The 285,938-nt window shown below is 46.5% G+C and overlaps 11 protein-coding genes and 3 long non-coding RNA genes across 30 annotated transcripts; 6 read left to right on the forward strand and 8 right to left on the reverse strand.

Annotated features, from left to right (window-relative positions):
- Positions 1–24,697: 24,697 nt before the first annotated feature.
- spred2a (sprouty related EVH1 domain containing 2a) lies at positions 24,698–53,321 on the forward strand. 2 transcript variants are annotated; one of them, XM_023824891.2, is made up of 6 exons: positions 24,698–25,123; positions 40,370–40,547; positions 41,805–41,973; positions 43,654–43,718; positions 48,028–48,177; positions 50,203–53,321. In XM_023824891.2, the coding sequence occupies exons 1-6, from the start codon at positions 25,098–25,100 to the stop codon at positions 50,842–50,844; spliced, it is 1,230 nt and encodes a 409-aa protein (XP_023680659.1). In that variant the 5' UTR covers positions 24,698–25,097; the 3' UTR covers positions 50,845–53,321. The 2 variants fall into 2 exon arrangements, with proteins under 2 accessions (XP_023680659.1, XP_023680658.1); XM_023824890.2 differs by having other exon boundaries at positions 24,699–25,123; positions 50,167–53,321.
- A 6,600-nt stretch (positions 53,322–59,921) lies between these two features.
- On the reverse strand, positions 59,922–76,205 carry LOC111850806 (actin-related protein 2-B-like). 2 transcript variants are annotated; one of them, XM_072703694.1, is made up of 10 exons: positions 76,053–76,205; positions 69,989–70,099; positions 69,204–69,218; positions 65,975–66,190; positions 65,708–65,780; positions 65,269–65,405; positions 64,681–64,830; positions 63,143–63,288; positions 62,222–62,354; positions 59,922–61,180 (listed from the first exon to the last, which is right to left on the reverse strand). In XM_072703694.1, exons 1-10 carry the CDS (start codon positions 76,098–76,100, stop codon positions 61,010–61,012), a joined length of 1,200 nt encoding a protein of 399 aa, XP_072559795.1. In that variant the 5' UTR covers positions 76,101–76,205; the 3' UTR covers positions 59,922–61,009. The 2 variants fall into 2 exon arrangements, with proteins under 2 accessions (XP_072559795.1, XP_072559796.1); XM_072703695.1 differs by lacking the exon at positions 69,204–69,218.
- Positions 76,206–82,813: 6,608 nt separating this feature from the next.
- On the forward strand, positions 82,814–92,664 carry LOC111850752 (ras-related protein Rab-1A-like). Its single transcript, XM_023824959.2, has 6 exons — positions 82,814–83,016; positions 88,128–88,200; positions 88,889–88,984; positions 89,098–89,193; positions 89,307–89,438; positions 90,027–92,664. The coding sequence occupies exons 1-6, from the start codon at positions 83,003–83,005 to the stop codon at positions 90,222–90,224; spliced, it is 609 nt and encodes a 202-aa protein (XP_023680727.1). The 5' UTR covers positions 82,814–83,002; the 3' UTR covers positions 90,225–92,664.
- Positions 92,665–93,411: 747 nt separating this feature from the next.
- LOC111850750 (neutral amino acid transporter A-like) lies at positions 93,412–104,608 on the reverse strand. The gene is made up of 8 exons (XM_023824956.2): positions 103,927–104,608; positions 102,497–102,539; positions 101,337–101,402; positions 98,233–98,399; positions 97,716–97,949; positions 96,601–96,795; positions 96,226–96,360; positions 93,412–95,638 (listed from the first exon to the last, which is right to left on the reverse strand). The coding sequence occupies exons 1-8, from the start codon at positions 104,439–104,441 to the stop codon at positions 95,383–95,385; spliced, it is 1,611 nt and encodes a 536-aa protein (XP_023680724.1). The 5' UTR covers positions 104,442–104,608; the 3' UTR covers positions 93,412–95,382.
- Positions 104,609–108,421: 3,813 nt separating this feature from the next.
- Positions 108,422–135,806, forward strand: LOC111850751 (SERTA domain-containing protein 2-like). 2 transcript variants are annotated; one of them, XM_023824958.2, is made up of 2 exons: positions 108,422–108,660; positions 132,021–135,806. In XM_023824958.2, exon 2 carries the CDS (start codon positions 132,025–132,027, stop codon positions 133,027–133,029), a length of 1,005 nt encoding a protein of 334 aa, XP_023680726.1. In that variant the 5' UTR covers positions 108,422–108,660; positions 132,021–132,024; the 3' UTR covers positions 133,030–135,806. The 2 variants fall into 2 exon arrangements, with proteins under 2 accessions (XP_023680726.1, XP_023680725.1); XM_023824957.2 differs by lacking the exon at positions 108,422–108,660 and adding an exon at positions 125,735–126,214.
- Positions 123,993–130,961, reverse strand: LOC111850754 (uncharacterized). Its single transcript, XR_002839874.2, has 3 exons — positions 130,650–130,961; positions 128,257–128,386; positions 123,993–124,225 (listed from the first exon to the last, which is right to left on the reverse strand). It is a non-coding gene; the product is annotated as an uncharacterized lncRNA (long non-coding RNA).
- LOC111850753 (uncharacterized) lies at positions 129,038–130,294 on the reverse strand. The gene is made up of 3 exons (XR_002839873.2): positions 129,981–130,294; positions 129,801–129,863; positions 129,038–129,712 (listed from the first exon to the last, which is right to left on the reverse strand). It is a non-coding gene; the product is annotated as an uncharacterized lncRNA (long non-coding RNA).
- A 3,636-nt stretch (positions 135,807–139,442) lies between the features above and the next one.
- On the reverse strand, positions 139,443–154,372 carry aftpha (aftiphilin a). Of its 7 annotated transcripts, XM_023825082.2 has the most exons (12): positions 154,163–154,372; positions 151,930–152,036; positions 150,705–150,873; positions 148,215–149,886; positions 144,015–144,169; positions 143,624–143,750; positions 143,467–143,523; positions 143,241–143,363; positions 143,002–143,065; positions 142,116–142,199; positions 141,280–141,403; positions 139,443–140,749 (listed from the first exon to the last, which is right to left on the reverse strand). In XM_023825082.2, the coding sequence occupies exons 4-12, from the start codon at positions 149,847–149,849 to the stop codon at positions 140,599–140,601; spliced, it is 2,520 nt and encodes an 839-aa protein (XP_023680850.1). In that variant the 5' UTR covers positions 149,850–149,886; positions 150,705–150,873; positions 151,930–152,036; positions 154,163–154,372; the 3' UTR covers positions 139,443–140,598. The 7 variants fall into 7 exon arrangements, with proteins under 7 accessions (XP_023680850.1, XP_023680851.1, XP_023680849.1 ...); XM_023825083.2 differs by lacking the exon at positions 150,705–150,873 and having other exon boundaries at positions 151,972–152,036; XM_023825081.2 differs by lacking the exon at positions 150,705–150,873.
- LOC111850805 (uncharacterized) lies at positions 154,360–155,850 on the forward strand. Its single transcript, XR_002839883.2, has 2 exons — positions 154,360–154,520; positions 155,287–155,850. It is a non-coding gene; the product is annotated as an uncharacterized lncRNA (long non-coding RNA).
- Positions 155,851–163,962: 8,112 nt separating this feature from the next.
- Positions 163,963–167,618, reverse strand: lgalsla (lectin, galactoside-binding-like a). Its single transcript, XM_023825120.2, has 5 exons — positions 167,074–167,618; positions 166,430–166,510; positions 165,818–165,906; positions 164,724–164,907; positions 163,963–164,363 (listed from the first exon to the last, which is right to left on the reverse strand). The coding sequence occupies exons 1-5, from the start codon at positions 167,104–167,106 to the stop codon at positions 164,220–164,222; spliced, it is 531 nt and encodes a 176-aa protein (XP_023680888.2). The 5' UTR covers positions 167,107–167,618; the 3' UTR covers positions 163,963–164,219.
- Positions 167,619–185,389: 17,771 nt separating this feature from the next.
- Positions 185,390–209,467, forward strand: LOC111850828 (E3 ubiquitin-protein ligase pellino homolog 1). Of its 3 annotated transcripts, none has more exons than XM_023825133.2 (8): positions 185,390–185,766; positions 203,944–204,131; positions 205,946–206,075; positions 206,374–206,475; positions 206,573–206,770; positions 206,897–207,085; positions 208,248–208,554; positions 208,936–209,467. In XM_023825133.2, exons 2-8 carry the CDS (start codon positions 204,052–204,054, stop codon positions 209,016–209,018), a joined length of 1,089 nt encoding a protein of 362 aa, XP_023680901.2. In that variant the 5' UTR covers positions 185,390–185,766; positions 203,944–204,051; the 3' UTR covers positions 209,019–209,467. The 3 variants fall into 3 exon arrangements, with proteins under 3 accessions (XP_023680901.2, XP_023680903.2, XP_023680900.1); XM_023825135.2 differs by having other exon boundaries at positions 208,248–208,518; XM_023825132.2 differs by having other exon boundaries at positions 208,248–209,467.
- A 2,083-nt stretch (positions 209,468–211,550) lies between these two features.
- vps54 (VPS54 subunit of GARP complex) lies at positions 211,551–231,709 on the forward strand. Of its 3 annotated transcripts, none has more exons than XM_023825092.1 (23): positions 211,551–211,640; positions 213,807–213,978; positions 214,589–214,827; positions 214,921–215,005; positions 215,236–215,270; positions 215,394–215,525; positions 216,820–217,205; positions 218,004–218,130; positions 219,146–219,253; positions 219,974–220,029; positions 221,414–221,510; positions 221,897–222,201; positions 223,549–223,678; positions 225,663–225,844; positions 225,947–226,059; positions 226,260–226,323; positions 226,433–226,538; positions 227,952–228,039; positions 228,889–229,010; positions 229,315–229,395; positions 229,498–229,605; positions 229,721–229,815; positions 230,026–231,709. In XM_023825092.1, exons 2-23 carry the CDS (start codon positions 213,837–213,839, stop codon positions 230,129–230,131), a joined length of 2,907 nt encoding a protein of 968 aa, XP_023680860.1. In that variant the 5' UTR covers positions 211,551–211,640; positions 213,807–213,836; the 3' UTR covers positions 230,132–231,709. The 3 variants fall into 3 exon arrangements, with proteins under 3 accessions (XP_023680860.1, XP_023680859.1, XP_023680862.1); XM_023825091.1 differs by having other exon boundaries at positions 213,811–213,978; XM_023825094.2 differs by lacking the exon at positions 211,551–211,640 and adding an exon at positions 212,035–213,379 and having other exon boundaries at positions 213,811–213,978.
- A 370-nt stretch (positions 231,710–232,079) lies between these two features.
- Positions 232,080–250,556, reverse strand: LOC111850772 (UTP--glucose-1-phosphate uridylyltransferase-like). Of its 3 annotated transcripts, none has more exons than XM_023825001.2 (10): positions 250,484–250,556; positions 247,580–247,707; positions 245,766–245,873; positions 238,643–238,828; positions 237,755–237,888; positions 235,521–235,818; positions 235,207–235,404; positions 234,164–234,406; positions 232,479–232,583; positions 232,080–232,403 (listed from the first exon to the last, which is right to left on the reverse strand). In XM_023825001.2, the coding sequence occupies exons 2-10, from the start codon at positions 247,676–247,678 to the stop codon at positions 232,296–232,298; spliced, it is 1,479 nt and encodes a 492-aa protein (XP_023680769.1). In that variant the 5' UTR covers positions 247,679–247,707; positions 250,484–250,556; the 3' UTR covers positions 232,080–232,295. The 3 variants fall into 3 exon arrangements, with proteins under 3 accessions (XP_023680769.1, XP_023680768.1, XP_023680767.1); XM_023825000.2 differs by having other exon boundaries at positions 250,318–250,518; XM_023824999.2 differs by lacking the exon at positions 250,484–250,556 and adding an exon at positions 249,394–249,909.
- Positions 250,557–252,627: 2,071 nt separating this feature from the next.
- LOC111850773 (malate dehydrogenase, cytoplasmic-like) lies at positions 252,628–260,559 on the reverse strand. Of its 2 annotated transcripts, none has more exons than XM_023825002.2 (9): positions 260,207–260,559; positions 257,469–257,567; positions 257,189–257,285; positions 256,306–256,481; positions 255,247–255,369; positions 254,886–255,062; positions 253,670–253,783; positions 253,193–253,282; positions 252,628–252,998 (listed from the first exon to the last, which is right to left on the reverse strand). In XM_023825002.2, exons 1-9 carry the CDS (start codon positions 260,258–260,260, stop codon positions 252,876–252,878), a joined length of 1,053 nt encoding a protein of 350 aa, XP_023680770.1. In that variant the 5' UTR covers positions 260,261–260,559; the 3' UTR covers positions 252,628–252,875. The 2 variants fall into 2 exon arrangements, with proteins under 2 accessions (XP_023680770.1, XP_023680771.1); XM_023825003.2 differs by lacking the exon at positions 260,207–260,559 and adding an exon at positions 258,087–258,248.
- Positions 260,560–285,938: the final 25,379 nt, after the last annotated feature.

The raw sequence follows: 285,938 nt of genomic DNA on the forward strand, positions 1-285,938 counted from the left end.
GCACTGGCACGGATCGTGCGGGGGTGGGGTGGGGGGGGGGGGCATACCTCTGAGAAGCTCTTCCCTCCACTTCAGACTCTTAGCGAGACAACAGTTTAAGCCTCAGTGACATCAAGCAATGTGGGGAATATTTCTTCACCCCCGCCGTCCACCCCCCGCCAGCGCCTCCGGCAGGCCCACGGAACGTGCCCGGCCGCCGGGCCGATGAAAAACGGCATTCTTTACCGCCAACCTGCAAGTAGGAGCGTCTCTCGGGACTAAAAGGATGCAGTGAGAGAGGGGTGCAGACCCTGGGGAATTATGGGAAGGACCACATCAACGCAGGGCTAAAAAGGAGGCAAGCAAACCGTGGGGGGTTCGAGGGGGGCTGCCACACAGGAGAAGGGGGTGTGACCACGGTGTGCAATGTCATGTGGGGGAGATCCTACTGCTGCATTAATGTGTGTTTAACATCAGCTTCAATCTCAAAATATACAGGAGTAATTTAATAAATGAACCTTCCATTGCGATCAAGGCAGTAACCGAAACAATGTTGAAATTTTGAACCAAGTAGCTTCTAAGATCTGTGCTTGGTAGTGAATTCAAATCTTATCCAGCAATAAATATTATGGGGTGTCCAGCCTTCCAGCTACCCTACCGACAGGTAGGGACCCCGCTACAGAGTTTGGGTCCCTTGAAAGTATACCTGGGCCCCAATCCAGACCAAACCAATTGGTAGATTTTGCCAACTGAGAGGTTCAAACACATTTCGGGGAGAGGTTAGAACCCATAATTTTACTACTTGTCTACATGTCTGCAAAATACTCCATAATGAACACTGTGTCCAGCTTGCTAAATTTCTCTGAAGGCTGGCAGCTCACAAATGCAGTTGAACACAATCGTTTGCAACCTTTTACACATCCCATGGCAATTTAGGAAACAGAAGAAAGAAATTGGTTTAGCTAAAATCTGCATAATAGTAACTTACTTTTAAATCGTTCACTAACATTTAACAAGCAGCTACATGAAAGCAAGCAGCAATGTCACGCTTAGGAATCCATACGTCACAGCTGACTAGCTAAGCTAATTAAATAAAGCTTAACCAACAAGATTTGTCTCATCCTCTTAATCCAGCTAGCTAGATAGCACAATTTATATCGCTAATCACGTGTTAGGTAGTGCAGTGAAAAAAGCAGTTACGATCATTAGAAACCACAAAATCCATGTCTCTGTAAACTGACCATAAGCCCATTGGCTGTGAGCATTTACTGTATATAACATAAACAGTTATGAAGTCATTATATGTTTCACTGACAGGCACACTTAGAGAACACTGAGTAAAATTACTTCATGGAGAACAGAGATCTTTCAGTTATCTATGAAGGGAAGCTACCGTAAAGATGGTGATGATGGGGAATGAGGAAGGACCACGCTGACGCAGGTGGACAGGCCAGGAAGATGCTCAGCTGGGTGTATTCAGTCTTGCCCCTGAGAGTGGTGCCCAGTGGCAGTGCCCGTGAATTTGACCCACTGCGGGACTCTGGTATGTATCAGAACGAAAGGGTCTCCCTCTGACATCCGAGGGCAACTTTCTCAGGAAACCAGGAGTGTCCCTTTCCTGCATTTGGATACAATAAAACTTTCTCTAGATGCACTTTTTGGAAATAAAGTGAATATTATTTTTGGGAGAAATTTTCCTCTAATATTTAGTTTAGCATGCAGTGTGGAGCCGGATTAATTTTTTTTGCAGACATGCTCTAAAATTGTCTCAAAGGTAGCTTGGACTGTTCTTACGACACAAAATGCGCGTTGTGTCATTCCCTGTCCAGTGACCCATAATGCAGACACGCTAAACAAATTACGCAACAAATACAGAGGAAATTTCCAAAGCACTCGCTAATTAAATAAATGCATGTTTAAAAAGAGAGAGAGAGAGAGAGAGTCAAAGACAGAGTGCGACGGAGTGAAACGTCAGTGAGGTGCAGGTGTGGATCCTGCACGAATCGACAATGCGGCATCGCATTCGGCTGCCTGTTCCGCCGTGTCACACAGATTGCGGGCGAGGGGAGCCTGTAGGGCGACGGGCCTTATTGCCGGGGGGGAAATCTCATTAGCACGTGCTATGCCAGTAAACAGGATGGAGAATAAACGATTCAGAAGTGCGAATATAATGTGAGGAGCTGTCCATAAGACGAAAATCGGCGTGACACGGATCGGGGCCCAGTAAACAGAGCCCGCGGACTGGGCCGTGAGAGGGAGAGGAGCGGAGACTAAGCCGTTTGGAGAAAGAATGAAACAAAAATAGAGGTCTGAAGAGGATGCGTTTTGGGAACGGAGATAAAGGGGGGAAAAAAGGCGCAGTTTGGTGCATTAGGAGAAAACGAAGGGGATTTTTCTTAAAAGGGAGATAAATACACTTTAGGAAAGTTGTGTCTTTGATCTGCTTCCCTTTATCAAACAAAACAGGCCAGGCTGAGTGTAGCAGTGTGACAGTAATCAGACTGTGCTGCCAGCCAGGAAAAAACAGGGGGTCACTTCTTCCGGAGTTCTGCGGGAAAACAGCGGCCTAAGTGCCAGCTGGAGGGAAGGAATCCGGGCTGTATTCTGCGTCAAAGTGGCCCCCATCAGGTCTCTACAGCCCTCAGAGACGCATATGAAGGAGAAATGGCCCTCGACTAAGACACAAGCTCTTTGCCGACACGGTGGACAGACATGGATCGGCTCTAAAGCTGACACCCATTGCGTATATTACAGGATCCTCCCATATTGAAAAATACGCTGTGTCCCATTTTTGAACCATCTGTCCCTCACCCACGGCAAATTTTATGATCAGGGATCAGCAAAATTGCTCAACAAACTTTTCCGCAGGGGGACTCCCCCCAGAAATTTTTAGGGGGTGATGTGGGTTGGGGGGGGGGGGGGTCCTTTACTTCTGCGAGGCCGGCGAGGAGCCAGAAGAGGATCCGACCCGAGATCATGCGCAACAGAACCGGCTGCGCTAATTTGTCTCTCAGACGACACGCAGCCTCGGAAATCGCCGACGCAGCCAATCACAGGCGAGCCCTGTTTCCGCCCGCGAGACGACTCTTTAACTAGGTAGTGAACTTTCCTATGTGTTTTATTTAGCTGTTAATTGTGCTGTCAGCAGGGCAAATCAGGCTCAGCACAGTCATCGTTTAGTGGCTAACAAAGAAGACATCCATTCCTTCTTTAATTGTACTCTGAATTTTAATTACTACATCAGTCTTGTTTTGGCTGGGAAACGCCCGGCAGATATTTAACAAGGTAGATAGACAATCTTTGCTGCTGCTACTTCATTTCGAAGATGTAGTAATTACCTTGTTTGCAAAGGCCTCGATTTAATAGCATCATCCCCTATTTTTTGTGTTGGGGCGTAACAAAGCATTCATTATCCTGTGGCAGAGCCCACATTAAGCACACAGCAGCCAATCTGCCATCACCCTTTGACCCTGGTCTGTTATCAGGATCATTACCTGAATTTCTTGGACCAAAGGCAGGAACCTATTGAGTCTTAACCAGAAATACCGTCGTCTAGGACACACACGGCGTTCATCATGCTGGGTGTTTTGTTTATATTCCAGAGACTGGAAGGTGGGCATGTTATTTATAATCATATTTATTTTGAGTTTCAGTTCTTACTGCAGTTCATCCAACTGCAGGGACAGGGGGATTCTGGAACGCGTCCCGGAATGTACAGGGTAGCGGGACCCCCTGCCCCCCCCCGCACAGGGGAGCAGCTTAGCGTAGTGCACACAGTCACACCCTGTAGCCAGTTTAGAGATACTAATTAGCCTAACTGCATGTCTTTGGGCTGTAGGAGGAAACCAGAATGCCCAAAGGAAACCCAGAAAGGGTATGCAATCCGCCCCCACATACACACACACACACACACGGATGTATTCATATCTTTGTAGGGACCGTCCATTGATTTCAATGGGCGAAACCCTAATCCCAACAATGACGACCATAACCCCCACCCAGCCCTAACTTTAACCATAAGTAACCAAACAAAATACAAGACTTTTGGCATTTTTAGGCTTTTGATTGCAGTCACAGATTTTTATAAAACTGAATTGCCCCTGGTGGTCCTCACAACTTCAGAATAACAGGATTTTATCACATTGTGAGGATGGTAATGGTAGACATTTGGTCCCCACAATGTAATGTATACCTGGACCACTTCTAAAAAAATTAAAACTAAAAAAAAAATGCACGTTTTTCAAGTGTGCACTGTAACGTTTTCACATCCACTTGCTGTGACGCTGGGCTGCATGTTTTACTGCATGTCTTCCACATTGTAGCCTTTTCACATCCACTTGCTGTGACGCTGGGCTGCATGTTTTACTGCATGTCTTCCACATTGTAGCCTTTTCACATTCGCTTGCTGTGACGCAGGGCTGCATGTTTTACTGCATGTCTTCTGCAGTAAGAAGCACCAGCACTTCCAAACCTGTGAGCTGGGCCATCAAAAAAGATCATGCGCTCCCGCAGGCACCGCCGCTCTCTCTGCACCGTGCATGTGCTCCGGCCTGGGGGGGCGTTCGGGCAGGAGTGTAGCGAGAGCGTGGGGCAGCAACACAGCGTGGGAGGGCGCAGCGAGGGGCTATCAGTAGCTGAGAGATCCAGACACCCCCCCCCCACCCACCCAGATCCAAACTATTTCCGAGCAGCACCTCAGCTCAGCAGGAGACAAACAGGCTGTGCTAGGAGACCAAATATATCAACGTGGTGGGGGGGGGGGCGTGTGTTTCCTCTTCTCAAAGACCAGCTATAATTAAACAAGACTGATTCCTCCCTCCGCCTCCCCATGCTGACCGCAGCGTGACTCTTCCCATCAAAGTACCAAAATTACCGGCTTCTGTTTTCAGACGGCTGCGTCTCTAAGAACCAGGGGGCCACTAACTCGTGAAGGAAATGGCTCTGTATTGTAAACGGAGGGCATGTTTTTCCTCAATGGCGGGTCGATTACTATGTTTAACGTGGAATCCACGCCCCTCCCCCTCCCATGGGCCCCGTGTGAATGTTCTACTTACGTTTCATGTTTGAATTATATGCTACAGCGGTAAATCAGAGCTCCGCTGCAGCGTCTCGCTGAATAGCGCCAGGTGATGTCACAACTTAGCATCTTCACTATCTGAATTGTGGGAAATCAGACGCTTCTAATCATGTATTCTCACCAGTATGTTGTTACTCTTCTTTTACGCATTTCAAACCTTCCATTTCTCCCTTACATCTGTTCATTGTTCACCTTCAGAATGGACTGATTGGTTTAATAATTTTTTTTTTTTTCGGTCACTGTCAAGCGTTATTAGCTTTTCCAGTTTTAAAAAAAGGCTAACAGCTACCTCTGTAAAAAGTCGCGAAGGAATCATGAAATCATAAACGATTCGGCCTGACTTTCCTCAAGGCCTGTGAGATGCTCCGGAAACGACGGTACTATGGCTGACTGGCATTTGTTAAGCGTCAGAGTTCTGTCTCTGGTGAAGCGCTAAGAAGTGGTCTCAGACCTGAACGCGCGGCTGACCTGATGGTGTTCAGGGCTCCCCATTGAAGCGTCGCTGCCTCATTCGCCGACCTCTGTTATTCTAATGACATCTCTCCCGCTGCCCCCCTCCCCCCCCTCGGATGGGCCCCTCTCCCTGTGAAATTGGGCCCCTTTGTCACCACAGGAAGAGCAACGGCATCTTTAAATCCCGCCGGCAGAACTGATGCTGCTGCTTTTGTCACGACGAGAAAAAAAGCCAGAGCGGCTGAATCTATTAGCTACTCGCTTCCCCGCATCTGACCGTGACAAAAGAGGAGAAGCCGGCCTACTGGCAAAGCAGAGGACGCAGGTATCGCAGTAACATAATCGAGAAAAAGATTCTCCGCGGCAACGTCGGCGAGGCGACGACCTTTTAATGAGGCTAGAGAAAACTAGTGGCTCCAGCTTCTGCCTAACATTAAGGTACCAAGCAGTCCATCATAATCAGTCTCACGGGAGTCTTCCTTTCGTAGTTTTGATTGATTAATACATTGCTAAGCTTGCAAGTTACATTTCAGGTTGGCTTCTTTGTCATTAACAAACAGCAAATGCCATCTTCCAAGCACTCATTCATAAAGGGGGCCTGGATCCTATCCTGGGTGGGACTCCAGGGCATCACAGGGCACAGACACACCCTGCATTGCGGAGAAGCCCCCATTTCCGGGAATTACAGCTTTTAGAATGGCAGGGGGAAACCCACACAACACAAACGCGGAAACATCGTACCTGCAAACCTCCTGTCCTGAATATAAGAGGCAGCAGCGCTGACCAGTGGGTCACCATGCGGTTCGGGTCCGTAAAGAGGCCAGCGGATGAACCCCAGGCTCACACACACTGCACACACCTGATAGCCACAGCAGTGATCCACTGCTCAGGGATTTCATTAATCCATGTCCCCAGTCGAGGACTTTTGCCACGGTGACTGTGACAGGTACGTCTGAGCGACCTCACCCTGTCAATCTGGGGTCTAACTTGCGATCCGGACGAGCGTGGAGCCCCGTTCCTCACGGTGAGGAAGGAAAGACAACCAAGCCATCCAGCTGAAGACTCTCCACATCCCCAAAAACTCCATTACAAAGTCAGCCCAGACCTGCTTTAAATTCAGCCATTTCTGTATGATGAACAACTGGCGTGGGAACAGTGGGAGAGATTTTCACATATTACCTCCCCCACCCCAAATTCAGGAATGCCTTCCGGAGGAGGTGCCTTGGTCTTACCGGCCCTAGGTCTTCTGCATGTTCATGGCCAAGCCACTGAATCCTTTTCAACACACTAATTATTTCACTCTAATTATTTCACATGCTAAAGGTCACAGGCATGGGCTTGATCAAGCTTCCAACCAAAGCCTTCGACAAAAAAGTCATGTGATCACTGTGAGGCACTCTTAAAAATGTCCTATTGTAACGTACATCTGTTCATAGTTTATTATTATTTTGATTGTCTGTATATTGGTTTGCATTATGCATTCTCGAAATCGCAGCTAACAGTGTAGGGGGAGTTTGCGATTGGCGTTACCTCATGGGGGGGTTGGGGGGGGGGGGTTGGGGCTGGCGTGTCACAGACTGGGGAGTCTCCGGCCCCCAGACCACAGCGCCCCACATAAATCATAGCCTGGCCGGAAGGCTGGAGTCCATGGCTGCTCAGGGGAGCCCCGCAGACTAAACAAAGCTGACCCACCCCCCCGACCTAGGGGGTATGTCCCTCTACACCATGCTCTGCCCCCCCAGTGCCCCAGGTTTTCCCAGCTCTGGTAGGGGGGCATTATAGGAGACTGTCGCTGCCACTGGTCTGGCCATGCCCTGCTGTTTGTATACAAGACAGACTTCCTGCAGCATTAAGGGAAAATGTGATCCACCCTCTTTCATGTTTGACGGTCTCTGCCCCCCCCCACCCCTTTGCATACAGAATGGGCACATAATCTACCCCCCGCATCGCTGACCCCTCCATTCCCTCCAAGATGCATTACCTTTTCCCAGCCCCCCCCAAGGACACGCCATTAGCAAGGGCACTTGGTGACCCCTCAGCCAGCAAATACATCCCCCCCAGCCCCCGGTACTTGAGAGCCCAGTGCTGCTTTGGCTTTTAAGTACTTCACCTCTCTGTGGCAGCCACTGAGGGCCTGACCCTAACTCACACTGGGGGCCTGACCCTAACTCACACCGGGGCCTGACCCTAACTCACACCGGGGCCTGACCCTCACTTACACCAGCAGCCCTGCCCTCACTGACCGCAGGGGCCTACCCTCATTAACACTCTGGCCGATTTGACCATAACCCTCACTCACACTGGGGACTAGACCCTCACATACACCAAGGACTCTACCCTTACTAAGACTGTAGCTCTGACCCATACTCACACCAGAGGTCTGACACACAGTCCCACTGCAAACCAACCCTCACTTCTGTCAAGGGTCTGACCCTCACTCATACTGGCGCCCTGACCCTCACAGAAAGCACGGCCCAGACCCTTACTCACCTTGGGGGTCTAACCCTCACGCACACTGGCACCCTGACCCTCACAGAAAGCACAGCCCAGACCCTTACTCCCCTTGGGGGTCTGACCCTCACTCACACTGGGGTCCTGACCCTCACAGAAAGTACAGCCCTGACCGTTACTCACACTGGGGGTCTGACCCTCACGCACACTGGCACTCTGACCCTCACAGAAAGTACAGCCCAGACCCTTACTCCCCTTGGGGGTCTGACCCTCACTCACACTGGGGTCCTGACCCTCACAGAAAGTACAGCCCTGACCCTTACTCACACTGGGGGTCTGACCCTCACTCACACTGGCACCCTGATCCTCACAGAAAGCACAGCCCAGACCATTACTCACACTGGGGGTCCGACCCTCACAGAAAGCACAGCCCAGACCCTTACTCACACTGGGGGTCCAACCCTCACTCACACTGGGGCCCTGACCCTCACAGAAAGCACAGCCCTGACCCACAGTCATACAGAGGACATGACCCTCACTCACACTAGGGGCCTGACCCTCTCTCATGCCAGGATCCCAACCTTCACTCACATGGGGGGTCCGACCCTCACTCACACTAGGGGCCTGACCCTCTCTCACGCTAGGGACCCATCCCTCACTCACATGGGGGGTCCGACCCTCACTCACACTAGGGCCCTGACCCTCATTCACATAGCCAGGCAGCTGTTTATATCACGCGATGGGTGAGCGACACCGGGCTGGGGTGAGGGGGACCGTGAAGCTGAAGAAGGAGGCTTACTGGGAATTATTAGCCTGGGGGTCTCCGGAGGCAGCTGACGGGTACCGGCAGGCCAGGCGGAACGCAGCTCGGGCGGTCGCAGAAGCAAAAACCCGGGCGTAGTTCAGTGAGGCCATGGAAAGTGACTTTCGGTCGGCCTCAAAAAGGTTCTGGCAAACCATCCGGAATATCAGGAGGGGGAAGCAGCTCCTGGTTCTTACTATTTATAGTGGGGAGGGGGTGCTGTTGACCTCACCTGGGGACATCACCCGGAGGTGGAAGTGATACTTTGAGGACCTCCTCAACCCTGCCTCAGATACATCTACGCACACTGCCTTTGAGACATCTGAGAGCACAGAGCCCGAGGGTGCTGGGGGGGGCTTGCCCATCACTGGGGCTGAGGTGGCCAGAGTGGTTAAAGAGCTGCGCGGTGGTCGGGCCCCGGGGGTGGACGAGATCCGCCCGGAGTACCTGAAGGCTCTGGATGTTGTGGGGCTGTCATGGCTGACACGCCTTCTCACTGAGGTGGGGGTCCCCTTATTTAAGAAAGGGGACCTGGAGGGTGTGTTCCAACTACAGGGGATCACACTTCTCAGCCTCCCTGGGAAGGTCTATTCCGGGGTACTGGAGAGGAGGGTGAGATCGATAGTCGAATCTCGGATTCAGGAGGAACAATGCGGTTTTCGTCCTGACCATGGAACACTGGACCAGCTTTACACCCTTGCAAGGGTACTGGAGGGGGCCTGGGAGTTTGCCTATGCAGTCTACATGTGTTTTGTGGATTTGGAAAAGGCTTACGACTGGGTTCCCCGAGGTGCTCTGTGGGGGGTGCTTCGGGAGTATGGTGTTCGGGGTCCACTATTGTGGGCGATTCAGTCCCTGTATGAATGGAGCAGAAGTTTCCCAGTGCGGGTTGGGCTCCGCCAGGGCTGCCCTTTGTCATCGGTCCTGTTTATAATATGTATGGACAGGATTTCTAGGCACAGCCAGGGTGTTGAGGGTGTCCAGTTTGGTGGCCTCAGGATTGCCTTGCTGCTTTTTGCGGACGATGTCGTCCTGATGGCTTCATCTGCTGGGGATCTCCAGTGTGCTCTGGGGGGGTTCGCAGCCAAGTGCGAAGGATTAGCACCTTCAAGTCCGAGACCATGGTTCTCAGCCAGAAACGGGTGGATTGTCCTCTTCAGGTCAGGGAAGAGGTACTGCCTCAAGTGGAGGAGTTTAAGTATCTAAGTAACTGAGCCGGAAAGCAAAGCTCTCGATCTATTGGTCCATCTTCGTCCCTACCCTCACCTATGGTCATGAGCTATGGGTAATGACTGAAAGAATGAGATCGCAAATACAGGCGGCCGAAATGAGGTTTCTCTGCAGGGTGTCTGGGCTCTCCCTTAGGGATAGGGTGAGAAGTTCAGATATCCGGGAGAGTCTCAGAGTAGAACCGTTGCTTCTCCATGTCGAAAGGAGCCAGTAGAGGTGGTTTGGACATCTGGTGCGGATGCCTCCTGGGCGGCTACCCGGAGAGGTTTTCCGTGCATGTCCTACAGGGAGGAGGCCCCAGGACACGCTGGAGGGATTATATCTCTCGGCTGGCCTGGGAACGCCTCGGTGTCCCCCCCGAGGAGCTGGTGGGGTTAGCTGGGGAGAGGGAGGTCTGGGTATCTCTCCTGAAGCTGCTACCCCCGCGACCCGAACCCCGGACAAGCGGCAGATAATGGATGGATGGATGGATGGCTTTACATGAACTGCATTCATAGAACATTCATAAGCAGCAAGTATGTATACCGTAACATCCTAACATACCTTAACATCTTTAATATACATTAATAACAAACATTACATGATAATAACAAGTATTTTAATTGTATTATTAAATAATGTTTGTTATCAAAGTATATTAAAGATGTTAAGGTATGTTAGGATGTTACGGTATACATACTTGCTGCTTATGAATGCATTATGAAGGTCCAGTGAATGTAAAGCATTACTGAATAATTACTAAGAATACCTAAGAAAACCGCACAGCACATGCTTGTAAATTAAGACACTTACTGTCATTTTCTTAACAACAATCAAATTTGCATGTGCATTATGCTTTTCTGCATGCCTTTCTAGTGGCTGCCGTCATGTTGGTCTTCGGCATGACGTCATCTCAGGCACAGGAGGGCTGCAGGGGCTGCCTGAGCACTTGCCCCTTTGGCCCAAAGTATAAAATGTGCCCCCTTTGAAAGCACTGAGTGCCCCTTTGGTGTTTTTTGCTTTTGAGCGCCAGTGGCCATCAAGTTAGCGAACCGCTAACACAACACCCCATTAACAATTGCTACCTGCCGAGCGCCTGCTTCGTATTGTACCGCGATAATTCTCTGTTCCTTTGCAGGGAATTACCCAGCCCTTCTGCCATTGCTGCGTAGGCCTGCCTGATTGGCTGATCCTATGTAATTGTGTAATTGTGCCATTTGCAGCACCGTCCATAGGAAAGTGACATAAACAGGGGACAAAGGTAAAGTGATGAAGACTCAAATTTGACATCATGTCACTTTTGATAGACACTCCATGTGGGTGGGGGCACCGTACAAGAACCCCCCCCCCTTCCTGTTTAAAATCAGAGCTAACTGAAAACAAACAAAATGAAGTGGTGATGTTTATTGGATTAGACTTTAAAGCATCGCTTATTGAAGGGGGGGGATAGTGGCTTTAATAAAGGGGAGCGATAAGCCTTTAACAAACTGAATGCCCCCCCGCATCAGGCGGACAGCCTCACATATTGATTTTCGTATTACATCACGCCTCCATGATCAAGTGCTCAAACACTACATTAAAAACCACCGCTGGTCCTTTAATCCTCCCAAACACCACCTAAATAGGGATTCTGGGGGGGGCATGTCCTCACAGTGCAGTTTGAGCAGTGGCCCGCGTGGTCTGCGTTTTGCGGTGGTCTGCACACTGGCGCCACTTGCCCGCCCACCCGAGCCCCTCGCCTTTGTGAAGGGAAATTCCGGCCCGGTTTCCGCACGGGGCTGAAAGCCAAACTCGGGCACTTCCTGTTTCTGTGTGACTCCTGGAAGAGGGACTATGCGGTATATCACATATCAGAAATCAGTTAGGTACAAATCAGGCCTTGGAAATAAAGATTCATTTACATTGTTATAGTGTCGTATACAGTAAGAGGGTGGAGCAGTGGCTCAGCAGGCAGCACTGTAGTCTAGATGGGGGGGTGAATCATGCCTCTGCACTGTATGCAGCTGGATTGGGGGGGGTGAATCCTGCTTCTGCACTGTATACAGCTGGATTGTACCCATACTGTTGTCTGCTGTCTCCTCTAGCAGTCCAAAGCCATGGGCCATGAAGCCCGGCGCTGCCTGTGACAGACTCAGGATAAGCAGCTGGAAGCTGGATGGATGGATGGACAGATGGATATACAGTTGATGTGCAGTCGGTGTGCCATCCATCCATTGTCATGACCACATATCCAGCACAGCTTTAATCAGAGGGTCAAAATAAACAAAGAAACATGTAAATGTCACAGAAATGCAAGTTATATGATACATAAAAGTAATCATCCGATTAACTCTGACCTGGATGGATGGATGGATGACTAGATAGATATAGATAGATAGATAGATAGATAGATAGATAGATAGATAGATAAAAAAAATATGCATATAAAATGCCTACATGTGCTTCAAACAGCAGCCACACCCTGTAAAATAGGCAGCCAGCTCTCAGCTGTGTCCGTGTTCTTCATAGCCGACTCCGTGGCCTTTCGTGGAGCTGCACTGCCTCCTGCTGTAGATCCCTGGTAGCGGCAGCCTCAGTCAGGCCTGACTGCTCTGTAAACAGGCCGTAATTTGTTGACGCTCGCGTCAAATTAGCTTCAGAGTGGTGACGCCCCCCCCCCACCCCCCCGGCCCGCTTGATTGGGTCTGCGCTGACTTTCACAAACACAATGCAGCTCGTGTTTAAGGCGGCCCCCATGTGTATCAGCTTTGACCTGCTGTTTCTGCCTCATTATTAGAAACAGCCGTTTAAAAAAAAAATAAAAACAGATGGATTGATAAGCGTCTAATGGGAGCCACCAGGGGGCAACCTGCCCAAAGTCACCACCTGAGAACTGACCCGGGGTGACAGTCATAGTTGCCCTGGGGGAGGGGAGGACTCAACATATGCCCATGTCGCCCCCTGGAGAAAAACGAGGGTACTGCACGGATTTACAAAATGAAAATTGTATCACAATCTGACACAGATCACTAGCAGTTAAGCCTCGCGTGTCTGATGGACTCACCACAGCATAAAGACTCGGAGAAATGGTGTGTAAACAGACGAGAATATACCTGAGCGTGCCCAAAGCCTTTCAAGTAATTGCAGGGTACCCGTAAGAACATGCTATGAATTCCAGTTAACGTGGTTTATTTAATTTGTTTGTTTGTTTTTTACCTTGGGAAGGTCACGGTACCTCAAAACACAAAGTAATACAGTACTCAGCACATAAAAGCGTTAAATAAATATGAACATGGATGTTGAAGAGCGTCCACTAATATTTGCATTTAATCTGAACATTTACTACACTTATATCTAAGAATATGCCACGACACGCCAACAGTACTGTGCGTACAATAAAAAAACAAAAAAAACAAAAGCTGCGGTTTGCTCTATTGATCAGTCTTTCCCCCCAGGCTCACCTTGGGGGCGGCGTATCATTTAAGGTCTGGCCAATGTTTGACATCCCAGAGATCGACACATTTTTGCTCCATGTTAGAATCGAGGAAATGGAAGGGCAATGTAGGTCAAGCCTCGAGAGATACAGGCATCATCTGGGAATTTCGGAGCGTTGTTAACACGCGACACACAATAACATACAGATATGTAATGAAAACTCAGGAGAGCTTGTCACAGCGAGTTAGCATCTGAGCACCGGCTGAAATGTTTATCGAAGAAGGGCGTCATCTTAGCCCAATACTGCGTCTCTCATGGGGGCATGGATCAATTGAAGAGCAAATTTCCAAAACTCACTCAGTCCATTCTTCATTATTTTGAGATGAGACCATCAGTGACCCAAAGTCAGGCTTCTCATCATATGTACCGTATATATACAGTACATATATACAGTATTGGGAACAAAAACTCACCCAGTCCCCTTATCATCCAACGAAGAGCTTTCTTTAAATTTCCCAAAAAACACACAGAAATGGTGCTTGCTTACAAATTGATCCCATCCACGTATCCGGCGGACTGAGTGAGTTTTGGAAATGTACTCTTCCATCAAACTCTCCTCCCCGCTGCCTCTTACACCATCTTCCGTCTAAATAAGAGAAGCTGTTGCTTGTACACCAGCACTGAAGCAAGGTGTAGGCTCTCTGAGATGGCTGGCGGAGACAGGGGGCCGTGTCAGGCGGCGCTGGCTATTCGCTGGCCAGCAGGCAGGGGGCGGAGTCACCTTACGGTGCAGCAAAGTCAGCTGACGGGGCCACTCATTCATTTCACTTGGGTCCTATTATCAGTCCTGTAAAAATGGGATTTTCCCTCAGCCCCCCCGGTCCACGCCCCCAGAACCTGCTGCCCAATCCAGGACCCCTGTGGTGCCCTTCCAGCACCCCAACACCTATGTCTTTTTCCCCTATGATTCCCCGTGTGCTGAAAAAGCCTCGTCTGGTATTCCTTGCACTCCTGTTAAACCCGAGCCCTCTCCCTAACCCTTATAAAGTCCCTGTTCCTTCCTCCCTCGTCACATGATCCTGTTCACGAATGATCTAGAACAGTACACTGTGAGTTGACTGTGGTTATAAATTACCAACTCACTGCATGAAACAAAGCAGGACTACTGTTAAAATAAAAAAGGTTCATAAATATAAAATGAATCACAGTACACAGCATATGTAGGCCAGCGGGATATGGAGCAGGGTATAGAGTGTATATAGAGTGTATATAGAGTGAGATATAGAGTGTATATAGAGTGTATATAGAGTGAGATATAGAGTGTATATAGAGTGAGATATAGAGTGTATATAGAGTGTATATAGAGTGAGATATAGAGTGTATATAGAGTGCATATAGAGTGAGATATAGAGTGCATATAGAGTGTGTATAGAGTGAGATATAGAGTGTATATAGAGTGTATATAGAGTGAGATATAGAGTGTATGTAGAGTGTATATAGAGTGAGATATAGAGTGTATATAGAGTGAGATATAGAGTGTATATAGAGTGAGATATAGAGTGAGATATAGAGTGCATATGGAGTGTATATAGAGTGAGCTATAGAGTGTATATAGAGTGTATATATCTGAAAAATGGGTTCACTGATCCTGGATTATGCCCCCATATCCACCGCAATCTAACCAACAGCCAGGCCACAAGATTTTCAATCTTAAAATCTGCAGGTGCTTTGCTGCAAACTGAAAGAAGGACGGACGGATGGACGGACAGACGGACGGATGGATGAATGGATGATATCACCAGGCACACTGTTTCGGGTAAAGTGGTGTTATTTATTTACACAGCCCAGTGGCGTGTGTATCATTCGCTATTTCTACACCTGAACATTATTCCAGAGGTGACTTTTCTAAATTCTTTCTAAATTCTTTACTAAATACTTCTATCCTGTAGAGACAGTTTTTTTTCTTACATATATGTAACTAATGAAAGCACTGGGCTTATTCCATATTAGTGCCGTGCCAATAGGGTTAGCATATCCCAGCATGCTCGCTGACCATGTATATAGCCCTTGTATATACAGTAGCTCTTGCTGTAAGTAGCTGTATGTATTGGTTAGTGTGAATATTTGTTCTCCTGAGTATCGCATGCACCCATATCTGTATCATATGCGCAATCCTGACATGCTCCACTGTTGTATAATGACCTACCGTGTGTGAGCCGTCCTATCTAGCATGTAACTGCCCCATTTCCCTGCTATTGATTGCCTCAGTGTTACGGTTCTTGTCATGTGGTGTTTTCAGGATTAACATAAAAAGTAACTTCATGCAGAGTTTCTGCCACCGCGGGGCCTCGGTCTGCCTGGCACCAAATTACTGTGCATCATGGGGTGTCTGGTTTTTATTAATTATAGACTAATTAATATGTATCTTTGGAAGAAAGAGTTTCCATATACAACTCTGTGTCCAAAAAAGTTGGGACACTGTGCAAAATGTAAATAAAAACAGAATGCAATGATTTGCAAATCATCTAAACCCAACTTTTGTTGTACTACATAAGACATGATATTAGTTTTATGCTATTACAATGTCATGCTTTTGCATAGTTTTGCTTAGTCTGAAATTATAGCTTGGTATTTCTAATTTGAATAAACTATCATTTCAGTGCAGGCACTGCACAGGCAAACGGAGAGATTATCCCTAATAAGAGGCATTTTGGGGGGAGATTTTCACTGGTGTTTTCTGTAACGTGGGAGCAGTAAATCTGAGTGTTTTCTTCTGGAGCTTAAGGACAGGAGAAGCACTGGCCTAATCAGCCCCCTCCTCACTTCCTGGTGATGGCCTAGGGTGAGGGCCATTAAGTGCATACCCCACCCCCCCACCTGCCGTATCTCCCAGATTGGTCACCCAGTGTCACCAACTTTGGTCAGCTGGCTGGTGTGAGATGTTCAATTCGAGACAAGTCTGCAAACTCATTTACATGTATGTAATACAGTAGTTTGATAAACTTGTAAATAGTCTGCTGGGTTTGCAAACTTCCCCGGCACTTTTGATGCAGCTAATTTTAGTTTTAGAATGGAATAATATAAATTTCTTGCGTGACCGTGGGAGTCAGAAAGCGTGAGAGTCATGCCAGATGCATGAGTGTTGGAAGCCCTGAAAACTTACTTCCTGTCTGTAGCCTTAAAGTTCTGCACGCCGGGCACGCTCAGTAAGGTCCGGGCCGAGGAGAGCCTGGCTGGCAGAGGCAGCTCCGTAACCCCATGCAGACGGAGGAGCAGGTTGCATTTGGGGCCAGTGGAAACAGCTGACAGTGCTTGGTTCAAAACAACAAGACGTTAAAGCATGAGGCATTGGAACACATGACCAATCTGCAGCATGCAGGGGCTGCAGGAAAAGATGCAAGGAACAGCATGCCGCATGGGTTTACATGCTGCTGTCAAATTCAACTAGATGCAGAGCAAATCGATCATGAACTCTCGGTGTATGACTGTTTACAACATGAAAGTTATTGCAGCTTCTATTCCAGATATTGTGATTGAAGCCTGTTTGTTTTTACAATCAATTTTTAAAAACCAGCAATGTAGAACCATCCTTAAAACAGTGTGATTAGCATCTGCAATGTCCCTTTTAAAGAGTATTTTTTTCTGAGTAGTCTTTGGCGCCCTCTACTTGCCCAGTTTAAAGACTTTTTAAGACCGTTCTGCTATGTTTGGATAAAATGTGGCATTTCTTTACAATATTACTCTAAGTGTACATTTCCATTTAATTTTAGGTTTAATCTAATGATGTTACCGACCTAATTTTGCAAAGACAGCAGGCTAATATATGTGAGGCTAACATCTTAAAGTTTGGTAACTTTATGCTATAAACAAATGCACAGTGAAATTTAACCAGAACAGTACCGGAGGTCAAGACACAGTAACCGCAGGAAATAAGGAACAGGGGTGTGTGGCTCTTCCTGATCTGACTCGTTTGTCTTGTACACGGAGCTGATCAGAGATGGAAAAGCTGTTACAGCTAGTGATGGGCAAATGAAGCTTCATGAACCATTTGCTGTATTTTCTGACCCCACTAGATGGTGCTATTGGCTTGCTTGCTTTGAGCCCTTTTTTGAACAGACAGCACCATCTAGTGGAGTCAAAAAATACATCAAATGGTTCATAAGTATCATTTTGCCCATCACTAGTTACAGCTACAGCCTGTTAGAATGTTACCTATTTATTGGATTCGCATTTCATGTGTGAGTATTTGTACATTATACATTTAATGTGTATGACTTTTATGTCAGCTTTTATGTGTTTGGGTATTGTGCATTCATTGTGTTCGACTTTTATGTGTTTGGGTATTGTGTATTCACTGTGTTCAGCTTTTATGTGTTTGGATATTGTGCGTTCATTGTGTTTGGGTTAATTGTGTTTACTGTGATTGGGTTTTGTGTTTTTGGGTTTGTAAACTATGTAAAAATGTTTGGGTTTAATATATGTGCTGTGTTTGGGAATTGTGTATTGACTTTGTTTGGGTTTAATATATTTGTTGTTTTGGGGGTTTTGTATTGACGTTTTTAGACATTATATGTTTAGGTTTGGGTTTAATGTACGTACTATATACAGACTTCCAAGAACCATTATAAATGTACATGTTCTTTCTGCTGAGATAATTATTTTGTAAACTTATGCTGGGACTTGCATAACTGGCTCTCTCTCTCTCTTAGCCAGAGAGCAGTATTGATATGAATGAAACCAGCTACAAGAAATTTCAATGGAATGCTGTGCCTAAAATGGACAGGAGGTGGTACTCATGTGAATCCCAGAGGAAGGCAAACTGACAGCAGAACAGCTCAACACCATGTTGTTTTGGTCCAAATTCATATGAATGCAGGTCTCTCAATTCACAAGTACTGACCGTGAGACACGCACATTTCAATCAGTTCACACGCCACAACTTGTGTTTCTCACACTGAGAAGTAAGATTTATAAGTAAGTAAGAGTTATATAGAATTAATGGATGAGGTGCAGGTATATGGGAGTTCATAGCTGTCCTGTTCGAGTTATACAGTTAACAGCCACCTACCAGCCAATCAGAAAACAGCATTTGTTGTTTCCAGGTAAATTCCAAAATAAGCTACATGTGATCCCGCTGCAAGCACATTGTTACATGGATATGCTCACAGATGGAGTGCAGACACAGTAGTAGTGTTTCACCCCTAATGCAATCTCACTACAAACTTTTGTTGAAACTTGAGAGCCTTGTGAATGTAATGACAGTGCCATAAAAACTGCTGCCCACACACAAACACACCCAAATTAAACATTCGCTGTTCCCTTCATCAAAGGGCCTTAAATTTCCCCAGAGACACCTGTCGCTGTTATCTTTAGGGCAGGAGAAGCTGTTGATTATCATGAACCAGGTAACAACTGTCCAAACCAAGCAAATCTGAGGGAGGGGCCCAGTGATTGTTAGGATTAAAGTTTTCCCTATGAATGGAGAGTCGCCACAAAGATATAGCTTACAAACCTGTGTGTGTGGAAGTAAACTGGAAGGAAAGATATCAGTAAATACTCTATATTAACAAAAGTATTGAAAACACACCTCTTAGTTACTGAACATAGGTGTTTCATTCAGACCATTGTCACAGTGTATAAAATCAAGCACTGAATCATGCAGTCAAGTTTACAAACATTTGTGAAAGAATGGGTCATTCTGAAGAGTTCTGTGAATTCAAGCCTGGTCAGGATGCCACGTCTGCAATAAGTCAATTTGTGAAATTTCTTCCCGGCTAGATATTCCACAGTCAACTAAAAGTGGTATCATTCCAAAATGAAAACATTTAGTAACAAAGGCAACTCAACCACAAAGCGTCAGACTACGTAAGGTAACAGAATGGAGCCACCAAATGCTGAGATACATAGTGCATAAAAGTCACTGATGCTCTTTGATTTAATAACTGCAGAGTTCCAAACTTCCCCTGGCATTGACTTAGTTCCAGTAAAGGGGATTCTTAATGCTTCAGCAGACCAATTTTGGACAATTCTATGCTTCCAACTTTGTGGGAGCAGTTTGGGGCAGGCCCTTTTCTGTTCCAGCATGACTGTGCCCTGGTGCACAAAGCAAGGTCCATAAAGACATGGTTGGGTGAGTTTCATGTGGAAGACCTTGACTGACCTGCACAGAGCCCTAACTTTAACCCCAAAAAACACCTTTGGGATGAACTAGAATGGAGATTGAGAGCCAGGCCTTCACGTTCAACATCAACTGATCTCACAAAAGCTCTTCTGGATGAATGGGGGAAAATTCCTACAGACACACTCCGGAATCTTGTGGAATGCCTTCCCAGAAGAGTGACAGCTGTTATAGCTGCACTGGGGGTGGGGGGAGGGGGGCATATTAATGCCTGTGGATTTAGAATGGGATGCCATAAACGTTCCTGTAGATGTCATGACGAGGTGTCCCAATACCTTTGTCCACACAGTGTATACATAAAAGAAGTTACAGGATCTGAGACTACAGCATGCTGGATTTTTGGAGTCAATTCCTTAAATGTAACAGACATTCAAGAAACCAAACACAGAATCCATAAACAAGAGGATGCCACAGTATTCAGAATAGGATACTTATCAGGGCTTGTACTCAACTCCATAAGTTATCTGGTCAGTCAGTATACATCAACCATAATTTTAAAACTGCCTTCATCCAAAGAGTTTTGGCAGCCCATTAATCTAAATGTCTTTTTCCGTTGTGCCCTGGTTCCTGTTCGGCCTGAGGCTATTATTATCATGCCAGTGACTGTGGACAAACTGGGATGGGGGGGGTGGGGGGAGCCTGCACTGATTACAGGGGCCTACCACCTACCACCCATCTCTCTATGGTATGCAACAGTGTCTGAAAATGGACAATAAAATAATATTCATTATTACCTTAGTTTGATTTATAGATATTGGCCATTAAGCTAGGTATCTTATTTACTAGTACTGAAGAAAATTTTCATCAGGTGTTATTTTTGAACATTAATATGAAACTAGCACCTTCTAATAATTATAGAATTCGGACTTAAGTGAATATAATTGTTCTTTATAATTAAGTCATTTGTTACACATTGTTTCATTATACATTGCTTTATTATCATGCTACAAAAACATGACAGCCGGAATACAACGTTATAATATCGCAGAAAATAATTTTGCTAATCACTATCTTGCGTCTTGCTTATCCAAGGCTTAAGGCTTAATGCGTCATATGACAAACACATGAATGGTGACAGTAATTTAACCATTACAAAATGAATGTCAGAGTAGTGAAAGAATATTTAGAATAAATGGGTAAAACAGGAATGAAGAAAAATATTTCCTTGACACCTGTTTGTAACTTCCTACATTACCCATGATCCCTTGTAAACGGCTAAGCGTGGCGTGCGTGCTGCAAGGCTCACTGGGAATTGTATGAAAGCGTACACTGCTGAGCGTAGCCGCCAGTAGGACCGGGAAGGAGAGTGATGATGATGCCTTTCGCAGTGCCAAATGTAAGCATGAGTACGTATCCATACCCGCATACACCCTTTTTGAATCCGACTGCGAACGTGATCGTGTCTTCTTCTCTTCACCACCCTGCTAGTTCTGAAATAAATTCTGGTATATGGCCTGCCTCTATTTAAAACTGAACCATATTTGTAAATGTATGGGAAGGGTTTGAAAAAGTGACCCGACGAGAAAAAAGCTCAACGTGGAAAATGACTTTTGAACATTAAGAAGATAAGACTCCTAGAACAAAACTTTCAACAATACATTTATGTAGGGTGACCAGATAATCCATGTCAGGGAGGACACTCTGAGCTAGGACAGGAATTGTAAATTACCATTTCAATTAAACGGACCTGGATTTCACTTGAGCACTGAGTTCTTGCTGTGTGCTGATTGGTCAGTCTCCTATAATCATGCATGTGTCACTAATGTTAATGTGAAACAGCTGGATGAGTCTTTCAGTCAAGGAAATAAACCAGTCAAAGCACAAGAAGAGCTGAACTAATTAGCCGAGCACAGGAGCCTTTCAATTTGAAAGTAGTTTGTAAAACCTGAAGTAGCTCAAAGTGTTCTCCCTGACATGGATTATCTGGTCACCCTACATTTATGCCATTCTTAAACGGCGGAAGGAAAGTCCAGCGTTGAGATCGAAGTTCAATCGTTAAATATTTTAAAGCAGGCGCTGTTGCTGTTGCGAGCTGCAACCTAGTGATAGGTTGCCATGGGGACCATAGCACAAAGCAAGTGGCAATTTGTTCTATTTCTGTAATTATGTATTTTTTACATTTACAAAGAAATGTATGTCAGTACTGGGAAGATTAGAGTCTGAGAGAAACTTAGCTTTGTAGATTCAGCCAATAAACAATCGTCATGACATTTCTATCTTCATTGCTGAATAAGGTAAGTTGACATTGAACAAGGTTCAAAATCAGAATCAGAAAAGCAGTTTTTCTGTCCAGTTATATTTATTTTAAACCTCATTCAATGCCAACTTTTACCTTATTCCGCAATGAAGATGAAATACCATGATAAGTGTGTTAGTCAAATAATTGCGTGTAGCCCTATCTGTCATAGATTTTACCCTGGCAATCCCTAAAGTATATACCTTCATGTATGTGTTGTCAGGTGTGAAACACTGGGCTCACTTTTTGGAGCTAGAGCAGGTAGTTATACAGTCCTCACATCATAGACTGTTATACTGTCCTGCAGGCTGGTCAGAGATGGTAGGGAATGGCTCCAGGGCAATGTAGCAGCCATGGCCCGCACTGGAAAGTGCTGCATCTGCTGGTATAATTAAAGCATGCCGGGGGCGGGGGTGTTTTTTGACGGAGGCTGATCTCACAGGACTCCAAGGAAAGAAGAAAGGGCTACAAGGAAGGAAGGCTGAGCATCTGGGAGACTGGGAATGAAGGAGAGGTTACAGGGATAGAAGAGAGGGTTACAGGGAAGGAATGCAGGGCTACAGGGAGAAAACAGAATGAATGTGGGTCTACCAGGAACGAAGGAGAGATGGCTACAGGGGAGGAAGGAGCAGCTACAGGGACAGAAGGGAATTGAACCAGCAACCTTCTGAGCCCCAACCCAGTGAGCTGCACCCCCCCCCCCCCCCAACCCCCCCACCAAAAAAAAAAGTGTTTAATACTTTTTTGGTGCATGGATAATCCATATATTATTTTGTAGTTTTGATTTCTTCAAAAATGTAGAGAATAGTACAATTTTTAGTGTTTGCTTAATTTGTAGTGCAAATTTTTGACTGGTATTGTATTTATTTCTGGTGATACTTCACCAGACTCGTAATAGTACAGCAAATCCAAACTCCTGAAAGCGTTAGTTAAGAAATTGAAAATGTAGAACTTTAATACAGGTAATTTCTTTTAAATCCCATAAATGTCATAGTATAAATTTGCCACTAGATGGCAATAGAGACCAGTACTGCTTCGTACATTGCCTTATCAACTTACATTTTGCTTTGTTTTCTGATAGTTTGCATCAGCGAGGATATCGACAAGGTCCATAAAATTGACGTATTTTCCTAACGCCGATAATTGATATTCATGCGATTAAACATTTTGTTTGTGGTGTCTTTGACACTTAATTTAACTATGATAAGTTTTAAAGACGTCCAATGTAATCAAAACTAAATAATAAATATTGTTACTTTTTGTCTCAAGTAACTTTTTACAGTTTAGATATTGTATATTTGGCATGTTAAGAGAACCTTCAGCTTTAACGCTTTTATAAATTAACACTAAGCAAATTCCTTTTACATAATACTTAGAGAATACTTACATTGGGGGATAGTATTATGCAAGCCGTGCAGGAAAAACGCACAATTGGTTTAAAACAAATGATTAAAGAAATTGATGAAGGTATACTATATGTCATGCATAATTAAAAAAAACTGAAATGAGCATGATGGAATGATTATTAATAATTTTTTACATCGTAAAAGGAAACAGACTACAGGAAACAAAATATCCCTTGACCTGACATCATTCTTAAAGTCTAAATGAAGGATATTTCCAGATCCTGTCACTTCCGGTTAGCATCCTGCCACCAGGAGTGTTTCCTTTTTTGCTTGTTTTTCTCATCGCTTCTTACAAACCTTCCATTCATTTGACTTACTGAACAAAAGCTTACGCCTCATGTTTTTACTAAATATTTCCAAGCCGTTAAACCAAAATAACTCAAACACTGTTGTGTTATAAATATTTGATTAAGGTCACTTAACTTTAGGAGTGATAAATTCAAATGTACTTCCGGAAGCACTTAGAATTTTCTTTAAAAAAGAAATGTAATGCTTCGGCTGCATTCTACAAATCTGACAATCAGCATTGCGCATCAGTTTGAGCATAGCAGGAGAAATTGCATAGATTAGAGGTTACAAGCCAGAAATTGTTTGCCGTAAGCATCTGACTTACAGTTTACTGTCCCATTGATTCGTACCATCTGCGAAGGATCTATAGCGTATTGTCTGCAGATCAATTCTTGGTTGGTAGTATAACTAAACCTGTCACAGTCGGAGTTTACACGCAATTGAACAACATACGTGACGCGTAAGAATAGTCGTTTTCTTAAACTTAAATGCATTTAAATCAATTAATACTTATTAATTGGAGATTTTAAAGATCTATATAGTCTGGATATTTAGCTTTCTAGTCTTGTAACTATATATTGACCAGTAAGGTTTGGGTTGGGGATCAGACACGTACATAATAATAATTAGCATTTTCATTTCTTTATATTGGACTATAGTTGACCATATGAGAAGTAATTTGTAATGTAAATGTTATGGAAATACTGTTTTCGGGATTCATCTGCCAAGTGCTGTTTTACATAAGCTACCTGAATTTAATATTGGTAATAATATGGAAGGCAAAACCACATGTTTTGAATCTGGGTGTTTCGACTTTCAAGGGAAATCGAATACTGAGGACAATAACCTTTAATAACATCATCGCTGAACAGTTCAGGAATTCAGCCAAAACAAAAAAGCAAATGGTAAAACTTAATCGAATAACCATAACGTATTTGAGTAATGTACCTTAAAAACGGTACGTTGTTACTATTATGCTCCTGAAGTGGTTTGAATATGTAATAGGTGTAGTGTAGTGATTGCGTTCTTGTACAGTTTTTTTTTTTTTTTTACTTTAGAACAACAGAAGAGAAATGCGCAGGTAGAGTTGATCCATTGCCATCTTGTCAGAGGGCTTCACTTCCACACGGGCTTCGACGTAATCGCTTCCGCCCCGCCCCCATAGCAAGCTCCGCCCACTGACCCGCCCCCTCTCGCTCCTACTCCTCTCTGCCTCTCCCGTGTCGGCGGTGCTGGCTGCTGCCCTGCACAATCCAACATGGAGTAACAGGAGATGGGGCTCTTTCGGGGCCACCCTCGGCGAAATCAGCGCACACTCACAAACACGGCGATCCTGCGAGGAATGTAGAGCAAAGTAAAGGAGCGGACGTTCACCGGAGGGGGGGATTGCTTTCTCGATGGATGAGCAGTGGCAAAAAAGGGGAAAACGAGACCAGCGACGAGACTGAGGAAGGTGGAGAACAAAACGGTGCGAAAAAAGCTACAGGAAGCCAGTGTTACCCTATGTGGAGGAGAGGGAGAGTAGAGAAAGGTGGTGACGAAAATGCCGAGCGCAAAGTGTGTGCCCGCTGTGGGGGACTGCTGTAGGTGAAACTGGGGGGAAAATGACCGAAGAAACACATCCCGACGAGTAAGTACACTTAAAAAACTGTTTGTTTTGTGTTTCGCGATGTAGAAGTTGTGGTGCGGCTGCTGATGTTATTTGTGAGCTCAGTATAAAGTTTGGCACGGGTGGAGTTGATAAACTGTTGTGGAGTTGGAGACGCTTTGTTGCATTGTGTGCAATGACAGTGGATGGCAAACGGGGTGATCGGAGCCCCTTCCCCGCTCCGCCGATCCAGTCTTGAGGAGGAAGGGACGGAGAGTGGGGGTGGATCGGAAACATTTTGTAAATGGATGCAGTCAGTAGATAAAACTGTATTACTTGAATGCGTGCTCCGCTGCGATTTTAAATAATAAACTGTGTACTTTTCCTACATTAATATGAGCACGGTGGGTGTATGTCGGTGCCTTAGGTGTAATTTTGCCCACAAAATGGTGAGGAAAGTCTTTGTTTTGTGGACATGAATCAAGTTATATGCAATATCCGCCATTTCTTCTCTTCAATCGGCCCGATTTGCATAATGCACTTCATTCATAAAAACAGCGCCGGGGGAAGCTGCGCTGCCGGCTGCGCACGTAGCAGAACCCGTCTGGTAAAAAGCGCAGGTGGCGGCTGTCACTCTTTGTTCGGGGCCGCTTTTAATGCCCCCCATCGCCCCATCATTTGTCATCTCTTTTGGCTTAAAAAAAAGAAAAAGTCCAGCGTATGTCGCGCTTCTCTGCGGCTCCAGGCACCCAGACAACATGGTGTGATCGCGCACCTTATAATAATACGTGACGGTCAGATTCAGAATTAACACTCTGGCATCGAAAATATGACACATACGGTTTGGTTTAGCTTACAGCAAATCCTGAGTTTTGTTTTGTTGTGAATGGTTAATGCGCAAACGACTGCCAGTTAATAAATACCCATAACCTTCATGCTGCAGATCTGTCGGGGGGGATATTGCCGTAACCCCGCATGACGATCGGTGTTACAAGCGGATTCGGGGTTACAAAGGTGTGTTTGTACAGATTAATGCCGATGGCACTAAGAATCGCACATCCATGGTAATCTTTTTGGCGTGAAACAAGACGGCTACCTTTGATGGGATTAATATTTGATTTATCGGCTTTTGAAATGATGGTTTTGAAATAATGCGCGCCTTGGTTTTAATCGGACTTTTTAATATAGGTATTTGTGTGGTGTAAGGGTGTTTATCAAAGCAGGAGGATAAGGCAAGACGTGTCCTAATATTAGTTCTTTGGTATATGGCGTATATCGCGCCCTGCTGGGAACACAAATGAGTCAAACGGAGTATGAACTGCGGTAATATAATGTTTAAAGTTGCGAAATATTTACTTTAAGTGAAAGCGGGAGGGATGCTGGCACGCTTGCTGACATTTCAGGGATGAAACGGTTTGAGAAAAGCCTTGATTATGTGTCACACCTACAGTCAAGCCAAGTTTCAGAAATGGTCATTGAGGGTATCCTGGCACTTTAGCCAACCTTAGGACAAGGTCTACGTTAATGTCACATTATTTCCACGTTTTACATTTTAATAAAGGTTCTGTCAGTGTCAGCACGAAAAAATATCATGAACACCCTTTTAACGCAATTAATGTTGCAAAATATTGTTTTGTAACAGTATTTTATGAATGTGCATGCTGTGAACGCGCCGTCCAGCCTTGAACTCATGACCTTCGACGTGTTAACCGACAGTGTTACGCGCTGCCCTGCCGTGCCCTCTGTTTGTTTCTGCATTATTACTCTAAGTTGTAGTAGTATTTGTACTAGTGGAATAAGTTTTTCAGTAGGAGTGAAACACAGTATGGGTGTGTTCCATTAAAAGTTATATATATTTTAAGTGTTTATTTGTATGAAGTCTCTAGTGTTGGGTTGTCATCTTTCAGGAGGACCTTAAGCACCGAAATGCCGGTAAACATGGTCACATGCTCTACCGCTCTACCTGTAGTCTCGTTAAAAATTCTCTGCCTGTGACCCACAAGCCTTACAGGAAGCACACCTAATTGTTACAGCACCCCTGCGGTACCTTGCTGGCAATTTCAGAAGTCTGTGAGTCCTTCACCCATGTGTTGGGCTTCACCATGTAGCCCAGAGGTTCGATCTGAACGACGGCGGTCCGCAAGAGCTCTGGCCGGGTCGGTCGATTAAACTTGAAAGCTCGGGGTGACTGTCCCCATGTCTCCGGCATGTCTGTCAGAGGATCGATGTTGCCCCAGCTCGCTGTGGTAATCTGTTGACCAGTTACTATAACCTAGGGAGGATTGCCACAGAGCTACCACCTAGCTGGTGATGTAAAGGGGGCCCATCTCACAATCGCGGTTGGGTCACTTACCTCTAGCTGCTTGCTACTGAAGCGTCCTGCTATACATATGGCCGGGGGGGAGGGCTCTAGAGGCATGTATCCTGAAAGCTTTTGGGGAGGGGGATATTTTGTTTGTTTTATTTTCTGGAGTAATGGTGAAGCCCCCCTATAGGTGATGAACCGTCTCACCTCCTGATATTTTGGCCTGGGAGGGGAGGCTGGGGGTGGGAGAGCAAATGGCCGAGAGAAACACAGCCGTAAGCACCATCATGTTGTGGCCTTTGGGGGGGGGGGGGTTTAAGGAGTCCGCAGATGTCCGCGTCTGAGAAGTTCTGCCAGAACGGCACTGTGACGGAAGTGATCATCAGGCTTGGCGCACAGCTGGGGGGCCTCCCTACCCCCCAACACCCCCAATCATGCATCTATTGCTCCATCTGCGCAGAGATGTGCGGACCTGCTACGCCAAGTGCCCCCGAGGAATCCGGCTGATTCCCACAATGTCATTGGATGCAGCTGTGGAAAAAAAATCCAGATAACATAAACCCATAAGTATGTACAGATACACCTTTACGTTTCAGTTGAGGATTTTGGAACACTGCACTTCAATTTTGTCTAAATTTTTAATGTTGACTGTTTTAATCTTTTTAAGAGGATGTCCTGTCTTGTTTAAGGCTTTTCCCCTTGACTTTCTGTTTCCAATAAGAGCTTACGCTAATCGGCTTAAACTCAACGTGGGCCATATGTCCTTCTCTCCTGAAACAAAGGTTCTAATCGTGACCCTGGGCACTTTTCCAGAGTGGAGTCTCTCAGCTACACGTGTAGCATAGCGAGCCTGGCGTCTGGCCTCGGATCTGGGTTGTGTAGAGTTTAGCTGAACCACAGCGCGACTCAGCTAATGGAAGATGGATTTCCTTTGCGTTGGCTCGATAGTGCCATCGACTCCTCCGTCCCTCGCCCCGGTATCAGCACACGGGTCCGGATTGCCACGCGGTTCAGATTTCTGTCAATGGCAGCCTGAGAGCCTGCACTGCACAAGATTGGGAAGCGTGCTCCGTGCATCCGTTCGCAAACAGATTGGAGGAAATTCACATGGATGTTTGCGCAAGGCGTGCATGTGCAGATAACGACGGAAAGGAAGAGCTCACGGTGGCTTTGATCTGGTATTGAGGACAGCGTGAAAAGCACAGTGGGAACTCAGATGATAACCTCGTTAACATCCGTGCAAGTAAAATAATATGGATACATTTTATATAATATCAGAGGTGACCCAAGACTGCATGGGCTACATACTAGGAATTGGATGTCTAGTTGTTTATGTCTCTTAACCCTGTGTGTGAGGTTCACAATGCTGGAATAGCAACACGGTCCTCACTAGGAATTCATAATCACAACTATTACTCTTCTCCTAAGAAGTATGTTAGGATAGGAGGATGTATCTATGTAGAGCTGTCATTGAACGTTCTCGAGTGGCAAAAAAAAATCCAAGAGCCTTCTGGCGGAGAACACAAAATGGTGCTGTCACTGTGAACCACAAAGCTCCTGTGCGTTCCTTGACGTGTGAGCTCTTTGCAGACCATTACTCTGTGGGAGTGTGTGTGTGGGGTGGGGGGGGGGTGTTTTACAACATTGTGAGGACTAAATGTCCACACGATGCGGTAAAACCACTTTTTTACCTTGTGGGGACATTTTTCAGCCCCACAATACAAACCCCATTTTGATAATCTGTGAATGCAATCAATCAAAAACTAAAAATGTCAAAAGTCTTGTATTTTGATTGGTTACTTATGGTTAAGGTTAGGGCTGGGTAGGGGTTAAGGCAGTCATGGTTAGGATTAAGGGTTATGAATGGAGTGTGTGTGCGTGTGCGAGAGAGAGAGAGAGAGAGAGAGAGAGAGAGAGAGAACCAATTTTAAAACAATCCAGCAAACAATCCTGCAGATCATCTTCCTTCCTCTAAGAAATGCATCCTGGGAAATTGAGTGTGTTGGCATTCAGACACATTTTTCTTATGTTTTAGAAGCCTTGAGGTTTCGTACTTTAAAACTGTGTCCAGTCTTTACTCTTTACTTATAAAGATTAAGTAAGACAATGTGTTTATATTTTGGGCTCAATGAATGCTTTGCTTTGACTTTATTTTATGTCAAAGTTTAAAACTCATAAATGCAAGCTTTATTTGCCCAAGACACCTTCGGCTAATATACTGGGCTGAACAAGAAAAATCTTGTTCCCTCTCATTACACGATTGCAGGTATAGATTTCCCCCTCCTGGCGGGGATTACAGTGCACTGTGGGACTTTGGTCAGTGGTCAGAGTGCTGAAGAGGAGCCTTTTATTGAGGTGTATCACTGTTTCAGTTGCAGGTTGTGTTTCTTATCACCGGCTGGAAGGTAACGTGCGGTTCTATTTAGTGGTTAAACCCCTGGTTTCTGGCATCTGAATCATCCATTGTAGCACAGCTGATACGCCCCATGCGTGTTACATTATAGGCACATTTTTGGCTTATTAGGGGATGGGAGAATTTCCCAAGATGAATATCTCCGAATTGGTCTGGAAATGCTGGCATCTTTTGTAAAAATAACAGCGAGATATAACGTGTGTCGCTTTTCACAATTCAAAGATGGGTACAGGGTTAGGGTTTAGCGTGTCTCAAAATCAGAGCTTGCTTTAGCCTCTCTTCTCATACAACGCCCTGTTTCTGTGGCTAAATATACAAAAAGTTTTTCTCGGAAATGGCTTCCTCCAGTGTCCAGTTGCGCGGTCCTACCAGAATAAGCCTAGGACTTCACAAGTGGAGTCTTTGCAAATTTTAATCTGTCCCTCTAAGACAATGGAAGGGGGTCACTGAGAGGGGGGGGGGCGGAGGCTGGAATGCGGGGGAGGTGGTGTCCGTGTAAATGTGGGTGCTCTATATTTGTACGGAGGATGCAGGATCTCCCGGTTCAAGTGACAGGAACGCTGGTGGGCTGGTGACGTTCTGGCACCTAAAACCTCCTGGTGCATCTGCTCTTTTTAATTGCTGTTCCAAATGTACTGAAGAAAATACATCCTGTTTACTTCCTGTTTACAGATGTACAGAGCCAGCAGTATGACACTGGCATGGATTCTGTGTAGGTACATGTGCGAGATTCTGGGTGTTGACCTGTGTTTCTGGGTCTGCGTTTATGAAGGTCTGTATCTGAGGTTCTGTGTATGCGAGTGTGCAGGTCTGTATCTGAGGTTCTGTGTTTGCGAGGTCTGCGAGTGTGTGGGTCTGTATCTGAGGTTCTGTGTCTGCGAGTGTGTGGGTCTGTATCTGAGGTACTTCAAATTTTACAAACTACTTTAAAACCGAAAGGCTCCTGTGTTTGGCTAAATAATTCAGTTCCTCTTGTGCTTTGACTGGTTTGTTTCCTTGATTGAAAGACACATCCAGCTGTTTCACATTAACCTTAGTGACACACACATGATTATAGGAGACTGACCAATCAGCACACAGCAAGAACTCAGTGAAATCCAGGTTCTTTTAATTGAAATGGTAGTTTACAGATCCTGTCCTCGCTCAGAGTGTTCCTCTGACATGGATTATCTGGTCACCCTATTTAGTTATCTAACATGAATACCTGTTTTGATATGCCTTTATTAAATATACCCTGGGGCATCAGCAGTTTATCTTTAGAAATGGCTTCTATTTATTTCACAGTTCAAAGTGTAAACGTTATTTAATTATAGCACCTCCTTTAGCGCATGTTATTGGCAGTGTGTCCTCTTCTGAAAGTGATTGGTGCGCGTGTGTCTGTGAGATTGTTTTAGGAACCACACAGCCTGGGTCCCCCATGTGGAATCACAGGTCACCGTGCCGCCCCTGAGCACATGCCCCCCCCCGCCCCCCCCCCCCCCCCGTGATAACCAAAGACATGGCTGCCCCCCGTTCCTCTTTTCTTTTTTTAACTTGTTTGTTTGGGTGTCACGGAAAATCGGTAAGCAATCTAGTACCTTCTTTTTGTCACAGCATTTCTCATTTGTTTGCTGTATAAAGGAAGGAACCGTTTGAAATGTCCATATGACCATCTGTTTCCTGTGATTGAAAGACTGCTATTTATGTCAGAATCGGAATGCCATATAATGGTATACAGTATATAAAATGGTACTATGCAGCTTTAATTTACTCCTTAACTGTATATAAAGCAGGAAATTATGCAGTACTGCTTCACCCATCTATCTGGCCATCCATCAGTCACTGCTTATCCAGTGCAGTCCCTCCCAGTTTAAATGCTGAATGCCATAGATATTCGTTGCGGTTTGTAAACACCATCCCCCTGTTGGGCAGTGCCGCTGCACACCGCTATACGGATTGATTGGACAGATGTAGCCAATGGGAGAATTCTTTCAGAAGTAGCCCTGTTGTATTGTCGTATGCAGCTACTGCTCTCCTTCAGTCCAGCGCACCGGTTTGTTTGCGCCCCCCCCCCCCCCCCGGGTTCGGTGTGTCACTGAGGCTGTGTAACGGTGGAGTCATGGATGTGTGTATCAGTGAGCGCTACATTTGGAGATGCACCGGGATCTGATTCATACAAGAGAGACCCGGAGTTGTTGATCTTCTGCACTTCTGCTGCTGTGTCTGGGAGAGAACTGTCACCGGAAACGCAAAAGCCCAGTGTTCCCAGTCTGTCCGTACCACGGCCAGTGGGATCGCATGTCGCCTTGTTGACTTTCCAAAGATGTTCCCATCTGAATCCCACTCACCTGCTATAATGAAGAAGGCCTCGCTGACTGACCCTGCGGGTTCATATAAGCGGTGGCTCACATGTACATGATGATACACCAGGCTTTTAGTTTTCTCTTCCTGCTGACAGGATATGGCCATATAAGGTTTAAGGCCACATTACAGCTTACTGCTTGTGTTTATAGATTAAAATCTTTTTATGGCAGCTGTGCTCTGTGACATATGGGGTCCGTGTGTGGCTCAGTGGGTAGGACTTCGGGCCCGTAATGTTGCCAGTTTGAATCCTGTTAGGCCCCCTGCGCGAGTCCCTTAACCCCCCCCCCCCAGCCTCCGGGGGGCGGTGTACGCTGGCTGACTGCACTAGAACCCCCAAACTTGCTCTCACTTGCATATGTGTCTGTGTGTCTCAGGGAGAACAAAATGGGGTGTATATTCTATATTTTGACCAAACAAATGTCGAAATTCATGTACAAACGCCCCATAAAGGCCACTCACTGCGTAATCACTGTCATAGATGTGCATGACTCCTTTGGGTTACCAAAACCACCAGTGTGAATCTACACAAGTACTGTTAACTTTGCCGTGTTTCTGAAAAGGTTTAAAAGAAGGCAGGGAAAGTAACCCCCCCCCCCACCCAGTGCTGCTGAACCATCAGTTTGTCTGGAGCGTTTCATAAGATTTTCGTCTAGATGTCACAGGCTGTCTCTCTATATTTTGATTGTATGCACAAGCAAACAAATAACAAAACAAAGCTCTGTAATAATGCCGCCAATCTGAAATGTATTCTATGCCTCTTTTTGTAAGTACTGCTATGTGTAAAGTCTGGATGGTTAGATTTTATATAAGTTCTTACTTTTTCAGGCATAAAGGATCCATCAGGTAATTCCTAATCTCATAGAAGGTAACTTGGACACTTTCGTGGTGATGAAGGTGTTCCTGCTAAATCATTTTAGTTGGTGTGAGAACTTCCATGAGCAATCAGTTCATTAACAAGCATTTGTTGCTGTAGGAGTCTTCAGGCAAGGAAGAATTTGTGGTAGGGATCTTTAAGCTGTTTTTCAGTAGATACTGGCACAAAACCTATGTACGGAAGAGGATTAGGGCCACCATGAAAATACTATTTCAATTCTGACTTTAATGTCTGAATTCTGACTTTAATGTCTGAATTCTGACTTTAATGTCTGAATTCTGACTTTAATGTCTGAATTCTGAGTTTAGAAAGAAAGTCAGAATTCTGAGAAAAATAGTCAGAATTCTGACATTAAAGTCAGAATTCAAATAGTATTTTCATAGTGGCCCTAATCCTCTTCCGTACCTATGAATACAGCAAACATGCAAACACACAATCAATAAACATTAAGTTGTAATGACACGCTTAAAATTTACTTCAAATCTAAATGCAACATAGAGGTACATAACTGAAAAAATGTTCCTTTTACTGTTAAATTTTAATAATAACCTCTTTGCACCTTTGCTTGTTTTCTTGTTTCTTACTGCTGGATCATTGATTCATAAGCTGTGTCGTCGGTTTATTCGGTAATGATGGCCTGCTTTCATGGCTTCCTCCAACAACATCCACCAGAAACCATTCAGTTCACTCGGACAGAATAGTTGTTCATATTTCCTGCTCAATCTTCAGGGCTTTTAAACATAGTGGTTTGGTTGTGCCAGGTGACCAGATTACTCATGCGTTCACTTCTCTTTGCAGTTGAAAGTTTCTTTTTCTTTTTAAAGAAATGAAAAATAACGCGTGTTTCCCATAAAGCAACACAAAGTCACTTTAGAAGCTTGGGGTTTCTGAGAAGACACCAAAAAGTCAGGATAGATTATTTTATTTATTTGTTTGTTTATTGCTTTGGTTGTAAGATAAGTGGGCATAAGTCTGCCTGAAGCTCTCTCTCTCCGCCCTCTCCTCCCGTTGACTGGTTTTCTTTACCAAAGTCCTCCTCACTCCCCAGACACGCGCTCGTCAATAATGACAGCGTTCTTAACGGGGCTGGAAGCGATTACGGCTCGCGGCTGTAGAAAAACAATCTGTACGTCTCCCGGCTCGCCCATCCATTCAGATCCAGAGTGAGAACTTTAAAGCGTTCCTGAGTAGGAAAACCAGTAACAGGGCAGATAAAAGCACACATCCTCTAAGCGGGGGTCACAGAGGGCCTGGGGTTTGTGGATGGGATGCTAGTCCATCACAGGGGACTGACATTTTCTGTGAGCAAGTTGGAGATGCTGGTTGGATTATGCACATGTCTTTGTATTGTGGGAGGAAAGCCACGTAACATGGGAAGAACATGCAAACTCCACATGTACAGAACCACTGGCAGGATGCAGACCCACAGCTCTGGTGGATGTAAAAAAAACTGCAGAGAAACACCGACTGCTGCAGTAAATACTTTTTTCCATATAATCCATATGGTGAGTGTATAGGCTGAAATACTGTATAGCAGTGTTTCCCAATCTGGTCCTTGGTGTTTTTGCTCCCTCCCAGGTACCTGCAAGACAGTCCACATGTCTGCTCCCTACCGGTAGGGAGCAGAAATGTGGACTGTCTGCAGGTCCCTGAGCATTGGATTGGGAAACACGTCTGTATCGGAATACAAAATGGGCTGAACACTGTGAACAGCCCTCTGCAGACTTGACTGGCCTGCCCACTGGCCAGCCCGGCACCGTTCATGACATCATTTCACTTTAACTTTCAGTAACCCGTTTACAAGCCATTGTAACACCACTTCTTTGAAACTTGTGAAGTCCCTGTATCAGATTATGTTTCAAGCACAAGTATGCGTTTTGTAGAGTGGCTGTCGAGATGCATTTCCCAGAAACGTTCCCACTGAAGCCCCCCCAGACCATCAGAGGAAGTGATGTACTGCACAGCAACATTTCTCTGAAATTCCCTTGGGAAATTCTGCTGACACGCTGGCAGGTGGATTTTTGTTTTGTAAACGACTATTGATAACTTACTGGCAGGGGGGGGGGGGGCACTGACCACATTGCCGCTTTGTCACATCAGGTGTCTTAGCCCAATATATTCTCACAATTACGCAATATTACGCACTTTCCCATAAAGTCACCCTGTCTCCTAGGCGTCTCAATGACCCTGCCTGTGAATTCTGTAGGGAGGTGTGTCTTTCATGGGGAGGGTCTCATATACATCCTGTTGGTGTGACACAGACCAAGGCTTTGGAAACCTGCTACGATATGCCGCGCCACATGCAATTTCGGCACCCTCTGCTTTATATTTCCCTTTAAGAAAACATTAGCATCTCTTTTGATATACCTGTGCGTGTGATTGGTTGGTGTTGGGGTGTGTGTGTGGGGGGGGGGAGTTGTTACTGACAGTTCCTGGTTGGGTGGCACACATTTTGGACCGCCTGCCACAGACACCACCCGCCCGCCCACCGCTTAGGGGGGAGTTGGGGCAGTGGGGGTGCGGGCGCGTGTGGAACAGGAGCCTGTGGATGACTCATACTCCAGCGCGCCGTGGAGCCTGAATCATAAGCGGGGAAGCTTTCAGAGAGCGAGAGAGAGAGAGAGAGACCCGCGGAGATGGCCGGGTCACCCCCCCAGCTCCAACGTCCACACAGCCGCATCCTTCTGACCCAAAAGGTCCCCCAGCTCTCGTGACAGACCGGGTGGGGGGGGGGGGTTGTGGAGAGATGTCAGCTTCTGGAAGGTAAGCGCAGCGCTTTGGAGGACCGACTTGACGTGGACCCCTCACATCCTCCATGTTTCGTTTCGGGAAGCGGGTTGGGGCTCCGGAGGCGAGGTTTACCGCGGCGGCGGGTGCGGACAAGCTGATAAAGCGGCCATGGCGTTTTTCTGACTGAGGATGTGCAGGGTTCCCATGGCATTCCTGAAGGGGGTGGCCTGGATTGAGGGGTGGGGGACTCTGTCAGATCATGTACGCCCAGCCTCTTGTGCATAATGCCCCCCACCCATCTGATTCACAGGAGAGGTCATCTTTGACATTTTTTTGACAGCTTCGGGGGTGGGGGGCTTTAATCCAGTTGATCTCTGAACGGGGGAGTGCTTGGGAAGGGGGGGGTTGCCATAATTAATCAGCTGATTCCCAGTTCCTGTGATCGTGCGTGCCGATGAAAGGGTGACCTCTGTGCAGAGACGGGGGTCTCGCCCCCTTCAGATGGCAAGACCTTCACAGGGAATGGGGGAGTGGCACTCAGGCATTGCGGGGGGGGGCAGCCTGGCAAACGCTCCCGAGGCAGCACTGATCTCTGTGCGTCCTACAAACCTACGCTGTGCCGATTATGTAAGAATCTCTAAGCAGCGGCATCTGGAGAAATATGTCCCGGCTGCGATGCCCCGCGTGCTCTAGACCACTGGCTTGTCTCATCTTTCGTTCTCTTTCCTTTTCTGCGGGGACCGTTACGGTAAACCTGCATCTTTTTCTCGGTTTCTTCCCGCACCAAGGCGCAATACTCTTCCCCATGTAAACATGACAAATGTATATAGTGGCTGCTTGTTTTGGTAAGACCCGTTCCGGTATCTTAGCATTGAGCCTGAAGCTGGGTTTATAGTTCAGCTGGACGGCTGGAGATGGCACACATGATAGTCATGTAAGCAAAGAGTTAAATTATTTTGGGAATAGTGAGAAGGGGCCCTTTATCACAAGGATGCAGTTGGCAATAATCCGTTACGGGGATGTTCTCTGCCAAATGGAAGGTGCCGGATTGCCTGCCGCCTCGTTAAACAGGAACATGGCTGTGTGTGTAGTTGCTGTTTTCTGAAAGATTGGACTCTCGGGTATTCTTTGGATCTGGGGTTAAAAGGGCCAAATGGTGGGGTCATGTGATCGGGGTCAAAGGTCAGAAGCCAGTATACCATATCTGTGCAGGGTCCTGTCTGACCCAAGCTCAGGTCCCTGTCAGAGACTCGCGTGCACGGCGACCCGGAGGGTCAGAAAGAAAGCAAACCGTCAGAAAGCAGCCACTTCCTCATTTCGGCGTCTGGGTGTCGGGCCCCGAGAGGAACCGTGAGCCAGGCTCATGCCAGCGGAGGTCTGGGGACAAGTGACATGGCTTAGAAACGCGTCCTCGTTTCCCCCCATCGTTGCTGACCGTGATTAGCCGCTTGTGTCACATTTTGCCGCCGGTCAGCTAAGTGTCGCCTGCCCCATCGCTCTTCCGTCTGCACATTTACCTCCTGCTAACGGAAACCTAAATGCACAGACGTGGCCATTTTTAGTAGCCGGGCTCCCAGTATTTCCGAAGATCTTTTCATGGAGGTTGTCTAACTGGAAGGTTGACTATAGGGGGTGGGATGCAAGGTAAAGTGTTGGGGGGCATTTGGATGTGGATATTCCTCAGAGGGACTTGGGATGTTCTGCATACTCTGTAACCCTGTGTTCTGTGTGTGTGTGTGTGTGTGTGTGTGTGTGTGTGTGTGTGTGTGTGTGTGGGAGGGATGTCTGTATATTAAAAAGTTGTGATGAGGCCTGTTTCGGCGTAGGAGCAGATTAAGCGTGCCATGTTTCGCCTGGGGACTCCGTGTACCCACCGGACATGGTGGTCACACATGGTGCGGTGGCAGCGTGTAGGTGGTGTGCCACTTGGTGCTGGGTGCATGTCAGGGGAGGGGGGGTATCTGTTAAGCTTCCTCTGGCTGCCTGGGACACAAATAATCAGGGTGACAGGAAGTGGGCCTTCCGGCACATAGGACTTTGTGTGACTCCCACACGGCCTCCATTCTGCTCCTGCACTTGTAATGATACCCCCCACCCCCTTGATGGGACCACACTTAACTTGCTGTAAAACTCCACTCAGGGGGCCCGTCTGGACATGCCAGAGTCACGCCATGCATCTCACTGAATTCCTGAATTCCGGAACAATCTGATGGCAACTGTGATATTCAGCTTAGTCGCTTGTATCTGTTCAGTCTGGTGTGTCCAGCCTTGTGGTTTTGGCAATAAATGTAAAAGGCAATGAACATGATTTCTTTGTGTCTAAACTGGCCATAGCTTGTGACTATGTGCCCTGTGATGGACTGGCATCCCGTCCAGGGGGTCCACTGCCTTGTGCTCTATGCATTTTGGGGTAAGCTCCAGGCTCCCTCCGGTCCTATACTGAATAATATCACTGCTCACTGCCACAAGGGCGGCACCACTGAGCGATTTCAAACCTCACCGAACGTGTCTCGCCGTCGTCTCTCCCTGTTCGTATCTGCAGACAGCAGAAGGTGAGGGGGAGAGTGTTTCTCGAGATGAAGAGGAGCAAATTGTGCCTCCTTGTGCTGCAGATGGATGGAATGAGTCACTCAGAGAGACTTGCCTTAAAGGGGAAGAAACGCGAGGCGTTCGGGCAACTGGCCTTCCCGGCCGAGGGCGTCCCTGATTGGTCGGAGAGTGGCCAGGCCGGTGCCCACACTCCGGCCGTCATGTGCCGTTACTTGATGTCCTTGGCGTGAGGCACACTTGTTCGATAGTCATATTTACTCATGGCGGCTTGGAGTTTGTCGGTTTAGCTGATAGTGTGTGACCCCCCCCCGAAACTCCACCTATCTCATATGGGTCCTGGAAGAACGAGCCTGTACAGGCTGCCCTGCCTGACCCTCCCATATCCTCCCCCTGTCTAGGCCTTGCTCATGGGAGTTTTGCCTATGTTCGGAGGGCAGAACAAAAAATGATTGGTTCAGAGAGATAACCAGTCATATTGTAGAGGAGGTGAGTTCAAGGAACTAGAGCAGCCAGGACCAAGACATCTGATTGGTTGGTCCCACCTATAGTTGTTTGGACTCACCTCCTGTACAATCTGATTGGTTAGCTCATTGAACCTGTCATTTTTCTTTCTGCCCTCAGAAATGTTTTTGTGTAAGTAAAACTCCCACGAGCCTAGACCTTACCCCTGTGTGACATCCATTTTGCATCACATGGTCTGTTAAAATGTGGCATTTGTTTCACATACATGCCCACCGCCCGTTTTTAATACAAAGCCAGCTGTTCATGTCCAGTAGAATAGCTCCCCCTGTGATTAGTGTGCAGGCCATAGTCTGTTTTCCTTTCTCGCCCATCACTGCAGCCATTTTCACGAGGCTGTGAACAATAGTGTTGATTTGAGTCGTTTCCTATAGAAACCGGACGTGTTTAGAGCGCCCACTAGGGAGGTGTGGCGTAGGTTGTGGTTGAGGATGACTGTGCATGGCACTTCACATCACCCATAAGAGCGTTGTGTGCTTTTGCTTGAGTCCCCGGGGGCCACGTCTGGCCCTATTCGGGTCCCCGGGGGCCACGTCTGGCCCTATTCGGGTCCCCGGGGGCCACGTCTGGCCCTATTCGGGTCCCCGGGGGCCACGTCTGGCCCTATTCGGGTCCCCGGGGGCCACGTCTGGCCCTATTCGGGTCCCCGGGGGCCACGTCGGGCCCTTTTCCCACTCCCCGGGGGCCACGTCGGGCCCTTTTCCCACTCCACGGGGGCCACATCGGGCCCTATTCGGGTCCCCGGGGGCCACGTCTGGCCCTTTTCCCACTCCCAGGGGCTACGTCGGGCCCTATTTGGGTCCGGGGGCCACGTCTGGCCCTTTTCCCACTCCCAGGGGCTACGTCGGGCCCTATTCGGGTCCCCGGGGGCCACGTCGGACCCTTTTCCCACTCCCAGGGGCCACGTCGGGCCCTATTTGGGTCCGGGGGCCACGTCGGGCCCTGTTCGGTCCCCGGGGGCCACGTCGGGCCCTATTCGGTCCCCGGGGGCCACGTCGAGCCCTCCTCTGATGCCCATGCTGGTTTTGATTTAGGACCTGTCAAGCTTTGAGCTGCACCCTTAGCGCCTCACCCCACCTTGGTCAATTATTTACCCAGATAATGAGCACACACGCCAACTTCCTGCTCATTGGGTGGGGGGTGAGATTGTTAAGCAGGTTGATAACTTGACCTTACCTACCTTGATATTTCCGCACACGGCTCTTACAAAGGCACAAATTTATCAGTGAATTGCCATTTGCTGTATATTTATGTTTAAGTGTTGGTTACACAAAATGTTTGGTGGTTTGTGGGGGTTGGGGGTGGTCCCAGATGAGCCCCACTTGATCGACCAATAGGATAGGTTTGTGGGATTGAACGTGCTGAAGCTGAGAGTGGTTTTGTTTGGGGGAGGTCAGAGTTCGGGATCTTGGTGGGGGAGGGTGGTTCCCTAACAGAGCTGTTCTCTCTGTCCATTTAGGACCCTGACGTGATTTTGAGGAGGGGGGTGTCTTTTTGCTGTATGTTTAATTTGTTAATGTTATTATTCCATTTCTTGCCCTCCTCCATGTGCAGTGACAGCTACATCGTGCGCGTCAAGGCAGTGGTCATGACCCGGGACGACTCCAGTGGTGGCTGGCTGGCCCTGGAGGGGGGTGGTCTCAGCCGGGTGGGGGTCTGCAAGGTGCTGCCCTCCGAGCTGATGGGCCGCAGCGACTTCCTCATCCTCGGCGAGCGGCTCAAGGACAAACAGGTGAGCGTGGCGCGGCCAGGACGGCGCCCCCCACAGGCGGGAGCGTGCACTGCCGCTGACCCCAGCTCTTCACACGCATGGCGTCCTTGTAATCCTGGCAGCACGGCGTTTCGCTGCCCGTCCACCGGCGATGGGGCAAGGCTACTCTCCGGATCCTTCCGAGGTTAACCTAGTGATCCCTGGAGCTTGACGTGGCTTCGGAAAGCTTGGAGGACTCTGACTGCAAGACTCATAGTCAGACAATTACCCCAAACACCTCTTTACCTTTGTGCCGTTGTGATGTTGTGTATTCCTTGTTTATCATCATTTATTTTTGTTTGTGTTGGTGGCTCATGGGGGCCAAAGTATCATCACAGGCCCAACCCTAACCCCAACCCCAGGAAGTACATCATTATCGTATTTATTTTTGAATCGCGTCGACTGATTTACCCTGAATGGCTTTTGTCACACGGTGCAGTACGAGTCTCCCAACTTTCTATTTTAGCCATCGGTCTCATTTCCGTTTCGCTCGTTGAACAGGCCAGATAATTAACCGGCTTTGTTTTACGTAAATGGATTAAATAATCCATCCATTCATCCGTTTTCCCACCACTTATCGCGGACAGGATCACGGAGGAGGAGGAGGAGGAGGCGGGGGCCCGTCCCAGGCAGCGTAGGGCATGGGGATGGGGTACATTCTGGGCGGGATGCCAATCCATCACAGGGCACGCACACTCACGCACTGCAGCTAATTCACCAGTTAGCTTAACTGCATGTCTTTGGACTTCAGGAAGAAACTTCCAAAACAGAATATCACGCACACACTCACACACACACACACACACACACACACACACACACACACACATACACACTGCAGAGCAGAGGCGGGATTCAAACCCCCAACCCCGGAGGTGTGAAGTCGCCACACCACTCTACTTTAAATAATAGTGTTGGAGAAAGTGGTTCTCACTGTATGGTTCCTGGCATTATAATTTAGCAGCTGGGAGAACTGGTTTCTCCTGCAATGGTGGCTTTGCATTCGTGGCCAGCGCCTCCCTTGTCAGCGCCTCCCTTGTCAGCGGCCCCGTCAGGTTCCACGGGGTTCTCGCCCATCTTACCGGAAGGGCGTCGCTTTAACGTGCGTTAAGTCGCCCAGGGCCGCCCGTTGGGTGGACAGGAGGTTGTAGGTTTGAGGTCCGTTTGATGGATGGAGGTGTTTTGTCATGTGCTGTTCCCTCTGTGACATGTAACCCCCCCCCCCCACAACTGCGACAGGTTATTCTGGAGTGTTTCCTCAAGAAGGATCTGATCTACACCAAGGCCACGCCCACGTTTCACCATTGGAAAGTGGACAACAGGAAGTCTGGTCTGACCTTCCAGAGCCCCGCGGATGCCCGCGCCTTCGACAGGGGCGTGAGGAAGGCCATCGCCGACCTCACCGAGGGTAACGTCATGCTTCTTTATCCTCTGCCGCCCCCCCACCCCCCCCAAAGACTGGCTAGCTAGGCGCTGTTTTGCGGTGCTCAGCCTTTTGTTTTGGTGTTTAGCTTCAGCCCACTGAACCCTCACACGGCGTCTGGATCACCGCTGTTCATGGGGTGATGGAACCCGTCTCTTAAATGTCTGGTTTTCATTTTTAATCATTGAAACCCCCTGCCCCCCCCCCCCCCCCCATGTGTGTGTTATGTGTGAGTATGTGTTTCGTCACCTTAGAGCCATTAGTGGATTTAAGCTTCAATGCGGCCCCCTTTCTTCAGACCCTCATGACCTAGTCTGCTGCCAATGACACTGTCCCCCCCCCAAGCCCACCCCCCTCCCCCAGTCCTCATTTGGCATGGCTTGCTATGCCCCGCCATGATCAAGACTCCCCCTAAGTGAAAACATAAGGCCTTCAAACACAATGCGAGAGATGAAGGATGGGGGGGGGGGTATGGGGTGTTTGCGCTTCCCAGTCAGGGGTTCACCTTGTTAGGAGGTGCAATTGGGGCCCATCTCTGACCCCCCCCTAATGTCCACCCACGCTTGAGCTTGCGACTGATTCCGCATTAATTAGCTACCCAATGACAAAGCAAGATTTATTTGAGCTGCTGATGCGTACATTTGCAGTCCTTTGAGAGGTATTAACCCATTTTTTCAGTTGAAATTAATTTTAAAAGTGAACATTTTGCGGTTCAGAGCGCTCGTGTGAGTCACAGTGGGCCGACGCCGGGCATCTGTGACACTGTGGTGTGTTGTCACGCGGTGGCTAATTAAAAGAGCGCTTTAATGATCCCGAAAACCCCGCTGTTCCTAACCGCCTTGATCAGGCCCCAGAAATAATTTAATTGTGTTTTGTGGCAGTAGAGACCCAATCTCATTTGGTCCACTTGTTTTTGGATGATCCAGCTTGTTGGGGAAAATGTGAGTGTCGCCCCCTGTTGGACTGAACATGTCTGTAGCTCTGGCGGTCAAAGGCCGCTGTTTGACCTGTGTCTGGCTTACGTGTTAGGAAAGGCAGCCCAGCTCCATGGGAGATGGTGATGAATCAGGTCCGTGACATCATTCCGCACTTTGGACCTCAATGCTTCCGTGGTGTTTGGTTCAAAGTGCAGTTATCAGCTGGGTACACCCTCTGGAAGCACACCTCACCAGGACAGTCTCCTGTAAAGGTGTAAAATAGGAATGTCACTAGTGAACATGAGAATGAATGAGAACATGCTATTCAAACTAGTGTATATTTATTGGGACAAGACCCTTAAGCCCCAACTCCTTCCGTGGCCGGCGTGCTCTCACCTAAAGAGAGCAAGTTTGGAGAGACGTAAAGAGAATCTTAGTCAAAGTATCTATCAATCAATCAGCGTTTATTTGGAGGGGGGTAGGGGGACTATAGAAACATGTTCAGGGTGAAAAAGCCCCCCAAAACAGCCCTAGCAACACAGCAGGGATAAAATACGATATTTTCTACGGCTGTCTCTGGTAACCAAAACAAAAACATAATTTCCTGTTTCAGGGTTCATTCCAGTTTTTAAAACCATGTTGATAGTTTTTCCTTTAGTAAAGGTACAGCTTTAATAGAGTGAATAATCATACTCATCATCATCATCATCATCATCATCATCATTTCCCTTTCCTCCCGCCTTTCCAGGGTCCACAACATCGTCCTCGACGATCCAGAATGAGGCTGAGTTGGGCGATGACGACGTGTTCACCGTAAGTCTGCCCTCTGCATGTGTTTGCATGGTGCACAAAGCACCTTGGGTTGCCTCTCTTGTGACAGGAAGGTCAGCTGACATGTGTGAGCGCACGCTGCCGATAGACACTGGTGAGTGATGGACTTACGGATGCCCCGCGTGGAATCCAGTGTTGCTTGTGAGCCGAACCCTGTAAATGCAGTGCCGGTCTCTGTGAGCCGTGTTCAGGACGCACTGTGAATGCAGTGCCGGTCTCTGAGGCGTGTTCAGGACGCACTGGGAACGCACTGCCGGTCTCTGTGAGGCGTGTTCAGGACGCACTGTGAACGCTTTGCCGGCCTCTGTGAGGCGTGTTCAGGACGCACTGGGAACGCAGTGCCGGCCTCTGTGAGGCGTGTTCAGGACGCACTGGGAACGCAGTGCCGGCCTCTGTGAGGCGTGTTCAGGACGTTCTGTGCAGCTCATGTTCATATTTCATTTCCTGTTTTTATCCTTTTGAAATGTGAGTAAATATGCCCCCCCCCCCCCCCCCCCCCCCAGAGCTAGCTGACAGCTGGCAGTTGTTTGTTTGGCTGTCGGTGTTGTGGAAACGTCTGCCTTTTGTTTTGTGGAGATGACCGGCTGTGGGGGCCGTGGGGGTGTTGTGACCGGGGGCCGTGAGGAGCTTGGCTCTCGGCGCGCTGGCGGGAGGTGAGGTCGCGGGGTCACTTCCTGATCTCGCCAGTAAAGCTGTCATTAGTCGCTTCCTAGCTGACTGCCATGGTGATTTACTGGGGGGGGGGGGGGTGGATCTCAGCTCCCCCTCCCCTTTAAACAGCCGAGAGACTTGGCAGCTCAGCAAGTCCATCCCACGCTACCCCCGCATCCCCCCCCCCATGCCGCACTTATCTCAAGGCAGGACGCCGCAGATCCTTCACTGCAGATCTCCTGTGTCCGGTTCAGAGCTGAGTGCCGGTCCTGCTGGTGCTGACAGACGCCCCACGTGACACACACTGGGCACACTGGGCACACTGGCATGGCTGCTCACTGAGCTGATCTGCGTGAGGACAATGAGCCATACGCACGCAGCCCAGATCCAGGAAGGATTTTAGGGTGAAAGGGTGTCGCCTACCTCCCCCCAAGGCTGAGTGATGGATGGGTGGAGGTGGGGCTGGACAATTAATCAGATTTTAATTTCAGTTATGATTTTGGCTTCCAACGATCAGCAAACTGAAGCACTCTGGTTGGTGCTGATGCTCCCGTTTTGCCAACGTGCCCCTTTTCCAGCCACTTATTTGTTTCGCAGTTGAATTATATTTAGAGTTCAAGGACATTCAAGGAAAGTCATTTTTTTGTTAAGCTCAACAAATGCATGATATTTCCAAACTCATTGAGTTATTATGTTGAATCATGCCAGTACTGACCAAAATAATCGTGATTATGATCATATTCGGTCATGTGACGTCCGGGGAATCTCTCCCAGGAGGACATGGTCCACTGTCTGCGCTCTGCCGACGTAACCCTGCAGGGGGGGCTCCGTGCTGGTGCCACTCCTTCAGCTGCGGGGGGGAGGGGGGGGGCATAGTCAGGCTCATTCTGCACCTCTGCTGAGGCACCAAGGGTTTCCTGCCACATCACCATCATCGTTATCACAATCGTCGTCATCGTCACTATTGTCACCTTCACAGTTACCATCGGCCTCATCAGCAGCACCATCACAGTTGTCATGATCACCATTATCATTCCCATCCTCATCACCATCATCATCATCACCACTGTCACCACCCTCATTCCCGTCCTCATTCCCGTCCTCATTCCCGTCCTCATCCCCGTCGTCATCACCACTGTCACCACCCTCATTCCCGTCCTCATTCCCGTCCTCATTCCCGTCCTCATTACCACTGTCACCACCCTCATTCCCGTCCTCATTCCCGTCCTCATTCCCGTCCTCATTCCCGTCCTCATTCCCGTCCTCATTCCCGTCCTCATCCCCGTCGTCATCACCACTGTCTCCATCCTCACCAAAGAATACCTCCTGCCTCCTCACTCAGTATGCACCCATCAGGCACCTCTTTCTGAGAGGAGACACCAGGTGCCATGTGGTGCTTTGGGTTGGGAGATTGATGAGGAGTTTGGGGGATTGCAGCCCTGGAGCGCACAGATCTCAGCCTGCAGCATGCCAGCTGGTCTGTCCTCCATGGGGACTGGGGAAAAGCGGATCGCTGCTGTGGGCTGTGTCTCACCTAACCTGTAGGGGGACCTTTGTCCCGTTGGCCTGGGAGGCTCGGTAATGCTGTCTGGCTTGGGATGGAGTTAGGGATGCCAGAATCTGGATTAGGATGGAGCTGGGGATGGAGGTATCAGGATTGGGGTGGAATAGGGGATGCTGTAGTCTGGATTAGGATGGACTTGGGAGTGGAGGTATCTGGATGAGGATGGAGTTGGGGGTGCAGGGATCTGGATTGGGATTTCAGTTTCACTTTAAGAGCTGGGGGCCGGGGTCTTAGGAGTCAGGCCAGATGGGCCCCGGCCAACCCCCTAACTGTAATCCTAGAGTCCCTTTGGCTTTGGGTGGAGGGGAATGGAGGCCACTGGCTTCCCCTGGGTCCACCGTATGTGTGTTCGTGCACGCGCATGCCTGGGGGCGTGTATGCGCATGCCTAGGGGCGTGTATGCGCATGCCTGGGGGGCGTGTGCGCGCATGCCTGGGGTGCGTGTGCGCGCATGCCTGGGGGGCGTGTGCGCGCATGCCTGGGGGGCGTGTGCGCGCATGCCTGGGGGGCGTGTGCGCGCATGCCTGGGGGGCGTGTGCGCGCATGCCTGGGGGCGTGTGCGCGCATGCCTGTAGATCAGCCAGCTGCATCCTCTTGCTCATGGCGGCTTTGTCAACAAATTGGGTCTCAAGTTAACGGCGTTCCTGACGCTGGCCTCTGCTCCCAGCAGCCGGCAAGGAGATTAAACATCTGATCCCTGTAGGACAACGGCTGCTTTGACCGTTAACTACAGACAGATCCATCTGAAGAAGAGCTCTGAATGAAGCAGGTGCCTCGATGAATGCGCTGCTGTAGGGCTGTCCCACGGCTGGGGCTCTCTCTCTCTGCACCCTTCAGAGTGTCCCGTACCTGTAGGGCTGGCCGAACACTGACGAAGGGGGGCTTCTCCTCCCATCCCTCTCCGGGCCCTCGACACCGGGAACGCAGAGCGTCCTTCAACGTGCGCGTTGTGGTGTATGAGAAATCAGCACCAAATTTGAACCCTTATACCACTGTCGTTATATCGGGTCTCCACTAGAGGCCGCTGCCCTCGCCTTCCATTGATGGATTGGATCACCATGGCAACAGACAGGAACGAATGAGATGCGCAGGGGGATGAGATGTTCCCTGTGTTCAGGTGGCTCGATGACTGGTCCCCAGCATGACCCAGGCCATTCCCAATTCCTCAGGTCACCCAGAGGGGTGACGTGAACTTCCTCATGCAAGTGAAGAAGCGTTTCTGAAAATGGCTAATCCTCAGCTTTGTACCCACGTGCCTTAGATAGGCCTTCATCTTTAATCGTGATCTGGCTGCGCCTCCGACGTACGCTCCGATGCCGCGTTCCTGAGATTGCCGATCACGAGATGAGCAGCAAATGCGTTTTTTCGCCATTGTGGTGGCATGGTTGCGCAGTTGCCTGCGTTTGCACTCCTGGCCCCGCCCCTTTATGGTCACGTGACATGCTGCCAGCAGGGTGGGGATCTCGATGGAGATTTCAAAGTAAACAGAAAACTTAAACCAGTCGCGCCAACGCGCTGCTAGCTCGCCGCATTACATGCACCACGGCTGCCTGGCTGCTGATGTCACCTACTGCTTTTCCGGCTTCTCTGTTCCCCCGCCAGTTTTAAGTCATGCTGGCTTAATATAACCAGCCCCAACCCCCCCCCAACTCCCTCATAATAACAGGGGGACTTCAGAACAGCCTTAGAAATCGGAGCGTTTTTAATTACGCACAGGAGGTGGGAGGGGGGGGGGTACCATCCTGCTTCCTGTCTGTCGAGGGGGGGTGGGGGCGGCTCTTAATAAATCATGCCTGCGTGGCCGCTATGTTAAGGGAGGAATGTCGGCTTTGTCACATCCCTACTGGGGTGGGGGGGGGGGCGTAGTGGCCCTGCCTTCTCATGGGGGGGTTTAAGCTGCCCCCTACCCATGCAGCGTGTGCTTGGTGATCCTGAGATCGACTGGCCTTCGCACCCCCCCTCCCCAACACCATTTTCACCTCTCCACTCCCTGCATGCGTTCTCTTCAGAACCGGCCCTCGTTTTCTCCCTTCTCCTCAGTGTTCTTTATGCCCCCCCCCCCCCCCCCCACCCCAGAATGCCACTGACAGCTCCTCCAACTCCTCCCAGAAGAAGGACCACTTCACACAGGCCCTGAGCTCACCGGCCTTCTGCGAGCCCCGACTGCAGCCCTGCATCCACCACCATCACCAACACAGGGGGCCGGAGCGCGGCTTCCCGGAACAGGTGGGTGCCGGCAGGCCACCCCCCCGCTCAGACGCGACCAAACCTGCACGCGCTCAGACGCGACCAAACCTGCACGCGCATTTGCATGTAGCAGAGATTTTTTATGCAAAGCGACACACATTTCTTGGAGTAATAGATGGTTATGGGCCTTGGTCAGAGGCCCAACAGTAAAATCACTCAGCCAACCTTGGGATTTGAACCAGCAACCTTCTGATCACAAGGCCTAACCTGTGTAGTTACAAACAGGCTCATGTGCAGTAATCCTTGACTATGAAAATAAGCCTATTTAGGAATATGACTCTTTCATTTGATGGGCACATGTTCGAGTACAAATCCAGCCTTAAGACAATTAAAAAAAAATGCTTCTCAATGAAAACTACTGGTGCATAAAAATGACACATAATTTGATTTTGAGTAAATCAAACAGCGTCAGCACAGTGAAGCTGTAGTTTTGTTGGTCTATGAGTTTCAGTGTTTTCCAAAATAAGTTTAATTTTTTCTGATTGTATTACCTCAGCAGTTATGTGTATTTGTAAGCAGTTGCTCCTCCTTTTCTATCAGTGTTTCAGTGCTTTTGAGGTGACCAGTGCCTCACATTTCCTTCAGTATAGTGAGCGAGCTGGCAATTATGTAATTGCTTTACGTAGCACTGATCCATCTTTCGCAAAGCCACTTAAAGGGAAGGATATATATATATATATATATATATATATATATATATAAATCGCTTTTACTGTTTACGTTTCCCTGTGCTGACGTTTGATTTAATGGCGCTCTAAGTACACCAGAAAGCGAAAAAGAGGATGTCCAAAATCCTCCACCAGAAAGCCAATCGTGGCGTCAGCGAACATGCGTGCAACCGGCTTTGCGCGTCAGAGCTAGGGGTTTAGAGAGTGATGCAAGCAGGTTCACTCCCCCCACGCTGTCGGGCGCGCAGAAATACCACGGCGGTGTGGGGTGGGGGCCATTTGGTTAGCGTTTATTGCGGATTATTACGAATACGAATGATGCGTGACGGAGGTTTAGCTAAATTAGGAATCTTGCCGGGTCGTGTTTAGCCCAGGATAATGACTGAAAGATGGCTTTGGGTGGATTAGATTGTGGTGAGATGGAGAGATTTTATGAAAATTAGCATATTTTAATGGAAGTCTTTCCATTACAGGCGCACATGTGTGCTTTGGTCTGTCTTTTTTGAGGTCTTTTGCATATCTGTATAGCAGCACTGATGAGTTACACTGAAATCACCCCCCAAATCTTCCTGGGGTGGGTTTAGAGCACCAGTCAGCATGGACTCGAGGGAAAGTTCTGGCACAGCGTCACACCCTCCCCCGGCATCGGCGAGGATAGCTGGACCGGCAGTACGCAGGCAGCGCCTTAAAATCATCCGGCGCTGGGCGTGTTTATCATGTATCTTTAGTCAGCCAATCAGATGATCGGGGGGGGCAGGGCAGGTGATTGGGTGAAAGGTCAGCAGTGTTTACTGCTTCCATTGTATTCAAAAACACAAATTGCATTCAAAGTTCAGTATATTCCAGGGCTATTTACTGAGGCACCAAACGCTGACAGATAATGCAAACAATCAGCACATCCTGTCCCTGAGGTGCATTGTGTCGTCCCGCGGCCAAAGACCACGATCTGCCCTAATTATTTGGCACCGATTCTGCTTTCATCTTGGCACGAATGTGCTTCCAGGAGCCACTTTCTACTTTCAAGATATTTTTGTGTTTGATTCTGTTAATTAAGAGTCGTCGTCCAGTGTCGTGCGAGTCCAGTTAAGTGAGCGGGGGGCTGAGCGGGGGGTGTCCACCTCGGCTATCGGAGACCCCTGTGCCCCCCCGCCTTATTCTGAAACTCGTGGCCTTTTATGTTTCTAGCATTAATTATGCTTTTTGTTACTTATTAGTAAACAGCTTCCCTTCCAGAAACTCCCAGGGCGCCTCCTTTCTGGAACATTCCGCCCACACCCTTGTGCTCTTCCTCTCTTTCTAGCCGATGCCTAAATTCAGCCGTCATGTCACCTTCCAGGACGAGGACGAGGAGATCGTGCGCATCAATCCGCGGGAGCGGGCATGGCTGACGGGCTACGAGGACTACCGGCACGCCGGCGAGCGCGGCAGGTTCTTCCGGGCCAACGACGCCGACTCCTACGTGCACTTTGCCAAAAGCGAGCTGTCCAAGCATGACTACAACTACCCTTATGTCCCCGACCGAGACTTCTGCCTCCACGACCATAAGGGCAGGGTCATGGCGAGGGGGTTGGGGGTGGTCAGCACACAGCCCCGCCCCCTACAGGTCAAACGGAAAGGGCAGAAGATGGAGGGGGAGCGGTCGCGGTGCGTTTACTGCCGGGACATGTTTAACCATGAGGAGAACGGGCGCGGGCACTGCCAGGACGCCCCGGACCCCATCCGGACCTGCATACACCGGGTCAGCTTCATGTGGTGCGCCGACAGCCTGCTGTACCACTGTCTGTCAGACCCCGAGGGCGACTACTCGGACCCGTGCTCGTGCGACGTGGGCGACGAGCGCTTCTGCCTGCGCTGGCTGGCCCTGCTGGCTCTGTCGCTGGTAGCGCCCTGCATGTGCTGCTATATGCCGCTCCGCGTGTGCCACCGCTGCGGCATGGCGTGTCACTGCTGCGGGGGCAAGCACAAGGCGGCAGGCTGAGCGGGGGGGGGCGGCAGGCTGAGCGGGGGGGGGGCGGCAGGCTGAGCGGGGGGGGGCGCCGGGCAGCCGGGAGCTCAGTGGCTGGAAGGCGATTCGTTCTCTGTTCTCCATTTGGAAATTTTGGCCTGGCGAGGGCCCCCCCCCCACATTATAGAGACTGAGACTGACTATTCATTTATGTATAACTGGTACTTTATATATTTTTTACACTGATTTTGTTTTAAGAACTTGAATTTATTTTCCTCTTTGTGTGTGCGTGTGCGTGTGCGTGTGTGTGTGTGTGTCCGTCTGTCCATCCGTCCCTCCTGCTCTGTTAATTTGCCAATGCTTGCCAATCAACGATGCAGCTGGTTCCTTCCTGTACACAGAGGCACTTAAATGGACCATCACGCCCAATCCACCATCCCAAACATTAAAATCCCCCCCCCCCCCCCCACACCGGGCTATTACACAAGAGGAAGTAAAACTGATTCACCTGAGACACTTAGTTTATGGTCATGTGGACTGTGTGTGTGTGTGTGTGTGTGTGTGTGTATGATGTTTATATAACATTGTGGGGACCAGATGTCCCCCACAACGTAATAAAAACCTTTATTTTGATGTTGTGGGGACCATTTTTCAGGTCCCCACAACGACCTGTGAATGCAATCAAAAAACGAAAAATGCCAAAAGTCTCGTATCTTGTTTGGTCACTTATGGTTAAGGTTAGGGCTGGGTAGGGGTTAAGGTAGTCATGTTGGGATTAGCGTTTCCCCCATAGAAATGAATGGAGAGTCCCCACAAAGATATAATTACAAACCTGTGCGTGTAGGGTGGGAGGGGTGTGATCTCTGTCAGTGTGTGCTTGTCAGGACCGATTGAGTAAAGGAAGCAAGGTTCCAGCATAGTCTGGCTGCATGGTACCGTTGTCACTGTATCTAAGCCAAAATGACTATGTGAGCTCCGGATATCCATCATCTAAGCTGTTCCGTTGTGATCTCTTATTTACAAACAGCCTTTGCTGTAATAATGGTAAACTTCTATTAAGTTGTAATGTCTAATATCCAAAGGTGTAATTCTGTTTTTTTTGTGTGTGTGTGTGTCCCCACCCCCCGCTTCTCACTTAAAGCTGAAACACATTGCGAAGGGACTGAGGGAAGTGCTCCCCCTGGTGGCTGCACAGCGGCAGGCGGGCTTCTCGCTCAGGGAGCTTCAGTCTATCACGGGGTTGTGTGAGAAGGTGCTCCATCAAAGGCTGCCAAATTGGCGAATCATGGTCTGACCCTCCATAAATGTTCCCTCTATTGAGATCACATGTCCTCTGAGTTTTAATTGATGTATCCCAAAGGGACAATATCAAATGTAAATGTCTGTGTTCAGTGCTTCAAATCACTGGGGGTTTCTAGAATCTTTCAGGAGGTGTCAGTAGGAATGATCCGTTTTGCCTCGAATGTTTCCAGACTTAATGTGGTGCGTTTATGGATAATGGCGTCATACAATCAATGAATCAGCCCCCATCTCCCAGGTGTCGGGGGGGAGGGCATCCACTCTGGCGATGGGTCGAGTTAAAGCTGTCCCCAGTTGTGGTTACCAGCCTATGCTTCTAGATGCTGATCAGAATCAGTCGAAAATGTCACTGTCCAGAAGGTGTGTTAATTGGCTCGGGTTCAGCAGTGAAAGACAGTTAGCCAATCAGCAGTCAGCCAGGGCGGACCTCAACGCTGCTAGTATTCTGCTCAAGGTCTGTCAACTCCTGAACGTGTGCACACACGTAGTGCAGACGCGTGCGTACAGCCCGAGTAAATGCGAATTAGCCACAGATTATCAGAACCCCACAAATCGTATGTATCGAACAAACGAAAAGCACTTCAAAAGCACTACTGTGACACGTGGCCAACAGTGTCCAGTGCCCGTTGCGAGGTCCTGCAGACCGTCCCAAATCCCGTAAACGCACCAGGATGCGTTTTTCAAAACGCAGCCGTCCTGGTGTGAGGTGAGTGACACCCGATGGGCAGGCGGGCTAGCAGGTGACCTTCTCATGGCAATGGAGGGTCAAGGGTCAGAGGTCATGGGTCACATGCAGTCCGCTTCTCACCCTCCGAAGCTCTGCACTTCCTCGACCCCGTTGTCCGCTAAACAAATACCGGCCTTTTGTTTGTCGTTCGGTCGAGCAAATCTCATTTTTGTTCCTGCGGTGATGAGTTAACCAAAAGCGTTCAGTCTGTGTAGTGCCTGGTCTCGCTCCTGCACACATTGAACTATTGAAAAGTGCCTCAAGCATGCCTGAATTAATCTGTCTCCTTGTATATATAGAATAATGAAATAAATCTTGTATTAATTCTTTTTTTAATACGATAAGCATTTTTACCTCTGTAAAAAAAAAAAAAAAAAAAAGGTATGCGTACGTATGTATGTATGTATGTGTATAATTGTGTATATGCGTGTAATGTAATTGTTTATCATGTGTATGACAGACGGCTTAAAATGAGGGAAGTGGAGAGTTGTGTCAATATCCATGGTTCTTATCCAAACATCCCGGAAGCAGCGGTCTGGCCAGGGAATACCCCCGGAATACCCCCCCGCCACGGTTCCAGGCCGCTCCCATCCACTTCCTGCTTCCACTGGCTAACTGACCAGGAGAGGCCCCAGTAAACATGAGAGAAAGCGGAATCGTGTAGCTCAGTGCTTGGGTGGTCCTGAGGTTCATGGAGCATCTGGAGAAAGGGGTCTGTGACACTGCCCCCCCCCCCCCCCCCCCCCCCCCAGAGGGCCCATCTCCGGCTCCTGAGTGGGTCACTGAGAAGACAATCACTTTACCTCTGAACATTTCGTCCCTGTCCAGTATGTGAGAAGCCAGAAGTCCAGGGCATAGCTAAAAAATTCTGTCGCCTTGGGCCCCCATAAAGTGCTGGGCTCCCTAAATCTGTACCCGTGCTCCTACTGTGTCTGGAATGGGGGGGGTGAATGTTTTGGTGCATGTCAAGGTGAGACCTTCCTGTGTCTCATGCCAGGGTGTGTCTGGTTCGCCGTCCGCAGGAGAGACGCCCGTCGCCGGGGCCACGCCGGGGCCCCACAGCAAAGCCAGCTCCCTTTCCGCTCTGATTCAGCTGCAGCTTTGGCTGCTTCTCCCTCAACCACCCCCCCCCCCACTCTCCTCGGCCTGAACATGTGAAAGCTATAGGAGACGTTAAGCTGTTTCGCTTGGCGGGTTGCAGGAAACGCATCTGGAAGATTATCTGGGAACGAGAACGTCCCTTAAGGCCTGGCCCGCTCTGCCTCTCAGTGACTGCAAATAGTATCAAACGACACATGTGCAAACATTTAAGGCATACTTTCCTCTAATGAGGTCACTGTTACCCCCATCCCCCCACCCTCAAGCTTGACTGAAATGAAAGCAATGCGCTTTGTTTCGGCCCAGCCGGCGCATTTGCTTTCAGTGGTCTTTTTTTTTTTTTGAAACTCAATTTTTCAGTTCATCTTAATGTTTTGGATCGCTTGCAGTTGCCCTCCGAGCCTGGAGGTGGCACTCTTCAGCCTCAGAAAAGGTCCTGCCTACCCGAGAAAATAACCAAGTCGGCCAAAGCGCCTTTGGTTTGCCACCAGGATTTGAAGAGGTGGTTTACTGTCAGTAGAGAACCTTCCCGATTCGATTCCGTCGTCACAGGCAAACTCATGGTGAGCAGTAAGTCGTGGGTGAAATGTGATTCATCCAGGCTTTCATTGGTCACACAAGGATGATGCCATGGTGGTTTAGATAGAATCAACACTCCATGTCTTAGGAAAGAAAGGAAACATTCATCATCCTTAGCGATATGAACATCAGAGCCCTTTCCCTGAACAGTGAAAGCTGCAGTAAATGAGTCCTCTTACCTTGAAAACAATGGGTAAATGATCTTGCCGTGCTTATCTTTGATGAGGAAGGTTCCAGCTGCTCTAAAAGACATGCTGGTTGGCGACCATATCCTTCTCACCTGCCTTGCCTACTATGTTTTAACCCCCAAAAGATCCCTCAGATCTCTTTGCACCAACATGGCTGGTGGGGGTTATATGCGCCTTGAAGGCTCATATACGCGTCTCTCTAAATCATGGTTTGCGGCCACGTTCTGCCGGACTCTATAGGCACCGTCGATGGGGTGCGCCGCCTTCCCATTTACGTCAGCTGTCTGGCAATAACACCGCAGCCCAGAATCGTACGAAGCCTCATTGTCATATGCGACTCAGAGTTGCAAAAATTTAGTCTGACATTATATGATTGTGGACAGAAAACAGTAACAAGTATGCAGTGTGGGAGAAGAGAGCAGCAACTCGATCTCTGGTGGGAGAAAACTGGGTAACAAGCTAGTGAGGTCGTTTTGCTCTGGATCTGGGCGGAGATGATGTCATGAGGGAGCAGCTTCACTCGACACGGAGATCCACCGCCAGTATTCCACCCCCCCCCGGGATGTTCCTCTGTGAGATCAACAGCCGCTCGGCGCCAAAACGACAAACACGTCTCCCATTCCCCAGTAGCCCCCGGCAGTCACGGCCTTATCCCCCCCCCCCGGCCTGTGATTATTCTCTTGTCCCCGTTTCCGCTCCCCTGCAAGCACAGTGGAGGGTGCCCCAGGATGTTATTGTGCACAGATAATGGAAAATAAATAATAAATACGCAGAGAGTCTCCACATCCTCTGAAGAAACAGCCGGCTGAGACTCTTTCCCACGGCGTACGGGGGGTGGGGGCCGGCATTGTTTGGTTGGCGATGTCCATTATCTGGTTTGCAGCATCGGTTTTCTCGAGAGCATCTGAGGCTGCCAGCAGGGGGCGCTGAGCGCCGGGTACAAGGTGCATAGAGGCCCCACTAACAGCTGTTTTTCTTCACCGCGAGTCTCCAGGATGATCGACACCCCATCTGGCCTGAGGTGGATCGACGGCTTTCTGCTTAAATCCTGTCCTGCAAGTTGGAATTTGAGAGCCTTTAGCGGCTTTAGCATGGGCAGCTACAACTACATGTCATATATAAAATGATGTCAAAGCACTCCAACCTTCACCCGGACTTTCCCAGCGTGTCACAGCACACCCCAACCCATCTCCCCCTGGATCAGGCGTGGGTGGGTATGAACGTGCATCACTGATACGGACCGAAATTGCTCAGCGTAGGTTTAAGGGGATGTGGTGTCACATGACCTGGCCTCCCTGTTATTGTAGACCTTTTCTCAACACTTCACTGCGTCTGCCATCCAGTGAGAACCAGAAGGAAGAACAAGGAACCAATCACAGGTGGGATATCTAGTGGGCGGGACCTCGTTTATGGGGCGTGACCCCCTGTGGCAGGCCTCTGCAGTTGGGGGTTAACTTCCTGTCCATGAAGTAGAGCATGCCGGGATCTGCGGGGTCCTGCTCATCTCTGATTGGCGACTTTGAAACACTCTTTAGCCTCCCCTTACCAAAACTGGGGTCTCTTTCATCCCCCATAAGATGGCTCAAAGACTGATGGCCTGCCACCGCCCCGGCCTGCCACGTCTAGAAGGCCCATCAGGCAGTCCTTGCCCATTTCTGTCCAGCCCGGTATCCTCCCGTGTTTCATCAGACATGCTGCGTTTTGGCGCTAAGCAGACTAATGGTTTGACTTTTACTTCCTCTTACTGGCTCTGCCCCCACCCACCCCACTGCCGCCATCTTTTGGCTGCTTTCTGGAGGAGATAAGATCCTAAATCCCCGGGACAGAAGCAGGCTGGCCCCTCTTTCAGCATATGGTGGGAGGCTGTTATGCAACACGGCGACACGTCCGCGTCCAGTGCGGGACACAGCTGGTGCACTACTCAGGCACTTAAAAAGGCCGTTTTACGGGGCTCGGTGGAACGTCTCCTCCCAGCAGCTACACCTGGAATATCAGGCCCCGGCTCCCTGTCTATTATTACTCCATTAGGTGCCAACATTAGAAACCTGGCCTTGCTGATAACTCCATCCTTCAATATGGCCCATTTGGTACAGCCTCTTGTCACAGGTTACACTGCATTTAATATGCAATATTTTAATATTAAAGCTACTTTATCATGGTCTGTTTTTTTAGATTACATTTTATAGTTTTAATGTGCTGAAGTATATTTGTAAATATTCAACAACACACAGTAATAAGAATCCTCCAAAGCATGCAGACTGATGGGGGGGGGGGGGGCAAAAGTGTCAGGAGAGCACAACACTGCTGGGAGGGGGGGGGTCAGTCAGGAAAGCCCCCCCCAACCCCAGTGCTATATTTCCCTACTTGCTATCCCTCTGCGGTCGTCCTTCAACCCCCACCTCCATTCACTGTGGCCTTGTCTGTTTATCCTCCAAAAAAGTTCTTCCTTCCTTGCCCACAAATAGAGCTCCCCCACCCCTGCAAATGTGTTTGGCAGGGCGGGGGGCGCCATGCTGGTCTCCCGTGGCCTTCAGCTCTGCACACGTGGGAAGCCTGTCGCCCCTGGGGGAACTGCATCACACATCTGCAAACTGCAGGGCGGCAATATAACACGCTATAGAAAATACCCCTCGGAAGCAGGGTGGTGAAGCATGTCCCTCAGAGGCCGTACGTCCCTGCCACTTGGGATCGGACTCATCGCTTGAGGCAGAAATACAGGAAGTGTCTTTCTTTGTTTCATTTCAGTGTCCTGTGTGTGTTTTTGCGAAGGCTTGAGATGGAAAAGGGAGCGACTGGGGTCTGTGTCCTTTCAGCTCTGCGTCCTTAATGCTCTGTATCGCCTGAAACTTTGCTGTTATTTTTGTGCCGATTATCGCCGTCATACACGGATCATGGAGCCGCCGCGTCGGGTGAATCACTCAAGGGGAGAGGAGACCTTTTGGGGCCCAGTCAGCCAGGAGACACAGCCCTGTGGGGGGCGATCTTGGACAGGCACGGTATTGCATTAGATTAGCACTGTTGCAGTTGTTGCTTTGCTGCATACTTGCTTAGATTATATGTATATATGGTAATCATTTGATTTATATATTTCACATAAAAGTATATAATGAAATGCAAACTGCCACCTCTTGCTCGCTTTTCTAACCATCGCGGTGGATCGGATCTGGTCTAATTTGCTTAGCAAATCAACACATATTCTACAGTTAGGCCGTTTGCTGAAACCGCTCAGGTTAATTATCCTACTCTTGGCACAACGGATCCAGCCCTGGCATCAAACCCAGGCGAGATTTTGTGCACGGTTCGTTCCAGATGGGGAGTAAAAGGGGGAGTATTTCCCTCCCTGCGTGGGTGTGAAGTGACATGAATGAAGGAGCCCAGTCTGGGTAGCTGGAGGCGCTTTTGAAGCCCGCAGGTGCGTCGCGGCTAAAAGGCTCAGTGCTCAGGGAGAGAGCGTGACCCCCGGCGGTAACGCAGGCAAAGGCTCAGTGCTCAGGAGGAAAGCGAGACCCCCGGCGGTAACGCAGGGAAAGGCTCAGTGCTCAGGGAGAAAGCGAGACCCCCGGCGGTAACGCAGGCCGCCACGAACACGCTGGGGTGCAGTGCGGCCCTCTGGCCTTCGTTTCCTTGTCAAAGGGTTATGGGGTGGGACAGAAGCCCCCCCCCCCAGCAGTCAAACATCACGGCTTTAAAGCATGAACCGCAAGGCCGGCTCCCACAATGGGGCCCGCAAAGCGCCCCCAGCACGCCCCGTGGTGTTCAAACGCCCCCCCCCCGCCCCCCCCGCAGCCCAAGCGCATCGCTCTGCTCCGCCTACTTCTCTCCTGTGGAGCGGAACAAGGTGAGAGTCCTTGACACGGATGGGAAAGCGTGAATCACTGCCCCCCCACCCCCCTGCATGCATCAAAGACCACAGGATCACGAGACATAACTCTCTGCCCACCCCTCAAAAAAAAAAAAAAAAAACATTGCTTCAATCTACATGCTTGATTCTTCACCATGGATACCAGTCGGGAATTTAGGTCTCGCGTCATACAGTGAGGCACATCGCCACAGCGCAGCTCATACGGTGAGGCACATCGCCACAGCGCAGCTCATACGGTGAGGCACATCGCCACAGCGCAGCTCATACGGTGAGGCACATCGCCACAGCGCAGCTCATACGGTGAGGCACATCGCCACAGCGCAGCTCATACGGTGAGGCACATCGCCACAGCGCAGCTCATACGGTGAGGCACATCGCCACAGCGCAGCTCATACGGTGAGGCACATCGCCACAGCGCAGCTCATACGGTGAGGCACATCGCCACAGCGCAGCTCATACGGTGAGGCACATCGCCACAGCGCAGCTCATACGGTGAGGCACATCGCCACAGCGCAGCTCATACAGTGATTCGTCAGGCCCCCAGTGCCACGGATTACCCATGTCATTGGGGGCCTGACCAATCACTGCGTGAGCCTACGAGGAGCAGTCTGGCGCCCTCTCTCCCCGCCAGCGCCACTCTGCAAACAGACCCGGGGAAGAATACGGTTCTCCTGAACCGGCGTGTTTGGTCTGACATCCAGAAGCTAATCCCACATTATTTGAAAGAACATGTGACAGACGCATGTAAACAGACATGCGTATACCCTCATGTGCACAAATATCGTAAAATCGGACCATTCCATGTAATATTCATGATGCACGACTGGCTAATTTAGCCGAACTTAGATGTATACAAATCTGCAGTTAATTAATAGCCAGACTCTCCACTAGCTATAGCCAATAACTGCATTGTGAGCCATTCCGGTATCATTCAGAAGCAAGACTCGAACCCACGGCTTCTCTCAAAAGAAATACAAGATTTTTACAGACCTACGGTAAATATTATAACATTTAAGTTGCATTCCCACAGCAACACACACACAATCCAGTCGGCACCGCTGCACTCGTTTCAGAGCCTGACGTCACACTGGGAAACCTGTCATCCAGAAGGAAGTTCTATCCCCAGATCAGGATTTCGGAGGTCTGCAGATCCACACCGCCAAGCCAAATAAGCATTCACACTTATTAAAGCAATCCGTCCCGGTGTGGCGCGGGCCAGACTGCAGGCCCGGGGGGGGGGGGGGGGGGGCAATTCCAGAGCAGTTTCTCACTGCCCACACACACAGATGCGATTATCCTGAGACCCCAGAGACAAATCCGGCCATTAGGAATTCTTTCAATGAACTGGCAGCACACATTATCTATAAATCACTTTGCTTTATTTAAATCAGCGTTAGGCAGTTATGCTATGAACAAAACGAAAAATAAAAGCAAAATAAAAGAACAAAAGACCCAGTTACAATAACTGCAGTTGGCACTGGATGAACCCTTATGGAGAAGAAAAATGATATATAGAGAACGTGAAGTGTGTCCAATATACAGGAGTCGAACAGGAAGGTAAACACCAGCTCCCAACGTCTTGGTGTTGAGTCAGAGTTTGTTTTATCATCATCATCATCCTTATTATTACTATTATTATTATTATTATTATTATTATTATTATTATTAACACCCCCTGCCCCCCCCTGAACAGCACAGTGAGTCAAAGTAATCCCCGTCCCTTAATTAATTTTATTGGACCGTGTAAGAAAGACGGGATGTACTCGCTTTTAGAGAGGAAATGGAAGGAAAGATCCCAGAAAGAGCAACTCTGACCCTGTGAACCGTTTCGCCCCAAGATAGTGTCGCCATGGCGATTAAAGGAAAAGCGAGGAGGGGCCGCTGCCTCCGCGCTTCATTAGAGGGGAGCAGAGGCGGGAGCTCGCTCCATCAGGAATGCCCCACCCGTGTTAGGGTGCAGGGCGGGGGGTGTCCGGAATGGCCTCGGACGAGGCAGACACATAGACAAAACCCCTCCACCCAAATTCTCTTTCATGGGCAACAAGCCCACCCTCTGGAGTGCCCCAGTGGGCGGGACAAAACGGGTAGAGTTTCGGGGGGGGTGGGGGTGGGCAGACAATAAGAACACTGATTGCAAGCAATTTCGCCTGGACCAGGCCCCCTGTGGAGGCGCTGATGCGACCCGGCCCTCGGCAGCCAGACCAAGGGCAGCAAAAAATGTATATATATCCAAAGGTTGTTAGGAATGCTTCAAATCTTCCACCAGTCATGTGAATCTGATCCCTGCCACCCCCCCCCCACCAAACACAAACATGCCCACCCACCCCCCCCACCCCCAACCAGACATGAGTGCTTATGAGGAATAACTAGCAAAACAAAAGAGGTGGTGGAAGAGAGATATATGAATATATATATATATCATGGGTGCAGTGGGGGGACGCTGCTTTATCTGACGGTCACCCCCAGCTTCTCCAGCACCCGCACGCCCTTCTCCTGGTACTCCTCCCGCGTCAGCCAGAAGTTATCCTTGTCCTTCATGATGTCAGCCAGCACGGCCCCGCCCAAGAACACCATGTGCTTGCGTCGAGGGGGGTCCTCAATCCGGATCTTAAATTTCTATGAAGGGAATGGTGGTGGGGCGGGGAGGGGAGGGGCGGGCAAAGAGGGCGAAATGTAGTAAAAGGTTTATGTGCATGTTAGTTTGTTTTATGGAATCCTATCCATCCACACAAATGGTCAGTAAGAGTTTATCAAACCAGAACGTGCACATACACACCGGGGATCATCAAGATTAAAGCATTTGGGTGTAATTAGCAGGATTCCGGTCCTACACATCTAATTGTTTCAATGCATACCGAACAAGGAAACTCAAGGAAAAATTTAATTACAATTTGTAGCCTAATTAAAAAAAAATAATAATCTAAATCACACATTTGAAAAGGCTGAGTGGCTCAGAGTGCTTCAAGCTGGCCAATTATTGAAAGTGTCCATTCTTCTAGACAGGAAGCTAGTTAGATGCCTACAGCCCAAACAGTGTCTGTTTCATGTGGAACTGACTGATGTTTAAATACGCAGCCATGAAAGGCAGACTTCAGCGGAGTCCCAGCGACAGATCGTAAATAATGCCCAGGGATCAAGATGTGAAACACCGTGCGATTGGCCAACCCTGTCTTGACTGCATTAGGAGAAGTCAGAGGATTCGCCATGCAGTTTCAATGTAACGACGCTGCCAAAATATGCTCGCAATGTGCCACCTGGTGGCCAGTCAGTGTCACACCAGCATAAATTACAGCCACTGGCGATATGCCGGACGATACTTTGTACTGATGCCTTGAGACTGCAGTAGTCTCTGTAGCAATGGTGAGCGTAAACATCTCCTACAGTGTTTAACAATATACCATACCGTGTTTTTTTCTGTGTTTGATCAGATCAACTTGGACCAATTAATTTACTGGTATTTCAGTTACAGTAATTATGTAGAGTCATTATTTTCTTATCATATTCAACAATCTCCACTTACGATGGGTTCCGATAGGCCCATCATGCATCGAGGAGCATCTGCACAACCTTAATCTTCGTTAAAACCCGAGTTAAAACTGAGGTTTGCCCGTGCTGCCGGTGTCGGGGGGCGGATCGACGCGGCGGGTCGGCACTCACCGAGAGTTTGTCCACGTCGCCCTTGAGCACGCGCTCCAGGTACAGCTGCTTCAGCTCGCGCTCCAGCCGCGACGGCAGCCCTGGGTACATGGTGGAGCCGCCCGACAGCACGATGTGCTTGTAGAACTCCGCCCTGGTGGTCACAAGGGGTAACACACCGTCAAATCCCAAAAGCTCCCAGATAAAAACACAGCCTCACACAGGCTGGGGTGAGAGGGGAAGAAATCGTTATCGTTACTGCTACAGCACACTGACGCACCACAACAGTAGATCTGGCGAATAAAATGGCTTCTTCCCATGTGTTCTTATCCTATGCCCTGGGGCTGAGATCTGAAACCAGCACTTGCGATTGGCCCACCGTCAGGTGGCCCGCATCAGTCCATCTTCCAGCAGTTCACCCAGGACCGCCAATACAGGGCACAAGTCTGGGGTACGCCATGAATGGGATGCCAGTTTTTCCACAGGGCACACACTCACACATATGCCCATAATGTGCCACCTGGTGGCCAGTCACTATCACTACAGCATAAAGTGAGGCCACTGCTGCAATTATAGGCAAAACACAGGAATTTTTATAGGAAACGGAACTATGCAGAAGAGTACAAGGTATACAAATGCTCCTCACTTTATGATGGTTGAACTTGCATATATGTGATATGGGAAATTCCGAGACCCGACATCTAACTGCATTACGCTGAAAGGTGTGAGGAAGCTGGAGTTCCCAGTGGAAATCCCCAAACCAGTGTAACATTTCACACTTCCCATATGCTTTCCCGTTATTATTCTAAGACAATATAAACATCGGCCAACATCAACAAATGTCCACTGGTTGAATAATGAAAGGTGTAAATGGCACAAGGTGTGATCTTTCAAATAAGTAAAGCAGTGGACTTCGGCGGGGTGGGGGGGGGGGGTCAGTACCGGGTGTCGATGTCGGCCGCCTGGATGGTGTTGAAGAGAAGCTCAGCCACACCCACACCCTCCACGTTGATCAGGTGGGGCTGGAACAGAGCCTCAGGGGCCTCGAACCTCTCCCCGCCCACTTTGATGACCCGGCCGTCAGGGAGCTGCCGGGAGGGGGGGGGGGGGATGGGGGGGCACAGCTGTCAGCAGCGGGGTCTCGTGAACCTGGGTTCACATTATAATGCAACTAAATCCTAAATTACTGAGCAAACCAGCTGAATATACAAAATCACAACAGTCACCCAAGAAAAAGGAAAACACATCGAGCCACCTTCCGGGCTCCAAGCCCCTGGCCCAGTTAGCACTGATAATGGCCTGTATGGGAATTTTCTCTACTGATTACTTGGCAGCAAATCCAGTTTATGTGGAAACAAGGACTACTTCATGAGTTCTTAACCCCCTAGGGTCTGAGGCCTCTTTTCCACTTTCGGGGTAGTCTGACAAGCCTTGACATTTTAAAATATTTCACTGATCTAAAAAACATTTATCCCAAAGGGTTACATTTGCTTTTATTCAGCACAAACTCAGCACCAATAATCTGAGACCTCTTAGAATGTTAGTATTCTATTTTTTGTTAAAATCAACTTTAAACATATACTTTTTCAAAAACCTATTTTCAGACATGCTGAGAAATTGTAAAAAAATCACATTATAGACATTTCTAGCCAAGACTTTTGAGCTCTGAAGCTTATAGACACAGGGGTTGGCTACACATAGGTGAAAGTGACATTCTGAAATTTTATGTGGTTTGATTACTGAAGTGTTAGCACTTTAGAGTGACACTCTTTTTCTCAAAGTCAGTGGTCTTCACAATGAATATTGATGAGATAGGTGTCCTCACACCTGTAGTAGTTTGCATACTGTCAATGGCCCATCAGTCTGGAATGTCACTGCACCCCACACCCATCACTTTGGAAAGGCAGTTTGAAGAGCAAGAAAAGTAGCAACAATAAAATCCCGTTCACAGTTTATTGGTAGATGAAATTAAAAATGAAAAACTGTGACTATATAAATATAGAAAGCGATAAATATGATGCAGTGACTACTATTAACGCTCTGGGGACGAGGGCATCGTCGACCGCGTATCTTTCTCGTGTATTTCAGTTTATATCTCGCTGAAATCTCGCTGTAGAATCATGAAAAAAACAGACTAAATCCGTTATCTGTCTTCTTTTCAAAACTTCAATTGTCGGAAGTATTAAAGTTTTTAAAATTAGGTTAAATAGGCAAAAAAGTGAACCACGTCACCTTTCTTCGTTTTACTTGTATCGGGGGCATGCAGTACTGCTCTCAGCTGAAGATCGCTATTCACATTCTAAATAGGCTGGGTTTGGATTGGAAAGGAATTGTGGGATATGGCCTTAATATTTTAATAAATGTTCAAAATGAGGAAGCTTCAAGGATGTATGAAGCATAACTTCACAGGACGTATGATGCACGAGTTGTATTGTGGGTAATTCGCAGAATGTGGCCGCCATGATGGCTCCGGGACGCACCGTGTAGGACTCCACCAGCACAGTGGTCTCCAGTGCCAGCTTCTGCTCCTGCTCGATGTTGTAGCCCACGTAGCAGAGCTTCTCCTTCATCATGCGCACCGTCTCGAAGTCTGCCGAGTGGTTGAAGGCGTAGCCCCTCAGAAGCAGCAGCTGTGGCAGGGTGGGACACGGAGTCAGGGAGGGGCTGCATCACCGGGAGACTCACAGCCAGTGAAAAGAGCTCAGGCCAGATGCATACGTACAGTAACTCTGTATACATCACGCTGTGTATCACATTACATTGTCAGTACTGTGCAGAAGCCTTAAGAGGCTGAAGAAAGCCATGGTGATAAATATGTGAGCAGTAAGTGTAAGATGTTAGGGAAGGGGGCAGGGCACCTTGAGGTCGCGGCTTAGGGAAGGGGGCGGGGCACCTTGAGGTCGCGGCTTAGGGAAGGGGGCGGGGCACCTTGAGGTCGCGGCTTAGGGAAGGGGGCGGGGCACCTTGAGGTCGCGGCTTAGGGAAGGGGGCGGGGCACCTTGAGGTCGCAGCTTAGGGAAGGGGGCGGGGCACATTGAGGTCGCAGCTTAGGGAAGGGGGCGGGGCACCTTGATGAGATAGCGGGTGATGTCCCTCCCTGCGATATCCAGCCGCCTGGTCAGGTGGGGCAGGGAGAAGCCCTCGTAGACGGGGCAGATGTGTGTGACTCCGTCACCAGAGTCGACCACCACACCCGTCAGCAGACCTGAGAGCAGGGACGGATCAAGCGACAGCGCTATGTGAAGTTCTCTCCACCACTTTGATTTTACTTAGAAGAAATTCATTTCCAAATCAATACCATGAATAGTAGAATAATAATAAACAGTAATGAAACAGAAAAAGACCAAATGATTTCAGTAAAAGAAGTAACATAGCTGAATATGACCACCAGGTGGCAGCATCTTCACAGGAACAGATACTACTCAGGTAAACAGGCATATGTACCGATAATAACACATCATAACTACCTCACTGCATGGGAGAGTGGGAAAGGAGTCGCTCTCCTACCTTGAGCATAGAGTGTCAGCACTGCCTGAATGGCAATGTAAACACCCGAGAACTGATAGGTCTCGAACATCACCTGAAAACGAGAGTAGAGGCGCCCACCTTGACATCAGCTCAACAAGAGCATGGACATGTGTTTATAGCACAGCAAGGCCATAGTAAAGGTCACCACTCACCAGGAAAAATCAACTTCCCATTAGTGCATAAAGGCTTTGAATGGTTTCAGGTTACAGACCCGGGGGAGAGTGCAGCCCCACACGCATGCCGTACCTCGATGATCTTCTCCCGGTTCTTGGTGGGGTTCATGGGCGGCTCGGTGAGGAGGATCTTGCAGTTGCGCGACTCGATGTTGAGCTTCTCGGGTCCGAAGGTGTAGTCCCACAGGTGCTTCATGTCGTCCCAGCTGCGCACGATGCCGTTCTCCATGGGGTAGTTCACCTCCAGCATGGAGCGCAGTTCGCTGGCTTCGTCTCCCACCATCAGGTCCTGCCGGGGGTGGGGGGTGGGGCTCAGGTTAATAGTCTTGGCTGTGGTGGCACCAATGTCCCATATGACTATTGAGCCATTCTGGGTCTACAGCAGCCTGATCTTTAAGAGGAAGAACGCTGGTTGTATTTCTTTAAGGACTGGCTAAATATTCACATGCGGGCCTCCAAAATGCACCCACCCACTAAACTCATCTAAAGTGAGGAGACAAGTCACACACGCATGGGGTGTAGAGGCTGAACTTGGCTGCGTCACATGGTTAATGATGTCACAGCACACATGCGGCACCCAATGTATAACGCTAGCCTACCATGGATGCTCGGGGGCAGAGCAGGCGACTGGGCGCTGGCCATGTCAAAAGGTTTAAAGTGTGGCGAGAACAGGACACACCAAGGCAGGTATGGCTGTGATGATGTACTGCTAAGGGGGGGGGGGGGTCACATACATGGGCAGTGGCTTCCTCTGATGGAACGGGGGGAGGTTTGAGCTTCAGATCGTGACTGGCAAAATGAGGCTCTGAAGTGCGCCATAGGTTAGAGTACCGTGCCCTGTCAGCCACTGATTGGTTTAATCCAACAGGAGTCAATGAAGTAACCAATGGGAGGCGAGTCAAACCAAAATGGTGGGGGACAGTCTACAGTAATCCAACCCACTGTGGATTTCAAAGCCTCACTGCTCCTTTTGGTGAACGGTCACAATGTCAAATTCGAGAAGTTTTGTCTTGCTTAGGAAATTCCCCTTTAAACATGTGGAGATGCAATTTTGTATACTAGAGTTGGTCCAGAAACACAGAGGGGGGGGGAAAAAATGTTGGAAAGCTGTCCCGAAACAAAAAGTTAATAATTCCTAATAAAAATTCCTTGTTTCCAGTCCTTTATGAATTCATCTGACCATATTGACTGGAGTAGGCGGGCACAGACAAGATCCCACACTACTAAACTGCTCATTTAGAGTCAAACACATCTGGAAAGCAGGCAACCACTGAATGACATCTACAGGGAAACTGACGCAGCCACAGACGTCTCCGTTCCCAGTCACTCACATGACCCGTTTTCCCCCCCATTGCATTAACACATGGATGAGTAGTCAGTCCGTTTCGGCTCTGCAAAGAGTGCAAACAGCTCAGTGAGATGAGATGCAGAGCCTCATGAAGGCAGCTCCCTGAGCTTTGCATCACTAATTACCCAGCATGCATAGTGGGATATCAACATGCACTCCAACGTTAGTAACCGTTATACCCACATCCATTGACACTGCATTGCTGTAAGTCTTAATTTCTTTCTTCTGCAGTTTAAAGTGTTTTTTTTTTACCCTCACTATACCTCCTTCACAAACCTTCAAGATCTTTCTCCTGAGCACCTGCCGATATATAGGGCTTCTTCTGAAAAAATTCACAGTCCCTGAGCAGCGTGAAAATACCTCAGATCCTCTGCTACAATAGTCTGAGTGACGCATATGTCACTCCTTGTCTGGATAGGTGCTTTTAAACAGCTCATTAAGCCTCATTCTCAAAGCACTGCTTTATCGGAGGTGAAATCTTAACGACTTTATGGAAAATTTTGTGCTTTCATCGCCGTAAAAAACTGGCGATAGCTTTATATGGATGACACGCGTGCCAACACGTCTCAGGTCCTGGGTATAAAATAGCAGATGCCTTATGTTTTAGGTGTAGGGTTTTACTGGGTTCAGCTACATGAAATATAAATGGGTCCCATGAGTGATGGCAGATGACTACATTTCTATTCAGGGGGGATTTCTATTAAGAACCTGAAATTAAAAACCGAACGCAGGACGAGTATTCTCCTCTCTGTAAACTAACACACGTAAACATGAATTATCCTTAGACGCAAACTAAAATAGCCGCACACTCCAGTCTCCCACAAGATGGCGCCATCCATAAGCTGATAGGTCAATTATTTTATTTAGCAGATGCTTTTATGCAAAGCAGCATATATATTTGAGAAAGCAGGGATAAGGGCCCAATAGTGACGTGACTGTGCCGACACTGGGGTTTGAACCGGTGACCCCGACCGCACCACCGGGCATCTTTCAGTGGGACCTGGCAATACTTCCACATAACCGAGACCCCAAAGCTCAAAGACGCTGGTTTCAGTTCATCTTCAGAATGGAGGACGGCCGCTTTAGGACGCAGAAGCTTAGGGAAACTGGAAATTCCTTATTGGCTACTATGGGAAATTGGCTGTGAGCTGAACATCATGGTGGGTGACATGCTATATTAAGGCTAATCTGTGCATCTGTGCAGCTCTTCCTTTTCCATATAGGGCACGGACCCTCACGACGGCAAACGAACATCTGCACCCTACAAACGATGGTGTCTAGGTACCAGGAAAACAGTCAAATCCTTCCTAGTTTAGCATAAAAAATAGCGGTCAGTCAGATAAATCATGTATCTGTAGCAGCCGTCCAGAAATGAGTCACATGTGTCAGGCAGGAAGCCATGCTGAAGAAGGTGCTAACCAATGATCTCAACGATTTATCAAACTGACCGGCTACATGCCAACAGCCCGAGACGAGAGTGGGCGGCCATTTTAACGCAGAGGCTTCTCACACTGCTGGAAAATGTCTAACAGCGAGCTTCCCTAAAAGGAAACGGTTAATGGTCATTGCGTTCAACTTTACTTCTGCTAAATACACGGCCAGGACGTATCTCTGCAGTCGCATGTGAAAACTAGTTTCGTTCTTTTGTGCAATTCTCCTCTGTGGGCAAACTTGTGGCCTTTACCAGACATGAAGTACTATGTATTGAGCCAGAAAAGTAAAAAAATAAATAATAATAGTAATAGTAAAAAAAAGAATTCAACTGAACACAGGTTATGGAAAGGGGAAAATAGAAAGGAGAAGTAGAAAAAAAACGAAACAAGACATTTTGAAAAAATTTGGGGGGGGGGGGGGGAGTTAAGTCTTACTGCTGAGAGACCAAGCAAGGCAGCATTGCGTCCGCGGCCAAGCAAATGGGGGGGGGGGGGGGGGGGGCACGCCAAGCCACACTTACCATCTTTTTGTTATTCTACTTCAACAGGTGAAAGAAGAGGGAGAGAGAGAAGGCGGAAGCAGGTCAGAGAGGAGAGGAGAGGAGGCAGAGAGGCAGCAGGATGGAGGCTTTGGTTCAAGGTGATTACAAGAGGCACTGGAGTCACCATTACCCATGGTGCACTGGGAAAGTGCACCACACACTGGTTTTGGAGCAACATGAGAAGTGTCTGTCCTTAAGGCACCAGCAGCTGCCTAGAGGACAGGGGGGGGTCCCATTCAGCCAGCGATGGAGTCACCGCACTGCATTAAATGCAACTCCGTGTGATTTAAAGAGGAAAGGTCCTGGCACTGAGCCAAACCATCACCACCACTAAGCGGCAGGGGGCAGCTGGCCAGGGGCTGGGGGCAAACGGCGTTTCCTATCTAGCAGAGATAAAACACCAAGTAAACTCATCTAGAAAAGCTCATTTAAAAAAAAAAAAAAAACCCTTCAAATCCTGAAAAACTCAATCATTTAACAGTCATCAGAAAGCTGAACACGACGACTTAATGTGCACCGGAAGTCCTCAAATACTCCTTAAAAGGGTTAAACACTCAGGAAAATAACGAAGCATTAATCTTTATTGACAGACATAGTGGTGTAACCAGTGTTAAGGGCCTTCGGACTGGGATACATCAGAGGGACCGTCAGCATCATAACAGCTGGTATCAGAACAGAGGCTCTGGGCAAGGGGGGGGGCGGAGATGGAGGCGATGCTCGGGGGGAGCAGGAGCCCGGGCGCCCAGGGAAGGCAGACGGCCTACCTTGATCTCGATGTTGCCCACTTTGGCCGTAGAACGGATGATGGGTCGTCCCACCAGGGCTGGGAAGATGTGCTCGGGGAAGTTGGAACCAGCATAGCCACACTTCACAAACTGGGGGGGGGGGGGGGGGGGGGGCGGCAGAGAGAGAGAAAATTATTGTACTTGCTGATCATTTACAGTCCTTTGCATATTTTATTCATCACTGAAACACTAGATTAGCTGACAAACATATTTATTCCTATATATAGATAAGTGATTAAACAGGCATTTCAGCGACACAATGATCAGCGTGTGTGTGTGTGTTCGGCTGGCATCCCATCCAGAGTGCACCCCCGCCTGGCACCATGTCCTGCCTGGGATCGGCTCCAGGCCCCCCAGGGACCCTGTCCATTAAATGCATGGATGGATGGATGGATGACAGGATCACATTAGTGAGCGCGGCTGTGGTCCCCGGAAGCACGTCCGGAAACTCTCGGGGGGGGGGGGGGGGGGGACCGCGTGGAGTGTCTGCAGTCTCCAGCGGGCCGTCTGACAGTGACAGGCCATGTAGCAGCCGGGTAACTGCAAGCATCTCAGCTCAAACCCCAGCAAGGAAACTCCAGACTCACACAACTAACTACTTCATGAAACTATTCAAAGGAAAAACCTGGTTATAGGGATCAGATGTGCATATAGTAAATGAACACAGACCACAGTATTAATCTTTGATAAGAATCTAAAAGACCCTTTTAGCTGTCAACATTATGGGTGATTTTATATTGTGGACAATATACAGCTTATTAATTGAAATTAATAAAACCACTAAATCATAAAATCCTGCAGACAGAGAATGCCTGCCAGGTGACACAAGAATCCCTTGCTAAAGTTATTTTTTATGATGGAACCACAAGGCAGCCTCTATGAACACGACGAGCCTCTTAAGCCAGTGTTACATACTGAGCCAGAACCCACAAGGTCACACCTCCAGCCTCGACCTACATGAGAAGACGTCCGTTTTGTGACATTACCGGAAACGGCAAGATTAACATCTTTTAAGAAAGCGAGTTTTCCCTCAAGTAGAGGAAACGATCTGTGGATGATTATGGGGAAAAAAATAAACAGCCAAACCTGGAAAATACAGCCCTCTGAACCTACCGGAGTCAGCGAAAGCTGGGGAATGACGCGAGGGCGGGAATATGGGGCTACAAACCTACCAGTGCTATCCAGGGGCAGCTCCGCCTACCATCACCATCTCACCATCAACAGGCAGCAATGAGGGAAATATCACACACAGCCTGGCTCAGGGCGGTAAATAATTAACCACTTACAGAATCTAGCAATAAAACAATAAAATGGTGAGAAGCGGAATTATATCTTTCCCGTACCTCAAACTGGTATCCTATCCAGTGTACACCCTACACTGCATCCCTGGTCAGGATAAGCGATGGATGGATGGATGGACGGACAGACAGACGGGTGGATGGCCTGCTTTTATAAAGCCTTGTCTGACTCTCCCCCCCCCCCCAACCAGCACTAATTTCTAAGTCATGTTGGGCTTCAAATAACCATCTCGCCAAGTTCTGAATCTGGCCAGGCCACAGCCCATGACGACCTCACAACCAATTATCAGAAAACTCATTACACCCCCCTAAAGACCTGAACCTAGCAACACGCTAATATCCTTCACCAATCATGACAGACACAGTAGTAGAGCGCCCCCAAAAGGCAGGGCAGAAAGCAGTCCCGCTTAAAGGGGTCCCTCTCTGCAGACGGGCACTCGAACCACAACAGAAAACAAAAGGCTCCTTTGGGCCAATGGCTCTGTCCTGAGATGGCCGGACAACAGCGCCACCTGTCACTGCAGGGCTGTAAAAACAGCAGCACAGACGGCCTCCGGTCATCTCATTACACAGTGATGCGTTTCCCCTGTACGCATGACAGCCACATTAGCTCAGCCTGAGGCTGTGGTTTGCGAGTGGCTCCCACTTCCTCTCGAGCCGACGGACACGGCGACAGCGAGAGCTTTTCAGAGACAAAGAAGCAAGCGGCCAGCCATCATGTAGGGCTCTTCAGGCGGAGCCACGTTGGCCTCCCCTGCAGGTAACAAGCAGCCCTTCGCCATGCCCTCCGTTTCGTTCGGGGGCTGCTGGCTTGTATCTTCATCTACCGCAAACTCTTCTTCGGGCTCCAGATGAAGAGAAAGACTCAACCCAGAGCAACTCTTCTCTGCATTTCCACAGGTCTCTCTGACACATTCAGCGCTGCTGCCCGAGGAGACTGGAGTGTAGGTCCTGAAAAGAGGCTCTGATATCCCTTTGGCTGTAGGTGGCGCTGTGCTAGGCTGACCTTTGATAGCTTTAAATCGCCTCCCTTTTGTATTTATAGGATATTTAATATAACCATCAAATCCATCTAATTACTTCCACATCACTGACCAGCTGCCTCCGAACCAGGATCAACCAGCACAGGTACTCATCCCGATGGCAAGTTTAGTTCTGCAGTAAAGGGCACAGACTGAGTCCAGGCTAAGGTTGAACAACAAAAAACAACAGACGTTATCTGAGGGTTTAAGTGAGTCTGATCTTCAGGTTACAGGCCAACAGAAAAAAAGCGGAGCATCCTTCTGATCCAGGCACAGCACCAGAGGCACAGCACCAGAGGCACAGCACCAGAGGCACAGCACCAGAGGCACAGCACCAGAGGCACAGCACCAGAGGCACAGCACCAGAGGCACAGCAGCATGCTGTATAAACTGTGTGAAGGTAGAACACAGTGTACAGAAGTGCACAATTCAGTTTTAAAAACATGTTTACGGATTTAAAAAAGTGATCAAAATAAAAACTAAAAGACAAATTTAATATCCAATAGCAGCATTTTTTAAAAGTATTTACAACCTAGAAACGTTATATGTTAAAATTAAAATAACACACTTACTAAACCAGTGCAGGCTTCTTTAGAACAAAAGGTGACAAAAACTGTTTAGGCATCTCAAATGTTTACAAACTTATAAACTGGCCCATGAAGAGCTCCATCTATAAACTGAAAGCAGGGAACTAGATTTGAGATGAAATTCCTGAAAAAACTGGGCTATAGTTTGCTCCAACACAGAGAAAATATCATCTAGCACACATCAATACTACAATATAATTGGCTAATGAGATTATACATTACAACAGAAAAATTAAAGATGCAACAACAAAGACAAAAAAAAAATCCACTTGGTCCCAGACTCTTTCTATTGGGTTTAGATTCATAAAGATCAAAATTAGAATACAAAAAACTCATTTCTCCGGACCTTTGCTTGCCCCTGGCCAAGAGATCGATTACTTTGTTGTGGAAAAGTCCTAACAGGCCAACTATTAAACATCGGTTTCGGGAAATGCTAAAAAAAATTTCCAAGAGAGAGAATCGCATATATCACCTTACAGGCAAACGAGACCTTTTAGAAAGAATTTGGGGATCATTCATAATATTTGCTAAACAATTGAAAGTGAATATTGAAAGCAATACAGAATGGAAAAGAGTTACATTTAATCATGTAGAAACTTCTGTTTTTTTCTCTCTGTCTTGTTCCGTTTCAATTGTAAAATGTATGTTGCATAAAGAGGTTTATAAAAGAATAAAGATCTTCATTCAAAATAAAGACCAAAACAATCAAATGAGGTTTAAGGGAAAACGTACATTTCCTACAACAATCACTTGGGCCATTCGTTAGCTGTGTTACACATTTTATGGTTTTATAACCATTTCAGCTGTTTCATAAACAAAACTGTTACAAGTATGATTCTCCAGAAGTCTACAGGCAATCATGTGTATGCCAATCCACTTGGGCTGGCGAGATCTTATATCAAACAGAATATTTCTCGGGGTCACCCGGCCATGCTGACTTGTCCAACACAAGCAAGAGTTTGCTCCAGAAGACCAGGGAGCAGGGACACAGAACGTGAGGGAGCGGACACTGTCCAGAATGTCCTTTACGAGATTGCCTTCCTGATACACGAGGCACTCAACGCAGCGCCATTCAGTCCTGTTCAGAGAGAGCACCCGGACCCCACAACCTCGCAGGGATCTACTCAAGATGACCACATTCATTCATGCATTTTAAAAAAATGACCATACCCTTCCCCAAAGGCTTATCATATGACTCTTTTCATACAAGTCTGTAGTTGTTTTTTTTAATACTATTACATTTGTCAAAAATATGCAGTAAGCCAGTTCAAAATGCATATCCATCCATCCATGAGGGTCCTAGAAGGTCTGAACACCCAGTCAGGAACTAGGGAGCCAGCACATTGCAGGGCACTCAAAGTGTCTGTAAAACTTACATTTTAATGCTTCAAAAAATTGAAGTACAGACAGAATAGCATAAAAATGCATTTTAAAAGAACCCAAAATTATTCTGACATAATTACTCCTGCATATATCCTTCTATAAAAAATATTGTCAGATATAAAGCTGTTCTGCATTTCAGGTGATATACATGATGCTAAAATTTCAGGTATGTACAGGGCACAAATTTTGCTTCAGTGTTTTGCTAAAACCTTGATTTTAAACTCCAACTGCAGGCATACTTTGTGAGTTTTTAACAGCTGGTGCAGCTTTAGGTTTTGGAATGAAACAACGCTGCTTACATTAGCAATTTTTTGCAAATTTACTGCACAGAGAAGTAGTTTTTTTAATTAAAAAAAAAAAAAAACGTTCCTACGTTCCAAGGGTTCCAGTATAATGTAGTGCTCTACATTAGTCTGACCCGCATAGTTAAAAATAAATATTTCATAGTGACATAGTTTTTTTACATTTACAAAACTCGTACTGGAATCTGGATAAAACGGCATTGGAAACATTTTATTATGCTTTAGTAGGGCCCCTTGTACATACCCAATTTAATAATTTTTCCATTGTATGCATTTATTATTTTACAGTGTAAATTTTCCAAGTAGCCTCATTACCGCCGGCTCCCAGTAAACCACTTCGGCCACCAGAGGAATCCGAGCACGTAATGTTTTAGTCATTTATTTTATTTATTTATTTATCCATCCACCTGGATCCTATCCCAAGCAGGAGACAATGGCACTATAGAAAGGATAGAACGCCTGCAGATTGCAGACTATTATAAATTAGGCGGGATGAAGATATTTTGGTAAATGCATGATGCAGAACAAGCAAACCGTATCACGCTATTTATTTATTTAACAGACAGCTGGTGTTTCACTCTCCGTTTGCAAAAGGGACACGGAGCCCGGGGAAGCGGAGAGAAGTGGACACCTCGCAGGTATTAGAACATATGATGGGAAAGTATTACATTTCATTTAAAATAAAAGAAGAACCAGCGTAGACCGGTGCCATCTTTAAAGACGTGGCGTCGTCAAACTCCCCCCTTTCCTTGATAGCGGAGTCCAACCGTAATCTCAGTTTAAAGCAAGCCCCGGACCAGGTGGTTAATGTGACTACGAAAGCTTCGCCCTGCTGGATCTGATATTAATTCAGTTATAAAGGAGGAGCTGAAAGCATCCCGCATGGGGGCACGTCCATCGGCTGTCATCCTATAAGCCGCCCGCTGGGGTTACAAGGCTGGACAGATGCCACTTTTACCGAACGGAAGCCTTGACATCTTTCCGTATAAATATCCTTCCATGTAAATCAAAAAACTGCTAAGGAGACCGGAATCTGTCCCATAGCGGCTGCATTACCTACTACTAGTTGCATGATTCAGTTGGTCGCTGTGGTGCCTTTTTAACTGGGGAAGGATGAGCAGCTAACGCTGCAGACCTCAGTCACAATGGCAGCAGGAAGAGCCAGCACATTAACGGCACGGCTTTGCTGAGAGAAAAGCAAGATGGAACTGTGTGTCTGACCGAAAAATCCTCTCTATACAGACTGCACCAGTTTAAATGACGAATTCATCCCAGACAAGCTGACAGACAGATTGCTTTACCAGTCCACCCAGTTAGCCACCTAGCTAACATTCCGACTGGTTGGCTACTTCCTGTTTCAGAAAATCAATGTTAAGGCATGAAAATGCATCACGAGAAAACACGGGACTACGGAGATTGAAAGAGGGGAGACAATAAGCTCCCAGACTTACCCCAGTTCCATTGTCACAAACCACCACTTTCCTTCCTTGTCCGTCCATTTTCAAAATCCAGGAACCCACAGACCGTTCCTGATGAACTTTCTTCAACAAGCCGGAAATCGCCGCCCCGGCTCGCGGAAAGGGCTTCTTCCGGTACAATTGACACGTGACGCACTCCGTCCGACCCTCTATGAGATTAACAGCACTAATAGCCAATTACATGTGGCTGATGGGTTTGACCCTTGTTCCTATTTGAGAATGACAATAAATGGCACGCACATCCCAGCCAATTAGAGACGCCAAAGAAAGCCGAGAGGAGGCGGTGTTTTTCTTTCAATGAACAAGAGAGACCCTGGGTGCAGGCCGAGAAAGGGCGTGTGCAATTTTACCCGAGTGACAGAAAAACACTACTGTATATGGACAAATGCTTGATCGAGACAGTCTGCTCATGCACCGGAAACTGTTTGGTTTAGACGCAACATATTGATTATTACCGATAACCCTTTTTTTGTTTTAGTGTTTACCGTTCATTACATTTTGACCAAAGTAATAAGAAATTTCATATGCGTATAAGTTGTAGGTGAACTGGTGAAACAGGTGCATTTTTGGCCAAACCCTTTGAATGACAGCAGCGATAAAATTATCAGATGCAGTACTTCAATTCATGAGAGTTTATGAAACAAGCATCATTTATTTTATGAAAGTTTGTCTTTGGGCTTTAATTCCAATTCAAAATGTCACCCCAAAACCATTTAGCAACACCACCAACCAATGGCATAACTTTGGGTTGAGCATTGGGTCTCCAGACTCGTTTGGGTTCAGACTCGTTTTAATAATGGGGGGTTAACCCCCCCATAAATTACAATCAATGCCACCAACACACCATTAGCATCTCGAATATAAGGCGAGATAAAAATTAAATGAGATACTAATGTTTAAAGGATGGGAAAGGACAAAAAATACTTTAAATTATTTAAAAATAGTATAAGGCCCAGCAATCCATTATTAACTGTCATCTGACTTGTTGCTTCCTCACAATACATACGTTTTTCTCTTCTGTGCTCTATAATTAGTTTCAGTTTTGTACAAGTCTGACAAAATTACCCATTTATTGCGCATCAAAAATCATTTCTGAAAGCACTATAGCGCCCTCTTCAGTTGGTCGATGATTATTGCAGCCTAATTATGTTACCTATACACGAATATGTAGAAATCAGATTTTTAAAAATACATTCGAAATAAAGTCTAGTATCGTTTTTTCCTTATTTTTCTTCTATTTTTATTTCAAAGTGGACGCAAAAATTGGGTGATGACGAATCTGACTGTGAAATCAGCAATAAACCTTTAATATTGATAGAAATTACATATTTCATTTTCATTCTAATATGACATCAAATATTGCAAACTGGTGCATATTTAATTTCAAAATAAAACGGACCCAATGTATTATCTGTCAGCAATTCTCAATTCTGTAAAGAATTATGCTTAACCCTAATTAACACTGATATTTTTTTTAAAACAGTTTACCCATTCACAGAAGTAAAATGTAATCTATTTGGAAAGCTGGATTTTTAAATAATCATTCAGACATATGCTTTCTAAAGTGTACAACAGTGTAGTTCCTCTTCAGATGTTTAAATTCTCCAATTTTATCTAGTTCCAGTTCCTCAAATTCAAAAGAAGGAAGTACCAGTGAGCCAGAAGAAACCATTTTTCAGAATCACGTATTAGATTAAAAAATGGGTTTTAATATTAAATTAGAAAAAAATGGATGACTGTTTGTGGTTTGGGAAGAGATTTTTAATCTTTAAACCACCAGAGAAAAAGATAGGACTGCCTATCTGTGACCCCTTACTGTTATACAGCTTCAGAAGTTTCAAGGTGCCATTGACATTGGCCAAAACATATAGATATGTATAGAATTTCACATCCAGCATGCTAGCAGAACTGTAGTAAATGCATAGCAGAGTACTATCATCTTACAGTCTATGCTTGGAGCTCCGGTGCCAGCTTTCAAAACCTTTCACTAAAGTCCAAAGAGAAAGGAAGTCTTGCATTACTTCCTGGAAGGGGAAGAGAAGGTGTGCAAACGCACAGTACGTCACCACATTGGCTCCCTTCCAACAGTGCATCTTCCCCATTTACTCCATTAAAATGTTTCCTGTGCTGAGAAATCAGCCACTCTTGTGTTATCCTCGGGAGTAAACCATACCTTTGTTCCCTAGAGGGCGCTGTTTCAACCAGAAACTAAGAAATGAGCAGGGCTCTTCAAATCTGGACTTGGATTCCAAATCCAGGCCTTGTTTTCAGTTCTCCCAGGTAGTTAGTTTTGGAATTACTGATTCTGATTGGCCAGAGGCTTCACACCCGGTTCACAGGTGAAGGTCAGGTTGGGGAGCATGTGCTGATGCAGCGTGTTGCTGCACCCACCACATGACGAAACGCCTTGGAATGACGAAATGGCCATGTGTCTGCCACAGCCAGCAGTTACGTGGGCGTCCCCTTGGCCTGGTCCAGCCGCTGGGGTCCTCAGCAATGAGGATCCTGGGAGCCGGATCACCCTCAGGGAAACGCGCCACATGGCCGTAGTGCCATAACTGACGCTCCCTCACAATGCAGGTAATGTGTCTCACTCAGGACTCCTCTAGCAACCGCTCGTTCGACACAAAGTCAGGCCAGCGGTACCCAAGGAGGCTCCGATGAGACGCAGCACTCTTTGCACAGGTAAAGGAAGGCTGGAAAATTAGTTGTTTTGTGTGTTGTCATGATAGCCAAATGAAACAGGAAATGCTCTCTGGTTGCAAAATACTTGATAGATTATAGTGGGATTTTAGCCAAGTGGGAAAGGCAGCCCAAACTATGCAGAATGAGGCCTCTGACATTCACATAGTGGTTATTTCATTTTGAAGAGTCAACTCATTTATACGACGTTTGATGATAGTTCACAGCACACTTGCAATATCTGAACAAAGCACAGATCACTATGCTGCCCCTTGGTGAACTTTGTGAGACCCTTAAAGTGCCTACTCTTCTGCCAATGTTACATATCTGTAAATGTACATGTTGTAAATGTACTATTCTACTTTTCTGATTTTGCTGTATCTACACACTGTTGCCCAGGGCCAGCCCTGGGCGTTCTGGTGCCCTAGGCAAGATTCTGCTGAGCCTTGATTCACTTCTTCTGTTTCACAAGAAAAGCAGTTATAACCAGTTATAGGATGGATGGAGGGATGGATGGATGGGTCACTTGTCCCTTTTTACTTGATTTTCTCTGATGCTCAGTAAATGTTTTAGTCGCACTACCCTTCTGAGCAGAGAAAGGAATCAGGGACACCAAGAACAAGAAACTGGACTAGCAGTGGAACCAAATGCTGAAGCCATAGCTATCAAGATCAGTAACTGCAATTCCAACTAATATGTGACTAATGACAGTATGGTTCATAATCAGCTTTTGTTAAAACTAACTTAAGAAACCTGCCGACACTGAGGTTCTGCCACATCTCACTCTGCACAGCTCACAGTGACGTCACCTGACACTGATAAGAGTTCCTATGGCGACAAATGTTACCAAAAGCACATCCAACCCCACACCAGTGGTAATTCTGTTACTAGTAACGGCATCAGATGACAGCACAACAGGTAAAGTCACTTCATTATTGATAGTTTGCATGAGCAACTAAGACCTAAGTACAATGTAATTCATAGCAGCTTCCACTGCTTTAAATGTCAATTAATTACTGTACTGCTTTATTGTCTGATTATTGTCTAATATATTAATTTTTTATGGAGAATACAAAAGAACACTGCAAACTCGGTCTTCCCAATGACCCTAAATCATTAACAAGATTTCGAACATAAAATCAAAGCTACCAAAAAAATATTCACAGAAATAATCAGTTCTAATTATTATTATTATTATTATTATTATTATTATTATTATTATTATTATTATTGTTGTTGTTCTTGTTGTTCTTGTTGTTAAGTGAATTGGTCAGTGCCATAGTAGGTTATATTGTTAGAACCAATAACATATAACAATTCTATATAAAATGTTGCAGGAATCTGCCATTACTTGGTGCCTGATGCAAGCCGTCATGGGAATTTTGTAGGTAAGCTGCTTGACCTTCACTGAAGACTGTGAAGCACAGTCAGTCTTAGAGATACAATAGATCACTATCCTGTTTGTAGATTCGTACCTCAGACGTGCAGCATCAGCTGTGAAGACAATCTTCAGTTTCCGGATGTCTAATGTGCATGAAAAATTTATGATCATAGCTAAAAATAGATTTGACCTTTTTATATTTCTTGTGCTGTGGCAATGGCAATGGATTGTGTCAATGAATTTTATAATGTAAATACTGCTTATGGCAATACTGTCTCACCATAAGTGTGGAAACATAAATGTAATAAAACTATCAAGGTGTAAAGGACACAAACCATTAACTGATCAGAGGTGATTTCAGGTTCATGCTGTAGAAGATCTTTATTTCTAATGTGAGAAGTGGTGTTATAAAAAATACAAGTTTACAAGGTAAAATATTGTTTGATAGTATATTAACTTTTTAAAACCATGTTTGATAATATCCATCCATCCATCTATCCATCATCCATCCACCCATCCATCTTCCAAGTGGTTATCCAGTACCAGGCTATTGTGGGCCTGAAGCCCATCCCCAGCAGCACTGAGCACAAAGCGGGGGCAGAAGGCAGAGGAACACACTGGACGGGATACCAGTCCATCACTAGGCACACGCAAGTACGGCCACCTTTTCAGAGACACCGGTTCAAAGTCAATTCCTGACTGCATGTTTTTTTGCATTGTGGCAGGAAGCCCATTGCTACACAGGGAGAACATGCAACTGAATCTGTTGCTAGATGCCAGGCATGTGCATGGGTGGGTGTATAAGTGTGCTTGTCTAATGCTGTGATGTTGTATGAGCATGTGTATGTGTACAAGTATGTATTTGTATTTCAACCCCCCTCAGCAGATATGTACCTCACTGATTATAATATCATACGCATTTTAGGAATATTGTCATTTTTCTGTAGTGTTCTGGTTTCAGCTTAAACCCTGATTGGTAGCCTTCATATCTATTAGAGACATAGGAGATGAGGTCATGTTTGTACCCTATGCTGTCTGAATTAGGCTCCAAACCTGGATCCCGGACTAGGATAAGCTGTTAGAAGATAGGTGCATCTGTGTTATAATGTCACTTGTTCGGGGTGTACCCCAGCCTTGTGCGTCGTGCTGGCTGGGATAGGGTCCAACACCTCCATGACCCTGTCCAGGATGGACGGCCAGAAGATGAATAGATATGTAGAATAGTGTTTCTCAATCTGTTCCACAGAGAAACTCCAGATGGGAGCAAAAACATGGATTGTCTGGGGGTCCCTGAAGACCAAGCTGGAAAAGACCATCTTAGAAGATAAAGTGAAGAAAGACTTTCTGCTAAGACCAGACTTTCACACCGCATATCCCAACCAGTTTTCTTATTTTAGGATCAGAAGGGACACCAAAAGGCAAGTCACTGTCTCTAATACAGCTACAGGGACTCATACTGGTTCTCCAAGGTTACTTATTTGGCAAATAGTTCTTAAGGCGGGGGGGGGCTTCGCTGACTTAATTTGCCATCATTTTATCACAGTGTTTCCTGGCTTCTTGGCTACAGAAGGAAAAAGATTTTTGACTTGAATTAAGGAGAGTTTTGCTGCTTGTCTCTTACAGTGAAGTTATCACCAACATTTGAAGGACCTATTGGTCAGTTGTCTGCTGGGCCATCTGTGTTTACTGTAAGTTGTTTTATGCACTGTGTCGTAATGTGTCCTTGCACACCATGATGCACACAAAAACTGGTTACCACAGAAATGAGTTGCAGTACAGCAGATACATTGCATTCTACATATCTGTAAGTGGTCTCTTATGTTTGGAATAAACAATAGCAATAAAGCTTAGCGTTGTTTAATGTGATCTATATAAGTTGAATAAAAGGCCATAAGTAGAACTCAGTTATGTCCCCTGCAGCCTCATAAGGATATGTAAAAATAATGAGAAGGACTGATAATCTACACTGAATCTTATTGCCAGGCTGTTCTGATCCAGCTGGGTTCCATGACTTGGATTTTGAGATCATTTGCAGAAATCTGTCTTTCATATATGGTCACATGGTACTCAAGAATGTGAAGATAGCTGTTCCACAAGTTAATATGTTGATTCAGCACTGAACAGCTCCTATCCTGGTCTGAGTTCACTACTATATGAGTCACTAAACTCTAAAAAGATATCTGTAATAAAGAATTTCTAAATTATTCAGTTAATTGTGCGCTCATTTGTTTTAATTGGCGTTATGTAATGTCATTTACTGTATTGTTCTTTTTTAACAAGTACATGTTGTGTGATTGAGTATATTTTATTTGCATAGGACTGAATTTCGACAATTGTCACTGGGGATGTGTTTTTAACACTAAAATACTACGGTGTATTCATATTTATTACGTTGACATTGACTATGTGCTCCACCTGCACCGCAGATTTCTGCCACGTTTCACTGATGACATCATTTTTATATGTCGTAATACTGTTCTTGCAACAGGAGCGGCTAGCGAGGATATGGGAAAACATGTCGTATTGCGCATGTTCTCTAGACGCAGGGGTACAAGGGTAGAGTAGTCATTAGCAACACTACTGACATGCCGGGCAACGGGTACAACTTTAGTAAGAAACTACAACTTCCGAGAAGCAAGGGGCGAAAAATAACATCCACTAGTATGAAGTTCGGTTGGATATTTTGCTGTTTCCTGGTTAGATTGCCAGCCATTTTGGATTCTACACGACTAACCTCTCGGTTTTTTTGGGAGTAGTTACTTTTTTAATCTGAAAGAGAACTTGAAGCTAGCGAATCAATTCCAGTAATTCATAGCTAAGCCTTTTTACAAGAAGAGCGTTTTATTGTCACCTGCCAACGATGAACCCTGAATAGTAAGTGAAACACAATAATGACTGGCTGGTCGGAGAGTGTTTGAACTGTAGCTAATCAACGCCGTAGTGAAAAAGTATAGCTAGTAAAGTGACAGCAGTTTATGGGTGAAAAGAGACGAATAGGTAAGTCTGTTAGGGCCAGTTTGCTATGACACGACCGTTCCAAGGAGTACCCGTGCTGTTGCGACGGCCTATCTAGCTAACCAGCTGCCTTGGTGCTGGGTAGCTTTTATTTTAAACATTTCGTTTGGACAACTTCCTAAAATATGTGTGTGAATGTGTTGCTAATCGAACGTTTAATTATTTACATTGCTAGCAAATCTGGCCGTTACGGGGTAAAACACAACTGTATGATAAATGACAATAGTCTGAGGAAATTGTCCTTGTCATAATCTCATAGACATGTAACTGAAACTGGATTTTTACAAGTCAAAACTATTTATTACCATTCAAAGAATTTGGTTTAGTTGCCTAGGCTTTTGAAAAAGTCAAGTACCGAGAAAGCCGGCAGAGATGGACCACGGCAGCTAGCTATGGTCAGGTCATTGCGTACTTGCGCGTACCCGACCTGGCTCGGTTTTGTTTTTAGCCGCTTAGCTACCTACACTTATTTTAGCCCAGTCAGTTGTCATCAGCATTGGCCTGTAAAACGCAGGTCATAATCCCCCGTGCGATCTGATCAGAGGGGCTTTTCGTAAATAAGACGCAGCCGGTCATGGGCTGCTCACATGCTTTTCTTGCAACACTGTTATTAGGCAATCGCTACTAAGAGTTATATTCCTGTCTTAGTCTGTTCGATTTGCAAACAACCCGCTGTTGAAATGGTTAACAGGTTCCGTTACGGTACCTGTAGTAATCTTTCTATCCGTCTATCCTGGTCACGCTGTCCCAGAAACCGTGGCATGCCTCCTGAACGGGATGCACATCCATGGCAGGGCACATAGAAACACACACACTCGCATGCACATTCACACACTGTTACACATTCAGATGCTGCATGTATTTGGACTGAGGTATGGATCCTGAACAACATGAGGAGAATATGCAGAGGATGTCGACAGAGCTCTCTGAGTCTCATTAGACTTAAGATACAGTATGCCAATAGAATGTCACCTGGTTAGAAGGAGCGGTATAACTGCAGAGAAGTTCCCCATCCTTGGGTCTTTCTAGCCATTAGTAGGACCATGTTAGGGCTTCTGTGACATGGTGTTATGGTATTTGGGAGCTAGCCGAGGTAATGTTGGCCTTAGGACTCTTTTTATTGCAGTGATACAGCTGACTAAACATTGCCTGTAAGTTTGCATCTTATTTCTTCATTTATGTTCCTCTAACACAATCAGCCTGTTACACTGTCTTAATCAGATCTTCTGCAAACCTTTCCCCCAGAGTTAACCTTTTTCAGACTTGATCACCCTTTTTAAAGCAAGGATGGGAAAAGCCCCTTAGACCGGTTTTGTATAGCCTCACCTTTTAAATGTTGTTTGGACAATCCTTCCGCCACACCTGATCTTCATCTTGCAACACTGAATATGTTGTTAGTTTAGTTGACTGTAAACCTCACCAGGCACCACCCCATAAAGGCCCAGCTTGGATTTCCTCTTTAAAAACATAGTTTCCTTAGATTATAAATGGGTGGCCGTTTGAAACATTCAGCTCCAGAATATATCCATTAAAGAAAATGTCAAGAGCAGGTGAATAATGGCCTGTTGAGTCACTGGCACACTATTCCATTTTAATGGCTGCATGCAACATTATTCGGTTAAATATATATAATGCCCTTAAACGTTGTTTGTAGCTCTAGCTAGTGTCCTGAAAATACATTCGTTATGCAAAGATGTGAATTAGGCAACGATCAACAACATGAGAGATTGTGGTATGCCATTGAAGATGAATAACATTTTAATATTTATCGCCTTACTGTATAGTCATCCATGCTAGCAGATATGAGCTCTGGGACAATCTTGTCCAGCTGCAGTGCCTGTGTGTGACAGTGGGACCTGATTCTTTTGCACAGCCTTGTAACTTATCCCAGCGGGGATTCATTACTAACTCTCCTGTAAACAGTACGCTCCTGTCACCTGAGATGTTAGTAGCCCAATATCTGCTAGCTTAAGTTTCTAGACAGACCATTTCTTTTTGAATCCTGTCCAGTGGCGTCTTTTTTTTTTTCTTTTTATGGATTCCTTACAGCTGTATTAAAGATATTGAGGCACCTTCCTTCTGCTGAAATTGCAGTGTGCTGTTTTCTCTAAAAAATAATTGCCTGCATTCAAACGTCATATGGTCTGTTTCTGGGCTTTCATCGAAGGTTTTTTCATTTTGTGAATGAAATCCAAGCTGAACGAATGTTTCCTTAGGGCTGAACAGAAAGGGTGTGGAATACAACGTGGCTGGTTTTCCTAAACCCTAGGAAAACACCTCACTGCGCCCATGGCGCCTATTGAAGACATGCACTGGCATGGCTCTCTGTCTCAGGACGAGCCACCGCACCATTGATTTGCAGCCCCCGGTGCCTTTTCTGCTCATACTCATGATGTGCAGGCTGTCTCCTGACACCCCCAGGCACGGGTCACCTCACTGGAGGGCTTGGCTCCCACCCTGTCCAAAATACAAGCCCCTCCCAGCCACACCCAGACTGTGCCCAGTGACTCAAGTCCACGCCCTCTGCACCTGAGTCACAGTTCTGTGCCGCTTTGCTTTAATCATTGTGCAATTAATTCGCCTATTAGAGCCGTCTTAGCAAACAGCTTTCATTTTTTTTGCTAATGACTTATGTATTGTCCTAATTAAAAGCTAGAAAGTCGATCTTTATGAAGGTTTACATGGGAAAATGTTAATGCGATTCATTTACAACTCAGGACAGCAGAATATCATTTATACGCAGGAGTTTTTGTGTCAAGTTAATTAGGAATAATCTTTCAGATCTCTAATTATTCCAACTTAATGTCCTCTGTGAGCTTAGAATTAATAGACCATTACTTCTCGCAAAGTTGTGGCATAACTACCCACTTTTAAAAACGCTGTTCAAAAGAATCCTTAAATGCTGTTAGTCAAATCATAGTCAGTATTTAAATGGTAGGTCAACCATGCCTAGATATTGAGTGATGGAAGGGGACCCCAGGGCCTGCCTCGCGTACCAGCTGCTGTGCCTTTTTCATATGGGAACGGCAGGTGCAGCTGGGGTGGAGTCAGAGGAGGTGGGGGGGTAGCACCAGCTGCTTGAGGCGGGTGCTGGGTGGGGGATTGGTGTGTGAGCAGTTTCATGGGGTTGAGGAGAGAGTGGAGGTGTTTCAGAAATACAGCCAGTGTAGATCCTTATTAATTGTCCTTGTCCAAGTTGGGGCTGCCTGGTTCCGATGCTCGACAGCTCACAGAACACTGTGGCGCTGTCTGTCGGCGCTGCTGCTGAGCACTTTGCTGTGATTTATTGGTGTTTATCTCCCAGCAGCACAGCACCAAGACAATTCTCTTTTCACATGGTTCACACTAAAAGGCCCAGTGACAAGTGAAGGACATTTACTTATCAGAATGATATTTGCATGTTTTATTTTTAGCTAATTGTTTGTTTAAGGTAATTTTAGGAGTATTTGCTAGACACACAGTTTAATGGCAATTTTTGAAATTGTTCTCTTAATTTTGAATGAAATTTAGGGTTATTTTATCCATATGGATAAAGTTTTCCTATGTATAGGAGGAAAAAAAAAGACAAAAATGGAAATCAGGAAATTATTAATTGGGTATATCTCAATTATTTACCAAAAAAATATATATTTGAATGGAGAAAGATTTTCATATGGTCCTGCAAATGATGGCTCATGTTGAACTGATACCCTTATTCCATCTAAAGAATGGGTTAAGAGTTCATTTTGGAGCTCACTTTGTGTGCGGATGGTGGAAACAGTTGAAGTACATTGGATGTTAACTGATTGGACAGTATTAGTAAAGGGGGTGTACTGCAAGGGTCATAACCTCACTGTGATCATGTGATTGGAATAGTTGCCTCCCGTGCATGTCAACCACAATCTATTACACATCAAAAGCATTTTTATTCAAACCACACAAAGAAATTGTACTGTTGATCAAGTAACAATGGGCCAAATTATATAACTCTGTATATCTCTGTAACACTGTGTTTTGGAACAAAATGCTGTTTCACAGAGTTGGCTTAATACATAAGAATTGAATAATTTTATCTTTCCTGGCCAAAAAAAAAATGTCTAGGTCCAAGGTGGCATGGTGTGGGTAGAGCTGGGCGATATGGCCTAAAAATAAAATCTCAGATTTTTTTCACAATAAATCTGATTTTCGATTTTAATCGATTTTCCCCTCCCCTACTCAAAAACAAACTACAGATGACAAATAAATGGTTCAAAACAAGTTTTAACTTTATTTATTTTCATTTATTTAGTGCTATCTGACCAGCCAAAAAAGATGCTTGTAAGTGAGATGGCAGACCACGCCATTGTAAACACTTTTAGAAACTTGTAAAAACTTTTAGCATGTTAATGAATCCCGGCTTTTCCACAGTATGTATGGGCACCATGTCTTCCGCAGTATACATGGCGACCGCGTTTATCGCCTCCCACCGTGCCCCATTCTTATCATATGGCACACAGTTCGAAAACGTGTCAGGGACGGTTGCTTGCTTAACTTTGGATGTTGTGCTGGTGCTGAGGCTATTTTCATTTCGCTGGGAGCTGCACTTCTCCCACTCCGCTGCGTGCCTCTGCTTTAGGTGCTGGAATAAATTTGTCATGCTGCTTCCTTTGGTTGCAACAGTTTTCAAACAGACTTTGCAAGGAGGACTCGTTTGGTCTGTGTCCGACATTTAGCTTCTAAAGTGCAGTGATTCAGCTGCTTTGCTCTCTCTAATGTAACTAATGAGCATCTTGGCGCAGCCTAGCAAGTGAAGGATCATAACACAATGAACCACCATATTTGAGATGTAGTTGTGTGATTCAACTAGAAACCTTATTCTGGTAAATATAATTTGTCCCAAAGGTTTCATTAAAAAGCATAAGTTTGCGCGTACCAGCTGAAGGTGGTAGGTCATGAGAACAGTGTGTTCCTGCAGTCAGTTGAACCTGTTCCTTTTCTTCTCTGCTCCCCAGTGATTATTTATTCAAGCTGCTCCTGATTGGTGACTCCGGCGTTGGGAAGTCGTGCCTCCTCCTTCGGTTTGCAGTAAGTGCCCTTTCCTCTCTCATCCTTCCTCTTTTTGCTACTGGAGATGACAAACACCGCCCCATTTCACACACAGTCATGTGCACTGGTATCAGCTTTCCTGGCACAGTAGAGTGTTGGTTTTGGTTGATTGGTTCATGTTCAGATAAATTATATACATATGCATTTAGCTGTCGAAACGGTGATTGCGAAGTTCAGTGCCCAACATAGTTACCCCATAGTGCTTTACAATATGCATATACAGACCACCCGTGCATTCTGTGAACTGGTGGAGAGGAACAAGGGTCCCTTAGGTTGGGATAGTAAGAGGGGGAAGGGTTCTAGGGGTGCAAGATCAGCTGGCTACCCACTGCTCCTGGATAACCATAGAAATTCAGCTGGAAGTCAAGATATCAGCTGCTTAGTGGCTGGTTTGGTTCTGGGCAAGTATCATCTGCTGCATTTTTTCTAGTTTGCTATTAAGATGTGGTATGGAGTCGTCATTATCAGGGCCAAGATTATCTTACAGTGTTGTCGTTGACCTGAGGCACCAGGGGAAAGCTGAGTAGAGACGTAGAAGGCCAGAGAATTCCTAGAATGTGAACCGAAGCTGTCGAAACACCATGCAGACTGGAGGCACCATGACGAGCAGCGGCACTGTATGGCGAGGATAGCCCTGTGCTCACCGGAGTGTCTTCTCCCTCTCCAGGATGACACTTACACAGAGAGCTACATTAGCACCATTGGTGTGGACTTCAAGATCAGAACTATAGAATTAGACGGCAAGACCATCAAACTTCAGATCGTAAGTAGCTATTCGAGTGGCATCATTCGCATCTCCATCCACTAACAGGTGCTCGGCCTACAGCCAAGGTATTTGTGGTAGCACTCGACGGCCTGCTTTCCTTATTCTCACAGTGGGACACAGCAGGTCAGGAGCGTTTTCGCACCATCACATCGAGCTACTACAGAGGAGCGCATGGCATTATTGTAGTTTACGATGTCACAGACCAGGTGGGTTACCTTCTGCTTCTTAGTTGTTGTCGTTTTTGTTTTATGTGGGAATAGATCATGCAGAGATCTGTATACATCTTTTATATTTCTTTCTTTTATTTTTCTCTTCCCAGGAGTCTTTCAATAATGTTAAACAGTGGCTACAGGAGATTGATCGCTATGCCAGTGAAAACGTTAATAAGTTATTGGTTGGGAACAAGTGTGACCTTACAACAAAGAAGGTGGTGGATTACACAACAGCCAAGGTACTGATTTCCTAATGAAGGGCCTTTCCTGTTTGCTAATTTGCAGGGGAAATTGTTTCGTAGACTGAATTTTGTGTGTTTAATTTTTCGGAAGTCTTTTTTGCATCTGACTGTTTAGCATTTCGAATAAATCTTTAAAAAGTGAAGAAAGTATAATGAAAGATAGTTATAGTAAGATTAAATCTTTGGAAAATGCAGGCCCGATATATAAACTTGTAAAATGATCTTGATTACATTTTAACTGTTTATAACAGTTTAACTGCTTATAACAGTCCTCAAATTCTAAATTTGCTTATTCAAATTTTCATCCTTAGCCCTATTTATACCTTGACTTTGTTTGCATTCTGTTTATCTGGTTGAAAGAATTGCAGAATCCTTGGCCCCTCCTTATTTAAAATTAACTTAGTCGACACACAAAAGGGACAGGTGACATGAGGAACAGGTGACATGAGGAACAGCACCTTTATCAGGATCTGAGAATGGATCCTTGAGGATCCTTTTACCTGATGTTTGATGTGGACAGTTCTTTGATTTTTCTGTTTAGTAGGTTGGTTCGGGGTTCCCAATAAATCCTGGTTTCCCTTTCAGGAATTTGCGGACTCCCTCGGCATCCCCTTCTTGGAGACCAGCGCGAAAAATGCCACCAATGTAGAGCAAGCTTTCATGACTATGGCGGCTGAGATCAAGAAGAGGATGGGTCCCGGAGCTGCCGCCGGCGGGTCTGAGAAGTCCAACGTCAAGATCCAGAGCACTCCGGTGAAGCCTGCCTCTGGGGGGTGCTGCTGAGCCTCTCCTCCCCAACCCCCCCCTCCTCAAACCCCTGCCCCAGTTTCTGGTGCAACACCACCTCGTTCCACAGTCAGAAAGACAGAGGAAGATGGCGATGGAGAGAAACATGTTAAGTTGCCTGAATTGTACTGTATGTAGCCGCACTACCAGAAATTCTCAAACAAAAAAAGGAAAAAAAAAAAAAAAAGGTCAACAATTCAATGAACTTGGCCCAAACTCCTGCCCCCGACTGGCTGCTTCTGTGTCCACCGTTGAGACTTCAGATCCCATCTTCACAGTTATTTAAAGTCTCAGAGTTCAGGGTTACCCATGTGAATTAGAATGAGTGTATATCTCGCAGCATTCCCGCCGCTGGTCTGCCTCGCGGCCGGTTCCTTTCTCCTGGCGTTTGTGTCCATGTCTGTAGGCATTTGTCTCATGATGACGATGACGAAGTTTCTGCCAACATCTGTTCACCGATAGCGCAGGTGTTCCCACTGTATGGAGGATGTCGCGTGACGCTTGTGTAAATACGTGCACGTGGGTTTCCGTGCACGCATCCGCGTACGTCTGCGGCAGCCGCCTGGACAGTCACGGCCCATGTCCAGTAGACCTAGGAACGCGTTAACCTGTGTGGTGTGTGCGTGCTCACGTAACGTATGTAGGTGTGAGTGTGCATGTGTGCGTGTGACCTGAGCCCTGTACAGAAAGAACCAGAATAAATTCCATTATCTGATGACTAGTGTAACTTTGTTATCTCTGCATTTCCTTTGTGTCTGCAGACTTGTAATTATTGATGCAAGCTCCCTACCCCTGAAAAAACCTGAAGAAATGTTTAATAAACATTTTACTTATTGGAATTCTTACCTGAGTGTATAAAAACTTTTTTGTTTGGTATTTAACCTACAATTTTTGTTCTGTTCATAAATATTTTACTTTATAATAATGATTGTGTCAGCAATATGGCTGAAACCTACGAGCAGGCTGACATAAGGGGACGATGTCAAAAATGCGTATAAGGCGCTATGTTAATTTTCATAAAGCGAACCGAGTCCAGTTTTAAATTAGCTAGATTTCTGGGCTGGTCTATTATAAAAGGGATCCTCAGATCTGCTGCTGTATTTACTTAGGTTGATGGCATGATTGTTGTTATATAGGTTTGATTTGATATTAGCGTTTGTTAAAGGTTTCATACTCTGTACCTTATTTAACGTCTTAAGCAACATGTATCAGGTCATATTTAATATAGTCATTGAATTATTGTACTTTCCCAATGGCTTAATGTGGTTGCAAGGGCTTGCCATAGTTTATGCATTAAAGAAATCCTAAATCGTTCTTGTATCAGTCGATTCCAAAATTCCGAAGTTGACTGTAAAGTGCTTTAGAATGAATCGGAAAATAACGCACAGGAGCTTTCGGTACCTCTTCCTGTGCTCCCGAGGTTTTTTTTAATTTTAGCTAGTCTAGTTTAAATGCAAATGTGGCAAATTCAGCACAGTTTGCGTATTTAGTTTTTGTGCCCTTTTTCTTAAGTGTTACTTTGTAAAATTACCCTGCAGAATTAGCATTTCTTTTCCACAGATTAAATGGTTTGTATAAAGGCATGCAAATACACCTCAGTTCCCATAACTTTTTTTCTTGTGGGAACTGAGCGACTGAGCAGTAGATTTTTTTTCTCTCTAAACAAAGAATCCTTACTTTCTGTTGCTGCACTCAGTGGTTAGTTTAATAGGTACATCTGCTCACTAATGCAAAGGGTCAATCGTGGCTGCAAATGAATACATGCAGCACACACAGGGTCAGGAGGTTCACTTACTGTTTGTCTGAGCGTGAAAACTGCTGAGACGCCTGATCGAAGTCATTTTGAAAATGGTGTTACTTGCTGTCAGACATGCTGGGTCTAGCATCTCAGAAATTGTCACTTTTCTCGGATTTTCACACGCTGCAGTGTCTAGAGTTTGCAGCGAATGGTGTGATGAACAAATAAAACATCCAGTCAGTGGCATTTCTGTGGCTGTAGAATATCCAATTTGACAGGAAGGCCGCAAGTGCAATAATAACTAAAACTAACACTAGCGTTCAGAACGGCTTCTCTGAACACACACCTCATCTACCTTTGTAGTGGTTCTGGAGCCAAATATGTATCCTGCCTGGTATTAGCTAGGTTTACCTAAACAGGATTGCCACCAAGTATGTATATGTAGTTTGGTTAATACTTAAAAAATCAGGGTTATTGAATAACTCATTCTACAGAAATTCTGATTAGCTTTTACTAAATCGGCCAATATATCAAGCAAGTAAGTATGTGGTAAGATGGGCAGAGATACACTTTGCGCTTCAGAATGTCAGTTGTATGCATGTGTCCATGTAATGATTTACAGGAGTGACCTGAGTTAATGGTTTAATCTTTCACAATTGTTTATGCTGAATTGAATAAATGGTATTTGTTTGATCTAGACTGGCATTGTGTTTTGAGGTTTACTGTCCAGTTGCTGTAGGTCTTACCTATTGAGGTCCAGCGTAGCCTTCAAGCACCATGGAGATTAAGGTAGTGTTGTGTATGTTTTAATTAATACTATTGTGATGCTTTAAAACTATCTATAAAAATCCTATGTTTTGTCCTTCTGGGTTATTTGACTGATCATGAGGCCGTGTGATTGCTTACAGGAAGCTTCACCTTCTGGCTGCCGCCATTTCTGGTGTCAAAGTCTATATTATTAATGAAACACATAAAAAGTGCAGCGATGCAGACGTGTCGGCTTTCAGGCATTGTGCTTGCTAGCTTTTCACCTTTAAGGGGAGCTTCCTTTTCCCTGGCCTCGTGCTGAACCACAGTACCAGCTGGTGTGGCACAAACAAGACGTGATACATTGTGTTGAGGGCTTAATTATAATATTCTGGTTTACACCGTTATTACCTGCGCAGATTCTGTGTGGTAAAGTCCTTGTCACATCTGATCACGTGAAGGTGATTTTCTGACAGAACATGCAACAAGGTGATGTCATGGCTCAGTGCGTAATTCCGTTGCATCATGATTTGGGGATTCAAATGGCACCCTAGCCGATCACTTATGTCACCTATGGGGCAGGCCAACCCTAGACTGTTGTGTTTTTAAATTGCAACAGAAGTAATATGATACATTATTGCATATTTTGCTTGAGATGGTTGTCAGATGTATGATGCTTATGGGATCAATGACATGCCGTTTGCACTCGGCCCCATTTATTTGCCATCCAGCGGTTTGTACTTGACACAAAGCACATTTAGCACATCGGACTCCCTACATCCTCGGTACCATCCGCCGTCTGCTGCTGTCAGGTCCCTTTTGTCCATGCATAGACCTTTTTCAATGCATGCTGTGACACGTGGACATGTGGGTCGGTCACTTTGCCTCTCAAATCATCCAGACGGTGTTTGGCCAATGAGATGCTGCAGAGCAGAAAGCAGTGTGACATTAACAGGCAGCGTCTTTGTACGTATGATGCACGAAAAAAGAGGTTTCGTAATAATTACTGATTTATACTCGTTAATGAGCAGCTATGTGAAGCCAGTGTAGCTCTCAGGGATCAGAGGCGACTTTTTCCCCTCAGACTGCAGTGGTTTTCTAAAACATTTTCTTGTCTGGGCTCTACAGAGAACCACAGAAACACAGAGGCTTTGTTTTAAGAATGGAATGCGGGCTTGAGAAATGAACAAAGTGGTCTAGATTCACAGATCGTTACAGAGCCTGTACCACAAATGGAAATATCTATATCATTCAGTCTGAAGTGGGAAAAATTACAAATTACAGTTCTTATAAACAGTAAGTACAAAAAACCAAAACAGCACATTTTTAAACAAAGAAATACAGTAAAATGTAACTGAACGCAAAGAGAAATAACAATCGAATGAAACTGCTATTTAGAGACATGTCAGTACCTTTAAAACGACATATAAAAATCATGGTCCCAGGAAAATCATGTCAAATATGAAGAGCGTGCAAAAGAGTGTCACTAAACCAAAGCATGCCGTTAAGATTTTAAGGGTCAGTGAAAATCCTTTATAAAAAGACGTCTTTGTAAATAAAACTGTAAACAAAATTGTCTGTCAACTAATTTTCCAACAATACTGAATTTTATGATCAATAAATATTAACTACAGAAAGTGTTTCAATTTCAACTAAAAAAGTAAAAGTGATTATGTTCCTTGCTTTCCAAAAATACCCTTCACCATAAGTATAAAATATATTTGAATCTTTTGTAAGTAACAGCCAATCAAATAAAAATGAGTCATTGTCATTGTACAGCATGTAGTACTCTCAATGGCCTCTGGGTGGCGATGGGTTTCTCAAAATTCCTTAACCTGTACAGACGCTCCTCTACTTACAAACTTTCAGACATACAAACAAAGTTCCACCTAGTACGACTTCTGGCCGCTACTCCCGCCATGCAGCAGCGTAGCGTGCGGACTCCCAGCATCCTAGTTCTTTGTACTTGTGTATACCCTTAAAATGATGTTGAATAACAACTTACGAACATTTCAAGTTACGAACGTCCGTTCGGAACGTAACTCGTTCGTAAGTAGAGGAGCGTCTGTATTTTAAAAATGGCTGCAGTCTGTTTCAGGACAGAGATGCATCTAGAAAGAAAATAATCAGAGGTGCATAGTTCAGGTCTAGAACATTTAAATCCAGACCAAGATTTTGTTTTAAGCAACAAAGTTGAGTATAAAGAGTCACAGAGTACTCAACTAACTAGTTGAAACAAAATCTAGGTCTGGATTTTTACTTTCTTCGCCTGAACTATCCATCTCTAAAAATGACCAAACAGAGAGCAGAGCTGCATCCATCGCTGCCATGCCTCTAAAATAATTCTCTAAGTACACACACTGCTGTAAAATAATGGTATTTTTAAATAGTGATCGGAAAGCAACCGTGGATCAGTTTATAAATACTCCTAATCTCTGTCCACCTAGACAGCTGACTTTGACATTCCCGACAACCAACGGCGACAGACGAGTGACCTGTTTGCTGACCAAAGGACGGGAGGTTAACAGGTAAAAACAGGGATTTTTCACAGGCTGGGCTGAGGCCGCGATGCTCTGCCGATACGCCCGTGGCGATGTACAGCCGCGCGTCACAGACACAAGCTGTACACTCTTCCCCGTGACGGGTAACGGCGTCTCTGCGTGGTCGAGCTCAGAGCCCGGATTCCCCGTCGCTCCTCTCCGCCGACGAGTCCACGGTGCCGTTGGGGCCCGGGTTCTGCTGTGTGACGAGCGGGGACGCCTCGTCCAAGCCCTGCACGTTGGCCACCACCTCCACCTTGACCTCCAGCAGCTCCTGCCCCCCGGCCTGCTGCTCCGCCCTCTTCGTCGCCTTCTCATTGATGTGGTGCAGGATTCCCGCCCCGAGGGCGTCCCCCTCCACGTTCACCACCGTCGTGGTCCGGTCTCTGAGAATAGCCACACACATCAGAGTAATGATGAGCAAACATACTTAGCATCTTAGCGCTTTCTAAATCACATTCATGTTTACATTTATTTCTTTAGCGGACGCTTTTATCCAAAGCGACACACAATTGGGAAAGCAACAGCAGCCAGTCCCCGGGGTAATTTGGGATTAAGGGCCTCGCTCAGGGGCCCGGTGGTGACATCACTATGCCTATCACGGGACATAAGCATTTTAAAGGTTATCCATGTAATGTTAGCTAACTCCTGCTCCCATACTGCTTACACTCATAGCTGGCCATTCATTGTAAGTTGAGCCTAGTCGACTCCTTGACAGCACCTATGTTTGTAATATGCTTTTTGTCTCACTTGTATTTCGCTTTTGAAGTATGTTCAATCAATCTTTTATGGAACACGCAGAGATAGGTACAATCACAGTACCGCATAGTGTGAGCTTGTGTCTCCTGTAACTGGGAAAATCTTACTCGACGTTCCAAGAACTTTCAATAGTTCAGATGTTCAGTCCTGATTCAGACTGATTTTAAGGAACTTAAGGGCGTGTGGAAAAACTGCATGGAGGAGGGAGTCTCACACAATCCAGTCGACGGCCAGCATGAGAGAGAGGTCATTGGTGGGCAGCCCGATGGCCTCCAGAATGATGGCGATGGTGATGATCCCTCCAGCCGGGATCCCCGCTGCTCCTACGCTGGATGCGGTGGCCGTCACCCTGCAGAGGAAGCAAAGCGGTGGCTTCAGTACAGAGCGAGACACCTGGGCGATCTCTGTGCAAGACATCCTCAGGTCTGCCTGATCTAGGAAGACTGCCAACTTCACGGATATCAGTATAGCGCCTTTAGCTACAGGTTCAGGAGCCGATTCCAGCACCTACAAGTGACACAGCTTCCATTGCTGTAATGGTATCTGAGGTGACTTTGAGTCAAGCTTTGTTTTGAGAAGGTCTACGTACAGGATGGTAAAGATCTGCCCGGCGTTGAGCTCGGCGTTATTCAGCTGCGCGATGAAGACGGCAGCGATACACTGGAAGATGGCCGCCCCGTCCATGTTGACCGTGGCGCCGATGGGGAGGATGAAGCGGCTGATCCTCTTGTCCACACCGTTGTTCTCCTCCACGCACCTCATCATGGAGGGCAGGGTCGCGGAGCTGGGGGAACAGGCATGGCACACGTGTGGGCGGCCACAGCGAGACTCAAGACTGACAGTCGGCCATGTGCAAAACGGACCCGGGATTCTTGGGTGCGATCTTTCATTCTGTGCCACTGGATTACATTAATTCATGTCGCTGGATTTGTAATCCGCGTTAGCAAACTGTAGCCATAATCCAAACTTCACTACACTTCAGACAAACTAAATGTGAAGCCCACTCTGTGTGTGAGTTTAAATATGAGCTTTACTGGGCTTCTGCTTAAAAAAAAATAGTCCTTCACCTGCCTTGAAACAGATTCATTTATAAGTCTATATTGAGTGTCAAAGATGTTTCTGTTTCAAATCCTGTCAAAACCCTTAGTCAGGTAACTTGTGCACATTTTAATGAGTAGGTTCTTAATCTGACTTTGCAGACAGACATGAAAATACGAGGATTCTGCCTCAAGGAGAGTTAAGGCCACTGCTAACAGCAGAGCTGGGCTTCTCTACCGCCGCCCTGGTGGCTCACCTGTGATGCTCCTCCATTTAATTGTATAATGATTTAACTGGAAATTAGTATTTTAATAACAAGACAGATTTAAATCCAACATGGTAGTTGAGACCACTGAGGATAACTGAATATACCCGGTCCATTGTGAAATGTAAGAAAAACTTTGCACCACTGAGGTAAATTTACAATTTAAAAATTTGAAATGATTGTAAGGAAATCTTGAAAATTAGCAATAATTTTAAAAGGCAAGAAATTGCAGTTTCTTGGCTAACATAAACTTGGGCTGCAGGCTCAGAAACGACTGGAACAATGTGATGCATGTAATCGGGCACGACCAATCAGGGACGGGGTAGAAGCCAGGGTGCGCAGCGGGCTGTGTAATTGGCTCAGAGGAGCTGTCAGGTGACGTCTGTTAGCGAGGACGGTACCTGGAGCAGGTGGCGAAGGCGGTGGTGAAGGGGGTGATTAGGCCGGACAGGAAGGTGAACGGGTTCTTGCGGGTGAATCCGAAGTAGATGAGGGGCAGCACGATGCCCCCGTGGATGATGTGGCCCAGGATGGAGGCGAAGATGTACTTTCCCAGACTGCTGACGAGCAGCACCACGTCCTCCATCTCCACGATCTTGCTCCCGACCAGGAACATGATGCCGAATGGTACGTACCTGGGTCAGGAGGAGCGACACCTCCCTCACTGAACCCCTACAAGGGCTACGCAACGGCAACCTGATCGGTTCAAATATAAGTAGTAATAAACTAACCACGACACAGCTGCTTTCCTTGATGCGTTTGTGCAAAATCAATGGCAAAATACATGCTCTACGGAATATTTTACCTGTTAGCTAGCTAAAATATATGGAAATAGTCCTTGTTTCAGTTTAGCAGTTAGCTTACCTAGCTAGCTTAAAATAATGACTGGAGGCTGATATACTAATGTACGGCACCCACCACATTATCCAGGAAACAAGCACCATTGTGGCGTCATTGAAGGCATTGAAGAAGCGAATAAGCTCCTCCCCCTCAGGCCCCAGCTTCCTCAGCGCCACGCCGAACACCATGGCGAACAGGACCAGCCCCAGGATGTTCATTCCCTCCATTTCTGTGCCAATGGGTACCTGCAGCCCAGTACAGCCAACATCATCCAGTCAGTACAGTCTCCGTTTTACATTAAGGTCCAGTAATAAAACAGCAGTAGGGGGCAGAGCTCTCTGTAAAGGGAAGGGCGTTAACAGACACCTCCTTGGGTTAAAACACCAATAACTGCTTTAATATTACTTTCAGAATTTGGATATTAAGAAGAATCACTCTCAGAGTGGACAGGAAGTGTTACTGAAGTTGTTACTAATTTAGCTAATGATCAATAGGTTGCAATGTGTCATTTCATTAACCAATAAATTTCATTAACCAATAATAATATTAGGACACTTCTGTCAGTTGTAGTAGTTCCCATTGCCCAAGTGTTGTAAATTGTGATTGATGTGCCACGTTTTTACACATAGAGGTTGGTTTAAAAATGACCCTCGAAGGCTTCGAGAGCCAATTGGGGGCACGGTTAGATATTCTGGGCCCCACGAAAGCGTATCATATTGGGCCCCCAACCCAGACCAATCCGATTATGTTCCAGGCACCCCTCCAGCTAAGGACCAAGGCGTGTGTTTGGACTGAAAGCCCAAAACATTACCGGAAACATTAGGAAACAGGGTGTCGAGCAAGGCAAGCCATTAGCATGAGGGGGGGGGGAGGTCTATCAGAGCAAGCATTTACTGAAGTACTAAAGCAAAGCTAACCAGATACATTCAGATGGATGATCTCGGCTGAAGATTGATGCTAGTGGAGAAGCAATATTTCACAAGTGGGCTGGTGATGTACGGGAGGTATTTTCTGCAAAAAATAAAATGAAAATTAAAATTATAAAAAGAAAATACCATCTCCATATTGTCTTTTAGCTTCCAAAGTCTGTGAGCAAAAATGAAAATCTAAATGAAATAGCACCATTTGCATTTTAATTTTCCACTCATGTATGAGTCAGATGTGAAGAAGAAAAAAAAATTTGCCTTTTAATTTTCAAGTTCACTACATGCAAATATATGTTAATCGGAGCGGGCGGAGCTGCGGATCAGTGCTGCGCTTCTCACTGCGTTTGCCGATTCCGGTGTCTTCGTGTTTCTTGGCCATCGTGTCGCCCAAAGTCACACGCAGCTTACGCTACCTACTTATCTGCAGCTTCCGATCCGTTTAGCTTCCTATTCACAGAACCACTAGAAGAGAATGTTTGCATGTAGTTGACTTGAAAATGAAAAGGCAAAGTAGGAAATGAAACGTCAAATTGGAAAATGAAAAGACAAAAAGGGTTCTTAATTTTATTTTTTAATTTTTCACATCGGACTCATACATGAGTGGAAAATTAAAATGCAAATGGTGCTATTTCATTTTAATTTTAATTTTTGCAGGATTTTTGTGCACAGACTTTGGAAGCTAAATGGCAAAGTGGAGATTGCATTTTCTTTTTATCATTTTCATTTTAATTTTATTTTTTGCAGAAAATACCTCCCATAGTGATGCAGCACAAGTGGCCAAAATGCAGCTCCCAGAGTCCACACTAACCCCCATTTAGCTTTCCATACTGCACAGGTACAGTTTCACGACAGTGACCCACTGGACATACTGCTGAAATTAGGTCAAGACAGGTAAGCCGAGTTTAAGTAAACAATGCTTTCATATCAGAGCAGCCTGAATAGCGTACACAACCTGGTTTGTTAACCTCCGCTTAACTCCCGAGGTCATCGTTTATGCTTCTGAAACTGCATATACTGCAAGACAAAACTTGCTCCGTGAAATTTGTTATTACAGGTTGAAGGTCCCTGCGTGAGCACTGAAGGGTTCACAGCTAAACTCAGTCAAGGTGCTGGATAGATAAAATCAACCTGAAAGTCACTGAATGATCCTATTTTTGTACCTTAAGTATACAGCTCTACTTCCTAGACCAGTGGTTCTCAACCTTTTTTGTACTGTAACCCAATTTTTACCATGCCTGCTCAGTTGAGTGTTCAGTCACTATGACTCTTTATGCTCAACTGTTTGGTTAAAACAAAACCTTCATCTGGATTTGTACTTTCTGGACCTCAGCTTTCCACTTCTGTCTGTAATGGATTACAATTGTGAGTAACTAACCCTAACGCTGTACACAACATTCACCCTGAACCTACCTGAACTACAACCATTTTGTGTTTCTTTCAACATCACTAACTTAGACCAATACAGACTAAAAACTAACTAGGGAAAATACCCCGCTTGCCCCCCACAGAGGGAAATTCGTATTGCTTCTTCTGTTGTGGTTGGTTCACTCCTGTTATATCAAAACCTCTCAAGAGAACTCAGACGTGTCACTTGAAACAGTAATCTGCATGTGCTTTTAGATTCTCGTGCACAGTATCCTTTCTGCCAGGCCTCCATTGCTGTGAATATTTTTTCCCACCTCTTTGTCTTTCCCCTACATGCTCACCGCCGGGGCTCCGCTCGGCTGCCCTTGTTCTTTGCCCTTCAGGGGTGATGTACAGTTATTGCCCCCATGCTGAAATGCTGACTCTTTACTGCCGTTCCATTAAGCGCCGATATGTAAATACACTCAAATAATACAGTCAGGCTCCATTTTCCTGCATGCAGGTATCTGGCCCTCAACCTTCTCCCGAATGTAGAAAAGTGAGGACAAAAGTACCAGTTTGTACCTTTGAGGGTACAATTACTGACCTAACCAACCAGTTGAGTACTCTGAGTACTCTGTGACTGTGACTCTTTATACTCAACTGGTTGCTTCAAACAAAATCCTGGTTTGGATTTTTACTTTCTGGACCTGAAATGCCCGCCTCTGTCTGAATTAGGCCTAAGGGCAGCCCTGGCTGTACCCTCTTACCTGACACTGCAAATGTTACCTTTAGAGCAGCTTCTGTGCAGAAGCTGAAAACACGTCTTGCTTCTTTGACTGATCCTCACCCGGTCTGTGGCATTTCAGCGCAGTTACACTGCAACCCTTTTTACTGCAGATGTCCACATACCTTCTGGTAGATGAGGCTCCCATTTGAGATGTTCCCAACGGCGACAAACTTGTAATCGGTGGCGTACTACAAATGTAAGGAAAGAACGGGGACCTGGTTAGGGATGTGGCTGCAGTGGATCCATGCAAGTCTGCTGGACATCTCAGTGATCAGCCAGTGAGGGCTGTCAAGGATCTCCTGCTTTTCATGACCTAGCACTGCAATAAGCAGGGGTTTACGCTTTCCCTGCATTCCCCCACACTTAATGAGGCTCGAGGTTCATGATCGTCCACTAGACTTAAGACGAGGGGCAGAGTCAGGCTGAGCATGAAGGGCTGCTAACTGACCCAAAAGCCGCGAAGACATTTGCTGGTACAGTAGCTGATTACAGGAACTGTGGGAAAACAGTCTATCCTACAGTTGACATGTTTATACTGGGGGGGGGGGGGGACAAAGTCCTGATGAGGTAAGACCTGAACCCTGGACCTGCCAGAGGAGGGAAACCCGGGATGGGTCTGTGAACATTTTAAACATATTGAGAGGTTTGCAGTACATTTATTTATCTATGAAATATTTTTGTCCAAAGTGAGAATGTGAGCGCAGGGTAAATTAAGGTTAGGGGCCTTGCCGAAGGGCCCCGCTGTGGTATGATTACTCTGCTAGCCATGGGATTTGAACCCACAACCTTCCAGACATGGTTATAGACCCCCAACCCTGCTGGGCTACATGGCACTACCTGGGGGTCCATCCGCAAGGCTCATCTTACCCTGGAGCCTGAAGTCTCACATAACAGGAAAAGTATCTGCTTTAATATAATAAGACCCACACGCATATTAGTGTTCGGACATCTTTAGAGGCGCTCTGTTACCCTTCTGTTAACTGGCGGCCCCCTCCATCCTGCTCTGGTGGGTGGGGGGCAAAGCTGACAGCTGCACACAACAACCCGGGGGCCATATTACCCAGTATTAAGGGTGAAGTGAAAGTCTCACTTAGTGTTTAACCAAACACACCAGGACTTCCATGATGAGAAGATGGATCCCCCCAACGTCATGGAAACATGGATTGTAAAGACAGCTGTAAACGGCCGCCACAGAGGTTTAGACTGGGACACGTAGGGCTGTTTTGTCTAGGAGACGACTCTACGGCAAGGAAGGGGGGCAAAAATCTAGCATCCCACTTACTGTGCGGAAGGCGGCCGCCACGAGATTGGCTGGGAACAAATTCCTAGAGAGAATAACAAAAAATAGAGTCAATGTCGAAGGATGTCTACTCTTCCCTTCAGCTACAGTATGTGATGCATAGGTCATACGCTGAGATGAAATCGCAGTCTTGTTGGTCACAGTGCAAAGAAACAGAAATAAATAGAGAGCGAATAATGACACAAATGAACTAAGGCAACGTGGACATTCTGACCAAAACAAATCTCGCAAGAGAATCTCGTAAAATAACTGGCGAGTAGAAAGCTTCTCGCACAAAGGCTTCCACTCGCAGACGGTGAGTGCCGTGATCATGACCATATTCTTTTCAGTCACTGAAAGATAAGTTTAAATTCGGTGGTCTGCCCCTTAGCCAGACGAAGCCAGGGTCACTGCATGTGCAGCTGGAGACTCAGTGACCTCTCACCCTGAAACTGCAAGCAAACCTTGAAAGCCATTTTTTTTTTTTTTAATTTCCACATACCAGTAAGTTATTTGTTAACTAAAGTAGGGCAAAACATCAGGACATATATACATATACATGCAATTTAATTTTGTATGAGTTCTTATTCATATCTGAGTTGTTAAATTTCATAGATTTGCCAAAGTAGCCAATAAATTTTTGAATTATGAAAATTTAATTTATGTACAGATATGGTGCAGAAATCTTTTACCTTATGTTTAACTTCTTTAAAAATATGTCACGCTATTTTTTATAAGCCATCTTAAGTTAAAGTGAAGTTTAAAGTGCACTTTACTTATGTGATCACGGTTATTACTAAGAGATTAAAGAAAAAAAGTTTAAGATGGGTAAAATCTGCAGGATGATTGTTTAGAAAGTCAGGATAATACCGGCCATCATTTGATATGTATCACTAAGTGTGGTTTCAGTTCTGATACATGAGCAAGAGTATTTGATAACAGAAATACTATTACGCTCCCTTGGAATGAACACGCGGTTGCGCGAAACTAAGATGAGTCAGAACAAAAGGAATCAAACAACAGGGATTGAACCCCCTTTGCTGGACGCCGCGTGTACATGTGATATAAGAGATAGAAAATAACACAGGCTATTGAACGAACACAAAATAACAAATAACAGTCATTTAAAATCCCAGGCACACACATAGACTACGTAGTAAAAAGCATGCGGGCTGGGACTATTTTATCGCTGAAAATACACAATATACAGTTTTAATTCTGGCTATCTTTGTATTTTGCTAGTAATTTCGATATATTTCTTGACAATTATTATCTCTACCTCGTTACTATGGACTGGCGACTCTCATCACTGTAGACGGAATAATCACTCGCTGTGATTTCACTGCTCCTTAAAACGTTCATCATCATGCCTCTCCCACATGAACTATGAAAAGATTTTTATCTAGACGTCGGAATTAAATAAAATACCATACCTGGCAAGGTCTAAGAAGGAATCCGTGGTCTCCTTGCTTGTTGTGACTGTTTCCAGCCCCAAACTATTAGTGTTTAGTGCCCCTGCACCCACTCCCGGTTTTATAATGAATGCCAGCACCACGCCGATGCCCGAAGCGATCAGCGTGGTCACCAAGAAGTATGACACGGCGATGCCACCCAGTTTGCCCAGGGAGCGGGTGTCCAGAGAGGCCGCACCCGAAATCAGGCTGCACACCACCAGGGGAAGGATGACCATCTTCAGCATCCTAAGCAGCATCTCGCCGGGGAAGGCGAAATAAGTCACCTGCGCCCGCGTCAGGTTCATATTCCTGACCATCATACCGAGACCAGCGCCCACCAGAACTCCCGATACCGTGAGTATTACCAAAAGATTTCTCTTAAAAAACTCCACTAGAGTATCTTTGAATATTTTTGGACCCCTGGCTGCCACTTCGTTAGTTAAAACAGGCGATTTTGATTTTACATATCCGTTGGCTTCATTTTCCGTACCCATTTTCGCTAAATTTATGTAAATAGACCTATATTAAACTAGGTTGACGCTATTTTGTTAAATTCAATCCGATTTGCAAAGCTGATGACTAAACGAGCAGTTAATGGTTCAGCACGCGAAAATGGGCACCTAACGGTCCTGTATTGTGGGGCGCAACGTGCACCTCTACTAGCAAGATGTCAATATATTGTGCTTTTCAGAGCATGCGCAATAAGAGCTGAATTCTTAAAATAATGATGCAACTTGACGAGATATTGCCTCGTTTGTAATATACAGTATAATTGTCATTACGGAGAATGCTATATGGTTGCGATTAATCAAAATAGCTAGTATATTCCTACTCTTCACTGAATATGGAATAAATTGGGTAATTACAGTATAACATGTATTTCATATTATAAATAAGAATTATTATAAATATTATGCATTGCATTCAAGAAATTACTTGAATAAGCCAAACCGACATTAATTTACGTAAATTGTATATAAAGGCAGAGAGATTATTAATATACATATTTGTGCATTATCCGAACTTAACCACTTGATGGCGCTAAACGGATGGACGGATGGTTGGTTGATCACTCAATTCCAAAGTCAATCTAATTCGCAATAAATTGCTTTTCCCACTAGGTGGCACCATTTGTCTAATAGACATCCGAACTTCAATTTATAATTTTCTTTCTTTATATTTCCGTGTCCATATACTTCATAATTTCTAATTTCTTCCGTTAATGATTATCATCATAAATTATTAATTAATTCAACATTTGAAATTCAAAATGTATTTTGAAATGACTGGAGGCTTTTTCTGGAATTTTCTCCACACACCACCTCCGTTAGCCCACCACCTCAGCCTTACTGGTACATATGTCCCATCCCCATTCCTGAAATCTCTTCAGTTCTTTCACACACCCATGCCTGTCCTAATTCCCTTCAGTGATCCACTTTCACATTCTACCATTCATGACATATTACTGTCACTGTCCAGCAGTCTTAACGGTGTGTTAACAGATATAATTACCAGTAATAATAGTATCTTATCTTACCTCTTCATATTTTATCTTATTTTAATCACAGCTTGTAAAAGCAGCCAACTTTGTGGGTATAAAGAATTGTGTTATCAAGAATTTCCCTCTGTGGATCATTAAGGTTTATCATATCTTATCTTATCTTAATCGCAGTTTGCAAAGGCAGCCAGCTTTGCGGGTTTTCATTTTGTCAGAGCACCTGATTAAATCAATAATGTAGAAAGAAAGAGGGTAGCCTCTAGCTGGAACAGCGCCTGTGCACTGAATGGTTCACACCTGCAGGATCCAGGTGATGTCATTTTCCATCCAGACTATTCTTCCAATTAGGCAGCGGAGTGCAGAGCACAATGAGAAGCAGCACAGGGCAAGCCCACTACTGCGATTCGGCGTAATACACACTAAATATGCAGCTTTAAAATCAATACAAAAACCATCTGTCCATCCATCCACCTACCAATGGTTCATCCTAGTCAGAGTAACAGCATTTAAATGGTGATATGTTGATGTAATATGACATATATATATATATTTATATAGTGCCCTTTAAAAAGTGATAAAAGTCTGTTTGGAGAAGAGCCAAGGAGCTACAGAGAGAAAGGAAAAGTCCTGCATTATGACACACTGGGGCTGCAGAGCGGCGCTGTGGGTGACCTCACACCTCCAGAGTTGGGGTTTTCTCACCCGCCCCCCCTCCCCCCACCACCCCGTGTGAGCATGGAGCTTGCATGCTCCGCCTGAGCTGTGTGGCTTTCCTTCAGGTACTCTGGTTTCCTCGTACCATCCAAAGACCTGCAGTTCAGTGAAATGGTTCCTCTGAATCCCTTACATTCAGGGACACTCCCACCTATTGCCTGCGCTGCCTGGGATTGGCTCAGGGTTCCCCCCATCACCCGACTCAGGCCACTGGTTAGAAAATGCATAATAAAAATGCACTTAATTTCTCATTTTGAGAAGTATATTTATAGTATACTGAATCTACTATATGATGTGTTTTATTGTATACAGAATTTAATGGGAATACTGTATTAACTCCATTTTTTTACCCCATCTTGCTCTCCATATGACACAGAGACACACGCAGGTGTGGGGGTCACAGTGCAAGGTCAGCCAGTGTGCAGTGCTTCTGGAGCTGGGGGTTAAGGGTCACGCTCAGGGGCCCACAGACATGTGATTGTTGAACTGAAGCTGGGCTTGAACTGGCGACCTTCTGACCACAGGCACAGAAGCTTAGCCTACTGAGCCCTTATATTACCGTATATTTATACATTTAATTAAGTTAATTAATGTGACAATGCATACATTTGGTTATAACTTGTGATGATATCCAGCTATACCTAGAGAGACTTAGCTGAATGGACAGTATGCACATGCATTTTAAGATAACAGATTTTCAGTGTCCAAACTCTCAAATTAAATACATTAGTATGAATCGTTTAGTGAATGTAATGGGTGATGGGTATATATATATATATATATATATATATATATATATATATATATATATATATATATACATACATACATATATAACATCATGAAGACAGTAAATGGGCCGCTTCCCTGAAATCAGCTGTCATAGTGAGTGAGTGTGTGTGTGTGTGTGTGTGTGTGAGAAAGAGAGAGAGAGAGAGAGGGAACAACAACGGAATGTGTGAATTTCCCTCGTCCTATTTGTGCCCGCTGTCAGACGTGCGTCACACCCACACACGCGAGCGCACACGCGCACAAACGTTCACCTGAATTATTTTTTAGACTGCTACTCTTTAAATTACAAACGTTTTATAAGTAATGACTAACATCTTCCTCCTTTCAGCGCAGGTCTTCCGTTTTGTTGTTTTCCAGTAATGCATATTTTCAGTAGTGGAACTTGAGCCTTCTACTTCCTGTTATGCTGCCCAGATTTAACTTGTAAAAAATGACCAGGCACTGCACCGGCATTATGCCAACATCCAGTGTTTTTATTACGTCCTTTTGGAATTGATTAGTATATTTTACAGTGCTTTTACGAATGCATGCATGTGCGACTGCATTTACCTGAAATCCACCAGCTGCGTGATGTATTATAAAATTTGCACGTCAGAGCAACGGTTCTGGCTCTATACATGCAACACGGGACAATGTTCAGCTTGGTAAAACGTGTCTTCGGGCCACACATGCAAACACAAGGACTAATATTTATTGAGCACAGAACTTACTGCGCCCCTGCAAAATCATAACATTACATTTATTTTATTTACACAAATCACTGTGACAAATTGAGTTTCAATTTTGACGAAATTACTTTGGAGAGCGCATCATTAAACGGACATCTTAGCGGCTTATAGAGAAAGACTGGGAACATCACATATGACAGTTAGTAAAGTTCATTCAGATTTGCTATAGGCCTGATTATAATTACGCCCCTCATGTTTTATATTTTAAAAACAACAGCACTGTAATGCTTGGTACAGGGTTACAATTATTTTCCTCGGAATATCTATTACATAAAATCTTAGTCCTACATATTAAACAGCCTACATATCAAGGTTCCGGTTTAGTCATCCTACCTGCATCACTCTTTCAGCCACCTACATTTGCGTGACATTAAACTGGACATCATGATGCCATGTAATCTTTAGTCACGTCTTTCTCCCACTGAGATACACGACGACGCAAACCACCCAGCTGTATTTAAATCTAAAAGCAAAACAACTCGTTTGCCCCCTTCAAATGCGCCAAATAATGAGAAATTGCAGTAGCCTATTAAGTGAGGCAATGGGGGGGGGGGGGGGGGGAGCAAGTTATATTTGACAGAACACGCGTTTTCTGGCCGCTGTCGAAGTGGGAGCGCTGGCTCGCGGTCCGATTGGCTGCCTAGCGGGTGGTGGGCGGGACCCTGCGCTGTGACTCACCGCCCGACCCATCAATCACGTTAAATGTCCTGAGAGCTGCGGCCGGGGCTCTTGGGGCCGCCGATCGTAGCTGTCCGGCTCCATGGCTGTTAGTGTTTGTCGGGACTTGTTACGTTGTGCGAAGAATCTGCAAAGTGATCCCGATCCTAGTTGAAGTATTTTTTAAGTGACGCACAGCCACGGTTTCGGCACATGACTCCAACACTAATATTGATTTTTGAAACATTATTTATTACCCGGCTTTATTTCATTGCTTCGATTTTAATTATTGTGCACCTGGACCGGATACTTTCTCCGATACCAGTAAGTATAAATATCTGTCTGCGTTCGGGTGGCCTATCTTATTGGTGTGATTTGGGACGGAGAGTTTGATGGGACGGTGGGGGCACTGTATTTGTTATTATAATGAGCCTATTGATACCACAAAGTGCGAACGAAGCGAACTGCAACCCTCACAGCTGACATTAACCTTAAAGGGAGCTGCGAAGAAGACACGAGAAATAGCTTTTGGTAAAATTTTTGGAATATTTGCAAAACTTGCTGCTGATTATAAATAAAGCACCGTGCAATTTAACGCTTTTAGTTTAACCGGAGAGTTACGCGAAGATAATTAATTGATAGTTTTGAATAGGGAAACCTGAACAGTCAAGAGCCAATGTAGTAGTAGTATAGTAGTAGTAGTAGTAGTAGTAGTAATAACAATAATAACAATAATATAATAATAATAATGAATAGGGGTGTCGTAGGGTGGGGATTCGTTTCCTGTGCAGTGCCTTTTGAAAAAGCCGGCTGGAGTGGCTGACTAGCTGTTCCCAATGGTACATTGGTACATTTGTCATACAGCCCGAGTTTTAAGGTTTTGACCTTTATTAACAATGCCATTTGTCTCATTAAAGCGAAGGGTTTCGGTCCGTGGACTCTGTGAAGCCTGCATGCATTTGGACGGGCAGTACGTACGAACTTACGGCGTGGGCTACATATCTTACCGTACGATAAAAATGATTTTTTTCATAGTGTAATTAGTACGGGCGGATGAAATTACGTACGAGATAGTTTTTGTTATAAGATTATCAGTCCAATCCGGTAGACCTCGCATGATGTTCAAATTGAGGCAAAATTTAAACTCATTAAGCCAGAATCAGTCAGCTTTTGGAGATCCACCTTACGAGCGCTGCATATTGGTAAAATACAGCCGTCAGCGACCAAATAGTTTAAAGGAATTTTAAAGTTTAATTTCAAAACCTGGTGAATGGTTTCGTACATTTGGACCTTGTGGCAGTATGACTGGATGGTCAAAAATGGGAATTCCAGTGGACGCTGCGAAGCCCACCCTCGACCCCACTGCACTCAGCTCTCGGGTAGACAGGTCTGTCTGCAGGGTGTAATTTATACTGTAAGCGGGACTTTACCTGGCGAAAGCTGCGGGGTTTGTGTGTATCGCAATCACTGAAATAAGAAAGAAACGGAAATCCTTAGGTGTGCGTATTAATCTGTTAAAGGTGCATGTATGGGACGGGAGGGAGCTAAATGATGAGAATGACGGATTGGCTAACGGTGGGTAGACCACTGCTAGGTCTCAATGGCGATATGTTTTGACATAATTCGGAAATACCTTTCTCATAGATTTCTTCTGGTCCTGGTTGGGATTGTCGGCGTGAATTAGGGGGTTTCTTTTTAATTTCCCAGCTTTGAATGGATTATGCTTGCCGTCGTGAGCCTGTAGTCGAGACGGACACCTCAGGACTCCGCGTATCAGCAGGCGGAAACAGAGGGTCTATCTGGTGTCTGTCCTTTATAGGAAAGTTATGCTTAAGTAAACACCTAATGTACGGCATTTGTCAGTAATTAGGCGACTCCTGTTTATGGGGTGAAGACACATGGTATATTAACATAGTATATTATGTTAAATAAATTACTGATGTTGTGATTCGTTTGAGGAAATTCTCAAGAAATAAAATGTGTGTAGATACCTAATAGAAAAGCTTAAGAGTAAATTGAATTATATACAAAATATCCATCCACCCATTTTCTGCATCCACTTGTCCTATTGGGGGTCATATACAAACCAATAATCTATAAAAGAAAATAATCATTAAATATTATTAATCATTTATTTATTAACATAAAAACTGATTTTATGGGACATGTTTAGTTCCTAAAACCATGTATGCCTCTGGACAGTCAAATGTGTTTTTATAATTAGGTGTCATGAAGTCGTCAAGGCGACGACATTCTTTCACAATGTCTGTCTTCTGTCTAAACGTTGCTATAGAAATATTAAAATAATAAAATAGATGGGGCTCCAGCTGTGGGCTTTTACAGGTGCAGGCATGTCATTTTGCATATTTTTTTGATAAATTGTGGATATACACTATATGGACAAGAGTACTGCAGGAACTTCAATGACATCCCATTCTAAATCCATAGGCATCAAATACCCCCTTTGTAGCTATAATAGCTGCCACTCTTCTGGGAAGACTTTCCACAAGATTTTGGAGAGGGAATTTTTACCCATTCATCCAGAAGAGCATTTGTGAGGTCCGGCACTGATGTTGGACATGAAGGCCTGGCTCGCAATCTCTATACTAGTTCATCCCAAAGGTGTTCGATGGGATTGAGGTCAGGGCTCTGTGTGGGCTAGACACGTTCATCCACACCAAACTCACCCAACCATGTCTTTATGGACCTTGCATTGTGCAGTGGGGTACTGTCATGCTGGAACAGAAAAAGGCCTTCCCCAAACTGCTCCCACAAAGCTGGAAGCATAGAATTGTCCAGAATGTCTTGGTCTGCTGAAGCATTAAGGACTCCTTTCATTGGAACTCAGGGGCCAATTCCAACCCCTGAAAAACAGCCCCATACCATTATCCCTCCTCCACCAAACTTTACAGTTGGCACAGTGCAGTCAGGCAGGTAATGTTCTCCTGGCATCTGTCAAACCCTGACTCGTCCATGAGACTGCCAGACAGAGAATCGTGATTTGTCACTCCACAGAACACATTTCTACTGCTCCAGAGTCCAGTGGCAGTGTGCTTTACATCACTCCATCCGACACATAACATTGTACTTGGTGATGTGAAGCTTGCATGCAGTTGCTCGGCCATGGAAGCCCATTCCATGAAGTTACCGGCACACAGTTTTTGTGTCGAGGTTAATGGCAGAGGAAGTTTGGAACCTGTTCTGTTACTTCACGTGGCTGAGTTTCCGTTGTTCCTAAATGCTTCCACTTTGCAGTAGTACCACTTACAGTTGACTGTGGAATATCTTGCATAGAAGAAATTTGACTAACTGACGTATTGCAAAGGTGGTACCCCCGCTGGCCATATGGAGAGAACGGGCCAGACGGGTTGTGACAGTAACTGTGATTTAAGACAGAAGGTGTCTGTGATTCTGTGGATCTAGAGACGGTTCTCTCTCCCCCAGGTCTATGCATGAATGTTGATCAATGATGTCGAAGAGTATTGCCACCTGTGTTTACAAGACTACACTCTTCTGAATGACCTATTTTTAACAGCGTGCCGTTTCTAAGCATTGATCATTTTTGTTCTCAGTGACTGCACTGGGTACTTTATAAGAGTAGTGTGAAGTGAATGAAATGACTGTTTCAGTCTGACAAGTGCTCAGTCCCACTTGTGTGACACAGGCGTTTGGATGTTTTGCGAACCTTTAACAGTTTCCGTCTGAGCAGAGAACGATTCATGTCGCTGTTTGGGTGAGTGCTTCGACCTGGTTGTGCTGTCGACCTGCATATCCACAGCGTGGGAGTCCACAGTCCTGCGTGACTCAGCGGTTTAGGCTTCTGGACCCGTGATCAGAAGGTTGCTGGTTTGAATCCCGTTCTATTTGGAGTAACCATATCGCCATTGGGCCCTTACGCAAGGTCCTTATCCCCCCCCCCCCCCCGAATATAGATCTGACCGTGTGCTCTGACCCCAAGTTTCACTCTAACCTCTATACGTCTGTATCTCTTAATAAAAAGAGCATGATGAGATAAGTAGACAAAACTCATGTGCAAAACCCTAGTGCCACACTGAGGCAGCCCCTGCGAAGGACGAGGCATTGCATCTGCCGCATTCCTGCGTGAGCAGACGCAGTCAGGGTCTCCCGGCTGCACCCTCGACGCCGAGCGGTGAGCAGACGCAGTCAGGGCCTCCCGGCTGCACCGTCGAAGCTGAGCGGTGAGCAGACGCAGTCAGGGCCTCCCGGCTGCACCGTCGACGCCGAGCGGTGAGCAGACGCAGTCAGGGCCTCCCGGCTGCACCGTCGAAACCGAGCGGTGAGCAGACGCAGTCAGGGCCTCCCGGCTGCACCCTCAAAGCCGAGCGGTGAACAGACGCAGTCAGGGCCTCCCGGCTGCACCCTCAAAACCGAGCGGTGAGCAGACGCAGTCAGGGCCTCCCGGCTGCACCCTCGACGCCGAGCGGTGAGCAGACGCAGTCAGGGCCTCCCGGCTGCACCCTCGACGCCGAGCGGTGAGCAGACGCAGTCAGGGCCTCCCGGCTGCACCGTCGACGCCGAGCGTTGGGCAGGCGCAGTCAGGGCCTCCCGGCTGCACCGTCGAAGCCGAGCGGTGAGCAGGCGCAGTCAGGGCCTCCCGGCTGCACCGTCGACGCCGAGCGTTGGGCAGGCGCAGTCAGGGCCTCCCGGCTGCACCGTCGACGCCGAGCGTTGGGCAGGCGCAGTCAGGGCCTCCCGGCTGCACCGTCGACGCCGAGCGGTGAGCACCACTGGGACACACACACACACACACACACAGAAAGCAGTCAGGATTCTTTATGGCCACCTATTTGCAAGCTGGACCTGTTGGAGAGGGTAGCTGAGGGGATGCCAGTTCACACACACCTACCCGTGTGCACAAGCTCAGGAGCTCTACACACATCTCTCGATGTTCTCACCGTCTTCTTCTCGTGGAGATCTGTGTTTTCAGGTTTAATTCTGCCCGATCTGAAAGGGAGAGTGGCAGGGGCATGAAGGCCGATCCAGGCGGGACGACCCCGCCACCTCAGACGGCGGGAGCCACTTGCTTCTCGTTGCATCAGACCCGTCGCCGTCTCGTCCGCTCCACTCGCAAGCTCTTCCTGCCGATCTCCCCGCTTCCTTCATGTCTCGACCCGCCTGCCTCTCGCTCTTAAGCAGGAGCGGCCTGCTGGCTGGGTCCAGGCTGCCGGAAGCCCGAGAGAGTGTGGCCAGGGAAGGGGGGGGGGGGGTGGCAGGAGAGGAAACCGGAGAAGGAACGGAAGTGAGACAGAGCCTGGGGCCTCCGGCGCTGCCTTTGTAGACACCAGGAACGTGGGCGCAGGAAGCATCGGATTAATCTCGCAGCTGTGATTAGGCTGTTTTACAGTATTGTTTAAGCGGTAGCTGGGAACCTGTTATTGGCAGAGCATGATGTGCTGTCTGCGTTAGTGAGTGAGTGAATACATGTCGCACAGACTGCTGTAGCAGCTCCTTGTGATGTAACGTCTATATGAGTGACAGTTGTCATCGCACCCCCCCCCCCCCCCCCCCGGAAACCCAACACCCAGCCCGCTCGATTGCAATGCACACAAGCTCGACAAACACTTAATATTTAAAAACTGACTGGAGGTGATCTGTTTAATCAACAGGGGTCCGCGATGGTCAGCGACCCTCAGAGTAGGATAGGGGACATCGTCGGAGAGAAGCTGCAGCCTTTAATGAAGCTCCGATGCCAGGGAGGCCCAGCCGTGTCGTGCCAGGGGGTCCGATTATGCCCTCTGGGGTCAGTGTTGGAGGGGTCCTGCGTGAAAGACCTGACGGTCTTTATCCGTGAGAAAAGAGACTAAACTTCAGCAGCCATTATAGGAAATCCTGAGTGGTCTTTTCTTTTCTTTAAAGTTTCGGTCAGTATTGCTTCTCGGGTTTGGGTTTAGTCAGGGATATCGGTGTTACTGCTCAGTCATTCATAATGGAAGGTATTTTCCAGTCCAGCTGCTCATACCATCGCATGAAAATATATATTTTTCCTGTTTTGGTTGTTAAAACAAAAACACACTCATACACACAAACCCAAGGATCCTCATCAAGTGATGTACGTGTGACAGGAATCGTGAGATATTTTGGGCTTTTAGGTACAGATGGGGACTTTTTCTTAGCGTGGGCGTCGGCCCACACTTCCCTAAAACGCGAAGCGGAAATGAAAAGTGAGGAAGTGCACTGGTGACTCCCCGCCTGCTGCTGGATGTGTACTTGTTTTCACCACCCCGCACGGCTCAGCTTGCCCATCGCCGGGGTAAACGCTCACTCCACCAGCCCTGGAAAACCGGCTCCACAGTTCCTTTCTCTTTCTCCCACTGCAAGCAAACATCTTACGCATCCTTTCGCCTTTCGCTCGGGCTAAAAATAGACCCTCCATACCATCCTCCACCGTATCAATCTTGGCTGCAGTCCTAGGCCGTCTCATTCGCCAGCGGTGAGGATGGAGATCCGGAATCTCCTGTCTTCCGCAGTCTCCCTTTCGCCCGGGATTCTGAGCGAGTGATTCGGAAGCTAAATCAAGCAGTTTCCGTGCCTACAGATGAGGTCCACGTAGCGTACACACCCAGGGCCAGCCGACGTTAATTTAGCCAATTGTCATAATTTCTGATATCTATGACCAGATCAGTTCTATAGGCGAGAAAGATCCAATCACACTTTAGACAAACAAATCAATAGTGTTTTATTAACCACAGAGGCAGATTTGTTTTGGGGATCGAGATTTTATGGAATCCTGGGTGGAAAATGTTCATGTTTACATCTCTGTCTGCAGGAAATGGTATTGGAGCTTCGTTCTCTGAGGTGCCCCCCAGGAGGATGGATGATACGATGAGTGGGGGGCGGGAGGGGCTTTGGGGAGGCTTCATTGCTGTTCGAAATTGTTCTCCTCAATAATTCATGATATTGACAAATAAGATGAGGAACAGCCCATACAGTTCGGGGGTGGGAGGGGGCATTAGCAGGGGAGGGAGGTTCCCGCTGTGATGGGGGTAGCCAGCGGGCCGCCTCTGTACCGTACGGAGGGGCTGTGGGCCGCGGGTCTCACCGGTGCCAGCATGGGCGGCCCTGGCGGCTTGCCGGGGCGCCGTGCCCATTGTGTCTCCAGTCTGCTGACATCTGGGCTCCCCCCAGCACGGTCGAAACCCAAACCCCACCCCCCCCGCCCGCCCGCTCACTTTCCTGCGAGAGTGTGCCAGTGCAGCCAAACAGAGGCACGGTCAGCTCGGGACGCTGCGGCAGAAAGGGCGCATTCTTCACAGCCAGCCGTGTGCCAAGTGCCCCCCCCCCACCCTCGATTATGTCAATGGATCGTAGTAAGACCCAGGTCCGCCTCACCCACAAAGTGGACCATCAGGACAGGGTCACCTCAGGGACTCACCCCCATTCTCCTCATTTGGGGTGCCGGGACCCACTGAGGCCATCCTTAGACTGTGGGCGTTTCAGCCCAGTTTGACAGCCCAGTTTGACAGCCCGTCCGTCTTACATGGTACGGCTCTGTGTCTTCTGGTCTGCGGAGGTGACCCAAACCAGCAAAATGTGCCAGCAGCTGCTTGCAGAAGTTAAACCCTCGTCCTGCTGGTCTCTTTCAGCCTATTTCAACTGCAGGTTCTTTATGAGGGGGGCTCGGCCCCCGAAACAGCTTTTGTTCTTTGGCACCTTATTGTTTGTGGGACACGACAGGCCTGAGTGGGAGCCCCACTGCAGGGCGGGGCTGGGCGGGGCTGGGGGGTGTCTGCCTTCCTTGTGTTACCAGTGGAGACAGGAAAGGGGGTGACAGGGGTGGGGGGGGAGCCCCGATACTGACCAGCCACTCCCAGTCAAGGCTGTGGGGGGACAATGACTTCTGCACAAATGGGATTCTGGGAGTTCCTTGCAGACATACTGGAAAATATACACACTTATGTTTGTTTATTCGCGGGAGGCAAACACCCTGGACAGCAAACTCAAAGTATTTACAGCTTAAGTACCAAGACAGGAAAAGATTTTTAAATTTTATGTATTAAATTAATATTTAATTTACTTTAAACTTGAACTACAAGCTTTGCTGTAGAGGCCGGGCACTAACTGACTTTTATTTTAACGTGCAAATCGAGCCAAATAAATGGGGGCGAAGACCTTGGTGTTTGTGCGTGAGGTAGAGGATGCAGAGGGGCGACTGTGGCAGTGCGGGGGGGGGGGGGGGGGGGCATGCTCACTGGCTTTTTGTTCCACGTTGCCGGGTGATGGGCACAGAAGGATCAGGAGCAGCTGTGGACAGCAGAAGCTCTCCATCCTTCGCTGCCGCTTGTCCCCAGGCGGGGGCGGGGGTGCGGACAGCATGCGGCCGACTTCACAAAGCAAACTGTGTCACCGTGGGGGGGGGCACTGGGGGATGGACGGACGGACGGGGGGGTAGCCGAGCCGTAAACTGAGCATTTTCAGTTCTGCAAGTTTTAATTTGAGCTTCCCCGCTCTGTGAGCCTCAGCTCCTTTAATGTTGGCCGGAGACGGTTAAACACCTATTGAGAAGCAAACGGGCCAAAGATGGCCGGCCAACTTAATGGGAGAGAGCTGAGTTTGTGCTTATGATGTTTAACTCCCCGTAAGTGTGGATGCATGTGGGGGGAGCATGGTGGAGGGTGTTGTGGTTCAGTAGGAAATTGAAATTTGACGGCGGGGGGCAGTTATATCGGGCAAACACACAGCAGACATCCTCCCTGGCCCACAAACTGCTGGCTGAAGTCCTCAATGTGCCACACATACCCCAGCTCAGCCCCTGGGCCCCCACTGCGCATCAGAATGGACGCCGTGAGGACCTTAAGCTACAGTGTCAAACAGCGTCTGGAGAAACGGAGGGCTTTTTGTGTCCAAAATGGAACCGGAGTGACATGGGCAAGGCTGGCTGCAGATGAAAGTAGGTCACTGGCTAGGCTAACGGAGAAACGGCTGCTCACCTGTGGCGGTTAGACGCTACATGCTAACAGAGTAAGAGCTGATCACCTGTGGTGGCCAGCTGCTACTCGCTAATGGTGAACGAGCAGGTCAAAGGCTAGGCTAATGGAACAAAGGCCCCTCACCTGAGGCGGTTAGCCGCTGCAAGCTAACAGAGCGAGAGCCGATCACCTGTGGCGGTTAGCCGCTACACGCTAAAGGCAAACGAACAGGTCACCGGCTAGGGTAACATTACAAGGGCCCCTCACCTGAAGCCGTTAACACATGCTAACACAGCGAGACCTGATCACCTGTGACAGCTAGCCTCTAGTACATGCTAACGAGCAGGTCACTGCTCCCCACTAGTGTCATTTTTCATGTGCCGTAAATCTTCCTTTTTGACAGATCAGTTGGGCTAGGGGTCTCTCCTGCCCCCGTCATCCTCATGAGGGCCGTGCAAACACAGGCGGTGGCTTCCTTTGTAGATACCTTTGCTGGCAACTCTGATGTGTGGAACCGGGTCACCAGATTCCATCGCTGTCTCCTCCGGGCACCATCCTTGTGAATCCCATCTGTGGGGATGTCACGGTCAGCCACGTGTGACGTGTGGCTCCTGCCATAAAGCGCGGTACCGCGGAGGGCCTGTACATGCTGCTGCAGCGCACTGGCGGAACGCTCCATACTACCAAACCCCCGCTCTCTCACTCTCTTGTACCCTCTCTCCCCAATTAAAAGGCCCCTTTTAAATAGAAGCCCCCCATCCTTAGCTCTTTTTTAAGTCGCGTCAAAGTCGTTGTTGCTTTTTTCCCCTCCTTTTTTCCTTTTAAAATTCGGTCCCAATACAGACAAGCTCTGTGCTTATAGTCCCTCTGGAGCCAAAGCCAAAAGAAATTAAAGAGAAAAAGAAAACAGGATGATAGATGGACGGGTGTCTTATTAGGAGTCGACTTCGAAAACCGCAGGCATCCGTTTCTTGGTCGCCATCCAGAGTTGGGGTATTTTTTTTCCCTCGCTTTTGATCATGCTTGGGGTGGGTGGGGGTGACAACTCGGAGTAGTGGTGATACGTGAGAGAAGGGGGCTCTGTTTAATAACCATGACAACACAATAAAATATAAATTATATCTCCTAGTCAACTCACCTCTCCTCCAGTTCAGAACAGGCACCAGAGAGTCTCCTTAGAAACCCCAAAGCCCTCCAACCACAGCCAGAGAAGCACAGCGGACTGAGTGTAGAGGCAGTGTCCGGCGGCAGGGACCAGCACAGGTCCTCGTGGGAGTGCCAGCGTTTCCTTCTCCGGACCTTCCCTCCTCCTATGTTTGTCCAGTGTTTGTCAGTGTGGATGTGTAGGAAGCGGAGCACAGTGAATGGACCCCCCCCCCCCCACTATCACCATCCCCTTCCAGATTGCTTCCAGTTGCCACGGTGTTTGGAGTCTGGACTCTTCACAACCCGAGCGGCCGTCTCTCTTGACTCCGATGGTGTGTCTTGTCCCCGTAGCCGAGCATCATGGCAATAAATGGCATCGGGAATTTTTGTCCCCGCAGGTGTTTTAAAAGGCATGTTGAGGATAACCCTGTACCTTTAATGGCACATCAGTGCCACACGTTAATGCTACACGTTTTGTGGCATAACGTACAAGTGCTCATCCTTTAAATGTCACGTCTCTTTGTATTTTCATCTTTCTGAGTAAGCCAGAAAGCACAGACTAGTGACATGCTCCAGTCTGTGCTGCGATTTCTCGGTCACGGTGGCCCGCCTCCTACGTATTTCCCACAATCCTGCAGCATCGTCCGCCAGCCTTGGGCTGTGTGTGCGGCGTGCACCCATGCATGGATCCCCTGCGAGTCTGGATTGTTGCGTAACACCCTCCCCCCGGTCTGCTGTCAGCCCGCCAGTAGGTAACCAGGAGACGCGCTGAGGGAGAACAGGAAGGGGGACGCACCAAGGGGAGCGGTAAGGAGGCTGCCAGGCCAGGAGGACATGTGTGTGCGTGTGTCCCTTCGTGTGGGCTTCTAAAAGGAGGCCACACTCCCCAGAGACCATGACATGTGCATTACACTTGCGGGGGCTGATTCGCCAGTGTGTGCATCCATGTTCTTAAACCCGCCACATTGTGCTCTAATAGCCATGGGCCAGAGATTGTTCAGACTTGCCTGGAATTATGAAAAATGGATCAGGGCTCTGTTTGACCTGGAAAAGACAGCGGCGATCAAGCCCTCACTGAAATCCGGTATCCGTCCACACACACACACACACACGCACACCTGGCCGAAGTTGAGGAACCTGAGGCTATAAACCTTTACATTATATTCTCTTTTAGCAGCTCAACTGAGACAGCTTACAACTGTATCTCTCAGCGCATTTGTAAAGCTGGCCATTTTTACCAAAATATTTCCGGTGAAGTTCTCTCTCAGGATTTAAGATCTCTAACCACTGCGCCCCCTGCTGCCTCTTTAGATTGCAATGTTATGAGCACAATTTTTCTTCAGATATAGGAAAATGACATAAAGCATTACTTGCAACGATAAACTGTCTGTCCTAAAATCATCGGCCACATCTGGCAGCCACATCTGGATGTCCTTTTTGGGTTACTGGGCACATGGACTTTGGATTCTGCGTATCACCCTCTGCAGGCTTGGCATCACATAGCATCGTCTGCTTTTAAAAGCCCATACGCCCAGGTCTTGCTGCCTTTCCCTGTGGCTTCAGCCTATAGCTTCCTATGACCATAAAGGATGTTTATGTGGTGTGATCAGCCTATTCTGGACCTGCTAGAGACCACACCAAAGGAGACCCATCCAGATGGTCTGCAGCACCTTCAGATGGACCATTTAGTTGGGTTGCATGGTGCATCCAGCTGTGTGTTTTTACTCTGGTCCTGATTTGGATTACAGGCAGTTAAGGGGCGAGTTTGTTTTGCCATCAGACAGCTGTTGTACGTCTGCGCCCCTTGTGACGTAGTGAAACAGCCAGTCATGTAAAATTAGAAGGTAAAAACATGCTAAAGAGGGTCATTAAGTGGCACGAGGTGGGTATATATCCAGAAGTTTCAGTAGCACGATGCTGATTTTGGAGTAGTTGCATCTGCGCAGATTGTGTCCCCAGGTTAGAAAAGCACGAGCAGACCATGAGGAGCGAGCAACTCGGCCAGATTGAAAGCAGGTTGTTTTACATTCCGCCGTCCTCCCAGCATGGACGGAGACATGACCGTGCACACCCGCCAGCACCGTTATGAACCTTCTGCCGTGATGTGGGGGGGGAGGGGGGGTTGCTCGACTGTGGTTTTCTTCTCCACACGAAAACTGTGCCGTGTACTAAGAAAGGCGAGTGCCGATTTGCATTAAACCGCTCCCGCACTGGTACGGCCAGCAAGTTGAAGAAACCTGAATGGAGGAAATTGATGGTGTCACCTTACCCGGAGCGCCTTTGTTGGCTCTAGGGCCCGTATTAAAGGTCTCTCTACAAGCCTGCCTCCTTTGCATGTTTGTTTGAGGCACTGCCGTCCCAGTGGGTCTGGCGCCTCGTCTCTCCCGGCTTGGATTTAAGCGGGGGTGGCCACCTACTGCCCACCCTCAGTGCTACATCGCTATAACTTTTTACCGTTTCTGTTTGAATCATTATTATTGCGGGAGAGTCTAATCGTCCTCGTGAATTTCAAGTGAATGTACGGGTTTTTTCTTCCCCGGAGTCGAGTGATTAAGCAGCTAATCTCATTGTGGGCTTCTATAATTAAACGAAAATTTAGTGTCGCTTTAGCCAGATCTATCTTAATTAGAGAGCTGAGAAGTTTTCGGACCGGTCCGAAAAAAATTGCATAAAATCATTAAGTGCTCAACGAAACCTGCCATTTTACTTGAATGTCCCTGCTTTAAAAAATCATGTATTTGTTTATTATGCTGTTCTATCAATAAATTGTTAGTAACAGCAATTTTACTTTTAATTCATAGTGATTTTACTTTTAATTCATAGTGGGAAAAAAACACGATTAACACCGACGATTTTAATGTACCTTTTTGAACACTAAAGGAAAATGCATTTAATGCATGAGTTTGGCATAACAGCGAGGTGAGCTCAAATGCATTTGTGCCATGGTGTTTTCAACTTGCATTACATCGTGTAACAGCGTTTATGCCCTTTTAAATGTCAAAAGCGATACAGTTGAACTTCTGTAAGTTAGATGCTGCTATTTTGATAGATATATAAGCAATGAATCACTATGTCTGAGGGAAGTTCCCCGGAACTGTCTAATAATCTGTTCCTTATGTTAACCATGTTTTCGTCATCTGACTATATCTGAGTTTATGTAAATTTCAGCGAACGTGCCGCCGAAACCCAGGCAAATCAGTTTAATGCTTTTACCAATGTAACGGTGAAAGAGGGCTAAAAACAGTAAAGGCTGCAGCATCCAATCTTAACGTGGAAGTTTGTTACGTAATACCGTAAAACATTACGTGATGTTAATTTTAAAACCATGCCGTGATACTACGATAATGTCACAAATCGATTTTATGCATTTATTTATTTATGTTAACCTAAGGACGGTCAGCGGCCCGGGAGGTAGCACCATGGACTGACACTCCCACCGTGCAGTGCCGAGCCCTCATGCGCGTGGAGTTTGCGTGACCTTCCACATCCACGCAGGTTTCCTGATATGGTCTGAAGACTTGCGCTTTAGGTAAACTGGCATATCTAAAACTTCTCATAGCGTGTGATTGTGTGCCTTGTGGTAGACAGGCATCCCATCCGGGGTGTCCCCTGCCTTGTACCCTGCACTTCCTCTCCAGGCTCGCTGCAGTCCTTCACCGGATGGATTATGTAGTTATGTCAGACACCATAATACTATAGTAAAGAGGGAAATTTACAGTCTTTCAAGCCTAGTCTGTCATTTCTGGCGGAAGAAAAAAATCCTCTTCTGAGTCTGAGGATACGCACGGCCACATTTCACTGCTAGCATACTTTTGATATAGCAATAGGTAAAAAAAATGTCTTTTGCGCTAAGAAACTGGACTTCCCCGTTTGTGACGTAGATGTTAAACAACCAGGGGTGCTATTAACTTTGGTCAGCTGGCTGAAGTGAGATTTTTAACGAGTCAAGTTTGCACACACAGGCACGCGCATTTTCATGTAGGCCTATGTATCATGTTATAGTCTGTAGGGTTTGCAAACTACCCCAAAGCTTTTGATATATCTAATTTTATGTTTCTAATGGAATAATATAGATCTGCCGTAAGATTTCTTGCGTGAGCGTTATAGTCAGAAAGCGTGTGTCACGCCAGATGCATGAGAGTTGGCAACCCTGTAAACAACTTATACACCATGTAGTATTTAATGGTACTATACTGTACAATAGTGAAGTTAGGCAGGCTGTTGTGGAGTTTTGTTCATATTTAAGGGCAAAATGCAGAAGGTACGCACACAAGCGAGCGGCGTCACCTGTGGTTTTCACGCAGTAATTAGTGATCACTATTTGAACGTCTTCCCTCTTTTATTTTCACCATCTGTCCAATCCCTCTCTCATCCGCGTTGCCCCGGGTTAACGATCAACGCTGCTGAACAGATGTCTTTGAGTTCGGCTGAGTGACATACGAGAGCAGAGCCCCCCCCCCACAATGCGCCCGGACGGCCAATGCTGGGGTATGGCCAGCGAGGCGGGGAGCCCTGGCTTGGTTTTGCCAGCTGCTTTTTACTCTTGGCACCGTGCAGAACTCGTAGAAGCACAGAAGTGTATAAGTTACTCCCACATCTGTTATTTCTGTATAGAATAAAAAAGGTATAGAAACGGCAAATGAAATGTCCCTGTCGAATGCGCAAGGAGAAACGTGTGAGAACAAAACCGATACACAATCCTTCAGCTAAGCAAACTTTGGCAAAAGGCTCAGAACCTCTGCAGGGGTAGGAGGACCTGAATATGCAGGGAACAGAAGGTTCCAGCACATTAGCTGGCATCCGGCAGACTTCAGGCCACCGGCTGGATATCCAGGAGCGCTTCCGCTACCTCCAGACCGCCGATCCGGGTCCATAACCGAGGGCAGCTAATGGTTTTCTCCGTGCGTGCGGTGTCTGGCTCGGATGCGCTCCGTGGCGGAGGCCGCTGCGGCGTTGTTTCTCCAACACCGTGCTGTTAAGGTACCGGTCGGACCGGTTTTTCCGCAGGGTGACAAATACGCGCGGATACGTATGAGGACGGCTCGTTCCGGTTGGTTCGCGGGCCGGAGAAAGTCGGGAGTCCTGTTTCATATACGAAAAAGCAAAGGGCTCCGTTCATGCCAGACTGGTGTCACTGTGAAACTTTAACGGAGACGTTTCTCACTTCTGGTCTTTAAGGACCAACGTATATGCAGAATTTTAGCCCAGTTGTGCTTTTTAACTGTTGATCATAATACTAACCTAGTTAAGCTAATTTACCTCCCGGTATATAAAGGTGTTCGATATGGATCCGCCATGGCTTATTTAGCTACTTATTTATTAACTCATTAGTATATTTCGCGTAGGATATAAAGAATCTGGTTTAATTAAATAGCTCGCCTCATAAATTAAACATTCTTCTTTTGCTTTTTAATGCCATAATGTTGCCAAAAATCCAAATCGCCATAGAAGTGTAACCATACTTTTTTAAAATAGATTTTTTTTTTTTATCAATATTTATTTATAGGCCTACCTACATGAAGTCTCAGGTTTCCCAAGATATAGGCTACAAGTGATATAGGACATATAATCATTGGCCTATTTTATAATCTGCAGTTGAATATCATTACTAGAATCGGTTTACTTATTACTAATCGGTTATACGGAGGTATTTCGTTCAGCCCAGACATGTGATCTGGCTCATTAGCATAATTATACGAAAATGTTGACGTTAAAGAAGCTTTCTCAGTTTTCTTCCCATTGCATTTATCTGACACCTTCACTGCGCAGATGTGCCGTCACAGCCCAATCCTTCAAACTCCGTCCTTCGAGTCCAGCTGCTTGCAGGGACAGAAGACCACGACATGAATTAAAGAATTATCTCTCATTACACTGGACTACTGGTCAGCCATTTCCTGTAAGAGAAAGTTGATCCTTTTATTGATCACCCATTACAAGGTTATGGGCTAACAGGATATACTGAAGGAAGAGTCACAATATGTAATAGTTTATTTCTAAAATATATATATTTTTTCCATACTACGTACGGGTGATTTTTATAAGCAGATAAGGTTTTATGGTATAGAATAAGATACATATGTACTCTTGATTTCACTCACCAGTCAGCAGTGATAAATACTACATTTACAGAGGCAGTTAGTCATTCTAATACCAACTGCGGATGTCCCGTACGTATCACAGAAATACCAGTACGAAGCGCTGCTGTTGGATTTGAAACCAGTCATAACACTCGTTTACGTATCTGTAGCCAAATCACCCCCTCCCTTATTCTAAGTGCATGATTCCTGCAGTCACAGCATTTCATCCCCTGCTGGGAGTGGTATGTTCCAGGATGTCAATGCCCCCGGTTTGCAGGGAACGTTCTGTGAACTGCTCGAGCTGGGCCGTGCGGAGGGCTCGTCTGTCACGACCCTGCCTAGGCCGCCTGCGGAGGCACCTGCAGAGACCGTGTCTGGCCCCATCAGCAGAGATGGTGCCGCCTTTCGGTACAAAAGGGCCACACCTTGTTCAGCGCCCAGGACGCTACACTCACTTCTTATCCGAATTCGCCTTTATGGCCTCCGTTTGTGCTTTTTTTTTTGTTCCTTTTAAAAAGCCACGTCTAATTAGTGATGTTTTAAAATTATTATTTTTAACCAGGGCCGGAAAATGTTGTACTTGAAATTGTTGAATAACTTGAACGTCTCAGATATTTGCGGTTGCTGACACATACTGTGGTGCTGTTTCTCGGACGTGTGGGCAGCTAGGATATACCTCGTCACCAGAGCCTGTAATTTCACTCTGTATTTACATCAGACGCAGGGAGCCGTTTAAAAAGAGTTAAATTCCCTTCGTGTTTTTTTTTTTGCACCTTTTCATAATGGCACATTCACAACCCATGAGAGACCAGAAACATCTAATATTATTGGCTACTTATCTGCAGTAGCAGCGTGTGTGTAGTTTGCTGGCTGCGACTAGCAACTGCTGGGTCCCAGCTGCCAAGTGTAGGTGGAGAGGGAGAGAGAAAGAGAGTGAGTGAGAGAGGTGAAGAGGAGTAGAGAGTGAATCAGTGAGTGAAAAGGTAGAGAGGGGGAGAGTGTGAGTCAGTGGGGGGGAGAGTGAGTGAGTGAGAGGTGAAGAAGTCAAGAGAGTGAGAGGTGGAGAGGGAAAGAGAAAGAAAGCTGTAAAGGGGGAGAGTGAATGAGTCAGAGTGAGAGGTGGACAGGGAGTGAGGGAAAGAAGGTAAGAGGTGGAGAGGGATACAGAAAAAGACGGGGGAAAAAAGTGAATGAGGCAAGGAGGGGAAGAGGGGGAGTGAAAGGGGAGACAGAGATGGAGAGGGAGGAAGAGAAGAAAGACGGAGAGAGCGAGTGAGAGGCAGAGAGGGAGAAAGACAGGGAGAGAATGAGTGAGTGAGTGAGAGAGAGGGATGGGGGAGGAGGGAGGAAGCAGGCAGGGTGAGTGTGCGATTGTGTTTCTGTGTGCCAGTGTGTGTGTGAGAGAGAGAGAGAGAGAGGCGCGGCACAGCCAGACACAGCCGGCCGTCTCTCGGCGCAGCAGCGGCTCTGCTTTACGTCACCCTCGAGCGGCTGCTGGATCAGGGCAGTAGCAGCGGCGCCTCGCCTCTCAGCGGCCACACCAGCCGAGTCGGGATCTCATTGGGCGCCATTGCGGACTGCTATGCCTTTCAATCGAGCTAAAATGAAAGTGCGAGCGACCATTTGAGGAGTTTCGGTTCGATGCGCGCTCTTAGCGATGGACGTAGCTCTGTCAGCGGGACGGCGAGCCCCATGCTTGATTTAAAGAGCCGACTGGAGCTGAAGCTGGTAAGTTACTAGTTACTAGTTTAAACGCCGGAATACGACGCAGCGCCGTATAATCGCTCTGTACAGATTAATGGAAGTTTGGCATTTACCTCCACTGGCTCGTCTGGCAGTTCACTTTTTAAATCGGGAAAGCGATAGAAATAAATCCATTTGGCTATAGGAGCTTACGTAAGTATCTAGTTAAATGGGGATGAGAATTGGTATGCTTTATGATTATTTTAAATAAAAAGCAAAGTGTTCTTCGGGTGAGTGTGACAGCGGTACGTGTTATTTTCACACTTTGTGGCCATGTATGTGAATTTGGGTGCATTTCGATCATACTGCTGACCTTCTCAATCCTCTGATCTCCCTCCGGCAACTCTGCCACCGCGCCGACAAAGTTACTGTGCTGCTTGGTTTGAGACCCATTAGATGGACGAAGGTGCGCTGTCCTGACAGATGAAGTTTGGTGGTCCCTTCGCCGTGCCACGGGCGGGGGCGGCGCACACCCACGCCTGGTGACATTTAACTCCGTGGAGGCAGGAGGATGTCTGTCTGTCATTAACCTTATTCACTAAGTGGGCTGTTGACGCCGCTCTGATCAAGAGATACGGCCGGTCATGATCTTAAACGCAGCCACCTAAAAATCCCCCTTATACGTCTATGCGGGACAAGAAGACCCGAATTCCGATTAATTAATTACATGTGTTATAACAAAATTGCATGTGATATATAATGCTACATATGTGTGAAAGCTTACTCTGATGTTTTTGATCGCTAGAATGTAGATTTCTGTTTATACTCGGCGAACCCGTTAACATCTCTAGCTGATCAGGTCTTCTGGCTGAATTGAATTAAACGGACCCGTCTTACAGTGTCCGTACTCTTTAAATCAAGCAAAAGACACCAGCCAGTTTCTCAGGTCACAATCGCCGTAGCAGGTATGTCAAGGTCAATTAGAAATGTGATTTAATATATATAGCGAAGTCAAATGGGAACCTTTTGCAAGGCAGCCATCAAACGACACACAACCAGCACAAAGAATTGTCGATATCGTTTCGTTTAGCTCTCGGATCACATCGGGCCAGTGAAACCAGTGGGTCAGTATACGTTCCACAAGTCAGTTAATAGTGATGTGCTTATTTTTTAACCTTCCCCTTTTCCCTTGGATAGTTTCCTGTCGAAGCCGCTTATGACAAATAGATTTTTTTTGCGCGAGAATAAATGCCGTTTGCACTGAGCGTAAGGCAGAGCTTCATAAATATGTAATTCGTCATTTGAGACGGCTGATTTCTGTGTTATGAGACTGTCAAAGGCCAGCACTGCGAGGCAGAAGTTTATCACGTTGCCTGAGCGTAGTGAGATCGGATTTCGAGAGCGTGGTCCAGAAGCAGAAGGCGCAGCTGCAAACAGGCAGCGCTCGCTGGCTGTTCTTCTACTTTGGCGCTTGATTTCTAGCTGAGGCAGTAACCTGGCAGGTACACACGCTAACCAGTAACCCCGCAGTACGAAGGACTTTCACCGGGCCGAGCTCTGGGGTCACTCAGCCTGGCCGTAGTGCCATATCTTTTCGGAGCAGGTGTCTCCGGCCACACAACTACTACCATTTTTGGGACTGGAGTCAATTCGAACATTATACTCTCTTGGCATCTAGAGCCATTTTGTTCTGAGACATTGACTCTTCATTTGAATATCTATATGTCACTTTTACATTTGTTGGTACCTCAGCACTATGCCCAATCACAAGGTACTTCACAGTGAACCTGGGCATAACTTGAACCAGGGATCTTTTGGGATGCCCTGCTGGGCTTCTCAAGCCCCATCCGGTCATTGGGACATTAAATAAAAAACTACAATGAATAAAGACAGGACACAAGTCAAAGTACCAACTGTGCCAAGTGTAAGGATGCTGTCACATGACCATATGGGCCATATGAAATACATAGAGGGAGTGATGTCACCTCCTGTTTACGTCCCTTTCTGAGGAAATACTGAACTGTCAAAAAAAACAAAACGAGGCAGCCCCCTCATGGCTGGTGTGAGTCAGGTGTCTCCCGGATTACCTGAATGGGGCGGCTGCTTCTGACTGATGCTGAGCCTGGGGACATGGCGCGGCACGTGACGGATGCCCGCGACGTGCCAGTACGTGTCTGCCCTCGCCAGAAGACACACGGGGATGAGACGCTTCGGAAACTGCCGTAAAACAAAAGCATTGTGCATTTTGAGATTTGCCAGGGTACAGATGGAATTTTATGGACATTTTAAATTAATCTTGACTTCCTGTTTGTGTTACGAGATCTGTTTTATTGCCCTTAGTCTATATTCATCGCTTTATCAGGCCTGTTTTCTACTTCTGGTTCAGTCTGTTTGGGATTCACCTTCTTGTGGGATAGGCGTGCTGTAACAGTAAGGCCATCCTTTATTGGGGGCCTAATCTCATCCAGGAGGCTCTGATGTTTTCAGGAATATGCTGCCTTTATGGCTAAAAGCTAAATGACATTTTGAGTGTGATGTACTTGGCCCACGCTGCTAGTTAAGGCATCTGACATAGACTTGAGCCTTCGGATGGGTCATTTTGGCCTCGTGCTTCTCTTCACCAGGGCACCATTCTGACAGTGCTTCCACTAGGGGGAACCAGCATCAATCTGGTGACCTGCTGTACACGTGTCGTCTGGGGCATGCGGCTGTCACGAGAGCGACACACTCCTAAAGGGTGACACACCTTAGTGTGCTGTCATCTTAATGAGAATCCAGACCGTCGGTATGAATCAGACACCCTCTAATAACTTGCAAGCAGTAGACATATTTGCACCACCTTGAATGTTTCGTAAGGTGCAACATTTAATAGCAGGAAGAAGGTTGTGGTGTCACAGCCAATGACAGTGACACACCCTGCCTCCCAGTCACCTTAAAAGGACACTGGTTATGTTCCGTTGTGTCTTGAAGATCCAAATCTCATTGGGATATGCTTGTTGGACCCATTTCCCCTTGTCCCTTTACTACAATTTTCCAGTGCAATTCATCGATCCTTCGGCCTGTGGTGCCCCCAAACAAACACACGTGAGGTTTTCTCTTTAGAGGCAAATCCCTAATGGAACAGCGTGATTGGTGGAGCTCTCTCGTTTAACTGGGCTGGGTTCAGCACTGCTTCGTCAGGACACGCCCCTCCCATCCCCTGCCGTCCTGGCGCTCGTCCTCCCGCTCGTCCTGTCCAACCCGTTTTAAAGTCCCCCAGACATGCTCTCGCCGTAACGGGAGACTGACTCATGTGTGAGATGGTGAGGATTCAATCCACAGGAAGTGGATTTCGGTTACAGCACGTCGACCATCCTCATCACTTTTAGAGCTTGTGTGCTGCCGACTTCATGCTGGATCATTATCCGGAAGTTTCTGCGGCATTGCCCTGGAGTGTCACGGGTGGAGGTTCAGATGCCGCCGGTAGTTTTATTCCGTGGCTCGCTATGAGAGGCCCCCGTTGTGGATCTGGTCGTGAGCCTTCCTAGGTCACCCCCCAAGGTGCTGTTTAAGCATGGGAGAAGGCAAATAAGTACAACAGTAATCATCTGCATGACTACCGCACAGTACTTAGTGAGTAGCAGGTACAGACCTGTGTCCACTGCCCTGGTCCTTGTGGTACCTGGGATAGGCTCCAGGCCCCCACAATGCTATACTGTAAACACAGTGATGGATGGATGGATGGATGCATGCATTCTCTTCACGGTGTGATAGTGAGAATTTGCTTAGATAATCACCAGAGACACGGGGTCACGGTCGTACAGCCCGTCACCTGAAGAACAGGCAGACGCTGGTTGGAGCCCCCTGCTGGCGGATTGCGGGTTTCGGTGGGGGTACGCTCGACCCTGTCGGATTCGGATGTTACGCCATAAACCCGAGGTCCCCGTTCCCAAGAGTCTGCCTGGGTCCCCTCGGCACCGGCGCGCTGCGGGGCAGGAAGGGAGAGAAGCAGCGCTGTTCCTTTCTGTCAAACCCCATCTGGCTTCCCATCATCCTGCTGGGCGGATTCTCAGCTGAGGTTCGCCATGGCAACAGGCAACCCGGTCCGCTGCACTTCCGGAGAGAGCCGCACTCCTCACCCATCTAACTAAGTCTGTCTGTCTGCCTACCATCCGTCCATACACTCTCACTCACTCTGTCACACCAACACACACACACGTTTGTATTCCTGTTTGTGGGGACTACCTATTCGTTTCCATGAGAAAAACTCTAATCTCAACAATGATGACCTAGCCCTAACTTTTACCACAAGTAACCAAACAAAATACAAGACTTTTGGCATTTTTCGTGTTTTGATTGCAGTCACAGATTTTTATAAAATTGAGGTTATCTCTTTCTCTCTCTCTCTCTCTCTCTCCGTCTCTCTCTCTCTCTCTCTCTCTCTCTCACACACACACACACACACACACACACACCCCGGCACCCGCCGGCCTCGTGCTACCTCTGCTCCCCCACACGTTTGTGACGAGCGCCTCGTGAGTCCATTCATAGCCGCCGTTCCAGGAATGCCGGCCATGTGATGCGGGGCCGCGCCGAAACCTGACTCATTTCGGCGCGTCTGCTCTGCCGCGGTGCCGCCGGCATTCCTGCTGCGACGGGACGGGGATCTGTTGCCCCACGTCACACTCGGAGCGGGGGGCTGGCGACGTTACGCGCTGTGCGTTACGCGGTATCTGTTACGCTCCATGTGTCACGCATGTCTTCACCGGCGCGCTTTGAGTCACGGCGCTGCGAGGAATTGAACTGGTTTCCAAGAAACGGCGCCGAGCGACTTCTCTGCGCGCGTGACCCACGGGGGCGTCACTCTGCGTAAACCCTGTGACTCTGTCAGTCCAAGCTGCCTGACTGTTATGAAGATGAATGGTTTAAACAGCAAATATAAGCTTACTGTTTACTGACGTGTGGCCGGGCCGTGAGCCATGCTGCTTTGTGTCTTTTTAAATACGTGTTACAGGTTTCAGGTTTTCTGTTCTTAATGCCAAATAACGTTTGAATTACCTATGTGATGCGCTTCTATTGCTCATTTGTCGATCAGGGGTGCGAGGGGTGTCCTCTTTCTGGGGAATAACCCTCCTGAATTCCCATGAATCTTTTAAAGCATAATATTAAGCTGATCCAGATCTTGTGGAGTTCACTTTTATTTCTTAATTACTATAGCTATAATATAATTTTCTTTCTGCTGTTACTGATACTCACTCTGATGACCAATCACATTGATTACAGTGGGGTCAGTCTGATTGCCAGTCACTCTGATCACTGCCAGTCACTCTGATCTTATCATCAATAAACTTGTTGTTTATTGACGATGGTTACTGACGATGGTCACTCTGATTGTGGTCGCTCTGATGATGGTCACTGACGATAGTAACTGATTGTGGCCACTCAGATGATGGTCACTGATGATAGTCTCTCTGTGGTCACTGATGATAGTCACTCTGATTGCAGTCACTCAGATGACGGTCACTGACCATAGTCACTCTGATTGAGATCACTCTGTTGATGGTAACTCTTATTACAGTCACTCTGATTTTGGTCACTGATGATAGTCACTCTGATTGAGGTCACTCTGTTGATGGTAACTCTCATTACAGTCACTCTGATTTTGGTCACTCTAATTATGTTCACTGATTGCGGTCACTCTGATAGTCACTTTGACAACTCACCCTGTTTGCTGTCACTCTGATTGCTATCACTCTGATTTTGGTCCCTCTGATGACAGTCACTCTGCTGTCACTCTGATTGCTGTCATTCTGTTTTCTGTCACTCTGATGATGGTCACTCTGATGATGTTCACTCTTCTCTCGTCCCACAGATATATGTTGGGTAAAGGGGCAAAGCGGAAGCACGATAAGGATGATGACGGGCTGGAGGGCGACGCGGTGGTGGCAGCGGGGCGAGGGGGGGGCCCCTCTAAGGCATCCTACACACTGCAGCGACAGACCATCTTCAACATGTCGCTGATGAAGCTGTACCACCCGCGGGCAGCGGTCGAGCCCAGCCTGGAGCGCCGTGTGCTCATCAACAACATGTTGCGGCGTATCCAGGATGAGCTGCGGCGTGAGGGCGGGGCCCAGCCCCTGCCCCTCCCACTGCCCGCCTCCCCGCCCCCCGAGGACCCTGCCGATGAAGGGTTCCGCGAGCCGCCCCCCCCGCCACCCGGGCTGGCGCCTCCAGACTCCTGCCTCACCCCAGCCTCCCTATTGGAGGCTGATGCCTCCCTCTTCTGCAGCTCCCCCTCCCCACACACCTTGCTCTTCCATGGCGCCCCCTCTAGGCCAACCCCTTCCCCGTCACCCTCCAAAGATGGCTTTTCCTCCGCCCTGGACGAAATTGAGGAGCTGTGTCCCGACGTCGCAACGACTACCTCCCCCCCTCCTGGAGCATCTCCTCAGGGGCCCCAACTATCCCCCATGCTCCCTGCAGGGGGAGACCTGAAAGCCAGAAAGCCCGACGTCCGAGGGGTGGTGATGGCGACAGACCCTCAACCTGGTAGCCTGGACATGAGCCCATGCCCCCCACTCTCTTCTTCCTCCTCATCCACCACCTCCTCTTCCTCCTCGGGCTTCCTCACGGACCTGGCGCTAGACGACATCCTGTTTGCGGACATCGACACCTCCATGTATGACTTTGATGCGTGCACCTCCGCCTCAGGGACCGGCGCCGCCAAAATTGCCCCCGTGATGACGGCGGATGACCTGGTCAAGACTCTGTCGCCCTATGGCGGCCCTGGCACCGGTCCGACCTCAGCCGCTCCAAGCCAGCCTTTCAAAATGGACCTGGCCGAGCTGGACCACATCATGGAAGTCCTGGTGGGTTCCTGACTTCAGCAGCGTTTCACAAAAAATAATACATAAATATGTATTTCAGAAGAACAAAGAAAATATAGACAGTGCCCATTTTTGTACAGTTTTCTACGCCGGGCAGTAAGAAAGTGATGGGTGGCGCCCCTTAGGGGCTGCTTGACGACACTGCATGCCATTGGCCCACCCTTCCATGAGACCCTCAATGCAGAGACCATCAGGCGGCTTCTAGCAGATCCCAGTGCCTTCATCTGCCTCTGACCACCCCACGGCTTGCGGTCCGTCCCCCGGTTTCCACGGCAACCTGCGGGCAATTCCGCCGGTTTCTGGCTGCAAAGGATACCCCCTTTATTTAAGCACAAATGGTGACGCGGAGATTCCCGTTGTCATGTCCCACTTCTGTATATAGATCCTGTTTCCGGTCCATCAGCGCTGTCCACACCGGCTCAGTCAATGAGTTTGATGATGATATTTTTACACAAACTGTATTTTTTTTGAAAGAACAGAAGTGCAGAATTTAATACTCATCACTGAAAGTATTTTAATAAGGTGTGTTCTCTGAACCTTCTGTTTCTCTTAAACGTGCGAGTTTCCGCACGCAGGGTTCTCCAGGAAGGCCAGTGGTTCCAGTTGGGGCATTGCCTCATCACTGGTCCGCCGGCCAAAAGGGACTTTTCATTGGGTCGCATAGATGTCGAATCTGCAATAAGTACTCAAACCAACCAATCACTGTGAGAGAAAAAAGAAACTACAATCTGTTGGAAATTAGGGCACGAATCCACCTCACATCACAATGGACATTTGGATTTAATTGTACGTGTTTCTAAAAGATTAAATTATTTTATAAAGGTAGTAGTTGACCAGTAAAGTATGAATGGAAAGGGAAAACATGTACAGTTTACAAAAAAACGTGGTTTACATTCACGGGGACTCCACTTCCGTTAGACAGGAGTTACCACAGGAAATGACATCAGCTGTAATATATGTTGCCGACACTGACTGAGAGTGTACTGTTCATCTCGCTACATTGTAATGGGACATGATTGCGGGACGATGCCTGTTGTCCTCACGGACTCGCCAAGGCAGCCCCCCCCCCCCATGCATGCTCCATGAATAATACCCTTTACCATTGCACCAAATAACTGTTTATTTTTCTTTTAAAATCATTTTTAAAGCTGTGTTTTAGCGATCAATCCCCGAGCGTGTAGCTCCGCAGAGGCGTATCGATGTCTGCAGCCTTTTTGCCAAATGGTGTTTCCTGCATCTATAGCTTTGGGTAATTTGGTGTGTCTGCTGCCTCAGAGTATGACCCATGGCCACCTAATATGGCTTCTGTATGTCTGATGTTCCTATTTAAGTTCAGTTGAAATGCTGTTGCTTTGTTCGTCTGAAACATCGCCTGTTCTCTCCTTGTCACTGACCTGTCTGGGGCGGCTTCTGGATGAACAGGAGGTCAGGTGGTCAGCCGACCTGTAGGGGGCGCCGTCAGTGACCCAGCGGGCGCAGGCGCCCCGGAGCACTGCTGAGATCACGGCACAGACGTGTAGGTCGAGCCTAAGACACGCCTGAGATGCGTCATCATGGCTTGAAATAGTGTTCCCCCTAGTCCGTTTATGACGTTTGGGGGGGGTTGAGGTTCCTACGGGCAGCTGTCAGTCAGCACGACTGCAAGTGCAGAAGAGGCATGGAGAATCAAAGTAACTTTTTATCAAATATAGTATTTTTCTATTAAATTTTTAAACACGTTCACATCAGCCTCATCCCTGATGGAAGCAAAGCCATTCATGTAGCTTATGGAGGAAAAATCTTTCAAACTAGAAACGTGTTTTGTGGGGTAAATCGTAGTACCTGCTGCGTCTCTGAGAGTTTGCTCGAGTGACCAGGAGAGAACCAGGTGGACAGATTGATTCCTGAATGTAAAATCAGTAACAATTTCTTTGGTTTGAGGTGATTTTTTAAAGTTATTTATTATTTGTTTCCTGTGTAAATATATTTATTTTAATGTGATGCTAACATATGGATTGTAATGCTTGCAGAATGTAAGGTAGGAATGTACTCGTCTAGGAATGTAATTTGTGGGGGCTTATGATTATGAGAGCGCCTTTCCCGTGCGTTTTAACCTTTTATTTTCATATGATTTTTACTGAGTGGTTGGGGGGGGGGGTTGTGAGGTCTGTGCCAGGTCATGGTAAAAACACTCAATCCTGGACCCATGGGGGTGCGTTTGGGTGGGCAGCCCAGGACATGAGCACGAGTGTCTCTATCAAGTGGATGCACAGTTTTTCCTTGGAGTTTAAGAGCTCTGAGCTCCAGAGCCAGAATGTCAGGATGCTTCCGTCAATGATGCCAAAAATTCCATGATTTTTGTACCATCCACATCAGATGGATTCAGTGTTTTTCTTCCAGAGGCTTGGAGGCTCAGCAAACTCATCCTGGGCAGGCTGGGGGGGGGGGTTGGGGGGCTGGAGAGCACTGGGACAGACCTCGCCCTGCTGGGTGTAAAAGGGCATTTTCTGCTGGGGGAAAAAATGAGGCTGTATTTTTTTTCCACAGACCTTTTGAGCTGCGGCTTTGTCTATGCAATATTACATACTCATCCAAAATGGAAATGGAAAGTAAATAAAAACATCAAACTGATTACTGTATTCACACCAATGTATGGACTGTAGTGTGTGTGTGTGTCTCATTTTATCATGAGGTGTGTGTATATGTATGTGTGAGTGTGTGTGTGAGTGAGTGAGCCAGCTGCAGTCTTACTTTTGTAGTTTTATATTATACAATAAACTGAAAGTAAAGTACATGACTCTTATTGCACTTATTTTCCAAAGTGAGGGTGTTGACATTGGTTGGGTTCTGTATCAAAATGGCAGTTGAAACACACTCTATATCCTATTCTCTATCTGCATTATTAAAATCCCCCCCCCCCCCCCCCCGTTTCAGGCACAACTACCAGTGTCAACAGTTGCTACTCTTTTTTTTTTTTTTTACCCATGAGTCACTGCTCCCTGGAATCTATTTTGGGTGCTGTGTCCACACCAGCGGACATTTTTAGCTTACCGGCATGTCGCCGGAACGCGTGTGGGGGAGGGGGTGGATTTATCAGAGCATGACCTCATGTTTGTATGTCCATTGTATTATTACATTTTTTTTGTTTTGCAGCTGTGTTCCTCACATTCCCCCTTCAGACAGCGTGGGGGGTAGAACCTGCTTTAGAACACGCAAACACATTAAGGCACAGCATTAATGACAGAACGGCGACCTGCTGCTGTGGGTTTGCAAGTGTCTACGTGCATCTGTGAAATGGTCATAAAAGTCACAAGTTGCTTATATAATTATTTTGATGTCTGCTGTACATCTTTAACAAGTTGCATTTATATAATTTAAATATTTTCTTACTCTAGCTGAGTGTTTAGTTGTATTTTTACAAATATGCATCTTTTCCCCAGCAAACTCAGAAAGGCTGTTATCAATAACCAGCTGTATTCTGTTCACCCTGATAATTCATTTGTACAATGCCTCCTTTTTCTCATTGCTGTGGGTCTGTAATCGGTGAAACGTCTGTGCTGATGCTTGGTGCGTCTGCAGCCGGAGACGCTCGAGTGAGCTTGGGAGACGGAGCTGAGCCGTCACCTCTCATTACACTGACGTCCGCCTGCAGGACTCCGAGATGCTGTGTTCACATGGAAACCGAGTCGGGAGCGTGGGGGGGGGGGGGCTTGTAATGGGACACGTGGGACGAGGATCTGGAGGGAAGACGCCCAGAGTTCACTCCGGAATCGGGAGGACTCGACAGTGGTCAGTCATGGGAGGCACAATCCCAACGGCCTGTCCATCCAATGAACGGTTTTAATTACATCATTGATGTGCGCCTTCACTGAACCTAACGACTGGTCGGTCTCAGTTGAGGGGGGCTCAGCACGCTCTGTGCTGGTGTGAGCCTGCCAATGTCTTAGGTAACTGGGACACCCCCTCTATGAAGCATGTACTGCGAGACAGATAAATACCAGGGAGTCTGGACCCCCCCCACCGCCGCCGCCGTTCCCCCACAATGTCCTTTAAATATTAATGCAGGGAGAAAGAAAATGGAGAATTTCATGGCCTGGATACTGCGGTCTGTGTTTCAAAGGCATAGTGTCTGCCTTGCTTGCAGGTCCACTGGCTTTACTGCTTGGAAAAAGGGATTAAACAGACCTTTATTAAGGCAGAGAGGACGACATGTACGAGGCATGCGGCAACGGACATGTACGGAAAAGACCAAGCCACCTTCACAGACTCCATGAGCAGTGAGGTATGTGCATTTACATGGAGGGAGAATGGGGAGCTCTTAAGCGGCTGCAGGCTGGAGACAGAAGGTCCACTGGAAGCTCAGTGGGAATCTCCATGGAACTGGAATGGGGCTGGGCAGGGTAATCCCACACCACCTCCCCGCTCTGGTCTGGCAGTAAAGCAGCACCATATTTACAAGGCGGGAATCCCTTTTTTTGCACCAAAATTGGTCGCCCAATCGAGAGACATAGAAAACACAGGCATGCTTTCTTGGGCAGGTGTTTCCTGCGGCTTTTCCTATCAGGGAGCCCAAATTCCCCTCCACTTCCCTCCAGGTTTGTTTTGAGCCTCTGATCTCCAAACAGTCATGTTCGCCTCTAGCAGCACCGGGTGATATGAGCCACTCCCACCTTCTCCAGCCACTGGCTTCTGTCAGCATGCTTTCGGGAGAAACAGGTTTACGTAATGCTAGTTTGGCCTCTCTGCTGCCCCCGCAGGCCATTATGTGCACTGCCTCACTACAAGAACAGAAATCTACTGGTCAAGCGATGTGTCATGTCTCATTGTGATATCGCTTTGCAGCAGTATTAAAAAGAAAATGTATATTTTCACATAATCTCTATATCACCAACAGGCACCTCTTCCTGTTCTACATGCTTGCATGTAGCAGGTGGATTGGGTTGTAGGAAAACCGAAGGAACCCAGCCAGTTTAAATGGTGCTATTATCGCCCCAGTTTCCGCATCTTTCCACTTTTGCTGACACATTGTGTTTTTTTTTTTCTCTTTTGGTTTTGCATATAGCTCACAGCACAGAGACGGCAAACCTTTCCGTTTAGGATCTCATTCACTAAAGAGATTCAGGTCTTTCGCCGAGATCCCCGCCCCGCCCCCCCCGAGCCGCTAGTTCATCATGGCGGAAATATCCGACTCAAGGTTAGACCTGTCTGGCTTACCGCCAAATGCTGCATGCACATCACACCTAATGGCTCAGATGGGACGTAAATTATAGTTGAATGACGCAGTCATTGTCTCAGTACAAAAAGAAAACAACTACACGCAAACCACTGACTTCCTGTGTGGGTTCGTGAATACATCCTACACCTTTACCGAACTTTGGCTTCTCCAAATGCAGTATCAGTGTGGAGCCATGCCAAAGATAGACTTAATCACTCAGAGGAGCGCAATCGGAGACCTCGCGCTACAGCAGCACCTGGACCCATCTCTCCTGTTAAGCAGACCGTTAAATCCCAGAGCTGTGGTCTCATTCCGGAAATACGGGCCTAAAGAATGTTGTCCCCAAGCCTCTCAAAGGTCACTCTCATTTACAGGGGGGGGGGGGGGGGGGGTGAGTGGGAACGGCAGCCATCAGGGTGTGCCGCGGCGTGGGAGCCGGCCGGCGGGCGTCGGAAGTGTGTGGGAGCAGCCGATTCACATCACGGCGGCACTTCAACGGCGATATCGTTCAGGGCGGCGTCCGAGTGGGTGGCTCCCCGTTAACGATCACAGAAACGGCACAGAGACCATGTGAGAGCACCTCAGCACACGGCCAATTTTTACGCTTTTACTTTCCCTCCTTTCTCACTACAGATCGACTACTTCCTGTCCCACACGCCGAAAAGCCATCCTTCAACACAGAGTATGAGCAATCACTCCAACTCCCACACGTATTTTGCATTACTCGTAAATTTGGAACGAATATGATCCATTACCATAAAAAGGGTCAGTAAGGGGTAGGGCTCCATGCACTGTGGTTTGCATCTGGGCTTAACAGCTGTAATTATTGGGATAATAAGTGACCTGGTCCTCAGCTGGGGTCTAATTAAATGGTTCTATAAATCATGCGCCTCATGGTCATCCAACTCCACCTGAATTTCAGCCCCCCCGCCTGCCCGGCCCTCCCCGCAATCACCAAAACTACAAAGCTAAAGTGAAAATTAGGCATGTGTTTAATTGCGGCGACATCTGTACTGAAGTCAGCCCAGTTCTCCGCTGCTGGAACGCAAATCCTCAGAACCATGAATATCTAAGAGCCCCTCATCAGAGAGGGAGGTATCTGATTGACAGTTTAGACCAACACTGGGGGGAACTGGACCCCCCAACCTACACCACGCATCCTCAAAATGGCTAAACAAGGGGTGGAGTGAAAAAAAACAAGGTCTCCACGCAGTGCAAAGCAGGAACAATGCGTTCTCTTAAATTATTTTAATTTCCTGTGTACACTAAAATTTACACACTTAAGTCAGAAAAGAACCTGGGCATGCATATTAACCTTTTGACAGGCTCTTCAAGTGTATTGACTTTTTCCATAGGAATTTTCCCATACATTTTACAGTCCATAGTTTTACTGTACACAGTCTAAAGCCACAGCGAACTATGATTACATCCACTTCATCTTTACAATGTGCAAAATCCTTCTAAAAACAGATTTACAGTAGTAGAACATAAACAAAAAGGCAGGGACAAAAACAGGACAGGCAAACAAGTACTTAACATCGTGGAAAAAGAGAAATGAGTGAGTACATATTGGTCCCTCATTCCTTGTCATTTTGAGCTGATTATCTCTTCAGTAACTCACATTCCGGTTTGTTTCTTATCCAAAAATACCAGTGGTTCGAATGGAGAACGCCAACCCTACCTTCACACAGCAGAAACGACAGCGAGACAACATCTTTGTCCAGCGGCCACAGGGGCATAATTGTCGGGAGATGCAGACACAGACGACGACAAACGAAATCATCCGACAAACAAACGAACAAAAACAAAACAAAAAAGAGCACAATGACAGAAATCGAATGGACAAAAAAAAAATCAATTTCAGGATAAAATCTACATACAGTAAAAAATAAAAACCAAGGCAATTAACACAACAGGAAACATTCAGCTGGATTTTGCAGGCAGTGTGGTTTCAAGTTATGTACATCATTTTATATTTTTATATATTTCTAATTCACTTTACTTGGCCTTGCAAGAAGGACTTCAGCCAGTGTTCTCACTACCACAGACAGACGCACTCCCAGCACGGAATGGGGGGGGGGGGGGGGGAATAATCTTCCAAAAAATAACTGAAGTTCATATCCCTGATTATTTACAGATTGATTCTCATAATAAACAAGACTGCTTCCACAGAACTTCAGTTCATAAATAAATATATGCTTTTATTTCTGATTTCTCCATGTTCATTGTCATCCGTACGGTGAGTTGAGCTTCTCTCAGGGTTTTGATTTCTGAAGCAAATGGGGCAGCAGCAAGACGTGAGCGAGAGAGAGAGAGAGAGAGAGGGGGGACAGAACGGGGGGTGACCAGAAGCGGAGACGCGAGGGTGTTCAGTCGGGCGTGGCGGCGGCGCTGGATGTGCCCAGGGGGGTCAGCGTGGTGGGGAACATCAGCACCTTGGCCTGCATGAAGGACAGGTCTGGCAGGCTGCTGATCACCTTGGCCGCCTCCTCGCTCAGGTGCTCCTCCTTGCGAGGCTTCCTGTTGGCAGAGAGTAACGCAGAGACGTCAGCTCGGGCTGTGGTGCCCCCGCTGTCAGCCAGACACGAGCCAGCAGCGACTGGAGTGAGTTCCTCTGCGCCCCCACTCCCTCCTGCCGCCGCATGATTCCCGCCTCGCTCTGGTACTTTCAGTTCTCATCTGCCCAATCTCCCCTTCTCTCTCTCTCTCGTTCTCTCTCTCTCACACACACACACACGCACACACACCTTGTTTCTCCCGGAAGCCCATATATGCCACCCCAAACATAGTGCCATTTGGCTCCATCTTGTGGTCACGGAGGGGTAACGTCCTCTCAGTCTATACCGCAGATCTCACTAGCTGCTCAATGGGGATCACGCTGTCCAAAAACGTCCAAACGTTTACACTTTTAAAACACAACCCCCCTGACTGCGGCTCTTTGTTAATTATAGGATGTGATTACAATGAAGGCAGGTTTCAGAACAGAAAGCGCGACGGTGATGACAAGACGCGAAGCATTTCCCAGACAGCAGGGGAACGAGTGCAAACACCTGGTGGACGTGCTGGTCTTCTCCACAGTGGACATGAGGCGGGCGAAGGCGTCGGCCACGCGGCTGCTGGAGGCGCTGGTGTCCAGCTTGGCGGTGGTGAGCTCGTACAGCTCGGGGTCCACACCTGTCACGGCGGAGAGGGGTGAGGCGACACGTCACATGACCCCCAGGTCAAAGGTCAGTCACCTCTCCTCATACCGCTACAGGACAGCCACTACTTCCAGCCTAAACTAACAAACCTGCCCAGCTGTCCAAACCCCCCCACAGATAAACACCAAAACACTCTGAAGACCATCAGAAATGTCAATGGGACTTTCCACTGGGGGAAGTCAATGTGAAAACCTGCATGTTTTCATCTACATACTTCAGCAGAGAGGGCAAGGCCATCAGAAGGTCCAGAGGCACGGCTAACAGGAGACACACGTGCCCAGGCCAAGGGGCCATACTTCCAAGTTTACATCTGTCACTGAATCGACCAGGTCCTCAGCAGAAGTTTCATTCATGCAGAAGGCGGATATCATTTTAGTGCACTCAACGCAGAAAGCATGCAGGTGATGTGCTTATAGAGAGGTTAATAATCAGCTCTGGCTGGGGTCGGAACCTAAATCGACCAGAAATAGCAGGGTGAGACCTTCACCAATTTTCCATATGAAAATCAAGAATCAAAGTGAGTTAGACCATTAAATAAATAACTGAACGCTGTGGTGACCTACGGCCACTGCCCTGCGTGACAGAAACCAGCCAGCTGGAGATCAGAGCATGTGCAGAGGCGGGTTAGGGACACGGTTAGCAGGTCTGTGGTCTGTGGTCGACAGAGAACAAGCGCGCTTGCTGACCTGGAATAGACGTGGTGGTGATAGAGCTAGTGTCCTCCACGGGGCCAAAGAAATCGAGGTTGAGCAGAGAGGAGCCTCCACTAGCTTGAGGCCGCCGCGAGGGGAAGGGCGGGGGGGAGGGCAGCCAGAGGAGGCGGGGTTACAGGTACAGGAACGGAAAGAGAGGCCGTTTACACACAGCTTGGTATTAGCACAGGACATACACAGTGAGCCACACACAGACTGGGTTAATCTAGAAACCAGACAGGGATCCTACACAAAAGGTTATTAGTTATTAGTACCAAGTAAAACATGACAGCAGGAGGATATTAAAAGTCACGAAAACAGACGTATGACACCTACAGCACCATTCTTCTCCCGCAAGAAAATATAGATTTACAATGGTAAAATGAACTGGCATGATATGAACATAACGCATCTATGTTTGAAATACACATCAAATTTTGTCCCTCAGATGGTCATAAGGGCAGCAAACATGCCTCAGTCGTATCACTTGTGTTATTCAGTTACAAAGCTGCTGTTTCCTGAGGACCGTCTCACTTCATTAACATCCAGATAATCTTTCTGCCTTTTAAAAAGCGACACGCTGATCGACTGCACTGGCTCCTTTTCATCTTGGAAATTAAAGAGCGAAATCTGGGTTTAACTCGAGATTAAGGGCCTCTGTAGTGTAACTGCTTTAAACCATTTTAGCTTGGCAGCAGTTTTATGAATGGGGGTTTTCTGGGAGGCTGGGGCGTGTTAACTCCGCGCATCAGAATGCCAAACTTTGGTGCCCATTAGAACTTCGGCAACGGCAAACCAAAACGGGCCAGGATTATCCAGATCGGGCGGCGCTCGGTGGAAACGGCCCACAAAAGTGTGAGGAACACGGAGGTGGACATACCATCCAGGGGGTTAGTAAGGCCACTGCTACTCCAGTCAAACTGAACAGGGGGGAGCGCCTCCTGCTGGTGGGAGGAAAAACAGCAAAAAAAAAAAAAAAACAGAAATGAGACCCGTGACATGCTCTTCAAGGCCCTGAGTGTGGCAGAGGGAGATTCGGGAATCGTCTGGATCCAGCAGAGGACCCCGATGTGGAAATCACCCACAACGCTGGGACCCTGGGCAGCTGCGTAATCGTACCTGGCCTGGGTCCGGCGGGCAAGTGCCCATTTCCGGGGAGACCGGAGGCGTTTGTGCTATGGAAGCGATCTTCTCTGCGGCCGAAATGGGCTTCACGGGTTCTTTGGTGGGCTCCAGCATACCCTGTGAGGGCGAGGGGAGGCTTAGCATGCGCCAGCACAGCGGTATGGCGACATCGCGGCTCATGGACGGCGGGAAACGCGGCGGCTCTGCTGTGAACACTCACCAGACTGGCGGCGTACATGGGCACGATCACAGGCTGCTTCTTCTGACCTGTGAACAGCTGTGTGGACATAGAGAGCCGCCTTTAACTCTCACTCTAACGAGGCCAGAGGACTGGCACAGAGCCGGGCGAGGGTCATGTACCACGACGGCAAACTCACGATGTTCCTGGTGTCGATGCCCAGGGAGCAGAGCAGGGTCTTGTTGCTGTGCGAGCCACCCCACTGGTGCCGTAGGCCAAAGGCGTTATGGATGTCCTGCAGTTGCTGCCACACGTTCCATGACCCCCTGTGGAGCAGCACAGTCATGTGACCCACACAGTGCACACCCAACACTGCTTGTCTACTCCCCCATCCTATCTGGGCCATGGAAAGTGCAAATACCTCCCCGTTAATTATTTTGGGTGTAGAACTTTGCCAATCAGGCCACAGGGGGAGAATGAGGAGATAGGACCTAATGCTGCCGTGTGATCGTACAGGAACCTCGACAAAAGTGCCAACCAAACGGCAGTCGACCTAACGCAAATGTGCAGCGCTTTGTCGGGATGCACACCCGGGGGGCGCCGTGCTGCTCCTCTCCTGCTGCGTCTCCGGGGGCTCCAGCATCGCCTGCAGCGAGACGACCTCCTCCGTGGCCTCGGGCTCCGCGCCGTGTGTATCCGGGAAGCTGAGCTGAAACAGCCGCTCCAGCCGGCTGGCCAGCGACACCTAGTGGGCACAATGGACACAGTCCGTGCACAGGACAGGACTACAGATTAGCAGCCACCGGGCGTCAGGACAGCCGCTAAACTCCGGACACCGAGACGGAGGGGAAAGGAGAGGGCAGGTTTACTTCCAGTGCACAAAACGTTTCACAAGCAGCACTAGATTTTGCGACGTTTGCATTTGCAGCAAATATTCGTCTGTTGATAATTCGATTTTGGGAGATAAAAATGGTTAGAAAGTTTCAGATCGTAATACAAACGAGCACTACTCAAACCAGAGAATGGGCCCTTACACAGGTAATGATTAAAATAAGAGCAGTAATGGCCACAGTACTGTTGGAACCCATTCATCTTCAGCCCCCAGAACACTTGTGATTAAACGATGACTATTTGAGCGTCACAAAGGCTCTGATGGCCGTCAGGGCAGCAGGGGATGCTGAATCACGCTTGCCAGCAAAACACTTCCTGCCTTACAAAAGCCTGAGGAACACTGGGAGAGAGAGGAGGAGCATTTAAAGCTAACAGGGATTAATGGATCTGAGAGCAGGAAGCATGTTTACCTCTTGTGGCAGTGCAGTAGCGCACTCTACAGGAGGGAGGCCTAAGTGCACTTGGCATCTTACCACCCTGATACTAGTTACCGTTCCATGGGATACTTTCATGTCCCCTACTGTTGGGCCAGATTAAATCTAATCTCCCTTTCAGAGGCTTGACTGAAAATCCGGGCAAAAAACATTCAGTCAGCTTTTATAATAAACATACATAGGAGTGAACGGAAGTACAGTAGAGTCTGTGGTCCACAAACAATTTGGTTCATGGGCAAAAATTTTGTGAATAAAATGCATTGATTCACATACAAAATCTGGTTGATGAACAGATTTCTCAACTAGATTCCTTTTATTATACTACTGTAGCACTGGCGGGGCGCAATTGTAAATAGAAAGACCACAACAGGCACCCAACGAGCACCGAACCCAAATACAACCTTGTGTTTCCCGTCTGTGTAAGACGCCGAACTGCAAGATGCACACATGGCGGGAGATTTACACACGCTAAATACACGCGAGGATCGGAGCGGGTTCACACAAGACACGGGCAAACACACGCGCGACAATAGGGAAATGCAACCATTAACATTAACAACAACAAAACAAGGGTTAAGGACCGTTAATAAAGAGCGTGATTTCCCCGGCAAGCAAGTCTCCATGTCTCTCTGCTCCCACGATGCCTTGGTCCGCCCATAGCCACACTATATTGTGTTTTTCTTTAAAGTTTTTACTATAAAAACCAGTAAATTAACAATTATTACTTGGTAGGCTTGTGAACAAATTAATCAAATTTCAATGCTTTCTTATGGGAAAAATTGCCTTGGTTCGCATACAAATTTGGTTCACCACCACTTTCCTGGAACGGATTGTGTTCATGAACCGCAGGCACCACTGTTCACAGTTTACAAGATGAGCCAAATTGTTTTACGCGTGTGGGGAAAATACTCTGACTGTAGCCTTGCATGTACGACATCGTGTCATTTCATCATGGGAGGTCAGTGGCTGCGATGGACTGCGCTACTCCTGATGGCTCGGGGCAGCCCCACCCGACCTGGTAGCTAAACCCCCCCCAAGGCGGGCCAGCCTCACAGAAAGCAAGCATCATCACAGAAAGCAAGCATCACAGAAAGCAAGCATCACAGAAAGCAAGCATCACAGAAAGCAAGCACAGTGCAGTATGCCAACCCGGGAGAATAACCGCGGATCATAATCTTAACACACATCAGCAGTGACAGTAGCAGGAAATAGTATCAAAAGCAGACAATCCATCCATCTTAAATTAAGTTATCCAGCGCAGGGTCTCGGGGCAGCCTGGACCCCATATACCAGGCTATAATTTAACAACACAACATGTTCTGTTGCATATACATATAGGCCCATTGCACAAGGGCTATATTGTCACATATGCAAATAAAACCACAAGACTGAAAATATGCAGAATGCAGCCTGTCGCTTACACAATCTTTTCCATTTCGGAGTGAGCTAGTGTATGCCAGCAAAATGACCAAGACAGCATTACACATATTGCACGGCAAGGCGAATTTTAATCTTAAACTTGGTATGAACGCCACTAAGGTTTCTATGAACCGAAGCACGAAATTTATTAAATTGAACAAAAAAAAATCTGAATGCAAAATGCAGTTTAGTGCCAATGAACAGCTGTCGTTAGTCCTGTGTTAATTTCAAAAATAATTTTTTAACTTGCCAAAAATAATCAAGTGTCTGTACAGTCTGGTCTCACTGGGTCGGCACATTCAATGAGAGTTTTGTTTTGCAGCAAGATGATCAAATTAGCTACTGGGGGGGGGGGGGAACAGCTGCTCCAACACCAATTAAGGGTGCCATTCCAGGAGTTTTTTTTTTGTTTCAGGAGTGAGACTGTAAAAACAGAATAAGAGACACTTACTGAGTTTTACTTGTGATGTCCCTTGTACAATGCAGAAACACAGGCGAGGCAAAGGGACTTCCCACGGGCTACAGCCGCCAGACAGCATCCTCAAAGAGCTGCTAAGCACCAGCACCACAGGCTGCACAGGCTGCTGTACTGCAGGGCAGCACTTCTCCACCCAGTCCTCAGAGACACCCAGACTGTCCGTGTTTCTGCTCCCTTCCAGCTCCCTGCCAGACAGTCCACATTTTTGCTCCCTCCCAACTCATTACACGGCGCTGGGAGGGAGCGAAAATGTGGACTATCTGGGGGGCCCCGAGGAGAATATATTATAACTCAGAGATTTATTGGACACAGGTCCAATATGTCAGCTGAACCCCTAACAAACAATATTTGCGGAAAGCCATGTGAGGCGGCCAAGTGAGATAGAGACAGCAGGCTTTAAGTTTGACTTGTGTGGCACAGATTGTTCCTGGCGGTTATGAATAGGGAACAGAAAAGCGATAATGAGCTTAGGGAGACGTAAGCGCTACTTAACACCATGAGTATGGGCTGCTGGGTGAATTTCCCATAATCCCTTTCTAACTGTCAGCTATTATCCAGAGTCTTTCTGACAACTCATTTAAGTCTTTTACTTCTTACCCCACTTAATTCATTAAAAAAAATACATCTAACAGTCAACATTAGCACAGAGCTACAATCCTGAAGTCAATGTAAAGAATGAGATAACTGGCCCAGAGAGGTCAATGGACCACAGGAGAGCTAGGTCACCTTCGTGCTAATATATAAGGGCTGCCACAAGTAGGTACAGCAGAAGACAAGAACCGCTCTAGGAAAAAGATTTATACGGAGGAAAAACTGCCGAAGCGGGAAAGCGGCATGACTGTGGAGTGGAGGAGGATACAGGAGCCTGCTGGAGGCCATTGGGAGTCAAGGGTTTGATCGCAGAGAGAAGGCTGTTGTGAGGAAAGGCCACTGTGCTTCAGTGAGTCTCCCTATCATCAGAACAAAAGCAGCCAGTGATGAAAGCACAGGCCTTGCTCAGAGGCCGGCTTGCAGAGGTCAGTTCAAGGCCGCCCTGCACACTGGACCGTCCCTGCACTTCACGGTACTGCTGCAGCTTCTCAGCTACATGGGCAGTAAATGAGCACTTTGAGTGACGTTGCTAGCTAATGTTTATCCGGTAGCTACATTTTAGCCTAAACCAGTCCCTCGATTTTTACCGAGGGGACGTGCAGGAAACGTGACAGTCCTTGAGTAGCACAGCTGCCCTTCCTGAAATACGATCCATCACCCGGAAACTGAAACCTACTTAGGCTACAAAGAGTGAGACAAGGATGTCATACATAAGGGATGACGGCATGGAGTGCAGTCTGTGGCAGATCTGGATCGACCAGTCGGGAAACATTCCTGAGATAGGATCGGGACGTGGGCACGTATCTTAGGTGGTGGTAGCGTGTGAAGGTCACTGAAGGTCAACCGGATCTTGCAGTATTACATCATCTGCTGAGTTTGACTTTAAAGGTGTGGTTTGCCGGGAAAAAAAGACATTCGCAAATGGGAACTTTACTGCTGCTCAAACTGAACACACAGAGGAACTAAGTAACACTTACTAAGCTGGCTCTCCTGCAGGTCTGTGGGCTGCCAGGAGGGGGCGCTGAGGGAGAAGCGCTGCCCTGCCACTGCCCTTCACTCTCCTCTGCATCAGCAGTGCTTTGCTCCGGTCCAAAGGCCGCCCAGGATTCATCTCCTCCCTGGTCCTGACCCTGCTCTTGCTCCCCGAAAGCATTCCACCCCATGTCGAAATCTGGGTCGGCACCGACCGGGGCGGAGCTGAAGTCCGCAAAACTGTCACTGGCGGGGAAATCTGCAAACTGAGATTCCTCGCCGTCGCCATCCTTTACGCCCCTGTGGTCTTTTGGAGAGTTAAATTCCCCAAAGTCCTCCTCATTAGGACACTGCCCGGGGGCCTCAGAGTCCCCTTCTGGCTCCCCGGCCAAGGCTGGGTCGCCATCACCCGCCCGGTCAAAGTCGGCAAAGCCCTGGTGGCCACACGTGGTCGCGTCCCCAAAGTCCCCAAAGTCCTCGTCATCTTCTGCAGGCTGTCCAGAGTCAGAAGGTGTCTGCCCTCTACAGGGCGTCGGTGAAGAAGCAGGACCAGTCCTGTCAAAGTCTCCAGAGTCCTCCAGTCTGTCATTGGACACAGTGTCATCAACAGCACAGTGGAGCTCCGCCCCTTCCAGGTCCTCCAGCCTATCCTCTGACAGCGAAGGCCAAGCCCCGCCTTTGCTTGTGTCCGGCCCCCTTGCTGCAGCCTCCTCGCAGCCATTCTCCAGTGTGGAGTCCTCTGAGCCCAGGCGTGCAGTACCTGGCTCCACGTCCCTTTGCTCAAAGTCACCGTCTGTGTGAGAGCCCCCCTCCCCGTTACTCAGGCCTTCCCTCATCCCCAAGGGGGATTCGGCAGAGGCTGCTGCCCCAGTGTCTCCAACCCCCGCTGCCGAGTCGGCCCGCGCTGGCCCCGCCCCATCACCTAGTAACCTCCCTCCATCACCGCCATCCCTGTGCTCTGCTGCATCTGTTCCCTGACTGGAGTCCCCCGGCATGACTGTGCTGGAAAAGGCAGAGAAATCCGCAAACTCATCGACGGGGCTCGAGGAGCGGCACTCCAGTGGGGTGACGGGGGCACTCCCTTTTTTGTGGGGGTGGACAGAGCTTTGGGCGGAGCCAGCTTCTTGCGCGTCGAATGCCGTGAACCCATTTGTGAGGACCTCAGTAACAGGGACGCCCCCGTTACAGTCTGCGGCCTCGGCTGCAGTCCGACCGCCACGCGTTTCCCGGTTAGAGGAGCTCAAACACGTGCCTGGTTGGGTCAGAGTCGCTGGTTTTTTCCAGTCCTCGGCAGCCGCTGTTTTACCAGGGAGGGGGCCGTCCCAGCTGCTGGAGGAATCGGCGCCCTGGACGTCGGTGTCAGACGACACAGAGTCGTCCTCCATTGAGCCCCTGCCGAAAGGCCCCGGGCCCAGGTCCGTGAATGTGGCCCCGCCGTTGTTGAAGAGACTGGGGGGCGACGTGTCCGCCGCGGACTGCGATTGGCCGAAGGCGGCGGGAGTGTCGAACTCTGTGAAGCTGACGCTAGACGGCACCCCGGAGAAGCCTCCAAAGTCGCCGAACTCGTCGTCGTCATCCTCTGCTCCTTCATCCAGCGGAGGCGGGGAGGAGGAGTACATGCGCACCGCCTCTGGCTCCATGGTCCCGCGGCAGCGTGTCAAGGCTTTGCACTCACACCTGCGGAGGACAACAACGTTCACATTACACCTTATGATTAAAGCTCTCCTGTACATTTCAAACTCCTCATTGCTGGTCTCATCCTTAACAGAAGGGAAGCGCTGCTTCTTGTGAAGACCAGGTCAAGAAGAAAACAGCAAAGATTCAAATGCAATGATTTAAAAAAAAAAAGTATAAACAAAGTCAGTATAACTACACATAACTGAATATAAAATGTTATTTAAATAATCAGGATATTGCATGAAAGTCTTTTTCCTCCAATGCAGACATTCCATTTTAAACTTTACATTTCTATTTAAAATATATAACATTGAAATTGTTTTCAAATGAAAACTACCTCAACCTCCCAGTAAAACCTAGAACAGACACAAAATTTTAGGTTTACTGTAAGGAAATGTGTGCAATTATTTAAGACATGGAATATGGCAGATTAACATCTCCTTATTTTTTTTAAAGGATCATTACTACAGAAGAAAAATCTAACTTCAGTGCTAATCAGCCAGATTCTAAATGACATTTGAACTCATCTCATCTCAGTGTTTTATACCTATTTAGGAACAAAAGTATTCTGGGCAGCATCAGATTGGCTTCGGTTCACCATCACAGGGAAACGCATTCAGACTATTTTAAAAAGCAGCAGAAAGTAGCAGCCCCCGTACGTTTATGCTGATCCATGGCAAATGTGTCAGGAAGTCTATTCGTTTTCCACCCCTGCCAGGGAAGGGTAATGAACTAAGGAAAGTGAGTGAGCCAACTACACGTGGACAACGACAGGCCTTGTGGGTAAGTAAACAGAACAAACGGCTTCTCTGACTGACCTTGGCCCAGTAAAGAGTCTCAGGGGACAAGCCCAGAGACACTAGCAATGTGTGTACAGTATTGCCAGAACCGTGCAACATCTGGAATTTCCCCAAGCTGACGAGGTGATCGGCCGTTTCTGCAGAGGGCTAGCCATGCTAGGTGGCCCGCTCAACGTCGTCAGCGAGTCTGGAAGCAGGGATGGAGTCGTTATTGTGCCCACCGAAGTGGATTTGTGCTTACGATCAGCGAAAAAAACCACACACTGGGCTGGTGTTCTTCATGGCACAGTGTCAGGTAACAACAGAACAGAAAACGCCTGGCATGTGAAGTTAAATTATCTTTATCCATTAGGACCCTTCAAAATGATGCACTTAATCAAACCGCTCACATTGGAGATCACATTGGAGAATATTCTGGTCGTGAGATACATACACCATCTGAAGTTTCCTCTGCCAATGGTCAGGTCAAATAAAGACAAACCTTGGACATTCCAGCAAACCAGACAACCGTGAAAAGTGAAAACAGCTGCCCCTTAAGTATAGTACCCGTTTCTCAGCTGTGATATCTGCTCTATACCTAGATAAAGTCCACGGTTCCCACGGTCTGGAGATTTGACGGAGGGCCCCAATTCAAACAAGCCAAAGGGAGGGGTGCCCTGAATGCTGCTCCTCTCCCGGCCCAGCCGAGCATGCGGTCAAGAGAAATTGAACAGCCGTCAGAGCGTGGGACAGCGGAAGGATAGTGTTCTTTTAGACTGCAATTAAGCGATAATGGAATGGACAAATCTGGAGATGCTGAGACTCACCAGGAGTTAACAAGGTGCGAGTACCAGTATAACGAGAGCTCCCTCAGCGATGGATAAAGGCATAAACCAAGACATGGAATGAAGTCAGGTTGGACAGTTATTTTCATGTTACTCAAAGCAAGCTGCAGACACGAGCCTGAGAGCAAGTTAATATTTAACTGATTATTAATGATAACCAGGTTAAAACAGATAAAAATAATACTATCAACATAAGTAGTACAGAAATATGACAAATTCCACATCTTAACACATCCATAGTGTTACCACAGTAACAGAAATCACCCTCAAATCAGTTATCTGAACATAAAAAGATCAACAATGGTCAGGAAAGCTACAATAAAGTAACACAATTAGGTCATACAGAACATGTTTTCATGCACATCTTTGGTAGTCAAAGAAAAACACCAATGTAACAGCAGCAATAAAGTTTCAAGTACCTCAAAACATCACAATAAACGATGACACTGCTTCAAGCATACCGGCGTTGGCCTTGGGCTTCTGTCCGCTAGTGAGGGGTCCCCAGGTCAGGCACCCAATCAGAGCCCTGATGGAACACCGTGCACGATGCTATGGTGAATACGATGGCACCGGGTACAGAATTCTCATGCATTCTCAAGTTCCTGTCTCAAGCAACAGGCTGAGTATCCAACAATAAAGTGGGCGTTTTTAGACATTTTAACATGTTGCTTTTTTAAAATTATTGACAGGAAGATGACTGAATGGAAAGGAGACTTCTAGAAAGCAGAACTAGACGGTTTTAAAAAAATCAGAGAAAACTAACACTACGTAAATACAAAGATTTATTTAAAGAATAAAAAACTAAACATATATTCCTTTCCTGGAATATATCATCTCTCTTATAAAGTCAATCTGATTGTAAGAGCATTTTTCATATCACCTCAAATTATACCAGTACTTGATCAAAACTTTACATTGAAAACTTAGTTGTTGAAAATATTTGGAAAAACAATTCTTGCTGGGACAGATATAGCTTCATCCTAAAACTGAGCTTAATAAACACAGAGTGTAACATCCAAGAGTTCTCTGTACCAACTGCTTTTATTGCCAATACCACTATTTACAAGAAGGGTCCCAACCCAAGAGAGTGAGCATCAGGTGAGTAAATGCTAATTATTTCACAAAACATCTGCCTTTTCCACAATGACTTATTTCCAACTCTACATTTGCCTAGTGTTCATCGAAAATGTTTTCAAGAATACCCCCAAATTAATGTCCGTTTACTCCAATGCCACACAATTATTTATCTGGGATGCTCATTTTAAGATAACTCTGTTTGTCTTCCTGAAAATTTTTTGAAAATAAAATCTGAATATCCCATACAAAATGGATATGTGGCAAACTGGTTTACCTACTTATGCCATAAACAGTTACGCAGATCTTCCATAAACAATTAAGGACCATGAAATATGTCACATTGTGTTTATGCTTCGGTGTCATTTGCTGATGTGTAACGTGTCCATGGGAAGGCTGTCATTCTATTCATTACAATGCAGCAGCTAGGTTACAGCAAATATTTATTTCCATTTTGTGCTCCATTTTTGTTTGACACCACCTTTACGTAAAAACTCTCCGCTTGTCTCAGACTATACACAACTGTCTCGTAAAAGTTCGCTTGTAAATATAATAACAGAAAATGAAATACTTCGCTCGTCCCGCTGCTACACGAAGCTCCACTATCATAATACAAGACATATGTAAGAAAAGCTTTATTCGGTTCAAGTTACCGCTATCGTGCAGCTTTTTCTTAAATACAACTAAAACTAAAACAATACCAATACAGGATTAAATTACAGGGAACCTAATTAAATTGTTATTGTATGAAGGTATTTTACGATTTTGGCCTCTAGGACATAAGCAGTTTTGCTGAAGTCAAAGGTAACAGGCAAACACAAAGCGTTATTACACCAGAGCGGCAATTAATTTCACTGCTTCACTTCCCTACAAGTAGTATTTCACAAAAAAATAGAAAACTTTCCCAATAAGGCGTGTACTTGCGTTGACTTAAAACTGTTCAAGTTATAAATCTCTCATCACTTAATGCGTAGTTGAAGCAGTCAACGGGAATCCGTAGGATACCGTCCGCTGATATGTGCCAAAAAAGAAAATTAGGCCGCTGTCAAACTTTAACAAAGATGTCCAGCGAATGCCTCCGATAACCAACCGTGACAGCTTAAACTGCCTGCCTGGTGACAGCTGTCAGGTACGTTATAATTCAGCACTTCGCTGCCAAACTCAATCGGACACCATACTACCTTCGAATAAAGTTACCCGCTTGGCGCATTTATCGTGTCCAGTAAAACGGTTAAAACACAGACACAGTGGCTTGGCTAGCTACCCCACCTAACGACCCGTGCAAGCGCCCGGCGCCCCTGCCCATCGGACCGGGATAGGCCCTGAACCTACTCCCATGTCGGCCGACGTCGCAGCAAGCGAGACCAGCTCCTATGTCACCCGGAACATTTCCAGGGCCGAAACCCGAACGCGATGACAGAGAAGCCGGCCTTTCATTTTTAATGAGGCCCTGGCTCGGGTTTCCGCGAGTGACGACTCCCTTTCCCGTTCCCGGCTAGAGCGGCTTAGCTAGCTGGGAGACTGCCCGGGTTCTCAGGCACAGAGAGGGAGAGTACACAAAGAAATCACCCGGCGTACCTTTAAGTCTTTTTGTGGTTCACTCTCATGGTTCGGATGCAGCGCAGAGTCCCCACAGCCCGACGGCATCGATAGAAAGCGGGGCTATTAAAACTCCTACACTTGTGCTCATGTAAATGAAGGTTAAAGCAGCCGGCTCTCACTCGCAAAGCCCTCTCCCCTTCCCCGTAGGAGTCTCGGTTCACTTTTACCCAGCATGCAACGGCGCTCTCGTCACTTCCGGTCGGCTAGGACTGTTGTTTACTTCTCCAGGGCGACGGTGTCAACGGGGCACTTCCGGGATCAGTTTTGCTGAGGCGTTCCTTAAGTGAGGCGTTCAACTTTGTCGTCTTTCTGCCACCGGCAGTCACTTAGTGTGGTATATATTTATAATACATATACAACGACGTCGACTTCTTGCTGACCACTTTCTGTGCTATATATTTGTGGAGCTTCACTGTTGCTAATTAAGACTGTTCTTTTCACACTGCAACTTAAATCTGAGAAAGGTTCTGTGCTGCTACATACATATTTACGCATCAGTCTTTTTTTTTGGGGGGGTTCCTCATTTAGTATTTTTCGATGTCGGATAATGATATAGGCATTTCGTCAATTTACTAAACATCTCTGCAGACCCCCTTGTGCCTGGGATAGAATTCAGGTCCCCGTAATCAAGATAAGCTTTTAGACGACAGATATTGATGGATTGGAACAGAAATATTAGATTATTGAGATATTATGTAATATTAGTTTTGTGGAAAAGGTGCAATAATCCGTTAGAGGTATTAGCTTCTGAAGGGAGTGAATCATAGGCCTGAAGTAAATTAAGAACAGGATCATTAGTTCTGGCTAGTGATGTGGGAGGTAATTGCCATAGTAGCAGTAACACAGATGACACTATACATTCCTGTTAACACATCCCTCCCACTTGTATTGTCATTAATACACAAAAAAGTGAGTTGTTTTGTTTCAGATATAATGACCTCTTTGGTTACTTGGGAGCTGGAGTCCTCTTTTGAAAAAAAATGTGGAAGCTGCAGTTTTTTTTACAGGGCTGTTATAGACAAGTTTAATAACGATGGAAAATTCCGATGTATCTTTGTATTCCATCCATGCATCCATCCCATTTTCTGCCGCTCATCCAGGTCTCGGGGGCAGCAGTCTAGGCAGGGATGCCCAAACCTCCCTCTCATCAGCCACCTCCTCCAGCTCCACCAGGGAAATATCAAGGCGTTCTCAGGACAGCTGAGAGACGTAACCTCTCCAGTGTATCCTGGGTCTGTTCCGGGGCCTCCTCCCGATTGGACATGCCTGAAACACTTCACCAGAGAGGCATCCTAGCCTGAACCACCTCAGCTGGCTCCTTGCGATGTGGAGGAACAGCGGATCTACTTTGAGCCCCTCCTTAATGTCAGCTCCTCACCCAATCTCTAAGGCTGAGCCCAGGCACTCTGAAGGAAACTCATTTACATCATTACATTCCAGATGAGTGGAAAATTACAGATGTTTCTATACATTTTCTATACATTTTGTGTTACATGTCAGTCTTAGTATTTTCCTTGATTGTTAGGTTTTTGCTTCTTGAATCTGTGCTCTGTTTTTTTCAGGTCTCCTTGTTTGATTTGTCTGTACCCAACTTCTTCACCTTGTACCTCAGAATTACATTATGATCCATACCAAGTACAATAAATTCCTTTCCTGCAATGACAGTCATACCTCCATTTGTAACTATGCTTCTTCTAGCAGTCTATTGTATCCTTCTGTTAATTACAGAAATCATCCTCAGCAAGACATGTACCCTGAAATGTGTTGCGATCTGTTTACAGTCCAGGGGCGCTGCTTGAGATTTTGGGCCCCATGCAAACATATCATATTGCCCCCCAACCCAAACCAATCCAATTATGTTCCAACTTTTTAGGGCCTCTTCACACCCCTGTACTGTTGGACCTCATATTAGCTTGATGATAGTCTTTATTTGGCTGCTTCAGTTAGTTCTTAGACTGTTCATCGTCCTCTAACTGCTGGGGCGCCAGTAGATATTTTTCTTCTATGTATGTAAATGTATTGTAAAAATTTCATAGGTCCAATATGCAATGCAGCATTTTTTGTTTATTTGTGCTGCACATATAAGACAGTCCTGTACTTTACCAGATATCTCACAGTTTTTGTGTGCTGTATCCAGTTGCTCCTGGATATTCCAGTCAGTCCGAATTTCCAGCAAACACTGCACCTCTGCCCTAGACCAAAATGACCCCACCCTGTTTGTTAAATGTTTGTCGTTACGTGGTCTGTACAGCCTATCCGATCCTTTCCGTCCAGGTCCACTTTACGTATATGTGCACTTGGGTGTGCAAGTTGCATCATTGACGTCACGTCTGTGTTCCATGCTCGGGCGAGGTTAGCGATCACAGGAGATGTGAACCATGCCCAAGCCCATCTCTTCAAGCAGGTCCGGGCACGATCCAATGTACTGTGGGTCAAACGTGCTTGGGCACGGTACGGATGACCTCGTGCGAGTACACCCTATGATGCACCTGTAGAAATCGGTGGGGATGTGAAGGGGCATGTCATACTTAATTAGGTTTGCACAAGAAGGAGAGCCTCTTGAGCACGGACTTGGCTACTGTGCTCGAGTAGAAGGACCAGAAAAGATCATCGATGTGCACAGAGGAACCTACAGCTTCTGATTCTTTCCACTTCAACTTCATCAATGTATATGAGGGCCTGCAAATCCCCATGCAACTTTCTGAAGTCCACAATCATCTTCTTCATTTTGATGTTGTTGAGGCAAAGATTATCGAGGCACCACTGTGAATAGGCACCAGTCTCCTCTCTGCAGGCTTTCTCGTTGCCATTGGTGATGAGGCCCAGGATGGTTGTACCATCAGAAAATTTAACAGCAACATTAGAGCTATGCATGGCAGTACCGTCATGTGTGGCCAGAAATGATTGAGATCCAGAGCTGTGATCTATGAAGAACATCCTCTCATAGGTATCGCTACTGCTGCGTTGCAGCAGTGTGCATGGTCATAGTAACGGCATCATCTCTGGATCGGTTAAGCAGTAAGCGAATTGGAAGAGGTCCAAGTTAGAAGAAAGAGAAGAGGAGATGTGTGAATTGACTAATCGTTCAAGGAACATCATGCCCACAGACGTCAGTGCCACATGTCAGTAATCATTCAGCTCTCTCGAATGCATGGCTTTCTAGAAAAAAAGGGTTGATCACTGACTAAGTCAGGGAGAGGTTGAAGGTGTCAGAGCAGGACCGCGCTAGCTGGACAGTGCATTCTCTGAGGACGCAGCCTTGTGTCCCACCGGAGCCTGGTATCTAATTCTGACTCTTAAAGGCTCTGCTCACCTCTGGCTCTGTTAGGATGAGTGAGGAACTGTTTTGTATTACTGTATTAATATTTTACAATTTTGGGATCTGGGATAGATGTGTTGGAAGAAGATTAAGCATTCTGACAGGGGCACATCCCAACTCGATGATTTAAGACTGCATTGATGAGGGAATGTAGCAATTTTGTCAAGACCCATATCATGAAGAGATTCTATCCTTTACTAATCCCAGAAGCCGGGTTTGAAACACTTTTAAATCGATTTCGTTATCATTTTGTGAGCCCTTCTTACCTCCCAACAAACCGTCCTTTGCTGCAATGCAGATCATATGTGGTATTTTATTTTACTCCTAACTGCAGGAAACATAAACCAGCAGTACAATTTATCGCACCCTAAGATAAGAAGAGGAAAAAAATTCCCAAGGCTTCAAGATGATAAACTGGGTGACTTCAAAACTAGAAACTCCTCCTCAGCGGAGAGCTTTCCATTGGTGTCTTTGACTTTAAGTTATATTAGTGTTAATTGTTATTCAGAAAATGGAAAAAAAAACAGAGAATAGAGCAGCAGAGATCAATATCTTCCAACTTATTGCATAGATACAGCATTGTGTGCAGCATTGTGTGAGCGGATGTTATGGCAGTCTGAGTGATAGGTAAAGCCAAACTTTCATTTTTAAACATCAGTACTGTATATAAGCAGTACTTATATGACTTACCTATTAAAAAATATTCCACTGCACAGACAAAAAATTTAGATACAGCCTGTAGATATTTGCTGTTCTGAGTATTTAGCAGCAAAATACAGTTTTTAAGTATCTGACAAAACCTGAAAGGGCGACTCATATTACTTGTTAAGCCATTTAAACTGGCTTAGCCATTTTGAACATTGTTCTGTGTTTACCCTTGACGTATAACAGAGCTCAGTTTACAGCCAACACAGGAAATGTACTTTAATGTGTTAATCGGCTTCACACTTCCGGATACCAGAAGATGTCACTGGAAAAGTATAGAAATTTTAAATAATAATGTGAACGGCGTTATCGCCGATGCTTAAACGCACACTGACAAATAGAATATCTGCACTTTATTAAGCGGATATGTTAAATTAAAAACAAAGCAAAAAGAGCAGGGAAATAGCACCTTTAGAAACAATTACAGAATACGGGCGGGGAGTGTCCATTACAAACAGCCTTTTGCCTAACACTGCCGTATAATTCCATTAAATAAAATGGCTGGCTGATACAGCAACAGATTGCTAGAATTACAATAAACACAATAAAATAGGGGACAACTTTGGTTAAATATGTAAATTTATCCCATGACCTTCTTTTATCTACTACCTCTATTTGATTGAACGCCTTATACAAAAGATATAGTATATATATATATTTTTACCTATATTCTTTAAAATATTATTATCTTAATGAATACTAAACAGTTCAGACATTCTCATTTAAAAGAGTGGTAAAGAATTCCATTGTCAGTTCCAGATTCGAAGGTGGTGCTCAATCTCTGTTCACATTATATGTACTACACAAAATAGTAATTATCAGCTCATATTCACATAGCAACAGGCCTCAAAATTTATAGAGAAAAATGTGATTGTGCATACAAATACTGCTGTACAAATGCAACGCAGTGAGTGAAGTATACAAAGGGCAATAATATACCATTAGGGGTTCAACTATGCCCTTTTTGTGCTAAATATCAAATCACGTTAGAAGAAGCTGGTTTTGAGCATGTGTCAAATACATTATACTAAAAAAAATCCTTGTTAATCTAAAGTACAGTGCATATCTATAGGTCAAAATAATTATGTTCAGACAACAGAAAGCATTGTTTTAATTTAACCGCGAAAAGCACTGATGTTACATTCACAATATTCAGACCAGGGGGGTGTTCCACAAAGCTTTAGTGATTTCTGGCTTAGCCAGATAACTTGTTGGATTTAAGGTAGTCTGAGCTAGATGGACTTCATCTTTGTTCGCTTACATTTAGCACAGACTACCTTAAATCCTAAGCAAGAAATCCTGCTTTGTGAAATAGGCCTGAGGAGTCCACACTTCTTTACAATCAAAAGGAGGGGTGACATTCATATTGAACCAAACAGTCATTGTCACATCACTGCAGTATTTCACTTGGGTAGAAGAAAACAAAACATATATTTGCTTTTTCCACTTGAAATATTCAAGGAAATAATGATTAGATTACTGGAGTGAGTGATATTGCATAAATATCATACCATAACAATTTTGTTAGTTACACTGAGACTTATGAATTTCCCGCCAAATTCAACTTTATCACGCTTACGCAGACCTGCATGTCAGGTACCATAAAAGAAACAAATCTAAATGTCCTGACTGATATTTGCCAACCCTAAACCTTAAAATCAATCCTTCAATTTGCATTTTTCAAGTCACAGTACTGTTGAAAATGATCATAAGTGTTGATATTCATTGCCACCTCACCCACCCCAAAGTGATATTTATATAAGATCACACAACACTGTTGGGTAAAATAAAAAATGACCCACGATCACATTTAGCTGTTCTTGATTTAGCAAATAATCAAGAAAAAAAAATCATAATGTTTAATGAAGCTGTGGAAGACTATAGTATATTTTGGTCACTAACTTGGCAGCTCAAGAAAAAATAAATAAATTAAATAATGACCTAACATCAACCTGGTTAGCATATAATGTAGCCGGCTAGCCAGACTGGTATAAAACTAAACCGCTGCCATGCTATATTCTTTGCACAAACACACAATTCAAACTTCTAGCTTTATTAAAATACACAGAACCCCATTAGATAAAAGGTACAATTTATCCTGATATTAATACGGTGTAGCTAACAGACAGTGATGAATTACGCATAGTACAAAATGCACCAGTGATGAAAGACGCCCACCCATAGACGTTACGGTGAGACAACGACTGATAATAATGCTGAATATCATTTATGTACTATTTGGTATACTCAGTCACAATTTAAAAAGTACCAAAAAGGCTTGTAGTTCTCTGAAATGCAGTTGTGCTATTGGCTGATTTGCTGTTGATATTGATATTTTTTGCACTGGGATCAGCCAGACTGAGGGCCAGCATAATGACGTTTATCACATTCCACTTAATGTCTACAGGCAAATGTTTCCCAGTCCGGCCCACGTTTTTGCTCCCTCCTAGCTCCCTGTCAGACAGTCCACGTTTTTCACCCGAGAGCTGGGAGGGAGCAAAAACATGGAGCGTCTGTGGGTGCCCCAGGATCGGATTGGGAAACACTGCTACAAGTGAATCAGACACTCCCCCAACTGTCTTTGTGAGATTAGGCCAACCCCAGGCCCGTTACAAGATGGGTAAACTAGTGTGTCTAACTTGCCTATAGTTTCTGATTGTGTGTGACTATGTATGTGTCATACAGTGGATTGACAAACTGTTCAGGATGTTCCCCTGCATTCCTGTGCTCCCAACCCCAAACCATTCTCCGAGCTCCAATCCACTACAAAATCAACACTTCCCACTCTCATCCTTGCACCCTGAGCCTAAACCAGAATGACAAACTGCTAAGATACCCTTAAGGAGTTTAGTTTTCCCATAATGCCTTGCTTGCACCTCTGCAGATCTGCAGGGCTATCTGATCCACTGGTGATAAAGCGTCCAGTTCGGCCAAACAAAAGAGTCAGCAAGTTATTAAAGGGGCACAAACATCAGTGCTCCATTTCATTAGGAGGCCCTTAGCTCTATATGCTGAATAGAAACAGGAGACCCCTTTAAAACAGGGTTTATTGCTTACAGTTACTTCCATGAAGGCAGAGATTCCCAAATCTGCCTTTCTAGATGAATGCATGCAGAGAAAATGACATGTCATTGACTCCTTATGTAAAACAATTATGTTTTTATGTGTATCCACACAAATGGAATCTTCTAAAAAGTGTACAAAATGATCCAAGTGGAAATGGACACTGGACCGCTCTCTGCATCAGAAGGGTGACCTCAATTCAATTCAATTCAATTCAATATAGCACCTTTCACAACCCACGGTGCTTGACATAGGGTAGTACAGAAAGAAAGAATAAGAGCCAGAAGACAACAGAGGAGAGGAACCAAAAACTCCCAAGTATGGAGAAAACACAAATCACTGGGGGTCCAAGGTGAGGATGCCCAACCCCCCCCCCCAGGCAGGCTAACACTATAAAAACAGAAAGAATAGGCCTGTTTAACCTGACCCTGAACGTGGCTGCGTGCGGCAGGAGACTCACTGCAGCCCTCCTGGCCCCTCTGTGCAGCAGGCTGCTGCACAGTCATGTGAAACTGCACAGTCATGTGAAACCGCACATGCAGAGACACACAGGCCAAACAGAGGAAACAAAACCAAATCAATGTGAGGAAGAGAGCAATGGGAGGAAGGGTTTCTGTAGATCGTCACCTTATCTGAACACGTCAAAAACTGGCAAAGTCACATTTCTCACTGAGCACCTCATGTCGGGGTGGGGGGGGGGGGTTTCTGAGGAACTGGTACGTCACGGAAGGTGCCGGAATGTGCCACACCTGGGACACCAGCGATCACCGAAACATTAACCTGTCTGGGGCATTTCGCTCGAATGTGCACATGCAAGTTGATGCAGATCTCCCGACAAGGCATGTTTCCTGTCGTGTGAGCAACATTGGTTCACTTCCTGGTACAAAGGGAACGTCAAAACGTTACATCATGGCAGGGAATCAACACAAGGCCTGCTCATGAGGGACATGACCTTTGTCCCGTGTCCTGTGACATCTGTATATGCAGATTCTCCAGAAATGGGTAAACATGGACCCTTGTGAGATCCGCAACCTTAGCCAGAGGACGGCGGAGATTAGACACAGAGAGAGGCTAGGGACATGAAAAAACTCATACACTGCACTCTTCCGCTTGTACATAACAATGGTAAAGGAATGAGAGAATCCTCAAAGTACAAAAAAGGCAGAAATGAGACATCCTACACCCGCGCAACAGCAAAGCGTCTCACCGCAGATGCACAAAGACACCCAAGGAGTAGTTCAAATGAAGGCGCGCGCCGACTTGTTAGCCACTACGCCTACGGGGAGATGGAGGTATGTAAAGTCTGGAGGGAGATCAGTACCTTCAGGTGACTTCAATACAGATACAGAGCAAGCAGTTGGAATATTCTAGTAACTTCCTCAAACGTATCTATGCTTGTCTATTCTGTACGGAGAGCGCACAGCAGTCAATGCTGACTGTCTTTAAGGTGTATCTGGTGAGCTATCGGACAGCTTAGATGCTAAAGGTGCGGCATCGGATCTCCCGGCATTCTGATAGGCGCGTCCCCTTGGGAGGAGCTCGTGGCATGGATGCCAACATGTGGGAGGGCAGAGTGGGCAAGAAGGATCAGGGAAAATGGACCAAAATGAAAGGTAGACTCAGCAATGTGGCACGCTGCCATTAGTGCATCATAAGTCGCCTTAATTTAGGACATACATCACCATTATACACAAGTGCCATTTGGTGAGACCTCACTAAAGGGTCAGAAATCCACTACTACTCTGCAAAACGGACGGCGCAGCGCCTTCTGTAAGTGATTTCTGAGCATTCTGTAATGGTGTATTGAAATGTAATGTAAATATACCAGCGTTACATTCAGAATAATTAATTAGCGAGGGAACAAGAATATATATAGTATTAAACAAACCGCCAAGTCAAAACAGATGCACTAGGTTCGTGTGTAGTATGGCCATACTACAGTCCTACCAAAGGTATTACATTCACCAACTTGTACATGTGATGTTATGAGTAGTGCAGGTAATTATCTACAAAAAAATCATGATGTAAACAAACAACCAACAAACACTTAAGAGACTCCTCACCTACAACATGCTGGTTCGCCTTAAGATTTCACAATATAATTGCAATGTCAACCTAGAGCTGGGTTCCGCGTTTCCAGTTTGGGGGGCCAGTTTGCAACATAGCTCACAGATTTCCGCACTCAGACACGCTGACTAAACATGGTAATTATCTGATTAAGATGTGGAGCAGGGAAATCTGCAAAATGTGATGGATTCTGGCTCTCCAAGGCCAGAATTGGGAATCCCTGACCTACAGCTTTCTTTCCCTTGATTATACGCAAAGGTGCTGATATTGTTCATGGGAAAACACCAATCAGTCTTTAAAATGTCATGGAAAAGGTTCGACCCGTACCACAAATTCAGAGTTACGACCGTCAAATCTCTTGCTAATTTGCAAATACATCTGTGATAAATATGTAACTACTGACATTCATTCCTGAGATTTAATGTGTGTTTATTTACTTTACTCAGAGTTCAATATAAATTTAATGTTATATTGTGACATTCTTGACCAAGAAAGCGAAAGCAAATAAAAAAAACAGGTTTGTCTCTCAAACAACACACACACTGTCACCCCCCCACACACACTGACATGCACACCCTAACCCCCCCGCCCCCCCACACTGACATGCACACCCTAACCCCCCCACACAGCACGACCAGGTAAGTGGGGACCCACATGCAAACTGGAAGACGGCTTGTCATGGTGTGTGTGCTGATTTCAGACTAAATATGGGGGGCTTCGTATCTGGGAACTCGTGCGTAGAAACGCCTGTGCTCCCCAAATCATTCAGACGGACGGGGGCCGCAGGTACGACGCGGATTCGTGCGATCACCTCGGCGAGGCGTGTCCACGGCATGTGGGGGCGTGGCCAAGGCATGTGGGGGCGTGGCCAAGGCGGGGCTACCCCAGCTTGGTGATCTGAAGGCTTCCGGTGATCCGAATGGTGTCGATAGCCCGCAGCGACGCCACCCGGTGGTAAAAGTCAAAGAGCTGGTGGCCGTCGACGAATATCCGGAATCGCTGGTGCTCGCAATGGATCTCAATCTGCGTGGATTAAAAAACGGGGTGGTGAGAGGTGGCGGGGGGCAAATATACCACACAATAAACGGCCCCTGGTGACTGTTTACTAGTCAAACCGGTGGGCTGTTAAAAGCAAAGGGAGGGAGGAACAAGGTCAGACTGCAGGCCATCTTCTAGCTATGGACATTGATTGATAACCTGAAGGCGATTGGTTCCAGTCCCAGAGGGGTGGGGCTACAGCACAATAATTCACCTGAATTTTTTTCAGTAAAGTCCTTAGATAAAATTATATGATAAACAGGACCCCCCCGCCCACACACACTTCCTCCCACAATCCCTGCCTTTTCATGATAGATGAAATATGCCCCCCCCTCCCCCAGGTACCCGAAAGGGCTGGTCCTCGATGAAGGGGAAGTACGGGATGGGCTTCTCTGGCTCCTCCCACTCCCCAGACACGCAGGCCTTGCGCAGGAACTGCCGGTCCACGAAGCGGGCGCAGAGCTCCAGCGCCACGTCGGGGGGGGGGTCCTCCTCCGTGCCGCGGCCGCACGTCAGGCTGATGTCGAAGCTGCACAGACCGAAGGCGCTATCTTTAGAGCCAGCGGGCCGGGCTGGGGGAGGGCCCACGAGCCGGACATCCAAAGAGGAAACTCCACTAGTGCCGATAAGAGTCCATACACCCCCACAGCAAATATACCACACAATAAACGGCTATTTATGCGCCTGGTATTTCACTTCCACATATCAGAAGTGTGTTTTGCATTTGATTGCCACTGGGAAAACCACCTAAAGTAACTTTTATGTAAAGAGCTATAGCAAATCGAATTTAATTCACTGGATGACGCAGCTTAATAGAAAATCATTTGGCAAGTATCTGAGAACCTTTAGCCCACTATATACCATGGTGATATGGAAGGTCAACAGTACCGAAGCACTTTTTAAGCAAGGCGTTGAACTGCTAAGGCAGAGAGAGTGGAGTTTCGTTCAGAACCATACAATTAGGGTGGACAATGGCCTCTCACTGTCCCCCCCATGCATGTGCAGTGAAAGTGCAGCCGATTTGACATACCAGTTTCTCAGGAATTAATGCGAGTAAACCGTCTGTCAGCTGAAGCAGTGGCTGAGACCTTGATCAGCCTCTGACCATCAGTGCCAAATGCTGTCACTAGGTCTGTTTTACTTTTACAGAGTTTTCAGTAACACGTACCAGTCCACCCTTGTCGAGTGCACTCTACCAGACAATGCTATATATGCTGCACACAGGAATAACTAACTTTATGTAGAAACATGTATTTTCATGATGGAAAATTCTGCCTGATAAATAAATAAACAACCAAGGAAAATGTCTTCTAGCTGCATTTAAACTATCGACATGAGTTATATAGTACATTAAATATTTAAAAGGACTTTTGAATGAAAACGTTTTCTATTTTTCACTGGGTGAATGTTGACCTGCACTTGGAGTTCGGTGGAATTACCTTTTAGGCTCTGCATCTACTATGCCCATGACAATGATCTTCTTTCCTGGTCTCATCCCACCTTTGATGCGGCCGCTGAAAGGAACTGCCTGGTTGAGAGCAGGATAACGTTCTTGAAGTGGTGTCCATAACACAACATGGAGCTATAGCCTAGACCAGGGGTCTCCAACTCCGGTCCTGGAGAGCTACTATCCAGTAGGGTTTCTGTCCCACTTGGCTTCTGATGAGCCACACCTGCTCCTGGTATTTACCTGAGAACAGGTGTGGCTCATCAGAAGCCGGGTATGATAGAAAACCTACTGGACGGTAGCTCTCCTGGACCGGGGTTGGAGACCCCTGGCCTAGAGCCTGTCCCAGACGGGGTGGGGGGGTACACGCCGGCCAGGAGGCCACTTCATGACAGGGCACACTCCATAGGGAATTTAGAGATACCAATTAGCCTAACTGCATGACTGTGGTCGGAAATCTGAGACGGCAGAGAAAACCCACATGATCAGGGAGCACAACTCAGAGCAAAAGCAGGATTCGAACCCATAACCCTCAGTGCCGCCTTCACATCCATCAACAATTACTACACATATGGGTGACAAAAATACAAATAAAATGCATTACCAGTAATCGTATATCTTCTCTCTCAGGTGAGATCAGTGCAGGCTTTTCTAAGGAATTGCTCAAAGGCCCATCTTCGATTTTCTTTAATTAAGCAAGAAAAGAAATGAGTTTCTTCAACATCACCCCACAAACGCTTAACTATTTAAGGAATACAACACCCACATTCCACTAATGTATATTAATTGCTCGGTAACTGCTGGCGCATTGAATGCTATGCATTTTTTATGAGATCGGTACACCTTTAAGGCAAAAAAGCAAGTGTCCAGACGTCCCTCATATTTAGGATTGCAGACAAGCTGCGATCTTGCGCTTTGGTGCTAAAAGTAACCGTAACAATCTTATATTCGCGTAAAAAGCCGCATGATCCGAGCAAAAAGAGACGTATTTTTCCAGAGCACCTATTTATAGGTACGTACTTTCAGTCCGCCCAAGGTGGACATGCAGCACGTATTCAAACGCAGGTATTTACACATAGATCTCACTGTCGCTTTCATTACCCATATTTGCCCAGTCACAGAAACGATACAGGTATAGGGGCAGCATAAAGCGTCACATGGGGGGCATGTATGAAGGGGAAAAAATCTTATAAATTGATTTATGTAAGAATAAACATCAGACTTTAAAGTGTAATTAAATATACTCACAGTAGCGTCATTTTCCGTCCCTGACACCGCCATCTTGCACGCGAAATAGCATAGGACAAACAAATTGATCGACTGGGTGAGTGATAGCCTCGAGCGTGTGAGGGGCGGCGATCGAGGCTCCGAGCGGCAGACGGTGCGAGCGCTTTAGGAGGCGGCCGCAGGCGATGGGAACCGGCGCCCACTGCCTATCCTCACCCTGACATATCGGGATGAACGCTGACGTCGGCTGAACGGAGGCTTAATCCCAGACAGGACTTAAACCGCAATTATCTACTTTTTTTCTTACTCCCTCCTTCCTGAAGGACCAGAGGCAATAAACGTGCAATGGAAAAAGAGATCCACTACAGCTGCATTGCAACAGTGTCAAGAAACAAGAATTAACTCAATAATATTGCAAAATATTACATATCTGTAAAGAAAGAAACTTCACTATTTCCAAGTTGTATTTTGCTGGTTATCAATATGCTTATGATCAAACCGGTTTGTATAAATTCAATACCGGTCTACCGCATTTGCAGTAAATTGCTTGATGTATTTTAAGGGAATACCCCCGAAATTCATCTACAGGGCGCCGTTCTGTGGTTATCTGGGGCATTGCAGGAAATAGCTATGATGTGCAAGGACCGCGAGGAATTCCATTGGAAAAAAAATAAATTTTCGCATTTATGTTCCCGAAAAAAATCGGTAGGAAACAATGCAATACTGGTTTGTTTTTCGCAATTCCCCGACTTCTATACATCTCCGCAAGCATTCACGCTTTCTTTCCCCCACCTGCTCTCTGTGGCCGTGCTCAGTGCTGACCTCATTTGGTAAGAGAGCAAACTCACATTTTGTAGAACTGAGAAGGACTTAAACGCGCTCATCCCCATATATAATAATATGGTATTTTCACGTACGCCAGCATAATTTAAAGTTGTTAGAATATATTTCAATCATTTATCCAACTGTAAAAAATGTGCCTATTATTGTGGGGAAGACGAGCGTTAGTGTGACATGGCTTATATAACAAGAACAAGAATAACAAGAAAGTGACTTTACATAGTTTTAAAGTACTAGTCGATGCATAGTTGATAGTAATGATATGAGACACTTTTACGCAAAGAAAACTGCAGTGTTGCATAGCTTCTTATAAAATCTTCTGTCATTAGTAATATTCATAAAATGTCCGCTTGTACGCTTATTTCACCGATGTGCAACAGGACTGAAGGCGACTGCGAGGATCACCGAAGCTGACGGTCTCGGTTTAAAGGACCAGAGTGTGCTCGTTAAATAGTCCCAGTCAGTCATCACCTGCAGAAGAAAACTGACCAGGTAATAAACCATTAGTTTTTTCCCCAAATATATCCAAGACCATTTAATACATCCAGAGACGAGATAAAAGCTCGTGGTAGGAATGACCTAGATACCACATTAGCTTAAGCCTGCCAAGATTGAGACGCCACGCTGAGAAGGATGCCGAGCTGTTGCTAGGATACCAGCATTTTGGGGTCACATAAGAAATTCTCCCCATTTTCTTTGTTCTCCAGAATGGTGGCTTCATTCAGACACATGACTCAACACACCATATCTACACGAAAAGCTGTATGTGTATGATTTGTACTTTATTCATTAGTTTGATTAGATTTAAATAATATGGTAATATTATGAAGCATAGATCATTTATGATAACATAGTCCTACTGTGCATTGAACTGGGTTTCACAATAATAGAGCTGTTCACGTGATCACTGTCCCCAGTTTCAATAGAGCCCTGTCCTCCTCCAATATGTTTATTTATAGTTCTATAAAGCACACATAATGAATTTAATTCAGATCTTGTCCAGGTCTGGAAAATCATAGTTCTGTCCATCATACTCACCATGGCGTGAGGGAGCTGGGCTTGAATGTTTCACTGACACCCGTATATTATGGATGTTTATATTTAAGGGCTGGAAGGAGTAGGATGCCGTCGTATCCATGCATCCAGCCAATATTTAAAGTTCCATGTTGGGAAGAAAGGTCCTAAACGGATGACACAGAATGTTCTGGAAGGAGGGTGGGGGGGATATCTCAGGAGCTCCGTTACTGTGGAGCACGCTGGAGGAAGCTTTGTACTGAGCACTGCACTTTCCCGGCTGGATTCGGGCCTGGCCTGGATAGAGGGTGCCCAACACTCATCCAATTACACGCTCACAATTAACAAAAAGACGTTCACATCTGATACATCAAGGATAATGGCAGCTCTATATATACAAATTCTACATATTACCAAGTTACTGGAGGATGTGTCCCGTTCCAGAGGATAGATAATATTAAGCAGCTGCCAAGTGGTTCATCCCATAGCTTCAGCTCTGCTGTGATTTTGGGTTTTAACATACTCACCTTATAGGACGTCTTGGTTAGCTAGACTTAGCTTGCAGTTGCCATTGTCAACAATGCATGATTCAGATAATAGTTAGGGCCTTTAGCTATAGTGTGTAAAAACAGCAACATGATTGATTCACCTACTGTAGGTATAATCACCTGGCAACGAACGTAGTACTTAATTAAATTTTGTACAATGTTTATCACAGATACTAAATTTAATGTGTTTACAAGAAACACATTAAACGTGGAACATTGGATCAAAAGCGAGAGACAAGAATCATGCTGACAGCCAAAGGCAACAGGGTTACATGTTGAACCACATTGTCGCCCTGTTTTCTGGATGTGTTTTAATTAAAACGTGACAGTACATTTGAACAAATCAAAGTGTTATGCATAACCACAAGGTGGCGCTGTTTAAAATTTGTCACATGGCGTTACATGGTGTTTTACAGCGTTCCAATTTCATATTCAATTATTCTTGGTGTGCTGTACGTTCTAATTATTAATGTAGATTTCTAATTCATGAATTAATTTGCAGATCATTCATGGTCTTTATATTATTTAAAATACTGTGTCTGTTGATATCATTCAAAACGATGTTGTCATGTTTAATACACAGAATAGCCGTTTTCTGAATGTTATTTAGACAAAATTCAACTTATTATGGAATTGTATTATTTGTTTTTGTTCGGGACCTTTAGAAGTGATTGATTGTTGTGTAATTGCATTCTTAGTTTAAATGAAAATAGAGCATTGCATTTGCTTAGTAATACATAAGTAATAACATAAAGTAACTAGAAAATATGTGATTAAAATTATTTTTAGTTTGTGTATTCTAGAAAAATGTAATAATCTACCCAAGAACAAACTTCTTTTGGCTTGTGCTGAGAAAAAAATGAAACAGGATCTCGGTTGTGTCACGCCCCGCTCCGTCCGCTCCTAATGTGTGCCACGCCCACCTCGTTACCTCGTGTTCAGCCCTGATTGTGATCGCCTGTGTCCTATTAAGTCTAGCTTGTCTCTTGTATTTAGTCCTCGTCTGAGTCAGTCTTCCCCAGATTTGTCATTGTATTGTCATGTGCAGTGTCCGTCGATGTTCGTCTGCTCCCAAATAAACCCCGTTTTCCCTGGCTGCTCTCGACTGCTTCCCTGCTCGCCTACCCGCGAGCGTGACAGATTGTACGTTTCTTTTCACGTCTCTTCCAGATCCTTGCAGCGCTCAAACTTCTGCATGGTACCGGCGTTAACGTCACTTGGGGAAGTAACTTCCTGTGTAACCGTGATTCTATGACAGGCACATAGTAATATTAAAAAATATAATATATATAAGTCCACATGCTCGTTTAATATTTCCCCGTCATTTCCAACATGGTTTTGAGCTACAGATGGATTTTAATGTAAGCCTGAAGGTTTTTGGAGTCCTTTTGAAGCGTCCCTTCAACCAACGTCTCCTTTTAAGAAATAAGACGCTCGGCCACCAGGGGGCGCCTGTAGCACATACGTTAATTGCTCAGTGCAGTTAAGGTAACCAGAGAACGTCAGAATTATTTTACATTATTTATTTGGTTGTCCAGGATCACATGGACTGCATTTTATACAGTCTGCGTTATACAGCTGGATATATTCTGACGTTTTTTCGCTTACGTGCTTTGTAGAATACAGAATTATATCAAGCACTGCTGATCCACTAATCGATCTTTAAAAGATGACTGCTATTGTAGCATTAATGATCAGGCTCCGTAGTCCGTTATTTAAAAATATGAGTCGTCATGAATATTAATTATAGCTTTAAAGTAGCTTATCTAAAGTTGTACGTACCTAACTATAATAATCGTTACGTACTACATGTACGTAAATGAATTAACGCAAGTTCCTGTATCGGATGTCCAGTGGTAAAGCCCATTCTTCTTTAATAACAGTTGGGCGTCAGAGGGAATGCGTATGCTGCAGGTGTACTATTGTTTTTGCGTTATTGTTTTGAGTAAACAGGAAAACCTCCATCTGGTTACGTCATCACCCTGCTACGACGTAAAGACGATTATACGTACTTAACGAAATGACGGTAATCGCACAAGTTTTTGGACCTGGAGGACGGGAGCCCTACACAGTTTTTGGTTCACCCTCATTTAACACACCTGATTCAACTCCTTGTGCTAATTACCACAGAGCTCCTGAGCTGAATCATTTATGGTGGAAGGGGGAAAGAACACAGGGAGTTTGAGACCCCTGAACTAGACTTTAAGTTTCACGTGAAAACATCTTTCTAAGAATGTATTGAATGTGAGTTTTTATAGCTAGAACAGTCTAATCTCATGTTTTCTACAACCTCAATTACCTAGAAAGAAACTTTGATATCTGCAAAATTCAGGGCCATGTTAATAGCTACTGCGCTGCAGGGATGGTCCTGTGGCCACCAAGGCCCGTCCATTCAGCGCTGGCACCGAGTGATGCAGCACGTCTGTCAGGTATGTGTGTGCATGGTTAGATATCGGAGGGACTGTACTGTTCAGAGGCAAATAGACTCTTCTTTCTCTTTGTTCATTTGGTTTAAGTAATGCCACAGGTCATTTAAAAACCGATAAAAGAATATATGCAGTTGAGTCTGTAGAGTGATTTTGTGGCCAAGTCAATTGTTATGGGACTGGCCCACCTGATCTTCTGCTGGCCCACTCACACTGTGATCTCTGACTCCACTATTGGTTAATCATATTGCGGATTTACCCAAAAAAGTCAAAAAATGTAATTATTATTACAAATGAAAGGCTAGTTGGTTACTTAACCACTGCAGACTTTATATATTTGGAGAGCCGAAGCCCAATCCATCCAGCCATCAGTGGTACCTCCTACTCCGCCTGTTACTAGGAAACCAAAAGTCCGCTCTGATGATGCTGTAGCCCCCGCCCTTATACAGGGTGATGCAGCTATGGGTGTTTGCTGTGACACCCCCACCCACCCAAGGGCATAGATTTGAGTATGGGGTAAAGCTCCTACCAATATTCTGGGATTATCATGTGCGTTTTGGGGGGGCTGATTTGGTCCCTACTGATGTTGAAACCAAACCTATGCCCTTGCATATGCTACACACACACACACACACACATTTGTTTACATATCTTTGTGGGGACTCTCCATTGATTTCTATATGAAAAACTCTAATCCCAACATGACGACCTTAACCCCTACCCAGCCCTAACCTTAACCATAAATAACCTAAGAAAACATGACACTTTTTTTAGTTTTTAGATTGCATTTACAGATCTTTTTGGGGACCTGAAAAATGGTCAAAACCACATAAAAAAAACAGGTTATCACATTGATCCCCACAATGTTATATAAATATAATCCACACACACACACACACACAGCATTAGTAGCAGTGCTCACATCCCATAACCTAACAACCTTGATCTTGTCCAGTGTCCTCTTACTGGCTCACTGGGTTTATGAAGACAGAAAGCGCAAACAGACAAAATGGCTCACATCCTTAAGGTGACATGAACCATTCATTAATAACAGTAAAAGCAATGAAACACATATTTACTCTGCTTTCTCTGGTATCCAGGGAACATTTGTCAGATTCCTATCATGGGGGTTTTTTTGTTATTTTTTTTTTTAAAAAGCTGCTGACTTTGCGAGAAAGAATGCCCTCTACTGGTCGGGCCTCGTCACATTCAGTCACATCCTGGTCACGCTTGCCACCCAATCCCTGAGAGGTGAAGGCGGCTCAGAACGCGGCAGTAGGGCTAAAACGCGAATTGGACAGCAGTCTGTGAAGTGGACCGGTGGGTGGATGGATTTGGTTGAACCAAAGCACTCGCCAAGGACCAAATCAGCGACGCTTCTCACTTTCTGGGGGAATTATTCAGTACCCAGTGTAGAAGAACTGCCAGCTGGGGTGTAACGCTTGGGTTTCCATTACTCATCCATTATTTACCTTCCTACTACAAAGATCCACGAACTCCACAACATTTCCACATCAGTTAGATTAGGCATTTTTTTGGGGGACGTCACTATAGCAGAGACCTCTGGTTCCTTATGCACAAAATGTCCCCGTGACGCGTTTAAGAACCAGCTTTGGAGCTCGCAGGAACAGAAGAAGCTTAACTAGGCAAGGCTCCAGTGTCCGGCAAATGGAGAATTAATCCCGCGTCTTAAATTTCACCTGGCAAAGAAAAGCAGGAAAGCCAGAGGACCATCCCCCATAACTTCTTCCGCTGACAGCATCAAAAACGATGACGTAATTGCAGTGACAGCAGCACTAGTACGGTAACAACACGTGCAGCTTTATCAGCTAAAACCCTGACAGCCAGCCTGGATACTGGATTACTGGATACTGTTAAAAAAGACAAGCTGCCACTGTCATTCACGCACACCCCTCCTGAATTAACATCTCACAAACTTGTTAAGGAAGTGCCTTTCCATCCTGGTAGTCCTTGCTCTGCTCTGGGTCCTTGGCTAAGATAACCTAGAGGAGTGGGCAACACGACCGTAGAGTTTCTGCATTTCATACACTGTATGCAGCCACGTCTAAAGAAATGCATACACTGTTTGAACCTGTGCTGTAATATAATGTCGGATCACCAGTGATATGCTGCTTTAAGGGAAAATTGGCTGCCACAATGTTTAAATCTTTACTGTCCAGGCAAATCTTTTCCCCAGCAGGGGGCGGTGTGTGGCTCAGCAGGTTAAGATCCCATGTGATCAGAAGGTTCCCGGTTTAAATCCCAGGACTGACAGACTCATGCCACCAATGGGCCTCTGAGCGAGTCCCTTTATTCTCAGTTGCTTCAGGGATGCTGTATAAATAGTTCATTCTGTGCCTGGATTCCAAGTTTCACTCTCATCCATATACAACCGTAGAATAAAAAAAGCACTCTATGTTTTTAACGAAATCATTATCATTGAATCCGGGTTTAATCCTGGTTCTGCTGACTGAGCAGCAGGTTGCTTCCAGGCTCAAAGTTTCTAAGACAGCAGTACACAAGAATAAGGTGAAGCAAGAGACACTGGGAACGACCAGAAAGCAGCCAGGCAGAGGGCGGAAGCGACTTTCTAATGTCAGAGATGACCGTCAACTTCTCTAGCAGTGTCTCATGAATCGTAGGGTGACATCAAGTGACCTTCTAAAGGAATGAGAAACATTAAGTGCAGGTGTGAAGTGCACTGATAGGACAGTTCATATCAGGCTCACAGAAACAGGAACGAAGTCCCATAAAGCAAGGAAGAAGGAAGATGCCCTTCATTCATGAGAAGCAGGGAAGAACCAGGCTGTAGATTTAAAAAAATATTTAAAAAAAAGATGCACACCCATAGATTCAGAAATGAGTGAAACAAAAAATTGTGTTGTGGTCTTTTAATTTTTTCGACAGCTGTATCATGTGCATGCATCTCAAAACAAAGCATGATGGGATATATGAAAAGCAGCATTCAGATGTACATCTACAAATGGCAAATAAAGCATCATTGCATTGTCTCTGTTCAGTTTTGAACATGCTTACTCCACAATTATGAAACTGTGTCACCATGAAATAAATAGACACTGATGCTGGAAGTACCACTATGTTGAAGGAACGTGCAGAAATAGTATCAGCCAGAGGAAGAACAGGGCAATTTGATTAGACGTATGAATGGATTTCCAATACAGCGTCCTGGGATGAGTCAGAGGAAAATATGGATTTTGGTAATCCCCCTTAAGATTAGCGGTTTGTAAAATCTCCACAGCGCCCATTGCCCAGTACATGCCGCTGTTTGGACCTGCCTCAAACTGCCTGTTTTTTCATTTCCCCATGACTGTTTTGTAAGGTGCAGTCCTGTTATTGTATAAGTTTGTTGTATTTGTTTCTTAAGTAATCATTATTATTAAGATTTTGCTTCACACTTCTTTTTCCTTTGGTGCACCCCCCTCCCCACCCCCCAAGATTTATGAATTGTATTTTATGCATCTTATTCATAATGAGGTATGGTACTTCTGTTTCTTTGCACGCTACAATTCACATGATACAGTGATGGGGAGATGTCACAGAATGCAGGAAGCAGCTCATGTCACTCTACCGCCCTCTGGTGACGGGGCAGATACCTCACAACCTCCTCAGAGGCAGGGAAAAGTCTTGCCACTCTGGCTGAGTAAAGTCCATCCCAGCCCTGCTAGGCCACCTGTGAGGTTCGAGAAACTGCACTTGAAATTTCACAGCGGCAGCTGAGATCTGCCCAAACAGTCAGTGGCAGGATAGGGGTTGATGTGACTTTGGCTCGAACCCTGGTCCATCGGGGAGGGAGCCTTTCAGTCCGTCACCATTGGATACACAGAACTCTGGTTGACCACATTGTTCCTCAGCTTATAGTCAGTCAACACGTCAAAGCAGAGATCAATGCCTTCCTGTGGCGTTGTGTACACCCACCATGCGAGCTGAGCCCCCCCTCAGGATGGCTGTAGGTATTGATCTCCTAATATGTCTGGGAGGGGGGGGTATGCTCTAGGGGGAGGCAGCAATGGCCCAGGCCACAGTGAGACCGCCCTTTACCGGCACTGATGAGACAGAGAAGGCAGCGTCCGGAAGCAGACCCACACACCAGCCATGCCCCAACTTTATTATAGCCACCAGATTGGCTGTAAGGGGAGAATACACGGTGGTACCAGGTGGGGGGCGACCGAGTTACTTTTGGAGCATCATTAAGAATAAAAATGACCTACAAATAATTTAATGCAACCCGGTAACACTTCATTAATAAAAGCCTCAATTATATCCATGTTTTTAAAACTAAAGCTAATATCTGAGTTTTTCAAAAGCACCACAGGATGTGGATTTTATGCCCCCCCCCCCCCCCCCCCTTTTTCAGAGGCATGGTACGGCCCACGACCTACCGTAATAAGAACAGGTGGAGCGACTTGGAGTCAAATTGGGGCCTAGAAGTGTGCAACAGTATCGCCAATGAAAGGGTCCTCACATCTCCACAGAGTACACAGGCGGCCATGTTGAGAAGGTCTTCTGATGGCTCTCCAGTTTTACAGAGCTTTCACTTTCTGACCAGTATTTGGATCCCTTGATCTCTCTGTCACACATAGCTTGACGGCCAGTGACGGGGTGACAATGTCAGGACCCCTTTTAGGGCCTGTTACTAGATCTGATGATATTCACTAGCCTGAGTCTGGAACCCAGTGACTGCAATGCTCCCTTGAGGCTCCATGTACAGGAAGCAGACACCAGAAGTCACATGATCAATATCATGTCCAGACATAAGCAGGCTGCTCAGATTAACCACACAAGTGGTCTAATAGACTCAACATGAAGTTGGCTTTATTGGTTATAGAGCGCAGACGTACATTCATATGCATATACAAGCTGGCAAATAAATCCTGAAAATAAATATCAGGCAGAAGATAAAAGTTGAAAGGTCAGTGTATAATGGTAAAGTATGATATTTATTAGACATATCCTCTTTGCTCAGTTTCATGTCGTCAAACCAGCAAGTTCTGCAAACATGTTTATGTTACTCTTAACAGGAACTGTGAGGCGTCCTTCACTATTAACATGCAAATCAGCGTTGACATTTTCACTTAACGCTAGTTATATTATCAAAGGTATTTCTTTGCCGCTGTCGGGACAGCGGCATCGCTTAACAGAGAAAGTGCAGAAATACACTCACACTAGCCGAGGTGCTTGGATGCAAATCTTTGGGTACAAACATCACCAGCACAGCTTCCAATCGTGCAGAAAGCCTTATCCCTCCTGCCGTTTAATTATTAAGTCACCTTTTTCAATTATTAAGGCATAATTGTCGCATGGGCTGGATATTTTATTCTCGACTGTTGCCACCGTGCAACTGGTGGTGACATGTGCCTGACAGTCATTGTCAGTCCCACAATGATGCCGCTCCTACAGGAAGCCTTTTCACGCCGCAATTGTACAGCATTCATAATGGATAAAACAGAGCACAAAAGGGACGCGGATTTCCAGATAAATGGGTGCAGGACAGGAACAAGTAACTGTCACCCCACTGGCTGCCCCTGCGGCTCGGTTACGGTGTCCGGTGTCTCCCTGCTCCCCCCTCCTCCAGGGGCTATGAAAGAGAAACCATCAGCTCTTTAATTCATCCCGCTTTGAAGACACCTTACCCAAAGTTCAGCCCTCCATCTTCCACAAGCACTCTAAAAGTCCAGGGCGCCGTCATAAAGCTCAGCACACAAACAGGAATATTTTCATGGAAAGAATTAATTAGAAACATGTTTGCATTTCAGGACCAGTAGAGGATTATAGACAGTGCTATAACTATTTATAAAAGGGCATACATTATAGCCATGTTTATTATGCATTATGAATGTTCTATGAAGGTATCTATAGTGCATTGTAGATGAGAGCTTCATAGAGTGTTCATGATGCATAATAAACATGGCTAGAATGTGTTACGCCTTTTAGTTATGGTCCTGTTTATAATACTTTATGAATGCATCATAATGCATTATGAAGGTATGTAAGACACATTATGATGACTGCTTTAAGTTAAGTATTACTGGAAATGGTTTACAGTAAAAAGATATTTAGACGTGAACAAACAGTATCAATAAATAATAGACAACAATAAACAGTAACAGTGCACAGAATGTCAGGGAAAGTACTGCATGAAAGTGTGTAGTAATGGTTCAGAAATAAACGGCATTGCGCAGTGGGTATTGCACAGTGAGTATTGCACAGTTGGTATTGCACAGTAAGTATTGCACAGTGGGTTGTACTGTGAATGAATGTTCTGTGAAGGTGCCTAAGCGGTTATGGTCCATTCGGACAGTTGGTGGTTCCCTTCTTCCTTGGAGCAGCGCGGCTGTTTCAGTCTGTTGCTGAAAGTGTTTGGCCAAGACAAACCGATAAATAAATAGTGTACAGATACCGGCTACTGGAAGAATAAATGAAAACATATAAGTATAATGTGAAGGCAGGCATGATGTCATCCAGAACACGCAGAATGGCCACAGCCTGGCTTTTCCATAAGGAGCCTATTTGTTTCATTAAAGCCCCTTGAATCTCACACAAACAAACCCTGCTGTCCGGAGATCCTTTACTTTATGTACAGCACTGCGCAAAAGTCAGACAGTCATAGGAAAAGTTTAAGGCTGTTTGTCTGGGTAGTAAGGGGATATGTACTCAGAAAGAAAAGCACCATTTAATAATAGAACATGTGCAAGTCATGAGTAAAATAATTAAAAATAACAGGAATTTCTTATGTTCTCCAAAAAGTTACTGGTACCTTGTTGGATGGCTAGATGAACATCCCTTCAGTTCCCAAACTTCTCCTCAGGGACACCTCAGCCATTCCATGTATTTATTAAATTTCACCACCAGCTCACTTAATTCATTAATTGAATTAGTTAACAAAAGTCAATGAGGTATTGATTAGCTATACGAGGTGTGCTAGCGGTCATAAAAACTACCTGGGTGTGTTGGATGTTTGCTGCAAATACGGGGCGACTTTAGGAGAGATTTTGAAATGATTAAAGGTTAACACACTTCGTTATTCTCGACTTACAGATGTAATATCATAGTTTTACATCAAAATGAAGATCCTTTAAACAATTTCCTGTGACTGCCTGTGACTATTGCACAGTATTGTACACTGGGCTATATACACAACCTGAGTTGAGGAGATGAGTAGAGAATTCCTTGTTGATATACGTCATTAAATGTAAATATAAGGCACAAGGTTATTGCTTGTGCATGTATTTTCAGGTATTGTTGAAAGCCCAGAGAACGGAATCAAATATCACTCATTGAAAGGACACCGTCTACATTATGTGAGTATATGAGTGAGTATTGAAGGCTAAATTTACTCACTGCCCTTAAGGGGCTATTTCTAGAACTCTTTGTACATCATGTGATGAATCACTGAAACTAATTTATACAGTTATCTGGGAACCCACACCTTCCTTTGATAGAACGGATGTTGTTTACTAGACCAGTGTTTCTCAATCTGAACTACAGGGATCCACAGCCGGTCCACGTCTTTGCTCCATCACAGCTCCAGGCCAGACAGTCCATATTTTTTATCCCTACTTGGAGCTGGGAGGGAGCAAAAACATGGACCGTCTCGACGTCCCCGAAATCGGGTTGAGAGACGCTGTACATTCAGCGGACAGGATGTAACACCCCACGCCTGTACTGGCTGCCCTTGTCACAGCCGTTGATTTGCCCCCATCCACCCACCCGGTCGTGTCAGTAAAGGATTTATACCCTGTTTCCTCCCACAGGCTTCCTCTGGTCTTGCGAACTGCATCGTAGAGGAATAGGGATTTTATTTTTTTTTACATTGTGATTGAAATCTTCAGAGTCTGCTGGAGTCTGTATTATTATCTGGCTGTTTGGATTAGTCTGTGATTGCCTTAATTTATGTAACGGTCTTGGCATTTTCATTGGCCAGATCCATTTTAATTTCAGGGTAAATTTAAGATGTAAACATGACAGTGATTGCAGAACAATTATTTATTCTGGAATCAGATGTACCTAAATGCTGGTGTTTCGCTGTCTGTCATCAATGAGTCCTCGGCTGTCAGATTATTCACTTGAGGACTGCAGAGTGGAAGGAATTAATGAGGATTTAGGAAGATGGAGGAGAGTATGAGAGTCCCTCACGCTGCCTCACTCCCCCGCCCCAGGGTCTCCAGCTGGTCTTCCCTGGCCGATCTGGTGATGAGAGCCCAGGGTGTGCCCAGCAAGGATTTCAGCCCCTCGGGATGATGGGAAGGAAGCTCCCCCAGATGGGATGAGAGCTCACTTCACCATGGTACCCGGGCAAAGAACACATGCTAATTCCCACAATCCCACAGATGAAGGATGAGCCCTGCAATCTTCCAGGCGGACGTCACCTCATACCACTGATCATCAGTTGTTAATTACATTTGATTTATTTAGCTAAAGCAAAGCACTTTTTTGAGAGAAAGCAGGGTCAGCTAGTCCCCAGAGCAACTGGGGGTTAAGGGCCTTTCTCAGGGGCCCAATGGTGACATCATTCTGCCTACGAAGGGATTTGAACTGGCAACCTTCTAATCACTGGCCCAGCAGCCTAACTCGCTGAGCCACACATCACCTACCGATTAATTAACTACGATTAATCAATGCGTACTGCTGAATACTGACTGAATACTGAGTACTGACTGAATACTGACTGAGTAATGAGTACTGACTGAATACTGAGTACTGCTGAATACTGACTGAGTACTGAGTACTGACTGAATATTGACCTTGGCAGTCAGCAGGCCTCCTTTCATGTGTGATGGCCATCAAGTAAGAACAGAACCAGTCACAGCTGACAGATAACAAGACGCTGGCATGTCCCTCAGGTCATATTACAGATCTTTTTCTCACCTGGTTCTTTAGAAAGACATTCCCATTGGAACCCCCACCTTACGCATGACTCTACCCCCCTCAGACATACTTTCACACACCCCCATCAGTATGTGAAGGGGGCTTTCTCCAGAAATCCCAGAAACACAGGCAGCGACATGCCGCGCGTCTTATCACTCTCCCTAAGGCGCTCTTACGCACCTAAATCCATGGGACAGGCAGTCGCTTAGTTCCTCTGGCGTGTGAGAGAGGAGATGAGCGCATCGGATGGGTGACTTTCCAAAATCGCCATACTGAGAGAATTAAGAGACCAGTGGTGCATTCTGAAAGGACACCAGCGGAACTCTCAGCCAGCAGAACATGTGATAAGACGACAAGACAATCCACAGCTGCCACGCATTTAAGAGCTTAACTTCGATAAAAACCACAAAAAATCCAATACCACACCATGCAGAAAGATATTTAAAAAAATAAAATCTGATTTTGTAATACGAATTAAACTTCCTGTCCTCTCAAGAAGTAATATGAGTGACAAAATTTTACCCACGAAAAGCAGTCAGGTCACTCGTTTACCCCACAAACAGCACCGTTAGGGGAAAAGAGGAAATATCGATCCTGCATTGATGTGTTCCCAGATTTCTGCTGAGGTGTCTGCAAATGCAGGATGAGAGGCACTGCAATGTCTCCAAATGATCAAGGTGTCACATAGCAGTCAGGGAGGAATAAAACCGTAATTAAACTTTAGTATGTGTACTCAACATGCACACAAACACTCACTGAAGCATAGCTCTGTACGTGTCGACCTTTAAGGAGACCAGCCAGTTCTGTTTCCATTTGCCACGTCTAAAACATTTTGTAAACATAGCAGTATGCATGGTTACAGTCACTAAGGTGGCCTGACAACAGACAGGCCCACTCTCAAACAAAGCGAAGTATGGAAATGTAATACCAGAGTAAGTAAAAGTGTCACGGCTGTGTTACGTAAAGTGCAGCTCACTACGGAGGCTGGCAAGACCTTCCTTATCAAAGACACACACGCCAAAGCTTCTTGTTGACAAATATAAGGTGTATCAGAGCATGGGTCATGTCTCACTGTAAATGAAAGGGTTTAACTTTAACTGATTCAGCGTGATGGGAATGAAAAAGGGATCAAAGTTCAGAAGATTTATGCAAGAGCACTACTTTGGAGAAGAAATACGTACTTCGCTGTGTGATTTTTAAACGTTGCTTCCGTGGTACATAGTGACAGGCAGGGCATAGTGCTGTAATGTTGATGAACATGACTGTCCGTGTCACAGGGGTTATGAATGAAAAGGCAGGGGAGTTTACTGGTAACATGGGGTGTGTGTGTGGGGGGGGGGTCACTGGGGAAATCCTATGAGATCAGCTGCCCAAAGGGTGGCGCCCACACCCTGTGCTGTAACCTGACTGACCTGTGGTTCAGGATAGACACCCTGCAGTCTGAGATTCACCAGACAGCGGCGAGCGGAGTGATCCACTGGGGAATTCCCATAGGGGAGTTAAGTGCATTACACCAAAACATTCAAAACTAAACACCTGCCTTGCGTCAACTAAATACCATCCGTCAAATCTATGTTCTCAGGTAGCTTCAATTATTTCTTTCTGCTAGCTGCTCTTATTACTGTATACAGACGCTCCTCTAATTACGAACTTTCAACTTACGAACTTTCAGACATACGAACGAAGAGGACTGCAAGTCCAAGCTGTGTTCATTGGGCTCCCGTTTCCTGTCCGCAACATCAATTTTCTTTTCTGCGCAGCCAATTCCACTTAGTACGACTTCTGGCCGCTACTCCCGCCACGCAGCAGTGTAGCGTACGTACTCCCAGCATCCTAGTATACTTGCGTATACCCTTAAAATGATGTTGAATAACGACTTACGAACATTTCAGGTTACGAACGGCCCTTCGGAACGTATCTCATTCGTAAGTAGAGGAGTGTGTGTAATAAAAAAATCTGGATAAGAGAATGCACTACATCAATAAATGTATCTGTAATTAATAAATGCATTATATAGAATACCGTAATCAAAACAAAATGTACAATGATGTCAATTAGCAATGGATAGGGAAGTCTCCCATTGCACAGATGATGTCTATCTGTGTATTTCCTTCCATTACACACATCTACACTGTTAGAAGAAAGAGTACCGATATGTACCTTTGCTTTTCACTGGGGCTGTACCCTCAAGGGTCTGCCAATTGTACCCTAGCTGTAGGTAATTGTACCTTTTAGTCTAATTTAATGTACAGAAATGGACTCTGAGGAACATCCCTAAGGTGCAAGCAACATTAATGTACGTACCCCCACTGGTACAAAAATGTTCCTAATGATGTCACCATAGGGCCCCTGAACAAGGCCCTTAATCCCCAGGCCTCATGGACTGACTCTTATGTGGCGACAGGACTAAAGAGGCCGTATAGCTGCAGAGGAGGAAGAGGGTGCCAGCAGGGCCAGATAATGACCAGTACATGCCACCGTGTTATCAAAATACCCCTCGGGTCCTGTGTGTGAGAGACACGCTGTGTTCCAGCCCCTTTATCCTTAATCCCGTACATATTCTGCCTTTTGTTTCCTGGAGGATGATGGAGACTGCAGCTGTCCTGCTTGTCAGGAAACACACCATCTGCCCAGCAGGAGAATGGAGACGGCAGACTGCTTTTCTGTCGTCCTTTTTCTTTGTCTGTGATGTTTACCTACTTAACTGATTTTTTCATTTATTTTTTACCCATCTGCACAGCTGAATATTTTAGTTTAGATATTCAAATTAGATGAGCCCTGCGATGGGTTGGCAGCCCATCCTTTGTTATTCCCTGCCTTGTGCCCACAGCTTCCAGGACAGGCTCTAGATTCCTGCAACCCTGAATAGCAGTATAGAAGATGAATGAATGAATATATTCAAATTAGGCGCCTTGCGTGAAGGTACCACAGAATGGTGCCGACAGCAGCAAAACATATTGGTGCATTTTTTGGGAGTCGACAAGGGACTGAGTTTAAAACAGGTGCACCAAGAATACGATCATTATCCGATCGTTAACAGCCTGGCAATGTCGCCAAGCCACAATCACGGTGATTCACAGCCTGTCCCTAGAAGTGTGGAGTGTAAAGCGAGGTGGATTGGCCCACTCCGACTGCAGTGTCTAGAGCTAACCTCAGCGGCAAGGTTTTTCCACTGCTCAAGGAAGAATACCCACATAAAGACAGGGAGAACATGCAGACTGACCAGTGCACAGACAGACCAGGAGCTGAGAATCAGCAACAGGGAACAAATATCTCCTTAGTCAAAAAGACTATTAATACGATACACCCTGTCTTTCACGCTGTGTTACTCTGAATCACCACAGTGCTCACTGAATAAGTCGATTGTTGAAAATACATCTTTAAAGAGTGTTTCAAATCCTCTAGGACAATGAGAATTGCCATAGCAGTCCACAAAAATCAGTCAGTAGATAAAAGCCATCATAGTAAATAGCGAAATGCTTCTGTCAAAAAGATTCATTCAGATGTAAAAAGGTTCTGTGATTCCAAACACAAAACATCAGTCTTTTTATCCCTTAGAGCTGCACTTCGACCTCATGCATCCTTAAGTCATTTTACGATGGTGTGATAACTTCCTATTTTTATATTAACAAGTAAAAAAAACTTTAATTGTATAAATGGAATCCGGTCAAATACTGCCAGAATACAGTATATTTACATGTATTTGGAGGCTGGGATGATGGAATATGCATTCATATATCAGATACCCCCCCAATTTGCACAACATGTTTACGTATATCTATAGATATCTATGCTGTTACATTTTTATGTGTTTATTGCCCTACTTATGGCAGCCCACCTGTTCATGTGTCTGATTAATTTTTCTACTGTGTGCATTTATTGCATTGTTACACTTGTCATGTTTCAGTGCAATAAATGTAGCCCTGTGCACGATCTGCCATAGAGGAATGTTTTTTGTATAAGGGTGGGATGACAATAAAGTTCACATCACTCATTTGATTGCCTAATATTCACCTACTTCACTGCATTGCCCATATGATTTGATTTCAATGCACAGTGTGTATAAAATCCATCCATCCATCTTCTAAAATTTATCTTGGTCAGGGTCGCTTTTGGAGGGGAGGGGGATCTGCAGGCGCGCACACACACACACACACACACACACTCATTTGCACATAGGAAAACCACACACGATGAAGACATGCAAACTCGACACACAAATAGCAGAGGAGAAATTCGAACCCCGAACCCTGGAGGTGTGAGACAACAATACAATCCTGAGCATGTATAAGATAAATTACATAAATGGGCAGACAATCACGTGCGGGAGGAGCAGAAGCAAAAACGAACACTAGATACTCCATTCGTCCATCTTTCAACCGCTTAGTATAGTAGCGGGATGGGGTCTTTCACAGGCGACACAGAACGCATGACTGGGGTACACCCTGAACTGGATAAATCACTTCAGTGCCAAGAGAAACACTCACAATTCCCATTGAATCAAAGGAAGCCGCAAATATACACTGAAATGCATCATGGGAGACGTATTTCCATTCACAGCCTTCCGTCGTTTAACGCTTTCCGTGCCTTAATATGAACTACACATCCCGCAGTGCACCTAGAAGCGGTCGGTGACGCAGGAGGTATTTGTGTGCGTTTAAAGACCAGGCACGGTTCATACCTACGATTGAGTGCCATTGCTCTCCGTCCGGGGCATTTAATGAGCGCTTTGCTCGGGGAAAGTGGATCTGAAATTAAGAAAAGAAGAAAGTGCAGCGTGGAGAGGCACACCATCTGACCCAACATCCGCCGCTTTGTCTGGGGCGAAACAAAGGACTCGGGCGGCGATTGCCGTCTTTGTTTGCCTCCTCGGAGCAGTGGCCCGATAGCGGCGACTCGGAGCGGCCAGTGGCGCCCGCTGAGGCCACCGAGGGTGAGCCGGGGTTCGAGCGGAGCGGCGATCCGGACGGTCCAGGGGCAGCGCGTCCGTCCTCCGCCGCGTAAGTAACTGCCAGGACATCGCTGGTTTTTCACGGCATGTTGCCGAAGTTTTTGCCCACGGCTGGCTTTCTCACCACCACCTAGTTAATTCGTCGGCTGGTTAAATGGCTTATAAACAGCAGCGGTGGAAGGAGGCGGTACCGGTGAATGAGGTTCCCCAGATTCCGAGGGGTGGACGCCGGATAGTCCGTACGATGTGCCCAGATGTAGGCGGTGGGGAATGCAGGTCGATCGGCGCTAATTTAGCGGAGTGCGGTTCGCCTAGATCTAATCTCATATTTGCATTGAGTTCTTTATTATGATTTTGACAAAAGCGGTACGGCATCAGTCCTGCAGCGTTAGTCTTGCAGGGATCACAAGGCAGGCCACTGAGAACTGCCGGACACCCCGGGAGTACGATTGGATCCCCGTCTGGTTTGCAGAAATTTCGCAGACAACTAGTTATCAGGGGGAGGGGGTGCGTTGATGGTTAACTTTGATGCCAGCGATCGTGTATTTACCGGCAGCCTCCATCCCCCCGGTCGTGGGGGCACAGCCTTCCGATCCCCGCTTTTCTTTGTCTCGGGGCTGAACTTGAAATGCAGCCTGATCGCCTGTGTTTGAGCGCTTTCTCACTCTGGCCAGTCCTTTAAGATCCGTAGGCGGCCGGTGCAGCTGGCTGCTTTATTATTAAGTCTTATGGGTCATTGTTACAATCGCACGCTGATTTGCATGCCTGCCACCGGTCGGCTCGGGGCATCTGGCGGAGCCGGGCGAAGCGCCGCCTTTGTCCCGCTCTGCTCGCTGCAGGCTCCGCACGCCGTCGTCGGGGTTAGATGTCATTCTTAAATGTGTATATCCCGCCTGATTTTGAATTGAAACAGGTCGTTCAGCGGATTTGATCTGGCAGTATGCCTATCGTTTTGGTCAGTAGCCTTCGTGAATGTGTAATTATGAAGGCTTGTAATTAACCGGAGGGTCGGGCTGGTTTTGCTGCTTTGAACTACTGAGCTATTTCTCCAGGCTATGTAATCTGGGAAAACCCAAAGGTGACTGGTAATACAAGAGACCAGCAGTATTACAGCATCTGTGAAAAACGAGTGCAGTTTGTCAGGAGGAGAAATGAGTTTCTGTTGAGTAATTGGCAACAAAATATTATTTTATTGTTCTAATGTGGAAGCATATTTCCATATCTGCTCAGGGTGTGGGAGCGAACCCATAGTGTAACTTGCGATGCGAAAGTGATTAGAATATTATCTCTCGTCTTCACTGGCCTGGCGGTCTTGTGTGCCTTGTGGTGGTGCTGAAGGAGCTTCCGGCTTAAGACAAAGTACAACGTCCAGTTTTGTGCACGCAATCATGGGCTGGGAGGTATCAGCCACTTTGACGGCGGTGCCTCGCCATAGAACGGCTTCTTGTTCGTGTCCTGTCTGACGGCAGGGCACAGCTTGTCGACTGCGTCCTTAGGGACGGGAAATGCAGATTGTCCGTGCAGATGGCGGTTGGCAGCCGGACGGGTCGGCGGAGCCGTGGCAACCGAAGACACTGCCTGCTCACACTTCCAGTGGTTGTCTTTGTGCTTATTGGCCCAAAGCTGATTGGCCAAAAGCTGGTGCGTGATTGTACGGTGAATCTTTGCTCAGAAGTGCAGTAAAAATTAATCAAACCATTTAGTTCCTAAAATCCTGCAGCTTCTCGTCAGCGTGCTTTGGGCAATGCATGTGAATTTCCTTATTTGTCTCTAGATAAACCGCAAAATTTAGAAACTGTATATGTCCCGTTGAGTTTATAAATGACATACTGCTTGATAGCCATTTCCTTTGTGGTTCATGCTTTGTTGGCACTGCTAGTGGTGCCGATTCCCCCCCCCCCCCCGGAAAAAAAATTACTAGTGTGTGGAGACCGTGGGAATGTTAGTACCGAAAATCCATTCGCAGGGAGTTGATCATTTGAGTGGAATTCACCATATTTGTATTATGACATGGAGGGTTCAGCATATTTCACATGGTTCTGACTGACATTAGTAACACTGCATTAGTTGGTAAGAAAGTAAAGAGCATTAGAATGTAACGCTCAAGCAAATCAGCTCCCAGGGAAAATGACCCCATGTCCTGCTGGTTTAGTAGGAGTCTGATGCCCCTAGGGACTTGTCACTGACCACGATACTCCAGTCCTACCCCTGTATGTCGGACATTCCCTGTGTGCTGACAGATCTGTGTAGGGAGTAGATGATGAAGGTGGATGTTGTTGAGATCCATTAATACTGTAGTTTTCTGTATAAGATATAAGGGGTGGCGCATGGTGGTGTAGTCATTAGCACTATTGCTTCACACCTCTGGGACCTGGGTTCAAGTCTGCGCCAGGGTTCGCATGTTCTCCCCGTTTCCCCCACAGGCCAAAAACATGCTGAGGTTAATTGAAGTTGCCGAAACGCTTGTGCGAGTGAATGTGAACCCTGCGGCCCATCCTGGGTTGTTCCCTGCCCTGCGCCCGTAGCCTCTGGGGTAGGCTCCAGACCCCCCCCCCGCGACACTGAATAGGACACGCGGTTACAGAAAATGGATGTTCTGTATGAAGAAATGACTGAGCGAATGGATGCTGCAGGCTTAGGTTGCACAGTGTCTATCATTTTGTTAAACTCCTTCAAGTGTATGAGTGCTGATGAGCTTTAGTGGGGCTTCTGTCTGTTAGCGTGCTGAAATCCACCAAGGGTCCTTAGTGTTAGTCGTCTGTGACAAAACGGCTGCAGAAGATGAATTCAGAAATAACTCCAAAGAGCTGTCAGAGATGGGGTCTGAACTTAGCAGAAGGCTGCTGGGGACTGAGGGGTGTTCTGCTGGGGTCCGTTCCTATTGGTAAACAGCACAGATTGGGAAATGGGGGGGGGGGGGGGCGTCTCCACAAGAGGATTTTTTTTCTGAGCCGTGGAGTATGAAATGCATATGGGATTAAATAAAATATGATATAACATGGTCAGCTGTGAAAACCTTCCAAAAACTGCTGAAAACAACAAGCTTTTGTCATAAGATGACTATGTAAGGTAAGCACATTTTCAGATAAAGTGCAAATTGAATGATATCTTTGTGTGCTTGATGCTTTTTTTACTGTAGAATCTGTCTGGTAATTAATGTAGTTCTTTTTCCAAACCATTTATCTAGATGAGGGTCACAGGCTAATGCTGAATGTATTTCAGGAATTCCTTTTTGACTAAATGTGTTCCAACACGTGAAAGTGTTTAAACAAGGAATTGTTTGTGCTTCCTGGGATTTACACAGCTATTCCCTTTGAAATTTAGATGTTTTTGCTCATCGGACCTTAGTAACTTCATAGCTCGCTAGAATAGTACGTTTCTGACATCTTTGCCACTCGTAAGGCCCTAAAACCTGACTGTCTACGTCGATACCTGAGCAGTGACCATTTCTTGTTTCTCTTTGTCGTCCCTGGTGAGTTGGGCCGTGCTGATCGTGCTGAAAGCATCTCTGCCGCTGCCTTTGGGAGGGTTCTGCAAATTTGTCCAGGGAGGTCTTCCTGATGACCCTGGTTTTGGCCTGAGGGGGCTGTAATGTTCGTACATTTTTGAAGATGGTTGTTGTTCTGGCTTCTACTTACCCTTGTTAGGCCTGAGGTGTCTGACATTTCCAGTCTGCTCACAGCTCTTATCAAGTTCTAACCCACCCTTCAAATTTGCTCCCTTCTCTTTTTGTTCCTGTGCCTCTTTGCTCTGGTTCTGCCACTTTGCTTTATTAGTAGATGTATTTTGTTCCTTCTATGGCTGTATTTTTCCATGCTGTCTTTATATTCTGGCTGGGTCGGTGATGGCGGCTTTTTAAGGACTCTGGGAAAGACCGGTTGCTAATGGGGCGAGGAATGCAGCCGATATGGTTATATGAGGGTGTTTTACCTAGAAGCCATTGTGTTTTTTTCCCTCCCCTTTTCATGTGGTGGTCTGTATTAGTCTCTCTTCAATTATTAAAAGGGAGCTGAAATTCAAGTTGGAACAAATTTCAAATGTAACACAATTCGTGTGTGTGTATATATGTGTATGTATATATGTGTGTGTATATATATATTCATATTCAAATACATCCCCCCCTCAGAGAAAAAAAAACGCCACACAGAATCAGTCTTTTCAGTATTTTATTAACAGCCCATACAATGTCACATTTGTACAGAGCCCCTAGGAAATCAGCGTTGGACATTTTTTTAAAATGATTTTGTGATCCCTTGCAAACTAATGACTGTACAGTGTCTGTTTAAAGTACAAAACACAGAATTAATGGACTAATATGTATAAATCTAAACGATACAGTCATGTCCAGTTAAGTGTGCTTTAAGCATTAAACTGTAGGGGACAATGTACAACATGTAGCTTTCGTGTGTGTGTTTAATCTGTTTATACATATATATTAACTGCACCGTCCGTTCACCGCCAGTGACTGTGAGCAAGAGGGCTGGGCTGTTGGATTTGAATGGATTAATTATAGTTTGAATGTGAATTTTTCACATGTTTGAGTTTGTTTATATTTGACGTATAATAAACACAGAGAACTAAAAATCACTCTCCAAAATATACAGGATTCACACTTTGTGTATATTATAATCTATGCAAAACACGATGTGCACAATATACAGCATGATACAATAGAGGTGGGATCACCAACCCAGACCTCGGGGACCCAGACGGTCCACATTTTTGCTTCCTCCCAGCTCCCCGCTAGACAGGCGGGAGCAAAAACATGGACTGGCTGCGGGTCCCGGAGGACTGGGTTGGGAAACACTAATAGACGAAATATAAGGGCTATGTAATAGACTTAAGAGGGGGAAGTTGTGAAGTTGCTTGTGAAATACTTAAAGGAGTTAGTCCTCTTTACTGACCACAGTTGCATGTTTACAGAAGTGACATCATAGCATTACATATGATCACTAACGTGCGGATAACAGTGGTGATGCTCTTGGGTTCTTGCTGTTAAAAGGCAGATAAAACCATAATGCCATTGGGTGGTGAAAAATGTAGCCTGTCCTGTAGTGTTAGTGTTGATTCCTTTATGGTATGTTTGGGTCATTTCCCTGGTCGCTTTTTTTTTTTTTTTTTTTAAACCCACAGCTAGAGCTTGAGCCATTAATCTAGTGTTTCCCAATCCAGTCCTTGGTGACCAAAAGACTCTCCACTTTTTTGCTCCCTCCCAGCTTTTGTGGACGAGGTGGGTCCAAACAACTAGAGGAGGTGGGATCAGTCAGTTTGATGTCTTGCTTCCAACTCCTCTAGTTGCTTGGCCCCACCTCCTCTACAATCTGATTGGTTTTCTCTTTGAACCAATCATTGTTCCTTCTACCCTCAGAACATTTTTCTGTAGGGAAAAACTCCCATGAGCTAGTTCCTCTGTAGAACCAGGTGAAGCTAGCAAGGGCAATAGTCGTAAAAGTTGGTGGGTTTTGGGGAAGCCTCCTGCACAGATGCCCTCTCAAGTTAATCCACCATGTGTTAAACGGCTAAAGAGTGTTTGGCCAGAGCTGAGGCGGATGAGTAGGCGTTTCTGTCAGACTAAGGTTGGTGATGGTGTGGTAGATCTGCATTTTGCCGTGCTTTTGTTTAAACGTTTTGTATCGGAACGTTGGCTATTGGAAACATACACAGTAAAAAAAAGTGTGGGGGGGTTTACCTCTTACTTTTGTGGGCACCACAAGCCTTCCTGTAATCACCCTACACATCTGAGACATCTGAAGCTGTGAGTTGTAACGAAACTTCTGGGAGACCCGAGATATTTTCCACGGTTTGTGTCTGAGGTGAGAACTGTTCCTCCGACCTTGATTTGTTGTTTTTTCCCCCCATAAAGATCCTCTTGGGGATGCCACTCTGGTGCCGGGGGGGGGGGGGGGGGACTGCAGCTCGGTAGTGAGGCCACCTTATGTTCCACATTCACGTGCTGCTGTCCTTTCCAGGGAAAAAAGCAACATGAACCCCTATGATTTCAAATGTATGGCATAGGTGCGGTTTATAAACTGCTGACTTTATGAAAAGCGTTTATTTATTTATTTTGAAGTTGCCCTATTGATTTACTAAGTTCCGGGGGTTTGCTATTAATCTGCGCTCGATTCCTTGCTGTCGCCTTCATCATTCGTTCCGATGTACATCTGTTGTCCCTGTTTCAGTTCCGGATTCTGATGGCAAACGAACGAGCAAGTCAGCATACTTATGTTTCATGTTGGCCTTCTCTGCAATATTCTAAATTAGATTCATGTGCGAAGCCTCCAAAATCGTTTTAAATGGCTTCCTTCTGCATGCCGGCATGGCCTTGATGTTGGGAAAACTCATAACTCATTATGCCGATGGCGCCTCGCCTTCCTGTTAGACTGTCGCGGAGCTTAAGCTGTCGCCCTCAGGAATGTCTTGATGTCCGTTGCTCTTCTGTCTGACCTCCAGATCCATTCTAATTTTTGCTTTTGTGGTTTTTTTTTTTTTCTCCTTCCCCTGCCAGTTGGAGTTGGGTGGTGTACTGCTTTTGCTGCTGTATTTTTGCCTTTGTTGTCCTGGCTCAGTCATGGTATGTGATTGAGATATATATCACACACATGCATGTGGCAAACACAAAAACACGCAGACACACATACACAAAAAAAAAAAATATATATATATATATATATATGTATTTTATTTTTTTCTCTTTTTTTGTGTTTGCCACATTGTGGGGACCAAATTACTTTTTAACTTGTGGGGACATGTTTCTGGTCCCTGCAGTATAAACCTCAATATAATATAAAAATCAGACTAAAAAAAAAAAAAATAGCCAAAAGTCTTGGATATTTCTTGGTTACTTATGATTTAATGTTGGGGCTGGGTTGGGATTAAGGTTTTCACAGTTAGGGTTATGCCCATATAAATGAATAGTGAGTCCCTATAAAGATATGTAGTTACCATGTATGTTTGGGGGGGGGGGCTGTCCCCTAGGAGTCACTGTTGCTATGGGTACTTTTCTGTTGCCTCCCTGTCGTCCCTGAATCTGATTGGTTTCACAGATAGACCTCTGAATGGTCCTGCTCCCCTATCCTCTCGCAGCATCTCACCCCTGCTCTGCCAGGTGTTCTGTGACTCCCTGAGGAGACTGACCTCTCGGGGGGGGGGGGGACGCATAAAGAGTGACTGTCTCCAGTGTCTGGGCACTGTGTCCCCTTACTGGAAGTGTGCTGCTCTCAGTATCCACAGTAGTCTGCCACCTTCTCTGTTGTCTGAAGAGCTTTGTTGGCCTACAAAAGGATTTTCGCCTGATCTGGGGACATCTAATCATTCTCAGTGTTCTAGAATTCTGTGCCAAACTAGAATGTGTTGCAATAGCTTGTGTGTGTATATACAGTCACCCCTTCCATTCGCCAGGGCTAGGGGCAGAAGGTCCTCCCCAAATCTGAATTTCTGAATAACACTTGGGTTCATTATTAAAAATGCTAAATTAGCTGCAATTCTGCTCCGACTTTTTTTTTTTTAAGTTTTTTTTTCCAGCAAAAATAATTTTAAAGATGACTTACGCATGTACAGTAACAAACAGACACATCTAAGAACATAAGAAATTTACAAATGAGAGGAGGCCATTCGGCCCATCAAGCTCGTTTGGGGAGAACTTAGCTAATAGCTCAGAGTTGTTCAAATCTTATCTAGCTCTGATTTAAAGGAACCCATGGTTTTAGCTTCCACTACAATAGCAGGAAGACTATTCCATACTCTGACTACACGCTGTGTAAAGAAGTGCTTCCTCAAATTTGTTTTAAAATGTTCTCCCGCTAATTTCCACTTATGGCCACCAGTTCTAGTATTTAGACTAATATTGAAATAGTCATTTGGCTGAACAGCATCCAGACCCGTTAGAATCTTATAGACCTGAATCATATCCCCCCTTAGTCTCCTTTGCTCAAGGCTGAACAGATTCAGTTCCGCTAACCTCTCCTCGTAAGACATTCCTCTAAGACCAGGAATCATTCTCGTAGCTCTTCGTTGCACCTTTTCTAAGGCAGCAATGTCCTTCTTGAGGTATGGTGACCAAACCTGCACACAGTATTCTAGGTGGGGTCTTACCAAGGAATTATATAAGTGTAACATCACCTCCCTTGACTTAAACTCCACACACCTAGAGATATAACCCAACATTCTGTTCGCCTTTTTTATTGCTTCCCCACATTGGCGAGAGTGGGACATGGAAGCATCAACATACATACCGAGATCTTTCTCGTAATCAGCTACCTTTATTTCAGTGGAACCCATAAAATATCTGTACTGTATATTTCTGCTCCCTGCATGGATTACCTTACATTTATCTGTGTTAAATTTCATCTGCCAAGTATCAGCCCATTCGCTAATTAAATCCAGATCCCGTTGAAGCCTCTCTGCTGCTAGATTAGTATCTGCTACCCCGCCCACCTTAGTGTCGTCTTCAAATTTAACCTGTTTACTGTATGTATTCGTGTCAATATCATTAATGTAAATTAGGAACAATAGTGGTCCTAAAATCTATATGTTATGATTTCATGTGCACCAAATAATTTTCAGTATTCTATCTATTTTTGGCTTGTGATTCGTCCAAAAATATTACTGTTTAATTGTCCGCCGCCAACTTGTGAGTAACCGAAACCACGGATGCCAAATTTGCGACTCTGGAAAGGCGGCTGCAGGTTTTTAAGGAATAATATTGCATGGAACAATCGAGACCATTTGTAAATGAAAATCGGGTCTGGGTTTGCGGTGGGGTGTGTGACTGAGTGGCCCGCTGGGTTTTCTGACACACCGGGAAGGTCTGGAACGCCGTACCCCCCCACCCCCCCCCCCCCCCCCACGAGCCGCACCCTCATATTTACCGGGGTGCCACCCGGAAACGGCCTTCATCAGATCAGTGACCGGAAAACCCCAGTAACGTTAGATACTGTAGTTGAGATTATAATAAAATATCAAATAACGTTATATTGATGATGTCCTGAGTTTTTGACAATGTATATCTACTCTTTGAATCTTACTCATGATGTATTTGAGTTAACATTATAACGGTAAGATTCTGAGTCATTTTTAGTCACTGGAATAAGAGGGTGAGTTTCGGTTGGCCTTAAACATTCTGTTGTGACCTTTTGGTGGATGCCCTGAGCCGTTCTGATTGGTTCTTATTCCTCTCTGATCTGTGCCCTGGTATTGTATGCTAATTGGTGGTGTACAGAGCAGGCTGGGTTTGGCAAATCCCCGCGATGGTGACCCAAAGAAGGCTGTGCTGGATTCCGTAGGGTTCTGCCCCCCTCTTGTTGTGGAGCTTAGATAAACACATCTGTAAGATTAGGCTCATTGGAGGCGAACAATGGGCTCATTCTCTCCCTGGTATGCAGACCTTCCTGGCCAGATATGACTGATCTGAGCTCATTCGACAATCTGCAGTGAGGAATGTGTGTCTTGGTCTGCTTTCAGCCGCGCTCTTTACATCTGCGTGGCAGCCTTTTTTTGAATGTCCACCCGATTAACCTTTTCAAGCTTCAGTGTTGCTCCACTGTAAGTGTGTGCATTTTCTTTCAGCCACTGAGAGTGTAGGGGTGTGGCTTGGGTAGAATAAGACTCCTCCTTCTCAAAGCCTGTGCAGGTGGGCCTTTAAACTGCTGGATCTGCCACAGATGAAGATTCTAAGAGGTCTTTGATGCCTTTCAGTTTTTTTCTACTTTTTTTTTTTTAAAGCTGAATTTCAGTCACGTCCTAGAGAATCCTACCTTAAAGTAGTATGTGGGTTGCATCATGCTTGTGTTTTTTTTGAGTAAATGCAGGTCGCTGCGTCCGGCGGTGTGAGTATATAACAGTTTCTGCCACAACTGTTGGCAGCAATGAATTAAGAAAATAGTGATAGAAGATTGAGAAACACCAAACAGTATGACCTAAAGAAATAATGTCAATATACAGTATACTATATAAATAATGTACAGTATATATCATAAAATAAATTGCATGTATCAGAACCAATCGTGATCATGAGTCAGTGACTGCCTGTACTGTGTTTTAATTCTGTTGCCACTTCATGAAGAGCCAGTTTTCCTGTTCTTCTCTTCCTCCTCCTTCCTCACAGGTTCAGTGCCTCATACATAAATATCAGCCGTCTGTGTTCCCTGTCGGCCCACAAGCCCGTTTGACTTCAGACCGTTTTTCCTTTTGTGCGCCAATTTTAGCACAGGTGTCGAATGAATGAACAAAGCTAAAAACGCGTACCTCTGTGTCGGAGGGCTGGGGTGGGCGGCGTGATCTGCCTCTCTTCTGAAAAGGGGGTTTGACACACGGTGAAAGCGACGCCTTGTAAAGTATGGCCATGGCAGAATGGCGCGCACCCCCGGGGAGGGGGCTTAAATTATTCATCTCCTGGATGGCGGGGAGGGAGCGTGCGCCGCTTTTCGGGGCAGGCGGCACAAAAGCCACCCTGTTTCTGAGAAATGAAGTCATTGTGGAGGTTCCCCTTTCAGTGAGGGGTGCGTCGGCCCAGTCCAGTTACAGGAGCTGCCTGATTGGTCACTCGGTCAGCTGACGTGGGTGTGACCGGGACTTCCTGTCGCCACGCCGAGCCCGGGCCTCTCCTCCGCACGGCAGGAAGCCTGTCGGCTGGCCCCGTTCTCCATGTTCGCACCCTACTTCTGAAAACGTGCTTTCGGAGTGACGTGTTGTGTGGTTCAGTGGGTTGAGATGCTAGTGCCTGTGACCGGAAGGCCGCTGGTTCAAATCCCTGGGTCAGCAGAGCAATTTCACCGTTGATCCCCTGATCAAGACTGAATCACTGAGAGCTCAGAGCCCCCTCTCAGTGTGACACGATACGCCGTTTTAATAGAGCCCCGAGGTTCGCGTCCTTAGCTGGTGTCCTGTACGTGCTTCCCACCCTGCCTCCTGTTTTTAATTACGACCCTGTGGGGTGAAGCTCTAGATTGTAGGAAGTACTGATGTCCTCATTGACAGAGGGTTTTGGACTGGCAATCGTATTAAATGTGGACCACACATCGTAGGGACTGTCCACTTGACGAAAACGTGGCCAGAATATTCCGGGTTTTTTTTTTGGAAGTCAGTCCAGGCGGATCCCTTCAGTCGTGTGTTAATTTGCTGCCCCTGCCTGTGTGTGAGTCTTTAATTTAAGGCAGAACGTTTCAAACTGGGAAATGTTTACGGAGAATGGTTTTGGGTAATCAGCTGTCTGTTTGTTAATTTGGTTTCACTTGTGCCTGATTTTGGTTTTATTTGTTTGACAAACATACAAATTAGCTGCTGACCTGAATTTGACTCATTCAATTTTGTTTGGCTTTATGCAAATTAATCCATTGGGGGAGTAGAGTGAAGCAGCCAGCTGTTTCGCGTTGAGATGCTTAATTTGAACCAGAGGTGTTTCTTTAAGGTGTGTGTGTGTGTGTGTTTTTTGCTGTTGAATCTGCAGAATGGTGACTGAACACCACGGTCCCAGAAAATGGTGTTGGGGTGTGGGGTCCGTACTGAGTTGGAGGGCTGTATTTCCTGAGCTTCTGGAGGATATCAAACTGCACGGTTGGATGGCATGTACAGTTTCCTGGTTGGAGCGGCTGGGGTGGACTTGCCGGTCATGTGACCTGGCATCGTGAGATGGGATGTACTCTGGGACCAGGGGTTAACGACCTGTGCGCTTTGTGTTCACATTCTTCTGTGTGTCCTAAGGCTCTGTTTGCTGGCTTAGTAATTATTTACTATACAATGTTTTTCTTAGGCATACCTTTATATTTACATATCAAATTTTAAATCACTAATGCCACCATCATGTGTAGCTTTATGAAATATTCCTTCTGCTCTCTGAGAACATGCCACTTCCTGAAGAGCTTCCTTGGTTTTTGGAGAGTTCTTTAAAGATTTAAAGAAACCCAAAACTAAAACTTTCCACAAAGACCCTTTTACTCATTAGGCTGTTTTAGGTCAGCAGATGTTTTTCCTGGAGGACAAACAGAGTCCATTGAGGGGGAGCCCTTGTCATTCAGGGTTTGATCGGCAGTCACGTCCTTGCAGAAACAACAAAAAAGTGTCCAGATTCTACCTTGATGGTACTTCAAAATGGGTGCTCGTACCTGTTATGGTCAACCATCTTCAGCCGTGACCTCATAGAGGTTTAGAAATCCACTCAAAGGATTTGGCTGTGCCCTAGATGGTCTGCCGTCCCTCTGTCCCCGTTCAGTGACCATACCTCTCGCGTGCCCCCACCTGCCATTTCAGAAGGTCACTAAATGACGGCCCTTGGTCACTGGTGAAGAGCAAAAAAAGCTGAATGCTTTCTTTTCATCTGAACGTTGCGTTTTCACCGCGATGCACAGGAAGCTTGTGGGTGGGCTCAGGTAGGCGGTTTCCTGTCACCCTGGCAAACGCCGCTCTTTGTTTTCTCGGGGAGGACGATGGAGGTGTGAAGGGTTATTGTTGAATTTGACTGGTAGCCGGCCTGGTGCTAAATCTGCTGCATGATAACCTCGTTAACGGCCTGTTCTGTGACAGAGCCCCAAGAACTTCCTGGTTAATGCCCTTTATGCTGCCAGGGATACCTTCCCGCGGATGGTTTGATGGATGGATGGATGCCATTGGTTTATATAGCCTATAATTAAAGACCCCCACCCACCCCCCCCCCCTGCCATTGTATTCTATATATAAACCCTCCTGTACCATATATTCTGTAAATCTGCTGGTTGGATTTGGTTTTAGTCTATAATTAAAGACCACCCACTTGCTTATTGTATTCCATATATATGGCCCTGTAGGGTTTATGTTCTGTAAATGGTGGCTGCTCTGTGGTTTGCTGGGTCGTTCTTGTATTTCAGCTTATGAGCCTTCGCTCGACCCTCGTTAACTCGGCCCTTCGGTGGGGAGCCTTTTTCCCGCCTGTCTGTGTCTGTCTGGTATTTCCGCCGGCAAGCCTGCGCAGTCATTCAGGCCGGGGAACAGCGGTCTGTCCTTCAGAGTTGGATGTTCTATAATCCGCTTCACTAGCAGGGCTGTTTGTTGAATGTGGTAAATTATTCCCACACAGTGACTTTGCACATGGCTTGCGGTGGCGTCAAAGGGACCTTTCGCTTTCGGTTTACATCCTTATCTTTACTGGCTCTGAAAAACATGGCCAGATAAAATATTCGGGCCCCATCTCTGAAACGTATGCATATGAGAGCACAATTCAATAATGATGAGTGTAGCAGATACCAGATTCTACTGTCCCAGCCAGTTCCGGATTGTTCTTGTTGGTCTGTATTTTTTTGAACCAGGGCGTCAAACATATTTGCCATATGCACGTTACAGGAGGTCACCACAGGGTCTAAACGGTCGAATTATTTGGAATCCCATGATAGAGAATCATTTCCTGGTTGTTCTTTGATCCCTAGGCCTACATCACGAAAGAACCTGTCCACCTTTAGGGGACCGTGACGCATCTCACAGACATGCTGGTCACAGCAGAGCTTGGCATTGATCAGATTTATCCTGCATGAGACGGCTCACTTTGCCCACTCATCATTCCAAAGGGTGTTCCCTAGGACTGGTTCCTACATCCTTGTGTATTTCACAGCACGCAGTATCTTCTTGAAGTCTAGAATGTGGTGAGTGCCAGATCTAGCCCTCTGAGCTGTGGCATGCACCACAAGCTTTTCTGGGCTTTTGTTTTTTATTTTTTATATATCTATATCTAATTTTTATTTATTTTTTAATCAGGCGTCTTCTAGTGTTAACCGGGTGCATTTGGAGGTGACGTTTGTGAGAGACCCTGCCCAGAACGTCAAGTGTTCTTTCACTTAACACAAGTGGCTTTAATCCTTGGTGCGGGTCCCTTTTTTCCAGCGAATCGCCTCGGGGGGCTGTACAGCTCCCTCCGTCGGGCTGGCGCTAGATTTACGGCCTTTTCCTGAAGCCTGAGCCCATGAAAGGATGGTTAGAGGTGGCTGGCTAGTGGTTTTCCTTCAGAACCTTCTTAAACGGTTTCTACCCGCAGCTCTCAGCCTGGGCCTTTGGCTCCTTCGGGTGTTTCCTCACTGTTAAAAGGGGGCAGGTTCTCGCTCTTCATGTTCTTATTTCCATCTAGAGTACCCAACTGAGGGAAAACTCCCCACAACTGACTTTCTAAACTTGTTCCATCATTGGGGTTTTTCCCTATATATCTTTACAATGCTAAGTACCGAGCGTTTAAACCCTTTGTCTTTGAGAACAAAAGTTAATCAAAGAAAATTGATTGGAAAAGAAGTTTTTTTTTGATCTAATGTAGAGATGCACAGTGCTGATTGGCCTCTAATCAGGTCACGCTCTTGATCTTATCTGCTTCTTCAGATCAATTCTGTGTTTGGGGGTCTGATGGGAAAATGTGAAACCTCACCCTAGCCTGCTCATTCAATCATGTTCAGCTTGTTTTTTTTTTTTTTTACAATGGGGAGCAAAAGTGTGCAACACTCACTTTCTGACCAGCCCTTTGGTCTGCTTCAGTCGTCTGTCATAGAAGCATTGTGAGAGAAACATTCTGCTGTTGATGTCATCTAGAGAAGACGAAAGAGCACTATAGCATTTCAACTTTAGCAGGAATATTTAGCCCACGTTTATCCCAGAGCTTGACTTCTGCGGAGAAGTATACTCCTTTTTCTCCGAGACCATTCTGTGAGTCATGTATGTTCACAAGCTAGTTCACGGACTGTAGGTATGATGCCTGTTGTTGGAGCAATGTCGTTTCCTGGTGCAGTCTCGGGAGTATGTCTGCACTCCATATGTGGTTGTCTTGCGATGGAATGTAGTGTTGGCTCTCTATTCCAGATCCCTCGGTTTTGTTTTGGGGTAAACAGTAGACTGTTGGATGGGTGAGTCTAGTCCTGCTGGCTTTTGTCACGACCTGTTCCAGGAATTGCTATGTTGGTTCCTATCCCATGCGCGAACAAACAAAAACAGCCTGGAGAGGAAGAGAGGTCTTGGGAAGGGGGCGGCGGCCGGAAGGGTTCGAGGTTGTGGGGGCGGGAGCCGGGGGGATGCACCGGCAAAGGGATAGGTGCAGCCTGCTTGGGTGACTCACTTTTGGGTTGGAACGGGCTTGATAGGGTGGGGTGGCCCAGATGTCCAGGTTCCAGGACCGTGGTGCCTCCAGGAATAACCTGGAGAGAGTGGGGAGACGTCATCTCAGCTTTCCTGAGGCCACTCCGTCAGTTGGCATCCACTTTCCTAACGCCCATGATCTGGGGGCCGCGTCCGTTCCTGAGCGCCGTAATGTCAGAAGCTGCCATCAGAGTCGTAACAGAAGCCAGACTTGTGTGGAGGAGAGGGGCATTGGTGACGAAATGTAATTAGTTACCGATAAATTTCTCTTAAGCCCTGAACATATAAGCTAAGTGGTTCTGTCAGTGTCTAGTGCTGTAAATAGGTCATGTGACATATGAACTCAAGCCACCTAATAAATAAGTAAAGAGACCTTACTTTGAGGTTAGTAGTGGGACTTCCTGGATAGCAGCTTTTTCAGTTTTTATCTCATGATGAAGCTCATAGCTGTGACTCATTTTCTTCATATGAGGACAGACCTGGGAGGTGAGGTCCCATTCAAAGGGCTAAGCTTGCTGTACAGCACCGGGTGCCACGCACATCGCATTGTGACGGGAGTGCTACATTAAAGTTGCACGCTTGGACATTAAACCCCACTGCTGGTAGCGGGGGCTGTGTAAAGGCCATCAGATATCGATGTCGCAACATTGAAAATTGAATTTGCATGAGGCTTATCCCAGATGTTCTGTCCTGAGACATGGTGGGTGTCTAATGGAGTGAAACCTCTTATCCGTCCTTAAGAAAACAAATGTCGTTGGTTTAGTAAACTCACCATCCATCTCATGCTGTTCCTGCTGTGCATCAAACCCGGGAGATTTGTGAACCTTAAAGTAGCAGACGAGCTGAAGACTGCCTCGCCTGTTGGGTCTGGGTTTCGGCCAAGGTGGCCTGTCTGTCCGTCTGCTGTTGGCACGTATGGTGTCTCAGGTCGAGTTGATGGCCAGCTCTCCACATTACCCTAGTCTTGGGGTCTACATGGCACCCCACTGAGTCGCAGTGCTCTTCTTCTGCTATGAGAAATATTAGAAATGCACAACATATATTAAATATTTAATATACATTGGTATCAACCAATTTTGTTTGATAAAAATCAAGACACTGGCATCGATTCAAAGTGTCTTGATCGATATCAAGGCTGATTTTGTTTAGATTTTAGTCAATACTCAAAGACGACAGTTCCAGAGTTGAAGACACATCCACTGAAATGGAGGTGATTCCACTGGATGAGCCCCTTTCTCTCTTGGAGGACAATTGATTCCATCCGGTTCTTCAACCTCACAAGTGTCCCACCTTGGCGCTACTTCATTGATGTCTCTCTGCCTGCATTACATGATGTGGCCGCTATACACCTTAAGAAGCCTCAGAATCACTGCATATCTGTGGACCTCGCGTTAGCCAGTGATTGACACTGGTTATCACGACTGGTAATATTAGACAAAAATATATCGGTCATGGCGATGATTCTTTGCATTGGTGCATCACTAAGTAGTGGATTTTATTGGTTATATTTTCCAAATCCATAGTTTTAAGATGAGGACCAGCTCTGTCAGCAGGAAGATCATCTCTTCGCGGATCAGTTGTGTGGGGCTGTATTCCAGAGATGTCTCACCCTGTCTCTCCCATTCTCTTTGTCTGCCCAGTAAGGCGTATTGTTCATCTCTCACGGTGGCAGATTGCCACGTTTTCGTTTTGACCTCCCGCCCTTGAGGTTTCGTCCCCCAATGGTAAAATGTGCTCAGGAAAGCAGGCTTGTAATGGTTTCGTTACCTCATGATATGTAATTGGTCGTGAAATTTTACTGTCTCCAGCGAGGAGTAACTTGTGCAAGCCAAGCCTTAAATCTGCCAAGAGCGGTGACTGCTGGCCAAATGCGGTGACACGGTGTCAGAAGGAGGATGTACCATCTCACAACTTTACAAAGCCTCGCCTCCCCGGGCTCTGTGCGAGATGGAACGATCCGTCTGGTGACTGCTCTGTGATCCTGTATGACAAGGGTCGCCCCAGGTCATGGAAAGAACTGGTGTACTGAAAAAGCCACATGTCGCGGGTCGTACCATTATGTGAGGGGAATCGATTAGAGGTGGTGAGATCCTCCCTGGGGCTTGTCTACAGTGTATCCGTGGATGTGGTACCCAGCATGAATCTGAGTGCTACACGTAAGTAGATTTATCACCTAGGGAGGTCAGTGGCGCATCATTCAGGCTTGGGATTAGCTGCATGTAAGCGCCGGAAGATGACGGAAAGGGCAGCAGCAGATCAGTAGGCTTGGTAACGTTTGTGTCACGACGGGAACCTTTGCTGGTTACTCATACAGCAAAGACATGGGCTCCAGCCTTGGTGGTTGCTGATGTCTTTGTGATCCTTAGTCTCCTGGACTGATGAGAGCAGCCTTGTCGCATGATGCTGGTGTTTGGCGTGCTCTATGGAGAGGCTTGGGAGTCTAGGGCCAGGTAGACGGGCAGAGCTGAAGCTCTTTATTCCATAGCGATGTGAATGTGGTCACATGACCTGGGAGTTTTCTCTGCCAGTGGAGTCAGTCACCTAAAAATTGAATCACTATCAGTGAGACCACGAAAAAGCATTATGGCTTCGCCCAGCCTTAATGGATATGGTTTCCTGTGGTCCTTGAAGGTTTCCTCTGAATGTGTTGGGGTTTGAATGAGGTTCCTCTGATAATCGGCCGTGCCACAGCCTGGGTGAACACACCGCCGGCTTTTGTTCGTGCCCTTATGGAGAGGAACGCCCACATGCCCCGGTCATCTGGCAGCGCGTCGGCTTGCTGATTAAAATTTCATCTGCGGCATGCAGGCGGGAGGAGAGAACAAAGTGTGACTGTTTGCTCGGATTACCCGGTGTAGACGTTCTTTGGGATGGAGTTGCCAGGGGCTATCCATGGTGGTGGCCTGTTGGTTCGGCCCTCTGCCTTGGAGAGAAGAATCGTGTGCTGGGATGAAGATGAAGCGATGGACAGGCTAAGACAGTTGGTCAGACGCAGGATCTTGAAGGGGCACCTAATGAGTTTGTCTTGAATTGCATCATGGTGAAGCGAAGGTGTTTTAAACCGTTTGTAGTGTAACGCAGGTCAAAACGAAAATTATCAGATGCAAGCATTTGTATTGAAAGCACGTCTCTCACGTTCCTCGTCTTTGTGCAGGGTCCACAAGAGGGCAACGCCGGCCGGGCCGTGGGAGAAACGATGAGAAGGTTTTGAACAGCTGGAGAGCGTTCATCGTGGGAGTTCTTCTGAACATTAGTCGTGCTGATGTTCTCTCCTGACCAGGAGAACATCTCTACAGGCTCCACCAAAGGGCCGGTGAAGTATGGGGAGCTCATCGTGTTGGGGTAAGATTGGCCTGACTCATCCTTCATTGTGAAGCTGTCATTTAATACATCCGCGGCTGGCCTCCGGTGCCAGGGAGCTAATGTCAGTTCCAAGGGTACGGTAATAATGGGCCAGCTGAACTGAAACTGAGCTGCTCTAGTCCTGGCACTGCGTCCTTGTCAGAAACATCATTAAAAAGGGATTTACATTTTTCATAACTTTTTTTCAAATATGTCTGAGAATCAGAATTATTTGATTTTCTGGAATAAGTAGAGAATTGTCTGATCATGTTGGCGAGTTGAACTGTAATATGGGGCAAATGTTTAACCACTTTGGAGGGAAGAAAGAACAAGATTTTTAGGGAACGTAAAGGTGAGCCAAACTGGTTCTTTCGCAGTAGGCATCAAAGAGGGTGTGTGATTCTGCAGTGGATTACAGAGGTACCCTAAGTTCAGTGTGTGAAAACACCAGATGGTTTGAAGAAGGGTTACCTGTAGTTTAACTTATCTGGTTCACTCCCAACTCCTGAGAAATGAGCTGATTAGAGCGACCGCGGTTGGGTGACGACCTCAGTCAGGAGGATGTAATGGAGGCCCGCTCTCGGCAGGAGGTGCAGGGGCGCAGGTGTTCGGGGACCTGCTGCCTGCCCAGGCCGCTGGACGTGACGGACTCCCGCGGCTTAAGGGAATGTTGTCGGAGCGTGTCAACTTTGTAGGGTCACTGGCTTAAACGTCCCGGTCTGCACACATGAGAGGCAGCCGTAAAATGCCAAAAGGGAGGCTTTAAAGGAGCTCCTTCCCAGCACGCGCCGGGGGGGGGCTTTTACCTTGCGCTGCCTGATCTGCCTCATCAAAGCACCGACTGCCTGACCCCAGGTCTGTCTTTGCAGATCTGGGATCTCCAAACAGATGCTTGGCAGTCAGGGATGTTTGAAATTCAGCACGCCTCATATCAGCGCTGACTTTAAATGGGGGGGGGGGCTTTTCCCTCCTGTCAGACCTGGAAGTGTGTTTTTTTTTTTTTTTTTTGTCTCCTGGCCTGGGATCGAAATTTCCAAGTGGTGTGTGTCGCAGCGCCGGCATGCCCGGAAGGAGCTGTGGTAGGGTAAATTGGAGCATTTTGCTGCTCCAAATGATGGTGGATGCAGCTGGTGGTCCGGACTGGACTGCCTGGACCACAGTATGGACTTGGGCGGTCAGCACTCTGCAACAGCTTGGGCCTGCATCCGTTAATCCAGCGACCCGCCCAACAGTGCGCCTTTGGGAACTGGTGGAAACACGCCAGGTGCCGCACCTGGAACCCCTCAATCGGAGTCCTCACAGAGACTAGAACCAGAACTAACCGGTTAGCAGTGAGTGGGGGGCTTTGTACTGGGGAAAATGGCTGTTGAATTTTTGTAAATCTCCGTAAAATGTCATTCAGTGGTTTGCTGTAATCTGCACCTTCTTAGTGCGATAAATCAAAGCATTTGCGTGACAGGCACATGGGTGACAATCTGGAGCTGGGCAAATTTTGAGACCAATCATGCAAAAAATTGAAGCAGTGTCACTTAGCGGTGGCAGATGAAAGGCCAGACACAGATTTGGGGAACCTAATTATACTGAGGCAAGCCACACAAAGCTTAGGTATCGATCGTGTTTTCTGGAGGTGGGGAATGTGTGTAGGGGGACTGGAGATGGAGGGTGTGGGAGGAGTTTAGATTAGATGGGGGTGACGGAGCCGACAGCAAACGGTTTTAATCTCCCCTTTAGACTTCACTGCCCATGTTTGGTGTTGAAGCTTCGTGGTCGCTGATGGTTTCTGCGCTGACTGAGGATTCGTGTTTCTCCTGTAGGTACAACGGCTCGCTGCCCAATGGGGACCGGGGGAGGCGTAAGAGCCGCTTCGCCCTCTGCAGGCGACCCAAGGCCAACGGGGTGAAGCCCAGCACAGTGCATGTGGCCTGCACGCCCCAGGCCGCCAAGGTATGGGTCTCAATGGGGGTGGGGGTGGGTGCAGATGGTGTGTTTAGCGTGGGTGTCAGACACCAACCCCTCCCATCCCACATCTGGATTCAGTTTAACCCATGAATGCCCCCCCCCCCCCCCCCCCAATATTTCGGTTTCAAAATCCCCACCCGCAGCAGCTGGGACATCCGTGGGTGGGGGGGAATGTGATGTTCTCCCCAAGGCCGGCCGGATGCCTCGCAGCTTATTTGTCAGGCTCTGTGAGCTGCTTGCCCTGCCCCCCCCCCCCTGACAGCATCCTCCTCACTGCTCACAGGCCATAAGCAACAAGGACCAGCACAGCATCTCCTACACGCTGTCGCGGGCCCAGACGGTGGTGGTGGAGTACACACACGACGGCAATACCGACATGTTCCAGGTACCCCCCCCCCCCCCTGCAGTTACAGCTCTGTCAGCTCTCATGCTCTCACTCTTTCATACACACACACACGCGCGTGTATCTGTGCTCCCCACAGATTGGCCGCTCCACGGAGAGCCCCATCGACTTTGTGGTGACGGACACGGTCCCGGGCAGCCAGACCAATGGCGACACGCAGACAGTGCAGAGCACCATCTCCCGCTTCGCCTGCCGGGTCATGTGCCAGCGCAGCCCCCCCTACACCGCGCGCATCTACGCCGCCGGCTTTGACTCGTCCAAGAACATCTTCTTGGGGGTGCGTGCCCGGGAGTGGGGGGGGGGGGTGTTTCTGGACTCCTCCCATGCTCCCACGACCCCTACAGCTGGGGTCATCCAGTTCCTGAACTTTTCTCACAATGATGCCAACGTCGCCCCCCTGCAGGAGAAAGCGCCAAAGTGGAAGACGTTGGACGGGCAGATGGACGGGCTGACCACCAACGGCGTGCTGGTGATGCACCCCCGCACAGGCTTCACCGAGGACTCCAAGCCGGGCGTGTGGCGCGAGATCTCTGTCTGCGGCAACGTGTTCACACTGCGGGAGACGCGCTCAGCGCAGCAGCGGGGCAAAATGGTGGGTGTGGGGTTGGCCTGTATGCTCTGGGGCTCCGGTTTTGCAAACTCCACTTCAGATGGGGAGGGTGGTGACGTCTCGGGGGGGGGGGGGCTTCTGGGCAAAACGTGGAGCCGCGTCCTCCAGAAGCAGGAAATTCCGGGCGCGATCCCGAAGCCGGCCCCGTAAGGATCCGTGATTCCGGCTTTGAGGACCCTCAGTGCCGGGCCGGCAGGGGTGCTGAATCACAGCTGCGATATCTTTGTGTTAAGTGTGCACTTAAAGTACTTAAAGCGTTTATGAGAATAATAAGCAATCAGCCTGCAGTAGCGAGGATCGGTATTGGGAGTGGAGGTGTGCCAGCTTGGGAGGGGGGGGGGGCTTTTGGAAGTGGGGTTTCTCTAAGGACGGCTGCTTGTCAGGATGGGGGGGTGCGAAGATCAGAATCTCCTCTTGGGTCTCGTATTACAGCCGCCCAAAATAATACCTCCTTTAAACTTGGCCGGGTTTCAGGCACCTTTTATTGGTCTCCTCCTGGATCAGTCCTGATGGGTATTTTATTTAATTACTGTACTTATTAATGCACTGTGGGCTCCCCTCCCTGCACAGAGGGACTGTGAGGATGCCGTTTCCAGCGATGGTCCGGCTCCCACGTGCGGTTTCAGACCCGGCACACTCACCGCGGTCCTAAGGACCATTGTGGGCCAAATGGTCTCCTATTGGGCTACTTGAAGAAACTTTATTGTTGGCGACGTCTCCCGAATGCATCTCCTGAGTGTCATGTGCTCTGTGAAGCAGCACGTCTGTAGTTTGGTTTGCTTGTCTCTCCATTGTGATCAGTATCTTCCTGCCTGCTTTGGTCGGGGGAGGGTCCCAGCACCGTCTCCCACCCCATCCAGCGTCCACTGGGGTGGGGCGGGACACAGGGAGCGTGTGTGTTTGACCAAGATTTAGAATTTTTTAAATTTAGAGAATTTTGAAAAACTGGTGACATGACACTTTTAACAGCGTTTCAGGGTAGTCGGATTAAATGTAGGGCCCAAAATGGGAGGGCTGACATTTCTGCTCAACACTGCCCCCTACTGGCAAATATAGAAGAGTGCAGAATATCTAGTAACACTAGATCTATGAATCTTTTAACCGTAATCCTCCCCCCGCGCTCACAACTCCTCCCCACCCGCAGGTGGAGAACGAGACCCAGGAGCTGGTGGACGGCTCGCTGATCGACCTGTGCGGCGCCACGCTGCTGTGGCGCACGGCGGAGGGGCTGTCGCGCACGCCCACGCTGAAGCACCTGGAGGCGCTGAGGCTGGAGATCAACGCGGCGCGGCCCCAGTGCCCCGTGGGCTTCAACACGCTGGCCTTCCCCAGCATGCGCCGCAAGGAGGTGGTGGACGAGAAGCAGCCTTGGGTCTACCTGCATTGCGGCCACGTGCACGGCTACCACGACTGGGGTACGCGGGAGGAGCGTGGCGGCGGCGAGGGCGGCGGCGAGCGCGAGTGCCCCATGTGCCGAGCCCGCGGCCCCTACGTGCCGCTCTGGCTGGGCAGCGAGGCTGGCTTCTACTTGGATGCCGGCCCGCCCACCCACGCCTTTAGCCCCTGCGGCCACGTGTGCTCGGAGAAGACGGTGGCGTACTGGGGGCAGATCCCGCTGCCGCATGGCACCCACACCTTCCACGCCGCCTGCCCCTTCTGCGCCCATCAGCTGAGCGGCGAGCAGGGCTACGTCAGACTCATATTCCAGGGCCCCGTGGACTAGACCCCGCCCCTCAGCCTGGCTATAAGCTAGACCCCGCCCCCACGGACTTTCGTAAAATGCCTCTCGGTTGTAAGTGACCTTTATCAGGTTTGTCGCTTTTGTTTTACAGGAGAGTCCAATTTTAACGGAGGAAAAGCCACAATCCTGAACTCCCAGCAGGGCTGGCCTCCCTTTCCCTGCCATCGTGCATAAAGACATCAAAGCAGTATTTTATTTACCGATGTACCCGGTTGAACAGCCCTTTTTTTTAAAAATTTAAATTAATGCAATACTCGTCTGTGAACTGTACAAAGCCATTTTGTCAGTTTGATCCCCTATCTTCCAAAAAGCACCTCAGATACTCACAGCATACAGATACCACTACACAGAAACTACTTCGTAGGATGTTTAGTCTTATACGTGTTACACGGCAGTGATTGTTAGACAGATTCACTATATGTAATTTATTTATTTAAACACCGTATACTGGGAGCAGGTGGTGAGATGCTGGGATCTTCGGTTTGTACCCGATTTCGTCTTTTAAGGGATCACAAGCATCTCTGCTTGCTCATTTTAAGTCTTTTCATGCTGTACATTTTGACTTAATCCTTTAATGCATTACCGTGAAATTGTATTTTGTAGATTAGCAGGATTTTTTTCTTCGGGGGGGGGAGGGGGTGTGGGTGGAGGGGGGGGGTCACTTAAACTCATGCAATAAGGCCACGTTCAACAAAGCGTGTCTCCCCTATTGCTTTGCTTGTATTAACCGCAGGCCCAAGACAACAAGCCCAGTTTGGGGTGGGGTGGGGGGCTTCCGTGTGTTCGAAGTGACTTAGTCTTCCCTGCCTATTGCAGACAATGCCGTGCTCCACATTAGAGCCCATGCAGGCATCTTTAATGAACACACTTGCAGCCGGGCATGATCGCCCTCTGGTGGACACACCTCAAAATGCCTGCCTTTATTTTATTATTTATTTTTTTCCCCCTTTCTTTTCCGGTCGCCCCTTGAAGGGTAGCAGTGCCTCTTAAACGATGTCTTTTTCAGCCAGCCTCTCATTGTGAAATGTTCATAATGCAAAACGGTTCAAAGGGATGAAAGGGTTCATATATATATTAAATATAGCGTTTAGTGTCCTCATAGTTGTAGGGGATCGGGTGGGAGATTTGGCAAGTCTCACAAATTCATCCTTTTTTTTGGTGTTTCCATGACTTTTGGGCTTTTGCTTTTGTTCTGTTCTGTGCGGTTGGACCAATGTGGATCTCAGCACTGTGTGAATGTGTGTGCATGTGGATGACCACCTTGGAATATACTGTATTAGGGTGTGGTGCATTGTAACCTCAGGGAGCTGCCTCATCGTGGTCACATGTCCTGCGATAGTCACCTGTTCATTCGTCACCCAGTGGGAATATGAGAAGTTAGTAACATAATAAAGGTTAATTTACCTTTCTCTTTTGGTGTGTCTGGAACTTGAGCCAGCATTAAATGCATTTAAGCTTAGCAATGGTCTTATCACTCTCTCTCTCTCTCTCTCACTCTCTCTCTTACTCACTCACACACTCACTCTGGGGAAAGTGTAAGAAAGGGCTTTTTTGTTTTGTTTTTATAAAATGTCAGAGCATTCACATGCATGGTCTGTCCACAGAAGCATTAAGTTTGTCCACTGTGTTTTGGAATTCCCTGATGCTTTCAGGTAAAATTCATATTGTTAATGGTTTTTGTACCAGATTTAAACAATAAAAGGAAATTGAACATTGATCATGTGTCCAGAATGTGTCTTGCCTCTTAACCTCGCTCAGTGTTCTGATATTACTGCGCTTAAAAGTAAAAACCGTTTTTCAGACAATGTCTTTATCCACTGTATTCAGGGTCGCATGGACTGTGGGGATGTGCTTCTGTCATAGCAAAGCCTCCTGTACCAGTGGCTGTTAGGTCATACCATATCCTGTTTCTCTATTCTCTCGCATAGGCTACTTAACACAAGTTAGCTGAAAACTGAATTTATTTAATGAATTAACTAATTAATTTAATTTATACTGACTCTGACAGCGCAGGTTTTATTCTGAAATGCATTTTACTTTTTGAATGTTAACTTTCTCATTGTACACTGTACTGTTGTACTGTACTGGACTTCATTATATACGTAGTCTGACCCATGGGATTCACGTTGCAACAGCGACATCTGGCGGCAGAACACCTCTTCCACCAAGATCCATGAACTGTCCTGCGCGTGTTCTTTAAGAATAAAATAATTTTTCAAATCATCAGTTATGCCTTTCATATTTTATTTGTATAATGCTTTGCTTGTAAGTGAGGCATATGACAAGGTAATTTGGGTTGCCCAGATAAAACCGATAGTAGTTTGTTGGATTTGATACTATGACCCTGGTCCCTTAAACCACGTAGCGCTATTAAACGTGTCCACCTGTAACACCAAGGGCCACTGCCTACGACACAAGCGTATAACACACATCATCATAAACCTACATTGTATTGTGGCGGCACCAAACTACTTAGATTCTTATCCGTTTATTAAAATATGTTGAGTGCTGCAGTCATCCTTAAATTGCAAGTGTGTATTGTTCTGCCTGCCGTAGAAAAACGATCATAACACGATGTAAGGGGGCGGCCTTGGGGTGAATGCCCTGCTACCAGCCCCAAGTTCCCCAACCGTGTGCTGTGACTCCACTTCCTGTCAGCCTGGCCCTTTAAGGCTCCCGAGCGGTGCATTCTGGGAGTCTCCTCTCTATCTGTGTCGTCACCAGCTGTTGTCTAATGAATGTGATGGTGGATGCGGCAGCCTGTGGGACGCGGAGCAGCTGTGTTTGTTACGACAGGTACGGCTGCAGTCATCTCCAGGGAGCTGTGGGGCTGGCAGCACGCCTTCGACGCGACGCCGCGGCCGGTGTAGCGCTGTCAGGCCGCCGGGCCGTTAGCAGGGTGGCGTGAGCGCTCCTCTGTCCGACCGGTCGGACCGACATTCGCTACGTGTACGGGATGTCCATGGGGAAGGAGGCTAGGCCGCTGTCCGCAGAAAGCCGCCGCCGTGCAGCCTGCCTGGCCGCTTAGCTGCACGTAATGCCGCTGCTCTTTCGGGATATCCGCTGCAGTGATGTGGTGCGGGGGCCGTACGGGGTTGCTGGGGAGCCGCAGCGGTGAAACACATCCGACGGCTGGCTTAAACGAACGGACTCCGCCGAGTTTCCCAGCCGCGCTGGGGGAGCTGTCCGGGGGGGGTGTGATGTATTTTTTTTTTGTGTAATACTGTCCTATTTGGAGAGCTGCAGCTATTTGGGCAGCAATTATAGCCTCATATAAACTATTAAAATATACAAAATATTAAATTCCCTTAGACATCTTTGTTAGTCTGTTATTGAAGGAGTGCGTGCGTTAATACACCACGAATGCTGGTTATACACTTAACGTTTTAAGGAAAATATTTTTTTTTCTTTGATGTGCTTGGGGATGCTGTGCAACGCATGTTATGTTTTTACTTTGCAGTTTAAACGTACGCAAGGTTCCTGTCTAAGTGCAAAGTGAAAGATAAGTCAACTTAAGGAAATAGAATAGAGTCTAGATATTCCGGAATAAAGGGAATCCGCACAGGGAAGTGACTGTACTTACAGCTTCTCTCATCCTCCAGGCTGCAGTTCATTAGTACTGTAACAAACTGTTTTCCACGCGTGTAAAGTAAAATCGGAGATGTAGTTTTAATAGTTCTGTGGGGAAATTATTGTCGTTTGCGTCTATTCAATAAGTTCGTGGATTGCTTCCGCTGCCCCATAATTTTACCGTAAACGAATATCGTTGAAATAGCAGGTTATTCCGTCGCCCGTCTACGCCTGTCATTTATATCCCACCCATTTAATATTACAGTTGTAGTGCTTTGGTCACGTGGCGTGTTGTGACACGTGACCCCTTCAAAGTAAACGTGCATGTGCTCGCGGCCTTGACGCTGATAATCGCTGCATTGATTTGACACGTTGGCGCGAAACGCCCATGTTATAAAAGAACTACGGGAGCAGCAGTGCGGCTGCGGTTGCTAGTAGAGGGAACGTATGCTGTCAAGCAGGTTCCCCCTCCCTAATCAGCATTTTAAGAATTTGTTGACTACAAAATACATCGATCAAAAGCTTTTTTTGTAAAAGAATATTGACGTTATTGCGGGGTTTGGGTGAACTGCGACAGTTTGAGGGTTTTTTGATGTTTACAGAACAGGTTGTTTGTTGGCTCACCTGATTGCTTGTAATCTTTTAGGGTAATTATAGTATGAAGTCTGTTGTACAGTCAGTATATTTTGTGGAGAATACACCTTTGCTACTTTCAGTTCTTTCTAAGTGCCTTACAATTTATGAAATATGTTATGGCTACAAATAAGAGAACCAAAACTTCACTGTTGCATTTAACATGACATTTTGATTATTCAGCCACTAGGGCAGAAATTTTGTTTGATAGTTTGAAATATTTAAGGTTTGCACGTGTTGCCTTTTGAGCTGTTTTCTGGTGGATTTGTTTTTATATTCATTAATTGTGACCGTGAGCACACTCCCAGAATAGCCAGCGTAAATATGAAAGTGTAAGTGAAACAACCCTAAAATATTTTGACACATCTGTTTCAATTTCAGTCCATAGTTGTTTCACGATGTCTGTTTCAGCCTGCCTCTCATTGTGAAATGTTCATAATGCAAAAAAATTGTGATGTTATTTGAACTTAATATTACAAATGTTATCAGCCTTAAAAAATGGTACCAGCCATTTCTCTGTGAGATACTGTTTAATACGTCTCTACTTTCAACAAATAGAAAAGTGTTATTCATTATGCTTTCTAAGTGTAAGAGGAAAACGAAAACACCTGCATTTACACAGAACCACCTCTGCCTGTTTCATGGGGATTTTTTCAGCTGCCTTTGTTCTCTCTCTCTCTCTCTCTCTCTCTATCTCTCTCTCTCTGTTGCATTCATGTCGTTGCCGCCTTTCTGTGTGCTCGCCTCCTGGCCGTCCAGCTAGCCTCCACGCCAAGGCAGCCCCATGCCATGGCGACCAGCCACAGCTCCCCCCCAGTGCCTCGTCCCAGCGACGGCAGTGACGCCGTCTTCAGGAAGGAGCGGGACTCCGCGTCCCGGCAGTATAAGCTAGCTCGCTCGCTGCCCGATGTTTGCCCCATGGAACCTACCGGTGAGACACTCATTACTCCTTCTGCCATTTCAAAAAGCGCCCCCCCCCCCCAAGCTTTATCGGTAGAAAAAATAAAATACTCCCTAGATAAAGTTACTTTAAACGCAGCAAGGAGGATGGTTAACCAAAGAGTGAGTTTAAAAGCGTGGTCCCCCGTATGCGTGGTCTCAGGCACTGTGGTGTCTGTAATCTGCAGTTTGCTGCGGCCCAAAAACGAAAATTTTGTAAAATGTACCTTTTTTCATTGCTCCATCATCCTTTGATACATGATATTTTTTCACTGCTCTATCGACTCTTGAGAATTAGGCTAAAACATCAGAATCTCTTTCGTTTGAGAGTGTACAGTACTGTATAATAATGTACATTATAGTTTATTACTGCTGTATTTAATGTTGGCAATGTCTTCCTATGTGTAGTTTGTCAGTTACTTTGTGTGTTCATGAAAATCACGCTATATATGGGGGTCTGTGGATGACTCTGTTATTTGTGGTTTTGGCTATCCACAGTAGGTCTTCTAACATTTCACTCACAGATACAGGGGACTTGTGAATTGCAGTTGAATTGGACTGAAGCTTACTGACTCGTACATGCCCTAACCCCCCACCTGTAGAGCTCCGGGGGCTGTGCGAGGGTCCTTCGGTGGTGGCGGACCAGCACAGATGGACCGTCTACAACTCCAAGGTAAACCTCCCAGCGGCACTGAACGACCCGCGCCTGGCCAAACGGGAGTCCGACTTCTTCACCAAGAGCTGGGGCCTGGACTTTGTGGAAACGGAAGTTTTGCCTTCCATCTACCTCCCCAACATCACAGAGGAGCACTTCACGGCCTACCTGCAGGAGATGACGCAGGTGACACGCAAACCGTGTGCTTGTTTCTGTACCCTGAATCGGATATGCGGCTCTCTGTGCAGTAATGATCATTGTTATTATCCGTCATCTCAGAGAGAGAAAACCCATGAAAGCTGTAAAAAAATCTACCCTTCAAAAGATGAAGTCACGCCGGGCTCCAGCCTCACGACCAATCACGGTACGCCTTGTTGCACGCGAGGACCATCCCTTTACACGCTTTATCATGTCATTTAGAGCTGTGACAGCTTAGTGAAGCTCGTAGCTCCCTAGCATTGCTCTGGCGGAGGCTTGTTGCTATGATGCAGGCCGTCAGAGCGCTTGTGCAGTGCTTGGTTAGCCACGCCCCGCTCTTGACTAGTTCTTGGTGCTGTTGGTCATACCGCGCTGCCTTTGCTCTTTTCCCCACAGACAAATCCAGGGCGGAGTTGGAGCAGGTCCCTAAGGTAGGCTGATAGCCCACTGGACCTTTTCAGTTTCACGTCTTGTTACTTCCCTAAATGTTCAGTTTGGTCCCTTAGCTCCTGCTTCCCTGACCTCTCCCCCTCCCCCCTGCCCATTCCTGACAGATCTTCATGAGGCCTGACTTCGCGCTGGACGATTCTGCAACCTTTAATGCAGTCCTGCCCTGGACCCACTTCAGCGTAACGGGAGGCAAAGCCAACCGCGACATCGCATCCTCGCGGTTACTGCAGGAAAAGGTGAAGCTGCATTTACCACCCCTTCCGTCGGCTGTAAGAAACAGAAACAGAAAATAGCGAGTGCTAAGCGACTCGCGGCGGCCTCGTGCCCGCTCTGTGCGAGGACTAGCTGTTGTACCTTTGAGAAACGGGCTTCACCGGATTGTCTCCGGTAGGATATCGGGCTGTTTGTCACTTTGGTCAGCAGGTGGCAATGCAGTGAAATGTTGATAATACAACCACTCCTTGTTTAGCTACCAATTTCCAATTACTAGGTCGTTAAGTGGAATGGTTGCCCAGTGAAAATCACGGTAGCTGAGGTGTAACCGCGATCAGTATCAGCACAGATTTGTACCTATTAGATGGATCGGGTATTGGCCATATTTGACCGATCCACATCTGATATTTACTTATATTATTTTCGGCAGTCCATAAAAAGATAGCTCCTATATCTTGTTAAATCGATTTGTGCAATCAATCGCACGACAGCTCCTTCACGTTTTAGATGCGTATTTTGCAGCATTCAAGCTGAACGCTAACGCATTGAGAAGGTGTGAGCGCAGTGACCTCCGCCTGCTGTGACGTCATGCGCATACCCTTTGTAGTACAGGGAGCGTAAGGATAGCAAATAAGAGGGTGACAATATGGAAGTATTTTATGCTTTTAACAGCAACTTGTAGCACGGCGATTTGTAATATTTGTAAAAACAAAGGTTTGAGAGGTGGAAGCAGCGTTTAGCGGAAAATCCCACTAAAAGTGCACGTAATTGTGCAATACAACGCGTGTAATATGAAAACAGCAATGGATGATTTGGGAGTCGCTATAGCTTGGGCTGTTTTGCGGACTCGCTACAGCTTGTGATACACGACTTGTGTATACTTTCTTGGAAGATATTCAGATTGAGCTGCAAATGCCTCAAAAAAAAAAAAAAAGAATAATATATAAAGTGTGTGTATCGGAATCAGATTAGAACTGAAAAAATGTGGATCAACCCATCCCTACTTTGGTTTTTAGCCTTCCATATTCCAACAAGTGGACATTTGTACATTCTTCTTCAAAGATGTATTTAATTCTAACATTTTTGCCATAAAAATCAATAATTTATTGCTGGTTAACTTGTAAGTGTATGCATTGGTTGGAAAATTAATTATTTATTGTTGCTGATGTTTGTGTTTGTTGCTGCAACAACAACAACAAAACAAGAACAACAATAATAAATAACAATAATAAGAATATTAACCATTATAATTATTATTAATTATTTGTGAGGCTGCTGAGATTTAAGGCTGCGTGCCCCCCTGCCCCCCCCCCACAGCTGAGTCACTACCTGGATGTAGTGGAGGTCAGCATTGCCCACCAGATCTCCCTGCGCTCCGAGGCTTTCTTCCATGCCATGTCCTCGCAGCACGAGCTGCAGGACCGACTGTGTGAGACTGCGTGGGCGGTGGCAGTGCTACGGGAGCGCACGGCCGCCATGGAGCGCGTCATGGTCGAGGGCCCGCTGCAGGCGCTGCGCCTGGGCCTGGCGCGCAACAACTGCGCCAAGCTGCACAGCAAGCTGAAGCTGATGGCAGCCGTGCACCAGACGCAGCCCACCGTGCAGCTGCTGCTGTCCACCTCAGAGTTCGTGGGAGCCCTGGAGCTCATCACCACGACGCAGGAGGTGCTGCAGCAGGAGCTGCAAGGAGTGCACAGCTTCAGGTGAACGGGGGCCTCCGTCTAGGCGCTCTCATTCGAGTGTCATTTTTAAATTTCGTTTTTATTTTTATATTATCGTCAATTTTTCTTTGAAGTCCAGTTTTAGTTTTCAATACTATTTTTATTTTAAAGATACATTTCTATTTAATTTTTATACATTTTAGTTTGTTTTAATTTCATGTTTAGGAATAGACTGCTACTTTATGTCTGATCTTTAACGAATCTTGCACGAATACACAGTGCTCCAGGTACAGTGTTCCAGGTTTTATTAATAGTAAAGATAAGCAAATTAATGATTAAAGAAACAAATCGTTACTTTAGCTAACTAGTATTAAAAAATGGAAACAAAGTATATGATTATACTTCTCGATTAAGTCCCCATTAATGATGGTAACCCTGGTGCTCACACACAAACACTTTATGGGTTTTACACCCTTACTGACTTCATTAAAGTGGTAGTCAGAGTCTCACCTCTAGCAGAAGTTAAATTTGAAACTTTCCACCTGATTCTGATATATTTTTAAAACCAGCAGTTGAGCAGTTAAAGGTTTTTCCTTTATCATTTCAATCATTTTAAGTGGCTGTGCTAGTGATCAGTCTTTTAGGAGGATTGACCTCAGGGTCCAGCAGATTTTTTTTCTCACAGTGAAATGCATCACTGCATACATTTTCTTTAACTTTTCTTTAAACTCTTGAATGTGACACCCCTGCGGCCGCATGCTCCGCGCACAGGTGTCTGGCCGTGTGCAGCGCCCCTCCGTCGCTGTCCTCAACCCCCGCTGCCATGCTTCCCCCCCGCAGGCACCTGGGTTCCCAGCTCTGTGAGATGGAGAAGCTCATCGACAAGATGATGATCGCCGACTTCACCACCTACGCCCGGAGTGACCTCGGACGCCCCCTGGAGGAGGACATCCAGGTCCTAGAGAGGGTGTGTGTCTCTCATCTTCACTCATTAGCCCTCGGTAGGGTTCCGGCTTTTGCTCCTGGAGAGACAGAATCCAACACATTTTACAGATTTCCCAGCTCAAATGTATCTTTAACAGCTAATTACCAGGCTAAATGGGTGCACTGTCAGAAAAAGAGTACCAGTTTGTACCTTTGCTTGTCGCTGGGACTGTACCCTCGAGGGTCTGCCAATTATACCCTAGCTGTAGGTAATCGTACTTTTTAAGGTACAGAAATGGACTCTGAGGAACCTCCCCAAAGTACAAGCAACGTTAATGTACCCCCCAAATGGTACAAAAATGTTCCTCATAGTTCGATTCTGTACGTTAAAAGGTATGATTACCTACAGCTAAGGGTACAATTGGCAGAACCTTGAGGGTACAGCCCCAGTGACAAGCAAAGGTACAAATGAGTACTCTCATTTTCTGATAGTGTATGTCTGAGCAGGGAAACCTGCAAAATGCTACAAACTGGCTCTCCAGGACTAGAATTGGGGAGCCCTGCTTTAGGGGTACAAGTCAGACCAGTTTTAGTGGTGTAGTAGTAGTTTTTTCAGCCCTGATCTGGCTGAGCCTGTGATGCTTTGGGTTTGCTGTGTAATGGAGGAACGAATGCAGCGTGATTCACTCAATTTATCACCGGACTGCCAGAATCATTACTCTATCTAACACTATCCCTCCTCTCCTGTAAATGCTGGAGATTCATCAATAGACATTACAGGGTGCTGACACACTGCAAGCACTGCCTCCACTGATATGGATTGGTATGGTGAAGAGGCTCTTCAGCTTCATTCTTTATCCAGAAAACAAAATGAAAAAAACAATAACGGAAAAAAATGTATTGAAAGATAAAACTTCTGCCAGAAGAATGAGTGCCAGTACCCATAAGACAACAGGCAGCTGTGTAGACACCCTGGGGTCCTGCCTTGCTGACTATATCAGAAATATAGATATTTTGACACTGTGGTAATGAGCCGGACCATCCTGTGCCTGAAACAGGACAGGCTGCAGTCCCTGGTGTTTGGCCTGCTGCGGCAGAGGAAGCTGGATTTCCTAGACATCTACGATGAGGAGATGATTCAAGCTGCCAAGGGCATCGTGAAGCAGGTGAGGCTGGTCTAGGAGGGACTGGTCCAGGTTGGGTGGGATTGGAGGGGTTGGGGTGCCTGATTTATAATGTTCTTCCTACATATACAGTGGTACCTCAGAACTCAGACTTAATCCGCTCAGAACTTAGGTTCGAATCCTAAAAAGTTCGAGTTCTGATCAAATTTTCCCCATAAGAAATAATGGAAAACCAATTAATTGGTTCCCGGCCCCAAAAAATTACACCTAAATATGTTTTTTGTAGCATTTAAACACAAAATGAACAGGATAAAACAAGAGCATATACTGTACTAAAGACATCTAAGCATATTTATCAAAACAGTAATTTGTAAAGTAAGAAAATAAATGTATCCAAACAATGTGTCCTGCCCCGATTGTCCGCTCCTTCCGAGTGCCACGCCCCCTCGTTAACCCCGTGTGGAATCCCTGTGTGATCAGCTGTTTCTGGTTGTTGTCATTAGTCCTCTGTATTAGTCCGAACTGGTTGGTTCGACTTCTAAGAAATTCGAGTTCTAATGAGTTTGAGAACTGAGGTACCACTCTATTTCTCAGTTTATTACTTTTGTATGCTTTAGTTTCTGGTGTCATAGTTTACATGCATATTATACTAGTGTTTCGCAGAACGTAGAACAGATTCAACAAATCGCATTCTCAGCAGCGTAGTGTTTCTGAAGGATTCTGAAAGCTAAATGATCCCGTCTGTGTTTCTGTACTCCACAGTGCGTCGTCAACATGGTGTCGCACATCGAAGAAATTGACACGGAGGTTGTCGTGAAGTAAGTGCCGGTTTGTGTTCTGTGGGAATCTTCCAGGCGTGCCTTGGTATGTCTGAGCTCAGCGTGCTGTGACCTGGAGCAGCAAAGTGGAGTGATGCTGAAAGCCTTTCTTATCCTGCGATCAGAGGCTCCCATAAACTTGTTTTTATGAGGTCGCCTGAACCAGTGACCCAGTACACGGACTATTTACAGTGTAGGGGGGCTGCTTGTAGCTTTAGCTTCTCTCACAGTTTAAGTCGTTACCAGGTTGGTGATGAGTGTTTATGGGATAACAGCGGTAGGTCCGTCGTTTATTGCATTATTGCTGTTTTAACTGTTTTGTTCTTTTGTGAAATTTTGTCCTTCTGAAATTACGGTCAGCATTTAACAGCCACCGAATCTGAGAGGTCAAAGTCTGTAGAGCTACTTAGGTCCTGTTCACACCCAGTATTGACGTGCGTCCTGGGTGATCCTTTCTCAAGTGGGCAGCGCTAAATACGCCTGTTCATTAACATGCATCTCCGCATGCGTCTCGCCTGGCCACTTGTAATCAGATCTCACTTTCCCGCAACTTTTTTAAATAGGCACGTAAATCACTTCCGGATGCAGAATGTGCCAAGCAGAAGAAGAAGAAATCAAAAACTACTGCCGCACTCCAGGGAAACACACCACCTAAGATCTTTGTAGTGACCGCTATAATACTCAAAGTAAACTAAATAATCAATGTGTCCTTTTATTTTTAAATAATTCCATAAAGGGTATTGTATTTCTTAATAATGTTTATCGTCTATGAATAATACATAAGTTGTATCTCGTAATAACATCGTGATTTTCATTCAGTCATTAATGGATTTAATCATCATTAATGGATACTAAATCGAAAAGACAACCTTTTCGGAAGCAACAGTCATCACTGTAAAATATTTAACAATGCAAATTATATGTCTGATTTGGAGCAAATTTAAGTAAAAGAAATGAAGTAGTCAGGACCGGAGTGAGGCTGAATTTCTGACTCTGAATTCCAGTCACTGGACAGCCCAGTATATATATATATATATATCCACTTGTCATCGGATCACCCAGGATGCCTGTTAATAACAGGGTCACAACAGGAGTCCTCGTTTGCATGTCTTTCTAAATTCATCTGTTTATGATGACATGTGCAGATGGGACATTGGTCTGCTTATCTATGCAAGTCAGCGGTAACGTGCTAGATTAGCCCCTTACATTATTAACAGTAAACAAATTTATCAACGCAGTCATCACACGGAACCATTCGTAGGTGGAGTAAAGAATGAAAGGCGGTGTTGTTGAATGGAGAATGTTTAGGGAACGTTTCCTCGGCGCTTCTGCGCTGCTGGCCCGTGTCCATCTGAGCATGTGATCTTCTCCCTGACTCCCAAAGGCTGGCTGACCAGATGAGGCTCATGACCTTCCCTCAGTGGTTCGACCTTCTTAAGAGTGTCTTCTCAAGTTTCATCCTCTTCCTGAAGAGGATCAAGGTAAGAGAGTCCCAGGTTCCACACCGTTAATGTCTGTGAGTCTGAGCCTGCCACTTTCTCTGTATTAACGTTTTAGTTGTTTGTATTGTTTTATTGGAAGAGTCCATACAGTGACAGCCTGCTACCTTTCAGCAGGTGCTTAACATCTCAGAGCCTTGAAACTTTAACCCTTGTGCCATATGTGATTAGAACATCGAGTGCTGTCCCAACGTCTCAGATCACTAGTGAAAATGCTTCTATTCATTTTTGCATATCTATGCATTCTTTTCTAATTTGATACAAAGAAGCTCATTACAGATTATCAGCATAATTTGAGTGAACCATCGGATCTTGGTGTTTTGGTTAGCTGTGTTTAGCTATATGATAACTGATGAATTGTTTCCTAGGCAACATTAAGTGTGATCAGAAATGTGGTGCTGGAGGTGATGGATGGCAACCAGAGGATCCGGCTGGCAGAGGCAGCGGCGGCGGCGGTGGGGGTGGGTCGGGCAAGCCCCGAGGCCCCCCCATCCAGGGATTCAGAGCTAGCCTACCTGACCCACGAGGGCATGTTCATCAGCGATGCCTTCAGTGAGCCAGACCAGCAGCTAGGCGGGGCCACACCAGGCCCAGACTCCGCCTCTGGAACCACAGAGTCGTCGTCCAGCCGTGAGCAAGCCACCCCGCCATTGGTGCGGGCGTCTGGTGCAGTGTATGTACCGCCCTGCTCTTCCCTTGGGCTGAACCAACAGCCCTTCATTACCTGGGGCCACCACTAGGATCACCTGAGTACCAGCATACCACTCAGAAATCAGCCACCTAGTGGTCATGCAGAAAATTACAGGTGTGAGCAACATTAACTCTCTGGGGTCGAGTATGTCGTCGGCGACATCGCGTACTTTTCGCGTCTATTTCAGTTTATATCTCGCTGAAATCTTAATGTAGAATCATGAAAAAACGCTGGCTAAATCCGTAATCTGTCTTCTTTTCAAAACGTCCATTGTCGGAAGTATTACAGTTTTTTTAATTAGGTTAAATCGGCAAAAAAACATGTCATCTTACTTTGTTTTACCTGCATCGGGGGCGTGTAGTACCGCTCTCACCCGAAGATTGCTATTCACATTCTAAATAGCCGCATTAGCGCGTATTCAAATCGCTTTCGCATGGTAATTTGATTAACAGCGCAACGGTGAAACGCGATCCAGATACATCCCCTTCAGCGCCATAAAAGGGGGTTGGGGACGTGGCCAGGTGACAATGGCTCATTCATACACATGAAAGTTGCTACATATTCAATGAAAGGAGCCAGAAATAGTGACATGAGTTAGGTTTTTCTTATTTATTTATCCAAATGAATGTTGCATCTACACCATTTAGTCATCTTCATGTAGCCAAGACTTTGGTGATCAGATATCTGGGATCAAAACAAACTGCCAGCATTGCTTACTATGTACTTTTTATAATGTTTCTGCAAGTGTTCCAAACTGCATTTTGCAATGTCTATACTTTGATGTCAAATTTCAAACTTAACAAAAATCTGACATATTTACAATATATATTAAAATAAAGACGAGTGTAATGGCAAAACAAATATATAAGAAATAATTTATTTGCCATGAATTAAGTTTGTGATATTTGAAGAAATGTGTGATCATGCCCCAGTCAGTGAAAGTGTGTTTCCTACCCCTAGACCCCAGAGGGTTAAGCCCCAGTTGCTTTACAAGTGGGCAGTAAGTTGAGGGCTGGCTGCGATATAAGCCGACTTTCACCTGTGACTTTTACGTCTTAGCTGGCCTGACTTTTTCACACGACAGACTGATACAAGATTAACATGCATCTTGCTGTTGGTAATTGTCATATGCCTGTCCAGCCTATAGGGGGGTGCTGGTGAATCACCTAAGCTCCTCTCCTCACAAAGTGATTCCAACCACACTCCTCTGTGTTAGACGATCTCCCCCTGGCGCCCCCTGTAGCTGTCGGGTATAGGAGTACTGGGTGTGAATGCAGCAGGCCGCTTTTCCTGCTCTCGTCTCAAACCGGGTTCCCGGTGTCCCCGCAGGGTGAACGAGGACATGATGCCGACGGACCTGGAGCTGGGCCGCGTGGCCAATAACATACAGGAGCTCCTGTGCACGGCCTCTGATGCCAGCCACGACCGCTGCGTCAAATTCCTCATGGCCCGGGCGAAGGTAGGGCATCCCAGCTCAGGCGGGCTCTCGAAGGCCTCGTCTCCTATATTCCGCTGCTGCGGTGGCCCGAAGCGCTTCAGGAAGCCGTCTTAAAAGTGTTCTCCAACAATAATCAGACTCCCAAATGCCGCTGGCCTCCTCGGCACGGAGCATATGTCCGCATAACTGCATCCTGCACAGCTCCCGAGCTCGGACTCCGAGGCGCCGTCGGAGGTTACGTGCAGCATGGCGCAGTCGGTCATGTCTGCTGTTAGAGTCTTGGCGTTCCTACCAACTGGACCTCTCGCTCCTTTGGGCGCTGAGCTTCTCTTGGAACTGGGGCCATTCCTGGAACCTTCCGCTGCAGTCTTGAGTAATGTTTAGTTCCTCTGCCTCGAGTGTGCTGTTACGTGGGGGGTGTGGCGCTATGGATGAGGTGATGACCCCAAGCAGCAGTTTGTTTTTGCATATGTGCATGAGCGCACAGTAGAGAGGGAGTTTCCTCTCCCAGGGCCGACATTGACAGCCGGTGTCCCTACGCTCTGCTGCACTTTGCTGGTCTGGTGGATCTTCCTGCACGTCACACGGCGCTGTCCCTGAAAATATGTGTATGTGCTCAATGAAATGGTGGGGGGGGATGATATCATAACTGAGGGAGGCTGGTGATTTGCCAGCATACTCTGCAGTGCATGCATCATCAGTCCTGGTTAGGGATGTTAACCGATGACCGTTTGACCGGTGGTTGACCGTATCAACGTTAACCGGTCAAAGTTGTCGGTAGTCGGTTAAAAAAAAAAGTGATATCTAAATTAGGCTATTATAGACAGTGGACTATACGCTACTACAGTTAGCCATCTCATTCCTCATCTTTTTGTGTTAAGTGAACAAATTATCCCTCACACTCAATTTTTCATAACTCGCCTGTTTGTACTTAATAAACCAATAAAAACATTTGGCGCGAGGTCACAGCGTTTGGGTTCGCGCGCTCACAAGGTTTGCGAAATTTAACTTTAACTTATTTTTCGTTAATTTATTTTCCAAGAATAACTAATGGCCAAATCGTTGTGTTATGTTTTAATAATTAGCACCCTTAACACCTGTCTGTGAGCTGTTTGTTGGCTACAGTATTCTCATTCATAGATTCTAATAATTTTTCGTTTATTTAATGTTATTCTTAAGAATAGCTGTAGGTTTTTGTCTGTTATGGTTTAGGAGATGTTGCCCTTAACAGAAGTTGACACTTGTCTTTTTGAAAAATAAAAAAATAATATTAATTATACAACAGAGTTGTCCTGTCCGTTATTAGAAGGCACACAGTGAGTTAGACCTGCCTTGGCCGGTGCGTCTTTTACGCATTCTGAAGGTGCCTGTTTTATCCATTGGTTTTATCATGTTGCAGTCTATTAGGCAACATTCCGCATAAGATGGGCTTAGATTTGGAAATACATTACATCTACATTTCAGTGTTAACCGATAAGGTGATGATGATCATCATCTTTCTTTATTATGGTTAGCACTACCTCAACTAAAGCGGCGTCTCTTCGGAGCTGTCATTTTCTTAAATGAGCCGTGGCAATGTTTCAAATGAGCTTCTAACCTAGACAAACGCCTTTATTTTCAAAGCGATCACCTTGTACCCAAACCATTTGAAACTAAGGAGCCATTTGTCCTACGATTACATACAACAAGCTCTTCGGCGCCGCGTTTGTGGGACTCATGTTTCGCGCTGTAGGGGATTTAAAAAAAGTGACGTGAGTGGCAGTGTGTGTGTGTGTGTGCGGGAGGCAGAGCGGCAGAGAGATGCGACAGAGTTGCGAAATTGCAGGCGCGGCTCGAAATGGCTGTTATTTCAAATAGCGTACCATATTTTAAACTAATCGGTTAACCGGTTTCAACCGGCTACTGAGGCTCGGTGGTCGGTCAAGAAATTTTTTAGTTTTCGCCATCCCTAGTCCTGGTATCTCCAGATCTGTGACTTTCAAAGCTCTTGCTCTGACCCCTACAGGATGGGTCCTTGGAGCGGCTGAGCTCCTCCGAGTTCGTGTGCCTGTCCCAGGAGGTGGAGAACTTTGTGCGTGAGACGGAGCAGCTGTGCCAGCGCCGCAGCATGTCCCTGCGGGGGGCGCTGCAGAGCCAGGCGAACCGCTTCGTGCACCGCTTCCATGAAGAACGCAAGACCAAGCTCAGGTGTGGGGTGGCGGGAGCTGGGGGGGGGAGGATACATGGGGTGCAGTGCGACCCGGCATCTGGCCGGCCCAGACGCGCGTGACATTCCTGTCCCCCTGCCAGCCTGCTGCTGGATAACGAGCGCTGGAAGCAGGCGGAGGTTCCCACAGAATTCCAGGACCTCGTCGACTCCATCGCCGACGGCAGGATCACACTTCCGGAGAAGAAGCCAGCCGGTATGATCCTGCTCGCCGGCACATGCAGAGCTCGTGAACGCAGCGGGGTGACCTGCGGCACCTTGTTCACGAGCTTTCGGAAGAGGCGCTGGTTAGCGGAGGTCAAAGCTATCGCGGTTTGGTTGAATCGGACCCCCCCCACCAGGAAGGGCGGTCTCGGGTGTCGGTGACGCTGTGATGTTCTCCCCTTGCCCCCTCAGGCCCCGAGGAGCGGAAGCCCAGCGAGTACCTGTGTGTGGATGGACAGAAATATGCCGTCGTGGGGTGAGCGGGCGTCTGGGCATTCGTCGTTTGGATAACGTGCGCGGTTCCTTCAGCCCGACACACCAGCCGGTGTCTTCCATGCTCCCCCCCCCCCCCCCCTCCTCGTTAGGACGGTGCTGCTGCTGATCCGGATCTTCCTGGAGTACTGCCAGTGCGTGAATGACATCCCGTCCATCACCACCGACATGCTCACGCGACTCACTGACCTCTTGAAGGTACCGCCAGACTCTGCATTCATTTCCTGCCTAAACATCCCTTGGTGGGTGAATGTGAGCTAATGCTAGTGGGGGGTGGAGCTTGCAGACCCATGGGGGGGTGGGTTACTGTGCACTTTCATTTTATTGATTCCCCTAATATTGAACCTGGTGGTGATTGGAAGCTTACCGTAACCCCGCCCACAAGCATGCAGATGGGCACCTATGGGTGAGGTTCTGGAATGTGGTTGTGAGAAGTGTTACATACCTTTAGAGCTTAGATCGGGCCCAAAAAATTAAACCCGACCCTACCCGAGCCCGTGCACCTTGTGTCCGAGCCCGACCCGGTCCGACACATTAACTGTAATTATGAGCCCGAGCCCGATTTAAACCCGACTATTTTTTAATACGTGAGCCGTTGTAACAGACGTTCTCAACTACAATTCTAAGTTGTTTGAACTACAGAAATTAGTTTAGATTTATCTTAATGAAAAATGCAACAAGGACGAAGCATGTAAACTGCATTGTTTGTTTATTCAGAATGGATTTTTGAGACACGTTTAGAAGAAAAGCACGTTTTCACTTATCCAGTTCGCTTGCTGCTGGAACCAGTTTGTGTGCTCGGCATCGAACTTTAAGTAAAGGGTTAAGAAAAAGGTTAAATCCTTCCGTAAGCAGCCAACGAGGTATGTGTTAATTAAGTTTTAGTTAAGTTTGTTGTATTTAGCCATGTAAATGTAAATGCTAACTGAGGTTCGTGTTAACTGTATATGAATTCTCTAAGCTGTCTTTATTGTTATTTATGTTTATATTTCATTTGAATTTCAATGTTTGTTAGCTAATATTTTAAGTAAATGTGCTTGATTTTGTGTTTCCGTATCTGTATTTAGTTCTCACGTCTGCCATGATGGTGATAATAACGAAGCCACTGTCTTTCGAATAAACCGTCGGCTCAGTTAAATGCAAAGGACTCTTGTGCTCGTGTCTTACGGGAGGGAGCTACATTTATAATTATGGCATAGCTCTCCACCCAATTAGGCTAATTAAGTAATGATTTAAAAAAAAAAAAAACACACACAAATGCTTGATCATGGCCCGGCCCGAAGATAGTGGCAGGAAATATCGGCCCGACCCGGCCCACGGGTCGGGTCGGGTCGGGTCTGGGCTCGGGCTCGGGCAGAGAATCTAAACTCTACATACCTTAGATCAGGGTTATTCAACTCACGGCCCTCAAGGTCCGAGCCCTGCTGGTTTTCCAGCCTTCCTTTACCTGTGAGCTGGGTGAGAAGCCTCCAGCCAATCAGAATCAGTAATTATTAAACTAACTACCTGGGAGAACTGAAAACAAGGCCTGGATTTGTAATCGAGGTTTAGATTTGAAGAGCCCTGCTCTAAATAAATGTCTTCAACCTGTTCCTGCATTTGCGCTCACAGCACTTCAACTCAAGGACCTGCCAGCTAGTCCTGGGGGCTGGGGCGCTACAGGTCGTGGGACTCAAGACCATCACTACAAAAAACCTCGGTACAGTATGGACAACAGGGGGTGCTGTTTCACTGTCTAATGTTGAGAGTGAAGGTCTGGAAAACCCATGGTGGCACAGTCAGGCACAGGCTGCTTTAGGCCACACCTCTTTTCATTTAAACTTTTCTGTTCCCTGTGATTGAAGGGGTGAGGTAACCCCGCCCACCATACGTCTCACATGTCATTTTTTCCATGATTAACAGCACTGTTTGTATGCAGATTGTCTGCTGATACATTCAAATATCTAAGTACTGCAGGTAATTAGTCTGATAACCAGCTGTAAATGGTATAGTTAACCTATTTTACAGTGATTAACCGCTGGCCATAAAGGTGTAAAACAGAGGATTTTCTTTTTTATGACTGGAAAGAACTGATGTATGTATGTGTATATATATGTGTGTGTGTGTGTGTGTGTGTGTGTGTGTGTGTGTGTGTGTGTGTGTGTATATCGAATGTGTTGTATCGAATATCTGACTTTATCCTGCAGAGTGTAAAAGGGTTGACGCAAGTTAAGAAATGTTACGATTCAGTGATTCAGCTGGTGTAAGAGCGTGGTTCCCCGTGCCGGTTGTCAGGTAGCCAGTGTAAGAGCGTGGTTCCCCGTGCCGGTTGTCAGGTAGCCAGTGTGAGAGCGCGGTTCCCCGTGCCGGTTCTCAGGTAGCCGGTATGAGAGCGCGGTTCCCCGTGCCGGTTGTCAGGTAGCCAGTGTGAGAGCGCGGTTCCCCGTGCCGGTTCTCAGGTAGCCCGTGTGAGAGTGCGGTTCCCCGTGCCGGTTCTCAGGTAGCCCGTGTGAGAGCGCGGTTCCCCGTGTGCGATCCCAGGCCACTTACACTCGCCATGTCCCTGCAGCTCTCGCCTCCCGCTGCCTGCAGCTGGTACTGCACTATATCCCCATCATCAGGGCCCACTTCGAGACCAAGCTGCAGCCCAAGCAGTATAACATCCTCAGGCACTTCGACCACATCACCAAGGTGAGCCGCACATGCCTGCTGTGGTCACTCAACCTTCCAGAAACGCTGCTGCTGATGCACTGTGTTCTTGTGTCGTAAGATTTAGCAGAATCTGAGACGTGATGCATCCTGGGAGTCTGGCTTTGATATTTATCTATGAATTTGCGTGCTGGATACTTAGAACAGCCGCTTATCCCGAGCCAGTTTCCGGACTCCGTACTCGGAGATGACCGTCACCCTGGAAGCACCGGTGCCGTTAGGGTGTGCTGCCAGGTGGCTGCCAGGTGGCACTATTGATTAACCTCCACTGCCTCTCTCCTAACAGGACTACAGTGATCACATAGCAGAGATCTTGGCTAAGCTGGTAGCAATCATGGATAGCCTGTTTGAGAAGGCACTGTCTAAGGTAAACCTGCATCCTCAAACCTTGATGCTCAGAGGTAGCGGTGATTCCCTGCATTAATAATTAATGCGGTCCGGCCTTGAAATCCCTCTTCATTTTGGACAGTATGAAGTGAAGGCCCCCATGCCTTCTGGGTGCTTCCGGACCCTGTGTAAGCAGCTGGGCAAGATGCATGAAGCGATCTCTGACCTGTTACCTGAGGAACAGACGCAGGTATGCCTGCCCGTCTCCGCTGCCCCCACCCACCGACACGCTTGTAGATACCGGCCGCTTAGCGCACCATCCTGAGGAATGTGACTTGCCGGACTTTCTCCTGTTTACCGGATAGATGTTGTTCCTGAGGATCAACGCGAGCTTTAAACTGCATCTGAAGAGGCAGCTGGCCCGCCTGAACGTCAGCAACGATGGAGGCCCCCAGCACGGGTCCGTATCACTGTTTGCTGGCTCGCCTGTAGGGGGCGCATGTCACCTTCTATACCATAATAAGGAGTAGCTGCCACACGGTTATATTGCATTGCTGGGAAAAGGCTGGAATTTAGATTCCTGATTTAATTATATATATCTGTCTGTGTTTTAAAGGACCTACAGTTTCTTGTCAGTGAAGCCCTCCCCTCTGCCTTGTGCTCTTTGCAGGCTAGTCATGGTGGATATCGCCTTTTATACCGGTAATGTCCAAGCACTGAAGTCACTTGAAAAGCTCGACTTGAACTTGGCAGAGATTTGGGAGCAGAAGAGGTGATGGAGGCGGCAGAGGTCTCGCCCTGCTGGGGGGGAGGCAGCTAGGGGGGGGTGGAGCACTCCATGACTCAGGGCTCACTCTCACCATGTCCAAATGACGTGCACCATGCCCCCCCCCACCCCCAGCCTGGGACACTGGGCCGTGTGAGCATCTGCCTGACTTGTTGGAGCAGCGAGGGTGCTGCGGATTCTGACCTCGACTGCAGTTGCTCAAGTGGACCAAACCTGAACACACTTCTTTGGGGGGGGGGACGTGCCTATTCAGGCCACTATTACTGTATCTCAATGTGCAATTGGTCTGAGATGAGCAGTAGATGTGACAGGGGGAACGGCCTGATCATGGTTCAGTCACAGGTGAAGGCTTGTGGCCAGCGATTGACCATACTGGTGGCTGTAGCATTTCGCTTTGTTCCATTTAAACCCAAAACGACAAAGTGGGAAAAACGAGTGCCGCTTCGTGGTGTCGAACTGGACATAAATGTAAAAAGGTTTAAATCTTATGATATATTTGTATGAATCCTGGGGTTTGAGTATTTGTGAAAACTCTTGGTCTCTCATCTTCTGGTTTGGCAGAAGGAATTTCTTTTGCAGAATCTGCTTCTTTAGTTTACATTTTGAATTCTGGTTTTAACTCTGGTTTTAAAGTTCTCTCCTTTGGAATCGCACATTTTACCAGTATTCCACAATGTAAAGGGAAAAGTGTGAATGGAAGTAACTGCATTGTTATGCCTTCCTTTTGAGGGTCTTCCCTTAAACGCCTGCTGTATGTCAGGTTTTAGCTATGTGTGAGCATTTCTAACTGGTCCCAGTGCCCGGAAAACCTGGGCGTTATTGCGTTCACACAGGGTCGTTTTTGTGGATGACTGAAAGCCCCTTTGTACCTCAGACCATGTGCTGGTTTGGTCTGATTTCCCTGAAGATGTAGAATACTAGTATTACTACAGTCATGGACTTCAAAGTGGAGTAAAATTGCATAAGATGGGGGGGGGTGGGGGAGGAATGTGGTCACATTTAATGGGTGAGACACAGATGGGGACCCTGACTGCTATTGGGACTGCGGGGTCTTCGGAGTAGCTGGTGGAGGTTGACTGTCCTCATTGTGATAAGGTTCAAGCTAGGAACTGTGGTTCTCTGTGTGCTAGACCAAAATAAGCAGTAGGTCTCCCTCAAAACTTGAATCGAGATCTTTTTCCTGCTGAAGTGAACCCTGCTCTTTGTACGCATGTATGCATACCCTGGCACGGTGTAAGGAAAACTGTCTAAATAAGAAACTCTGCTTTAAGGGTACTCTCTCACCACCTTCAAAGGGGACTGTTTTGTATCAAACATGCAGTACTGATTACCAGTGCTGTACGATTCACTGCTAGCTCAGAAGTGCCTACTTTTGATAAATATCGGATAAATATCTCTTCTGACAGTGCATATTCCGTCTCGAGTGCCTAACAGGCTTCCTCCCAAGGGAACTGGGCCTTCCTGGCCCAGCAAAGACAAACCAACTAATCAGACTGCATGCCTGAGAGTTTTAAGCCTCCTGAAACCCAAACCATCTATCTCAATAAAATTGGTCATGAAAGTGAAATGCTGTTATCCTATGTCATTGATAGGGTGAGCAGGCTGATTCCTGCATCCAACCAGAGCTGCATGTCCTCTTACTAAGTTCATTTGGTGCCTGTAACCAGACCAACTGCAGGAGCAGGCGGCTATGTGGCCGATGGCTGAATTTCAAGAGCGCTTGGGGGTCATTGAGAAGTAGCCCAGAAAAGGAGCTGTTGCTGTAGTATCCCACAGAGGACTGGCCATTGACTCGCCTTCCAAAGAAATCATTCTATTCTTCTGCTGAATAGGGAACCCAATGCACGGCCCCACGCTGAGACAAACGGGATTGTAGCCTGGGGAGATGCTTAACCGTTTCATTCATGAGTGCATGCCACCTCAAAAAGACACACATGTTGTATCTCTATTGCACTTTAATCAACACTGAGACCAACAATCCGGAGTAGATAGTAGCTGGATACATGTGCCAAACACAATGGCTGCCCAACACCTTTGGCTGCATTTATAAGAATACATTAAGTATGTGTTTCACAGTAGTACTGATTTTCTTCCCCATAGCAGTCTGGGGTCTTTCAGAGTCATGTGACTGAAGCAGTGGGGGGTCAAAGGCCTCAGTGGTCGAGGATGCGCAAGTTGCCTGATACGATCTTGTTCTCCAGCATAGCGCCTGCCGGAATGTCGATTCGGTCTCCGTGATTGGCTATGATGATAACTGTTCCCTGGAGGGAGATGGAGAGCAATTATTGGACGGAAGTATAATTGCTACCAACAAGTTCGACGTTCTGAATCCTCACCTTCAAAGAAACCTGCTTTCCAAAGGTGACATCTCCAGAAACAGTCAGGTGGTCTAGTTCCAGCATATCTGGTATACTCTCGAATCTCATGAGGAAGTCGTGAACCTGCAGATCGACACGATAGTCTGCCAAGATCTCTCAGCAAACAGTTTAAATCAGAGCATACACAACTTGTGCTCAAACCTCCTAATTAACGGAACACAAAATAAAGGCAGTCCCAATATTTACAATCACTATTTACTTTTTGTTACCAAAGTAATGGGGAGCAGCTTTTCTGCTGAGTGCTGGCCCTTATAATTAAGCCAGAGTGTAATGAGGGGTGTCTAATTATATGGAGACCGAAGGCTTAGGAGGTAAAGTCACATGACATGAGTGAGCCCATCTATTGGCTCCCATAAGCAGTGCTGGGATGGGATAAAACAAAAGTGCAGAAAAGCTTACCGTTGAACGTCGGAAGCAAATGATTATCAGCAAAAGTGCTCACAACACTAACAGGATAAAAGCGGAAGGGGGGAATAAGGATTAACTTCAATAGAAGTGTGCTGAGAAGATATAGCTAGTTTAGTCTTTTTTCCCCGATGGCTGAAATGGAACATTCCGTATGAGCGCCAGACGCACGTTTACACCGATTTTGCTTCTGCAAGCGTGATGGCACCCTCGATGGGGGGGGGGGGCCTCTTTGCTCTTCCTGGCATGCAAGCTTGCTCTTTGTGTCTATTCATCATTCAGCATCAGAAAGCCCACCCAAAGAGAAGAAGCTCAACCTTCCAGAAACGGCAACATTCTACACAGTCGGTCCATTTGAAAGCTAAGAATACAAATCAGCACTGAAGTCAATCCGAGGTGTCCCAAGAAAAAGCACCGTGGAATAGATCTTAAAGTCTTTAGTTACATTCATCCATCATCCATGATTGCATATCCAATATAGGGTTTCTGTGATGACCTACAGTCTATCCCAGCAAGCATTTGGTTAGAAGGCTGGGGACACCTTAGACCAGGGGCATCAGACTCCAGTCCTGGGGGGCCGGAGCCCTGCACATATTTTGGTTTCCCCTCATTTAACTCACCTGATTCAACTCCTTGTGCTAATTATCACACAGCTCTTGAGCTGAATCATTTGTGTGGGAACAGGGAAAGAACTAAGCTACACAGGGCTCCGGCCCCCCAAGAATGGAGTTTGACACCCTGCCTTAGACCATCCATCCATCTATCTATTTTCAGTACCTGCTTGTCTTATTCAGGGTCCAGATCCTAAGCCGAAAGCTATTGGTGCAAGGCAGGGAACAGCCCAGGGGCACCAACTCATTGCAGGGCACACTCACACAACATTCACTTACACATGCACACCTAGGGTCAATGCCGCATCTCCAATTAACCATAGCATGTGTTTGGACTGTGGGGGGAAACCGGAGTCCCTGGAGGAAACCCCACGACGACATGGGGAGAACATGCAAACTCCATACACGTGGAGCCAAGGCGGAGACTAATCCTAACTGCATATTTTTGGATTTCAGGAAGGAACTGGACCAGAGAAACATGCTAAGTCCCTCAAACCCCAAACAGGACATGAGGGAATAGTGCTACCCAACCCACTGCCCTATTCTTGAATTGCATGTGTAATAAAAGCTCCAATGGGAATCTACTCTACACACTCTTCCGTGGGAGAGCAGAGGATTGTCCTATACCTTGGTGAAGGAGCTTCCCAGCTTGACATGGGGTGTTGTGGGGAACTCCCTCTTCTTGCTCATGGTGAGCGAGCCAGCATCCAACGTGTAGAGGTTGGACATGACCAGCAGCAGGTCCGAGGTGGTCTTGACGGGCAGGAAGCGGCTGCGTGGGACGTTGATGCCCAGCGCGTTGTCGAAGCTCTTGATGGCTGCTCCAACCGCCGTCTCCAGCTGGATGATGTTGAGTCCGCCGTTCAGAGTCTGGTCACACGAGGGGAAGGACAGCCATCAGCACAAGCTCAGACAGGAGAACAGCATTGACCAAGCCTACATTTTCATTACAGCGCTTACACGGGATAATTCCCCTTCTCAAACCTCAATATAAACACAGCATTGTTACCAATGGCAGGAACAAGGCTTCATAACAGTACCACTTGCTGGGTATGTGTATGCTAAAGTATGCCAACATCAGTGATTAACTACCCAATGAAGCTCTACACTCTAAGCAAAAGAAAGTAAGATTCAGTACAGCAGGGCTATTCAACTCAAGGGCCGAGCCCTGCTGATTTTCCAGCCTTCCTTCACCTGTGAGCCAGGTGTGAAGCCTCTGACCAATCAGAATCAGTAATTATTAAACTAACTACCTGGGAGAACTGAAAACAAGGCCTGGATTTGGAATCGAGGGCCTAAATTGAATAGACCTTCAGTACAGGATGCTTGATGATTAACCTGGGAAATATTAAGAACATTCTCACTTCAAGACTCATATTGAAGTTGGAATCCCACAGTGAATACAAGACCATAAAAGTAGCTGGAGAAACTGCATCTACACAGTAAATAGTCACTCGAGAGGGGAAAACTACAAGTACAAGGCACTGTGCAGGTATTAGCTAGCATTAATTTGTTCAGCTAGGATTTATTAAAAAGGGAGTCACTTGTCCTGATTGCAGTAATAGCTAACCTTTATCTGTTTGTTTCCACACATCCATGCACATCCATGGATTCAGAGTCCTGGCATGCAAAGAACAGGCCCAGCCACCATCCAGTGCCCTAGTTCTTACCTTAGGGTTCACAATGATCTCCATGTCCATGCAGTTCTTCTCCTGCAGCCTCTTGATTGCAGGTAGGGAGATCCACAGGTTGTTGGTGTTGAAGATCTTGAACTTGGTGACAGATTTGAACTCATCCACATGGGCCTTGGGCACCTGTGCTATCTCCAACAGCCTGAGCTTGCCGTCGTACTCGATCAGCGTCCCACCCTAAGTGTGAAGATTTCAGCATCGATAACCATTTTCTCTGAAGGTCTACATCAGTAACTAATAAAGGACCAAACATCAGGTCTTGAAGATGATTGTCAGCGGCAGGATTAGCCTACCTTGACGTCGGCCCGTGTCTTGTCGGTGACCTCCATAACGAACTCGCATCGCTTGCCATTCGGCTGGCTCATCAGGTGGTGCAGGATGTGCAAATCCACCGTGGCCCCCAGATTGTCAATGTTGGACACAAAGATATACTCTTTGCCCTCGGCGATCAGCTGGTCCAGCAAGCCCGAGTTGTAGAAGCTGGCGTAGATGTCACCGTGACCAGGGGGGTACCAGGCCTCTGCGTTCTCCCCTGATAAACCCATGTCCTTCGCCACCGGGAGGAGGGACTCCTTGTTGATCCTCGGGTACCTAGGTGGGAACTAGGTTGACTGAATTGTGCCTAAAATACTCAATTTAGGCAGTTTTCTGGTGACTATTTAATAACAAAATCAGGAAATGCATCCTTAAGAACAGAAGTAAAACTCCAATGTGGCATCATGTAAGTGCACAAGATTGAGCCAGCGGCAGACTATCTGACAATGATCAGACAAAGACAGTGTCTTGGGTGACACTCTTCTGCATCAGCCTGTTGTGATCCTGCCATCGTGTTACATAGTACAGGCCTGTCACCCTTCACTGCGGATTCTGCTACATTCTCCACCGTTCATCCTACCTTTTATTTTGCCTTAGCAGTCATGTAAGCCGCTCTGGAAAAGAGCATTTACTACATGAATAAATGCAAAAGCACTGGCAGGCAGACATCAGACATCCTCATATATTTCAGGACTATGAGCAGACCATGAGCTTGATTTCCTGAAGCGGACGGAATACTGCCAGAGGTATCCAGCGCGTTCGGAAACCCCAGCAGCACATCACAGGCAGAATCTCGAAGGATGCTACATTACCAGCTGCTAATGATTTAAACTGTACCTCCTTACCCCGATAAAACCTCTACAAATATACCATAGCTACAGCCCTTAACATCTGCCCTTGAGAACACTCACCTCTCAGATAATCCAATCAAATTGCACCCTTCAAATCAGAGCCATTGATATGATTTCCTATCGCAGAGGCAATCAAACTAAGTGCATTATACTCCTTTGACGGCTACATATTAATAGGTTTCATTAACCTCCAAAAGCAATGCTGCCATAGATTTTCCCGCTGTATGTCAATACTGTTACAGGCATACGGTCTCCATCCAGTGCATTAGAACATCAGAGAACAGCTGGATGCTGCAGACACACGGCTCTGCTGTTCCATGAACTCACAGTAAAGCCAAAGCATCAACTACAGCCCTGACAAGGACAAAGATGTCTGATATTTAGGAAGTCGCATGTAAAAATGATCATTTTTAAAATAATGAGAAAATATGGAAGAAGTCAACAGTAACTCGACACTGCCTGACCTGGAAAAGCCGAATAACTGCACCATCAATCGTAACCATAAACAAGTGACGTACGCGCCTCCTCCGGACAGGTGCAGAGGAACACATTGTTCCTTTTGACCCTATATGCTGCAGGTTCAAACCCTGTCTGAGAGTGGAGTTTGCTCCCATGTTTGCATAGGTACCCTCAGGGAGTACCCAGTGCTCATGCAGTCCAAATACATGCGGGTGAGTGAGTGTGTGTGTGTGTGTGTGTGACATGCATATTACAGTGTGGGGACCAAATGTCCCACAATGTAATAAAAACCTGATATTTTGACGTTATGGGGACCACTACTCCAGTCGCCACAAGGGGATACTCAAATTTAAAAAAAATCTGTGAATGCAATCAAAACACTAAAAATTCCAAAAGTCTTGTATGTTGTTTGGTTACATACGGTTAGGGTTGGGTGGGGGTTAAGAGTTGTCGTCCCTGGGATTAGGGTTTTACCCATAAAAATGAATGAATGGTTATAAAGTGGAACATGGTGTGGTAGAGACCAGAGACTAATGAACATAGTGTGGTAGAGACCAGAACCACAGCGAACAAGGTGTAGTAGATCTAAGAAACAGAGTGAACAAGATGCAATAGTGACCAGAACTGGGTCTGCAATGAATGAAGCAGCACAGAGCAGTGACTTATGTCAGGGTTCCCCAATTCTGCTCCTGGAGGCCAGAATACAACAATTTGCAGATTTACCTGCTCAAACACACCGTAATCAGCTAATTACCAGGGTTAGTGGGTGTGTATGAACAGCGAGATCTGAAAACTGTGTTGGATTCTGGCCCTCCAGGTGCGGAATTGGGGAACCATGACTTATATCACGCGCTGCCTTCTAAGGAGTGTAAGGGGGGTGAGGAAGAGAGGGCAGCCCATACCTGCTCTGGTTAAAGGTGTGGATCTTCACCCGGTGATGTGCATACTTCTGCAGGATCTTCTTGGTGTCCTCATCCGTGTTGAACGAGTTCATCAACACTAGAGGCACCTCTACATTGAAGGTTTTGTTCAGGTGCTGAAAAAAAAGATGGACAGGGACCAGTTTTCCGGAAGGCTTAGTCACCTAAGGCCACGTCAGACCTGGAAACCCCAGTCAAACCAGCTGGAAAGACAGGAGGCCCAGGGTCCTATACATCCTCCTTCTGGAGGCAGTCGGTCAACCTGGGCAAGGCCACAGGCACCCTGAAGACAGCGGCCTGCCCAGGCAAGACCCCAGCCCTGCAAAGGCTGCAGAGGCCGGCTGCGCAACATGCCTTTCTGCAAACAGCACCTAAAACCAAGCGGACATCTGCTCCGTTTTCCCAGGAAGAGATAAATAAATCCATGTGTCTAAGCTTTAGCCAGTGAACGGTGGGGGGCATGGGGCTCTGTTTTGGAGGACAGGGAGGGCTGCTTTTCTGCTGCCATGGAAACCTGCGTTAAGGGGCTCTTCGCTCCCAGAACTCCGACCAGGCTGAATGGATGTTAATAGAAACCCGATACTGAGCCTCTTTGTTGAGCTATTTCAGCCGTAACACAAACAGCGACACCAATGAAGAGGTAAAAGGTGCATTTCAACCCATCCAACTCATACACAAGTCTGCAGTTCGCTAACACAAGTCACTAACCAGCATATTAGCATGACTTTCAGGATAATCTGTGTGACCCGATTATGTTTCTGTCAAAACCAAGTTCATGGCCATCTTTCAGCCTGTCACTGGCTGTCACCACAGCATCCTTCACCGGGAAGAGACCCAAAAGTGGCGGATGGGTCGCGTCAGCCAGCCTACCTCGATCTGCTGCACGGTCAGGTCCAGGAAGGTGTTCTCGTTGCGCACACTGATGAGGCTCTTGGGCCCTTTGCAGCCCATGCTGGTGCCCAGGCCGCCATTGAGCTTGACCACCACAAGCTTGGTCAGGCTAGCCGCCACGCTGTCCAGCAGCCCCCGCGCCTTGATCTTCTCATAGGGCTGGATCTGCGGGGTGGGAGGGGCCAGACGGGGTCACTCGTGGCATACGGCGTTCTGACAACATGCCGTTACGATAACCGGAGGGCAGGATGGAGATGAAGGCTGTTTAATTTCCACACTCTGAAATGCTACTGCAATGCGGGACAACATCCAATCATAAACCTTAAAGGATAATTACTGCAAAACCACGATACTCATGCTAGACAAAAGGGGAATTAGTTAGTAACACCAGCACAAGTACCACATCTGATATTCGTGTGTGTGTGTGTCTATGTATACATACATACATACATACATACATACATACACACACACACACACACACACACACACACACATTTCTGTTACTTGCAAGAGATCTGATAAATATACTTCCACCCCCTGGAGTCAGACTGACTTGGCATAATGCCCCCCCCACCATAGAGATAGACAGCCTGTACTCATTGCAGTGACTCTGCCTGAGGGGGGGGTGATTTGAATACAAATCAGGTGGTGTTCCCTGTGTGTCCTGTCTGAGCTCACTCCTCAGCCCCCGCAGGAGGGGCCACTCAGGCTCCAGCTCACGACTCGCCCAAACGCTCCCTCCCCCCCCACACTCAGGAGGTGCAGTCGCAGTCATGTCACGGAGATGCGTCCCGAATGGTCGACAGACTTGATCTTCATGCTTCCCCAACTGGGCCGTCGACCGCGAGGCCACTTGTAGGGATGTGACACTAACGGTCTCGTCTGCCCCCCAGTACTGACAGAATCAGAGCCCCCGCTCCATACCATATGTGGTGAATCCCTAATTAAACAGCGTTAAAATCCCACGATTCCATGCTTCATATTTGCTTACCTGATATTAGAGGGGAACGGGGATAACAACGAACCGAGAAACCACCCACAGCGACAGCAGACAGAATGGGGGGGGGGGGGGGGCTCTGGCAGTGAGGCAGCAGCACTGCACACTGGAGATGACCTGACTGCTGCCCCGAATCAAACCTCGACATTTCTGCCACCTTCCAGAAGAGGCACACTGGCCTCTGGGCCCAGCCGCACACTGCGTTCTGATGCTTATTCCATACGCCGGAGTTCGATACGCCGGCACTGCCACCGGAACCATAAATAACATAGAACAAACAGCTGAAGCACGGCCAGGCTGCCCAGGATGCCTGGTTAAAGCTGGCCCCTTAGCACAACGTTTAAAAAGCTAAAAAAAATGAAGCAAAACATACAAAAGTCATTAAATCAAAATCAACCACTAGCCCATTTCAGCCATTTCTGAGTTGGATTTAACATCTGGATTTAACTAGAAACATTACCTAAAACACCAGGAATCCATAACTGTGAACCACTCCCCATGCAACGAAACTATTACCCCAAACAAGGATACAAATAACTGCCTTTCCAAGGGGTTTTATAATTAACTTACAAAACAGAGGGTCCCAAACACAACAACTTCAATTCTCTAATAAAAACAATTGCATCAAGCAGCTTAAATAAATCAAGTATAATTGTCCTAGGAACGGAGATTCTCCTCTTCCCGTGCTTTTCATTCGTACCAAGGATAACACAAGCTTTTAAAGAGGAAAAACACAAATAAATGAAGGCATCTTAAATCGTGCCTGATCAGCTGAAGCAAAAACCAGCAGAAGGAATACTTAGCAGGCTATGCAGGTAAACAGAAGAGGGGCATCGTGGGAAACAGAGACTGAGATATACAAGAATTTCACATGTATCTCTGATGATATCCTGCATCTGTGCATGGGCTCGCACAGGTCTGATGAAGTGCCATGACCTCAGAAATTAGAGTCACTCCATGCAGAGTTAACTTTCTCCCATTTCCATCCATTAGTGACGTCTGACAGAGTTCTAGCCTAACAGAAGCATTCAAAACGAGACCGGCGATTGCTCCATAGCTCCTGTGTTTGACATTTCGTAACGGTTCAGGGTATACATGGTGTAACATTGAATGCGGTGCTTGTTCACGGTGTGGGCTTCCATTACACAGAGAAGAAGGACAGCCTTACTTCTGATGAGTCACTGATCACAACTGTAGGAACGTTGGGCAACAGGAAAGGGTGGCGTCTTCAGAGCAGGGACCTCTACAGTGTTCAGAGTGACCCAGTCACAGGCTCAAGGGACTGAGGCACAGAAGTGGGCAGTAGGTAAGGAAATGTAGCGACGCCCCTCCCTGGAGACCCTGTGCGACTGACCAATGCCGTTTCCAGGTGGCTGCGCTCAAGCTGCTCCGCTCAGGAAAAACAGCTTCAGCCTTAGAGTCCCGGGAGATTCTGGTATTTATGCTACGCCGACAGGCTCACGGCTGAAAGGTCGTTACTGGAAGTCACATGACATTCCAGATGTCCAACTGCTGCCGGCGCAGCTCATAAATAGTCATGCAAGCATATAATTGGTGCTTCTCCAGGGTTTCTGTGGTAAATTTAGTTTATGTTTGTATAACACAGGAGTGTCATTAGCAGCCTGTTTCACTTTTCGGCTCGGTCCTAAGCGGGCTGGTGAATATAAGTGTTGTACCAAATTCTGACGGTTAAGGGGCGGCTTTACACTTTAAAAGGGCAGACAGCTAATCACAGTGAAGATGAATAAGTTAATAGGCCTCTTGTTTGGCCAGAGCATCACTGTATGTAATTACATAAGTGTTTAAAAGACAAGTACAACAAACAGATGATATTAGGGAGTGTAGCTAATACAGGCCTGCCGCTGGAGATGTTACAACGTGAAGCCCGTGGTAGAGCTTCCTGGAATCTGCAGCTCTTAGTCAAGGTCAAGGTCAAGGTCGGCATCATTAAACCGCTAATGTTGCTAATGCTAAAAGAAAAATTCATACAACCTCTGAGTAGGACGGCGCATCAGAGGAAAAATATCACAATGAAGAAACTCACAGCCCTGCATCGCTGATCCACGCTTGTAAACGATGAAAAGAAAATCCACGCAATAGGGGGAAGGGCTGCTTTGGGCAGACCGTGAGGGGGGGGGGGGGGCTAGCTCACCACAGAGGACAAGCAGAGGACAAGTCCAGAATGTCGACATGGACGCTGCCCCTGTTTCCCCACCCCCCAAACGTCCATACATGCCTCTACCCGTTACCGCGAGAGGAGACCACGAAAGCCTCTGAGGATTAGATGGATCGCTCCATGCAGCTGGCAGAGCTCGGCTATCCTGAGTCAGACCAGCGCAGGGCCTGCAGCCAAATCCCTCACAATCAGCCTGTGTGCAGCAGAACACCCCCCCCCCCCCCCCGAGAGCCCCACCCCAGCAGACGTGGCCCATGAGAAGCCCAGCGGCCAGGACAACCTCCTGCTCAGAAACGCTGCCTCAGGGAGGTGCTTTGACCGCTAACAGTTAAATGAGACTCAGACTAGCCGGCCGGCTCAGTCCCCTCCAGGTCTCAGTCACACAGTACTTGGAGACCAACAGTCACATAGTAAAACAAAACCACATGGAGGACAACACAGCCCCGTTGCCAGGAAGCACGCAGACTCATCTGTCCATCCAACCTACCCTCCAAGCTTTTAACCTTCTCCAGTTTCCTGCTCTGCTAGAAGCCACAGACCGTAGATACGGGTGTGAAAACTGCATTCCGGGCCCAGGAGTCGGCCGACGGTCTCGTTCGGGACACCACAGGGAGTATATGCTGGCACCACATTACCCAGCTTGCTCACTTACTGCTAAAGGGTAAAGCTAAGCATTAACCAACAAATCATGTTGTGCTGTTCGTGACTCATGATGCATCCTTTTTTCTATGCTTTATTGATACCTGTGGGGTATCGATCTCTCTGTTAGGCTACCCCATCTTGCTCTCCATGACACACAGACGCATACGTGGCTGAGAGGAAGCTCAGCAGCCACTGGCTGGGGGTTAAGGGCCTCGCTCAAGTGCCTGTGGACGTGACTACTCTGCTGCGAGCGGGGCTTGAACCGGCGACCTTCTGATCACGCACACAGAGGCTTAGCCTGCTGAGTCACATCCTGCTCCTCTCCATTTAGGAGGAAAATCCTAACCTAAAGTAAGCCTGGCTCCATGATAAGATTTTTCAGGTTCCATTATTTAATTGCAGCTGTAGATCGTAGGCTTGCCCAAGGCAAGCTTTAACACCAGCGCCCCCTGTCTGTGACATAGTGAAATTGCCCCTCAGAAGATGGCGCCCAGGTGGTCAGTGGCACGTGTCGCCCACTGGATTGACCCACTCTGATGATACAAAAACGAAGACTGTGGGATTTAATCTGGAGGATCAGACTGTTTTAAAGAGAGCTTTGCTAAAAAGATAGAAATTCCGAACCAAGCTTTTAAAAAAAAAAAAAAAAGTTTAAAAATAATGTTATAAAAACAAGGATGAAAAAAGGGGAACCCAGACAACAGCAATTTGGCCTATTTTCAAGATACCGCATGATATGCTTTGCTTAGTCGGTGAAGACAAGAGAACATGCAAATGGCCACACAAGGACCAGGAGGTGGGATGGGGGGGGGGGGGGGGGTGACAGTAACTGATCCGTTACTCTGTCATCACACACCCTACCATCCTTTCAACAGTTCCCCTACAGCGGGTTCAATCGAGAGGGGCGATGTGACATTTCAAAGCTTTAGACCTCATATGGCATTTAGTAGGGGACACGCTCTGAAAGCAAATGCCACTTGGTGGCGCTGTTTGAATCACAGCAGCGACTAAGGCACAAACTTGAACAGCATTGATCTGAAGAGAATACTCTACAGTCAGAGCAGCAAATCTGTAAGCCTGTTTTGTGCAGCTCCATGTAACTGAAAAGCTGAACTGGGGGATTCACGAAAACAGCCCGGGTCTCTTTCTGAGGCCGAGAACCTTTTACACGACCATCTAGCCCCCAGCATCTAGGTCCAGACCTGAAAATAAAAGCAGCCCCCTTTTCCGCAAAGATCAGAGGTGATGTCATCACCCCTCCAGCTTCCTGAGCTTGTTGGTGAGCCAGAGAGGGCATTGGAGGTCACAGTGTCACAGCGTCACAGCCGCCTCTGCATACCAGAGAAGGGTCAGGCTAATAATAGGGTATCTACATGTACAGATGATTATCGGGGGGGGGGGGTGACACTGAAATGTCACACAGACTGCTGGCGCACGCCCCCCCCCCCCCGCCCCCACATTCTGCTCTCCTCGCTTAGTTATGTTCTCGCAGTTACACAACACAGGTACGTGCACAGCATGACCCCAGCTCAGAGACGCTGAAATCTGCACTCGTTCTCGAGGTCGCCGGTCATGTGATCACGGCGATCATGTGGTCACGTGCCGCGCTTAAGATCTCGTCTTACCGCCCGCTCTCCCTCCTCTCGCTCTCCCCGTCAGTAACCCGCACACTCACAGCCTCCACACTCTCCTTTCAGACGTGTTCCCTTCAGCTGGGGCAGAGCAGGAAACCTGAGACCGTCTCAGTGTGTCCCTGCGGTGCGGCCGGACTGAAGAGCCTCTGTTGGCTCACCGGCTCCGCATCACTGCCAGAAGAGGCCTGGCTCTCCAGAAACCTGCTCATACACAGGACACATCTTAGCAGAAACCTGTACCGTCTGGGGCCATCTGGAAGAGAATGGGGTTCCAGTGGAGTCTGGGTCCTAGCGATGCGTGATATATCAGTTAGTGTATCGATGGGCCATATTCATAAATCATCAAGATGTCTGTAGCAGTCTGACATGCTGATCTTGGCCATTATTCACACTGCATCAATTTTCAAACTTAACGGCACCAGAGCTAAAGGCACAACTACAGCAATAATGGAGATGACTGACTAGACAATCAGCCACTTTCCGTAGTTTCACCAGCTCATCCGGCACTTAGAAGAGGTCGCAAAGTACTGGCCCGCAAGGTTTTGTTACGACACGTTATTAATTTGTTACTAAATCTGCTCTGCAGCTGAATCTTTCTTTTTCCACAACAAATTGTATAACGTCATTTCGCTAATCTTTCACTTCAGGATCAGAATTTAGGTAGGCCTCAGTATTGGTTAGAGCTGCACAGTGCTGGAAAAGAATTTACATAGCAATGCTTAAAATTTCTACAATAAATATCATAATATTTATAAAATAGTTTTGGTCAAATAAGTTGATGATGTTCCTACAAGTTGCTTTTGCTCAACATCGTTTCTATGGAATTAAAAATATTTCCATACAGCAGAAGTTGAATGTCTGTAGGTGAACAGGTCTCATTCTTACACTCATTCTCTGGGCACGTTCACTTTTCTCATTCTTACAATTTTTGTTAAATTACTCAAACATGCCACACTCACAATAAATGAGTAGCAAGAACAAAAATAATTGGATTGGACATCGATGCAGAGCTCATGCAAAAGCAGTGGGGGTACACTTTACACTGATGTTTTTTTAATAAATATTGGATATTACTGAAATTGCAAAGCTTACTAAGTGTTGTTTCCTGTGACTGAATATAAATATCAAACTACTGATTCTGCCCAAAGTTTCTCTCACTTTTTCTTTTTTCTCCTTATCACCGTCACCTCAGGCTGGCTCTCTGGTGACTTCAGACCTCGGTCTCTGTACTCGGTCCCTTGACAAAATGCTGTTTGTCAAGAGCACTATATAAATAAAGCCGAACTGAACTTTACACGTCGGTAGGACTGTGTTCAGAGATCACACTGCCTAAAATAAGCCGTACAGCCACCAACATTCACTAAGGAGGGGTCATCTGACGGCTGAACCGACAGTGACACCAAATAACTTACATAACAAAGTACAAGTTCATGTAACTGAAGCTCTGTTGACCATCTAGAAGTTATGACGACATTTGCAAACACAGGATTGTGGCTGCAGGGTAACAACCCCTGGAGAGCAACCTCTCTGTACCTCACTTCATTAGCTGTGTGCAAGATACCCAACACCAAATAAAAATCCACCATGTTTTCTGTGTGTTTAGAATACTGTGGTATTGACTTAGCTGACGAAGCCACTACAGCAACTTACCGAATCCTCCGGAGGTCTGTGAATCTTCGGCCAGTCCACAGAAGGGCCTTTGGCTTGCAGGAATCTGTGGAATATCTTCTTAAAGCCCTCAAAGTCCTTTCTGGCAAGCTAAAAAAAAAAATGGGACAAGGAAGTAAAGCAAAGCCCAGATATGACCAGAGAGGTGAAAACGGGTACACAAGCTGAAGGTATCTATAGAGCTTCACAGACCATTCATAATGCATAATAAACATGGCTATTATGTGTTCATAATGCTTTATGAATGCAATATAATGCATTATGAATGTATCTATAATGCATTATATTATAATGACTGCTTTAAGTGTTACCGTATATTTTTTATATCAGCATCAATCAAGACGCAGACACTGCAGATGACAGGGCCTTTCGTACAGCATGGAGACTGAAGAGAGGGTCTGAGAACACCTGCTAACCTAGCCGCAGAGCACTTTCCAATAAACTGCATTAATTCAGTCTGCTCCACATCTAGCTTCAAACAGCGTACATATTTGTTTTTCTCAGCTGCCCCTCTATTTCAGTAAAATCAATATTTATTGCTAATACTTTTCCCCCCCCTGCAATAAACTTTTCAAACCAATGACAATAAAAAGCATTGAGCCTAAGCAGAGTCTAGCTGACAGTTTCCCGTTGTGAAGAACACACAGCTTATAACTATTTTTGTCTTTGGCAAATCGCCTTTGATCTGACAGCTGTACGATCTTCACACAGCAAAGCATTTCCACTGAGAACATTTTAATCCCCTCCTGTTTGTTCCCAATATTAAGACACGAACATTCGTCTTTTGACTTTTCCAGTTATGAAGTTGCCCCTCAGTTGAGTGCATAATTATCTTCACCGGGATTATCATTTTTTTTTAATCCTCCACAAGTTCCAAAAACCATTTAATTGCACTGGCATCTGTTCCCTCCAAAGGGGTTGGGCTGTAGAGCCAAAGAGCGTGGCAGAGAGTCTGCATTGTACCCAGCGGTACTCTCATGCGGCACTTTGCGGTACTTTACATATATGTCGCTTCGAAGCTCTTAAACCGCATTCAGATTTGCGAATGCATGGTCATATGATACAGGCACAAAGAGGCCAAACTTGCTAGTCTTGTTTTAAAGAACAGATCCTGTTTCATTTGCGGTTCTGGGAATGAATAGCAGTTTTTGTTCTTCCGAAGTGTAAAACTGTAACAGGTAACGTACAACATCCAGAACCTAAAAGGCGGCGGCGGGGGGGGGGGCGGGGGAATCACAGGCAGCACAAGGCAGGAACCCCAGTGACGGGATGCACACTCACAGTCATACGGTAAAGGCAATTTGAAGATGCCAGTTGGCCTAAAACATACAGTTTTGGGTTTTTTGGAGAAAGCACACGTGACGAGGAGAGAACATGCAGGCGCTGCTCTCTCAGTGCAGGAGCAGAACCCTCAGGCCTGGAGGTGTGGAGAAACCACTGAACCAAAACTCAAACAGTGAAACTAAATCAACTTGCCCTACATCTTTCCAGCAACTGAGATGATGTCAACTTTGCAAAACAGGGAATTGGATGGATGAAAAAAAAGTTTATTTCATATTGGCATGATTCTTTCATTCCATGTGATTCAGGCTACAAACAGACTGGTTCTCATTTGTATTGAGAACATAAAAAAAAAAAATCTTTCATATATAAAAGATGAATTTCGACTGAAATTAAAAACTACGCATTCATTCCATCTCTTTGAAGTTTTTGGCCTATGCGGCTCTGCGGGGGTCACCCGTCCGTTGTCGTGCCCCCCCCCTCCCCTCCCCTCCCCCTTGGAGAGCTGAGCTCACTTCCGCCTGGGCACCCTTGGTCGTGCCCAGCAGCTTCTCCAGCTCCGTGTGCATGGATGCTTCCAGCTCCTTCCGCATCACCTCCTGAAACTCTGCCATTCCGCTGTTGGGGGCCCTGCTGGTTAAACCTGCGGAAGAGGGCAAAAACGCTCAGGCAAGCATCTAGTTCATTAACAAAACAGCAAGAGACGTAAAGAAAAGAAAACCCCCACGCGACGATCACACTGCTCTGCCGCTTCGCAATCCTCTGCTTTTCCTCTACAACTTGAGATAGCACTGATTTTCATTGGATTTTTTTTAATACACTGCAGCAGGGGCGCCGCCAGAAATCTTGGGCCCCATGAAAGATTACAATTTTGCCCCCCCCCTTTTTGCGAAAAGGTAAAGCCCCTAACAGGGCCCCATGTCAGTGCTGGGCCCCTAGAATTGTTCTAACCTTCCCCCCCTGGCGGTGCCCCTGCACTGCAGTACAATACTATTACATCAAACTAGAAACGCCACTCTTCGTATAAAAACCACCTGTAAGCTCCTTGTTAGATAGTTATCAGCACATACTGATAAAGTGATGTTGTAAGTTTTGAAAAGACTTTTCATACATTAGGCTAAAGGACAAATTTAGACACAAAAACAAACACGCAAACATTTAAACCTGAAGTTGTATTTAAGAGAATATGATCAAACAGGAAACTTTGAAATAATGCAGGGAGGTAGAATCAATACATCACTTATGGACTATAACACTCTGTTAGGTGTTTGCAGTTTGTCTCCTGCCAGTCTCCCCAACTTCACAGTTGATTCCACTATAACATAATGAACAAATTTAAATAATATGAAACTCCCTCTTACGCCACTGCCCGTGGCCTTGGTCTCTTAGTCTAAGAAATGTGACACTTGTTGCTCAGCATCCGATTATACATCATTGAGCATTTTCATGTACTGCTGATAGCTGATGTTTGCCGATAAACAGTTCCTGTGGCCACACTACCGTTTGGATCCACTTCTTGTTGGCGGTCAGGATGTAGGCGTACGTACTACTGCAACCTTAAGTTAACTGCAGAAGCTCTTCTAGGAAGTTTCTGCAGTCGAGGTACCCAGAAAACAGCTGTGGTAAAAACGACTTTATTAAGCAGGCTTAGTCTTCGCCAAATAGTAAACTAGTTTACAAAGATTTTGACATGTTGGGGGGTCTTTGAGTTACAAACGTACGCAAGTGTTTTTTTTCGGGAAAAAAGTATGGATACACATGCATGCAAATTAGTAAAAACAAAGACCAGTAAATAACATTTATATACAAACAAGGCCGTGTCAATGTCAGAAAAAAAGATTTTCCAAACTAATAACTTCCCAAGAATTTCATCAAAGTCTGCAATGTGCCAGTAGTACTAATATGCATCGTTTTTTTTTTCTTTTTTGATGGACAAAACGACGACGTACTGTAACATGACTTGCAACGGTGAACATACACTGCAATTTCCTCCAGTTAATTAACTGCAGCGGCACGATCACTGACAAGACGGATGAAAAAAGAGGAATCGTCAGGAAACTGTCCCGCAGACAGATATGGCTTTTTGATTAAGTGCTTATAATGTCGTTTAATTTGTTTTACCACATTAAGAAATGACAGAACCCTTATATGAATAATGAGAAAGTGATTGAAATGTCGCCTATACATTCAGTTTCTTTAAGTGTCTTCCCTTGTCTAACAAAACGTAGCTTCCACGTTGTGAGTTAATCCAGTATATTTCACACACAATCTAAATAATCTTTACATTTGTTTCTGAAATCTGTTGTCAACGACCTGCTTGGACACTTACCTTCAACGTATAACGACATCTCTCCTTTATCTTAATATTTTGAAATGATTATCACAAAAGTAATTTCTTAAGATCCGCCGTTACGTCGCTCCGATAAAGTCAGATTAAATTTTCTAAATCCCCGATCTGTACTATAGAAGTTCAATTACGCGTGAAAACTGTTTTCGCTTATGGAAGTAATAGGTATACAGATTAAATCGCTCTTTAATAGATTCAGCTTGTGAATTCCCGTGGCATGATTATAAAATCCTTTTAAATGAACCAAATCTTCTCCCCTCCCACTTCAAGTAGGGGAAAAAAAACTAAAAACGCCCAAATGTTGAGACCCCTGACTGGTTTAATCCTCTTTATCGGGAAGAAGTCGCCTGTACCTTATGAATACTTCAACGCTTATGAACCAACATAAATGATTAATTTGGGGCGTATTTACAGGGGAAAAACAGCCCTGATCCGCTATCTGATAAATAAACCACGGGACGCATCTTAGGTTGGCTCAAACACGCCAGCCAATACAATCCCCTTTCCTTTGTAATATATTATACGTTGACCCCCTTAGTTTCCTAATTCATACCAAATCCAGCCCCTTATTGTGAGGGACACCTCCACGCACAGGCAAGGACTATATATGTAGGCACCTTGCTCATGCTACAAGGTTTGTGCCTGTGGCAGGCATATGCACACGACAGATGCAAGAATGACTCTTATTTCGCCCCATGCATGATACCAACTTAAATGCTAAACAGCAATGGGACCACTAGCAGCTAACGGTCAGCATAGGTCCGTGTTTGCTTAATCTTTATCTGAGAAGAAGCGTATGCAAGCTGGCGGGAGGGAAGGAGGGAGGGAGTGAGTGGCGGTCACGGTGCATTCACATCGCCATTCAAGCAAAATGTTCACCACTGCTCTGGATCAGCCATTACCCACCTTTCAACAACTATTTTGCTTTCCTCAACACTGCTCCAACGATAAGGTGCTTAAAGCACTATAGCGAGATTACTACGTGCACCCGTGATTAGGGCAAAACTCAAAAGCTATTAAAAGCCACAACGGCACATCGTCAGAATAACTCGCCAACACCACGTTTACTTACAACGGGCTCCGTTCTGAAGCCTGTCTGCTGTTACTTAAATAGCCAATTCGTTGCCGGAAGTGTTGCGCACGTGTGTAGAACAGCGAATCGCTATTGGGCAACTAAATTGGCCATTCACAGCAGAACAAAACGAGTTTTGTTCAATCTGAATCGCACTGTCGGTGTCCAACCAATGGCAGTTTCCAAACGTGGCCGGAATTGGTTTAATATGCGTCCGTCGCGGGACGTGGGAGGAAGAGCGGTGTGGCGGTGGGCGAAATGGATTGGGAGGCGGGTCGTTTGATTCAGTTCGCCTAAAAATGTTTTTCTGATTCCTTAACCATCTCGTTCTGAATCACTTGTGTTCTAATATCATTTAGGCTAAATAACGTTAAGGAGTAAGCTAAATATCACGAATACGTCATGTGAGAAAACAGTATTGTTATTGAATTATAGTCTACTAGGTGGCAGGGAGGCGCAGTGGTTAGCGCTGTTGCCTCACACCCCTGGGACTCGGGTTAAAGTGTCCGCCGTGGATTCCTATGTCGTCGTGGGGTTTTCTCCGTGTAGATGGAATCATAGTCTAGCCCTCTGAACAGTGTCCATTACCTACTCGTGTTTGTTGAAAACGCAACCTACTGTAGCAGCTCATCACATAGTTAGCAAACCGTGGCTAAAATCATTTTAAATAGTGCAAAAATGTTGCATCTCTTAAATCCAACTGCAGGATACGGGAAGTCACTACACATGTAGGCTATATGCTACACCACTAGATGGATAATTTCAGTTATGACCGAGACAGAGAGCCAATCTCGTTCACCTCGTTCACCAACTCGTTCACTCCTTCTGGTCTCTCGTTCTCCTTCTAGGGTGCGTTTCCCAAAACCTGCGGATAGCAGCTGACATTCTTGGGCTCTTTCAGTTGCATGATATAAATATATTTTAAATGTATAAATACATTGAGTAATTTAAATGATACACGTGCACACATATCATAGGTCAAAACATTGCAAAATTTGGCTGAATTATAAACGTCACATATGGTTCTAAATGGAGAGCCATTTGGGAGCCAAAAAGAGCAGGCCCCTGTTTCTGAAATGAACCAAATGATCTAACTTACTAAAAAGACCCGGAATTCCCATCACTAAACTAGAGACTTATGCGAAAGTTACCCATGTTATAGAAAAGCCCCCTTTCCTATCCGCAGCAAATGTGTCTAAATATACTGGTACAATCCTGCATTTTGAAAGATGGTTTTAGTTCGCTGGTATCTTTTGGCTCTCGGGTTTCTTTTATTATGAAGAGTGATGTGAGATGCAGCCTGGGTCCATTGTTGTTCACTATCGATGGCAGACTGTACCTCATCCACCATTGAGTCAGCCACAGGTTGATTTAATAGTAAAGTAAAGGCCATGGGACGTCATTTTCTGAAATGGGCAGGCCCTAACTGACCTTCTTCCTTTGAAGTGTTTTCAGGAATGGGTGTGTGGACTATAGGTCAGTGGTCACCAACCCTGTTCCTGCAGATCTACCACCCTGCAGAACTTAGGTGCAGCCCTAAATGAATGAACACACCTGATACATTTAAGCAGGCCCTTCAATAGCATCACAGTATTAGTGCCAACTTAGTTTCAACATAGCTGGCTCCAATACTTATCTGTATCAGGTGTAAATTAGGGTGGCACCTAAGCTCTGTGCTAGAGCACCAGGAGCACAGTCATTGGCCACTGCTGTAGGTGCTTAATGCAATGCCATTGGTGAGCTATCTGTCAATGGAAACACTTGAAATATAAAACTACACAGGGCACAAAGGTACACTTTGGACAAGAAATTGGTCCATCGCAGGACACATACTCATACTCATAACTTCTTCTGAAGGATAATATATTATTCGTGGCATATCTAACAGAAATATAATGTGCTGTAGCAGTAATACTGCTATGTTAGCAAGTTTTTAAATTTTTTTTTTGACTTTCAGACAGTGGTCTCCCCCGTGTGGTGAGTTGTTGTCATTACGCCATAATTCATGGAGTGCCCTGTCTATTGACTTACCAAAACTGTTCAGGGCACCTGACCAAGGTTCCAATGGGAGAATTTATGTAAGCTAAGCTGTAAACATACTACCCAAATATTGCAAAACATTCAGATCACAAAAACAGCCACAATTCTCAAAACAATTTACATTTTTTTAATTATTGGATTTAACAGGCAACCTTTATGGTAACAAAGACAACTAGCAAATAATGACAGCTAAAACACTCCTTTGTCTGTCAACAAAGGCCGGCTGGCTTCTTACTCGTTTACAATATTACTAGTAAAATCTGATGAATGAGACACGCGGAGTGACATCAGAGGTCTGTCACAGACGAGAGCCGATAGATTCATGGGTGTCGGATCGCTGCCGCGTCCCCAGTCACGCTCTCAGGAAGGAGATGGCCGTGTCCCGCTCATCCACCAGCTCGGCGGCTGTGGCGTCCATCTTACCACGGGAGAAGTCATTGATCGTGAGGTTATTCACGATCTTCCACGTCTTGTTCTGTGGGGAGTAGGCCAGAGGGACATCCAATCAGAATTTAGCATGCCCTACCAACTTTTTGACTACACATACAGAATCAGAAGAGCACTGTAGCTTCCCCAAGGCACAGAAACATCAATATCACACATGAGAAAGACCAGTGAGCAGCGTGTGCATAGCACAAGAAAGTGTGGTCTCATGCCAAGGTGCCATACCTTGATTGTGACCGGGAATGAATACATTAGGTCATCACTGACTCCATATGAATTCCCGGAGGAGTAAACACCCATGGAGACGAACTCTCCCTACAGCGGACAAGAAGGGGTGAAAGGTCAAGCCATGTTTCAAACAAACAGACTGAAATGAGTCTCTGCTTCATTCTGCAGGCGAGGAGGAGACTGGCGGTGCTGCTCTGCAATGGCTCCGTACAGCTGTTTGCTGGAACTAAAGGCCCTCGATTGTCTCTCTGATGCATGTGCTAGTTTTATTTTTTTAACACGGGAACCTGTTACCCTCAAAAAGGGCTCTGATGCAGAGCCATGTTGTCAAACACAGGAACTGGAGGTGTTCTAAGGCCACCTGACCACCCACCACCAGCTGGGTAAATGTCACCGGCTCCAAAGCTCGTTCTGATTGAACCCATGGATGCTGGGTGACAGTCCCCACCCTCCCGCCCTGTTCCCGGCTCGCACCTCAGGAGTGCCGAACCAGATGTCCTTCATGTGGTCACAGATGGCCTTGGCCGCTGACATGGCGCTGGACAGCTTCCTGGCTTTGATGACGGCCGCTCCGCGCTGCTGCACGGTCTGGGGGGGAGGGGGGGCATCAGGAGTGCACACACACACACACACACACACACACACACACACCTGGGTCTGTGGCACCATATATTCAGCATAACATGAGATAAGAAGCAGGATCATTAACTATGGTGAGCTCTCAGGTCTCCTCTACGTTAAATATTAGTCTATTTCAATATTAGTCTAAATACTAGAACTCGTGGCCATAAGTGGAAATTAGCGGGAGAACATTTTAAAACAAATTTGAGGAAGCACTTCTTTACACAGCGTGTAGTCAGAGTATGGAATAGTCTTCCTGCTATTGTAGTGGAAGCTAAAACCATGGGTTCCTTTAAATCAGAGCTAGATAAGATTTTAACAACTCTGAGCTATTAGCTAAGTTCTCCCCAAACGAGCTTGATGGGCCGAATGGCCTCCTCTCGTTTGTAAATTTCTTATGTTCTTATGTTCTTATTAATATTCCAACTGCACCGTTACGATTTTGGGACCAGAGGGCAGTTTTCTGTATGACAGGAATCAAATCAAACTATCAAATGTTCTGCGGTTTATTGTGTGTCACCTCCATCCCACCCCCATTTTACAGTCCTGATTGGGTGGGGGCGGGGGGCATCAATAGCTTTATCACAACTAACTAGCTGTTAATCTGTCACTAGCCTCTGCACCAAAGGCACTGCAAAAGTGTTCTCATGGATGAACCTAACTGTGATCGCCATCTAGATAAAAGACAGTAACGCTGAATGGTATATTAAATGGATGCTGCCCCTTTAAGATGACACACTCTTTAGCTTAATAAATCAAATCATAAGTCTAAAGTCCAGTTTGTGTGAATTAGCACATAACGCAATGTTCCCCACAACACAAAACTGTTTTCTATCTGGGTACAGAGGCATGGAGGTATTTAATGCAAATAACTGCCGAAACACTGACCAATCATTTTAAATGACCATTAAAGGCACGGGGCTCTATCTGTAGAATCTTTATTTTTAATAGTAAAGGCATTTTGGTGATTTCAAATATTCTTTCAGTCTTTTTATCTTTACTAAAGTTTTAGAGATGATAGTGCTAGTCAAGTTCCCCAGCAGGGGGCGGACTGAGCTCATTGACTCACAGTGATGAAGTCCCCCTTTAGCCAGGCGTTGTCATTCACTGCATCCAAAGCGGACACCTCCTTGCCGCGTAGATTGACTGTGGCGTGGTGGACGTCTGGGTACTGGGTAGAGGAGTGGTTCCCCCAGATGATGACGTTCTTGACGCTGTCCGAGGACACGCCTACTCGCATGGCCACCTGAGAGCACACATTTTTAAAAAGAACACAGAAAGACAAATGAGGGACGCAACACACTGGAAGTTGAGGGGTTAAATACTGAACATACAGCTTAATGTTTAAAGAAACGGGTCAATGCAGCTGTAGGAATGGCCTTAAAGGGACAGTCCATATCACATGGCACAGTGGCAAACAAGACAGAGACCTGTGAGCGGGCTCTGTTATGGTCCAGCCTGGTCAGGCAGGAGAAGTTCTCCTTGGGGATGGAAGGGGCAGACTTGGAGGCGATCAAGCAGTTGGTGTTGGCTGGATTTCCTACAACCAGGACCTGAGAGAGCAAGTAAGGGAGAAGCAACCACATGTCAAATGCAATAAACCGCCATGTCCTTCCAGAATAATCCCCACCATGAGCCACAAAGCAGCCATTTTGCTGCAATGTTGTGCAGTTTAGCTGAGGTACCGCTGCATAGTCAATCAATAAATTACTGCAAGAGATCTCCTTGACTGCACATAAAATCAATGTTAAATGTCGATGACATATTGAACATACACCAGTTACAACTGTGGGATATAATATATAATTCATAGATTTGTGGTTTATACTTTTTGTGTCTTGTCAAGATAAACTATTTATATTGTATAATACTCCTATTTTGACAATAAACTAATTACGGAAATCAATTTCTCTGGTTGCTATCTTGCAGCTATTTAAATCTGTGGGGAGTTTTTGGTTAGCTTAATGACATTTTCCAGGTCCTCAATTTTCTGAGTGCTTGAAGGAACCTCTGCAAAGAAACACTTCAGATACATTATGTCAGAACAGACCCCTTGTCAGCAGCCAAACCTAATGTACAGTGGTAATTATGTTAAATTACTTTTTCATTGATCATGCGTGATGACTGACACATCCGTACAGCTGGATCAAACCAAACCAACGACTTGGCAAATTAGTTTGAACCAAGGAAATGGACCTGAGTCGATATAATCACATGACTGCACTGGAGATTAGACACCAGCAGGAGGCGCACGTGAGCATTTCAACACCACGTCAATGAATAATTTAAATTTTAATCATATTTCACTAAAAGACAACCGTAATTATACATAAAAAATAAATATGACTGGTATAGGATAAATTAATGCTCTGCAACTCCTACGAAACACAATCCTGCTCTTGAAAGGCCCCATATGTTAATCAAAGAAGAATGTAAATGAATTAGAATTTTAACTAAAATAGGTGAACTGCCTCTTCAGAGTCAGTCACCTTCACAGTCTTCTTGGCATACTTGTCCAAGGCAGCCCCCTGGGTCTTAAAGATAGCCACATTGGCTTTGAGAAGGTCCTTTCTCTCCATGCCCTCCTTCCTGGGCATGGAGCCAACGAGGATTGCAGCATCCAAGTCTTTGAAGCCCACCTCCACCTTATCCGTTGGAATTACCTCTGCAGAAACACAGCAATTAGGCCCTTCTTAGTCTTAAATAAAAATATACTTTCAATATATCTCAAACCTGTAACTTCACTTTTTTCTGGGTGTAAAAAAACATGCAGGTGCTACTTATGGTAATAGATGATCATTAATCTATAATCTTCAGATGCATCAACAGGGTGATTAATATTATTACAGCCACAAATTAACAAATAAGTCAGTAATTTATTGACCAGTTGTTTTGATATACTGCTTAGCTTGTGGATTCTCAGATAACATTCCCCCCTGTCCCTGGCAGTGATAGGCTGCTCTTTCAGGGTGAACTTCAGTCAGAGTTCACTGATTCAAGCCCCACTGAACACTGTCTCCTCGTTGTCTGCACCAGCAAGGGCAGGGTTGGTAGGAGATTCATTCAGAATTCGACGGACCAATCAGAGAGCTCCTGCTGAACACACCTCCTCACAGGCCATGCTGTGAACAAGCTGTGCTCTTGTGGAAAAAACCAGGATAGCAGGGGTGGGAAATGAGTAAGATGCCTTCAGATGACAACTATCCTTAAGATGGAATTGATACTGAATAGCTGCATCAAATAAAAGCTGCAGAAAGATTTTTCTTAAAATGGCTTCATGTCGTGAACAAAAAGGTACAAAGAACATACAGGGTTTAAAGTTCAGTTTGGTCAGCAGTTATTTTTTGACCTTGCGAACTCAGACAAACTCACCCCTTAGGAGCGGGAGAGCACAGTCCTGCAGCTCCATAACCACGCCGTCCAGAACTGGCAGCATGGCTGGGATGTCCAGCAGAACTAGGATAATGGGCTGGTAAAAATATTTCAACATGAAGCTCTTTTTTTCTGCCAGAGCCATTATGTAATATATAGATGAGTACGTTAGATCTCACTTAGAAAATGTACGGGCGTTCTGCTTTATGTTAGTCCCTTACAATGACACTTGTAGTTTTGCAATATGGCAAAGTCATCTGCCGAAAAATGCGGGTTTTACCTGGTCCTTGCCAAAGACATCTCCCTTGGCAATGCTGTACAGGAGGGAGTAGGCGATCTGCCCTGCGGCGCCAGTAACCAGCACTCGAATGGGATCACACTGCGAAAACACAGAGCCGTCATCTGCAGGGATGCCATCTTAAAAATGAATGTCACGCTTCGGTTGGCAAATAGCTGATGGACAGTAATTGCCATGATTTGCTTAGACGTTCCCCTTGTAACTGCCAGAGTTACGTTTAAACCGGATATAAAAGTAAAACCAAAAATTTCACAATGAAAAAAAGGAACTGCATGCAAAAGTGCCATAAGCTCGATCGTAGCTAGACGGCTGTTTTTAACATTTAAACTCAACGTTAACATTACAGCAATACACAAGTAACCGCCCCCCCTTAAAGTGTGAATGCAGGCCCTATATCTGAAATATGAATCCACATCACAATCAAATGACATGTAGGCCTACTGCAAATACCTACATAACATTATTAAAAGTAGTATTTAAAAGCGGAGCTTTTTATTCCTGATATGAGGCAGAAAATGCACAACAAATACCAACATTATATTAGACGATTTTAGGAGTTGTTCGACTATCATCACCACAGCACAGATATACCTATCTTACCATCTTTCCAGCTTCCGACTTAAAGTCAGCTGCTCCCCCAGCCTGAAAGGGTCACCTTTACTACATGCACTGATATGAAGTGGGTGAAAGTAACGCTGCTACGGTCGTGCGCTGGGATCTGTGGTTAAAAGTTCAAGATTTCTCACTGTCAGACGGTACAGGCTATAAAAACACACCACCCATAACCGAGCTGATCCGCCCATATCCTTTTTTGGAAAAGCAGAAATCGAGTTAACGATATCATTACGCTGTTAACTATTAAGCTCTCCGACTCACTGTGCCATTTAGCGCCGGTAACTTGGAAGAAATGAAATTGCTAGAACTGTTGGTTTGCGTGAAATGAGTAGAATATCAGATTCGAAGGGTACATTTGAAGAGTCTCCGCGTGTTGTTATTACTGATCGTTTGGTAAATTAAGTGCAAATGAGTATTTTAGCAGCTCAGGAGCACATTCTCCGTGTCCTTCTGAGCGCGTGCAACGCGGTGTCCTTATGTAAGAATAAACAGGGGAGCCTAAATCGCGAAAAATGAAATGAAAGGTCGTTGAGGGAACAGTAGAGGCCGTCGCTCAGAAAGAATGATTTCGCAAAGTAATACTACTACCAATGACGATGACGATGACGATGTTGACGATGATGCATTGTTACTCTCTGACGAGCCTAAGCACGTATCCGTCCACTGGGTAGTATGTCATGCCTCAATAAAAGTTGATATAAAATCCGTAATGAAAAACAATGTTGCTAAGCATCTTCACACACAAGCGATCCAAAGGCATTTTGCTACATCGTCACTAGTGGGAACCTGTTTTGTTCGCTTGCATTTGAGAAGGATAAAATCAAATCTGAGGAATTTAGCGTTAAATTAGCGCCGCGGTTTTACTTGTCTGTGAGGACGATACACTCGCAACGCCCAGTTAGCCTACTTAGCTGTCGTATTGAACATCAGGAATAGAATTCCAGCAAAGACGTTCGGATTTACTAAGAGAGTTATCGGTGTATCCTGTTGCAGGCTGAAAAATTGGATTTACTACGGAGACATGTTGTTTTGAGGTCCATTCCGATGGTCCTCATATGTATCACAGGTAGCCTATAATGTTACGTTTGCACGCAAACTCTCGTTTCAGCACCTGCCTGGCCATGGTGAGTGTGAGTGTGGTGTACACTCCTATCGGTACGTTTGGAACAGCCACCGTGATAACCTTGTGTGGTTTACGGTATCTGTCAGTCCCTCCCAGTTCCTGCAGGTGGCTTACTAATTTCATCCAGAAAATCCATCATGTCCTTGTCCACATAGGCTATGTGGTACCAAAATTAGCATCTATGTCCTGTACTCTAAATGCCTGATCAGGGGTATGGAATATCTATCTATCATCCATCCATCCATCCATCCATCCATCTATCTATCTATCTATCTATCTATCTATCTATCTATCTATCTATCTATCTAACTAGCTATCTAGCTATCTAGCTTTTCACAAAAGTTAAACAGTAAATTTTATTTATATATGCTGACAATTTGCATAATATTGAACTGGTAGCTGATTGAGATTTAATCCTAGCTAGGCCCTACATACGACGGAGCACAGATCTACAAATATTCATAAGAAGCTCAGACATCCTGCAGAGTACCGTCCCAAAATGTGCACTGCAACGTCTGGACAAGGAGGGAAATAGGGCAGCCGTAGAGGCGACAAGCTTCCGTAAACGGAGCTCTCCATGGTGCTGCTGCTAACCACATACCCACAGCTGTGGCCAGCCTCCAAGTGCCAGGTACGGGCAAATGATTTAACCCTCCAAAAGGATTCTGCAGTTACCCCAAATATATGAATAACCGCAGTTGTGTATTGAATTTAATGGATTAACCGATTCCGTTAGACCCATGAGAAAAATATACGCACAAATTGCGTAATTAATTACTAGTGGACACTATCCATGTCTTACAAATTAACCAAATTGAGCGATATATATGATAATTTCTGCCGTATTTTCACGAGCATTCGCGGTAGGATAGGGGGGTTGGAGTTCAAACATATCATGTGGGCGTGTTCGCATGCATTGTCTCCTATAAGTGTCCCACGGCATCGCGGCTTCTGCTGTCGGCATCAAGGAGGACCCCCTTACCTGCGACGAAGTCGCCCTGACCACCAGATACATGGCTGTCAATAAGGTCAGCATCTTGAAAACGCCGGTCCCCGCTCCCCGATGTACGTCCGCTTCGTCCCCGTATCTCCAACGCTGGTGGAGGAGCAGCGCGGCGCGATGTGGCGAGCGGAAGGTGCGCTGGAGAATGCAATGCCTACGAGAGGCGCGTCGCAGTATCCGACACACACGCAGCCGTCATTGCGCCTCCACACACTCTCACCAGCGTTTCAGTCCAATAATAAGCTTTGAGGAACGAAAATAACCTTAGAACCGCTGCGTGTATTCGTTCCTCCATTTACGATCACTGATCTATATTAAAACACTGCTTCCATCACGCCCAAGAGTAAGAGATGACATCATTGCAATTGAGGCACTCTGCGGTGGACTGGTATTAATTTCTTTGCATATATTAATAAAACACCACCCATCAGTCTGCTTCTCCGCAGCGCTGCGTCGTTTTGGCAATATTTCAACTCGTTGATTTATTATACCTATGTTGGGTTGAGGGTACCGCGTTAAAGATCGATGTAGTTGTGTAGGAGGGAAGGTAAGGCTGCGAAACATACTATACCGAGTTTAAAGCCGGAAGTATACGCGATCTATCCATAAAAGATGGAGTAACTTCGGACTGTCCCAAATCGTTTTTAAGCTTTTTGGCTAACTTGTTATCTGAACACGCAAACTCCACACACATGTAACCCAGGCAGAGACTTGAACCCAAGTCCCAGAGGTGCGAGGCACTCTGTGCTAACAGTGCTAACCACTGCACCACCATGCCCCCCCATATACAATATATATTTGTGTATTACTGAATATTTTAATTAATTATAGAAAAATAACTGTAACAGGCCAATGGATATCCCTATTTTGAAAAAGATAAATCAAAAGGAATATTAGTCAATAACTGAAATAATTAGTTTATACTAACAGTTTAATTGCCTACAAATTTTTATGTTTTCCCCAATATTCAGATGTGCTCACAATGTCCCCCAAATATATAGGCCTATTATAATTAGGGCCTTGCCCCCCCCCCATCTCTGGTGGGGCATTCCTTGTGACGCTGAATGCATAGAGACGAGGCAGACCCCGGAATGCAGGAGATTTGTTGCACCAAAAGTCCAAGGGACAAGGCAGGTGGATAGTCGGGTCGAAAGCTGGGTGAGTCAGTCCTACAAATAGAGACGAGATGTGGAGACGACGGGGCAGGAAGCGGGACGGAGGCAGGCAGGGCAGGAACGGGCAGGAACGGGCAGGCAGGCAGCGATGACCAGGGGAGCAGGGCAGGAGGGCAAGACACGAGACAGAGAAATGCTTAGTAAGTGTCATCGGAAATGGCAACAACACTTCGTAACTTTGGGAGGTTGCTGAAAGTAGCCTGGTCCGATTGCGATAATCGGCGGCTTCTGTGCCGCCCCACCCCAGGGGGCGTGACATTCCCTGCCTCAGGCCAATGGTTTTAGGCCAATGAAGGGCCGCTGTGACCCTGTAGGATAAATGGGCATGGAAAATGGATGGATGAACATTTAGGAAAGTGTGAGGAAAAAGAGACATGATTTTAGGCACCCAATGGATAGCTGAAAAAAGTGTCACGCCCTGACTGTCCCGACCCCCCTGTGTGCCACGCCCCCTCGTTTACCTCCTGTGGAATCCCTCTTGTTATCAGCTGTTTCTAGTTGTGTTAATTAACTCTGTCTATTTAAGTGAGTGTCTGTGCATGTTTCCCGAGTCCGTTCACTGACGTCAGTCCTGCTTGTTGCTCCGTGTTCCCGAATGTGTTCTCCCCAAATAAATCCCTCGTTCCCCCGAATCCCTGGACTTCTTCCCCGCTCCGAACTTGCGAGTCATGTCAAGAAGGGGGGAGGGGGTCAATATCTGCCTTCTGAATTTCAAGAAAGCTTTCTTTGGTGTTTGAACTGGGCAGAATATATGTTTGTATAATGAAAGCAGCTGGACTGGACAACAACAATCTATTGTGAACTCAGGATAGCTGAAAGAAACATCCAAAGATCTGATGAAAACAAAGGTTATGACCACAGGGCCAACAACTAACTAGTGTTCATAGGGAAGGCATAGAGCAGGGGGTCCTGGAGAGCTACTATCCAGTAAGTTTTCTATCCTACCTGGCTTCTGATGAGCCACACCTGCTCCTGGTATTTACCTGAGAACTAGTGTGGCTCATCAGAAGCTCTCCAGGAGTTGGAGACCCCTGGCATAGAGGCTATAGATAACTCGTGGGAGTTTTACTTACTCAAAAATGTTCTGAGCACAGAAAGAAAAATGACTGGTTCAAATAGATAACCAATCAGATTGTAGAGGGGGTGGGTCCAAGCAACTAGAGGAGGCTGGAACAAGACATCTGATTGGTTGGCCCAGCCTCCTCTAGTAGCTTAGACCCCCCCCCCCTCCACTACAATCTGATTGGTTATCTCTCTGAACCAACCGTGATTCCTTCTGTCCTCAGAACATTTTTGTGCAAATACAACTCCTATGAGCTTGTATACAGCTTTTATCTCCTAGGAACATCAGCAACAAAGGATCCAGCAGTCAAGAAATACACTGCAAAATGGTGCTTTGTGAGGAAACACCTTGAAAAAATTTAATCTCAAAATATGATATTTTCTGGGACATGAACATGGGACAATGAAGAAACAGGGCAAAAAAAGTTTCTTGAGTTTGATGCTGGCCAACGATTTTTAAGAATTCAAATATAAGTGGATTCACGATTAAATAAGGCCTGAACTTTCACCTGAAGGCTGAAGCTAGTCAGACTGAAGCTGTCTAATTTTGGACATGTTATGAGAAGACCATGTACATTAGAAGAAGACCACAATGCTTTGAATTTTATGTTTAAAGAGGAAGGATAACCAGCAACAGCAAGGTGAACAGACTGAGGCACCACAACATGAACATGCCATCGAGTAGCATGAGAGACCAAAGGGAAGGGGGGGGGGGGATTGTGGAGGGAAGCCATCTGCTTGGCTGCCTGGTGTCCATAGTGACACTGATTAATAATAAAAGGTATGGCTGTTACAGTCAGAAACCTACTTCATTACCACACCCATTTTTAACATCTGCAAATGAAAAATATTAAAGAACTGCTAATGGCCATTAATAAGATTAAAAGCCAAATGAAATAATTTAACAATATAATTTGGTTACAAGGTCAAATGTCCTAAGCAAATATGCTACTTGACGTCATTTATTGTATGTTTATTTTTATTTTTAAAGGTTACATAGGAGCTTCCATTGTGTCTTGTCATGTTTTTGATGAAGTATTTTCGGAGGATCTCTTTAATTTCACATTAACGATCTTAATACTCCAATTTAATATAGTCCTGGGGCAGACTGCACGATATTCCACATTTTTTCAAATTCTTCAGCATTACATGTTAAATATTAATGACATATTTATATTTAATAAATGACGTCAAGTAGCATTATTCAAAACACTGGTTATGCTAAAATGAAATACAATAGGCCTATAAAAAGTGTGCTGTTATTTGTTTAGAATAAAATCAAACTCAAGCATAAATCTGAAAAATGCAGTGGAATCGAGTAGCAGAACTTATTTTAACTATACATATAGCGATACATAAATATAACAACCAATAAAAACATATGACTCTTCAAACCCAATGATTGTTAAAAATTAATGTGAGATACCGGCATCCATTCTCTGCCTCCCTTGATCTGCAGATATTTCACTGATCTTCTAGCTTCAACACATGGTTGAAGCACAAAGCAGGAAAAGGCTTTATTGAGAAATCTAATTGGCACAGTTTCAGAGCAGTTTGCTGAAGATGAGCAGAATGTAAGTCACTTCTTTGCTGCATGAATACAGAATCACTAAGCAGTTATGACTACATTTTTCTTTAGGACAGTGTGACTATGGAGTATACAATGATTAAATAAAAACCTAATACTGGACATTTAAAGCAACATCAGTTTTATACAAACGTTTTCAGTTCACCGGCTTTTTCTGTTTATCACCTATCATCTTGGATGCCCATGGTTTCACCAGCTGCCAGATATTCCAGTTAAATGAACTGGGAAAGTTAGTTGAACAATGGGAGAGTACAGGCATGTACATGTTGTGTTCTAATGGTTCTGGTAAAAGGTTCTCAGTATCACGCCCTGCATCCCTTCCCCCTCGTTCTCTAATGAGCCACACCTTGTTTAATCTTGCCTCTCGTTACAGCCCTTGTGTGGATCACTCCAGGTGCCTCTCGTCTGCTCCCTCGTCAGTGATGTAAATAGTGCCTCCCTGTCTCAAACTCCCCAGTCCAGTCATTGATGTTGCTGTCTGCATGTGCTCCCCAGTGTCCCCAGTGTCCCCAGTGCTTTTGCCTGATCCTCCCTACCCTGTTTTGACCCCTCATGGTCCATTTCCTTTGCCCTGCCTGTAGTTTCAGTTAATAAAGCCCCAGTGAGTAACAACAGATATATACATACATGTTGCTCAGTAATGTGCACAGTGTGGCAAATGGGTTGACCTTTTTGTAGTTCATTTCCTCATAGAAAATGAGACGTGTGCTCAGTACTGTTCAATACTATTCAGTACAATTCCTCTCTTTCTTCCTCATTGATTCTCCTATGTGTGCAGTGTCCTGGTCCTGTACTTGAAAAGGTTCAGCTTCACTCCACAGTATGAGCTCGAGGGAAAGTGCAGACTTGGTTCTCCTCCGTAGGAAGATCACGCTGCTCCCCCATTTCAGGGATCTCCCAGGTCAGAGGGACATCCCAGTCAGCACACCCCGAGGAACCACATCTGATGGATGCCCGAAACACACAAGAGCATAGAAACATACAGTAAAATGCCAAAATATGAGCAGACAGTCATACACATTCTAACTACTTCTAAAGATGGGAATTGCTGTAAATAGACAAACATATGCAGGTATGAACATTAGTCTGATTGATTGTATGGATCCCCTACCAGCAGATGCTGCGAGGATGCTAGGCAGGGGGGGGGAGGAGAGTCATACATTCTGCAGGAACTTTACCTCCAGCAGGTTCACCCCTTCCTGCAGATACCCCACAAAATCCTGGGCTGATGTGGCAGAAGGGCACAATCACCTCCACAGCACAGCAAAGAGGTAGCTACCTGAGAGCAAACTCTCATTATACACATAATCACAATATATTTTACTTAACAGTAAACTATATAGAAAAATCTACTACAGCAGGAAGAATTTCAGAGTGGTAGGGGGTGAAACCAGCTATAACTACAGCCAAGGTACTGGGACCTTCCTAGACAGACTCCTGCTTCTGGGCAAGAGGAAGTTACTGGAAATACTCTGTTATTTTCGCTAAACCACTTATTTTATCGTTGCCATCAGCTGGAATGTCTTTTCACCTCTCATTGCATTGTACAGTAGCCTATTTGGTTTCCCTGTGATTCCCTCCCCCTTAAACAGACGGACCAGAGACAAGCAAAGAACAGCTGTATTGCTGAGGGTAGGGAGAGTTACAGCAAGATACAAGAGTGAGCAGGAAAGAGAGAGTGATGTTGGAATATTAGTGAAGTTCAGTAAGAAAAGAGCGTAGGAGAGACTGGTGATACCAGGAGCAGCGGAGCTACCTTAGATGCAGATCACACCGTTACACACCTCACCGTAATATGTCAAACCTTCAGAATTATATAACAGACTGTTTTGTATTTTATGCTACACTAATACAAGGCTGCTGGTTGTAATGTGTAGTAATCTATACAGTAAAGTTGACTGATGATTGTAGATCGGGGACAAATACTTAAAGTTCAGGTAAACATTGTGTCTTCTTTTTATGTCGCGCCATATAGAGGAAGGTAACATAACTAATGAGTGTCAAATTACAGGTACTGAAGGACATGGAGGAAGCCCAGAGGCCCATGTTTACTGAGCACGTCCCTGCACCAGACGTCACCTTTATTTCAACAAAGGAAGATACAGATAAGGAAGGAAGTCTTTTCTTATTAAAGTTGTAATACTCCAAATTTAGATCATTTGAAATGAGCTTTTCATTACATGTGTGTCAGTTTACATGAAGTGTGGAAAGGAAGTATTGAGTGACTGTGTGTAACAGCTATGTGTCACTGGAGCTGTACCCTCAATGGTCTACCAGCTGTACCATTAGCTGGAGGTAACTGTACCTTTTAAGGTATAGAAATTGGCTCTGAGGAACATTTTTGAACCAATGGGGGTACATTAATGCTGTTTGTACCTTTCAGATGTTCCTCAGCCCCAGTGTCAAGCAAAGATACGTTTTTTACCCTTTTTTTCCTGAGAGTGTATGTAGTTTTTAGTTGTAACTTCATTGTCATTTATGATTTTTGTCTTATGACGCATGTGTTTGCAACACTTAAGCATTACAACTCAAATAAACAGAGAAAGATGCTGTCCTGGTAATATTGATTTTTGCTGATAAACCATATGCTTATAAACGTACCTGCACAAACATTTGATTAGGTGGGTAACACATGTGGACATCGCAACTGAAACATGGCGTGTAAGAGTTCTGTGAGAGAGCTTGTATGAGGTGGATCTTTCTGCTGGAACCTCGTCAGGTCAGCACACGGCACCGGCCTCCAGGGCAGCGGGTGGAACCGACCCTGCAGGGCGGCATTCATGTAGCAGGTCTGCCCAAGGCTTGGTGGCCTGACAGACAGAGAACCAAAGGGTATGTACATGAAGACCTCGCCCACCCAGGTCTTTGGTGCTGGTTGCAGCAGTTGGGGAACCAGCTCTTGAAGGTTCACAGGACCTTAGCACCTACCCCGTGGCAAACCAGCCTCTGGTGCTTCTCCTCCGCCGCATCACCCCTGTCCCCCACACAGGAAGGAATCTGCCATCTCGAGACCCTCACAGGGGAGCCGACGACGCAGGAGAGACAGAGAATGAGATGATAAAAAGCACATTGAACATCTTAATAAGTTAATTACATATTGGCATAACAAAGATGGTGGAAAATCTGATTATTAAAGATCATTAAGCAGCTACATGCGGTCACATTTTATGAAAAGATGACGGAATGCAGCGATTTCTTCACAGAAACTTTTCATTTTAAAGAGCACGAGAGCCAAGTGAAAGGTGTGCGTCTACATATACTTCACATAAAATTTAATTAATGAGTGTGAGCCTCGTGGTGCATGTTGAGATTTGCCTCATAGGACTATTAAGGAAGTTCTGAATCGTTACTGAAACCTCCATCCTTTCTATGTTGAATATTTCATGTTGAGAGTCAATTCTAATGTTTAAAGATCTAATGTTTAACTAGTGATTAAGGAAATGCAATGATCAATCCACCAACACCCCCACCCCTCCCAGCTCATATTTGGATTGGGTACCGATCTTGGTGTTGTGTTGGAATCAGATAAAAAAGAAAATCAGTGGTATCACCCATTCCTTAATCAAAATATAAAAAATATTGTCACCTTGAAAAAGCAAGTGATGGGAAATGTAGGTAACTGGGCATTGCACCTAGAGCGCTAACAATTGCATGCAGCTATAGCAAAATGGGTCAATCTGGAGACAAATTTCATTGCATTAAATGTAACTGACCACAAGAGGGAGCCATCACTCTGTTTTGGCGAGCAAGCTACACATGCCTTACCGGAGTCCCTGTACACCTCCACTCTACCAACCTTCCTTAAACTCCTTGCCAAGTCCAAAGAGCATGGATGTGGGACATATTACTGTCGGTTCCATTTCCCACACGGGGGTCAGCAGGGTGCCTTCATTTGAATCCTATGTGAGGAATCATCCACTATGGCAACACACGTCCTGTTACAAGGGTGACACAGTATACTGGCGGATAATGCTTCAAGCCCGGCACTGCCCTACTGACGAGGGGATTTTCTCCTTTGCTGCATCCTACTTCCTGCGCCCAGCAGCTACTGGCGCTGGTACAGAACAGGATTCGGTTTCCCAGAAATCTCAGGTGACTTATACTGAAGCGAAGAGAAGAATTCCTCTTTCTAACAAGAGGGCAAGAACGGTCCAGGTCGTATGGCACAGAGCGGGCAGAGAGGACATTTTATAATTCTCTACACATTACATCAGATTACCTGTAAGGAAGAGATACGGTTGACAAACTCACAATCATACAGAATTTCTTTACAAAAACGTCTCCCTCTAGAGCTGCCTGAGTGAGTCAGGACGTTAATAAGCTTCATTTTGCCAGGAGTCTGATCACCGGGCTCCATGTGACAGGCTGTATTTGATCTGTGATGAGGAGAGTCCAAATCAGCAAGGCTATCTCTGCTGGCTGCTGTGCAGATGTTCTTCACTGGTTTGTTATGACACCCTGTGATGTGCCAAGGGTATGTGAGACTTGCCTGGCAGGTGCAGAGCATACGATGGGAGTCAGCATAAATCAGCTGCCTTACGTTTCCCGAAAGCCGACGACATCCTGCCGATAGCTGAGAAGGACATGAAGTCAGAACTTAACCAGAGCTTCATTAATAAATGTGAAGGAAAATAAACACAGGGCTTTATTTTCTGTTTTGATTAGTTATGTCTGGCTAGTATGTTTTACTACAAGAGCACCTCACTCAGTCATGTTTCCACTGTAACCCATCTGTGTTTTTCTTTACCAAAAATACTCTCAAATTCCCAAACTGAAAACCACACTGTTCCCTCTAATGATGTAACTTCCATTTATTACTGTAAACAACATCTCCAAGACATTCAGCAGAACATACACTCGGGGTCAGCTTATAATTTTTTATGTCAGACTAGGGCTAATAACAACACAAGTCATCAAGTATAGTGGCCATAAATTATAGTGGCCATCAAATATAGCAGCCATCAAGTATTGTAGCCATCAAGTATAGCAGCCGTTGACTACAGTGGCCATTAAGTACAATGGTCATTGCATATAATGACCACTGCCATTGAGTACAGTGGCCAATGAGTATACTGGTTATTGAGTATAGTGGCCTGGGAGTATAGTAGTTGCTGGGTATAGTCAAACATTGTCCCAGGTATACGGAGTGAGACATCTGCTATTGACAGTTCATGGAAGCAGAAACAGTCTGAGGATGCTGGGTTATTAGGATGGCAGCATAGAGTCTTAGCCTCTCCCGATCTTGGATACATTCACTGCTGGCTCTAGTGCCACTCACAAAGGGCTGCCATGACACCTCGGGGCACTGCTTTGCTGTCCAGATGCGGAGTGCTTTCTTCAGCACTCTGCAAGAGCAGAAAACCCACTGTCAGACATGGAAACCCGTGTCCCTCTCCGGATGCCTGTAATGATAACGTCTTCTCTGGAAGCTTTTCTCGCCCATGTGCTCCGCAGCCATGGGCGTCAGTCTTGGACCAAACCGACATGTTCCATTACACTCTGGCCTGAGCGCTGCAGCTCCTCCCAGGGACCATATGGCATCCGCACAGCCGAGTGAACGAAGCAAGGAGACGGCGGAAGAGGACGCGGTGCAAACCTGAGGCCCCTACCCGTCTGGAAAACACAACGGCCAAAAGCATGTTCTCTATCCCCATGAACCGTCCTTCTCTGCTTGTTTTCTAGAGCGTTTCAGCCCAACACACATATGTTTAGTGCCGCATGGCAATTCTGCGTCATTTGAGGCAAAGTGAATCTTTTGATCTGTGAACATTGGGAATCTTTAAAAATATTTTTGTACTGAAACACCGAAGCCAGGCAATGAATTCTGGGATACAAAGCAGTGTTACAGACAGTATATTTCACAACAGGAACCGATTGGGAATCACTGTTAACTGCATATATTCAGGATTCTCAATGCTCACGCATCCGCTCACGCTTCCAGACTCTCATGCTCATGCAAGAAACGTTACGGCCAATCTAAATTATTCCATTATAATCCCAAAATTAGCTACATCAAAAGCACTGGGGTATTTCGTAAACCATACAGACTATTTACAATGAAATAAAACTGTTACATACATGAAAGTGAGGGGCCAGACTGTCTCAAACTGAAAATCTCACTTCAGCCAGCTGACCAAAGTTGGCAACCCTGTATACATGGGCAATGCGTTCCTTCCTGATTTCACATAACCTGAACTGAAGTGAGCAGCTTATGGTACTTGTTACCTGTCCTGCTACAAATGACAATAAACCTTTTCAACAGTTTGAAGTAGGAGCGATATTGATTTTGCTCATGGATATACGTGCGTTTTAACTTATGACCAGCAGAGGACGCCATTCTCGCGCCATTCAATGACGTGTCTGGTGGTGGCGCAAAAACAAAGCCTGACGTTGCTGAAGAGGAGAAAAAGCTCCTTAGTAGGAAATCCCCTTGAGAAGGTAGCTAAGAGATGGGTTTTTGAGCCAGAAGTGCTTCCTACATATACATTCCTTTACAAGAGATTTAAACGTCTTTCTTCACTCCAGACTTGATTTAATTTAATGAATGTTTTTTATTGAATGAGCGCCCTCAGGTGGTTAAATCTGATCTGTTCTCAGGTCAGCTGAGGCCATATCCATTTCATTGTTGAGGTTTAATCCATTTTGTTTTCATCTGTATTCTTGAAACTGACATGATCACAATATAAAAAGACCGCAGACCTTCTCTGTGGAAAACTGTGTTTCACCCAAAACATTTTTATATATTGGAGTTAATACATTTCAAAAACAATGCTGGATAACAAAAACACATTTAAATATATTCATATTAAACGTATAAAAATTACAAACAAAATCACATTAAATCATTAATATAACTTCTGTGGAAAGAGCAATTTCCATTTTACAATTTTTTCTCCATCCATCCAACTAGACTAAAAAAGAAGACTGAATTCAATTAGGGAAATAATTAGGTGTTTCAAACTGCGAATGTTACTTTCAGCAAGTAGTTTGGGGACGAGGTATTAAGGTGCCATAAGAATAGCTGAACTGTCCAGGCATCTGAAGCTAACAGTTTTCTGTGATCAGTCAGCTTGCCTCTACTTGCAGGTCCAACGAATCCCTCTGGGGTAAGAATTTGGGAAATGAAATCTGTCACTCTTCGTTTGCACACACGTTTGTCGAGTCAGCCTCGGCGGTTAAGCGCGGACCAGCCGCGGCTTGTCGAGCACAGTTACCTCCTGTGACGTGTGCTGCCGTCGCACGGTTACTGCTTTTCACCAGCGCCAGATGAACGCGCTAACAGCGTATGAATTGCTTATGGGGAAAATGGTTCATTGGCTGTTCATTACATTTGAGTGGGTGTTACAGGTTAAATTACAATCAGATAACATGTGACACATGTGGAAGCTGCAGGGGAAGTTAATGGCTGAGACTGGCTGTCTCCGGGGTGACTCCGAAACTCCTCGTCGCCAGATTTCCCAGCAGTCCTGTCAGTCACTGAGACAAGCGTCAAGAGCGCAAGAAAACAGCTGCACGTCCACACTTCATGGAACAAAGAGGCAGAGAATGACCATTTTCCCCTCTCCTCTGTTCACGGTAATTGCACCTCTTGGTGAGAGAGTCTTTCAGCATCTGCTCAAGCCACACAAAGGAGAGAAAAAGTACAGCAGGTGAAATTAAGACAACTGAGGCTGATAGTACCCCGCTTCACGGTCTCCTGCTGCATGTACACTGTGTGATTGCTCCGTGGTCAGTTTTCTTCGGTGGTATCTACATAAATACAGTCAAATATCAATTCCAATATAAATATAGACACAATTCAGAGAGACAGTGGAAGTGCAATATATTTTACAACGAGTTAGTTATATATTTTATATATTTTTGTGGAAAACGTATTACTAATACATTGTATCTAAAGGCTTATCTGTATGTCCTTGTTTAAAGGAAATTCTAAACAGAACCTAAAACATAATAGAAAAGCAAATATTTGGTTCCATTTACCCTATTGACCTACACACAGACAGTTACCCTGGTGACCTGCTCACAGACAGTTATCCTGGAGACCTGCTCACAGGCAGTTACCCTGGAGACCTGCTCACAGGCAGTTACCCTAGCAACCTGCTTACAGTTACTCTGGTGACCTGCTCACAGACAGTTATCCTGGAGACCTGCTCACAGACAGTTATCCTGGAGACCTGCTCACAGACAGTTATCCTGGAAACCTGGTCACAGACAGTTACCCTAGCAACATGCTTACAGTTACCCTGGTGACCTGCTCACAGACAGTTGTCCTGGTTACCTGCATACAGACAGTTACCCTGATGACCTGCCCACAGACAGTTATCCTGGAGACCTGCTCACAGACAGTTACCCTAGCAACCTGCTCATAGTTACCCTGGTGACCTGCTGAAGGTGTGTGGGACAAAGAGTACACTTAAGCTAACCCCACAGCCCTGGAGCGAGTGCTGATCAGGGCTGTGATGCTTACAAGGCCTTGTACTCCATCAAGCAAACTTGTGGTGACCTACTGTACACCTACCTGGTTCCGTGGCATCTATTGTGTAACAGGCAGGAGGGCGTCTAGCTAGCAGGACTGATAGGTGACCCAGAGAGGCACTGGAACACTCCCACCCAGGAAGTCCATCAACATCCTCATCCGCGATTGGTATCTCAGCAAGTGTAACTGATGCCCTCACACATTCCAGGAGGGATTTACACTAAGGGTGGGGTTGAAAACAAAAAGCAGGATTAAAATCAGACCACGCTTACTGCCCCATAACTCACCACATGAGCCCTTCCTTCACAATGAAGTCATTCGATCGGCTTCTCTTGTTATTGTGTATATGCAGCATTGTGAGCAAACTCACAACTGCGATGCTACAGCGTACATTCCTCAACACTGACATCGTATATATTTCCAGCTGCAAGTTTTTCCTCCCGAATATGCTAAGCACCCATTTATATTTGGGGCTCTCTACGTGTCAAAGATATTTCTGAAAAAAAGCCTTCATGCTTAGTCTGAATACCAGCATTTACCATTTACTCTGAATAATCGTTGCGATAGCTCTGGAAGTTAATCTGGAGGGTTTAACCTTAGACATCTCCTTTATCTACATTTTCCCCTGCATTAAGTCTATTGTGATTCACAAAGGGCTGTGGAAGGAATGAGGGGGCTGGTCTTCTGATAAGGTTGCCCGAAAAGAATTCTGCTGTTGTACTTTCGAACGAACTGATCCCGGGCAAGTTCGACAGCACGAACATGTTAAACGCGTCAACATCGTTTCGGGGCTTCTAAATAAATACAGGGTGGTTAGAGATTTATCCTTGTGAGCAGAAGTATGACGGTTAAGATGGACTGTGCAGCCGCTGCCTTGGGGCGAGTTACTGACACTTCAAAGGACGCAGCGGCATAAGTGAATTAAGTGTATAATTGTGCGCTAAATATGTTTCCATGGATAAAGGTGTCATTTGAAACATAAATAATGGGCTAATGGAATACAAATCTGTTTCCCTAAAGCCTTTGAGCCTGGCGGTCCCGTACATCCATGAGGTCTCTCTCAGATCGGCTAGCAACGTCAGCACACGTTACCTCCCGGGGCGGATCTCCCAGCACGTTGACACCCCGCTTTTTGGCACACTCACGGGGTAATTAAAAAGGGAACACCCCCCCCCCCCCCCGTCCCGTCTCATCCACCGCCGTCACCCCCCCTCCCTTTCTGTGATGTCTGTTTGATCGTGGCGCAGAAGTGGTTTGTGACACGATGGCAGAATAATTCCAGAAGTTCTGCCTGTCAGTGTCAGTTAAATAAACATCTTAGCGGGCACCTGGCGTGGGAACGTGTTTCCATTGTTCATCCGCCCCAAAACAAGATGTAATACCGATATTAGTTTTGATTAGCGCAACAGAACATGCTTAAAAGACCACGTGATGAACCACACACAAATGTTGATACTGTTTTAAGAAACATCGCTTAAATCCGTCACGTTTTTTGGAATTTATATTAAACGCAATAAAATCTGGTGCTTCTAAGAGAAATAATAAAAAACATAAAATTGATCAACAGAGGGCGCTAGAAAGTCGCAAATAACTTCCCTTAGATAGTCTGGCTGTGGTTTTTTTTGTTTAGGAGAACCAAAAAAAAAAACACGAAAATAAACCATGGGGTTGTAAAAAAAACCCACACACAACAACAACAGAAGTCCTGTTGCAAATTGATGTAGGACAGCAGCTGGCAGAATGCCGAGTCACGCCCCTCTCTCGAGCGATGGCGTGCGAGGGCCCCTCCGCCGCGTTTCATTAAACCAAATCCCTCTGACCGGACAGCCATCCGGCTCACAGCCCCCAGCCCCCAGCCAACGTGCCGCCCTGAAGGAGCCCGCATCCCAGTCAGGGCGCGCTGCCCATAAGGTGGGGATTTCATGCTCCTCTGTTTGTTTATGCGGGGAAGAATGTTTATTTATTTATTTTTTTTTTTCGCAGAGCATGCAGGAGGATTACGGAGCTATTTCAGGCCCAGTGCTGAAGTGCAGATGTTCATGCCGATAGCGTTGTCATAGCGACGGCCCCGTCCCCACTGACGGCACTCAGGCAGCTAATAAGGCATGTTTTTGTGTGTGGACACGGGTGACGGTAAAGGGGCCCTCTGATCGCATGACGTGTTGGCGCTCAGGGGCGGAAGCGGCGTTCCGTGCAAACGTGCGTCACGACTGGGCTGGTACCTGCTTGAAGGATTCGCTGGACATTTGATCGCGACGTTACAAGACGGCTGTTCGGGTCAATATTTTCATCACAGAGCTCACACTCGTTTACCCGACTAACGAATCAACAGAAAGTTTGGCTGCACATAAAGATCTGAGATCATTAGATGAGCAGCTCTCTAAATCACATTTAAGGTTTAGGGCATAAGAAGGGCCACAATTCAAACAGAGGGGCCAACCTTATCGTTAGCCAATGACATGTTTTGAATCAATGACTGACAATGGCACTCTGAGGGCCAATCAGCTTTCAGCTGGGGCCAGTCCCCCTGTGGCCACGCCCCTGCGGATGTGGCGACCCATTTGTTGCACCCGTACAGCCAGAACATCGCCCCTCCATTCACCGCAACCATGTGCTACTTTTGTTCCCACTCAGAGACACCAGAGGCTTTTGAGCGATTACACGTAAATGCATAACGGTAGCAGAGAGAGGCATGGATATCCAAGGCTGGGGAGTGTGGGGCACGGGGCGGAGCCGAGAGCAGCCTCCTGTCCAGCCGGCCTTGCACGGCCACCCACACCTGCCGTCCTCACCTTCGATTGTTCTCCACTGAATGCCTTTCCTGTTGCCATCGCACTCTGCGTTCTGCTAACATCGCACTCTGTTTCCCTGATATTCACTGCAGAAAGCCTCATTGTGGGAATGGGGGGGAGGAGCTGGAAGATGTGGCGGTCCCACTGGGAACGTGACCCTCGGAAAGCCCCGCAGAGAGGAGCGCGGCCTTTGAAATCAGCCGTCGTTAGCAGGCCTCGCCCGCCGGTTAAAAGCTCATGAACGACGGCAGGGTAAAGTCCCACGCTTTCCCCCTGTAGCTAGAATGGTCTTGCCTGGAATGTCTAAGCCTGACGGGCAGCAATTTGAAATGTGAAACTGTACACTGAGTCATTTTAATACTTTAACTGCCAGTGAACATTCAGCACGGGCGTACCAACCTCCCCCGCCCCCACCCCCGGCACCACCACCCCCCCGCAGGCAGCGGGTCGGGAAAGAAGGACACAGGATCCAACAAGACGGGGCTGGAAGACGCCACGCACTTGTCATCGCTGACCTCGGGAAGTCGGCGAGCATTTGAACTTCCTCCAGCTTCTTGGGAAAAAAGGGAGAGTTTGTCATTCATCAATTTCACCGTAGGTTGCGAGATGTGAAATAACCGCATGGATGGAGGTGGGGAGGGCAGAGCCGGTGGGGGCATACTCTTAGTGGGGGGTGGGGGCAAACGCATGGCTGAGTGTTCAAGACGGACTGCTGTTTGACAGGGGGACCGGTGTGGTGAATATGTGGCGCCGATCAGGGTCCAAATCCAGAGAGGGAAGCTGAGAATCCAGCCTGTCTATGAGGTTGAAGAAACTCTGGGATCCTGGGACCATAGAGAGGAAGAGGGTAGAGATGCCCCCTCGGGCTGAGGAGAGCCAGCAGGGGCACAGAGGATCAGGGCAGAGGTGTGCCAAGATGGCACCGCACTCAAGCGGCGGTTCCAGGGGACTCGCATCGAGCCGATTCTCAAGCCGCAGCACTTCTCAGGTGTGCCGGGGAATCCACCACACGGTTGCCCGGAGATAAAGGAGAGCTGATCTCCAAATGCATCACGGGATATGTCATGCCACAGGCAAGCGCTTCAGATCCTCAACCAGGCGGCGAGTGCCGATGATACAGCGGAAATGAAGAGGGCCGTCTGCTGAAAGTCGTCAGTTAGAGGCAGACGGTATATGGGGGGGGTGCTTTTATGGGCAGGGGGTCTCCAAGAGCCATGGAGTATCGCTTTTTTAGTTCTACGTTACTCCTTAATTTCTTGAAGTAATTATGTGTAAAATAAGCCCCTTTACCTGGCTCAGGTATAAATCATGCACCAATTAAGATGAAACCCATTATGAAACCCACAGGTATCAAATGAGATTAAAACAAACAGCACATTTTCTCGTAAGGACTCACATTGCCAAGGCCTAGAGAAACAATCCATTCTATAGAAACATCTGAATAAATGTTTTTTTTTTTTTGGTAGATATGAGCTCAGCGGCAGACAGTTTTACTTGCTGTAGAACTGTTGCCCATCTGTAGTGACCTCATCAACTAGAGTAGGTTACTCCGTGTCCCAGGGGTAAAAAAGATACTGTTTTATGATGTAATAATAAATCACATCAAGATTTACACGATAACTAGGCAATAACTTTGAAGATTAAACCAGTAGGAAATGGAAACTACTCAAGTCAGGATAGATTCCATAAAAATGAATAAGAGCCATTGTTGGGTTGAATCTCTGATGCTTTGCTTGCGTATTTCACCTGAGTTTTGCTGCAGTTTAACCCACCGGAAAGCTTGGGATTTGGGGCCATTTTAGCGAGGGGATACTTTACTCTGTTGAGCAATGAAGGGTGTAGCATATGTGGTCATTACTCGTCGTGCTGTTTGTTCTTCTGTTTTGCACTCTTGTGCACTTCTCATCTCCCACCATCACCTTCCCAGTTGCTGTGTAATGCTCACAGATTTCCACGTGGCTCTTCCCTCCCGCCGCACGTTGATTTTAGAGCCAGGCTACATTCCCACTGGGAATTAAAGTGACTGTCACATCGACAAACTGAATAATAAAACCCAGCGATAATTCTTTTAAAAATCAGTCCTAACTAAAAAACACGATGAACATTTTTTTTTACTTTTTTATTGGAATGGTAGCTATACAGAGAGCATGAAACTGTAGAGGAAAATTGATACCTTTGAGTCCAACACATTTGTCTGGTTAAATCGCCAATTCAGATTTCTATCATTCTATAACCATCAATCTTACAATACAGTGTCTAATGGGGAGGCTTGTTCTGGTGATAGAACTTGATGATACTGGATCATGACGCCACCTTCTGCTTGGCTCAGAAATATAATCATGAAATAGAAGCTTTAGTCAATAGCAGCATATTAAGTTTTTTTGTGAGATCAGCAAAATCAGGTTATTATTGTTTGTGCTGGTTGGGTTCTCATGTTCATTCAATAAATAACATCCCACCCTGCTTAAAATGGTGGATGGGCACAACTTGCTATTATTCTGACTATCATTGCCAGAGGATCTCAGTGACTGTGAGAGGCATGTTCCTTGGTGGCTTCAGTTATGGCTAGGTCTGGGAAAATGACATCATCAGCTATCAGCTATAGTACAAATGTCAGGGCTTTGGCTGGGAATCCGGCACCATCAAGTTCAGTCTGTCAGGCTTCACAGAGAGTGGCACAGGGGTCAGGTTGTATTGTCTAAACACCTCGTTACACCTAAAAATGCACGTTTGTGAGTAGAATGGTCCAAAGGACATAGGCCGTGGTCAACTGAACAGTAGGGGGACAAAGTCACAAGGTCAGGGGTTCTTTGACCTGTTCCCAACAACTGGACGAGTACATTTGTGTCACATGCCAAAAGGGGCCTTCAGGCATGTGCTTGTTTCCCGCACAGGAAGGTTCTGGCACCTCTTTTATGGTATGGAATACATTTTCCTGGCATGGTCTAGGTCCAGTCAAGGTCAACAAATACAAAGCGATTCTGACATTGACATTCATCCTATGGCGAAGCATTTCCATCCTGATGAGAATGAAGCCACCTAGGTTGACCGTGTCCTTCTGCACAGGGCATGAGTGGTCAATGAATGGTTTGTTGGGCATGAAAATGATGCAGAACACATACCGCGGCTGACTTAGTCACACCGAATGAGGCAATTTCTCATTCAAAGATGTTGCATCTCTTCCATAGAGTTCCATATGCACAAAGAATCCATGCCAAGGTATGTCGAAGATGTTCTGGCAGCTAGTGGTGATCTGGCACCCTATGTAGACACTGTACATTGGTGCTCGCTTTGTTTCCATGGTTACGGGTATGGTTACACTAGCAGAGCTTTAAGAAGGAAAACGTCAAGGCTGAGCTGAAGAGCGTAAAAATCATTTAGGAAATGATTTAGCATTAAGATCCAAGTTGCAGAAATTACTGTTGCAGTTATTCCATGATGCCAGCAACTTTTGGCCTTCAAAATGCCAACTTGCAAACGCATCCTAGGTCCCGCATGTCAGACGTCTCCTGACGAGGTGTCGCGTTCCCTTTCTCCAGGCCATTCTTCTGTCCCTGACTCGTATTATCTCTTTAAGCACAGGTATTGTCCTTCACCTTTCTTTCGATGTCCCATGAACTTTTCAACTCTTCAACTCTGTGGCCCCCTCGATCTCTCCTGTGGGGATTCTTTCTCTGCCTTTTTGAAACCCCCCCCCCCACCCCCGGTCATCCTATTTGACTGAGATCACAGTCACATCACTCTCAACCTGCCCCCAGGCCGGGCCCATGTACTGTGTGATGACATTGCTGGACACAAAAAACACACACACTGTCACACACACACACACACACACACACTGTCACACACACACACACACACTGTCACACACACACACACACACACACACTGTCACACACACACACACACACTGTCACACACACACACACACTGTCACACACACACACTGTCACACACACACACACACACACTGTCACACACACACACACACACACACACACACTGTCACACACACACACACACACTGTCACACACACACACTGTCACACACACACTGTCACACACACACACACACACTGTCACACACACACACACACACACACACGAATGCTGTAAGGTCATCTCCTCCTTGCCTGAGCAGTGCCATTCCTCAGTCTGTTCTCTCCTTACTGTCTGTCATTCCGATCCCCAGCCGCTCAGGATGAATGACAGCCCCCCCCCCCCCCCCCCCAAGGCAGTCCAGCCCCCCCCGGCCCGCCTGCTCTCCTCCCCTCCCCCCCGGCCTGGCCGACAGAGTGTCGATGCTCGCTTCCCCCAACGTGGCGCCACTCTGTCCAAACCCTCTTCAATGGAACCAGTTTCCCCTCCACAGTGAATAGTTCCTCTTCTGTGCCACATCGGGGTCCCCCCCCCCCCACAATGGAGCCATATTCCGCCAGAGGACTGTCTACGATGTGTCATCTTTGCGAAACGGCGAGAGAAAGAAACACAACAATAGATCTGGAATTAGTGGGATGCAAATTGGGGTCAGAGGCATAAGACTGACCCTTATCTGACTCTGTCAGGAATTCAGTTACAAAGATACGTTTCTATGCTGGGAGGCAAGAAAGACTCCTTTACACACATGCACTTCCCCTTCATGTGCTTGTGGGGCAGCCAATGATATATATTAATCCTTTAGCCATGTATATTTTCACCCATAAGTTACAGACTTTTCAGGCCATGATTGAAGGCATGGTTTTGGACACAAACGGCCCAAGCCCTGTCCACCAGTCTGGATGACACATGCAGGCAGGTGGGGAATCACCCCGGCCCCTTGTCCCTGCATGTGCATGTGAATGATCTGCCTGAGGCAGCTCAGCAGATGAGGGCAACCGCTGCCAGTCACACCCTAGACTTCTGCAAAGTGGGAAATGGGATCTCGAAATTCCAGAATGGAGAACAGTGCAAACAGGGCTGGCTTTTGTGTGCACTGATTAGCTAGGAAGCGTTCAAAGCTTCAGGGTGCACACAGTGATATGTGCAGTACCAGTCAAAAGTTTGGACACACCTACCCCTAGAAAGGTTTAATTGTCTCTATGTTTTAGAATAAAGACATCAGAACTATAAAGTGACATATATGGAATTATACACTGACTAAAAAAGCATTATGGAAAAATATATATAATTTGTTGGGGGGGTAGCTTAGTGGGTTGGGACTCAGAAGTTTTCTGGTACAAATCCCTGGGTCAGCAGAGTGATGCCACCATTGGGCTCTTGAGCAAGACCCTTAACCCCATTTGCTCCAGTTACTGGCTGGCCCTACTGTCTCCTCTACACCAGTTCCATGAGGTGGCCTCCTGGGATGCTATTCCAGCTGACCTGAAGGAGATCTCGCATATGCTGAGTTCTCATTCCTTCACTCTTTGATCAAACTCTTCCAAAACCATCTCTGCTGTGTTTAAGTCAGGTGGCCAGGCCATGTGAGGGGGTTAAGGGCCTAGCTCAAGGACCTACAGATGTGCCAAAGCTGGGTTTGAACCAGCGACCTTCTGATCACAGGCTCAGAGGCTAATAAGAACATTTTTTGGTGCCTTCATTCCTCAGGTGAGGTTCTTGTCAAGAGCATAAATGTTTGTCTGTTTGCAGTTCAGCCACAAATGGAACCAGAGCAGGAACAGTTAGACAGCAGCGACAGGAAAAGGTAAAGAAGAATAAGGGATTAAATCAGCTGAAGTGGAACCCAAAGTCCTACGTTATGTGGCAGCTTATTCTGGGGAATTGAATTAAAACTTTCTGCTGTTCTTCATTAAAAAAGTTATGTTCATAAAGCAATAGAAATGTTGGTAATACCTTACTTAAATCACTCATGTATAATCCATTATAGATACTTTCATAATGCATTATAATGCATTTATAAAGTATCATAAACATGGGTATAATGTGTTATGCCTTTTTATAAATAGTTATAACAGTGTCCATAATACTTTGGATGCATTATAATGCATTATGATGACTGCTAAGTAATGTGTTACTGAAATTTTTCATTTGTCTGCAGAACAACCCAGATAGTGCAGCAATAAAACAAGCCCTTAAAACTATTTAATCGTGTTTCCCCCTATTTAATTTAGACATGCTTCCTTTAGCCGAATTCCTCATTTGAATGCGCCTAAGAAAGTCACTATATTTAGATGATATGAAAGTCAGAACACTTAAAGAAACCCTGACACACTTTAGTTTCTGCTGTGATTGGCTGAAAAGCCAGCTCTGCCATAAGCCAATGAGCCGTTCTGGGTAAGACAACATGAGGTCATCATCACCTTAAGTGTGGTCCAAACGTAAGCAATTTTAGGCAGGATATCAGATGGCCCTTCTGCGGCGCTGCCCATGACAGCTCTATGTGACATCACGGGCTAATTGAGCACGTCACGACGTTCTGCCGTTCCCACATACAACAGCCTCTTCTGAAGTAAAGATCTCCTGAGCGTGAAGGGAAGAGAAGGTCGCGGGTGCATTCAGCTCGACTTGAAAGGGACGACGGGCCGGGTCCCCCTGTACTTTGAAGTCGGGACGACCCCTCTGCCCAAGCCGGCCCCTCCTCACCTCGCTTCTGTGTGTTTGGACAGGTAGACAGGAACACTCACCTGTGGGGGTCAGCTTGAACCCCCGCAGGGACAAGAGAGGGCAGGGTGACCCGAGGACAAGGATTAAACCCAGCCTGACAGGCCGTGGCGGGGTGGCGAATCACTGCGAGGTGCTCCAAGCCGAGGCCCTCGCCCCAAAACGCCAGGCCTTGACGGCGAACTCCGGCCCTCTAAAAACGGGGGGAAAATCAAACGTAAATTTAGACGCAGGCGTGTATCAGTGGCGGGGGGTGGGGGCTTTTTAAGTGTGCACGGGGCTGTGGGTTGAGGGGAATGACATTGACGCGCTCTGGGTGTAAGGTTGCTAAATAAGCAGGCAGGTTGAGAATCTGACAGCGCAGAATGACTGTTACTCTGAATGAACCCTTCTCAGGTTCCAGCACCCGCATGTGAAACAAAGCGAGCCTTTCTCCGGTTTCCCTTTCAAGTGTGAAGTGCAGGACCTTCCAGCACAGGAAAATTTCATTTCTTCATTTCATTAATACATGGTAATATATTGATGCATGTTCAAGTATTGATGCAGGACTCGCCCATTGCCTGATGGCCGGAGGTGACCCCTTCTGTCAACAGAGGATCTACAGCAAAGCAGCTCGTCGCTGATAGGCTAGAGCGAGGTCTTCAAGAGCCTTCTTGTCATGATCTGGCTAGTTTCATGCAAATATGTCAGTTTGCCAGGCGAAACACTGGATGTCTCAGTTTTAAATAGGTGAATTAATTCAAAGAGGAATGAAATTATCACTGGCAAACGGTGCAATGAGATTTGAATCTTATACGCTGTCACTGTAAAGGCATTTCATTGGTAGAGATCTTCTTCATAGATGGCAAGAAAAGGTCTCCTACTTTTTGCTTTGTTTTTGATATCTGAAATAAATCACTATAAAAAAATAAATAAAAATCATAAAAACGATTTAAGAACAGGAAATCAACACATGGTAAATAATTTAGATGGCAGCCTGAGATATGGGAGCAGAGTGGCCAGGAGAAGAAGCAGTTGAGATTTTAATCTCATTTTTAGATGTCCTGGGATATTTGAAGTGGCGATAGTATGATTTTCCAGCAGCCTGTGGGTATACCCTTTATAGATCTAACCGAGGCTTCTGTGAGATTTTCAAAGATGATTTTTAAGTGAAAAATCAGAAAGAAGTGAGCAACCTATAAGCGTGATCTTTAGGCTGCAGAGATCTCATTTTTATATAGGAGAAGCAGAAGTGAAACAGCATCTCGGTCGAATTTGTCCTTGAGCGTTACATGTATGTCAGCCGTGTCCTCTGGAGTGCCGCAGGCTTCATGGAGAACATTTGAATGAACATCTGTCTGACATAATAGGTGATACGGCTAGCTGTTCAACAGCCGCCACACCCTGTGATCCTTGGGTTCTGGTGCTGTCACCTTGCTACAATCTCTATGCCTTTGGCCGGGGAAGCTGGACGACACAGTCAAACTGGCAGTTCAGGGGGAAAGCAGTCCTTAGTTGTGCCGAAAGAAAAATTCCCACTTCCCATAGGAGGAAAAAGCCCACTTCCCATAGGAGGAAGAAAAAATGCCCACTTCCCATAGGAGAAAAAAAACTTAAAAAACATCAATTAGCAATAAAACAATATATTTAACAAAACGATCTGAGTTTCTTGAGGTAAATAAGGATTTTTAGAAGATTCTCAGTTGCCCCCATACCCCCTCTCCCCCTAAAATTGTTCCCAAAATGCACTGCGATTAACCACAAGCACCACGTGTGTGACGCCCGGACACCAGAAAGGCGGCAGACCCCGAGTCGAGTGCGGAGAGTCGAAGGCCGGTGAGTTCAGTCCTACAGGCAGAGACGGGACGTGGAGACGAAGGGAGGGGAGAGAGGACGTATCGATTTGTGCCGATTGCTAGCAGCTGTGTTGCCCCACCCCTGTGGGCGTGACAGTGTGTTGCTTGCTGTACAGCAGTAAAGCAGAACGACGCCACACTAACGCAGCCTTGCAGGAGCAAATGGGCCAGATACCCTGTGACTCCTGAAGAGGCAGAGGCAAAGCTATGGTGGGGACAGCGCTCAAATCGCTGTGCGCATACAGGAAATAAGTCAATTATATAAAGAAATAAGTATATTTTTCCCATAACAAGTGGTTAGAATATGAATGGATGGATGGAAGAAGGATGGCTGGACGGATGGGTGGGGGTGCATGTTTTAGAATTTGCACCCCCCCCCCAACAGAAAAGCTCCCCCCACCAACACCTGCTTCTTGTCAGCAGATGCCAGCTCCTCCTGTTGCCCCCCCCCCGGTGGAGGCTGCACTTCTGAGTAATCAGACCAGCCCATTTTCCTGCTGTCCCCCAGTCTTACTCGCGATGTCCGACACGCACGCAGCCGTATCGGCTCTCGCTCTTGGCCGCCGCCGCCGGAACGCCCCCTTGCGTCATCACCGCTTATCAGCGATACTGGTCGCGGCGTGTAGCTATCGCCCAGCCGGACCGCTTCTCAGGCAAAGCCAGCTCAGAGGCGTTAGTGTTCGCTTTGGGTTACGGACGGTGTGAGGCTCGTGTTACACGGCACTGGCGCAAAACCGCACACCCCCCCCCCCCGCTGCCTCCCCGCCTGTTATCCTGGGTGACACCCCCTGCCCCTCCCCCACACCAGTTCTAGGCCTCAAACCAGCTTTGCTGCAGAAGCTAACCTGAAAACATAAAGCACAGAGGGTGGTGTGTGGCTCAGAATACAGTGCTTATGACCAGAAGGTCATTGGTTCGAATCCCAGTATCACTGGATCCTTGCACATGGCTCTTAACAGCTACTGCTCTAGTGACTATCTGTCTCTGCATTCAATTGTACTTCACTTTGGACAAAAGCATATTCTAAACAGCAAAATGGTAACTGCAAACATGCAGAGCCAAGTCTACTGCTCATATTTTCTGTTTTCTCCTCCATTCCTGACTTTTATAGTAATTTCCCGCATTGATCTGCTCAGCTGGACTAATAACCAGCAGCTGTGGATAATTATTCTGTTATACTATTTTGAAAGCTACAGTGAGAACATCACAGCTGCTGATGGCCATGCTATCAGAGTCTGGTCGCAGACTCCGCAGGCCGAGGACACCTCTGGTGTTGTGCTGCTCCATCACTGTGCTTCTGATTGCCCCGTAACAGAGTAAAAAGCAAAGCCATGCCCCCCCCCCCCCCCCCCCCCCGATTCTTTACCACACCCTCGGCCTGAGCTGACAGAGTGTGCAAAGGAGCCGCATCACATGCACATGACGGCTAGTCAGCCTCTCGCAGGAACCTGATCCCCCCCCCACCCCCCCCCCCCCCAAAGCTGTAATTAGATGTGGAGTCGATGAAGGAGAAGCGTGTCACTGCCAGTGACAGTGTTGACAAATAAACACGCTGCAGTGAAGAGATGCACTGGCCTTTAACTCATGACTGACACCCTTGGGGGCTGTGGAGGCGTTGGCGATGGTGTGGGGGTGGGGGGGGGGGGGTGGATTAGGGGTGTGGGTCTAGAGAGCGGAGCTCATCCAGCCCCTCCCATTAAACCAGGCCCTCATCACAACACAACCATCCCATCCCAGTTTGGCTCAGTGGTGACCACAGATACCCCACAGATATCGAGTGCCATCGTCACCATGAGACGCCCACTTCTGGCCTGGTGACTTCTGTCCTTTCCCGGGTACTACAACAGCAAGGACATTTCTGGGAGTTTGAGGCCTTGGCCATCTTGCTTGATGATTGTTTCTAAGTGGCAGAGATTTCTCACAGATCGTAAGCTTTCTAAATTAGCCATAATGCACAGAAACAAGGGCACAGAGTCTGTAATAATTATTTGAACTGCCTTCAATCATTTTTCTCTCATTAGATAGTCATGACTGTGGTATAATACAAAATTTATTTTGTTCAGATTGGGCTTTTGGTACAATGCAAGCTTTCAGCTTCAAAAAAATCATTTTACTGTCAGAAGTTACAGGGGGAGAAAATCAGGGTTTGAAAATGGCTGACTTCCCTTAAAAGATGGTTAATA

Source organism: Paramormyrops kingsleyae, chromosome 20 (genome assembly GCF_048594095.1).
Source record: "Paramormyrops kingsleyae isolate MSU_618 chromosome 20, PKINGS_0.4, whole genome shotgun sequence".
NCBI lineage: Eukaryota > Metazoa > Chordata > Actinopteri > Osteoglossiformes > Mormyridae > Paramormyrops > Paramormyrops kingsleyae.

Coding starts and splice junctions, on each gene's coding strand:
- spred2a (XM_023824890.2), top strand. CDS start 25,098: ATGACCGAAGAAACACATCCCGACGA. Junction 25,124..40,369: donor GAAGAAACACATCCCGACGA/GTAAGTACACTT, acceptor CTCCATGTGCAG/TGACAGCTACATCGTGCGCG. Junction 40,548..41,804: donor AGCGGCTCAAGGACAAACAG/GTGAGCGTGGCG, acceptor CAACTGCGACAG/GTTATTCTGGAGTGTTTCCT.
- LOC111850806 (XM_072703694.1), bottom strand. CDS start 76,100: ATGGACGGACAAGGAAGGAAAGTGGTGGTTTGTGACAATGGAACTGGG. Junction 70,100..76,052: donor TTTGTGACAATGGAACTGGG/GTAAGTCTGGGA, acceptor CCCCCCCCCCAG/TTTGTGAAGTGTGGCTATGC. Junction 62,355..63,142: donor GCGGCCGACATCGACACCCG/GTACTGACCCCC, acceptor TGTGACCACCAG/GGCGGAGTTCTACAAGCACA.
- LOC111850752 (XM_023824959.2), top strand. Junction 88,985..89,097: donor AGACCATCAAACTTCAGATC/GTAAGTAGCTAT, acceptor TTATTCTCACAG/TGGGACACAGCAGGTCAGGA. Junction 89,194..89,306: donor TTTACGATGTCACAGACCAG/GTGGGTTACCTT, acceptor TTCTCTTCCCAG/GAGTCTTTCAATAATGTTAA.
- LOC111850750 (XM_023824956.2), bottom strand. CDS start 104,441: ATGGGTACGGAAAATGAAGCCAACGGATATGTAAAATCAAAATCGCCT. Junction 98,400..101,336: donor GGAGCCTCATCTACCAGAAG/GTATGTGGACAT, acceptor ACTGGGCTGCAG/GTACCCATTGGCACAGAAAT. Junction 96,796..97,715: donor GCCTTCGCCACCTGCTCCAG/GTACCGTCCTCG, acceptor CTGTTCCCCCAG/CTCCGCGACCCTGCCCTCCA.
- LOC111850751 (XM_023824958.2), top strand. CDS start 132,025: ATGTTGGGTAAAGGGGCAAAGCGGAAGCACGATAAGGATGATGACGGG.
- aftpha (XM_023825080.2), bottom strand. CDS start 149,849: ATGGAGCCAGAGGCGGTGCGCATGTACTCCTCCTCCCCGCCTCCGCTG. Junction 144,170..148,214: donor CCTGCAGGAGAGCCAGCTTA/GTAAGTGTTACT, acceptor TGTGCCCACTAG/GTGTCGCTGGCCAGCCGGCT. Junction 143,364..143,466: donor CCATGTACGCCGCCAGTCTG/GTGAGTGTTCAC, acceptor TCGCCCTCACAG/GGTATGCTGGAGCCCACCAA.
- lgalsla (XM_023825120.2), bottom strand. CDS start 167,106: ATGGCGGTGTCAGGGACGGAAAATGACGCTACT. Junction 164,908..165,817: donor GTAGATGCAGAGCCTAAAAG/GTAATTCCACCG, acceptor CGGTCTGTGCAG/CTTCGACATCAGCCTGACGT. Junction 164,364..164,723: donor TCGAGGACCAGCCCTTTCGG/GTACCTGGGGGA, acceptor TAATCCACGCAG/ATTGAGATCCATTGCGAGCA.
- LOC111850828 (XM_023825132.2), top strand. CDS start 204,052: ATGTTCTCTCCTGACCAGGAGAACATCTCTACAGGCTCCACCAAAGGG. Junction 204,132..205,945: donor GGGGAGCTCATCGTGTTGGG/GTAAGATTGGCC, acceptor TTTCTCCTGTAG/GTACAACGGCTCGCTGCCCA. Junction 207,086..208,247: donor CGCAGCAGCGGGGCAAAATG/GTGGGTGTGGGG, acceptor CCCCACCCGCAG/GTGGAGAACGAGACCCAGGA.
- vps54 (XM_023825091.1), top strand. CDS start 211,595: ATGCGGCAGCCTGTGGGACGCGGAGCAGCTGTGTTTGTTACGACAG. Junction 213,979..214,588: donor TTGCCCCATGGAACCTACCG/GTGAGACACTCA, acceptor CCCCACCTGTAG/AGCTCCGGGGGCTGTGCGAG. Junction 228,040..228,888: donor CATCACTACAAAAAACCTCG/GTACAGTATGGA, acceptor ATGTCCCTGCAG/CTCTCGCCTCCCGCTGCCTG.
- LOC111850772 (XM_023824999.2), bottom strand. Junction 237,889..238,642: donor TGACCGTGCAGCAGATCGAG/GTAGGCTGGCTG, acceptor CTTTTTTTTCAG/CACCTGAACAAAACCTTCAA. Junction 235,405..235,520: donor AGACACGGGCCGACGTCAAG/GTAGGCTAATCC, acceptor CTTCACACTTAG/GGTGGGACGCTGATCGAGTA.
- LOC111850773 (XM_023825002.2), bottom strand. CDS start 260,260: ATGCTGACCTTATTGACAGCCATGTATCTGGTGGTCAGGGCGACTTCG. Junction 257,286..257,468: donor ATGTCTTTGGCAAGGACCAG/GTAAAACCCGCA, acceptor TATTTTTACCAG/CCCATTATCCTAGTTCTGCT. Junction 255,063..255,246: donor ATAACAGAGCCCGCTCACAG/GTCTCTGTCTTG, acceptor GTGTGCTCTCAG/GTGGCCATGCGAGTAGGCGT.